This window comes from Eubalaena glacialis, chromosome 7 (genome assembly GCF_028564815.1).
Source record: "Eubalaena glacialis isolate mEubGla1 chromosome 7, mEubGla1.1.hap2.+ XY, whole genome shotgun sequence".
Taxonomy (NCBI): Eukaryota; Metazoa; Chordata; class Mammalia; order Artiodactyla; family Balaenidae; genus Eubalaena; species Eubalaena glacialis.
Window position 1 is genome coordinate 92219581 of NC_083722.1, and position 288358 is coordinate 92507938.

Below are 288358 nucleotides of genomic sequence, written 5' to 3' on the forward strand. Positions count from 1 at the left end.
TGACCTGGCTATTGTAAATAGTGCTGCAATGAACATTGGGGTGCATGTGTCTTTTTGAATTATGGTTTTCTCCAGGTATATGCCCAGTAGTGGGATTGCTGGGTCATATGGTAATTCTATTTTTAGTTTATTAAGGAACTTCCATACTGTCCTCCATAGTGGCTGTATCAATTTACATTCCCACCAACAGTGCAAGAGGGTTCCCTTTTCTCCACACCCTCTCCAGCATTTATTGTTTGTAGACTTTTTGATGATGGCCATTCTAACCGGTGTGAGGTGATACCTCATTGTAGTTTTGATTTGCATTTCTCTAATAATTAGTGATATTGAGCAGCTTTTCATGTGTTTCTTGGCCATCTGTATGTCTTCTTTGGAAAAATGTCTATTTAGGTCTTCTGCCCATTTTTGGATTGGGTTGTTTGTTTTTTTTAATATTGAGCTGCATGAGCTGTTTATATGTTTTGGAGATTAATCCTTTGTCCGTTGATTCATTTGCAAATATTTTCTCCCATTCTGAGGGTTGTCTTTTCATCTTGTTTGTATTTTCCTTTGGTGTGCAAAAGCTTTGAAGTTTCATTAGGTCCCATTTGTTTATTTTTGTTTTTATTTCCATTACTCTAGGAGGTGGATCAAAAAAGATCTTGCTGTGATTTATGTCAAAGAGTGTTCTTCCTATGTTTTCCCCTAAGAGTTTTATAGTGTCCTGTCTTACATTTAGATCTTTAATCCATTTTGAGCTTATTTTTGTGTATGGTGTTAGGGAGTGTTCTAATTTCATTCTTTTACATGTAGCTGTCCAGTTTTCCCAGCACCACTTATTGAAGAGACTGTCTTTTCTCCATTATATATCCTTGCTTCCTTTGTCATAGATTAGTTGACCATAGGTGCGAGGGTTTATCTCTGGGCTTTCTATCCTGTTCCATTGATCTATATTTCTGTTTTTGCGCCAGTACCATATTGTCTTGATTACTGTAGCTTTGTAGTATAGTCTGAAGTCTGGGAGTCTGATTCCTCCAGCTCCATTTTTTTCCCTCAAGAATGCTTTGGCTATTCAGGGTCTTTTGTGTCTCCATACAGATTTTAAGATTTTTTTTGTTCTAGTTCTGTAAAAATGCTACTGGTAATTTGATAGGGATTGCATTGAATCTGTAGATTGCTTTGGGTAGTATAGTCATTTTCACAATATTGATTCTGTCAATCCAAGGACATGGTATATTTGTCCATCTGTTTGTGTCATCTTTGATTTCTTTCATCAGTGTCTTATAGTTTTCTGAGTACAGGTCTTTTACCTCCTTAGGTAGGTGCATTCCTAGGTATTTTATTCTTTTTGTTGCAATGGTGAATGGGATTGTTTCCTTAATTTCTCTTTCTGATCTTTCATTGTTAGTGTATAGGAATGCAAGAGATTTCTATGCATTAATTTTGTATCCTGCAACTTTACCAAATTCATTGATTAGCTCTAGTAGTTTTCTGGTGGCATCTTTAGTATTCTCTATGTATAGTATCATGTCATCTGCAAACAGTGATAGTTTTACTTCTTCTTTTCCAATTTGTGTTCCGTTTATTTCTTTTTCTTCTCTGATTGCTGTGGCTAGGACTTCCAAAACTATGTTGAATAATAGTGGCAAGAGTGGACATCCTTGTCTTGTTCCTGATCTTAGAGGAAATGCTTTCAGTTTTTCACCATTGAGAATGATGTTTGCTGTGGGTTTGTTGTATATGGTCTTTATTATGTTGAGGTAGATTCCCTCTATGCCCACTTTCTGGAGAGCTTTTATCATAAATGGGTGTTGAATTGTGTCAAAAGTTTTTCTGCATCTATTGAGATGATCATATGGTTTTTATTCTTCAGTTTGTTAATATGGCATATCACATTTATTGATTTGCATATATTGAAGAATCCTTGCACACCTGGGATAAATCCCACTTGATCATGGTATCCTTTTAATGTGTTTTTCGATTCTGTTTGCTAGTATTTTGTTGAGGATTTTTGCATCTATATTCATCAGTGATATTGGTCTGTAATTTTCTTTTTTTGTAGTATCTTTGTCTGGTTTTGGTAGTAGGGTGATTGTGGCCTTGTAGAATGAGTTTGGGAGTGTTCCTTCCTCTGCAATTTTCTGGAAGAGTTCGAGAAGGATAGGTGTTAGTTCTTCTCTGAACGTTTGATGGAATTCACCTGTGAAGCCATCTGGTCCTGGACTTTTGTTTGTTGGAAGATTTTTAATCACAGTTTCAATTTCAGTGCTTGTGATTGGTTTTTTCATATTTTCTATTTCTTTCTGGATCAGTCTTGGAAGGTTATACCTTTCTAAGAATTTGTCCATTTCTTCCAGGTTGTCCATTTTATTGGCATAGAGTTGCTTGTAGTAGTCTCTTATGATGCTTTGTATTTCTGCAGTGTCCGTTGTAACTTCTCCTTTTTCATTTCTAATTTTGATTTGAGTCCTGTCAAATCAAATAATTGATTTGAGTCCTCTCCCTCTTTTTCTTGATGAGTCTGGCTAAAGGTTTATCAACTTTGTTTATCTTCTCAAAGAACCAGCTTTTAGTTGTATTGATCTTTGCTATAGTTTTCTTTGTTTCTATTTCATTTATTTCTGCTCTGATCTTTATGATTTCTTTCTCCTTGCTGGATTTTTAAGTGCTCCAATAAGAGGTACATGTGACAAATGTGTAAAAAAAGTAAAGTATTACATAAATATAGGTCATATTATTAATGACAATAATTATAATCTCTAGCCATTGCCTTGGTGCTTTTAACAGGCATGGTCCTTGGTTGAAATGTATGGAGCTATTGATCTTTATCACCTTTTTAAAAGAAGAGGCATCTACTCCTAGGGTTTAATTCACTAATGAAGAGGGATTACAGGGGTCATCTGCCAGGGGCCATCCCCAACTTTTTGTTACATGAATTAATGGTATGGAAGTCCACAGAAAACTGTCCATTAAATGGAGTAAAAGGTTTTTAAGGTAATTACTCAAAGCTCTTTTGGTTGCAAGTGACAGAAGCGTAAACCAAAACAGTTCCACCAAAAAGAAAAAAAATTTTTGGTTCATATATCTGAAAAGTCCAAGGATATCTGGCTTCAGGTATGGTTGGAACAGGGAGCTGAAACAATGTTATTGTTGTTTTCTATTTCTCAGTTTTGCTGGTTTCCGCTTCTCTTTGATTGTTGATCGTGTCTCATTCTCTCTCGTTTTTGATCAGCTTCCCTTTGGGGTTATAAGTAATAAGCTCCAGCTTTCCTTCCATCCAGCACTGTGCTTCCAAGAATCAGATAGTCTTCTCCAGTTGCCCCAGAAGAAAAGTCCCAAGGAGGACTTATAGTCACGTTAGGGTACTGTGTCCATCCCTAAAGGAATCACCATGGCTAGGAAAATGGACTCACTGATGGGTCAGGACTAGTCACATATCCACTCCCACTGGGTAGTGATGGCACTGTCATGAATAACCCTACTATAGGTAATGGAAGAGTAGGACGAACCAAGAGTAGGATGAGATCAGAAGAAAAGGTGTTTGGGAAAAAATAACAGCTATCTCTGTGTACCTCCGGGCAAGCTTACTTAGTTGGAGCTAAGTTCAGGTGTGTTAGCTTTTCTGACAGTTTTTTCCGCTTTGGGTTTGGTCCCTTAGGTCTAGCAGGTCACTACTGGATATAATGACAAAATGGACTGTTTCATTATAGTTCTAAAGAGCTTATAAACTACAGTTCTAACTGAAGTCCTTGATAGCCTTTAAAGGTCAACAGACCAAAATTATGCACAAGAATCTTGTTTTCATCTACATTTTCTGGGGAGAGGGTCCATAGCTTTCCTCACATTAAAAGGCTTCTGGTGAACCAAAAGATTAAGAAGACTCCAGTGTTTCTCAACGCGGGTACCAATGATATTTGGACAAGACAGTTTGTCATTGTGCAAGATGTATAGCATCTCTGGCCCACACCCCTTAAATGCCTGTAATACCCCAAAGTTATTATGATAATCAACCCCTTCTACCACATTCCAACCACCTACAGTTGAGAAACAAGATGAGACTAGGAGTCTAGACTCAATGTTTCCTGCATGTTTTACATTTCCTCTCCCTTCTGGCAGAGAATAACACTTTTTTTTTTTAAACTTTTAACATCTAATTTCTAGCAGTCTCTATCATGGAATCTGGGATCCCATATTCATGAGCACAAAAAGCCTATTTTTCTTAGGAAGGTGCAGGTTCTGTCATATTTTAATGGTATGGACCTAATGTGAACTTAAAAATGCCTCATGTGAGGCAAACTAGCAAACAGCCAACTCCTGGGAGGTGCCCATCATTAGTCTAGCCTCCTTAGAGTTTTCTCACAGGGTGATCATTTAACTTATTACTTTTGAAAGGACAAATTCACAGATGAAGTGTTAGTCTGAAAGGAGTATCTTCAAGATCTAATAAATAAAACAATGACCATTGAGCAGCATTTTTATAGATTACAAATCACTCTCTTGCATTTGACCTTGCAACAGCTTCAAAAAACAAGTTTGCCAGTCTCCTCCTTTACAGATGAAGAAATTGAGGCTTCTAGGAATCAAGTGACAAGCTGACGATTACACAGCACTTTAGAGAAGGACTCGGGATTTCAACTGTGGGTCTTAGAACTTTAAAAGCCACCCTCTAACTCTCTACTTCCTCCCTGATGCCTCAAAACACTTTTAAAAGGAGGAAAACACCCTACTGGAACTAATCAGAGGGAAAGACTGGAAGTTCAAACGAGCCATAACAGAGCCTGTTAATCTGTTACCTAAATGAGTGCCGGGAAGGTGGGGTGGGGGTGGGGGGTTGACGCTTGTACATTTCATGCGCCCCACAACTGCACTTCTGAAATGTCAGGACAATCTCATTTGAACTCCCAGTCAACTGAGAAATTAAAAGCAGTCAGTGACGACGCTGTTTTGTAACTTCGTGCGTTTTAAAATTAACCGCACCTTTCAAGTACCGCTTTAGATTAGAAGTGGCTAATTGGATAAAGGGGAGAGTCATCCAGATGGATGAACAGTATTGTAAAAGCCCAGATTGAGTTAGTTACGGAAAAGGAACGCGCAAGAACACTTTCTACAGTACTGTTTTACTTACAAAGTGAAGGAAAGTTCCTCCACTCAGTTCCAAACCGAGGACAAGTTGATTTGTCGCAGCAGCGCTGGGAAGCATGTAGCCTGATATAAAGTCTGATTATTTTAAGGGAGGCTTGAAGGCTGAAACTTTTCAGTGTCAAAACCCTTTTTTTAAAAAAATAAGGACTTGGCGTGCCCTCGCGAATGTGTGAGCTTTGAGGAGGAGTGATGGTAGGAGAGCAGGGCTGAGTCCGTTCTTATTAATATTAAATAGCCACGTCTGTACCCTTGAAGCAAGTAGCGAGAGAGGAGGGACAGGAGCTGCTGACATTGACAATGAATCCAAACAGGAGTTGCACTAGCGGTGTCTACCACGTTGCCTCTGCCCTCGCTTGGCCTTCTGGGAATTGTAGTTTTCGGGGCAGCGGCTTTCCTGGCAAGCCGGGAGTGCCCCGCCCGGCCGGGACTACAGATCCCAGGCGGCGCCGGGAAGCCGCCCCTCCCGCCCGGGTGCGAGTGTAAACTCCGGGCGCCTGGGCTGGCGGCCGCTCGCGGGCCAGCGGGCTGAGCTCTGCACTGCGCGGGGGCGCACCGCTCGGGGGACCCAGGCCCCGCCACCTCCCCTCCGCCCCCAGGCTCGGTTCTCACTTTGGAGCAGTGGGAGGACGGGAAGCGGGAGCCATGCAGTCGGAATCGGGGATCGTGCCGGATTTCGAAGTCGGGGAGGAGTTTCACGAAGAGCCCAAAACCTATTACGAACTCAAGAGTCAACCCCTGAAGAGCAGGTGAGTGGTGACAGCTGGAGGGAGGCGCGGCCGGCGGCTAGGGAACCCCGCGCCTCCCACCCTGGGGCGAGGAAAGCCGCTCGCCGGGGCTCTGGGACAAGGACCCCGTGCCCTTGCCCCGGGGCAGAGGGGGAACTGATCCCCGCAGTTGGGGGCCGTGACCGCTGGGCCGGTGCGCCAACGGGGTTCTCCGCCCAGGCGCACTTTGGGGGTGCGGCGGGCAGCCCGGGACGGGCCGCGCGGACGAGGGGACCCTCGGTTGGGGATACCAGCTGCTGAGAGCTGTTGGGGGCTGGGGAGTGCCGCGGCGCGGAGGTGGGGGAGGAGGAGCGCCGGGCCCGGACGCTGTCCGGGTGGGAAGGAGGAAAAAGAGTTTCGAGTGAACCCTTTTCCTGAAGATCCCAGCGGGCTGAGCACTTGGAGAGGGAGAGCTTGGGGTGGATCGAGCGCGATGTTAGAGGGAAGCAATTAGCTCCTGTGTCGTTGCCTCTTAGGAGTCCGACCCCTCTGGGGAAACTCGCCCCAGGCGGCCTCCAGGTGAGGTTTCCCAAGGCCGGCCCCTCACCTTCCCGGCCGCTGCACCCCAGCGCGGGAGGGGCGGGGGATGGCGAGCGGGGGGGGGGGTCGGGGGGCGTGTCTCCTCGTCCAGCTTGAACTCCCCGGGCTATAGGGTCCCGTTCAAATGCAGGCCTTCCCTGGAGGGGAAGAAGCTTTCAGATGGAGGGTTTGGGGAGTGTCCCCTGTTGGGCAGCGACAAGTGTTTAATTCTCTGGGGATTTCAAAAACTTTTTGGGAGAGGAATGAAGACACCTGCTGCTCTGGCGCCCCACCACCCCTAGTGCCCACTTCCTATGCTGCCTCCATTTCCACTCGTCCGTCGGAACGGGTTGGGTGTCTTCCTTTCTCTCTGCCCTGTGGCTACTCAGGACATTTCCAATGTTTACTAAGAGGGAGATGGTCATTTGAGGCCGTGAGTAGAGAGGGTTTAGTTCCACCTCTCTCAGTTGTGAGGTAAGATGAGGCTGTAACTGGAAGGTTCTGCAGTGCTTCTGCACCCTTCTCAGACCTCCCTTCCCGCCCCTCTCGGTGGGTAGGGCCTGGATGAAGGGGCCTGGCTGGCAGAGGGGAGGAGGGCCCAGAAATCAGGGTGAATGAAGAGAGACAGCTGAATCAGGAGTGAGGTGGTGTGATCTTAGCTGCTGGGGCACATGGGTCTGGTACTTGATCCAGTGGAAAGTGTAGCCAGGTTTGCTTCTTTCAGGGCTGTGTGAGACTCTGAATCCACTTCGGGGAAGAAAATGTGGGAACAGCGCACCCACTGGGTGGCTGAAGCAGCCTCTTGGCAGACGCTTAACAGAGATTGGAAGGAAACCTCCTATGCAGTTAGTTGCCTAAAACCAGCCTTTAGTTGATGGTTTCTCTTCATAATGGCTGTTTTGTGTGTGAGCCTAGATTGTGTGCATTGGGGGTTGGGGGTGTGGAGTAATAGTGTGTAAAGGGTATTGTTGGTTATGCTCATTGGGGCTTTATCTGCATTCGGCTGAAGGGACCAGTGTTTTACCGAGCAGTCTCTGCTTTTGCTTCTATAAGCAAATGCTTACATGGCCAGAATGAGGGCGTGTGTGTGTGTGTGTGTGTGTGTGTGTGTGTGTGTGTAGTCCTGAAAGAAATGAATTAACCGGACTGTTTGGAACGTTTTTGATGGTAGCTGATAAATAATATAAATGAGTTTGAGAGAGTGAGGAAAATACCATCTGGAAAAACCCAAATGAATGTCATGAAACTCACGTTGGAGGATTTGGGGCCTGTTCTTTTTCAGAGTCGGCAAAAAAAAAAAAAAAAAAAAAAAAAAAAAGACTTGCAAGGGTTGAAAGTCCTCAGGAGCTAGCTTGCATGTGTAAGGAAGAATTCGGGGATGTGGGAAGCTCTGGCTTCACACGTTGAAGCTGGAAACAGGTGCGGGACAGAACTGGTGTGCAGAGGAAGGCTAAATTAAAAACGCTGTAAAACTTGTCTGTGGAGCAGACACATGCTCTTTGAAATAAACCAGTGAAATAAAATCTGTGAATAAATATATGGGGTTGGCAAAATTTCCGTATAGTACTGTTTTCCACAGTTGTCTAATGTACTGTCATCAACATCTGTTGTATGACTTTACAAGGGCTGCACGTTCAGGGCCTCCTCGTGGCTTTTTGTCGTTAAGTCTTTGCTGAGGCATCTCCCTTCTTTTAATTTTGCTTGGAAAAAGTTGAAATTGGAAGGTGAAGACTGCTGCAACTATTTTGTCTCTCAGTTTCATTTTCTGGATTGTCTCTTGGAGTTGAAAATATGTCTAGAATCTGCCCACTTGTCACCAACTCCTCTGCCTCCACTTTGGTTCAAACTGCCGCCCGCCCTCACCTGGGTGACTGTCTCTTACCTGGTCTCCTGCCTTCATCCTTACCGGCTTTCAGTGGTTTTTTCACACAGGAGCCAAAATGTTCCTGTTAAAACTGGTGTTCAACCTAGGGGTGATTTGCCCCCCAGGGGTCATTTGGCAATGTCTGGAGACATTTTTGGTTGCCACAATGGATGGGGGTTGCTACTGGCCTCTAGTAAGTAGAGGCCAGAGATGCTGCTAAACATTCTCCAGTACACAGGACAGCCGCACAATGAAGAATTATCTGACCCCAAATTGTCACTGCTGAGTTTGAGAAACCCCCTGTTAAAATGTGTTACATCACATCATTCTCTCCTCAGAACCCTCAAAACACTCCAGTAGCTCCTAATATCAGTAAAACTCGAGACCCTCAAAATGGTACCAGGCAGATTGTATGGGAAAGCTTCCTGTCTGCTGTTGCTGTATCTCTTGCTGCCACTCTCCTGGCCCCCTCTGCTCCAGCAGTCTCCTCACCATTCCCGGAATACTCCAGACCCTTCCACCTGTGGGCCTTTGTATGTTGCACTTGCTGACCCCTCTTTCTCTCTTTGTCCAGAGAGCAATAGCATTCGTTCCTTCCCCAACCAACTTCACATCTTCCTTTACATGTCATTCCCACCAAGCCTACTTGACCACGCTCTACGCAGTGGCTCTCCCTCCAAACTCACAGTCTTCCTTGGCCTGCTCTGTTTTTTTCCATAGTACTTACATTATAACCTAGTCTATACTTTTCTAATATGTTACATTTATGATAATGTTTCTCCACACTAGACTGCAGGGCCCAAGGGGGCAGGGATTTGTGTCTCTTCCTTGTTTACTGTGGTGTCCCCAGAGCCTAGAACAGAGTTTCTCAACCTCAGTGCTGTTGACATTTTGGACTGGATCGCTCTTTGATGTGGAGCTGTCCTGGGCATTGCAGGATATTTAACAGCATCCCGGGCCTCCACCTGCTAGAGGCCAGTAGCTCCCCTCCCTCAACTGTGACAACCAGATTCGTCTCCAGACACCACCAATGTCCACGGGGGACAGACTCACCCCTGTTGCAGGTTGACTGGCCTAGGACAATGCCTGGCTCAATAGTGTTTTTGTCGTTTGAATATGTGTTGCTTTCTCCCTTTGCATCCCACTCAGGATGGGGTGTTTGGTTCTGGTTTCCTTTAAAATAGGTATCCACCAGGGTCTGTCCAAAGAGGAGTTTTATATTCTTCACTTGGCTAAGCTCAGATGTGCAGGTGTTTGATGAGGAGAGACAGTTTCATTCCTAACCCAGACCTCCTGGCCTTTAGGAGTGTGAAGCTGATGGATTTAGATGATGGGAACCCCGTTTTGTTCACAGTGACTGGCAAAGCTGTGTCGTACGTTGGAAGACACACACTATGAGAAAAGGTTCTCATGAAGAACTGTTTGCAGTTTGGTTCCTCCCCAAAGGTTTTTGAAACGTTTGTGTGTTCTCCTGGGAATGAGCCCTGAATGGTGGGTGGCAGAGGAAGAGTGCCGAATATGAGGGGGTGAACCCAGAATTCACACGTTGGCACAGTCAGGTCAGGGTCAGATGTGGAACTGTTGAATGGGCTCCTAGCAGGGAAGGGACTCTCTGTAGGGCTTTGGGTCCTGGAAAAAAAACATTAAAAAATATGGTAGCATCTTTCAGGTTCATGGTTCTTTTGTTTCATTTATGCGGTGCTAAATTCTGTGATTTTGTAGCTGCTAATGCCCTTTTCCTGGGCAGACTTCAGAATTGGCTTAATCTAATTCCAGTTTCTCCTCTACTCAAAGTTTTAATAATGGTTTAGATAATGGTTATTTAACTTCCCACAAATAAGAAATGGGAATGAAAGTGAGTATTAGGTTTATAATGGCAGGACGAGATACAGCAGTGGTTCCCAAATGCTGATTCAAAGAGGTGTGTGTGAAGCTGTCACAGGTTTGTGTCGAAATGAGAAAGAAAAAGACTGTTGTGTCACATGTACACTCACACATGTATTTCTGTGTAAGGCTACTGTCATTTCTTGGACTTATTCTGAGATTTTTCCCTCCTGTCTTCCTACTAAACATACCCTTTCGTTTATGAAATGATAATCCTTTCTTGGCAAGACAAAAGTGTCCCATCTTTTATTGATTTCTGAAAGTTTTCTTGATTTTTTTATCTGTCCAATCTGCAGGGAACTGCTTTGCATGGAGATTAAGAGCATTGTTCTGGCATTTCTGTCTGTCCCTAATAAGCTGGGTGACCCTGGGGAGGCTGGGTGACCTTTAACCTCAGTTTCCTCATCTGGCAAGTGGGGGGCCTGCCTCCTAGGGGTCTTAAGGACATTAACTGTGTTATTGACTATGGAAAAGTATTAGCATGGTGCTGGGCACATGGCAAGTGCTCGGTAAATGTTAGCAGATGTTGTTCTTGTTATTTCTTTATTACTTAGCAGAGAGTCCTGACCTTCCAGAAAGTGTTCACGTTTGGTTGACTCTGGCTTTCTTCTCTAAGGCCAGTGTTTTTATGCAATAAAATTACCCCAAGTTTGGTAAAACCCTTTTTGCTTTCCTCCTAATGAGGTGCTGCAGATAAATCTTCCGCATTTTATAATATTGATCCGGTCCTTAACAGTTTCTTTATGCTGGTTAAAAAAAAAAACAGTTGTGGTGTCAGCACATACATACAAATTCATATTCAACATATATCTATTGAGTACATGCAAATTAATACCAATAAACCCAACTAACATTAACTGAGGCCACACTGTGTGCCAGCCTCTGTTCTAAGTGTTTTTATGTGTGTTAATCTTGCAAAACCCACATCAAATGATAATAATAAATGAGAAAAATAGTGTTGTTAATTATAATTTTGAAAACAGGTAAAACTTATGCAGTGCTTACTACATGCCAGGAATGATTCTGAATATTTTACTTCTGTTAACGCAGTTAATTCTCACTTCAACCTTTGGTGTATGTATTTTTATTATTCTCATTTTACAGAGAAGGAAACTAAGGCACAGCAAGTAGATGGGCCTGGATCTGGCTCTGGGCCCGTGCTCTCATGAGCTAGTCTGTGCTGCCATGTGCAAGGCGCGGGGCCTGCCCGTGGGGAATCAGGCTGCACCTTCTCCAAAACTTGCCTCGGTGGCGTGAGGGAAAGAGAACATGTAGATCCAGCCACACAAACAGGATGGGGTGTGATCACCGTGGGGCGTGGGCATCAGCAACGGGAATTTAATACAGGAAGGGAAATTGAGGCTCAATCTTGTCAGTGAATAAGGGTATTCAATTGGGCCTTGAAGGTCGAGCAATACTCAAATATATTTCTTTATAACATTAAATAAAACGTTAGATGCCTTGGAAGGCATAAGCTTAAAACAGACTTTTAGGATTTCTGATTGCCTTTTATATGTCTAACCGGAATCCCAGCTCTTCCTTGTGGTCTTTGGGCACCTGGGGTGGCAGAGACTGGATGCATGTGGACAGGTTCAGAAGTAGCTGTGCTTAAGTGCTGTGCCCACGGCTTTGCCACTTAACTCCCGTGTCTGCGTTCAAGACAAGACGCTTAGCCTCTTCGAGTCTCGATTTCTTTACCTGTAAAGTGGGATCAGTAGAACCGTCCTCTTAGGGTTGGTGAAGTTTTAAACGTGAGAAAACACATGTAAGTGCTTTGCAGGGTGCCTAGCACATGTTAGTAAGTAATATCAGTTCCTTCTCTTCTACTTTACCATGATTGCAATTTTCCCCCTCCTCATAACAACAATAAAGCATGTACAGAATTATGTATCTGAAGCAAAATAGACAAGATTGGGGTGCCTTAACTTGGCAGATGTTCAGATCTTATTATGCAAATTGCTTGTGTGGTATGATTAGACGGAAAACTTGATTAAAGTGGAATTCTAAGTGTTGGTTTTGTGTGTTATTGGAGATTTCCTTTTCCTGAGTACTGCTATTTATAGAATTATTTAAGTGTATGTATGTGTGTGTGTTTTTAATTCCCTTTGAGTTCTGCAGGGCAGTTTGCACAGGCTGATGTTTATATCTGCTCCAGTTGTGCAAGAAGTGGAAAATATCCTTTTTTTAGAACAGGTCACATGTGCTTACTGTCAGGAATAGGACCTCAGTGTAAAAAAATGTATCTTGGGACAAATCAAAGTTACTAAATTTCTGCTTCCAACTGCTTTGTTTCAGAACTGGCGGTATTAGGATAAATAATAGGGGAAAAAAAAACTCTGGCTAAATGTTTTTTGTCATTTTTCAAGGACAGTAAGCAAGAGTTTCATTTGTTTTGTGTGTGTGTTTTAAGTATAAAACGTGCTTTGCTGTTAGGTCTGTCTCATCGAACTAAATTATAAAAATATGTTTGACTCATCTCCAAATATGCATTATTTGAAGAAAATAGTCCAGAAGGCGGGTCAAAGATAGTTAATGTAGTCACCACAGGCTTTTGATATTGTAAAGACAAATGTGAAGTTTATAAGGAGGACTTTGTGAGTCTGGTGAACACTGTGTCCTTGAGGGCAAGGAATTAAAGCAAGCCATGAAGTCTGCATCTTTCCTGAGGCAGCTGAGGGCTGAGGGTGAGAGGACCTGCAGGCAGGTCTGGGATCTCTGTTGAAACTCCCACACCTCTTTCTGTTCCTGAGGACTTGGGCAGGAGGACCAGGCTCCTCATTTCTCTAGGTTGGGTCTTAAACATGGCTTCCTTCTTTCTTTGCTGCGTCTTTCCTTCTGTGATCTTTCTTGCACATCATGAAGAATAAAGACGTATACCTTTGGAGTGTTTACACAGAAGTTGAACCAGGGCAGGCTGAGAGAGATGCAGTGCTTTGGGGAGTGGTGATACTGGTGAGAGAAAGACACACAAGGATGTAAATGGTACCTCAAAGTCCTGAGACCCTGTTCTCTTCCCTAAGTCATTTCTAAAACGTCCCTCAGTCACTTTCAGCAAAGGCAGTATCACTTTGGGGTCAGAAGGACCTGGATTTGTTTGTTTTTCTTCTCTTCCTTCCCTTCCTCCTTTCTCTCCCTCCCTACAACATTTATTTATTGCCTATCGTGTGACAGCTTTTCGCCAGCTGTAGGGAATCAAAAGTAGAACCAGACAGAGTAGGTTCCTGCTAGTATGGTGCTCCTGTCTTGGAGGTGGGGGCATAGCTAATAAGGAACTAAATAGATGAACAAGATAAGTTTTGGTGCTATGAAAACTAAATAGAATGTTACTGATAGAGTGTGACTGGGAAAGAAGGGGCTTTATTGGGTGGGTCTTTAGGAATGACCTCATGGAGGAAGTGATTTTGAGGCACTGAATGTCTGAGTTAAATGTGCAGATCTTGGTGCTGTCACTCATTAGCTGTGTGACTTTGGACAAGTTGGCCAACCTCTCTGAACCTGAGTTCCCTCCTCTGTAAAATGCAGCAATAGCTACCTTGCAAGTGTGCTGTGAAGATGAAAGGTAATGCGTGTAAAGAGTTAACAGTAGGCTTGACCTTATAGTTGCTCAGGAAGACAAATAGGACTGGTTTAAGGTAATTTTAAGGTAATATATGAATAGTAGAAGAAGAAATGCAGACATTAATCTTCCCCATAAGTGTTTATAACTTGGTCTTAAGTGTTTTCCTGATGTCAAGTGAGTGAGAGATATATACTTGTCTTCATAAATCTACCCCTGGACTAAACGTGGAGATGGGTCTTGTTATTTTTATTATCCTTTCTTTCCTCCAGGATCATCTTACTCGAATTGTCCCCTTGCTCATCTCACTGTTGTTGCATTGAGATCATTCAGGTCTGAGCATACTTCCCTTATGTTTAGTTTAGGAATGATTTTTGGCTGCATTTTGAATTACTTTTTGGCACAAAGGAGAGGTCCAAGTCATCTAGGATTAAACAGTAAAACCTGAGATTGATTTCCCCAAAGACGCACACCACAAACAAATGACCCATGTAGAACTCCTGACTCCAGTCCTGTGTTTCAGCCTCTAGATCACACGCTTCCTGTCTACACTGATGTGAAAATGTCAGCGTTGGTGCAGAAAGGAAAAGAAGCCTCTTCTCCCACACACCACTTCGACCTTTCACTAACATTGACATCCACAGGCAATGGTGTGTTTTTAATTCGACCCTTTACGAAAGAAATCTTCAAAGCGTTCGAATTTCAGTAGCTGTGTTCTTTGATTGAAGTGCCCACGGAGTGGTGACTTTCAAAAGGAAAAAATCCTGGGTCGTGTGGGAACAAATATTTTAAATCCAAACGTAGTGAGTTGTAGGTTTAGGGAAGGCACTGGTAGAATCATGTCTTTCTATAAGAAAATTGTGGGTTATTGAGCAATTTCAGGAAGGCATCTGTGGCCTGGGCCCTCCCCGCCCCCTCCCCAGAGTGGGATAACTTGCTGACTCATTCACACACATTCCCCTATTTTCCCACGTGGTCAAGGGCAGCTGGGAAAGGTGCTTGTCCCCACTGGTGGGAACATGTGTAGCTGTTGTTTGTAGGATAGGTTTTCCTTCTGGGAAGCTTAACTTGCTTCCATGGGAAGAAGATTTGAGGCAGAGAAGATTTATTTAGCCTGATGGTTAAGGTTGTATGTGAGATTAGGATAAAACAGACAGACAGGAATGCTCTATTTACTTCGGTACCTTTATTGTGATATGTTCCTAAATATTAACTGGTTCTAAAAAGCATGTTTTTCAAAACATACATTTTATTTTTATAACTGGTGATTTGAAACTTGGTATAGGGAAGAGCACACAGAAATCCTAAAGATGATTTTCCTGTTTAATTTGGAATCTAGTGCAATCCCCATATAGTCTACCTGGGCACCTCAGTGAGCTGTGGCCACCTTGTTCCTCTTGCATGAGTCTGTCCCAGACAGCTGGAGATAGTATTCACAGACACACCAATATTGTAACAATCCCTTCTCCATCAAAAGGACTGGGTATATTTTTGTTCTATTTTTTTTGCATTTGAAGTTTTTCACCAATGATGAAAAGGTATTATTTCAGGGTCAGCTTTGCTCTGTGGTATTGCTAAGCCTGCATAATCACACCACCTAAATTTAGCATATTGGCACCTCAGCCAATAGAACACTTTGCAACAAATTTATAATACTTGGGGCAGAGAATGACTATGAATAAACATTAAAATAGTATTGGCCAGTTAGGGTCATTTACTTTCAAGGGAAAAGGATGACATCAACTATGCATTCTTGAAAATTCTATTTATTTTTCAAGGTAGAGTTTACAGTCTCTAAAAATATAAGCAACTGGCACTCTTCCTGGTGACATTCCAAATAAAAGTTGGCCCGTTTCTGCAAAGAGGTGTGCTTGGAGAGTAACTTGGAGAGATTGGCCACTGGCTTGTGGTGTATTGGCAATCGGTGGGTAGACTTTCTGGAACCACATCTTGCATCACCTTGGCATGGTCATTAATTCACGGGTCTTTAGGTGGATAAACACTAATCGTGTCTTATCTAGATAAAGGCTAGATGTATAAATGCTAAACGATGGGGTCTTGGAATGCAGTTCTAATGATGCTGATTGTGTGTGGATGCTTTAAATCCTTGTTGATTCAGAAATGAATGAGAGAGAGGATTTGATGGTGCTTGCTTGGTCATAGTATCATAGTCACTAAAATGCATGCTTTAATGGTAGGGGGCTGAGTGGCAAGCACAATTAATTGGGATTTGTTTCTGGGGTCAGCGATGCACAGGTCACTCTGCTGGCTTAGGGTATCCCTCTTTCTCACTCTTGGGTTCATATACCCGACATCTTTCTAATCAGATCTCACTGGCAGCCAGCTTCCCTTTCCTTATGCATTTCCCCTAGTGGACAGTAGAGGAAATGTATTTTGCCGCCTGTAGTCACTTTTCCAAATTCTTATAACAACCCCTTCCCACATGCTTAGCCCACGTGCTTGAGTGTCATGGCTTTGGGGTGGAGAATTTGACACAGACTTAGCCACTCTTCTGTATCACAGCGATTGCTTTCAGGGAGTTACGCATTGACTATGTCACGCATCCCAGGGATTTGCTTGGGTGCTAACAGAAAGAGAGTCTCCCTTTACTTCTGTTGATCTTGAACTTGGGAAGGTGTTGTGCTCGAGAATAAAGCCTTATCTTGGAGGCAGAGAAAAACAAAGTCCTTGTATTGGGTTAATGTTAGTTGCTATAACAAAGTGGCAGGCGATAGTCACATAGGTAGTAGTTCCTGGTTGGCAGACAGCTTTCCTCCGTATGACAAATCAAGAACCCAGGCTCCTTCTATCTTCTGGTTCTGCCATTGCCTAGAACCCTGGCATCTTTTGTGTCTGCTGGTGGAAAGGAAGAGGAGAAGGCACAACTAAGGTCCCAAAGTGACAGGCATCACTTTTGCTCCCATTCTTTCAGCAAGGACCAGGTTCATACCGAGATCTGGATGCAGGGGTGGGAACTGGGGAATAGAGACCCCAGCTGGACATCAACACCACTGTCCTAGAAAAGAGAACACCCTTCTGGTGGATAGCTAACCATCATTGCCATGGTCCTAGTAGTAGGGTTTTGGCTTCTGGATCAAGTTGTGCCTATCTCTGGTTAGGTTTATCTTTGGAATTTTCTGTTATTTTATCAATAAATTCTTTTTCTGAGTAAATTCGGTTAATTTGGATTTTCTGCCACCTGAGTGGGGGCTGCCCGAGCTGATCCGTTCTCAGAATCCCACCTCTGTGCAGTGCTTCCTGTTCCAAGTTCATGGATTAAATCACTGCCTCACTTCCCAACAGCAACAATACATCCATCACTACCACCACCACCTTAGAGCAATGGTTTTCAAAATGTGGCCCGCAGACCAGCAGCTTCAGTGTCACTTAAAAACTTGTTTGAAATGCACATTCTCGGACCCTACTCCAATGCCTCCTGAATCGGAAACTGTTGGTGGGGAGTCCCAGCAGTCTGTGTCTTTTAGCAAGCCCTCCAGGAGATGCTGATGCACACTCAAGTTTGCAAACTACTTCCCTAATGCTTTTACCATAAATCCTTTGTCTCCACATTAAATTGTTCCTGTTTTGGAATGAAAAATATCCTGGATTGGAGAGCATTTCGTAAAAAATGGCGTGTTGCTTGTTATGGTCAGGCTAGAGATGATCATTGATAATAATCACTCACTGATTAAAAAAAAAAAAAAAAGGAAAATCCCCTCTAGAAAGTTAGCTATCAGATTTAGGTTAATGAAACCAGGTAGGATGCTTGGTTGTCCAGACGTGATCTCTGAGAGACTTGGAGTTAAGCTAACTGTACTACCATAAGGAGCCCTGGCCCAGATCTTGGAGGGTTGTAGTTTAATGGAGACTCACAAAGTGTGAAACTTGAAGCACACTGCAGTCACTTGACTGAATGATTTGGTGGAGAAACAGGGTAATGGTGGTTATGAGTGTGCCCACATGACCAAATTGTTTTTCACAAAACTTCTGCTGAATAAAATTTGAAATACGACTGTCAGCCTGTTTTCCCTTCTTAATGAATTCCAGACAGTTTGTAGAGTGTGGGAGCTTCCAAAACAGAGGGGCGGGGTGACTGCGACCAGGCAGCCTCTGTTTTGTCACATGTTAGGGTGTCCTGACATAACAGATCATCCCCCTCATCCTGAACCTCACCAGGCCATCCTCATTTCAGGTGGAGAGGGAAGGGCAGGGTCAATGTTGTATCAGACAAGTAGGACCTATAGGGCAGTTCTGGACTCCTTACTTACCAGGAAATTCAGCCTACTCTTATTTTTAATCCACTAAAACCCAAGCATTTTGATTTTTTTTTTTCTTCCTTTTGCTGCATGCTGACCTTCTCCAGACAAAAAGCCCTGATGCTTTTTGGCAAAGAATCTGTTCTTATTGTAAACAGGTTAAGAGCTCTAACCAGTCGAAGAAGTCTAGAGTTCTGGGTTTAACCTTCAGAGAGAAGGATTTTTAACTTAAATTTCAATTTGACCACTTACTAGCTTTTTTCTCTTTGGGCAAGTTATTCTTGTAGCCTCTATTTCAACAGACGACTAAGTGGGGTGAGTGGATAATAGTATGATCTAAGTTGTAGTTAATTGTGTGGATTAAAAGAAATACTTGAGTAAAATCCTCAGCCCGAAGCCTTGGCTCTTGTGCTCATAACCGGGCCCTCATTCTGGTTCCATCTTTGCCCACAGCACCAACAAGGTTTTTGACTTTTTAGTTTTAGACACTGCCATTAAGAGAAAACGGCTCAAAGGCAATCAGCAGGAAACAAGAGGGTCCATAGAAGAGAAGGGAAGTAGGGCCAGATCATCCCTTGGTTGGATGATCAACATCAGGACCTTTGGGAGTAGATGCAGATCAGATAGTGGTGAACTTTGGGATGCCTAACAGAGAGGTATTTAAAGACAGCACGTGCTATTTACAGGTAAGGCATTACTTTTGTTGCCAGAACAGTCTTTGTCTTTATCAACATGTTTCCTTTCATCGTAATGATAGACTATAGCTAGGTGGAGGAATAAATAATAAGATGCACTAACTGGGGTTTCACAACACCGTGCAGGGTAGAAGCCGAGCTCCACGGCTGTGTCCACACGGGCATCTGTCATTCCTAACTGTCACATTTAAACTTGGCCTGTAGTGAGTTCCTGCTTTATCTTTTCACATTTCACAAGATAGCCTCATTATACAGTTACCTCTATCCAGTATAAGCCATAATACCCTGTGTTCTTGAATCTCAAAATCTTTATATCTTTCACTCTTCTAGGATTTTTCCCTCCTAGTAGCACTGCGTAGCGAGGCTAGGTACCCACACCAACACGATAGCTTGCTTTGCTTTTCTTTTTTCCAGCTTTATTGAGGTATGATTGACAGATAAGAACTGTGTATGTTTCAGGTGTATAACTTGATGCTTTGGTATACATATACATTGTGAAACGATCACCGCAATCAGATGACATGCTTTGCTTGAGCCTCACAAAATTTCTCCCCCAAACCTGTGGCGGAAACGATCCCTGGAAAGCAGAAAGGGGGATTAGCTTGAAGAGCCACCATCTTTCTTAGAAGGAAAATTCCCATTATCTTGCACACATAAGTGGATGTCTTCATCAGTTACAGCTTAAGACACGTTACCTCGGTAACGAGGGTCCCTGCCTCATTGGCTGGCTGGGAAGATTCAGTGAGGTAATGAGAGTACTATCTGTAGTTAAGGGCGCAGTAGATGCTGCTGCCCCAATTACCGCTCCACCTGCTGCTGTACCTGCATTACTGCTGCTCTCTGCCTGCTACTGTACCCAGGGGCTACTCCTGGGGTCATTGCCATTAGAATTCAGGGGTTTACATAGAATGAAAGAAGTGGTTCATCTGTGTAGGTGCTGCTGACTCTACCATTGTTTTGTCACTGTTAAGTACATATAGTCAGTTCTCACAACCAACCATAGAGTCAGTTCTCACATGTTTGGGATTTATGCAATGAGTTTTCAAACCTGGACTTGGACTTGGCTGTCACCCAGCAGTCTTCTGGACCACTTCCTCCAGCTCTCAGCTGTTGTGTGCAGAGGGATGGGAACTAGTTTGATTACCAATTAATGGGAGACATTTTCTACCAGAAACCATACATATATTCATACAAGCACATACAGGATTCTCAAAACAGTATTTTTCAGAGTATCTTCAGCTTTTCTGTGGTATTGTCCTGACTAATTGAAATTTGGTTCTTGACTAAACAGTTCCTTTCCTGAGTTTTATAACGAAACAGGGAAAATGACAGTTTCCCTCTTTCCATGTAATTGAAACACCCCTGCCTCCTCCACACCCCCCTAACCACACCCCCCCCACACACACAGAGGTGAAAGACGCGTAGAGTTAGATGCTTTAGGGTGAGATCCAGTGTGCTTGGGGAACTCAGGAGCACAGGACGGAAGGAAGCCGGAGAAGGATGGTCAGAAACCACCCAGTGTGATGGGTTTCTGAGCTCTGTGTTTTTGTGAGAGAAGAGGATCAATCAGCTGTGCAGGCTGGAGTTAGAATGAAGATACCCATAGCTCAGGGAAGAGGAAATGGACAAGGCAGTTTGGGGAGTTTTCAGAGTAGATTTATTTCTTGGATGTCTCAAGAGGTGGACGTGAAGAGATCTAACTCTCCCTCTTATTTTTTCAGAGTCATGGTTTGGGAACTATTTGGAAGATCCTTCGGTAAATTTTCCTTGCCTATGAGGTAAAATGATATTCAGTAAATATTTATTGAGTCTACTGTGGAGTCAGGAGATAATGGTGAACAAAAAGGGTCAACCATAAACTGCCATTGCTTTTGGCAGATGGGTGGCTGCCAAGGGCTGGCACGGAACCCAGATCAGGTCATCAAAGGCTAGAGGAGCTCTTTCTGGGGGAAGAAAAGAGCCCACTTGGTTGTCACATCAGTTACCCTGTGAAAGAAATACATTTAAGTGATTTATTTATTTATTAAATAAGAGTAGTATGTTATTTAATCCAATACATCCAAAATAATTCCAAGTCAAAATGTAATCAGTATAAAAATTATTATTATTTTTATGGAGGTGTAATTGACTTATAACATTATATTAGTTTCAGGTACACAATGTAGTGATTCAATATTTGTATATTGTATATTTATATATTGTCATGTATATTGGGAGATGATCACCACAATAAATCTAGTTAATATCTGTCACCATACATAGTTACAAAATTTTTTCTTCTTGTGATGAGAACTTTTTAAAGATTTATTCTCTTGGCACCTTTCAAATATGCAATACAGGATTTTTTGTTTTCTTCTGATTTTTATTTAAAAAATTATTTTTTAAAAATTGAAGTATAGGTGATTTACAATATTATATTAGTTTCAGGTGTATAGTATTGTGATTCAGTATTTCTACATATTATAGTCCATTAAAAGTTATTGCAAGATAATGGCTATAATTCCCTGTGCTATGCAGTATATCCTTGTTGCTTACTGCAATACACTATTATTAACTATAGTCACCATGCTGATTACATTCTCATGACTTATTTATCTTATAACTGGAATTTTGTATCATTTGAGTGCCTTCAGTCTTTTGCCCACCCCCAGTCCCTGCCTCTGGCAATCACCATTCTGTTTTCTGTATCTATGAATCTATGAGCTCCTTTTTTTTTTTTTTTTTTTTTAGCTTTCACATATAAGTGAGATCATATATAATGTAAGAGATCATGTATAGTATAAGTGAGAATATATTTTAAACTGATATTCACTGAATACAGCCTTTAGCTCTTACCTTGTTTGAAGCCTTATTTAAAAAATAATGTGTATTTTAAGAAATCAAGCATCTTTTACTTATATTGGGTTGGCCAAAAAGTTCCATAACATCTTATGGAAAAACCCGAACTAACTTTTTGGCCAGCCCAATACATAGTTTGATAGGTAATATTTATTTGATTGTCTGTCATTCCTCACTTGAAAGAGGCCCTATGAGAACAGGGAAGTTGTTAGTTCCCTGGGCATCTCTAGGATCCAGTATAGTGAGTGTCTATATATATTTCTTGAATAAAGAGTGACCAAAATGAATGAAGTGTTTCTGGTGTGCCAGAAGGGATCAGTAACTTTGGGGAATTCTGTTAAACTCTATCAGGAAAATGTGTATGAAAATATCTTGACCTTTTTTCTTACTAACTGTGGACCCTTGTACAGGTTTTTTGAACCTCAGTTTTCTCACCTAAAATATGAGGGTAATAGTATTTTCTTCTTGGAATAGCTGTGAAGATTATAGAAGATCATGTGCACATGCCTGGTAAATATAAAATGCTCAGTACAGTAAGTTAGTAGGGGCACTAATTGTTGTTACCACTATTGGTGCTAGGAGATGAAGTAAACATACAGTCAATTTCTGTTGTTTGTGGTAGTAGTTCTGTTCTATGAAGTCATGATGAACATTTACTTTGGAACAGGGTTAGGTTCCTGCGAGCCTGGGGTCACAGCGTATTTGTCACCCGATTGATACATAACCTTGTTTTATGTGTGTTTCTGTTTCAAGACACTTTATTTAATAATTACTGACTCATTAACATTGAACTCATGGCCAACAGCACTGTAAGTCGTGTCTGAGGGAGCTTATCTGACACTTGCGCTTTTCTCCGTAAGGCACCTCACAGCCGTCTCATGCTCAGCAACACTAGGCTGCACTTCAGCACTAGGTAGGCTTGGAGGTCGTCAGTAAAGTCACCAACAAAAAATACAAAAATGCAAAAAGCATAGCACTAAATGCGCCACCCCCCCCCCCACCCGCCAAAGGACACTTGTTTACCATGTGAAAACTGAAACAAGGAGACACAGCATCGCCTTGTTTGACCTCGGTTGGGAATGCATGTTGTGGGTGGCTCAGATTTCTCACTTCTCTGTCCACAAATGACTGTAAAAATGCTGCATATATTAATTTTGGGGTTACAAATAAATTTTAGTGATAGGTAAATTTGAAAATAGGGAGTCCACGAATAATGAGGGTTGACTGTATTCAAAATTGTTTTCTTGTGCCTGTCTTTCTCTGGCAGTTCTTTGTCTGAGCTAAAAAACATGCTCACTGGGGAAAACATTTTTAAACACTGTCTGCGTCAACATTGTTGTGGACTATACATGAAGCCACAATAATCAAGCTTTTCCAGATACCCAGTCTTCTATTTTTACGAGTTTATTTGCCAATAAAAATGACCCATCAAAAAAAAAAAAAAAAAAAAAGGCCCATCACTTCCAGATCTTTAAAGTTGAATGGGGCTGTTCAGATATGTTACTATTTATTTTGGCATAATTTCTACTGTTCTTTAGAAGGTGGAGAGTGAGAATGGGGACCTGGGGAAAGAGCACAGAGAAATTGTGGGGATCACTGCTGAAGAATCCAGCAGAAAGCAGTAAAATGGCTTAGAAGTTCTGGCGCAGGCAGTTTTTGAAGTAACCAGGCTCAACTTACTCATGGCCTAGAAGATAAAGGTGATGTTTTTGACTTCTCAGTGTATTGAGAATTAGCATATTATAATTATAAGCCTAGTCATTATCGTAAACATTAACTGAGTACTTGTTTAGAGTGCTTGGAATTCTTTTAGGAAGGAAGGAAGAAAAGAATTGTTTTCAGTAGGTCCAGTAGTTTCGAGTGACATAGCAGATAGATCACACAATTTAATAACAACAAAGAAACACAAACAACAACAATAATAACAGCAGCACCTAGCATTTCAGAGTCCTTACTACAGGCTGTGTCTTGTGTTAGTACTTTAATTTCTTCTGCATTTTGGAAACCGAAACCTACTGGGGTTAAAGTGATGAAAATTATAGAACATTGGAGTTAAAGTATCGAAAGTTGCGTCTTTTTCTGCCTTGCATCTGTACCTTTTGCATTTTCATAACGTATCCTTGTGTATTATAAAAAGAATGGCTTCTTCATTTGAAGCAACATGGATGGACCCTAGAGATTGTCATACTGAGTGATGTAAGTCAGACAGAGAAAGGAGAAATATTGTATGATATCGCTTATATGCGGAATCTAAAAAGAAATGATACAAATGAACGTATTTACAGAACAGAAACAGACTCACAGACTTAGAGGACAAACTTATGGTTACCAGTGGGGAAGGGTAGACGGAAGGGATGGTTATGGAGTTTGGGATTGACATGTACACACTATTATATTTAAAAAGGATAACCAACAAGGACCTACTATATCGCATGGGGAGCTCTGCTCAATGTTATGTGGCAGCCTGGATGGGAGGGGAGGCTGGGGGAGAATGGATACCTGTATATGTATGGCTGAGTCGCTTTGCTGTGCACCTGAAACCATCACAACATTGTTAATCGGCTATACTCCAATATAAAATAAAAAGTTAAAAAAAATAAAAAGAATGGCTTCTTTACTTTGTATGTGTATGTATATATGCATATGTGTGTGTGTGTGTGTGTGTGTGTCTGTCTGTCTGTCCATCTGTCTTAGTCCTGGGATAAGGAGGGTACCTATGTAATTTTTTTTTTCAGATTTTTCCTGTGTTAGAAAAGTCAAGAAGCTGAAACAGCAGGAATGAATAACTCAGATCTAGTTGAATTACAAACATATTAAGACACGTACTAGGTACATTTCAAATGCTTTGTATATTTAATTCTGTGAGGTAGGTAGGATCCCATTTTAAAAGAAACTGAGGCTGCGCCATCTTAAGTCAACTTGCCTAAGGTCATTCAAATAAGGGTGGAACCAAGACTTAAACTGGAGGACTGTCTAACTTCAAAGCTTACCCTCTTATCTGCCCTACTGAAGTGGTTACTGTATATATTGGGGCATGGAGGGGGGAGGCAGGATAGGAAGAGATCAGGGGCAACAACTCATGTTGATTTCTGAATAGAAAGAGGACTAGGTGTCTGATGAAGTAAAGGGAGACTCTGGGTATGGCTGAACATCTTAATCCAAGATAAATAGATCTATTAAAGGTGCTCACAGAGTGCTTGGCTGAATAGTCCTTTGTTTTCAAAGCTGTTTCTGATGATTTAAAGGAGGTAGGCTGTGAAGGCTTCAAGAAAGGTAGCAAAAGATGGGATGGTGGATGCTTAATCATTCACAAGGGTGTGGTATTAAGTTATAGATTTTCCTCATTCCTCATTAAGGATCTTTGAATGGCCCTAGTTGGTGACATCAAGAAGTCTTGTCTACATACCCATCCTTGTGGGCTACCATTGACCATGTAGCTCCTAACGTTTTGATGTTTTCCATTCATCTCTCTATTTTTCCCCTCTAACCTGAGTTGTTAATTGCTTTCCCTGTATGTCTTTATGAAGTCGTAGCCAGTCTATTACGTTCTGGACTGTTTATCTTTGAATGCCAAAGGTCTTGAAACATCATAATGTTGTGTAATGAACATAACTTCTGCCTTGACATGTGGGCGTTAAGAACATTAGTCATTGCAAAGTATTGAGTTAAATATTTTCAATAATAGGATATAATGATCTAATAGAGAAGAAGTTATAAAAATACTAGATGGTGGTTTTAACGATGAGTCGTATATATATTCAGTGGGTTCCAGCAGTGATAGGTTAGACATTCACCGAATGAATGTAAAGGCATTCTTATTTTTATTAGTGGGAAAGGAGAAAGACCAACACTAAAAAAAAAGAAAACACTTAATTCTCATGCATACTAAGAAAAATGTAAACCATTTGAGTTTTCAATGCTTCTGCTCCTGATTTACTACCTCACATGCATCTTTAACTGCCACGAGAAAAGTTGGGGATTTCCATGAGATATTATCAATAGGGACTCCTGGGCTGCGTCTTGTCAGGAAGCCCTTAGTCTTTCAATGATCTGTTTTTTGTAGAGCATCAGGTCATCCTCTGCAACACCATCAGAGAGCCAGGGATTTCCTGAGTGAATGAACGAGGTGGGTCTTTACTTGTGGAGTTAATTTTATGAAGAGTTTTGGTCAGCATTAGTCGTTATGAAACTATGTGCCTGCTGCCCTGGTTTATCTCTCTAGACATCTCCCCATGGCAGAAGATGGAATCCTCGTCTCTCCATGTCTCTGGGCATCTAAAGATGTTAGAGGTTCATTGGTCTATTTCTTGCTAGGGAGTGTTCAGTAGATACTGGTCTTCTCTGAGGGAATATTGTCTAGTTGAGTGTTTGGTAATCAGTACTCTTATTTCTTGGGGTTGGGAGGTCTAAACTGGAGATACTGGGTGCTAACTGTCCTCTACCTTGCCAGAAATCTTCAGTCATACTGGTAAAAAACTTCTGAGCTAAATTCCTTTTCTTTCCTAGAGAGGTTACAACCAAGAAATTGTTTTAATTTCAGACTAGAGAGCGTAAACTGTGCCTGTGGCTGCTGTTAAAAGTTTCTTAACAGCCTGGTTATTTTCAAAGGATGTCCAAGTCAAATATATCACTTATGGGAAAAATGTTCTTTTCCAGTATGACATCATGTACAAGTTTATAGTTATCTTCATGATCAATGTATGACATTTTGGGTGTTGGAGAGTGTGTGGAAGGGAAATCAGGGAAATCTGTGGTAATACTTCTGGAAGGATTATTGATCTCTTAGTCCTCCTGTATGTGATTTTCAATTTATTTGCTCTCATTATTAACTGAATGTGTAGATAAGGAGGTAGTTTTGAATGGGAGCCAAGTAACCTGTTGATGTAAGTCTTTTTTACCTTTTATGATTCCCATTGTTAGCACCTCCCTCTTTGCTGGCTGGATTCGCTGTCATTTTAAGTAGGCAGCAATTACTGGTTTGTTCAAGAAGCTGGCTCCTGCTGCCAAGAATCCTATTAATTATCACTCCATCTCTCATTTAGTCTTCCTAGTGTTGAGAGAAGGTGCATGTAAGCGTGTGGCAGAGCAGCTACAATCGCATCTTTGTAATCATCTCCTTTCTGAGACGGTTCAGTGTACTCAATGTTCAGCCAAAGGGCTGAGGCAGCCATGGTGAGTCTTTTCAACTCTTCTATAGGTTGTTTGGTCAGTCAGGTTTGGTGTGGTTTTCTTCTCCCTCTGACTCTGACATGAGTAAAAGGTAATGGTTGGCATTTATATTGGGAGTTCAGACCTGTTCCAGGTCCATCTGTGAACTCAGATGGGACACCTTGAAATTACTGCAATGGTTTTTTCACGAGCTGTTTTCTCTCTCTGGGGAAAAGGAGACCATGGAATTGACTGTCTTCAAGAAGGTAATGCAAGTAATAACCAAAGTAACTCAGTTTTTACAGGTTCTCGTATAGCATATGTTTTTTTTGAAGAGTGACAATCTTTGTATAATATTGAATCTTTGGTTCTTGTCATTTACAAATGGTTAGATTGCTTTCTGTCTGTTTTCAGAAATGTTTACTTCACTTATTTCAGCGACATTCTTTTTTTCAGACGTTCCACTGGGTCATTTGATCAGGTTTGGGGTGCTTATGCTTCCTTTTCCACTTTTTCTGTTTTTTTTTTTTTGGCAGTGTTCGTGTTTGAAGCTGTTGAAGTGATTCACTGCAAAGTGAATTAATTTTCCACGTCTTCAGATGTGTTTTCCAGTTGCCCCCAAGTTTCTTTTCCCCCCTCTCATATGATTCTGCATTCGTAGTTCTGTCATTCTTGCTGGATCCAGTATAAACGCTGATGTCACTGAATTTCTTAAATTACAGCTGGTGGGGATTAACAGAAATTGTAAGAGAATACCACTTCCTCATTTTGCTGTTTTCTTGACTAATTATTGTCCTTTCAAGTTCTGTAGGAGGATGGGGGTTTGGAAGTAAGTTCTCTGTCTTGAAGTTAAAACAGCACTTTTCTGTTAATGTTATTCTTCAAAAATAATTTGGTTTTTACGATGCTACCCTAATGTGCTCTTTAATAACCTCGGATATACTTTCCCCACTTAGGATTTTGCACATCGAGTTGTCTTCTATCCTGGGTGAAGGGTTTTGAATACTTCCCTTAAGTTTCCTTGTATAGAATATTTTTACTCAACAGCCCTTCGCCAGCTCCAGGCTGTTAATGGTAGTAGGTGAAGGGTTGTGATTCATTTACGTTTTTCTCCAGAGCCTTTTGTTCTTTAAGGAATGCCTACCTCTGTCCCCATTGTTTTCTTATTTAGCATCTGAATGTTCTTGTTGAGAGTTCTGGTTGCTCAACACCTTCAAAGATTAGTTTTTCTGGATTTCCAGTGCTTGTTCTAGCAGTTGGAGTCTCGGGTCCAGACTTTCTTGGCACTCTCTCTGTGGCTTGATTGATGGCTCCCTGAACCTTGTCTGGGAGTTCTCTGGGCTCTCTGGGTGGGACATTGGAGGCCACCTGGAAGTGTACATACATGGCGGCAGAGCTCTGCAGGCGGTGGTATTGATTGAATTGCAGTCCATGGAAACAGAAAGCATTTGCACTTTCCTCTGGTGGTGTTTTTGCTTATTTTGTGTATTTGGAAAAGGCAGCCGTATGCAAACTGCTGACTTACTATTTTCCCTGGAATGGAAACCATTTGGATTATTTCAATGAGTTTTAGCTAAGATTTGTTTGCTCACAGTATTAGTTTTGTTTTCTGGTGTCCTCTTTAGAATAAGGCCAGAATGTGTCTTTTTACTCTATGGAAATAAGTGTTCCTTGGTGCCTCGGGATTTTGCAGACCATGAATTTGAAAAATCATGTGTTCACTCCAGAGTCAAAATGGAAACTCCTTGGTGAAAATTATAGGTACATAAATACATCTTTTTGGGTCAGTTACTTTCTTTGAAAAATAATTTTTTTTTTGGCTAAATTATTTAAGATTTCAGAGCAGTCCCTTTTCCTGCTTACTTTTCCCACAAATTATTTTTTCTCATTTAAAAAAAATTTTCATTTATTTTATTTTTGGCTGCACTGGGTCTTTGTTGCCGCACCCGGGCTTTTCTCTAGTTGAGGCGAGCAGGGGCCACTCTTCGCCGCGATGCTCGGGGTTCTCATTGCGGTGGCCTCTCCCGTTGTGGCTCACGGGCTTTAGAGCGCAGGCTCAGCAGCTGTGGCGCATGGCCTTAGTTGCTCCGCGGCATGTGGGATCTTCCCGGACCGGGGCTCGAACCCACGTCCCCTGCATTGGCAGGCAGACTCCCAACCCCTGCGCCACCACGGAAGCCCTTTTTCTCATTTTTAAAGAGAAAAAGATGAAACTGAAGAATTGCAGACCAAAAGCATATGTACTCTACTATTTGATGTAAGATGGTGACTGGTTCTTTTCTGTTGTCTTTGATGATACAGTGGATTTAGTTTAACTTTTAGTGGTAAGATTCGGATTAGGTTTAAAAATAGAATTTCCCTGCTGTAAGAACTATTAAGCACTCGTTTGAGTTCCTCAGTATAAAGATGATTGTTCAACCTCTGGAAAATGTGAACTATAGGGTCTCTATAAGCTTAGCCAACACTTCCTTCTAACATTGTGATAAGTTCTTTGATGATAAGATCTGGGAATGATATAGCTATCTGAAAAAAATTTCAAATATCACTGTAGAGTTATTGGTTAAATGTGAGTTTTTAAAAGTTTGGATAAATAGAATGGGGGGGGAAAGAATAGTTATGAATTGGTTGAATTGTTTGGAATTCGGTATTTTTTTAAAAAGAGTTTTTTTTCTGGGCAATGTCACTGCATATAATAAAATGGGAGTTTTATAGTGGGGAGGTGGGAGTTGGAGACATTATGAGGTAGTAGGAGGAGCTATGGATTAGGCATCGAGGAAACTGAATTTCACTAGGTCGATGACCATGAATATTTTTGTTCATCATTTTATCTCAGCAGATGGCACTCTGCAGGACCTAATAGTCACTCAGTAAATGTTGAATGAATGCACGTATTGGCCAGCTGTGCCACTCACTAATCATGTGACCCTCAGCTAACCATTTCTGAGGTCTCTGTCTCCTCTTATGTTCAGTGAAGGGGAAGGACTAGATCAAGGTGACTGTGTGGTACTCTACTGCTTCTTCCCCCAGCTACACCACTGTAGATATTGCCTACAGTCATCTCCCTTTGTTCTGTAAACCCAGGAGGAGCCTTGGGCCCTTCTGAATTCATTGCTCCAGGCTTCCACGTCTCACCATGGACATTAGAGGCAAAACTTATTTGCTATCTCAGAAGTATCTTCTTTCTGAGGTCCCTTACCATGGGTCCTTGATTTTGGGTCCTTTTGTTTTTGATACCTCAATCCCAATTACAAGTAGGCAATATTCTATGAAGTTTCTTGCTCAGCAGGTGTTCACAATAGCAACAACAACAGGACACACCATTGTCCCTCCTTTCATTAATTTTTCTGGTAGATTTAGCAGATAAATATAGAACTTAATGAATGGGTCCAGACAATATTCCTCCAGCGCAGTAAGAGATCAAGAAATGATTAGCTGACCAAAGTTTTCCACTTTTATTTTCCAAAACCCACTTATCCATCAAGGAAGGGATTATTCAACACCTACTACACGCCAGACACTGTGCTAGTGATAAAATGGCCAGTCCATAATACATGCGCTCTGCCTTCTTGTAACTCACAGTGACGTGAATGTGATGCTAGGTCTGTAATTACACCTTTAGGGACAAAAGATGGAGGGGTTGGTTCCTCTGAGGGGAGAAGGGAAGAGTAAGGTCTCATAGAAAAATAAAGTTTGAGTTCATTATCGAATGACGATTGCCAAGCAAATGAGAGGAGAGCCTTCAGGGTAGACGGGAGCCTTGGAAGTACAGCACAGTATGGTGCCTTTGGGACAGTGTAAGCTTTTGAATGTGGCTGGAGCACCAGGGAGCATGGCTGGATTTAAGCAGAGGAATAGTACTCTGGCTGCCAAATGAAGAACAGGTTGGAAGATGGCCAAGGTCTAGTGTCACAGAAGCCAGTTAGGAGGGTGCCAGCTTAATAGTCTTTGTGAGAAATGATGATACACATGCGCTATTCAGCCCTGAAGGGAGGTTGGGATTGCAAGAGGATACAAGTCTTGGTTACAGATTTTAAGGGCAATGAGGCCAAAAGTAAGATTGTGTGCACACTGCTTACTGGTGGCAGTAGTGGTTGCTCACTCATTCATTCATCCTATCACTGGGTGCCTGTTTTGTACCATACACCAGGGAAGCACAATGGTGAATACAACAGGTATGGTCCCTGCTCTCAGGAAGCCTATATTCTCATGGGAGACACAGTCAAGTATTCAGACAGTTTTAGATTACTACGTAGTTATAAGTTACATGAGAAAAATTCTTTGTGTCCATTGTATCCACAGACAACCCCCTCTTTTTCTTGCAGCTAACTCATGTTCTGAGCAACATGCCCTCTGCTCACTATAGGAAATTTTGAGGGGAAAGTTAGGTAAGCATTGTATTGTATATGCCTTGTATTGCTTAAACACACACTCCCTCTCATTCTCTCTCTCTCACTCTCTTTCTCTCTCTGATTAAAGACATCTGTCTTCATTCCAGAGGTAGACAAACACCTAAAATAACGCATATGAGGGTTCCCGTAGGCAAGTCTGCTCCAGGTAAAGTTCTGGATAGCTTCTGATATTTTCTGAACTCTGATGTTTTACATGCAGTAATGCTGGTTGTTTAGTTCCACATCCAAGCAGAAAAATCTTCGCTCTTGTGATCTTTTCACACATAATTGGATCTTGAAGGTGGCTTTGGTGGCTGGTTCAAATTGGCCTTCCTGTCTGTGTTCCAGGTTATAGCCAGTGTTTGGGATTCATGTGCAGGAAGAAGAATTTGTCTCCAGGCAGCAAGACTGGTAGGCATCAGATAAGTGGCTTATTTGAAAGAGATGTTTTGGTACAGAAATGACAGCAACAACAAATTCTTCCCCCAAATAGAACTCTTCTCCACATTCCCCATCTAACTCAGGATAACCTTTAGATTATAAGGAGTCAAAATTCAGCTGGATGGATCTGATAAGAATTCCGAGGAGGCCATTCTAGGTTCAAGCACTGTTCTTTGAAGATGAAGCATTCTGACTTATGACAATGGTAATCGCAGCTGGTTTAGGTGGGAAAGGGACTCTCCCCATTTGGCATGACTTGCAGAGGTGGTGGATTGTTGGGACTAAGACTCTGGATTCAGACTCTCCTAGATTTGAATCCCAGCTGCACTGAAGAGCAGCTGTGTGTCTGGGCAAAATGCTAAGATTCTCAATTTCTTCACCTGTAAAATGTGGTAGCCGTTAAGCACGTTAAGCCGTTTTGTTAAACCTGCCTGGGTTTGACTCTCCACTCTACTAGTCTGTGACATTGCGCAACTTGTTCACCTTGTATCTTGCTTTCTTTGATAATAATAATAATAGTAATAGTAATAATAATAGTTCCTACCTCATGAGGATGGGGTAAGAATTAAATGAGATAAGGGTTTGGAATAGTACCCAGCACAGTTAGTTTAGTACTCAGTGTACTTCACTTTCTGTTTTTCTTGCAGTCATTATATCGAGCTTTCTGAATGTTCTATAATGCTATAGATGACTTATTGTATTCTTTCTGAAAATTAAACCTTCACAAAATGCATTCATTGCTCTGTGCTTTGTTTTTTCTTTCTTTTTTTCTTTTTTTTTTTTGTAAATACAATTTCTGGGTTTGGAGTAGTGTCACCAGATAAAATACTGGATGTCCAGGTAAGTTTGAATTGCACACAAAGAATAATTTTTTAGTTATACTAGAAAATACATGCCTCGAATATTACATGGGGTGCTGATACTAAAAAAATTATTCTTTGATCATCTGAATTTACATTTAACTGGGCATTCTATATTTTTATTTGTTAGATCTGGCAATCCTAGTTTTGGGGTAATACCCCTTTACCCTCTGATCCTTTTTTTTTTTTTTTTTAAACTCACTGAGAGGTATATGGATGCTTATGCAAACACAGTGAATGAAATCCTTGGAACATGAGCATAGAAATAGTTACACAAATTTGATGGGACATTTCTTAGTGTCTCTAGTAAATATGTCTCCTAATTCATTGTGAGCAGTGAGACCATCACATTGAGATTATGTTGACACCTGAGTACTATGTAATGAGGAGTTGCTTGAAAATTCTGAAGTGCTCTAGTGTCATTTCTGCCCAAAGTGAACTGGGTATTAATAATGACACATTAATGGGGAGGTGTGCATTCCAGAGAATCCTGAAAATCTCATCATCTTTGAAGGAGATTACCTCATTATTCTTAGAGTTGCCTATCTAGAGATGGTCATACCCAGTGGCTGGCCTGTTTTTCCAAACTAGGAAAATAAACACATCGAGTGGTTAAGTTAATTACTTAGAGTGATTTCATTGTACTTAAAACTTAAGTTAATTTTTAAGTAGGTTTGGTTCTTAAGCTGTTAGACTAGTTGGAGACGTTGAGAGAATTAAATCCAAGACTGAGATTCTTTCCATTCAACCAGTATTTATTTAGAGTATCTCTTGGGTGTAAAGCAACTACATAGAGGTAGAGAGGAATCGAAAGGATAGTTCTGGTCCCCCAAATCCTTAGTGTTAAGTGGAGCAGTAAAGCAAGAAGCCATTATGACACAAGACAGAATAAATAAAGTCAGGGTCTAAGGCAAGTAAAGCCAGGTCCCAGATGGCTGAATGTAGGAAGTGATTAAATCTGAAGAAGAGATGGAGTAGGAATGGATTACACTGTATGAAGAAGGGCTTCTTGGAGGGTCGTATTGGAGAGAATTTTTCAAAGATGAGAATGATTTCATTGGGGAAATGAAGTGTTCTAGGTGTAGTCTTAGCCTGAAGGTGGCCACATTTTGAAATGGATATGTTATTTAGACCTGACAAAAATATACATAGCACCATCACTGGCTGTGGCCTCTTCTCTCCTGTGTGACTGTTCATGGTCTAGAATTTCCAAATCAGGAACTTGACTTTATGTAGGAGGAGCTGGGCTCATTGCATGCTGGCTTCCTAAATATTTTTTCATGCACCTGCTGTTGCTATGTGTGAGGCGGCCCGAGAGACCTGGGCAACCTTCAGAGACTCTTCGTTAGTCACTTCAAACCCACTGAAAGTCACTCCATTGAAATGTGGGTTTTTCCTGAAATGAACATTTCCAGTGATCTCTGATTTAAATTGGGCAAAATCAACAGCAGAAGAATTTAATGAGAGGCTTTTTGTGAGGTACTCTGACCATGGAAATATTTGCTTAAATGACTTTGAAGGCTAGCTTAACTCATTTCCTTTTGGGATGACACTTGTTTATTAGACTTGACCCAAGTCAGAGTTTATAGCCTTAATAGTTTGGAATGGTCCCAAATGATTCTCCAGCTGTGTGCCATTAGCAAGTGGGGAGGTTTCTACAGATGGCATATAATACACAAACATCTGCTTCAGCCATTGTAGGTTTAAGAGAAGAGCTATCCCCATCTTAGATTTAGCTATGGAAATGTGGAGTACTGGAAAGTAAGAGTTACCATTGCAGTAAATGCTAGAATATTTTTCAACAGCCTTTGCCTCCAGCATTTGGAACTTGTAGAGATCACCCCAAATTCTCCAGGAAATGAATTAAAATGTAACAGGGAGTTCACATTGGTCAACGGATAATAAGGCATGTCATGAGGAGCATTGGATTGGGTAGCATGTCCACTGCATGGGAGGGACCACTGATAGTGGGAATGGAAAACTCTAGTTTTCAATTTGTCTATTTGTTGGACTGTCAAGGTCTAAATTAGACTAGAAATTAGCAAGGCATTTAGAGGTCCCTGGTATTTCCTGTTTGTAAATTAGGACTAGCTTGTGTCTTTCAAGTTCAGACAGGTAGCTCTTTGTGGATGTTTTTGCTATTTCAGGTGCTGGTGGGGTGAGATATAGCCTGGATGCAAACCTTCATTGGGTTCTTAGACATGAAAGACCGTAAACTGCTTATGTTAGTTTGGGTCTGTCTGAATGTTGTTGTTGTTGTTTTTTTTTCCTTGACGACTGGGCCAAATATTACATAGTTTTAATATATGCCCTTGGTTCCTACTGCCTTGTTTTTGGCTACTCTTAGTATCTTCCTTTATATATCTGTCATTAAGGTATAATTGAAGCTTGGTGTTTTATGTTTAGAATGATGCATGTAGGTTCAGCTGTGCCAGCCATTCAGGCTTCATAGCAAATGTGGGTTCATGCCAGTTTTTGAAAAGTTTTTGAAATCTCGTCTCTTTTTTGGGATGTCCAATCTGAGCAAACCATCCCCTTCTACTTAAGCTGAAGGGCACAGGGAAGCAATTCAGAAGTGATTTCTGCATCTGGACACGTAAGAGGCATCTTGTTGCTGATAAAAAATATTGGCTTGCTAGTTGTCTCTCTAACCGAGAGTCATGAAGCCTCAAACGGGATTGCTTTGACAAGTCTTCATATCACTTCATTCCTTAGTTTACTGTCTTTCACCCAGAGTATCAGTGAATGCCAGTTCTGGAGTGGGCACATAGTGATGGTAGATGACACCCAGGCCACAGGCTGTTTCCCAGGGGCTGCCAGACTCTGTCAGACATTTCACAGCTCTTAAATTCTCTGGATTTGAGCCACTTTTGAACTCCATCCATCAATCCATATAACCAGTTATTCAACTTATATTTACGAGGTTTTACTGTGGGCCAGGCATTCATCTAGGTTCGAAGAACAGAGCAGTGAACCAGATGGTTGAAAATCCTTGTATTCATGGAGCATACATGGTGGGGAAGGAGAGAGTTGTAGAAATAAATATATAAATAAGTAAAATATACAGTATGTTAAATGGCAATGCGTGCTATAGAGAAAATAAAGCATGGATGGGTTTGGGGTGACATGTGACTTAAAATTGAGTGGACAAGGAAGGCCTCACTGAGAAAATGACATTGGAGGAAAAATCTGAAGGAGATGAGAGAGTGGATCATGCCAGTATTTGGGGGAAAGGCTCAGCAGACGGAGGGAAGGATTAGGACATAGGCCCTGGGCAGGAGTGTGCCTGATTCAAGAACAGCACGATTACCACAGTGGCTGGGACAGGCTGAGCAAAGGGATAAGTGGTAGAAAAGGCATGAAAAGAAATGGGATCCAAGTGGAGGAAAACCCTGTAGGGGTTTGTACGCACTTTGCCATTTACTCACGAAAAATGGAGAGCCTTTGCGGATTTCCAGCTACAGGAGTAACATGATGTGACTAATTCAGGTGGCAGCCCAGTGTGGTGGGGAAAACAATGATCTAAGAACTTGGGGATCATTTAAGTCATGGTTTTGTCACCAGGTAGAGGCATATTAGTTCAGCGTTCTGAGCTTCAATTTTTTCCACCTTATAGAGCAAAGCTGGTGGAGTAGATAATTTTAAATGACCTTCCAGGGTTTGATACGGCCTCTCTGCATTCACTGATTTCCCCCCCACCGAATCTCAATGTGTTTGAGTATTTCATATTTGTGGCTGATTTCATTTCTGTGTGTATTCAGAGCAGGACCTCAGGTGTATGAAATCTCATACTGCACTTTAATTTTTTGTAATTTTCCATAAACATCTCACACTGAAAACCTTGCGAACTATGAAGTAATTTTATGTATTGATGTTAAAGGTTGCTCGCAGACTTATTGGTCTAGATCAACACAGATTATAAAGCTTTTGTCTTATAGCCTTAATACTAGTTTTTGATTATATGACATAGAGCTAATTTATCGATAGCTCACTGCTACAGTGAGCTATCAATTGGCGTAGAGTGGTAAACAAGACACAGCTTCTGCCCTCAAGGAGTTGAGTAGGAGGAGACAGGTGTGGTTAAGAAAGTACCACACGAGGCAGTGTTCATGGCAGGAAAGAGGGCAGGAAGTCATGGCCAGCCTGAGGCCCGTGGGAGTCCTAGGCAGATTAATCAGGTGAACTTTCACACCAGTATTCTTTAAGTATGTTTGCACCGTCCATTTAGACCTAGTGCTATGCAAGGTGTGAGGTGTCAGGAACGTGGCAGCCTCTCTTCTACAGCCCCGAGCAATTTGGCTCTGCCCCAAACTTGCATCACACTGTTTAGTACATCAGGGTCCTGCAATTAACCCTCTTGAGCAGTGTAGGGACCATCTTTTATTACTTGAGAATGTCCTTTGGGCATCTCAATCCTCTCCCTTCCATCAGAATGTTTCTTCTGCTTCTTTTGATGTTTCAGTGCCCCATACAGACTGGTGCCCCTGGGAGGTGCACGGCTGGTCAGTTCCTCTATCTCCCTTGTGGAGAAGTATTGCCCTACCTTTGCCTTATCTCAGGCCTTCCATGTGAACTCTTTTGTCAGGAGTCAGTTGGAGCTCCAGTCATTTTACCCACTGACATAATGTATTCCTCGTGTTCTATTAACTGGCCTTGTCTTGGGCAGCCTAGAGATGTCATAAGTTTCCAGGTGGATGATTCTGGACACAGCTTCCCAGGAGGTAGCAGGGCTGCCACTTGGCTAGACTGGCTCTTCCACTGAGTCTCCTGGCATGTTTTGGGGAGTGGGGTGCTGGAGGCACTGCTGCTAGTGGGAGTTACTATGGTTCCCGCCGCCACGACTCTGAGAAGAATGAGGCCAGCCCTTTAGCACCTAAGCTGTCCTTGTGGCAACACTTAGGAGGCCATTGACTGTGCCAATGAACGCTGTTGGAGCTGGAGGGGAAACTGAGGCCTAGAAAGGTTGAAGGACTTTCCCAGGTTAGTGGTTGAGCTGGAAATAGAGCCAGGAGTTCTTGACTCCCATGGCATTGCCTCCTTTTAATTCTTTTCTACCTTAGGCCTTTGCACACATTCTTTCTGCCATCTTGAACGCTTTCTGAGCACTCTTTTGTCTACTATCTACTCCATCTTTCAGTCTCAATTTAAAGGTTGCTCCTTGCCCCCTCATCTGAATTAGCTTGCTGTGCTATTCTTTTATGGTTTCCTGATCTTTTCCTTCATACTAGTTACTTACATACTCAATTACTTACATAATTATCCTATATTCATCTATGTCTTCACTGTCTGTCTCCCAACTCCATGAAGTCAGAGAGTGTGGCTATTTCGTTCATCATTGTGTTCCCAGAGATTAGCCCACGGATAGACACTGTATAAATATTTGTTGATTAAATGAGTCTGTAAATGAAAGAGTGATTAAAAGGCAGACTCTGCATTTTCTCTTGTCTATTCATATTAAATGTCTGTGCCTATTCTGGCCAAGGGTAACAACTGTTACTGACTTTGTATGTTATTGTGGATGCTGAAGATGTGATTTTTGTCTCCATATGACTCTGTGGCCTTGTGGAATTCTATTAAAGTTGTCTCTGCAAAAACCAAAACCCAGTGACACACACCAATCAGCATTCTTTAGTTGGTGTGGGCCTGACATGTTAGGCTTTGATTTATCGATTTATTTTGCTGTAGTTGCATTTTTTATTTCTTAATACTATTTCCAGAAATTAGCTTTAATTCTTTTTTAGATCGTACTCCTTTCTTTTTATTAAAAATGAATAAAGAAACAATTGCTTTTTCTTAACAAGATTCATAATGCCTTTTTGGAGAGATTTGTTTGGGTTTAAATAATGGGACTTTTAAGTGGATAGGAGTAGAAAACTGAGAGGTACTTTCTCTAGAAGAAAGAGTAAAGTTTCATACTGTGTATGAAAAAGAAAAGCAACAACAGTGGACTTTCTTTTTAAAACTAAATCGTCCTAAGTGTTCATATTGCACAGATGGTCTTTTCCCAAGCTGGGTTGGCGTGTTTAATCTATAGAGAAAGCATGCATTGTTCTGAAGTGTGCATTGTGGTTGCACTGGCTCCCAGTAGATGAGCTGAAAGGTATCTGTGAATAGTCACACCCTAAATTACACGAACTGAATGGTTTTACAGAGGTGGAAAGTCTGATGCATTCTGTTTCCCAGCCACTCATGCCTCAGGAAAAGAATTGGGGAGGTAGGGAGCGAAACCCAACTGTTGCTCTTTAAATTTTCCAATGTGGCACTTTGCTGTGTGACCCTGGGCAACTGACTTAACTTCTCTGAGCCACAGACCCTCCATCTGTAAAGTGGAGATAAAAATACCACCTACTTCAGAGTTATTCGAGGATTTCATGAGGTAATGTATGGAAAGTTTCACAATGCCCAGCACGTGATAAATGCCCTAGAGACGTTATTACTTGGGGGATAGTACAGTGGATAGGGTGGTAGTTTAAAGGTACATACTCTGGAGGTGCTGGCCTGGGGGTACATCCTGGATCTGCAGCTTATCCTCTGGACCATTTTGACCTCGTAACTTGACCTTTCCATGTTGGAGTTTCCTCATATGTAAAATGAGAATAGTAATAATACCTGCTATGTAGGGTTGTTGTGAAGATTAACTGAGTGTTTGTCAAATCCTGGTACATGATAAATGCTATGTGGATGTTTGCACTTGTGATTAAGAAGCCTGGGTTCTGCAGAGGGATGGCTTGGGATCATGAATCTGTTTCCATCATGTACCAGATGTGTGACCATGAAGAAATTGCTAACTTCTTTTAGCCTCAGTTTCTTCTTTTTGTAATATGGGGATAATTCTAGTTGTAGTGCCAGGTTCTGTGAGAGTTCAGTGAGGTAATGCATATGCGTAGTGCTTAGCATAGGGCCTGGACCATGGAAAATACTCAGTAAGTCATAGCTACAGCAAAGACTTTTGTTGTCATTGTTATTACCATCACTAGGATTGTTTCCGTTTAAAAAATTTTACTGATAATATGTCTCTGTCTTATATAGAATGTGTATTCTAAGATGGATTCCACAAACCCTCTTTGGAAATCAACATGATTAATATGTGGAAAATGATGTTGAGGTCCGTTGTTACAGTTGATATATTTATATAAATGGAGCTATTTCAGCAAATTGAAAATACTCAGTAAAAGCCTTATAATCATGCATTTACAATTTTCTGTGTTACAAAAGATCAAAGTTAGTCAGGGTCAATGTTAGGTGGACAGTTTTATATTCATGGAAAATGACTCATAGGAAACGTCAGGAACTAAACTTTCCAAAATAAAAAAATAAAAAGCCATCACATGAACCATGTTTAAATCAAGTCTGTGTCTATTTCATATCTTAACTGGCATTGTGTTCATGAAGTTTTGACATTGTTTGAATTTCTGCTGTAAAATCTCATTTAGGACTAACAACCATGCATCATGACCACACATCACCGGAAATGGGTAAGCACTGATTCCAGTGTTAGTAATATTTTCCACTTCAGTCATCTGGGTCACTGGGTCTACAATATCCATATTTAAACCTTTATGTTGTTTTGCAATATATCTTTAAGTTCAACTTCCTTTTTTTAAAAGGAGAAAAAACCCAAAAAAGGTAGGGAAGCAACAACAGCGATTGTAATCCAGAGCTATAAATGGCGTTTGAGAACAGCAGGGTTTTGTCTTGTGATTGACCTGGGAATCCCCTGTGTTTTAATGGAAGGTGGGAACTTGCACTGAGCCATTGGGTGTGCAGAGAAGTGCAAATGGTCGTACCTAGGTTGTAGAAACTCACAATTCAAAATATGGAAGTGCTGATGGAATTCCTAGATTATATGTTCTGGAAGGATGAGTAAAGCTATTCAATCAAAAATATGTGGGAGAACTTCCTCCAGGCATGTGCAGATATCTGCTGAGATGTGGGTTGGTTTGAAGGCTGGAGCTTGGAGAGAAACTTAATTTGAGTTCAGTGTCAATGGAGGACCTTTTCAGCCATGATTAGGAGGGCGGGCTTTATTCAAAGGCCAATAAGAAGCATGGAAAAGTTTTAAATAGGAGCCAAAGGATCCTGTTTGTGTTTCTGAAAGATCACTGTGGCAGGGGCACAGAGAATGGATTGCAGAAGGTGGTGGCAAAGAAGACCAATGAGGAGCAGTGCAGGTAGGAGATGATGCCCTCCTGGACTTGCATGGTGGTTGTAGAGATGGATGGGACCGAGAAATACTGGGGATGAAGAAGCACAGCCCTGGGTGATTGGTTGGACTTGAAGTGGAGAGACAGTGAGGAGGGAAGGATGGCTTTTAGATTTCTCACGTGGGCAGGTGAGTAGAACAATAGTGCTGTTTACAGAGATGGAGCGCTTGGGAGAGAAACAAGTTGGGGAGGGTGGATATTAGTTCTTCTTTGTACATGGGGTGTGAGGTGGAACAGCTGTCACCTGAGAGAGCTTTAGGGCAGGCACGATTCTGGGGGTAGAGTTTGTGTTTCAGTCAGGTTTACATTTTCACACATGAAACTCAATAGCCAACTAACGGTTGCCTAAACAGATGGGGATCCATGTGTCTCCCATACAAGAAGCACAGGGCTCTGTGACCACTGCCATTCTTTTAGTGGTTCCATGATGTCAGAACCATCCTTGCAGTGATTTGTCTTGGCTTATTTCTGATGCTTTTTACCTCGTGGCTGCAAGACGGCTGCTGCTCCTCCAGGCATTACATCTGCTTTAAGAGGAGGGGAAAAAGAAGAGGGTAAGACCTGTAGCAGGAAAACACAAGTCTTTCTAGAAACCCCCTGTAGGTGTCTCCTTGCATCTCATTGGCCAGAACTGTGTCAGATGGCAGCTCTTCACTGGGCACGTTGCTGTCCTGAGCAAATTATGGTTCTGTTAGTAGGAAGCAAAGGAAGTGGAACTTCTGTATGCAAATAGTCACCTGGTTTGCCTCAGCCAGGTTTCTGGTAAGGGATGAAGGGGTATGAAATGTTTGAGGGCATAGAGGAGCTTAATCACATGGATGAGAGCTTTCAGTGGACACGTTTTCTCTTAACTCTGTAGTCAGCCCCAAGCTATCATTTCCTATTAACATGTAAATCATGAGGTGTGTTTAAACTTCAACTATATTTTTGTTTGTTACCTTCAAACACATGTAACTCTGAATTGTCTTTAAAATATATTAAACCCAGCTTTTCCCCTGTCTGATTAAAATTGTCAACCTGCAGAAGACATTTCTTTCAAATTTATTCCAAATCTTACTTATCCATAAGCTCTCTCTCAGTGGATCCCTTTGGGATTAGAGCAAATGAGGAGAATTCCATTTGGTGTTCACTTACTGATATGCATGTAAAAGCAGGGATGGAAAATGTCATCCCCTTTACTATGACTTTTGTATCTGTGAAGGATGTAATTACTCTGTGTTTAAAACTAGGGAGAGGAAATATTTGTTCACTGTTTTTGAAGGTAATGTTATTCAGGGTATCGTAAGGTGCAAATATTTGTCCTCTATTCCAGTTTAATTCAAGAGAGTCTCCCCACCTAATATATGCGGAATTCTCTTAGTGACTGTTTTAGCTGAGAGTGGTTCTGAAGATAAATAATTTTTCAGCCCCTGAGGTAGAGCAGAAGGAACAGAGATTTTGGAAGGAGGCATCTCAAGCCTCCCACTGTGCTGTGCAGTCTTGGGAATATAATTTAACCTCTCTGAACTGGTTGATTCTATGAAATTGGGATGAGAGCAGGCGATAGTTTTATGGTCCCTATCACATACATATAGGAACATACCTCTGCAACGAGGGTGGCCGGGGCACACTGAAGATGCAAGTAAAATCCAAGGGGGTGTAGGATAAGGAGAGATTAATTTCTGCTGGGAGACTTTAAGAAGGCTTTTGGGAAGAGAGGGTTTGAACCCCATGTTGGAGAATGCTGTAAACCCATGAGGGTTTAGGGTGATGGAGGATGGCCCCAGGCTGAGCACATGCAGGGTATGTTTGAGGATTTCAGAGATTTATTGTTTTTAATAGAGGACAAAACGAGGAGAGCCTTGAAAGTCTGGCTGAGTGAGTTTGGACTTTGTTTCACAGGCGATGGGGAGCAACTGAAGACACTTTAAAAATTCGTACAAATTCAATTTTGATAGAAGTGGATATAATTATGGGTCAACGAATATGTACATTTAAAACTTTCATAGATTTTAAAAATTAAACTTTGTATTTGAGATAATGGTAGATCCCTAAAACACATGGTTTTAAGAAATAATACCCAGAGATCCCAAGTACTTGCCCCGTTTTCCCCAATGGTACCATCTAGTACAATATCATAGCCAGAAATCCACTGAAGACTTTTGAGAGGAGTCCACAATATGCCCGAATCTGTGTTTTAAATGGGTGATCCTAGTGGGGATGGACTGGAATGGATTGGAGGGACAGCCTGGAGGCTAGGAGACCCTTTGGAGCTTCTTGCAATGATCTAAGAGAGGACATGAAGACCATGGTGATAGGCTTGGATGGGAAAGGATAGCCAAGGTAGTCAATACAGGATTTGGCAATCATGTGGGAGTGGTAAGAGCATTTGATGCTTGGTGCAGTTGCTCAGTAAATAGGTATTGAGCACTAGTTGTGTGCCTATCACTCTGCTAAACCTCGGGTTAAAAGATGATCTGACAGAGACCAGGCACTGTGATTGAGGGGAGGTGGGCCCGGTGAAGCTGTGTTGCACTGGACAGGCCAGTGAGCCCTTTGTAGAGGGGGTAACCGCTATTCTGTTGCTGCTGGTTATGACCATGTGGGAATGTAGATCCAGTGTGGTGCGTGTTCTGGTTTCTCAGAAGCCAGCAATCTAGATTTTTATGTGAGATCTCCCAATTTTTAAATGTTACGTAGTACAACTTAAAAAAAAAAAGATGCACACTAATTAGCACTCATCTGTGGGCTTGGTTCACTTCATTATTGCCAGTTCCTAGGCTCTCTTTTCTCAGTGGAATGTTTAGAGCTTATTTCAGGAATGTTTAGGGTTTATTTCAATTATCCACTGCTGTGTAACAAAATCACCGCAAACTTAGTAGCTTAAAACCATAACTGTTTTCACATGTATATGTATGGCTGAGTTGCTTTGCTGTGTACCTGAAATTAGCACAACATTGTTCATTGGCTCTACCCCAATATAAAATAAAAAGTTAAAAAAAAAAACATAACTGTTTTATTAATTCTCTCTGTTCTCAGGGTTGACTGGGCTCACCTGGGCAGTTCTTCTGCTGGTCTTGCTTGGGGTCCCTCATAAAGGTAGAGTTGTAGGTAGATGATGGCCAGGGCTGGAGAACTCTGGAGATCTGTCTTGGGCCCTGATACAATTGGGATTTTGTCTTCCTCCATGTAGTTTCAGGGCTCTGATGGCATCTCCCTGTGGTCTCTCTAGCAGGCTAACTTGGTTTCTTATATGGTGGCTCAGAGATCTCCAGAGTGAATGTTCCAGGAGGGAGTAGGTGGAAGGAAGCTAACAGTCTCCTTGAAGCTGGGTCCAGAATTGCCAAAGCATCACTCTTGCCACCTTCTGTTGGTTAATGCAAGTCACAGGCCAGCCCAGATTTATTGTGGGAGAAAACTACACAAGGGCACGAATACTGGGAGGCCTGTTTTCGTTCATTGACTGCAATCTTTGGAGACTACCTACAACTGAAGTCTAGGTGTCTGGATATTGGTGACATTGTTGATCAAGATAAGTTGGGAAGGCAGGGCAAATTCTTACCAGCCCATGTTACTCTGAAGTTTTTGAGAAGTGTCTGATGCTAAGTTTTTTTATGCTGTCTGTGATTCTGGAGAGAATTTAATTTTCAATACAATGATGTCCTTTGGAAACATAACTCAATTGTAGTTATTTGCTTTCTAGTCCTTTAAAAATAATCATACTATTAAGTGATGAGACAGATTGATTCTGGTTTTGGTGAGTGTGTGTTTTTCAAATATGTGACCAGGTTATTAATTAATGTTGGATCCCTAATCATGTGTCCTTTCAAGAAGGAAGCCCTCAAATAAAGTCTGTCGAATAAGAATCCCAAATCTTTACTGGCCCCAAATCGGTGCAGCTGTCCATTATTATGGCACTTTGGTATTCCTAAGTATTCCTAGAACCAGCTACATAGTTGGCAGAGCCCAGTACAAAATGAAAATGTGGGGCCTCTTACTTAAAAAGTAAGAATTTCAAGATGGTGATAGCAGAGCATGAAACCAAGCCCAGGCCCAATGCACTGCATGTCACACGCCCACCACGCTGGCCCTGTTTAGACCCTTGAACATGTGTGCAAACGTTGGGGTAAAGTATGTTTTTCCAGTTGAGGGCCATTGGCTCTAATCAAATTCTCATTCGATTTTGACACCCAGAAAAGTTTTAGAAGCACTGCTTAGACAAATCAGAAAAGGTGGAAGCTTTGTGTTTGAACAGTCCTCTGCTCCCAAGCAAGCAGTATACCTTTTGGCCACAGCACCTGGTCTTGGCAGACATTAGGCTGAGCATGCTGCTGTTCATCCTCCTGAATTGCAGCGGCAGCAACACAGTAGGGATGGTATATGTTGCTGAGTGTTTGATAGGTCATCTCCGGAATGTACTTGCTCCCTTTTTACTGAACTCTGTTTCTGAAACATACAGAATAGATTGCCTGTCCAGTTGATGGACATTTAAGTTCATCTGGAACAGACAGTAGCACTGTTCGTTATGCTGGGGATTTGGGGATCAACATTTCTGGAAGGCGGTTGGTGGACATCAGATAGGTCTGCCGCATTGCCCGACTTCACAGGGTTTATTAGTTTGTGAGGGCTGCCAAAACAAAGTACCACAAATGGAGTGGCTTGAACAACAGAAATGTATTGTCTTACAGGTCTGGAGGCTGTAAGTCTGGAATCAAGGTGTCAGTAGGGCTGTGCTCCCTCTGAAAGATCTAGGGAGGGATCTATTCCAGGCCTCCCTCCTGCCTTCTGGTGGTTCCTTAGCTTGTGGCAACATAACTCCAGTCTTCACACGGCTTCTCTCTGTTCAAATTTCCCCTTTTTATAAGGACACCAGTCATATTGGATTAGGGGCCTGTTCTACTCCAGTATGTCTTCACCTTAACTAATTGTATCTGTAATGATCCTATTTCCAAATAAGGTCCCATTCTGAGGTATTGGAGGTTGAGACTGCAACATAAAAATTTGGGGGGGCACACAATTCAACCCATATTAGGGGTATTTTCAGATCGTGGTTTAGGAATGGCAGGTCCTGGCATTGTGTACCGCTCAGCCCAAGTGGCCCTACACAGAGGACTTGCCCTGTAAGGACCTGTGTCTGCTATAATAATTTAGAGAGGTGTTTGTGGAGCTGGTTGGTTATTTATTTATTTATTTATTTATTTATTTATTTATTTATTTATGGCTGCATTAGGTCTTCGTTGCTGCACGTGGGCTTGCTTTAGTTGCGGCGAGCGGGGGCTACTCTTCATTGCGGTGCGCGGGCTTCTCATTGCGGTTGCTTCTCCTGTTGCGGAGCACAGGCTCTAGGCACGTGGGCTTTAGTAGCTGTGGCTCGCGGGCTCTAGAGCGCAGGCTCGGTAGTTGTGGCGCACGGGCTTAGTTGCTCCGCGGCATGTGGGATCTTCCCAGACCAGGGCACAAACCTGTGTCCCCTGCATTGCCAGGTGGATTCTTAACCACTGTGCCACCAGAGAAGCCCCTGGAGCTGGTTTTTTAATAATACATGAGCCACTTTGAATTACTTGTTTGGGCCCTTGACCTGTAGCATCATAAGCTCTTAAATTATTTTTTTAATCATCCCTGTCAGTCATTAGATGCCAAGGTCAAATTACTGTCATGCCTACATGCCTGACACTTATAATAGAATAATGATAAGCTAACATTTATTGAATGCTTATTATGTGCTAAGAACTCTGCATGCATTATCTAATTTTATCTTCACAACAGCTCTATTATATAGTTGCTGTTTATCTTCCATTTAACAGGTGCAGATACTGAGATCACGTATGGTTGTATGACATGCCCATAGTCACATAGCTAATAAAGTGGCAAGCTGAGATTCAAATCCAGTTCTGTCTGATTTCCAAACCCAAGCAACATTACATTGGATGTGCCCTGTATTTTTAGAGGAATGTTTGCATATGACAGTTCACCATTCAAAGCCTGTTTTATCATGGGCCTTTTCTTTTTCTCTATATCATTCCCTGATTAAATATTCTCCACCTATGTTTATTTCTCTCAGGATTCTTAACCTTTTTCAGAGTAACCACCAGGCTTTCCATAGGTTTTATTGCTATCTACTTCAATAAATCTAGGAATGTTCGTCTGAATTAATTGAAATTACAAATGGTAAATGGGATTATGTTCAAGTTGTGTGTTTTACAGATCCTTAAGAGAACATAGAAATTAACTAATTTCCTTGACATAGGTAAGAATAGAGCCTTAAGCATCGCCAGAGAATTTCCTAGTGATAAGGAAATTTACTCTCCTCTAATTTATACTGCTTTCAGTATAGTGTGCTATATGATAAGAGTGAGGAGACCAGTTCTCTCGAAAAACACCTTTTTTGCTTTGTTCCTTCTTGCCCAGGTAGCAACTAGAATTCTCTTTCTCCATCAGAGTGATAGTCCAATTAAATTCATGCAGGTGAATAGATAGGTTCTTTTGCAGGTGTGTGAACAATGCTGGTTTGGAAGCAGAGACTGGGTATCCTTTGATGGATTATGGGTAAGTTCACATGCCAGAAATTATATTTTGCTTGGATGCTTCTTGTCTCTCTTGCCCATCTGTACAGTATTAAATTGCAGACAGTATGATAGAGTCATCTTTTTTAAAATCCTGGTTATTCTTGACTATTAGTTTATTTTGGGCAGGTAGAAAAGATAAGGTGCTTTATTTGACTGTAATATACTTAGTCAAATATGTATACAGAAACACATATATGTGTATACAGACACACACACGCGCGCATATATACACACACGTACATCCACATAGAGCCTTTGTTAAAATGGCGTGTCAGCTTATGTTACTTTCAGCACAATAAAAATTGAGGATTTCCCTACTCTAATTGAAGTATTTGCCAGGGGCTATGGGATAATTTATTATACTTATTTGTAAGGTTCTATAAAGATGTTTTGAATAATCCAGAACATGTTTTTTTCCCCCATGTGTCTAAAAGCAGTGTTTTGCAAAGTGTAGTCCGAGGGTCACCTGTGTCAGAATCATCTGGGAGCACATTAAATATGAATTTCTGGGTCTTGGGACTCCAGCCCTACTGATTTCGAGGTGTCCAGGAAACTGCATTTTGCTAATCTCCTTTGTGATTCTTTGCCACACCATCCTTTGAGAACCATGGTCTGATATGTATCAACAGGAGAATAAAGATTCAATTTAATTTTCTCCTTTTTGGTTTACTTTCCTCTTGTCTGTCTTTCCTCCTCCTCCCCTTCCCTCAAATATATTAAAACTATTTCAAGAGTTATTCTAATGGCATATATTTTTTATTGTTCATGAAAGCCTTTGTTAATTTTAGCAATATCACAATTCCATCTTTTCCTTTGTGGTCTATATAAAAGAAGCCATTGGGGAAGAGAGAGAGAGTGTGTGTGTGTGTGTGTGTGTGTGTGTGTGTGTGTGTGTTTAAATACCCACTATTCTTCATAGCAAATCTCCAGGAAGGAACAACATGCTGTTTGTTCTTTTCTCAGGATGAACCATGGCTTTCTTTGCAAAAGCGGGTATTGTCATCAGTGCTTTTCAGCAACTTATGATCCTTCCTTTTTATAAATCCCAGAATTTAGTGCAGACATTTAAAAAGTTTCTAGAGGCTACTTTTTGGGGCGAGTGAAGGGAATCAGAATTCTTTGAGCAATCATTTCGAGGATGTTCTGGGATCTCAGAATAGGCAGTAAAGACTCCCTCAGTGTATAGTGTCGAGGACTTTGAGGTCTCTAAGTATAGGAAACAGTCATAAAACTAGAGGTTTTAATGGATTTTTAGAAATAGGAAGTTTTTAACCAAAAGTATTCCTGACAGGTGAATTGCCTCACTTCCTCCCCCATATTAGAGAAATTCCTTTGTTGAGAAGCTGAACTAAGATTGTCTCCACTTTAATCCATGGTAAATAACTCGTTGGATTTCAAGAGATTAGGAATTTTCCAGGTGACTTGGATGGATGCTTCTAAAGGTATATTAGTCCAGACAATGATTTTAGGGACAGATTCTTCTTTATAAAAGGATTTTTTTAGCCTAGGAAAATCATAACTTAAGTATTATAAAGTTAAGAAAATGTGGTGGTGATTTCTTCTGAAGTGTCAGATCCAAGGTATGCTTTCTCTTGGAGACCCTCAGGTCAATCTCAGGCGTCCTATATTCCAATCTGGAAAGGTTGGCCTGGATTGTGGGCTCCAGCAGCTAACTGTTTTTTGTTTGTTTGGACTGGTTAATACAAGTGAGAGTCTGTTATTTTTGCCTGTGTGCTGCGGTTGGGTTTTTTTTTTTTTCCCAAGTGGTACAAACCTCTTATCTTCCCGCTGTGTCTCTTCCATGAAAGCTTTGCACTGGTAGAGAACCCCTGGCTGCAGAGCTGGGCTGATAGACGTGGCACTGAGTATAATTCGGGTTATTCTGAGAGGGGCTTGAGCGTTCTTCATGAGGGCTGAGGCTGGCTGGCTGAGTGGCGGTGATGTGCTGGGACACTTGTGTCCTGAAATAACAGCAGTGGCAGCAGCAACAGTTTAATAGCAGTAGCTGGCTGATCATTTATTGATGCTTCCACTGTGCCAGGCACTGTAAGTGCCTTCCATGCATTATCTCATTTAAATTGGCAACAGTCCCATCAGCTAAGCACCATCTTTAATCTCCATTTTATAGATAATCATCTCAAAGACAGGAGACTAGTAAGAAGTAGAAGTGGAACTTGAACTCTGATCTCTTGGGTGCCCACATGTGTGCATTTAACAACCACATTGCATTCTCTCTGACTGAAATACACATTGTTACCGGGTTTTTTTTTTCCCCTCCCCTTAAATCACATCATAGTTTTTACTAAGTAATTTGTATTTAGTAATCTAGGAACCTGAAGACTCTCTTTCCTTATTTTTCATGAGTTGAGGTTTTGAGCGAGTGAGAAAGTTCAACGTTGGGAAACTGAGCATGGGCATGGACATTCAACCTGGGACCATGTCCATTTACTGAATGCTGGGATAAAAGGAATCTTGGGGCGGGGGAAGGGTTGGGAGGGTTGAGTAAGAGAGAAAGAGATAGGTGGACACATCCAGGGTGATTTTTATCTTCTTAGAGGAGCAAGAGGGATATTAAATATAATTTAAGAACTAGAGTTCAGAGGTCAGCCAGGTAATAATGCCGTAGGATGCTTTATGTAAAAAAAAAAATTGTGTAATCAAGTAAATTTGGTAAACTACCTTCTAACATCCAGTTGGAGGGCGTCAACAACCAAAGCACCCATAACACCTAACACTTATTGAGTGCTTCCTGTGTGCACTTTATATATACCAATGCTAGAAGGTAGGTATTATTTTGATCCCAATTTCACAGATGAAGAAAGGTTATCCTGCTATTGTGTGGCAGAGCTGGTATCCTCACCAAGGCAGTATGGCCTCAGATACTGGACTCCTACCTACTGGTGCCTCTTTTGTGACATCTACTGAGCACGTATATATGTGCCAGGCCCCAGTCTTAGTTCTTATTTATGCTTACTTTTTAAACTTCTCAAGCATCATAGTGTGCATCAACATATGAAAGGTTCTGAAATGTCCAGCAATCAACACACTTGTTTATCTTTGTCCAGTTTTTCTCAGATTTACTTGACTACAGAATTCTCCTGTCTTTGGAGGGGAGGAGGAGTGAAAGGAGAATATCTGCCTATGTGCACTGGGGGAAATGATGAACAAGAGAATCATTTTATGCTGACTTTGCTTCCCCCCAAACGCAGGTTTGAGACATGATTTATTTTCAAAACAGAACAGATTCCCTGAGAGTCTGGCCTCATTCTATAACTGCCCAGTGTCTGGTGACCTTCATCAGGGCTCCATCTTGCTGACCCCGGGGCATGAATACCTGCTTCTCTCTACTTGATGGGAATGTTGACAGTAAATGACTGTGAAGCTCTTTGAGCTCCTTAGAAGAAAGAAGCTATTGAAGTCCAAGGTCTTTGTAATGTCATATCAAATATCCAGGGTTCCTTCATTTTGGTTAACATGGAAAAATGAATATATGTCCTAGCAGGACAGATTAAGTAGTGTTCGCTTACTCAGGGGAGGGAAGGCGATACATCTGGAAAATGTTTACTGCTCCCTGGAGTCAAATGTTCAGGCTCTTACAGGCGGCACGGAGATGATTGCTCACACTTGAGTAACGTTAATGTTGAGTTCCCTATAAGACTGTGGGAGCCATAGAATTGTTTGTTGTCTTACTCTTTTGAGGTACAAATATCTGAGGCCAGAGACCCAAATGCATACATCTGGGCATACATGCTTGGAAGTGTACACTATTTTAAAAGTGTTGCTTTAGCATTAGAGTTTGATCGGTATATCAGGTAAAAATCCGTTCAGTTGTAAATGACATAAAATCCAGCTCGAGCAAGAAAGGAGATTTACTGTTTCATTGAGGTGAAGAGTGCAGGTCCTTTCAGGGTTGGTTTGAACTTCAGGATTGTTTTGACTGAGAGGCCTGGTGTTAGTATCATGGGTCTTGTTTCTGATACCGTACACTGCGCCTTCATGGTGACGTGTCACCTTTAGTCTGTTTTTGGTTCCACCTCGTGTCCAGATGTCTACCAGATATTCCTGAGGCCGCTTGTCCCTTCCACATCCAGAGAGAGAGAGTGAGAGAGGTTGAGAGATCAGATATATTTCTGGAGGCTCTTTCAGAACAGCAAGGAAGAAGATCAAACCTTTCTTATTAGCCAGACTTAAATCATGTTCCCGTTCATGAGCCAGTGCCTCTGATGAGGGAATGGGTTTAGGCTGATTGGTATAGACAATGGTGCCATGTTCTACTCCTAGATTCTAAGGTGGCGTGAGCTTTGCCAAGGAGGTACGGAAAATCAGATGGTTTCCAGAGTAAGTGAGAATGGATACAGATTTAAACTTTTGAGACTCATGGCACAATTTACCTGACTGTTTTCTCTTATACACTCATGTGAGCAGTTACATGTAAAACTGGCCAGTTAATGAATAAAAGACCTAGATCAAGATTTAACTTCTAAAGGATTTAGTTTCAAGCTCCTCTCTTTCTTAGTAGTACAGGCTACACCAGACCAAACTGACAGATTCTCTTCCTTTTAGCTTGTTGGAAAGTGTTGGTGTTTTAGTTTTGAATTTGTAAAGCGTTAAATTGAGTTTCTGTCTGGCCAGTGGTTTTCTTTTTTTTTTGGCCAGTGGTTTTCTATACCGAATGCATTTTGGATGAGTGAATCTGAGGTTTCATTAAGGAAGTATAAATTACCCTAGCTTTATTACTCTCTTCTTTGTATTAATCTCAGCATGACTGCTCCTTGCTTCTGACATTGAGCTCCTGTTTTACTAAATAAAGGATATCTGTTTCCACATTGGTGTCCTAGATGCCTGACATTACATTTTATTCCATAAAACTTATGCCACTGATAAAAAGAAAATCATTGATATTGAGAGGCATAAATTCCAAGATTGATGGTAGTAGTCAGAAGTGGATTGAGTGCTGACTGTGTGACAGGAAAGCACTGTGCTAAGTGCTTTATCTGCATTGTTCTGTTTGTTCATCACAACAGCCCTGGGAGGTGCTGTCATTACTTCCATTTTATAGATGGGGAAACTGAGATTAAATAATATACACAAGGTCACATAAACAGGAAATTGTGGAACCAAAACACAGATCTCTTTGACTCTGAGTCTTGTCCTCTTAATCACTGTTCCCTCCACTATCAAAGCCAGGATATTTAGATGTATCTGCTCCATCTAATGTTAAGTTTGGAATTCCTGGGAAGTTGCATTATGTCTTTAAATCCTTCTGAAGTTAGTGCTTCTATATTCTAGTAGTGGTAGAGGATTGAAAAAGAGCATTTACTAGCATGGATCTTGGAAAAAGCTGACCTAAGAGTCTTTCATGAAAAATGTGCATTTTTCCTGATAGCCAAAACAGTTTTGAAAAAGGACAGAGTTGGAGGACTCACACTTCCTGATTTCAAAGCTTATTACAAAGCTACAGTAATTTAAACAGTATGGTACTGACATTAAGACACACAAATAGACCAGTGGAATAGAATAGAGAGCTCAGAAGTAAATCCTTACATATATGGTCAGATGATCTTTGACAGGGGTGCCAAAACCACAAAATGGGGAAAGGACAGTCTCTTTAACCAATGGTGTTGGGAGATATCCATATACAAAAGAATGAAGTTGGGCCCTTATCTTACACCATATACAAAAATTAACTCAAAATGGATTAAGATCGAAATATAAGATCCAAAACTATAAAACTCCTAAAGGAACATGGTGGAAAAGCTTCATGACATTGGACTTGGCAATGATTTCTTGGATATGACTCCAAAAGCACAGGTAAGAAAAGGAATGATAGACTACTGGGACTACATCAAACCTAAAAACTTTTGTTCATCAAAGGACTTAATCAATAGAGTGAAAAGGTAAGCTGTGGAATAATAGAAAATATTAGCAAATCGTATATCTGATAGGGGTTAATCCAGAATACATAAAGAATGCCTCAACTCAACAACAAAAAATCAACCCAGTTAAAAAATGGGCAGGGGCTTCCCTGGTGGTCCAGTGGTTAAGACTCTGCCCTCCCAATGCAGGGGGCCTGGGTTCAATCCCTGATCAAGGAACTAGATCCTGCATGCCGCAACTAAAGATCCTGTGTGCTGCAACGAAGATCCCGCACACAGCAATGAAGATCTCACATGCTGCAACTAAGACCCGGTGTAGCCAAATAAATAAATAAATAAATATTTTTTAAAAATGGGCAAAGGACTTGAATAGACATTTCTCCAAAGATGACATACAAATGACCAACAAGGATGGGAACAGATGTTCAGCATCACTAATCATATGGAAAATGCAAATGAAAGCCACAATGAGATATCACCTCTCACCTATTAGGATGGCTATTATTAAACAACAACAACAACCAACCAACCAGCCAACCCGGCCAAAACAAACAAACAAATAAACAACTCAGAAAATAATGAGTGTTGGCAAGGATGTGAAGAAATTGGAAACCTTGTGCACTGTTAGAAGGGATTGTAATATGGTGCAAGTGCTGTGGAAAACAATGTGGTGGTTCCTCAAAAAATTAAAAATAGAACTACCATATGATTCAGCAGTTCCACTTCTGGGTACGTATCCAAAATAACTGAAAGCAAGGTCTCGAAGAGATATTTTCACACCCATTATTCACAACAGCCAAGAGGTGGAAGCAGCTCACGAATATCTATTAATGGATGAATGGATAAGCATAGAACGGAATATTATTTAGCCTTAAAACTGAAGGAAGTCTGTTACATGCTACAACCTTAATGGACATTATGGTATGTGAAGTGAGCCAGTCAGAAAAAGGCAAATATCGTATGGTTCCACTTATATGAGGTCCCTAGAGTAGTCAAATTCATAGAAACAGAAAGTAGAAGGGTGGTTGCCGGGGGCTGGGGGAGGCGGGGGGAAAGGGGAGTTTTTTTAGTGGGTATTGGGTTTCAGTTTTGCAAGATGAAAAAGCTTTGGAGATTGCATAGCAATGTGAATGTGATTAACACCACTGAACTGAACACTTAAAAGATAGTAAATTTTATCATATGTGTTTTTTAAACCAGAATTGAAAAAAAATTGTATTTGTCTCCTGGTACTAATTTAACTACTTAATTGAGTTATTTGAACATCTTACTTCAAGTTGTAAACCATGAGCCTACAGGCTGAATATGGACCACAGACATATTCAGATGGATTCATAATCTTTTTTGGACAAAATATGAATTAGTGGTCAACATTTTTAAAAAATTAGGAAATTTCACATAAAAATCTCTACTTCTAGCTTCTCTTGGAAAACTGGGCCTTGTCCAGTCAACAAATGACTGGAACTGAGGAGTAGCCAACCTCTTTTTAGACAGGGCATGAAACAGACTACATTTCTCTCATCCCCTATTTTCTTATAGCAGGTCCAAGGCCCTCATGTACGGTTGATCCTTGAACACTACAGGGATTAGGGGAACCCACGCTTCTCAATCCATGGAAAATCCACATATAACTGCCCCTCTGCATCCGTGGATTCATCCAACCGCAGATGGTGTAGTACAGTAGTATTTACTGTTGAAAAAAAATCTGAGTATAAGTGGACCCATACAGTTCAAACCCATGTTGTTCAAAGGTCAACTGTACATATACTAACTTCCTGGGCTATTTGTAGGTTTCAAATATTAAACGCCTTAATTCCTTTTTTTTTTTTTTTAAACATCTTTATTGAAGTATAATTGCTTTACAATGGTGTGTTACTTTCTGCTTTATAACAAAGTGAATCAGTTATACATATACATATGTTCCCATATCTCTTCCCTCTTGCATCTCCCTCCCTCCCACCCTCCCTATCCCACCCCTCTAGGTGCTCACAAAGCACCGAGCTGATCTCCCTGTGCTATGCGGCTGCTTCCCACTAGCTATCTATTTTACATTTCGTAGTGTATATATGTCCATGACAGTCTCTCACCCTGTCACATCTCACCCCTCCCCCTCCCCATATCCTCAAGTCCATTCTCTAGTAGGTCTGTGTCTTTATTCCCGTCTTGCCACTAGGTTCTTCATGACCTTTTTTTTTTTTTTTCCTTAGATTCCATATATATGTGTTAGCATACTGTATTTGTTTTTCTCTTTCTGACTTACTTCACTCTGTATGACAGACTCTAACTCCATCCACCTCATTACAAATACCTCCATTTCATTTCTTTTTATGGCTGAGTAATATTCCATTGTATATATGTGCCACATCTTCTTTATCCATTCATCCGATGACGGACACCTAGGTTGCTTCCATGTCCTGGCTATTGTAAACAGAGCTGCAATGAATATTTTGGTACATGACTCTTTCTGAATTATGGTTTTCTCAGGGTATATGCCCAGTAGTGGGATTGCTGGGTCGTATGGTAGTTCTATTTTTAGTTTTTTAAGGAACCTCCATACTGTTCTCCATAGTGGCTGTATCAATTTACATTCCCACCAACAGTGCAAGAGTGTTCCCTTTTCTCCACACCCTCTCCAGCATTTATTGTTTCTAGATTTTTTGATGATGGCCATTCTGACCGGTGTGAGATGATACCTCATTGTAGTTTTGATTTGCATTTCTCTAATGATTAATGATGTTGAGCATTCTTTCATGGGTCTGTTGGCAATCTGTATATCTTCTTTGGAGAAATGTCTATTTAGGTCTTCTGCCCATTTTTGCATTGGGTTGTTTGTTTTTTTGTTATTTGAGCTGCATGAGCTGCTTGTAAGTCTTGGAGATTAATCCTTTGTCAGTTGCTTCATTTGCAAATATTTTCTCCCATTCTGAGGGTTGTCTTTTGGTCTTGTTTATGGTTTCCTTTGCTGTGCAAAAGCTTTTAAGTTTCATTAGGTCCCATTTGTTTATTTGTGTTTTTATTTCCATTTCTCTAGGACCTGGGTCAAAAAGGATCTTGCTGTGATTTATGTCATAGGCAGAGTGTTCTGCCTATGTTGTCCTCTAAGAGTTTGATAGTGTCTGGCCTTACACTTAGGTCTTTAATCCAGTTTGAGTTTGTTTTTGTGTATGGTGTCAGGGAGTGTTCTAATTTCATACTTTTACATGTACCTGTCCAATTTTCCCAGCACCACTTATTGAAGAGGCTGTCTTTTCTCCACTGTATATGCTTGCCTCCTTTATCAAAGATAAGGTGACCATATGTGCATGGGCTTATCTCTGGGCTTTCTATCCTGTTCCATTGATCTATATTTCTGTTTTGGTGCCAGTACCAAACTGTCTTGATTACTGTAGCTTTGTAATATAGTCTGAAGTCAGGGAGCCTGATTCCTCCAGCTCCATTTTTCGTTCTCAAGATTGCTTTGGCTATTCGGGGTCTTTTGTGTTTCCATACAAATTGTGAAATTTTTTGTTCTAGTTCTGTGAAAAATGCCAGTGGTAGTTTGATAGGGATTGCATTGAATCTGTAGATTGCTTTGGGTAGCAGAGTCATTTTCACAATGTTGATTCTTCCAATCCAAGAACATGGTATATCTCTCCATCTGTTTGTATCATCTTTAATTTCTTTCATCAGTGTCCTGTAATTTTCTGCATACAGGTCTTTTGTCTCCTTAGGTAGGTTTATTCCTAGATATTTTATTCTTTTTGTTGCAATGGTAAACGGAAGTGTTTTCTTAATTTCACTTTCAGATTTTTCATCATTAGTATATAGGAATGCAAGAGATTTCTGTGCATTAATTTTGTATCCTGCTACTTTACCAAATTCATTGATTAGCTCTAGTAGTTTTCTAGTAGCATCTTTAGGATTCTCTATGTATAGTATCATGTCATCTGCAAACAGTGACAGCTTTACTTCTTCTTTTCCGATTTGGATTCCTTTTATTTCTTTTTCTTCTCTGATTGCTGTGGCTAACACTTCCAAAACTATGTTGAATAATAGTGGTGAGAGTGGGCAACCTTGTCTTGTTCCTGATCTTAGTGGAAATGGTTTCAGTTTTTCACCATTGAGGACAATGTTTAAACGCCTTAATTCCTAATGCCTTATTACTACTGATATTGCCCTGTGGGTGCTTTGCTGGTCCTATACTAACTAATTAGAGTCTGTCATCTCTAAGTAGCCTATTCTCTTTTAGGTCTGGGAGTTCTGATCTGTCTTTCTGTAGGAGCAATATAGACTCAGTGCTTTTTTTTCTTTTTTTCTTTTGCTGTTTCACTTGCAGCAAATGTCCTACAAGTCATGTTCTAAATATAGATGTGTTAAATTTCAAATGTGAAAGTTTTTGATGGGTCTGAAGCCAGTTTGCTAATCAGGGCAAATGCTATGATTGGCGCCAGTGTTTACAGACCCTGGGGGTATTGTGAAATCCACCCTCGCCACTGTGATTCAGCTCTGGGGTGGAAAGAAGCTCCTTGACCCCTGAAGTTGTTTTTCTGCTTAACAGTGTGGTGGTTCGTTGAATGTCATAACTTAGAAAAGAAAGATATATGTTCCTTAGTTCATTTTACTAGTGCTGGATTAACAGTACAGTGATAAATCATTTTTGCCAGCAAAAACAAATCATTTTTTTCTGAATTTTTTTATGTGCCATCAGTAAGTAAATGCCTGTCTATAGAAAGAAATCCAGAGACCCCAGGGCCTGCCTCTTCATATGAAGTTAAAAATAGTTACTTGTGCAAAATGTAAAAATCCTGGCTATTTGAAAGTTCAGACTGGCCCAATTTTTTATCTTTTAAATCTAATTATTTACTCTTTCCAGGTAGGGCTAGTGCTGTCCATTGTTAAGTAGCAGCAAAATACTGGAGAAGCAGCAGTTTCAAAAAATTTTCAAAGCTACACAGTGCATGACATTCATGTGTGAGTGTGTATGTATGAGGCGTTATTAGAAATGCCTGTGTGTTTCATGATGGGTCTATTTCATTTGTGTAGTAGAACTTGGAAAATGCATTTTCATGCATTGAATAATAGTGACCAACAGTAGAGGAGGGCTTAGTTTCCAGTACTGGTGGAGTAGAGGTATTTGGAGAATTTTCTGGTAATGAGACTTGGGTAATTAAGTTGCTGTGCCCTGAGAGTTACTCCTTAAAGGGGAGCCTGATGCTCTGAGTCCTTATCTTCACTTGCCAGAAGTTGAGGCTGTCATCTAGCGAAGTTGGTGTCTGAAATGAGATATGACTGTAGTTGATCCCATCACTCTCTGGTGCAGAATTTTTCAAGATGAGCAGCAGATCAGAGAAATCAAACAAAACAAGCCAGTTGAACCAAACTGTGCTTTGCTAGCTGAAGGGACCTGAAAGTGAACAAAGTGACAGACATTTGGAGTTGCTTTCCCAGATTTGGTTTTGCTGCTTTTATCCACGAAATTGGTCAACAGCAGCACTCACTGGTAAAAACAGGAACAACAGACTCAAGTTTTGCTGTCAGCTATTACAGTGATGTTCTCTTTTTTCTTGCCCCTCTCTTCTCCTCCTCCTTCCTTTCTTTGATCCTTTTCTCCCTCCCTCCCTTCCTAAGTTCAATTTTCTTTATAAAAATTTTTTTTAATTCCAAAGGAATAATAACATAAAGAAAAATTTGTTAATTTTCTTCCTCGCCATCCCGAATCCTGCCCTACTAAAGAAATCAATATTAATAATTTGTTTTGGATCAGCAATCATTCCCTTGCTCACGCAAACAGGATCTGTAGACAGAGAAATTTATTTGTTTGAATTTTTACAAAAATGGACTCATGTTGTATACTGTTACTTTCTTTATTCTCCTGACACTATTTTGTGGCCATCTCTCCAAATCAAGACATTAAGCTAAAAATCGTTATTTTTAATGTGGAAATATTTCATAGTATGATTTTGTCATTTCTTCACATAATCCCCTGTTGATTGATTCTGTTTACAGATTCCTCCCCACGCCCCCACTAAAACAAATAGTTTTGCTTATTTTAACTGCATATTTTTTTGAAAAGCCTTTATGCTGTGTGATATTTGAAGAGGAAGCTTAAAGGGCCTTTTATTTTTCATTGTGCATCTATTTATTTTCTCTACAGTTTCATCTGGTTTTATGAGTTTAAGTCTTTAGCTTTTCTAATTTGCTAATTTACCTCTCGGAATCTTTGCATTTTGGTTACCTATGTTACAGTGCTGAGTTTCTCACCCTCGGCACTCTTGTCATTTGGGGCCAGGTAGTTCTTTGTTGGGGGTTCCATCCTGTGCACCATAGGCTATTTAACAGCATCTCTGGCCTCTACCCTCCAGATTCCAGTAGCATGCCAACCCCCGCTCAAGTTGTGAAAAATGTCTCCAGGCACTGCTAAATGTTCCCCAAGTGGCAACAGGGCGAGAACCACTGCTGTAATGTAGAGTATATATAAAGCATGTGGCAGAGCTTTATTTTCCTTATAGGTTCATCTGTACTTGACAACATGAGTCTCGTGTTACATAGTATTGTTAGAAATTAATTTCAGGACTTCCCGGGGGGGTCCAGTGGTTAAATCTCTTCGCTCCCAAAGCAGGGGCCATGGGTTCGATCCCCGGTCAGGGAAGATCCCGCATGCTGTGTGGTGTGGCCAAAAAAAAAAGGGGGAAATTAATTTCTATCTTGGGTTCCAAATAATTTGGAATGAACCTCAGTTGGCTCATGTATACAAGACAGCCTTGGACTCTTCTTTAACTTATGCCATTTTGGTGTTGTACGGTGGTGCGTCGACATAGGGCCCTCGCTTGTAAGCCACGCTATTTTCTTTTTTTTTAACATCTTTATTGGGGTATAATTGCTTTACAATGGTGTGTTAGTTTCTGCTGTATAAGAAAGTGAATCAGCTATACGTATACATATATCCCCATATCTCCTCCCTCTTGCGTCTCCCTCCACCCTCCCAATCCCAGCCCTCTAGGTGGTCACAAAGCACCGAGCTGATCTCCCTGTGCTATTTGGCTGCTTCACACTAGCTATCTATTTTGCATTTGGTAGTGTATATATGTCCATGTCACTCTCTCACTTTGTCCCAGCTTACCCTTCCCCCTCCCCGTATCCTCAAGTCTCTTCTCTAGTAGGTTTGTATCTTTATTCCCGTCTTGCCCCTAGGTTCTTCATGACCTTTTTTTTTTTTTTTTTTTTAGATTCCATATATATGTGTTAGCATACAGTATTTGTTTTGCTCTTTCTGACTTACTTCACTCTGTATGACAGACTCTAGGTCCATCCACCTCACTACAAATAACTCAATTTCGTTTCTTTTTATGGCTGAGTAATATTCCATTGCATATATGAGCCATGCTATCTTAATCAGATAGTTTGAGTATTTCTTGGCTGCGGTTGGGGTGACACCTACTCAAATTAGGGAAGCGTGGGAATGAGACGAGAATGCCGTTTGAGTCTTACATCATTTTATTCCACTAGGATTTAGGTACTTCTTGTGGTGCACAAGGTCCTGCCCGTGGCCTTCCAGATATTTTACGTGTGTAGGAGGCAGTGGCACCCACGGAGCCAACCACGAGCTGCCCCTCCTTGTCCATCTTCTACAGAGTCTCCCTAACTTCTTTTTATTTTTAATTTTATTTATTTATTTATGGCTGTGTTGTGTCTTCGTTTCTGTGCGAGGGCTTTCTCTAGTTGCGGCAAGTGGGGGCCACTCTTCATCGCGGTGCACGGGCCTCTCACTATCGCGGCCTCCCTTGTTGCGGAGCACAGGCTCCAGACGCGCAGGCTCAGCAATTGTGGCTCACGGGCCTAGTTGCTCCGCGGCATGTGGGATCTTCCCAGACCAGGGCTCGAACCCATGTCCCCTGCATTGGCAGGCAGATTCTCAACCACTGCGCCACCAGGGAAGCCCAGAGTCTCCCTAACTTCTGACCTTGGGCAAAATAGCCCCAATTGGGAGGATCATGGGGGAGCTCCCTATTTTCCACATATTCTATAATTTTTCTCTACAAAGAGATGCATTGTGTAGTGCTCTAAGTAGCTTCCCATTTTACAAGTGACTATTTATGGATGATTTATTGAATTAACAGGGTGTCTGTTACTATACCTGAACAAGGCTGGGCATCAGGCCCTTAATCAGAAATGTGGCCCCTTAGTGTGAAGTATTGTTTTTCGTGTGTTTGGCTTTTTTGGTTTTTTTTTTACAAAAAGTCAGATGGCCTAGTGTTAGTTTGACTTAGTGCCTTTTTCAGATAGGTGATTATAAGGATTACTGATGTTTCTGTGCACTGGAGAATAAGCCATGTGCATCTCCCTTCTTTTGCCTTAGTAATGAGCTATGACGACTGAGATTTGATTCTCACGTCCTTGGTTGGCGTTTTAGTTGTGCTAGCTTTTTTTGGTCAAGGTAATAGACAAACATTAAAATTTACATGCATTTTAAAAAGTTGTAATGTCATCCAGACTGCTTTGCATCTGTGATTTATTTATTTATTTATTTATTTATACACACACCTATAACCTCCCGCACCCACACACACCCATGTGACTATTACCCAGATCAAGAATTAGAACGATTCCAGAACTGTGGAAGGTTCTCCCGTGTCCTTCTCAGCCAGTAACCACCCCCCAGAAGAAAAACCATCAGTCTGACCTCTATCACTCTGACTTAGTTTTACCTATTCTTGAACTTCATATAAATGGAATCATTTGTATTTGTTCCTTTGCCTCTTCTTAAGAAAGCCTGATATAGAACACTTCAATTAAAAAAAAAAAACTATGTAATCACTCTTCATATTATAAAAAGATCACCTTTGGTTTTAAAAAAATAATGAATTTTCCTTTCTTGTTTAAAAAATCAATCTGTTCATAAAATTCAAATGTATGTACATAGCAAGTATCTTAAATCAATCTTACATATTTCAAATACACATAAAATTATAAGGATATGATACATATTTTTAGATTATCTGTGATTTCTCCTAATATCAAGTATGCTTTTTATTTTTATATTTATTAAAAAATTTTTAATTTCATATTGGGGTATAGTTGATTTACAATGTTGTGTTAGTTTCAGGGGTACAGCAAAGTGATTTAGTTATACATATTTATATATCTATTCTTTTTCAGATTCTTTTCCTATATATGTTATTACAGAGTATTGGGTATAGTTCCCTGTGCTGTACAGTAGGTTGTTGGTTATCTATTTTATATAAAGTAATGTGTATCTGTTAATCCCAACCTCCTAATTTATCCTCCCCACCACCTTTCCCCCTGGTAACCATCGTTTGTTTTCTAAGTCTGTGAGTCTACTTCTGTTTTGTAAATAAGTTCATTTGTATCACTTTTTAGATTCCACATAGAAGTGATATCACATGATATTTGTCTTTCTCTGTCTGAATTACTTCACTTAGTATGACAATCTCTAGGTCCATCCATGTTGCTGCAAATGGCATTATTTCATTCTTTCTTATGGCTGGTAATATTGCACTGTATATATGTACCACATCTCCTTTATCCATTCATCTGTCAATGGACATTTAGGTTGCTTCCATGTCTTGCCTATTGTAAATAGTGCTGCAGTGAACATTGGGGTGCATGTGTCTTTTCGAATTATGTTTTTTTGCGGATATATGCCCAGGAGTGGGATTGCTGGATCAAATGGTAGCTCTATTTTTAGTTTTTTAAGGAACCTCCATACTGTTCTCCATAGTGGCTGTATCAATTTACATTCCCACCAACAGTGTAGGAGGGTTCCCTTTTCTCCACACCCTCTCCAGCATTTATTGTTTGTAGACTTTTTGATGATGGCCATTCTGACTGGTGTGAGGTGATACCTCATTGTAGTTTTGATTTGCATTTCTCTAATAATTAACAATGTTGAGCATATTTTCATGTGCTGTTGGCCATCTGTACGTCTTTGGAGAAGTGATTTCTCTTTATTTTTGCTCATGTGCATACCATACCGAATTATATAGGACAGGGGTCCCTTACATCATAAATCACATAAAATCCTTTGTTTTGAAACACAATTTTAATTTTCTGTTGTTATTTTTGAAGGCTGGGTTTAGTTGGTATTCCTTCAAGGAGTATGGCAGTAATTCTTTTTGATGGAAAAAGGGGATATGATCTGACAGGATTTTTTCTTTCCGTGCCTGTGAGGAATCTTTTGAAATAGTTTTCCAGGTAGTAAAACGTTTAATGCCGTTTGGATGCACTGTAGTTTGTGAAGCTGACAAGCAACATCTCTTTGGAGTGGTTGTGAAACAAATCCTGGGACAGATTGACTTGTTACTTAGTCCACATCTGTTGCCTAGACAAAAACTAAACATTTCAAAATACTTGGGCAAATGCCACCAGCAAGTGATGCCTGGGGATTACGCTATTAAAGCAGAAGCACCAAGACCACATTTAGATGATAAAGGTTGCAGAAACAATATCCACTTAGTAAGAGATTTTTATTGTAGGTTTTCTGAGTCTAATATACGGTAAATGCATTAGCAAAGAGAAAATCTTGTATTCTAAGTTTAGAAATTATTTTTACTTGCAATAGGCAGCAATTTGCATTGTATTTTGGTCTAAAGGGTATACCCCTTATTATTTGGCTTTCATCAAAGCAATTTAGTGCCACATGTGAATGAAAACTGGGTTAGCTCTGTTGTAGTAGCTGAAGGTTAGGGTGACACAGGGAAACATAAAATGCCAATCTTGTGCCTAAGTGGCTTTTTTTTTTAACCTATGTTCTCACATTCTTTTTTTTTTTTTTTGACATTAATTTTTACTGCTTTTTCTCTTACTAATGGTAAGAGGGCTTTAGTTGGTTTTTTTAATGTATAACATAACACATTGATTTTTTTCCCCCTTTATTTATTTATTTAAGTTTTTGGCTGTGTCGGCTCTTAGTTGCGGAACACAGGATCTTCGTTGAGGCATGCGGGATCTTTTGTTGGCGGCTTGTGGGCTCTTTGTTGCAGTGCATGAGCTTCTCTCTAGTTGTGGCACGCGGGTTTTCTCTCTCTAGTTGTGATGCGCGGGCTCCAGAGTGTGTGGGCTCGGTAGTTTGCAGCACGCGGGCTCTCTCATTGAGGTGCCCGAGCTCAGTAGTTGTGGTGTGCGGGCTTAGTTGCCCCGCAGCATGTGGGATCTTAGCTCCCCAACCAGGGATCGAACCCGTGTCCCCTGCATTGGAAGGTGGATTCTTTACCACTGGACCACCAGGGAAGTCCCTCATATTCACAGAGGTATTTGTTGTCTGGTTGGTGATATCTACAAATCATATAAAGGAATATTTGTTATAGCATCTCCTATTATACTAAGGATCATTCATTACATAATTTTGGGGAGTGCATAGGTTATAGGAAAAAAAAAAAGGATTCTTTTGGCCAAACTGGAAGGATTTTCTATTTTGTTGGACTCAGTGGGACGAAAAAAAAAATCCTGTTGCAGATTTATGTATTTGAAGGGGTACAGGTCATGATAGTTGAGAAATTAGGAATTCAGGGAGCCTCTTTCATTCTTTTCTGTTTTCATGAATTCTCATGATCTAACATCATCCTCTTTGGCTGTAAGTAACATTTATTTTCAGTCTTGATTTTGAAATTGTGTTACTTTAATTATATATATTGTGAAAAATAATATAATTCCCCATAGATGACTCGATTGTCAAAGTCATTTCTTCTGCCCATCTTGGTGGAAATACTCAGTATTTTTTCATCTATAGCCAAGGTTATCTTTATCTTTATGAGCTGTCAGTGGTGTGGTGACATATGTAGTGATGCAAATCTGGGACTCCCAATGATGTGGGTTAGAGATTACAATAAAAATACAAAAGTGAATTTCAGAAGCAACATGCATTTTAGATTTTCTAGAAGGCTTTAAACAGATTGTAGGTAAAGTGTTGACTCATAGTTTTAGTTTTTAATCAATCTGTATCTTGATTGAAAAGGAAAGACCCTCCAGAAATTTATTGTCTTCATTGCATTCGAATCCCAGTTCTATGACTTACTGAGTCGGGAACTGTTAATGGGCCCAGTTTATGCCTCTAGCTGACCTGGCTCTGCCTCAGTTTCCCCATCTGTAAAGTGGGGCTACTGCTGCCCATATGACCCAGTTGTTGGGAAGATTAAAAGCCCAACTGATTTTCAACATACTAGCCCAGTTCCTGGCTCCATAATAGTTGATACTTTTATTATTTTTATGCTAAGAACACTGTGTTGTATTAGTGGAAGCCAGGCAGACTTTATTCAGTTCCTGTTATATCACATATCAGCTGCATGGGATCTCGGCCAGGTCACTTAACTGACTCTGAGTCTCAGTTTCCTCGATTGTAAAATAGGAATCCTAATATTTACCATTCACAGTTGTGAAGAAAAACGATAATATATTTATAGTGCATAGCATAGGTCTTGGCACGTCATAAGCTTTCAGCAAATGATAGCTGCTGTTGTCATTATGGTTTTTGGTATTATCATTTTTATTATTATTTGATGATGTGTCTACGTCGCAAAATTTCTGCTGCCATTTCCATAGCCCAGCTACTGTTATCTCTCTCTGGATTATTGTAATAGCCCTTTAACCCTTCTCTCAATGTTGGGATAAAGACCCTAGATCATGATCTGTCCTTTGCCTACCCCTCTACCTTCCGCCCCCATTTTCCCACATTGCTTTCCCATAAATCTTTCTGTGCTTTGACCACCACGGACTTTGTTCATTTCTTCCAATATGTTATGCTACTTCTTTGCACGGGGCCTTTGCATATGCTGTTTTTTTTCTCCTTGAAATAGGCCTGACCTCTTTTTCCTTTCCCTTCTACTTCTTCACTTCCCTCCCTATCCCCTTATTAAATACCCTCATAGGTCCTTGTGCTTAATTCTTTAAGTCACTTGTCATGTTAATTTTTTTTGTGCTCACTTAATGAATTCCATGCCCCTCCCCCCCCACCCCCCAGACTATAGGTTCTGAAAGAGTAGAGGTACTGTCAGATTTGGCTCACCACTGGGCCTTCATTTAGTTCCCCTCCACACTCGTTTGTTATGGGAGGGAGGGAATGACTGGATGCATGACTGAGATGGGAATAGAAAATAACTGGGTAACATTTGAGGAAATAGACGAGGTAGTGGGGTGTGAGGCTTATCACTGGGGAATGCAGAAACAGGCATATTAGCTCATGGTCTGGCACGCCGCAGAGGAAGAATGGTGTGTTTGCGCAGGAGGAGAAACTGTGCAAATGAAGAAATGCAGGGAGGAAGGAAGAAGCTTAGCAGGAAATAGTTGTGGAGGATTGGAAAGAGGAAATAACTGAGAAGTGACTTGATAGAAAATTGTGCATTTATTTCCTCTGCTGTAGCTCTTATTTTTCTGGTGTACACATTTGACACCTTTGGTTTTTTTGTTTTTTTGTTTTTTTGAGTCTGATTTGTAGTATTCTCTTTTTTTTCCTCCTAGGATGCCATGTCCATTTATTTATACAAACTGATACACCAAAAATGAGCAAACAGACAATGGCAATGTAGCCTCCACGTTGTTTTCTCTTCCTAGGACAAACTCTTCCTCCCCTTTGTCAGTTTCTTTCCCTGTCTTAGTAGTTCTTCTGTTAAAAGTACACTTTTATTTTCTTGTGGTCCTCTTCTCTGTAATGGATTTAAATCCCCTTCCCCTGCTCCCCTTACCGTTTATCATGTTTAAAGATTCAACATTGGCATCTCATTTCAGCTGTTCATGTCACTCTAATGAAGGGGGGGGTGGATTTTTCAAGGCAGAAAGCTCTTCGAGACCACTGTCAGGTGCTGGGTGGTTGCAGGGGGTGAAGAACTAACTGCACATCTCTAAGTTGAGTGTTTTTCTTTTTTAGTCTCTAACCTTTTCTTCTAGCGTTATGTTAAATTAAGATGTAATTCACAGAACATCAAATTCACCATTTGGAAGTATATACTTAAGTGGTTTTTTTGTTTGACTTTCTTGTTCAGTCATCACTATTATCTAATTCCAGAACACTTCCATTACCTCCAAAAGAAGCCCTGTACCTTTCAGCAGTTAGTTCCAACTCCCCTTTCTCCTGTCCCCTGGCAACCGTTCATCTACTTTCTGTCTTTATGGATTTGCTTCCTGGATATTTCATATAAATGGCATTATGCAGCATATGGCCTTTTTTTGGTCTGGCTTCTTTCCCTTAGCATGAAGTTGTCAAGGTTCATCTTTGTTGTAACATGTGTCAGTACTTCATTCCTTTCTATGGCCAAGTAATATTCCATTGTAAGACTATTCCACATTTTGTTTATTTATTCCTGAGTTGATGGACATTTGAGTTGCTTCCACTTTTTGGCTGTTATGAGTAATGCTGCTCCGAACATTTGTGTGTAAGTTTTTGTGTTGGAATATATTTTCATTTTTCTCAGGTAGTTACCTACAAGTGGAATTGCTGGGTCATATTGTAACTCTATGTTAAACCTTTTGAAGAACTTTTAGACTGTTTTCCATAGCAGCTATACCATTTTACATTCCCACTAGCAAGGTACTAAGGTTCTAGTTCCCAGTTTCTCCATATTCTTGCCAACACTTGTTATTTTCAGTTTTTTTAAAATTATAGTCATTTTAGAGTGTGTGAAGGGTCTTTATGTCTGACTTTTTAAATGGTGGGACTTGATCCTTCCCCCCACCTCCACCACTGCCTCTTTCATTTTAAAAAATGGATATTGTTCTTGTCATTTTTATTAGATTTTGAAATGAGCCTTTGCTAGGACTGAGGGAATCTTGAATAGTATTTGAAATACTACTTTATGGTTGGGAAACAGCATGCTTAGAGAAAGTAACTGGAACAGAAAATAGAAGTTATGGCCTACAAATTAGGATTTATTCTACTAAACTAATCCTCAAGTAAATATTCTCATGTATAAATTATAGAAACCTATCATTATACGAAAAAAGTCAAAAAAGAAATTTGGTAATAAAAATTTGTGTCCCTCTTTGGTTTGGTTTCTTTTCCTTGTGTCCCTCCATGGTTTGGTTTCTTTTCCTTTGGTTTCCTTTCTTTCCTTTTTCTTTTTTTTTTTTTTTTAACTTTAAATACTTTTTCGACCGTCATATGCTATTTCCATGATGATTAATAAATTCATTTATAGACTAATCTTGTAAGATCTTTTAAATCCTGTAGAAAAAGCTCTGTTAACATTAGCCAACCCCATTTTTATTCTGTTGTTTCAAGTGGAAACATCATGGCTAAGGGCCCCACATTAAGAAGCTTGAACAATTATAGACTCTTTATCTTCCCATTCATTAGATATAATTTAGTATTTAAAAAAATAAAATTGCTCAATTTCAGTTGAAGTTTAGCTGTCTTAACCCTTTCTAATATTCTCTATATAGCTTTTCATTGTAAACCCTGAACATGTCAAATCAACAGCAATATATTTTTGTTACTCTCTAGTATAAGATCAACACTATCACCCATAAACATGTAATGAGCGCTTCTGTTATGTGTGGAAACTGATCTCTGATCTTTAGGAACTTACAGTTGAATACAGAGAACGTTGATGCCAGTAGATATTATGGATGTAAAGCATTTCCTCTTTGATGCAAGAGGCAACTATGATATAATTGACATGGGGATTTTAAGATATCATTTCCAGATTTCATGCAGTAGGGAAACACACTGAACTCTGATTATTCCAGGGAAAGAAAATTAGGAAAAATGTTGGAAGGAGACAAATATTTGTTGACGACCTACTGAATGACAAGCTGTATTTGGAGATTGATTATGTAGAGTATGGTGGGTGAGAGCTCGGGCTCTTGAAATCAGATGGCTTCAATTTGAATCTTGGCTGTGACAACGCTCATTTGTGTGATTATTGTGAAAATGGGAGTGAGTGCCCACAATCCATAAGGGTGTTGTAAGGATTGGAAGGAATCAATTTAAATGACTCCTCTATTCAGTGCCTGGCACATAATGGGCACTCAAATAATGTTTATAGTCTTGTTGTTGTCAGAATTTTTTGTAATTATAGTTATTTTAAATTTAATTATTATGACCATTACTTAAGAAAAGTGGTATTACATACATTTTTAAATGAGAAAATGAGGCTTAAATAACCAAGAAATTTGCCTATAGCAATGGTTCTCACCTGGGGATGATTTTGACCCCCCAAGAGACATTTGGCAACATCTAGAGAGATGGCTTTGGTTGTCACATCTGGGGTACACGGTGATACTGACATCTAGTGAGTAGAGGCCGAGGATGCTGCAGAACATTCTACAATGCACAGGACAGCCTGTACGACAAAGAATTATCCAGACCAAAAGGTCAGTAGTGCCAAGGTTAAGAAACTGTGGCCAAGAGCCATGGACCTTCTAGGAAGAGGAGTAGGATTTGAACCAACTTTTCTCAATCATATGTTTATATTTTCCCCTTGAAACCACTTCATTTCTTCATGAGAATCCAAGGAGTGAAATAAAGTAAGTTTTGACAAGTCCTTTTAAGATAGTCTAGTGGCTTGGGACTCAAATATGGCTTCATGGAGAGGGTGACAAACCAAGTCCAGAGAAACTGAGATGATTTATTCTTTCACCATTCATTCATTCATTCATTCATGTATTGATTTGCTATTCATGTTTTAATTCATGTGTTGATCATTAAATTCTCCACACACTTAGTGAGCGCCGACTCTGTGCTAAGTAATGGTCTGTATTCTCATGAAACTTCTATTCCTCTAGCCAGACAACTCTCAGAAATGGAAGAGAACATTTCTGAAATGTAGCATAAGAAGTGAAAAAAAAAAAAAAAAGATTCACTATAAGAAAATCTAGTTTATGAAGTTGTCTCATTTGAATCCTCACATTAATCTTTGTTCGTTTGTCCATTGACTGCTCAATTGTATGTATGCATGGTATCCTCTTGCTAGGAACTGTGTTAGGTCCTGGCACTGTATACGCAAGGAAATCTGTCTTCTGTTGAACTTTGCATAAATCCTTATATAGCCTTCAGAAAGAAATTGCAGTTTTATCATTCTCATTACCAGTAAAAATCTTTTTAGAAACAGGAGCTATATTGGTCTGTGTTTCAGATGACTCCTGAAATGAGGTTAATGCTTGAAAAAGAATCTTCCTTGGATATTGACTGAGCCTTGTGGTTTACTCTTAATAATTATTTTAGTATGAAAGAGTTTGCTGGGTTTTGTGGGAAGTATCATAAAATACCTAATTTTCCTCAAAAAAAAATGCTTGACTTACAAAAAAAGATTGGAATACAGCAATTCTGTTTTTTAAAAAAGTCTCTATTCTGATAGAAATTCCTTTAATGACAGAAAGCAAGTGCGCACATGTATACACACACACACACACACCCTCAAAAAGATAAAGGCCTTGATTCTTAACAGTTTGTACTTTTATCCCATGAAAAAGCAAGAATTACTACTCATATTACTGTTATTACGAACTTCACTGACCTAATAGCTCTTTTTTTTTTTTTTTTTCAGTAACCACAAATTTCCCCATAGTGAGGAAGAGGCAAACAGTTTCCTTGATGCTGGGAAGTCCCTTTCTTAGAAATGTATATTCATCATGGATGAGCTAGGCTAATTTTTTTTTGGTTTGTTTGTTTGTGTTCTAATTGAAGTAGAACAGTTTGTGAGGCAGATATACCCTGTGCTATCCAGAAGGAAGGACTGAGTCAGCACCACAGATCGGTTTCATCGGTCACTCTTGTGTAGTCCGAGCCGTTTAAACAGTTTAAAAGTACATGCACTGAGAGGCTTAATTCTTTACTATGAGACAGCCAACTCTACGATCTTTCTGAAGTTCTAAAAATATATATAACCATTTGTCATGACAGATAGTATTATATTTTGTTCCTTGATCAATTTTTGCCAGTTTGGTTTGTCTCCCCTGCCCCTCACATCAACAATTAATCTCTCTGAACCCTCTGCACACTTTTGGGGTTGAGGCCCCCCCTTTTTATTCTGGCTCCCCTCAACCCTTTCCCCGTTGTTTACCACTTACATTTTTTCTCTATGATTCTTCCATGTCCAACATTGAAAAAGTTTTTTATGTTTAAATCTCTTTAAAAAAATACACATTAGCACTTGATATTTTTGTGTTTATTTTTTAACTGAAATTTTGGAAAGTTTACGTACACAAGCGCACTTAAGAGTTGACAGTTTCAGGGCTTCCCTGGTGGCGCAGTGGTTAAGAATCCGCCTGCCAATGCAGGGGACACGGGTTCGAGCCCTGGTCGGGGAAGATCCCACATGCCGCAGAGCAACTAAGCCCGTGCGCCACAACTGCTGAGCCTGCGCTCTAGAGCCCACGAGCCACAACTACTGAGCCCGAGTGCCACAACTACTGAAGCCCGCGCGCCTAGAGCCCGTGCTCCGCTGCAAGAGAAGCCACCGCAATGAGAAGCTCCCACTCACTGCAACTAGAGAAAGCCCGCGCACAGCAACGATGACCCAACGCAGCCAAAAATAAATTTAAAAAAAAAAAAAAAAAGAAAAAGTTGATAGTTTCAAAATGTGGTTTGTGTTTGTAGTATATGAGGGCAAGATTTTTCATTTGGCACTAATGCGTATCCTCGCGAATTCGTTTTCTTCTGCTTTTCTAGAGCCTCTGAAGGCTCTCAGAGGGGCCCCGAGAGGCAGAGACCATCCTGAGGGAGGGAGTTCTGAGTCCAAGGAGAACCACGGGTGTTGGCTGACTTATGGTAAGCCCGGCATGATGTAGTCCTAAGACTTCACCATGCAAATCTTGTCCCTTGAACTTGAAAAGCTGTGAAACAATTTTGTTCTACTCATTAGAAGAGTGAAACCACGGTGGGGTATATGTGGAGGTCTTACAGCTGTAGTACACGTGTACTGCTAGTGATTCTAAATCTAGTTTTCAAATAAAGCTTGCCAATTTCTGGATGTCTCATAGAGACAGATGTTACAGGAATCACTCTCTGACTTTCACGCTTGTTGTATTTAAGCTAACAAGAAACTGAGTCTATAAAATGACATAATTTTGTCTTGTACTTTTTTCTCACCTGATAATTTCCTTTTGCTGTCTTAGCTAACCAGTTCAAATTAGAAAAATAATTCCTCTATTGCCACATGTTTCTTAACATCCTCTCCATTTTTCCCCGATTTGAGATATTTTGTCTTGTTAGATAGAAACTAGAATTTTAAAGTAATATTTTAACAAATATTCACTATTTTACCTAAAATTTTGAAGATAACTTGGTATTTTTAAGGCACTTCAGCTAAAAACAAGAAGCTCTCTACAGTCCCCACTAGCTCTGATTATTTAAAGATTTGTTCTCTTTTTCTGGGGTGGAGGGAAAAAGAGTGAGGCCTTCCCTGACCACCTGATGTTATACTAAATCACAGCTACCTGTTGGTTTCTTTCATAGTGATTAAGAACATCCGTGAGCACGTATTTTCATCATTTGCTTATTTGCTTGTTTATTGTCATCTTTTCCACTAGACAGTACATGCTATAAGGGCAAGAAGAATGTTCATTTTGTTCACTATACCTCAATACTGAAAACGTTCATGATATATAATAGACACTCAAATATTTGGTGAGTGAATAAATGCATTTTTAGAAGAATAGATATAGAGTTATTTAGTCCATTTAATGTGAACTAGTTATGTAAAAAGCTACCTTGCAAAAGCAAATTTGAGGTTCAGGGTATCTGTTTGAAGTAATAAACTTATTTTTTTTTAAACTGAGGGATTTTACTATTGTTTTAATTGAGAGTGTTTTTAGAAATGAGGAATTCCTTTCATAATAAAATGTTCTTAACATTGAGGGTCAAGAGCCAATTTATAATTTGAAGCTAAGGATTCTTTTCTGGAAAAATATATTTAGCCCATTTTAAATTTATGCATGTAACAATAAGATTTATGGAACTTTATAGGTAGGCCCTTGAACCCATATGCTAAGAACTCAGGCTGTTCTCTCTGAAGCTTTGTATAAAGAACAAATCTCTGAATCCCACTACTGGGCATATACCCTGAGAAAACCATAATTCAAAAAGTCATGTACCGCAATGTTCACTGCAGCTCTATTTACAATAGCCAGAACATGGAAGCAACCTAAGTGTCCATCGACAGATGAATGGATAAAGAAGATGTGGCACATATATACATTGGAATATTACTCAGGCATAAAAAGAAACGAAATTGAGTTATTTGTAGTGAGGTGGATGGACCTAGAGTCTGTCATACAGAGTGAAGTAAGTCAGAAAGAGAAAAACAAATACTGTATGCTAACACATATATATGGAATCTAAAAAAAAAAAAAAATGTTCTGAAGAACCTAGGGGCAGGACAGGAATAAAGATGCAGACATAGAGAATGGACCTGAGGACACGGGGAGGGGGAAGGGTAAGCTGGGATGAAGTGAGAGAGTGGCATGGACATATATACACTACCAAATAAAATAGCTAGCTAGTGAGAAGAAGCTGCATAGCACAGGGAGATCAGCTCGGTGCTTTGTGACCACCTAGAGGGGTGGGATAGGGAGGGTGGGAGGCGCAAGAGGGAGATATGGGAATATATGTATATGTATAGCTGATTTACTTTGTTATAAAGCAGAAACTAACACACCATTGTAAAGCAATTATACTCCAATAAAGATGTTAGAAAAAAAAAAGAACAAATCTCTGAGAGTTTAAAGATGGAACTTCTTTACTTAAAACTCTGTGAGCCTATGGACTTGTAATTAAAACCGCAGTTATTGTTAGATTGGTTCCATGTGTAATTAAGACAGGAAAAAATACAAGCCAGTAAAATGAGTAATGCAAGGAAATTCTGATGCACTGCTTCCTTTTGAAGAGGTTTTTACACATTCATCCCTGTCTAGTTCTCTGTTGAAAATTCTTATCTTGGATGCCTAAATTGTTCAGAATTTTCATCATAAAGGAAAACAGTTGAAGTGGCCTGCCTTTTCTTGGGGAAACTCTCCAAGAAAGTATTTCTAGCTGGGCCAGATTCTCTCTTAACTTATACGATTTCCCCCAGTGTGTTGGTTGGTGGTCTTATTGCCCGATTTCTCTTTTATTTAAAATTCCTGTGTGCCGTTGTAGCTTTCTGGAGCTGTATTAGGGATGACCTAGCACACCTCAGACCTGAGGAATGCTTCGATGTTATTTTATGGCCTTTGGCAGTCAGTGGATATCTTATTTCTTTCTGTCTGATTAATAGGGAATTCAGAGCTATAGTTAGGAGATAGTTCACCTAAACTATTACTGCTTTGATGGATTTAATGATAAAATGTTGGCTATTGCCCAAAGCAGATACATGAACTGTGCTCAATTTTACATTTACCTTGTCAAAGGCAGTTATGCAACAAATGCCATATATATATATTTTATAACTGGTGGCTTTTATTAATTAATTGATTTTTGGCTGCGTCTTCGTTGCTGCACGTGGGCTTTCTGTAGTTGCGGCGAGTGGGGGCTACTCTTGGTTGCGGTGTGCGGGCTTCTCATTGCGGTGGCTTCTCTTGTTGTGGAGCACGGGCTCTAGGTGCATGGGCTTCAGTAGTTGTGGCTCGTGGGCTCTAGAGCGCAGGCTCAGTAGTTGTGGCACACCGGCTTAATTGCTCCATGGCCTGTGGGATCTTCCTGGACCAGGGATCGAACCCGTGTCCCCTGCATTGGCAGGCGGATTCTTAACCACTGCGCCACCAGGGAAGTCCCTACAAAAGCCTTTTATATTGATTAAAGCCAATTAATAAATGGAAATGTAATTTAATTTGTTCCTCACCTATGGTTGAATGTGATGAGTCTTGATTGCCTGCAATGACATATATACAGGTAACACCTTTGTTTACTAAGTGCAGTAATTAAGGCAGAACATTTTTGCTGCACCTCTGTGATGGATAAACCACTTTGATACCTTTATTTGGGTCAAAGTGTTCTTTATACAGCCTTTGAGGTACTGACCTTATCAAAGCAGTTGATCTTCCAGTGACCCATTTTGGAATAATATGGACACAATGGTGCTTCTCTAGAGTTGATCTAAAGTATTGTGTATTTAGTAACTAAGCAAAGTTATTCTCAGTGCCGAAGACTGTTAAGACTTGGCTATATATTTGATGGTTCTCCCTGTTTAGCAGTTTGATATGTTGGAAAGCTACTTGGTAGATCTTTTTTTTTCTTGATATGAATACATATCAAGATTATATTAGATTTTATACTCGTCAATAGTTCAGTCAGTATTTATTGATTATTTTATAGAGCTGCTCTAGCAGTAGTTACCAGGATTCAGTGATGAATCAAAACCAGGAGAACCATATAGGTTTTAGTCTAACTGGGTATCTTTTGGAAGGCAAAGGTGGTGCGCTTAGTAATTATTCTATGACAACAAGTGTAACCTGGGATTATTCTATGAAAATTAGGACTAGTGGGTCACTTTAGTTAACACAGGCAGGGTCTCTGTCCTCATGGAGCTTGTAGTCAATGGAGGAGATGGAAGTTAATCCAATAATCAGATAATCAGACTTCCCTGGTGGTGCAGTGGTTAAGAATCCACCTGCCAATGCAGGGGACACGGGTTCGAGCCCTGGTCCGGGAAGATCCCACATGCCACGGAGCAACTAAGCCCGTGTGCCACAACTACGGATCCTGTGCTCTAGAGCCTACGAACCACAACTACTGAGCCCGTGTGCCACAAATACTGAAGCCCTCGTGCCTAGAGCCCGTGCTGCGCACCAAGAGAAGCCACCGCAATGAGAAGCCTGTGTACCGCAACGAAGAGTAGACCCCGCTCGCCGCAACTAGAGAAAGCCCGCGTGCAGCAATGAAGACCCAACACAGCCAAAAATAAACAAACAAATAAATATATAAGAAATAATCAGGTAATAAATACCAATTTATAGTTGTTAAAAAATTATAAAAGGCCATATAATAAGGGAATTTGACCTGGCCATAGGGTTAGGGAAGGCCTTCCCAAGGAGGTAAATTTTATGCTGAGTTCTGGTAGAATATTTCAGAAAGAAAAAGCATGTGCAAAAAGCTTTAGGGTGGGAAGGGAGTATGATGTGTTCCAGGAACAGTAAGACAGGAGTAACACAAGCATAGACCTCAGTGTAGAGCATGTGCGGGATGAGGCTAGGAAGCCACACCATGCAGGGCCTTGACTGCCCTGGAAGGATTTAGATCTTTACCCTAACCGAAATGGCAAGGCATTATAGAATTTAAAAGAGGGGGCGGGGGTCAAGTAGGTGGAAGGATCACATGACCAGGTTTGGTTTTTGAAAGATCATTTGGGCTGCAGTGTGAAGAAGAGATTGAGCAGGGGTGGGTGGGGTAAGACAGGACTGGGGGCAAGAGGAAATCTGGGGAGAGTGGTGAGATAGTTTTTGTGTTAGTCCAACCAAGAGACAACGGTGACTTTAACTAGGATGGTAACTTATGGTGGAGTTAGAGCAAATGACTGGATCTGAGAGGTATTTAAGAGCAAAAGTTAAAAGGACTTGGAAACAGGGTCTTATGGGGAATGAAGGGTGTTCAGAATTCTTTTGTGCCTACCAGTGATGATATGCAGTTCTCTTGTATCCACTCAGCCTGTTTCATAAATTAAAAACAGCAGCACTGAGCAGAAACCACAGAACAGATAGAACTAGGTTCACTGACTTCTGAGAAGTGACTGGAGATGGTTCCTGAGAAGTCAGGGACTCAGAAAATATCTTAACTATTTGGCATCATCAGCATACCCTGTAGTGTGTGGTGGAAATATAGCACAAAGAATGAGCTGTGTCGGGGGGAGAGTACAGCGCCTTACATTCTTATGCAAGAGTTGAACTGTAGTATGATCCCAACCAGTATTGCTGTGTGGTTGATTTCTTACCCTGATCTCTCCTCAAGTAACCTGTAGGGCAGCATGACTAAGGTCTCATTTAGGGTGCTAAAACAATAATTTTCTAAATAATACCCTGGTGCATTGGAGGGGTTAAGGTAAGGATGCCCAGATGCTTCATCTGTGATCAGGGTGCATCTTAGACATTGGACCCAACTGGTTTATCACATGGTTCTTTCACAAGGCTGTTGCTCATATTAAAGTGTGATGTAATAGAACTTATGAATTAAAAATAAAAACCCACAGGGTCACGTGAATGTGGATAAACACTAGGGAACTAAGTATATCTTTCTTTGTAGAACATAATGTTGTGGGTAGAAGACTTTTGCTTTTGCACGTGCCATAGCATCAGGCCGACATTAGTATTTATTTATTTGCCTGATGATGAAATAGTAGTTGTTAGTAGCAGTTTGCTTTTTCCCTATAGTCTGGATTATGTCTCATTCGTTCTGCCTCCTTGCTGACAGGTGGGCATACTTTTTAGCACCAGTTGAACCAGGCCTGTTTCTGGGGCTGTCTTGCAATCTTAGCTCAGATACTGTACTAAGAACACCAACATTTATATTAACATAAGAAACATTCTGTTTACTCTTTAGATATTAAATACCAATTTTATGGCATTCTGAAATTCTTAAGTGTATTTTAAGTGTTCTTCCAAAAATATTGTTTCAATTAGATAAGAAGAAGCACAGGTTCTTTCATGGGTTTCTCTTCACTTCTTTTGCTTTTAGCTCTTTAATCTCGGTGAATTATGAAATTCTAACCCAGTTTATACATAGAGATCCAGTTTGCATTAGCAGTCTTTTTTTTTTGGCTTGACTGGAGGTGAGGAAAGATGTTGTTAGGAATTTTCATTTTCTTCTCCTGTCTCCTCCTTTTTGTTTTTCTTTTATTTGTAAAGCTTAGTATTTTAAGCAGGCTCATCTACCCTTGGTCCTTCATCCTGAGCCTGGCATTGGCTAGTTAGGAGAATTGGATGTTGTTTTCCAAAAGCTTAGTACAGATTTTGATAGCTTCTTGAAGGATTTGGTACTGAGAATGACCAAGGCCAGTGTTCAGGAATAATTCAGGTGGCTTTGAATATTGCTTGCCAACTCATTGCTTTACTAAGCTTTGAGTCATATTTTAGATTAAATGTGGTTAACTTTTTCCGTTCAATTCTTAAAACTTTACACACTGAGTTAGATATGTGGCTTAAGTTTAAAGTGTGTTTGCCATAAGTGGGGTTCCTAGATTACTGTCCAGTGTGAATTTGAACAGTCCAAAGATTTATTTGGTGGCAATATGCTCAGATTTTGGAATTAAATAATAGAGCTAATATTCAAAATAACTTTTTTTAACACACCAGTTTTTAAAAAAAAAATTTTTATTGAAGTATAATTGATTTACAATGTTGTGTTAGTTTCTGGTGTATAGCAAAGTGATTCTTTTTCATATTCTTTTCCATTATGGTATTACAGGATATTGAATATAGTTCCCTGTACTATACAGTAGAACCTTGTTGTTTATTTTTTATAAATTTATTTATTTATTTATTTTTGGCTGCGTTGCTGCACAGGCTTCTCATTTTGGTGGCTTCTCTTGTTGCGGAGCATGGGCTCTAGGCGCACAGGCTTCAGTAGTTGTGGCTCGCGGGCTCTAGAGCGCAGGCTCAGTAGTTGTGGCGCACGGGCATAGTTGCTCCACGGCATGTGAGATCTTTCCGGACCAGGGCCCGAACCCGTGTCCCCTGCATTGGCAGGCGAATTCTTAACCACTGCGCCACCAGAGAAGTCCCTGTTGTTTATTTTATATGTAGTAGTTTGTATCTGCTAATCCCAAACTCCTGATTTATCCTCCCCCACCCCCTTTGCCCTTGGTAACCATAAATTTGGTTTCTATATCTGTGAGTCTGTGTCTGCTTTATAAATAAGTTCATTTGTATCATATTTTAGATTCCACATATAAGTGATATCATGTGATATTTGTCTTTCTCTGTCTGACTTACTTCACTTAGTACGATCATCTCTAGGTCCATCCACGCATTGTTTCATTCTTTTTTATGGCTGGGTAATATTCCATTGCATATATATACCACATCTTCTTTATCCATTCTTCTTTTGGTGGACATTTAGGTTGCTTCCATGTCTTGGCTATTGTGGGTAATGCTACTATGAACATTGGGGTGCATGTATCTTTTTGAATTATAGTTTTGTCCAGGTATATGCTGAGGAGTGGGATTGCTGGATCATATGGCAACTCTAGTTTTTTTAAGGAACCTCCATACTGTATTCCATAGTGACTGCACCAATTTACATTCCCACGAACAGTGTAGGAGGGTCCCCTTTTCTCTATAGCCTCTCCAGCATTTATAATTTGTAGGTTTTTAATAATGGCCATTCTGACCATTGTGAGGTGATACCTCATTGTAGTTTTGATTTGCATTTCTCTAATAATTAGTGATGTTGAGCATCTTTTCATGTGCCTATTGGCCATCTGTATAAAATACCAGTTTTGATCTTTGATCAAAAGATCAGTTTTGATTAATTCTCTGAAAAGACATGTAATTTCAACATTCTCTGTATGATAAGTGGAGCACATGCGTTACTCTCGGTTTATTAGAGTTTTTCTTAGCTTAAAAATTCTCATTAGTGACAAGGAAATAATAATGCCTACCTTCAAGAGCCATTATGAGAGATAAATAAGAATATTCATTCATTTGTTTGATTAACAAACATTTGTTAAGCATCTGCAATGTACAAAGCACTGTACTAGACATTGGGATATGACAGAGAACACCATGAGGTCCTTACCCTCATGGAGCTTATGATCTACTTCATAGTTGTAAAGCACAGAGATGAGCAGTAAATGGTAGCTCTAATTGTTGCTGTCCAAAATTTGTGTAAAACTTGTGATCTAAAAGATTTTAAATTATTTGAGAATTTTCCTGATTTTGAATTTGAATTAGAGGTGTTAAAGAATTTCTATAGATATATTTGCACATTAATTTTAAGATTCTAAAGCAGTGATTCTGAACTCTGACTGCACATTAGAGTGACCTGGGGAGCTTTTAAGAAACTACAGTACCAGTGTCAGGAGGCTGTCCTCAGGGATTCCAATATAATTGGTTTAGGGCGGGACATGGGTACTGGCCATTGAGGAGCTTTAAGAAGCTCCTCAGGTGATTTTAATGGACATGTATGGTTGAGGTGTACTGCTTTAAAGGTAGTAATATTTCATGAGTATTTACACATTGTGGTTAATGGTAGATTTGCTATTGACATACCAGGATGTTTAGCTGATAGGTTTGATGTTTAGATGATAGGTTTCAGAATAAAATATGTGGCTTCAAAGAATCAGATATGTGGACTGTAGATATGACTGCCATGGTGCATCTGTGTCACCTTAGGTAAGTCACTTTACCATGCAGACCTCAGAATTCTCATCTTTAAAATGAGGGATTTGGTTAATGGCAATACTAGCATTTTGCTCTGTTATAATGTATTATTTTAATGCCCCAGTCTATGAATTACCCTGTTACCAGGATGATTTCCTGGCCTGCTGTATTGTTCTCTCCCTTTCCCATAGCTAATCAAACCAGTGGTGGACATCCAACCAAAGTCTGTCCGACCATCATCTGGCCGAAAGACAGCTAACTCACTCTTGAGAGAGTTGGAGTAAAGATACAAACTTTATTACAGTCTGTGAAGCATGGAAGAATGAGGAAGGGGTAGGGGAGTTTGATGATAACCTTGGACCACGTCTGGACTGATGCCGACGGCGTAAAGAGAGACTAACTAGGGTAGGTGTTTGAGGCGAAGCACAGATGCCATGAGAATGCAACAAGATGCCCCATGAGAGAGACGGCAAGGGGGCTTTGACTTTGACCTCATCCCAATTCCAGTCCCCAGGGTCCCAGCTGTATAATTCCTGTCCTAAGGCAACTGTGAGGTGGCCTGCTGTGTCCTTATCATTTCTCCTTCGTTGTACCCCCCTCAGTGGGTTTCTGTCCTTTGCAACCCCATATGCTTTGAGTAGAACGTTAGGTTAGTAGAAACTTTGGAGAAACAAATGGGGCAATGATAAAAATAGAAATGGGGTAAGGAGAATAAGCAAAATAGTGCCATATTGTGGAAAGAATGAGGATAGTGAGTTAGAGTCTTAGCTCTGTCCCAAAATAGCTCAGTGACCTTATCCAAGGTGCTTGACACTAGCAGGCTGGTCTAAAATGGGAATGGTGCAATCTCATAGGGATGGTGTAATGAAAAATTAGATTACAGTTGTAGAAATGCTTTGAAAAGGTAAAAGGGTTTGTCAGTGAGGGACTCGCCTTGTTAACGTATCTGGAGAAGGCAAGTTTTGAGATGTTTGCTCTCAGAGACAGAGATAGTAGAGAAGAGAAGCAGAGTTATAAAATATGTCTGAAGGACCAAGTTTTTAAGTATTGATTTAACTCTAAATAGACTATTTCTTTCCTTCTGTCAATTTTTAATTTTCACAGCTTGATTTTTCTTTCACTGGTTATTATTTCATTCTTAGAACTTCTAGTTGTTTGTTGCCTAAATTGTCTCATAGGGTTTTTCTGATATATATTTTTAGATACAGTTCACTTTCTTTCTTGAAGTTCTGTTGCAAATATGGGTAATATCAACAGAATTCTGTGTGTTATGAGTTAATGATAAAGTTACTGTTTTTCTTGGGCTTCAGTGAAGAGTAAGGATTGGGTCATGAGTGTAAGCGATTTAGCTCGTTGGTTTCCTTCTTGTCCTCAGTTGACACATCCTAAAATCATTTTGTGGTCTCCCACTCAGTGGGCTGGGCAGACAATGGGAAACGTTTATGATTGGAATCGTAAGGGTGTCCAGAGTTCAGGACTGAGGGAAATTGGCCCAGCAGTGAACACGCTTAGCATTTGGAAGCCTGACTCAGACAGGATTTTCTCATCCTTCTGTGTTACTCTACAAGGTAACTTTTCATTGACACAGTTGGGTAATTAAGAAAGATAAAGTAAAATGAAAGGAAAATTTGATTGGTCAGTAGGTAGAATGTGTACACAGTCTTTTCTATCATTTATGCATTTATTTACACCGAGTGGAATAATTGTTCCTTCCTGGAAGTGCTCTTATATTTCCTAGTGTATTTGGGCATGAATATCATTCCCTTTCTTGGAGCCACTTACAAATTCAGTTTATATCAGAGGCACAAGCATAAGGATTTTTAAAATAGATTTTACCGCTGGAAAGACCTAGGCCATTTTTCCTTGTGTTCCAAATTGTTTTCTGTTGCTTTAACGGAAAAGGAAGATTATCAAACGCTGCTCGTAGATCTGACATTGGACCACGGGTTTCTTGAACCATTAGCAGCTTTTATGGAGTTATCTAGCAGCCAAATATTTAAGATTTCTTTAAAAGGTATGAAGTTTATTATGTCCAGTGAAGTATGAATGGAGCATGCAAAACTGTTCTTTTTAAAAACTTACTGACAGGACTTCCCTAGTGGCGCAGTGGTTAAGAATCCGCCTGCCAATGCAGGGGACACGGGTTCAATCCCTGATCCGGGAAGATCCCACATGCCATAGAGCAACCAAGCCCATGTGCCACAACTACGGAGACTGCTCTCTAGAGCCCGCGAGCCACAACTACTGAGCCCACACACCACAGCTACTGAAGCCTGAATGCCCTAGAGCCCACACGCGCCACAACTACTGAAGCCCGCATGCCCTAGAGCCCGCGCGCCACAACTACTGAGGCCTGCGTACTCTAGGGCCCGTGTGCCGGAACTACTGAGCCCACGTGCCGCAACTACTGAGCCCACGTGCCACAACTTCTGAAGCCCATGCGCCTAGAGCCCATGCTCCGCAACAAGAGAAGCCACTGCAATGAGAAGCCCGCACACCGCAACGAAGAGTAGCCCCCGCTCACCGCAACTAGAGAAAGCCCACACGCAGCAACGAAGACTCAGCACAGCCAAAAATAAGTAAAATTATTAAAAAAAAAACTTACTTATAAGTTGATTAGAGTTTATAGAGTTAAGTACAGTGGAAAATCAGTAATTTTCAGAGGGTGCTTTTGTTTTTTTTGGTTGGTGTTATGAACAAAAAGTGAAAATACTTAAGGATCACAGATAAAATTCTGTAATAGGGCACTGGAAGAGGGTTGCTGATCCGTTCTTTTTTAGGGACACATTAACTACAGAAACTTAATGGAGGGCTATTAAGTATTTAATTTAAGTGTCCCTGGAAGATATTATATGCTTATCAATATTAACGATTGAGTATTGTTTCATTTAACCTTCTGTCGGTGGGTTAAATGGTATATGATTGGCTCCTAGAAACCAGGAGAAGAGCTACATACCATTCGTCAGGTAATTGTGTGAAAGGGCAACTTCTTGATTTCCCTCTCAAAGAATCAGTTCTCCACAGACTTTTGATCATCTTCCCAACATGATGCATTCATAGTGTCTGATGACCCAGGCTTATGGTACGTTTTATAAAGTATAACTTAAATATTGATTCATCGATTCATTCAATAAGTCTTTCCCCATTCTGTATTTTTAACCTGTCAATTTTACAGCCATTTTTCTCTGTAGTCTGAAATTTTGGTATCTTTATATCCAGAGATGTGCCAGCTATTAATTTACTGGTTCATGTAGAAAGAAGTGCAATACTTTCAGGTGTCCCTTTCCAGTGGAGTCACATTGGGGTTCACTTAATTTTCCAGCAACAATGTGTAGTAACACATGGAAAGTGTTGCCAACCGAGGATGTTTACCTGAGCCTTACTGCTCTGGAATTTTTTTGGAGGTCGTGTCATGCCCCTGTGACTGACCTTAGCCGCTCTGACTGCACCCACTCCCCCACCCCTTTCCCCCCCAGCAAAAACAGGTATTCACCCTAAATCACAAAAGTGAGGAAAAGAGTTTAAAAAGGTAACAAAAGTTAGGAAAACTTTTCTAGGGTAAAGTTTTCTGGTAAACTGGTACAGCATGGCCCAAGGCCTCAGGCATACAGAAAGAGATGTTCACCATAAGACAGTGTGGCTCAAGAGCTCAGACATACAAAAACACTCTTATCAAGCAGAATATTCCAAGGGCTCAGAGGTTATCGCCTAGAAACCAATGAAGGTCAGTCCTGAAGACAGGCCTACCTTTGGAATGTGCAGGGTTTGAGCAACCCAGGCCTGCTGAGTCTTTCCTGCCCACGTATCTAGTAATATTTTATTAGATGATAATCATTGTGAATATTATGCTGTTGCGTCTCTGGATTTTGTTGCCTTCCTTTAAGAAAGGTTGAGTTTTCTCCTGGCAGGCAGTTAGTTTACTTGGGGATCAGCTTGATTCTTTTGAGGTTGTTTTTCTTTTTTGTGAGAGTGGATCTTGTGTAGTCTTATCCTAGGCCTGGTTTATCCCTACTCTCCACAAAGGCCATACCTTTCTGGACAGTAGGTATGGCCTTTCTGGAGTCTCCACGGAATGCTGCAGGTGTTTAATGAAGTCTCAGGCAGGTTGGACTTTGTCTCCCTGCGCTCTGTGAGCTCTGAAAGCTGTTCTGCTTACAGCTTCCCAGTAGAGGTTTTTTTCCTGGTAGTCATTCTTCTCTGGTAGTTATTCTTTGCCCAGCCTTGCAGAGTTTCACCCTCTGCATTTGTGTATTGCTATTGAGCTAAAGACTCAGGGAGACCCATAGGAAGATTTCAGATTTCTTCTTTTTTGCACAACTCCTTCCTTTCTTGTACTCTGTCTTACATATTCTAACTACCTCATTCTCCCCAAATTCCAACCTTTTCTTCTCAGCTCACTGAGATTGCTCTGCTCTGCCTAGGTTGCCCCTCTCTGCCTCACAATCTGGAAAGTACTTCTAGGCAGAACTCTTAGGTGGCTATATTGCTCATCTCATTTGTTTCTCTTCCTTCAGGGATCACAGTCCTGAAATGCCTATTGTTTAATGACTGAAAACTGTTGTTTCATATATTTTGTCTAATTTTCTAGTTAATTACAGTGGGAGAGATAATGTGGTAGCAGTTACTCTGCATGATTGAAAGTGGAATTTTTTTCTAATGTAATATTTATGTAATGGTTAAGATCAGAGGTTGAGATTCAGACACGTGGACTTCAAATTTAGTTTCCAGCATTTACTATCTTTTGATCTTTGGCAGTTTGTTAACGTCTCTCTGACTTAGTTGCCTTATCTGCAGAATGGACGTAGTAATATCTAAGTCATAGGGTTTTATGAGCATTATTTTTTATAGTACAAGTAAAATGCTTAGTGTAGCTCCTGACACATGTTAAGGCTCATTCTATGATGTTGATGATGATGGTGATGATGACGGTAATGATAGTGATGGTGGTGGTCGTATTTGGCTGTATTTGCGGCATTAAGTGAGGATGTTACATGGGAAAAAAGTGCTGTTAGGTTAGAAAGTCAAGGTACCACATTTCTTGTGGCAGTTAATTGTCCCCGAAGTGTGATAGGATCAAGGAGAACATAGACATTTTCCGTTCCTCTGCTTGAAGAACTGTCAGAGAAGTTACAGAAAAATTCACTAATGACTTCCAGGCATGGTAGCCAAGAGTTGATGCTTGTTCTGAAACTACTCATATAGACTTTAGGGATGCAAAACTCCTGAAGACTGTGCAAAATGCCTTTGAAAATCAACCTGATTATATCTTTAATGTTTTGTTTCTTACGCTGTGTGATGGATGTGTTTATTATATTTGTCCTCGTTCTTTTTGGTACACCTGAAATGTTCCATAATTTTAAAAACCTGTCTTACCCCTTCACATAATCCTGATGTGCATGTTTAAAAAAACTATTGAATTAAACATACAAATTGCAGTATGATGGGTAGGATAGGTCTCACTTAGGTTAAGTTTTAAAATATGTGTAGAACATTGCCGTGTACTCGTAATGACTGTGTGTGTGTGTGTGTGTGTGTGTGTGTGTGTGTGTGTATGAAAAAGTTGGTTTGGAAAGAAACAGCAATTTCAGGAAAGCAGTGTCTTTGTGAGGAGAGAAATGAATGGGAGGGAGAACAGGCAGGGGTACAAAAAGTCTTAAATTGAATCCCTGATATTTTATTTCTGACAAAAATTGAATTAGAAATTTGGAATAACATCTTAAGATCTGAATGGTGCTTACATGGGGATTTGTTATCTTCTTCTTTGTATATTTGATATATATCTTAAAAACAAATATAATAACAAGTGTTCAAGTTGGGAGTAAAACTCTTTGCTTCAGTGCCTTGGTTCATGTTATATCAAGACTTTTGGGGATGTTTCCAGGAATGTGATTATAAAATTCGTTATTGTCTTACTCCAGGACAGTTGCGGAATATAAAGTTATGCCTCGGGACCAGGAATACTGCTCCATCTGTATATATATTTGCAGCAGTTATTATTAGGATAAAACTTGGTGGGTGGTCTACCTCAGTTTGAGTTTTGGGAATCAGAGTGCAGGTACTTTCTCCTGGGCCAGTCTATGCTCTCCATCTAATTTCCTCTCTTCTGAGCCGTTCAAATCTTCAAACTCCGAGATGGCTTCTCACTGCTAGGACGTAGTCTGTACAACTTAAGGAGACCTATGAAGTCCCCCCTGTTGTTCCTCCCAAACATCATCTACTCTTTCTTTTTGCCATCCAGCCATACTTTGCTTGCTTTCTTCTTCTTTTTTTTGTTTCCTCTCAGGTTTCCTGTTCATTCGCTGGTTTTCGTTCCAGGTGTTTCCACTTGATTTCTCCCTTCATCTATAACTCCCTCCCTGCTTCCCTCAGTTTTTTTGGCTGACTTTCTTATCATGCATCAAATCTGAGCTTCAACAGCCCTGCCTATGTATGTATGTATGTATTTATCTGTCTATCTGTCTGTATGTATGTATTTATCTGTCTGTCTGTCTGTATGTATGTATTTATCTGTCTGTCTGTATGTATGTATCTATCTCTCATTTCTTCCCTCCCTCTTTCCTTCTCTCTCTTTCTCCTTATCTGTCTGCTTTCTACAATTCCCCAATATTAATGCTCGTATTCTTACAGTTATTACTTACTTATCCATCTTCCAGCTTAGATTTTAAGCTCTGCTAAGGAGAGACCATGTTTCTTTTCCTTTCCCCAGCACCTCTGTAGCATGTGTGTAGTGTCTGGTATAATGTAGGCACTAAATAAATATTTGTTGAATGAATACGTGAGTGAAGTACAGTTTGAGCTTTTGACTTCCATATTCTCACTAGATATTAAGTTCTTTAATGGAAACTACTGGATTTTAATAAAACATTTGGGAATTTTATGACTATTTTCATAAAACATTAAGAGCATTTGGAGTCAAAGGTATATTTTAAAGTCAGAAGTAATGTTAGAGTCTGTGGGCATTAAAATAGGTTAATTTTCTTTTAAATTTTCTTACAAGGAGCACATAGTTTGGAAAAAAATCAAAGAAGAGTGAGTGTTTCAAATGAAAATCAGCATTCGTCAGCAACACTGTTTCTAATCCTGTTTGATTAATAGCTTAAAACTTCAGTAGGATTCACCTTCAAGAAGAAAAAGATATATACATATGTACATCAGAAGACTGTAATGTTTTAAGAAAAGCAACTACAGTTGTTCAGTTGAGGCTATGATGGGAATAAAATGTTCATACTGAAGGGACTTTTAAAGTCATGATTTGTTTTTTAAAAAATGGCGTATGAAGGACGCAGTGTCTCTTCCAGTGTTAGCCAGTGTTTCCTTTATCCTTCTTCCTCAAAGGCCCATCCTAAAAAAAGGTTCAGCCTTGGGTTTTTTCCCTCTTTCAAAGACAGTATCTCAAAAATGGTACTAATTTAAGCCCTGCTAAATGTCCAGATGCAGCACCTGGGGAAAATGAAGTTCAGAAGTTCAGGATTTGGAACTGCTTAAGCTAGGAGAATCTTCTTGCTGCGGTTGCATGTCTGGTTCTAGAAGCTGGTAACTTCTTTCAGGTGGGCATTGATCCATTGTAACAGATGGCCCCAAGTGTGGATGTCTCAGAGAGTGAGGCCTGAGTGTGAAGTTGTCCAAGAAGTTGAAACACTTCTCAGAATGTCTTCTTTTCCCGATGACAGCTTTGTCATTCCAACTAGAACTTTCTGGGTTGGAAGAGTGAACTTAATGAAGCATAAGAGAAGCCTTTAAGCTGTGTTGTCCAATATGGTAGCCCTGGCCACATGTGGCTGTTAAACACTTGAAGTGTGACTAGTCCAAGTTGAGATTTTCTCCAATTATAAAATGCACACCAGCTTTTATATGAAAAAAATAATGTAAAATATCTCATTAATAATTTTTAATTTTGATTAATGTTGAAATACTCTTGGGCACACTGGGTGAAATAAGATAAAATTGATTTCACCTGCTTCATTTTTTTTTTAATACGGTTACTAGAAAATTTAAATTTACGTATGTGGCTCGCTTTATATTTTTGTTGGGCAGTGCTGTTTGGGGTAGAATCTTTACCAGGGATCTACATGAAACTTGGTCCTACTTATACTTTGACGTGACTGTTTACTTTGATACATGTCAGTTCAGACCTGGAATGAAAAGCTTGAACTTTCTAAATTAGTTTCTTCATAACTTGCCATTTAAATGGAGCAGTAAAAGCAAGAGTAGGATTTTTTTTTCAGTTGTACAAGAAATTTCTAGAAACTAAGAGCTTTGCAGAGCTAAAAATTCACTCCCATTGTTTTATTTTTAAGCTCTATTTTAGGTTTCTGCCAGGACGAAAACGTTCATTCCCTTTTGGGTTCTGATGGCCTGGTAAAACTTCTTTGTAAACCCAGGGGATGTGATAGAATTGGCACAGGAGAAAATTAATTTGGTTGGGATCCATGAATGGAATGGAGGTAATGTGCAGGGCTTGCAGAGTCCATTGTCATCCATCACTGCAGAGGTTCTGCGGCGATGCCGGGCTGCCCAGCACGCTGTCCTTTGGACAGCAGCAGGTCAAGATACCTTCCTTCCCGAAGAGCCCTACTCTTGTGCAATAGAGAAAAGCGTAAACATAGAATATGTGTGCAGTTATAGGCCATGTATACACACATTCAGTATGAGTGCTTGGCATCTATTCCTGTGTGTGTGGGTTTTTCTGGAAAAAAGTTAAATGGGGTTTTCCATAACTTTTTTTTTTTCTCTTAAAGCGTTTGTTGTAGGATATTTTCCGACCCTACATTTTTCCAGTAACTTAAGCTCAAAGCTCATAGTAATGAGGTACTTTCTTGTCGAAGGTGAGTCAAAAACAGGAACCTTTTAATTCTGTCACATGATGGCAGATGTTATAAAATAGTAATAGCACGGAGTTCATTTTTTTCCCCCTTTAGTCGTCAGACTTTTAGCTGCTTGCCTTCTTCACCATTGCAGAAGCCAGGAATTCAGAAGCGTAGGTCGGATATTCGCCGTAGAAAATGCATTCAGGAGCGTACACATTAAACGGGTTATAAATAGTATCTGCCCTGACAATGCTGGAATTTTCTCAACTTCTGGAGACATTGAAGTCTTTGTTTTCTGGGTCGCTGCCCTCTCCCCACCACCCCCTAAGCTTGAGTCATAAAGCCTGAAAAACTAATGAGGTTGCTGAAACTTAAAATCTAGTGAGTAGCATGTATGGGAAGCAAGGAGAGATGGCAGAAACTGTACGCTTGGATTCAGGGTGGCTTCTCTCTTGCAGTCCTGAACTTGCTTACCTTGTGTTTTATTGTTTCAGGCCCTTGAATTTATTGTTTTCCTTCAATAGGATCAAATTACACTGAAAAAATTAAAAGAAAACATAAGTAGATAGCAGCAAAGCTAATATTAGCTCCTGAATACTCTGTTTAGAATAGGAAAGAAAAAAAAAATCTATCCATGAAAGCAGAAGTACAAGCCAGATTAAGTTGAGTGTGTGTGTGTGTGTGTGTGTGTATGTATATATGTATGTATGTATGTATTAGCCATAGAACTAAGAATGGTTTTTACAATTAATAGTTGTTTTCAAACACTTAAGGTAAAAACAAAAATAAAAACAAAAAAACATGCAACAGGGACCATATGGGGCCCACCAAGCCTAAAATTTTTACTGGCCCGTGGTTTAGAATGTGCTTGCTATGTAACACTTGATACTCAATATATAATCAAATAAAAGTTCCTTTCTTAGATTTTGTTAGTTCACCCAACAAATATTTCTTGAGTATTTGTTCTGTTCCTAGCACTGTCCTAGATACTGGGGAAATAAAGTTAAAAAAAAGAGAGACATTTCCACCTTCAAAGAGCTCAGCTTCCTACGGAAAAAAAAAGACCAAACCTAACCAAATCGAATGGAAATAAGAAACTGGAAGGTTAAGTCCCAGGAAGACAAAGCAGCTGAGTGTGAGATAGAGAGCAACAGAGGGGGTTCTGTGCGTCTCACCCTCTTTTCTTCCTTCCTTGGTCTGTGCTGCGAAACGGTGACTAAGTTATTTCCCAGATTTCAAATTCACCCTCTCACCCGCCCACACACAAACACAGAACAGTGTTTGCTTTTCCCTGTGATTTCCTTATTTTTCTATTTTATTTCTTTTCCAAAGTCTCTTTTGGCCCCAACTGAAATTCATTCATTATTCAACTCAGGCTTATTGAGTCCTAAATTAGGTTGGTGTTCACAAGGAATATTTCTTTTCTTTCTTTTTTTTTAAATAACATTTTATTTTATTTATTTTTTTAAACATCTTTATTGGTATATAATTGCTTTACAATGGTGTGTTAGTTTCTGCTGTATAACAAAGTGAATCAGCTATATGTACACATATATCCCCATATCCCCTCCCTCTTGCGTCTCCCTCCCACCCTCCCTATCCCACCCGTCTAGGTGGTCACAAAGCACAGAGCTGATCTCCCTGTGGTATGCGGCTGCTTCCCACTAGCTATCTATTTTACATTTGGTAGTGTATATATGTCAATGCTGCTGGGACGAAGTGAGAGAGTGGTATTTTATTTTATTTATTTATTTTTGGCCACAGTGCATGGCTTCCGGGATCTTAGTTCCCCAACCAGAGATCAAACCCGTGCCCCCTGCAGTGGAAGCGCAGAGTCCTAACCACTGACTGCCAGGGAATTCCCAAGGAATGTTTATTTTCATTCTACTTTTTCAGTCAGTTTTTCTGTGTCCTTCTACTTAAGGTGAGTTGCTTATATGCACCGTATAGTTGGGTTTCGAACCTTAGTCTTTTATGCTTTTTTTCCTCTTTTCTGGAAATATGGATTATGATTATTTTATTTCTTTTAGCATCAAGGTCTTTCCCCAGATCTGATGTTTCTAAAAAGCCTGCATTTTGTGATCTGTACCAAAGTGACTTATTGACCAGTGTTTGCTTGTTTATTTTGGATCTTTCCTGTTGTTGGAATCCTTTATGACACTACCTGATCATTAATCCTGCTCTCCTAGCATATGAGTAGTTGAATATAATTTCTTTTCTGGTTCCAAAGATGCCCTCCAGCCTGCATTTTGGTTAGCAGAATGACCAGAGCTTGGACAAAAGACCATGAGTGACACACACAGGCCTGAAACTATCCTATTACAGAACAGTTACCACATTCCTGTGAATGGCTAAGCAAAGGCAAAATATGAGCAACATTATTTATGGCTCAGTGAATGATTTTATATTCAAAGTCTGTCATCATTTGTCAGAAGACTGGTATTATCAAAGCTGTGCCAGACTAAGGACCATCTAAAAAGTGATTTGGGACAAACTCAGCATACAGTAAAAAGAAGACAGTTTAGACGTATCCCAGGAAACAAGAACCCTGCCCCTGACTTGGAAGTAGTTCTGTTATTCCTGCTGTTGTCAGACTTGCTTGCCTCTTGAAAAGTGAATTTTCCTCCCTCTAAGTCAGTTTTGTCAGTGCTTGTTTCCCGCAGTGCCTGTGGCACTGCCCGGGTGGGTGTTTCTGCAGTGCCTGGTTCCTGTAGTGCGTGGTGGCCAGAGCTGCATGTAGTAGCCAGCAGCTTCCTCTGGCATTCTTACCCGAGGACATTTGGAGCAGCGTGCCTCTGGTGGGCCACCTCTCTGTGAATAGCCTTCCCTGGCACCCTAGAGGATGGAGTCCAGTAAGTTCCACAGGTGCGGCACCGCAGTGAGTTTCCTGCCGTGCAGAGAGCTCAAAGGGCCTGGATGTCAGCCCTGGGGAGGAAGACTCTGAGCCCTAAGGGTAGTGACTGCTCCTTATATCTGCCATTCCTATATTCTTTAGAGTTTTGTTTACTTCTTATAAGCTAATTCCCTGCTATAGTTAATAATTCCTTATATTAAACTTTCTCCATTCAAATTACTGTGTGGTTTCTCTCTCCTGATTGGACCCTGACTAATACAGGGTCCCATCAGCAGCATTAGGTTTCTGTTCTTGCATTGCAAGAAGGTAAGAGAGTCTAATGGATTTGTACAAAGGAGCATGAAATCAGAATGTATTGCAACATAAGCTATTGTATATTTCTCTGCGTTTTTCTGATTGAATGACCAGATCTTAGGGAAAACTGGAAATATGCAATTATCTGTGGTAAAGGTGGAGGTTGGTGGTGCTGATGACCCTAGAGTAAAAAAATCCACAAAAGATTTTGTCTGACAACTTGACCATTCTGCTTTGTGTGGGACCTTCGGGGTATGTGAACAAGGCTGCTGTGAGACCCAGTGGTGAGTGATGTAATTCAGTTTCTGGGGATTGTCTGCAGAGCTGTACTATCTTACATTGATAATCAAAGGGTGATTAAATGTACATGTCAAGTTTGTTTCCTTCTACCCTTGTATCATGTGATGGAGTTGCAAGCAGTTGCTCTTTTGTTCCCCTTTTCTGTGTGAATGCTGCAGCAGTGTGATACGAGCAAGTGTAGGGCTCAGAAAAAAAGACTAGAATGAGGTGCCTTGAGGATTATTGGGTCTGATTCCTTCAATTTTTGGATGAGGACACTGACCACAGGTGAGGTTAAATGCCTTCCTCTCAAGCGTATGCACTTAGAGAACAGAAGGATACACCCAGACAGATTTTTTTGACTCCTAGTCAGTTGTTTTCCCCCAACTCCAGTCTATTTAAAAATCTCTAATGAGTTTTATTTTTTATAATTATTTTTTAATTTAAGTATAGTTAATTTACAATGTTGTGTGAGTTTCAAGTGTACAGCAAAGTGATTCAGTTATACGTATACATATATATATTCTTTTTCAGATTCTTTTCCATTACAGGTTAATAATATATTGAGTATAGTTCCCTGTGCTATACAGTAGGTCCTTGTTGTTTATCTGTTTTATATATAGTAGTGTGTATATATGTTAATCCCAAACTCCTAACTTACCCTCCCCTCTCCCCCCCCCCCGCTATCCCCTTTGGTAACCATAAATTTGTTTTCTATGTCTGTGAGTCTATTTCTTTTTTGTAAATAAGTTCATTTGTATCATTTTTTAAGACTCTACATATAAGTGATATCATGTGATATTTGTCTTTGTCTGACTTACTTCACTTAATATGGTAATCTCTAGCTTCATCCATTTTGCTACAAATGACATTATTCCATTCTTCTAATGATTTATTTTCTTACATTTGTACTTAAGATTTGTAAAGCTTGGGAAGATATAGTATGTGCAGAATATTTGAGTCTAAATACATTAAAAGGATAAAGTAGAAAATGCCTTAAGTAGGTGCATCTTCTTTTGATTAAAAAATATTTTGTTGAAGTGTAATCTATGTAGAGAAAAGTGTGCTTATTGTAAGTGTATAGCATGATGACTTTTTTATAAATTGGACTCCTATTATCCAGCTCTCAGATCAATTAATCAAATGACATCTGCACCCCAGATACTCCCTTCCTGTGGCCCTTAGTCATTACCCCTCCGAACGGTAGCCACCATCCTGACTCCTAACAGCATAGATTAATTTTGCCTGTTTTGGGCTTTATAGAAATGGATTCAGTCATACAGTCACACATGGGTACTTACCTGTGCCTGGCATTTATTCATCACAATTATGTTTGAGGAATTCATCTGTGTTGCTGTGGGTAGTTGTAGCTGATTCATTTTCATGATTATATGGTATTTCATTGCATATGTTTTTTGAGATTTATTTGTCCATTCTCCTGTTGACGGGTATTTAGGGCGTTTTCTAGTTTGGGGCATTTACAAATAGTGCAGCTATGAACATGTGTCATCGTTACTATTATTTTTTAATGTTTGGACATTGGAAGACAGTGAGATGTGAGGTTAAGGGCACAAGCTTGGAATTAGACAAACACATTAATCTAATGTGTTTGAGTTTAATCTCAGTCAAGTTATTTACATCCTTGAGCCTGTCTCCTTATTTGTAGTGGGCATACTAATTCCAGTCTTGCAGGGTTTTGGAAAAAATTGCATGAAATGATGGATGCTCTGCACAGTGCTTGATACATAGTAAGTTCTCAAAGAATGGAAGTTGCTATTATTTTTCAAGTTAAGCTTTTCTAAATTGTAACAAAGCATCAGCATAATTCACTGTCTGCATTCTGTTGTTGTACACAGTGTTTTTATGTTTTTCAGAGCTTGCACTTGCTTTGTTTGAATCTTCTTTATCTTCTCCCTTCCTCCAATACTACACTTATTACCTGCCTATTATAATCCAGGTATAGGTGCAGGTATTGAAGAAGAGTTTTTTTTTACCAGACTTCATTCTTGAGTTAGCTTCTCAGGTTTTGCTGTATAGGCGCACCATTATAATACCATTTGCTTACTGTTTTTTCTTATTTTGCCTTAATCAGCTCACTGTGTTTTACTTTGCTTTGCCCAAAGATGCAAAATCCTTGCAATAAGGGGTTTGTATATCTGAGCCTCAGTGACCTGTAAGAAATGAGGAATCAACAGTCTCCTGCTGTAATTCAATAATTATTTACTCCTTCTGCCAGATGATGTGATAGAAGCTCTGTGGGGCTTGAAGGCAACAGTCTTGAATTGTACCTCTAGAAAATTCATGTTATAAGTACCACCAGGAACATCCTTGCCTTTATTTACAGTTGGCCCAAAGCTAGGATTACTTGCCTGGGTGCCAGCTAAGAAGTGAATTAGTGAGTATTGACTCTGTGTTCAGCCTCAAGCAGGCTTTCCTGTGGAATGCACATTTAGTTGGACTGTGAGGAAAATCATTAACTCATTCCGACCTAAGGAAGCTTTGTGAATGGCTAGAAATTTCAGGATTATGGTTATATAGTTTCAGAGGTTGTATTTTGGGATAAAGGATAATTTAAAGAAAAAAGAAAAGGAGAATCTGTTTACTTCTTAGAAGAGTCATATGTTGGTTTTGTTTATGAATTATGTTTAATCCAATTTTATTTAGGTTATATATTATATAGGATAATTTTCAAGTAGGTAATGTTAACAAACTTAGAATAGGTAAAGGAAAATACTTGTGGCCCAAGCGTATATCGTTTTAGTAGCATTTTAAAAACCTCTTTATACTAGTTTGCACAATAAATATATTTCTGAAAAGCTGCAGATATATAGATATAGGAGGTAAATATATAAAGACTACATTTTATAAATGGATTAATATAAAATCACCATCATATTTAGATACTTAAAATATATCTCATTATAATTATTCTACTAAATGTAGGATCTGTTATAAAATGAACAATCTGTTCCTAATTTGTATGTTTAAATCTTGGGATAATTTGAAATGAGGTGTAGTCAATATTTTAACATATTCTTGGAGTTTGATTTAATGAGCATCATGGAGATGATAACTTTATTCCTAGATAGTTGAAATAACTATCTGACAGAAATGTAATAGAAGCAGAACGTTATTTTTCTCATTATCAGCTGGAAAGCAAAAGCATTAGCATCTGAAGTGAATGCTGGAATCTCCAATATACGTGTGTGTATATGTGTGTGTGTGTGTGTGTGTGTGTGTGCGTGTGTGATCTGAGTCATGCTACTCCAAGTATGATTCATGGACTAGACTGTTTCATGAACTAGGTGTCGGTCAGCAGTGAGGTATGAACAGATATTGAGTGTTCAGAAACCTTTATAGCAATTGGACAGAGTGATTTTTAGGTCTCTTGAATCTAGTACAAATTTGGGCTTGCATATTTGTGTGTCTGTTTTGTTTTTCATTTCATTTGTCTTAGAATTCATTTTTATTATGTTTACAAAAGTATTGATCTGTGTCGGATTTGAAATTAAAAAAAAACAACAGACAAACTGATGCAAACCACAAATTACAAATGGTTTGAGAAGCATTGGTGAGAAACTTGCATGACTGAGGCAGAAAGCTGGTATAATTTCTAATCTTCCCTAGGCATGTTTTATGACATGGAATACTGTGCTCATGTTGCATCGAGCTTTTCTAATCCCTAGTTAACCATATCCTTGAACCTTTCCAGCGTAACTATTCTGTCTATTCAATTGTGACATTTTGATCCACTGATTTCCTAGAGTGATTTGCAAAGAAGTAATTCTTTGGATTTATTCATTCATTCAACCATTATTTATTTAATGAGCATCTAACTGTGGGCCAGATACTGTTCTAAGCACTGGGAATTCAGCAGTAACAAAACGAAGCAAAACAAAAAACAATCTCTGTTCTCTTCTAGCTTGTATGAAGAGAATTAAAATATATAAATATATGTGTCTGTACATACGTGCGCGCACACACACACACACGCATGAACTGCAAGGCGGTAGATTGGGTCCACATGCATCCAGTTCCCCTTGGGCTATGACTGCATGCATTCTTCTACTCTTTGGATGTTAAGGTCACTAGTGATGTAGTTTTGTGTCTGAACCCTGTGACTAGCAAAGAGTCCCCAGGTGACGCATGTAGTTGGCTTCCCTCAGGGCTGTTGGTGTTTGAGCATGACCTCCCTGAGTTGGTGAGGACGTTGGAACAAGCAAAGCCTCAGAGACTGGAGGAATCTTGGTGTCCACTGTCCTGAACTGCTGTCTCCCTTTGGGATGTCATTAAATACAAAGTTAGATCCAGGGTGTTTCTTTGGTTCAGTTGGAGGAACTATGGTCTCCTCTAGGATGTTGTTGAGATCCTGGGAGTTTAGCAGGGAGATGTCAACCCTCTGAAATTAGGATGGCATTTTGGGTGTGTGCACTTTTTGGGGTGAAGGCTCCTAGCTTTCATCAGCTTCTACGAGTAATTCATGACCCTCAAAGCTGAAGAATCATGGGTATCCGGTGAGCAAAGAGCCTTTTGCAGTTTGGCTTCTGTTGTTTAATCTGGTTGTATCTCCTGTTTTCTCCCTTGGGCTTCCCTGTGGCAGCTAGACCTGCCTCCTCACTCTTGCTCCGGCATGCCAGGCATGGCCCCATCTGGGATGCTCGACCTCCAACCATCCACAGAGCTCCTCTCCTCACCTCCTTTAAGCCTTTGCTCCATTGTCACCCTCTGGGCTTACCCTGACTACTGTATTTAAAATAGCATTCCCTTCCTGCCTCTATCTTGGTCCTTGGTGCTTTATTTTTACCCTAGCACTTGCTGCCTTTAACACCTTAGATGGCTTAATTATTTACTAAGTTTATTGTCAATATTCCCTTTCTCATCCTAATGTTCCATAGAAGTAGAGATTTTTGTCTCTTTGTTCACTGCTGTATCCCCAGCACTTCAAACAGTGTCTGACACATAGTAGGTGTTCAATAGATATTTGATGAATAAATAAATGAATAAATGAATGAATATGGGCTCTGATTCTCCCTTTCAAAGTGTACAACATGGAGCTTAAATTCTGCCAGTTTAGCTGAGATTCCTCGTGTTGTTCTGTGTGTATCTCATCCCATCGGTTGTGGTTTCATGAATCTCAGTTCTTATGTTGCCATAAATTGACTTCCAATATTTTCAGTATTTTATTTTTCTTTCCATGTTTCAAGTATTCCCATGAGGCATTTTAATCTTTTTCTTATTGATTTTCACCGTTTATTGACTCTTAGTTTATCCTAGACCCTCAAAGTGTTCGTGGATAAAACCTAAGGCAAGTTAGCTGGCCTCTCCATCCCTCAGTTTCCTCATCTGTAAAATGGGAATAATAATAATATCTAATCTTGCAAGATTGCTGTGAGGGTGAAATAAGATGATGCTTGTAAAGCAGATAGCACAGTGCCTGGCATAAATATTGGTTGCATTAATGCTGATGACAATGTAAGCATCTTACGGCTCACCATAGCGTCTGCACGTGGCAGTCACAGAGTAAATGGCAGTAGTTACAATTATTGTGGTTTTCCCTCCCATTACCACCACTAATGATATGGTCCCAGACAATCATCAGAGCGTAGGGCATTAATAGAAAATTCTAGAGAAGGTTAAGGGTTGTCCTCCCTTCCCTTCCCTTCCTTTTTCTCTTTTTCTTCCTCTTCGTTTTCTATACACTGTTACTCTTCCCTTTCCATGCAACGGAAGACTTTTCAGGTTTGAAATTTATTCTTCACTCTGCAAATCTGTTCTTGATTGTCACCATCATAACAGTACTCAATTTTTTTGGGGTGACATTCCATTTGAATGGATAGCAGTAGGTCCTTGAGGTGTATTTCCACATATGTATTTCACAACAATCAGGATTTCTGGCAATGGTTTAATTTTTTTGGAGGGCATTTCAAGGAGCTGTCTTGTAAATCTCTGAATGCCTGGGTTATTTGCTTTCTGTCTTTTCCTCCTCAGTGCCAAATTAGTAAAACTCTCTAGATTTGAATCTTACAAGTAATCAATCAGCAAATGTTTATTAAGTTTATATATGAAAGACTTTTGGAGCAGCCAAATGGCAGGGTGAAAGGTGAGCTTTAGGAAGATCAGTCTGGGGGCTGTGTGTGTAATTGGTATTGGAGGTGTTGCAAATCCAGCAGAGAAGGGAGGAAGGGGCTGTGTTGTGGGAAATGGCAAGAACCAGAAGTGCAGCAGTGCCAGTGGGAATGGAAGCTGGGCTGGTGCTCAGGATGTATGTATGTCTGGCTTTCCTAGGTACCACCAACAGTCTCCCAAAGCAGCTGCCTCAATATACATTTCCACCATCAGTGTCTGAGAGTTCTGGGTGGTCCCCATTCTTGCCAACACTTGGTTATTATTTTTGAATAACAAATCATACTAAAACATAGTGATTGAAAATAATAGCTATCATTTCATTATCTATTGATATCATGGTTTCTGTGGGTCAGGCATTTCAGAGGCCTGTGCTGGGAAGTTCTCACTCAGGATCTCTCATGAGGTTGTAGACAGATGGTGGCTGCCAGGCTTTCTGAAGGAGGAAGCCGTTGGTGGTCCAGGTATACTATACCCCTTCTTATTATCTTTCCCCATCCCAAGGCACAGGGCCAGACTAGGGTGAGCCAAGAGATGAAGTCCCGGCCCTGCCAAGGAATGAAATGAACATTTATTGAGCATATACTATGGGCTAGGTCTTGTGCAAGCTGCTCTACTATTACGAGGTTTTTATTCCCTTCAGCATGCTCTTTCCCTCAGAGTTAGCTTCCTAGACAAGCCTTTCCTTAAGAACTCTGTATTTAAATAATATTCTTCTTTATTTCCATCTTAATTGCTCAGTTTTATCACCTTCATAGCTCTTTTTTCTATTTACACTGTGTATGTAGTTGTTTGCCTATTTATTACTTGTCCACCTACCTTCCTCCACTCCCTAGTGCTAGACTGAGGGTTCATGACAACAAGGACTCTGCCTCTTTCATGCAATGAAATATAGGATACCCAGTGAAATTTGAATTTCAGATCAAAACAACTAATATTTTAATGTGTGTCCCAAATGTGGGACATTTAAAAAGCATAAGTATATCTCAAATACTTAAAAACTATATCCGTAAAAATGTACGTCTCAAATGTGGGACATACTATACTGAAATATTTCTGATTTATTTGAAACTCAGATTTAATCTGATGTCTGGTAGTTTTATATGCTACATCCAGGCCACCCAAATACCTGGTATTTAGCATATTGTGTGGCATATAATAGAAGCTCAATGAATGTTTGAATCAATGAATGAGTAAATGAAAGAGTTCATATCTTTTTCGGGAACAGTTTTGCAAGGTGGATATTATTATTTTAAAACAGGTATAACTTTCTACCTTGTTTGAAAATAGGATTTGGAAAAGGGAACCCTCCTACACTGTTGGTGGGAATGTAAATTGGTACAACCACTATGGAGAACAGTATGGAGGTTCCTTAAAAAACTAAAAATGGAACTACCATATGACCCAGCAATCCCACTCCTAGGCATATACCCTGAGAAAACCATAATTCAAAAAGATACATGCACCCCAGTGTTCATTGCAGCACTGTTTACAATAGCCAGGTCATGGAAGCAACCTAAATGCCCATCAACAGAGGAATGGATAAAGAAGGTGTGATACATATATACAATGGAATATTACTCAGCCATAAAAAAAAGAACAAAATAATACCATTTGCAGCAACGTGGATGGACCTAGAGATTGTCATACTGAATGAAGTAAGTCAGACACAGAAAGACAAATATCACATAATATTGCTTATATGTGGAGTCTAAGAAATAAAGGGTACAAATGAACTTATTTACAAAACAGAAATAGAGGCACGAATGTAGAAAACAAACTTATGGTTACCAAGGGATGTGGGGAGGGACAAATTGAGAGATTGGGACTGAAATATCCACACTACTATACATAAACTAGATAACTAATAAGAACCTGCTGCAGAGCACAGGGTACTCCACTCAATACTCTGTAATGGCCTATATGGGAAAAGAATCTAAAAAAAAAAAAAAGAGTGGATATATGTATATGTATAACTGATTCACTTTGCTCTACACCTGAAACTCACACAACATTGTAAATCAACTATACTCCAATAAAAAAAAAAAGAAAATAGAATTTATGTTTGCTTTAATTTTTTAGTGTGCCCACGGAGTATTGAGTCTGTACTCCCAGGAGGCACTCAACACATGAGTGAATAAAAGCTCGATTCTCTGTGTGGTGGGATTTTACAGGTGACTTTAATTTTATTCATATGTATTTTAAAATTTTCTTATCATGAACCTTTTTAATAAAAAAAAGTTTTCAAAACTTGGTAAGTAACTGGGAGAAAAACGATAGGGCTAAAATCCCTTATCCACAATTCCAAAATTCAAAAGTTTCTAAATGTTGAATGATTTTTTAAAAAAAATCTCATTTGGCACAATTACCTGCCCTGAAGTGACACGAGGCTATTTATAGTCTTTATTATCCCACTTAATTGAATATTCATGTTTTCTGGAAGAAATATTAATATGGTTGATTATGAGCTGTTGCCCTGATCTCACTAGGGATATTACACTCTGTGTATACTTCATTATTGTTACAAAATCTAGAAAATTCTGATGTCTGAGACTCCTCAGTCCCCAAGAGTTTTTCTGAAGAATGTCTGGTGTGTGTGTATACATACATGCATACTATGTACATAGAAATTTCGGGAATGATACATTGAAAATTGTCAACAATGAATACCTCTAAGAGAAGGGATTGGATAGGGAGACAGTGAGAGATGAATTTATGCTTGAGTATTTCTTATTTTTCTTATTCTTTGTATTTCTAATTATTATAATAAAATGATTGCCTTTTTCAATGAAAGAAAGAGTAGAATTGGCTGGAGGGTTTATTTAGGAAAATAGTGGTGTAATTAATGTTAAAAGACAGTTAATGAAGCAGGCTATGCCTTTACATATTAGTTCAACATTTCTGACTGCTGACAAGGACCCAGAAAAAGTTATACACACACCAGGCAGCCTATTGCCTTTTGGATAATGTGTGCATGGTCTAGTGGCAGGGAATTTGCATCAGCAAAAACACTCATTTCTCTTAAAAAAATAAAATCAAGGCACCCAAAAATGTGATGAGTAAATGAAACTACTGTTATTAGTGATGGGTTTGGCATGTTTTACGAAGTCTGAACGATTACTCATCCTCTGTACGTTTGCAGAAGTGCTTTAACAAAAGCCAGATGCATACGTACTAGCAGGGGTTAGTAAGTGGATGAGAGGATTAAACCCACTGAGTTTTTGGAGCCCTGGTTTGTAGCTGTTTTTGGCTTGTCGACAGGCTACGTTTCTGAGTCAGCTTATAGGATGGCTTCCAAGGGTAAGTCTGATTTTGCTTTTCTGGGTTTAAAATATAAGTGGTCAAGGAGATGTGACTAGTTGCCTTTTGCATTGGATTCTCTTCATTAATAGTGCATGCATTTCTTCTGTGAGAAAGACGTTTATCTTATTCCAGCATATTCTCGTGTGCCTGCTACTGATTTTTATGGCTTTACCTCACCTCCCCCTAATTTTTAAAGTGAAATGTCTGAGTGCTGAAGGGATTTGCAAGGGGAATTGCAAAGGTCATATGTAAGTTCTACGGCTGGCGTGTGGAGAGCAGTGTGACTGAGCCAGAGCCCTCTGTGACCCTTTTAAAGAGGATGTTTCTAATAAATTAGTGTAGCGCACCATACGTGCTTGTTTATGACCTTAAAAATGGTTTAGTTCTTGCTGAGTGGCTATTACTGATGCTTTACGACATGTTATCATGGTTTCAACTTGCACATTTTTTTTTGGATTAAAACAATGTCATGCATCAGTCAATGTGAAGTTCATTTTTCTTTTTTTTCTTTTAAAGGGACTCAGGAGAACATTCAACATTAGAATAAGTCCTTGGATTCTGACTTCAGAGAATGTTGGTTCTTGAGGTCAGAAAAAGTGAGGATTCGCCAAGCTCTTACAGATGAGCTTTGTAGTAATTGCTGATGAAATTATAAAACACTGCTTTTCCCACTGGATACTAAATGCCCCTTTTCATTAGCTACAGTATGGGGAGCAAAATCATGTGATTTTTTTTTTTTAATGTTTAACCATAACTACTTTTAAAAGGCAGTTTTCATTTTGTGGCTGCTTTTTTTTCTTCCGGTGTCTAGCACAGTTGAGGACTTTATCTTTTTTGTATCTTTTTAGGACACTCTGGTGAATGATGGGGTCTGAGTAGCTCTCTAAATGGAAGAGGGTGCCAAGGGGCTTGGGCTGGAGGGGCAGGAGGAGCCTAATTGCATCTCTGCCAGGCGTGCTTGTGGATATATTGCCCTTCTCCCTTCCTCTGCAGCTCTCGGGCTGAAGGAGGTCACTGTGATGTGAGGACTGGGGCATGTCGGTGGCCGGTAGCTTTTCCGAGTGGCAGTGACATCTCTGTGGGCTCAGAAGGGAACTTGCCTCAAGATTTCCGTTCATTCATGTTCAGTACCCATGAGGGAGAAAATTGATCTGCTCTAAATGTAGTCCTTCCTCAAGAAAGACTGATAGATAAAAAGGAGTAAGGGAATTGCTGTTGATTTTTTTAAAAAAGAAAATACATACATCAGGGCTTTGAAAAATCAAAACACTTATGTTCTTAGTGGAAGTCTGAAGCCCTGTGCCAAAGGCTGCATGAAGCTGGAGGTTAATGTGGCTCATGTGTGTTTTAGAGCATCAATAGTTCTTGACTATTTGGGGTAGGGGTGCAAAAGTCTCAATAATTCAACTGGTCGGTAATTTAGGAACTGTTCCCTGCTGATAAAAGCAAGGGTAGGGCTCCCCTGGTGGCGCAGTGGTTGAGAATCTGCCTGCCAGTGCAGGGGACACGGGTTCGAGCCCTGGTCTGGGAAGATCCCACATGCCGCGGAGCAACTGGGCCCGTGAGCCACAACTACTGAGCCTGCGCGTCTGGAGCCTCTGCTCCGCAACAAGAGAGGCCGCAATAGTGAGAGGCCCGCGCACCGCGATGAAGAGTGGCCCCCGCTTGCCACAACTAGAGAAAGCCCTCGCACAGAAACGAAGACCCAACACAGCCAAAAATAAATAAATAAATTAATTAAATAATTAAAAAAAAAGATCCATAAAAGCAAGGGTATATTAGAGAGTAGAATGTGAGATGAAATGTGAGGCTGCCAGGAGACCTCTGCCTTGCTGACGGTGAATTCAGACCACGCTCCTAGGCCTTGCTTCCAGGGCTCCTTGCAAGGATGTGGCTCCTCTGCTGAGGTGTGCTTTGGCGGAAAAGTTACGGGGTTCACTTCCACCCCTTCTCAAACGCAGCCTTTCCAGAACTGCTTCTATGGGTACCCAAGGTGAATTGCTGTGAGGTTTGAGAAAAGCTATTGCCCAGGACGAGCTGGAACACTTAATCCACCATGTCACACACACACAGGTACTTTGAAAGGGACAGGAATCTTGACTGAAGGCTTAGCTTCCACCTGGAAATTGTTATCATAATAAGACAGTGGTCTTTTTCAATGAGAGAGAGAGAAGCATAAAATGTGGTGGAGGCTGGCACCTGAATGGCATCTGAAGATGTAACCCTGTGACCTTTGCCAGTGTTCCCTCCCTCCCCTGGTTTGGAACCTGAATAATGACTTAGCTAAGTAGCTTATTTAAAAAATTTTTTTAAATTTATTTTATTTAAAATAATTTTAAAGAGTAAAATCATTTATCAGTGATTTTAGAGCACACTATTATGTGTGTAGATTATCTCACCTCTTTTGATTTTGTCCTTATTTGTCCTCATTTCTTAGTGTTTCTCAGCATCTCATCAACTGGCAAGAGAAGATACAACCCCAAACAGCTTTCTACACCTAGTTGCTTGTTAGCCAATTTAACTTAAATATATAGAATGACATATATATTTCACATTTTGTAGAAAAGAAAATTCAAGAATATATATATATGAGCCCAGTCTTTGATACACACACAGACACACACACACACACACCTATATATATTTATCTGTATCTGTATCACACACCTATATATATTTATGTGTATCTGTATCTTCCACGTAATTTACTAAACTCTTAAATCCATAGTCACACACAAGCAAAATAAAATCTTAAAATAACCTTGCTGGAACAAATAAAGAGGGAAAATTGGTAGGCAGACTTCATGACACTTTTTTTTTTTAACATCTTTATTGGAGTATAATTGCTTTACAATGGTCTGTTAGTTTCTGCTTTATAACAAAGTGAATCAGCTATACATATATCCCCCAAAATATGGAACGCTTCACGAATTTGCGTGTCATCCTTGCGCAGGGGCCGTGGTAATCTTCTCTGTATCGTTCCAATTTTGGTACATGTGCTGTCAAAGCGAGCACCATGACACTTTAATGTGTGTATTTATTACTTAGAAATATTCAAATACAGCTTTGTTTTGTGTCATTAATTTTGGTGGTTCAGTATTTGGAAAGGTGACAGATAAAAGGGCAGAATGCAATTCTTGAAGCTGTAATTTGCAGGCGGCTGATAATACAAGTCCATTTTCTTTTCCAAATGTGCTATTTATGTAATTTATATTTTTAACCAATCTTAGAACTCGAATGAAAATAGTAATTAATCTTAAGGGCAAGAAATGTTGCAACTAGGCCAAATTTGGAAACTTTAAGAAATTCTCTAGGTGGTTAAGCCCGGTCTGTTGAATATTCTAATTCGCACGTCACAGAGCATAGTGCTCAACAGGTAGTACGTGCTCAGTTAACGTTAAATGACTGGGTCAATTTGACAACAGTTTTTTCTTTTTTTTTTTAAAGAAATGTAAGCATATTTGATTTAGAAGTGGCAGGCCAATTTAAAGCCAAGATAAGATAAATAGACCAGACAAAATAGTGCACATGGCAGGGATAGTGGTGTTATATGTACAAAGAGAAAAAACTGAAAGGAAGAACATCAAAATGCTTGCATATTAAGATGATGAATGATTTTTATTTTTTTATGTATTTTTTTGTTTTCCTTTCCTTTTGCAAAGTGAACACATGCATCCTTTGAAGTGTAGTCCTTTCATGACATATATTAGGCTTCGCATAACAATTTGTTAGATGCCGAGTTAGTTAATTTATAATGAAAATGATACACATCTTATATGACATGAATGGTGTCCCCTGGAGTTGGGGGAGCAGCATGGTAGCTTCGAGGAGAACTTACATTCTAGTGAAATCATTTTCTTTCAAATAACATTTTACTTAGTATCCCAGTATTGTCCGTTCTTCCCTAACACAACATACACATTTCTAAAAAAATCACTAGATGATGGAAAATCATGCAATAGATGGCACAGAGTCTACAGGAAAAGTGGGGCTGAGGCACAATACTCAAAAAGTTCATCAAGAACATAAAAAAAGGAAAGCTAGGAGCCTTAGAAAAGCAGTAGAGTTTTACACTTGCTAAATGGTTAAGCAGTATGCAAGTACCACATAAACTTGGCGCTTTGCCTTGAAAAGACCTAGTGTTTGCTTGTAGAGGTGGCTGAGGGGAGGGTGGCAGCTTGTAAACTATGGTGAGGTGGTGGAAGGAAGCTGGTCTGAAACTGGGTGGAAAGTTGTAGCAAAGCTGTGGGTGGTTGCGGTGTGCAGCACGCGTGGTAAACTGAGGGTAGCGGGCAGATGTTTGCGGTGTCTAAGTTTTGTGTATTTCTCTACTGCTTGACTCAGGTGGGTGTGGTTTTCTGTGTTCACCTAGTGTTTCTTGTGGACCAAATCATACATAAGGAAACTCAAGTTCATGTGGGTTATGCTCATATTGTCCCCTGATGTGTCAATCATGTTTAAACAGATTTGCATGTTCAAAACAAGCGTTAGAACTAACTCTATATGAGACAGATGAAATGAAGTTGCATTAGTTCTAGGTATATCAAGAGCCCAGTTTGGAACCCAGCCACCCTTTCAGCACCCCAGGGATTCCAGGGATCATCACTGTGTGTCACTGTGTAGACTAGAGCTTGCTTGTCCTTTTGTCCGTGACCTGGAACAGATACAGAACTTTTTTTTTTTTTTTTTTTTTTTTGTGGAGACATTTGGTCCTACCTTTGTATCCTTCCTTGGCTGGTGACTGGCAGGTTCTTCAACATCCACAAAGTTCAATCCTACTGCTAGATGGACTGTCCAGTAAAGCAAATGGCTTTGAACTTAATGGTCCCATAGAATACCTCACTCCAGATCCTCGTCAGGGGATCTAACCTTGCATCTGGTTCTCCTCAGTACTTCTCAAATGCTGCTGAGAAAAACCAATATTTATGGATTACAGTCCGAAGGATAAAGGTTCATCTGTTATTCCGAATACTCTAATAAAACAATGAGGAAAGAAGCCAATGTCATTTGAAAAACCATTTCCAAGGTAGCTTTTACTCTGATTTGTCAAATAACATTAAAGAAAGGCGTGAGGATTTTACATTTATCAAAAATGCTCACTGGTTAAAAAATAGTTAAGGGAAATCTACGGTAAAATCTATACCTGAAATAATCCAGACCAGCAGAAATCTCTAAACCTGAGAATTTGCCCCTACCCCCCACCCTATTTCCCCCCAACCCCAGCAGTTAGTTTTATTACTACACTTAGTATTATGCTCTCAGTCTCCTTGGAAGGTCATCAGGAGATAGAGCCCCATGAATCCTGATTGTATGGGGTGCCTGTCTTGTGGATATTCCAGTGTCTCCTTTATGAAGATCCTTGGGAGAAGTGTCTCTCTGGTTTTGATACCACAAATGACTGTACTTCTACTCAACTTTGGGTTTTTATTTTATGGATATAGTTAGTCATGTAACTGATCATGTCTTCTTCCTCTTTATGGCCACAGGCATGTTTTCTTTAACCCATACTTTTTTTTTTTTAAACCAAAAGAAAACTAGTTTGCCAACGTTGGAAAATGAGAAGATTTCGCACAAGTGTGTTTGAATTTCCAGCATCTATTGAAAAATCAGATCTGGCAATGCTGGGATCACGTCTCCATGGCAACCGTGGGATCCAATAAAGTAATGCCGTTTTCCTTAAAACAAAGCATGCACTCTTCCCTTTGTTTTACCTCCTTACTTTAACTGCTTGGCCCTAATAGACCTTGGACTCTGTGCCCCATGGCTTAGAAAGCAGTTTGTGACTCACCTTTAGAAAACGGGCAGACTCTTATTTGCCTTTTGTGAACTAATATTATCCCTAGGGTCATTTAATTCTTTTTTTTCTTGAATTGTCTTTCATCCTGTTTTCTTCACCTGCGCATGTTAGTTTTCTGTTGTTGTTTCATCTTGGGGTGTTGTGTACTTTTACATAAGCTGCTTTAAGTTTTTTGGGGGGAACAAACAAGGTATACATAAAGAAAAATAGGAGAGTGATTTTTTTCCCCCTCAGATCATGTTATTTTTATTTTTTGCCTGGTAAGAATTTAAAACAATTACAGCTCTTTCTCTGACCTATTTTAGAGTCTGCTTGATTCTAGTACCATCCAGAGCTCTGCAACTTTTTGCTGGGGTTTTGTTTTGTTTTGTTTTGGTAATTCTTCATAGAGACTCTGAGAAAACATTGTCTTGTACCTAAGATTGGTTGGCATCCCATGATCTCTCATTAAGAACTGAAAAGTTTCTGTTTTGTAAATAAGTTCATTTGTATCATTTTTTTTAGATTCCAAAACAGAAACACACTCACAAACTTAGAGAACGAATTTATGGTTACCGGGGGAGAAGGGTCGCGGGGGGAGGGATAGATTGGAAGTCTGGGGTTGACATGTACACACTGCTATATTTAAAATAGATAACCAACAAGGACCCACTGTACAGCACAGGGAATTCTGCTCAATATCCTGTAATAACCTAAATGGGAAAAGAATTTGAAAAAGAATAGGTGCAGGTATATGTACAACTGAATCACTTTGCTGTACACCTGAAACTAACACAGCATTGTTAATCAACTGTACTCCAATATAAAATTAAAAAGAGAAAGAACTGAAAAGTTAAGTCGGAATATTTGTTCATTCAGTTCTAGGAGGGAAGATTAGGAAACCATGAACCTTCTTAGAGTTTATATGCCAATTGCAAAGACCCCCAAGAAGACATCGTTCAGTGCCCTGCATGTGGCACTGCTGTGACTCCTGGGGACAGGGTCAGAGAAGACAATAGCTGCTGCTGGTCTGGGACCTTCTGTTCTGAATGGTGCTGTTAGATGTTACTATAGCCTGAGTACTGTTGAAAACAACTCTGAATTGATCAAAATGTGGCATCATTAGTTTTTATATTCTCTTCAGGATTTACGTATTCTTTTTAAAAATCTGAAGACTCAACAAATATGGGCCAACATGCGCCCTTGGATGGGTTTGTATCTAGTTCACCACACCCTCCCACTACCTGTGTCTGCATGACATTGAGGCTGAATGTCATGTGCCCTGTGTCCCTCCATTTCTCGATATGTGACTCTTGTTACTTAATGCCACACTGGTACACCACCCTAACTCATCTGCTGTTTCGCATAAACCACACTTTGGCATATTTTCCTACTGCCGCAGTCACCTTCCGCATGCTTCCCAGCCACTCAGCTCTTTCCATAGCATTCACGTTTTGTGAATTGGATTTTTGTCATTGCCCCTCTTCTCTGCAGTCTCAGGGTTGTAAGCTTCCTCAGCAGGAGTGACATGGGTGTGCCTAAGGGTAGGTCAAAAGAACACTGTGCTTATTCACCCAACACATGTTTATTGAGCACCTACTCTGTGCCAAGTGCTGTCCCTGTGCTGGGGATAGAGCAGTGAATAAAATGGGCAAAGCTATGTGCCCTATTGGAGTTAACGTCCTGGTAGGAGTGGAAAGTTCTATGAAGAGGAATAAAGCCAGGAGGAGTTCCTATTTCATTTGAGGCTCAGAGGTTAGACCTCGCTTCTGAGGTTCCTTTTAAATGGAGATGTGAATTAGCTGACTGAAGAGTAAGTCATGCAACTGTCTGGGGAAGAGCGTTATAGGCCAAGGGGACAGCAGGAAGAGTAAAATCCCTGAGGAGGGGACATACTTGCATTTGGCATTAGGCATGGTTTTTAATTCAGTGCTGCCCTTCCTAATGGTATGAATTAGGGTCAGTTGCGTTTGCCCTCTGGACCACGTCTGTGCACTCATCTCTAAAATGCAAGATTCTATATGGGATTCGCAGACACAAACTACTATACATAAAATAGATAAGCAACAAGGATTTACTGTATAGCACAGGAATTATACCCAATATCTTATAATAGCCTATAATGGAATATAATCTTCAAAAAAAATGAATTGCTATGCTGTACACCTGAAACTAACACCAGTATTGTAAATCAACTACCCTTCAATTAAAAAAAAAATCTCATTAAAATGCAAGATTCTACATTGGAGAAGGACCATGCCTTTCTCACTAGTCTCTACCCAGGGTCAAGTCTGGCCTTTGGCTCTCGGTAAGTGTTGAATAAATAGATATGCGATTAACAGATGGACACATAAGATGTTGTAGAAGCATATGAAGGATCTCAAAAGCAGGGTCTTAGCTAGGTGTATGTCACTAGTTCACAGATTAAAGACAATAAACATGGCCAGCTCTGAAGCCCATGTACTAGGAATTTTTCCTTAATGGTGACTCCACATTCTTTATGCTCAGCAAGCTGCATCTCCAAAGCACCACTGAGGAATGTATGATGGAGGAAAGGGGCCTGGACTGTGTCTTGGTTGCTGTATCTGTTGTTGGTCGTTGGTATGTCCCAACTTCTAGCAGGGTACCGGTGGGCTCATAGTAGAAACTTAATGAATATTTGTTAAAGAGTGAATAAAATCAAAGCAGGCATACATTTTCATTTCTTTCATAAAGCAATGTTGGAATCACTCTGCAAAGATATCCATTCTGCCTGTTTTCTGCCCGAGAAAGATACACTAGGACTAGAGAAAATGAGAAAGATTAAAATGGTGTCAAGGCCAGGCAGAACATGAACGTCTTACTTGCCTTATCCTCATTTACAGATGGAGAAATTAGAGTTAGCGGCAGATGCAGGAAGCTTGAGTCCAGGGGCTGTGTTCTTAACTCCTGGAGTGTGTTGCTTGTAGAGAAGGATAACTAGCTGGTATAGAAACAGAGGTATGAAAAGAATTAAATTCCACCAAATGGCCTGTGCTTGTGGCATTAGTAATTGATGATCCTTAATGTTGATAGAAGTTTCTTTCACATACGACACGTTTCGGATGGAGAGAAAGGTCTGATTTGTAACTTATACTTCTCTAGTTTATGTATGCCTCAAAGACTGCTTTGGTTCAGTTTCTTGAGAATTGATCAGGTTTTCTGAAAGCCATGTGGGACTATTTCCTAACATAAATCTTTGTTTTGTTCTGGTAAGACATGGGTAAATTCTAAGTGCTCCGATTACATTCCATATCCCTCACATTCGAGTTTAATGACGCGCTAGCAACATTATCCTCTTGTCAGCCTCGATTCCTCCCTTCTGTCCCCAACTCATGAACAAATTCTTCTACTTTATTATTCTAGGACAGTTGGGTTTTCTGCTACTTTTTTGCATTTTCGATGGCATGAACTCATTTACTAACTGTGCTTTTGCAGGAGAACAAATTTAAAGGTGAAAGGAAGCCTGGTGAATTTCTAACAGTCTGTTGGGTTCGTGGAAGATCATTGGAACACCTTTGTTTTCCTTTCCTGTGCGTATGTGCTTTCAAGTGAGGGGAACGTTGTGATTTTCGTAGCTGGTGTCAGCCTCTGTGGCACAGGGAAGCAGATATCCTGGCCATCTTTCTGGGAAAGATGACAATGGTTGTGTTTTCTCATGACTTTATTTTTCCAGTGCTGACTATATGGCAGTGTCATTCTGGCAAATATTGGCTGGCCATGGAACATTTTTAAGTGCAAGGGTTTCATGAATATTCTGTCTATTACCATGGCTGAGGAATCAAAACAAAATACTCTGCACACATTTCCTCGAGCATTCATGGATGGGTTCCAGTGTATTACTTTTATGTTAGCTCCTAGACTGCGTGAAGAATCTAAAATAAAATATTACTGAAAACACAGTGATTAAGAAGAATTGGGTATAATATTTTGTACCATTTTCCTTTTCTACGTAGTAATGCCGTGAATGGTGACATAGATGAACTGGGTGCAGAAAGGCTTTGCAAGAATTTATGTCTTTAGACTCTTGTTATGGACATGATAGTATTGACAATAGCATGTACTGTCTGTCTAGCTCTTGATAATCTCTATTCTCACATTAGAGAAGAGCAGACACTGATGATATTAAAAAATACCCGCCGCCCCGATATCCCAACGATTGTCATAATTTGTTTTCCCCCTACTCTAGTGTGTGCTTCTAACATATTTATGTGATTAACGAGAATAAGTAATTGCGTGTGAGTGTACAAGGAGTTTACAAGGAGAGTATTTTACTGGTGGCTTTTTGCACTGGGGCTTTATTTGGACAAGGATCCTTCTACAGTGCCTCATGGGTCTAAGAATGTAGCAGGTTGGCCCAAACATGAATCTGGGAGTTCTTTTCTGGTGCAGTTTTGGAGGAGTTCTTTTGGGGAAGCCATGTTAGCATCAGGCCAGGGTGAAAATGATGGCGGTGATGATGAAGTTGTTAATAATAATGGCTACACTGTATTCAATGCTCACACATATTCAGTGTGTCAAGTGGGTATCATGCATTATTCCATGGATTGTCTTACAACAGCCTGTGAAGTTGGGGCTCTTCTTGTCCCCATTTTACAGACAAGGAAACAGGCTTAGAGAGGTTTAATTTTCCCCTGGCTGTATAGCTAATGAGGGGGGGAAGAACTTGGATTTGAACTCAGTTCTTTCCTTCCTTCCTTCCTGTCTCTCTCTTCCTCCTTCCCTCCCTCCTTCTTTCTTTCTTTCTTTCTCATTGCAGGGGACTTAATAGGCACATCTTGTTTTATTGTGCTTCGATTTATTGCATTTTGCAGATATTGCCTTTTTTACAAATTGAAGGTTTGTGGCAAACCTGCATCGAGCAAGTCTATCAGCACCATTTTTCCAATAGCTTGCTCACTTTGTGTCTATATGTCACATTTGGTATTTCTTGTAATATTTGAACTTTTTCATTATTTGTATATTTGTTATGGTGATCTGTGATCAGTGATCTTTGATGTTACTATTGCAAAAAGATTACAATTTCCTGAAATTCAGATGATGGCTAGCATTTTTTAGCAATAAAAAATTTTATAATTAAGGTGTATTTTTTTTTAGACATAGTACTATTGTGCACTTAATAGACTACAGTATAGTGTAAACATAACTTTGATATGCAGTGGGAAACCAAAAAATTCATGTGATGGTCTGGAACCAAACCCACAATATCTCTGAGGTCTGCCGGTGTTTATATGTTTTTTTATTGGTTTATAACATGTAAGTTTCATATGTACAATATTATATTTCGGTTCCTGTATACACTGCAGTGTGCTCACCACCAAAAGTTTAGTTTTCATCTGTCACCATACTGTTGACCCCCTTTACCCATTTTGCCTTCCCCCACGCCCTTCCCCTCTGGTAAACACTGCTCTGGTCTCTGTATCTATATGTTTGTTTTTGTTTGATTTGGTTTGTTCATGTTAAAAAAATTTCACATATGAGTGAAATCATATGGTATTTGTCTTTCTCTGTTTGACTTATTTTACTTAGCATAATATCCATAATATCCATCCATGTGGTTGAAAATGGCGAGATTTCATATCTTTTTATGGATAAGTAGTATTCCATTGCACGTATATGTAGTACAAGATGTGAACCCAGTTCTTTCTGACCCCAGAGCCTGGACTCATACCTCATTCTCACCACATCCTTCCTAGAAATAGGAGACTCTTGTCTGGAATATTTTAGTGATCTGCTACCTAATTCCCTGCTTCCCGCCTCTTTCCTCTTTAGACCTTTGTCCTCCCACCAGCTTTCTGAAACATGCACCTCTTCACTGAAGTCCCCCTTCCTTCCTTCTTTGCCTCATGCATTCTCTGTCTTCAGGACTTCCGTACCCTGAGCTTTCTCCTTTAAGTTCTCACAATACTTTGCTCCTCTCTTAATCAAAACCCTTTGCAGCTAATAGTCAGCTAGTTAAGTATTCCAGGGTTTCCTAGGCTGTGGCTGCAAGCATTCAGCTTTGTGTGTCTGTGCCTGTGTGAATTTTTTCTGGACGCAGTCCGTAGTTTTCATATGAGTCTCAGAAAAGTATTTGACCAAAAAGGTTAAGGTATGATTATTTATAGGATTCTCTGCCCTTCTCCAAGTAATGAGCACCTAGAGGGGAGGAGCATATCTCATTCCAATTTATTTCCTTAGATGGCTATAATAATATAATATTTTCTGAGTAAATAATGAATAAATAAATGTCTCTATAAGTAGAGCCATGGGGATAGCCTGTGGGTTAAGAACACAGGCTCTAGAACCAGACTGTGCCTTGGATTGAATTCCTTCTCTGCAAACTCTTCAGCAAGTGACGCAGTCTCTCAGAGCCTCACTCTTCTCGTTGGTAAAAGGGACATCATAATAGTGTTTAAGTTAGAGGGTTGTTATTGAGGAATAAATCAAGGTATGGTATGTAAAATGCTTAGCACAGGAGTGCGTAGCATACCTCCTATAATTAGCTGCTATTATTATTAGTAAGAACTTTTGAAAGAGGCTGGAGGATGAGCGTCTCATGATTTTTCTAGTTACTATCATGGAGATATTACAAAAAGATTTATCATGCCACTTTGAGTTTTCAAAGCTTAAAACCAACGTGTTTTCTCTAGCCAAGGTGGCAGGTGCAGCTCGGAGACGTCCCTGAAAAGTTGTTCTTGGACATTTCCTTTCCCTGTGGCCTCGACCCTGGCCGTGTAGTGGCTCAGTCTTCATAGATGGATACCCTGAAATGCCAGCTAATGGAAATTTTGTGATATGATCATTCTGCCCCCGAGGATTTGGACATATGCTTTTTGTGTTTAAATCAACAGAAAAAAAGTGCAGCTGTAGCCACCCTTCTGCATAATCGTTGAAGTAGCCCTTTTCCTTGCATGTTGTTGGAGCCCCTGAGTGCCAGGCCTGTCACTTACTGTCCCCTCTGTGCATCGCAGGTGAGTCCAGTAGGTCAGATGAAAGGCAGAGGCCAGCAGGGCATAATCACTTGTTTACGTAGCACTGATGAATAGCTGTACACAGATCAAGGCATACATGTTATTTATAGTAGTGCGGCCATAGGGTCACATTGGCAAGAAGCAGCCTCTAGAAAAGTGCTTTAGTTGGATAGTTATGAACTCTGGCTCATTACTGTGCACTAAATATAGAAAGGGGAGTTTGAAATCTCTTTACAGAAAATATATTGTGAGCTGGGTTCATTGACATAAGGGGAAAAATTGTTGACTCCTATTTTCCCAGAGTTTTTTACGAGCGTATACTGTTTCTTTTCATCACTGGTAAGTGTTATGACCTTTAGTAAGTCGTTTGCAAGTACTCTTTAAAAAAAAAAGGTCTTTAAAAAGTATAGCAGCTTTAATCACCATCATCAAAAACTGCAGACAGCCCAAATGTCCTTCCACTGGTGAAAGGATAAATAAGCCATGGTTCGTCTATACAATGGAATATTAATTTGCAAATAGGTACCGATACCTGCTGCAACATGGATTGATCTCAAATATACTTGCTAAGGGAAAGGAGCCAGACTCAAAAGTCTCTGTATTAAATGATCCCATTTATATGACATTCTGGAAAAGACAAAACTATAGGAATAGAAAAATAGGTGGTTTCTGGGGGATGGGGTTGGGTGATGTTTTGACTCCCCAGGGGCAGCCTAAGGAGTGTTTGAAACGATGGAACTGTTCTGTATCTTGCTTGTGGTGGTGGTTACATGAATTTATGCATTTCAAAACCTCTAGAACTGTACAGCAAAAAGGTGAATTTTAACGTTATATAAATTAAGAAAAATTTTTTTAAAAAAGAATGACAGCATGTACCCAACACACTGAGAGAGAAATGTGGACTTGCTTTGAAAGGGGCAATGCATGTCATTAAAATCCCATAAGTATCTTTTGATTAGCTACTAGAAGTCAGTGCTTTATAGGAAATCAGAAAAGAAAGTACTGGTCTATATGCTCAGTGGGGTAACAATCAACTTTGGTAAACATGCACAAAAAAATAAAAGGGAACGTTACATTTGTATTATGGAAATTTAGACAGAGGAGAAAAAGGCATCTAGCTGGGATCATGGATGATTTTGGTTAAAGTGAGGAAGGTTTGTCAAGGTATTAATATAATCTTGAAGAATGAGTCGATTCTTAAAATGTTTTTTTAATAAACTTTTAATCAAAATATAACATTCCTACAGAAGAGTATACACATCTTAAGTGTACTGCCTGATGAATTTTCATGAAGTAATCCAGTCTATGAGACAGACCATTACTAGCATCCTTGCATCTTCTGCTAGTCAACCCTTCCCCAGGTATAATCACCATCCTGACTTCTAACATAGATTAATGCTGTCTGGGTGTTATTTAACTTTATACAAATGGAACAATACAGCCTGTACTCCCATGTCTGGATTCCTTTGCCCAACATTATGTATGTGAGATTCATCCCTGTTGTCATATGTGGCAATAGTTTATTCCCGTGGAATATTCTGTTGTATGACTATATCACTATCTCTTCTGCTGTTGATGGGCATTTGGTTTGCCTACAGTTTTGCACTGTTATGAGCGGTGCTGTTATGAACGTTATTGCTATATGCTTTTTGGTGAACATGCGTGTACATTTCTGTTTGCTATGTGCCAAGGAGTGGATTTATTGGGTTATAAAGTATGCATATGTCCAGCTTTGGTGAATACTACCAACCGTTTCCAAAGTCTTTATACCAATTTACACCCACAGCAGCAGCATCTGAGTGTTCCAGTGGCACCATTCCTCGCCAACATTTAGTAATGCACCTCTATTTCATTTTACTGAAGAATGTGTAGGATCTTGATAGAAAGGGATGGTGAGTGCATGACGGGTATTCCAGGCAAGAGGAACAATTTAATCAAGAGCATACAGCTGGGGTTAGAGAATGAGTGCAGTAGTTCCCTGTTATCCACAGATTTACTTATCCATAGTCCACCACCATCCAAAAATATTAAGTGGAAAATTCCAGAAATAAACAAGTCAGAAGTTTTCAGTTGCACACCATTCTGCGTAGTGTGATGAAATCTCGTGCTGTCCTGTGCCGTCCTGCCCCAGACGTGAATCATCCCTTTGTCCAGGATATCCAGTCTGTTAGTAACTTAGTAGCCATCTAGGTTATCAGATTGACTGTCGTGTTCAAGTAGCCCTTATTTTACTTACTGATGGCCCCAGAGTGCAAGAATAGTGATGCGGGTGATTCAGATATTCTCTTACTGTGCGTAATTTATAAATTGAACTTTATCCTAGATATGTATGCATAGGAAAAAGCATAATATATATAGAGTTCAGTACTACTCATCCATTAGGGGTCTTGGAAAGTATCTTCCGTGGATAAGAGGTGGGAGACTACTGTATGTTGTTTGTAATGGTTGCACTAGTTATAATCGTTAAGACTAGAAAGATAAGTTGGCCTTGATGGTCAGTCTAAATAAGACATTTGAAATTCATTCATTCTGTGTTGATAAACCATTAATTTTATTAAAGTAGTAGCATGAAAAATGAAATACTGCCATTTGCAGCAACATGGATGAACCTAGAGATAATCATACTAAGTGAAGTAAGTCAAAGGCAAATATATGATATCGCTTATATGTGGAATCTAAAAAAAGGTACAAATGAACTTATTTACAAACCAGAAATAGAGTTACAGATGTAGAAAACAAACTTATGGTTACCAGGGGGAAACGTGGGGGAAGGGATAAATTGGGAGATTGGGATTGACATATACACACTACTATATATAAAATAGATAACTAATACGGACCTACTGTATAGCACAGGGAACTCTTCTCAATACTCTGTAATGACCTATAGGGGAAAAGAATCTAAAAAAGTGGATATATGTGTATGTATAACTGATTCACGTTGCTGTATAGCAGAAACTAACACAGCATTGTAAATCAACTATACTCCAATAAAAATAGAAAAAAGAAATAAAGTAGTAGCATGAAAGCAGCAAAGCCATGCTTTAGGAAGAGTTATCTAGTAGTAGGTGTAGGATGTATTGCAGGGAGTGGGGAGGGCAACTTAGCAGTCCAGGCCAGAGCTGGATCATGGCAGAATAACTGTGAGGGCAGAGGAGATGCAGTGTGGTGTTGACAGGTAACATATGATAAGTGACCAGACAGTGGAGGGTTAAGGGCAAAGGAGAGTGAGAGATACCTCTGACCTGATGGTATCTTAGCCAGATAGGTCAAAATTATCCTTAACGAGTGGACTATACTTGTTATCTCTATATCTTCACTTTCCTTACACTCCTTTATAATCCTTAATAAAAAATGTGAAATATACACATAGAAGAGCACCTAAAACCTATCAGTTAAGTGAAGAACAATAAGATGAATAACCATGTCCCCCCTATTCATCCTGAGATATAAAACACTCTAGAAGCCTCACCTTTGATTACATCCTCCACTCTACCCTACCCCCAACTGAGTTCACCACCACCCTGAATTTTATGCTAATCACTCCCTTGCTTTTCATTATGGTTCAGTGTTGCTATCTGTGACTGCATGTCTCAACTAGACTTTGAACTATAAACAGTGGAGCCATATGGCAGTATTCTATGTGACTTGCCTTTTTCAACATTGTTTTTGATTCAAAAAATGTAGAGGCATATAGCTGTAGTTTATTCATTTTCACTGTTGTGTACTTAATCCATTGTGTCCATAATCTTCAATTTATTGATCTATTCCTCCTTAATCCTTACCCTCTGTGATGTGGCTTTAATCACTCAACATAATTTTTGCACGTTGACAAAATACTGTGGCCTATGTAACTCAAGTATGTCAGTGTACTGTGTCCCACTGACTTTAAAAGCTGTCTGATAGACACACTGAAGTTTTTGCTTATTTATTTAACGCTTACAATGAGTTAGAACTACTCTGTCTCCTGTATGGGAGAGCTGCTTACTTTAAAATAGAGTTTCTCACACGCAGCACTATTAAACATTTGGGGCTGGATAGTCTTTATTGTGAGGGGCGTGCTAGGCCTTGTAAGGTGTTTAACAGCACCCTGGTCTCTGCCTCTAGATGCCGGTAGCACCTGTCTCCCCGTCTGTAACAACCAAAAGTGGCTCCAGGGATTGTCACATGTCCCCTGAGGACAAAACTGTGCCGTTTGAGAACCACGATTTTAAAGGATTAGGATTCAATGAAAAGGTATTGAGTTACCATGACTGACAGGAGAGAATCATCAGTGTAACGTTCCTCTTACTTCCCTGCTGCCCCATCCTGGCTCGAGGTTAGAGGTATATTCTTGTCTTTGGGCAGTGGACCTTCCCTGGTCCTGGAGATCAGCCATTTCCTCTTGCAAGTGCCTTGGCAGTTTCACCCATGCTGGTGACTGTTTTCTATATTCTCTCTATATCTGCCACTGTCTTTGCTCTGATCCCACCTACCCTAGAGGTAGTCTTTACTTTATGGGTCTGATGAGAGAATCATGCTTATTGCATTTATAGATTGCTTCCATTCCTCCCAAAGCAAAGGAAAAGAAATATTTTTTGAAATTGTCAGTTTAAAAAGCTATAATAAATACATGTTAAACCAAAGTTAAAAGTGCCAGTGAACTAAAAGATGATCATATTTCCAACGTTTTTACAGCATTATTGATAGTTTGATATTAATCTGGGCTTAGGAGTTATGGAACATATGCAGAGTGGTAAAATGATGGGACCTTTTGATCTTTCAAATTAAAACTTTGATCTTCAAAATTTAAATTAAAATATATTTAGGTGGTAGATGGCTCTCCCATAACTTTTTGTGTGGGTTTTTTTCATGTCCAGCACAAATCTGTATGTGAATCCCAAAGCATTATAAAGTTGGCTCCATCTAGTGTATAAAAATATTATACAGCTAGGGAAAAAAAAAAGAAACCCAACAACTCTGCTGGGAATCTCTTCTGGTACTTTATTATGAAATTAGAAAAAAGGCAAACCAAAACAAAACTGGGCTATAAGCTATATTTGTGCCCCAGGAGATAACACAGGCAGAAGTGACCTTCACAGTGTGAGAGGAGAGGTCATTATATATTGAAATACAGCATGCCTAACATTTTGTTCTAACAGCCTTGCCTTTTTTTTTTTTTCTGGACGGAGGTCTTGTTTACAGGCACTATCAACAATCGTGGCGTCACTTCCATTGTGATATTCTCCGTCCTACTGGCCTGGCCCCTAGTTTTCCTGTATGGAATCATATCTGTCAGTCATGTTCACTTTCCACAGTTAGGAAGTGATTAGGGCTAGGCCCACGTACTATGATTTCAGAGCCCTAGATGATTTTCTTTATCAGACTGGAATTCTTTGTAGCTGTTCGCTTCTCACTGCAATAGAGTAGCCACTATTTCTGGGCTGTGTTTAATCTTGTTTCCACTGAAGGATTCTGGTACATTCTTCATTTCTCTCAATCAGGGTTCCCAAATTTGAGCCATGCTCATACTAACTTCATGACCTTTGCCCCCATATTCCATATGGAGGCTTAAATAAATTAAAAAAATATATTTAAAGGAAACGCTATAATAAATGGCAACGACAGATGGATGTATGTGTAAAATAAATATAATGAAATTGGAAGAAAACTGTTAGATCCTGACTAGGTGTGTGGTCTAGAAGGGCCTGAGTATGAGATCTGAGCAGTTTTTGTCACAAAAGGCAAGTGTTGCGAGATTGAAGACACATTAGCATCAAAAAGACACTTTTCCTGGGATGAAAGAAATTGGAAAGGACCTTTCTCACTGTGTAATTCCATGGTCATTGAATGTGGAGTCTGTGTGTCTCCATCTGAGACCATCCTGTATCCCACACTTTGAGAAACTTCGCTCACGATTTACCATCTTTGCCAAAGGAAGTTTGTCATGCTACCCCAATCTCCAAAGGCCTTGTTTCCCCTCGAAAGCCTTTTTGAGTAATTCTTTCTTTTCTGAGTACTTCCTTACTTCTCCCATTAAAAAGTAGAAATTGTGCTGATATTTCACATTTTCTCCCTTTTTTTTTCAACTAGATTAAGTTATCTGAGAACAAACATTGTGCGTTTCTTTACGTTTCTAGTGAATGCCATTAATTTAACTCATGCTTGGTATAAATATTCAGGGAAGCCTGCTTCATTCCTGTTTTTGTTTTTTTGTAAAGGTAGATTACAGTCAGAAGTGACCAGAAAAAGCACCATGGTCAATTCATTAATCATTTAACCCATTGACAAATAGTTACTGGGTTCTTTCTCTGGGTCTGGAATTGTGCCTGGTTAAAGAATGAAGAGGTGAACTAAACAGACATGGTTTATGCCTCCATGGAATTCAGACTCTAGTGTGGGGTGTGGGGAACAGACCACTAAAGAGTCGGCTCCAGTGCAAGGTTCTAATTTTAGAATTAGTTTGCTTCTGTGATTGTTGAGTGGCTCACAGAAACTTGGCACAGAGAACCCTAGCGAGAGGCGTGTGGGCTCTGGAGTTTCAAACCCCAGATCTGCAGCTCATCAACATCTTGACTCTAGGCAAGTTACCTCACTCCTTGTCCCTGTTTCTTTATTTAAATAAAAAGAGATTAAATAAAGGTACAGTTATCAGTGTGATGATATGATGAATTCTCTGTCTTCTCTCTTCCCCCCTCTTTTTTTTTTTTTTTTTTAAAGAGGCAGACACACAATCTCATTTTTTCAGATTTTCAAATTCCCTGCCTGGCACACTAGGAAATGAAAACACACTGATCCTTAATCCAGTATTAGAAAGCAGATGTCTGTATTAATGGGAATATCATTGTGGATGGCGCTTAAAGATGGCAAATTCATGCAACTTCCAAATTGACTGTTTAAATTAATAAATGATTTGAGCATTCAGAGTTACTCCAAAACATTTCTGTCTTCAGAGTCTAAGGGCTATGATATATCATTGATGGTACCTCAAGCATGTTGAGTAGTGCCTGGGAAGTAGTAGGTGCTCAATAAATATTTGTTGAATGAATGAGTTTTAATAAAAATCTTTCTATTTTTCTATCTTTTACTCATGATTTTGTCCATATCTTTTTAAAATGAGCCAGCATTGTTTGATATGAGGAGCTTAATAAGCTTGAATGGGAGTGGTGGTGATTCTCTGCAGCTCCATCACCAGCCTCATCTGTAATAGCTGGCAGGTAATAAATACTTGGTAAATGTCAAAGCGAGAATTAGGTAGTTTTGTTAGGCACTATTTTTTTTTTTAAGGACATATAGCTTAAGTTTTTCAAGCAAAGATTTCATTTTTATGTCACTGCATAGCAGTATTACTTGAAATTACAGAGGCTATTAATTTAAAATATTGGTTATTTTAACATTTTACTATCAACATAAATATACGCTTTGATTATAGGATTCCCTAGCGTGTAAATTAGATTCAGAATGCTAATGTGTATCAAGTTTATGAAGATTGATTAGATTTAATCAACAGACAGGAAGGATTTCTGTGCAAATATTATTTTTCTCATTTCAAATCCTATTTGCTCAGCATAACTGAAACAGGATGTCATTAATGTAAGAGTGAGTATTGGGATGCTTTAGAAGTTTGGGAGACTTGATTATTGACATAAAGTTAACCTATGGTGATCTTTTGAACACAGAGAGGTTTGATTTGTTATACTTTTGCTTATTTAAATACATTATTTCCTGCTTGACTTCTGAGTATGTTTATATAGTAAAAATGCAAATTAAAAACATAACTGACACATCGAGTCAGAGCTGAAGGTTCCCTGGGCTAGCAATTTTGTCTGTAGCTAAGACAGTCATTGAAAAAGCATTGATAGTTGTCCACTATCAGAAGTTTCAGATCGCCATCAACATCTTAGTTTTTAGTTCTTCACTATGAATGAATATGTTATTCACAAGTATCTCTAGACCTTTCCTGAGCTTACATTTATTTTCACACTGCATAACCTCTTCAAATACCATGTTTCAAAAGCATTTTCATTTTTGTCTCCTAATAATAACTTTTATTTGTCCTACAACTTGAAGTTCTTTGAGACCCTTAAGGGCTGACTTTCCATGCCCTACAGGGTTCTGAAAGTGTCCTTTTTCCTTGCATAACATTGATTGAGTGCTGTTTTTTTGCAGGTACTGTGCTAGGTACTTTTCATACCTAACCTCATTTAATCACATAACCTGTTAAATAGGTAATATAAATATCTCCATTTTACAGATGCAGATCTTGAGACTCAGAAATGAAATGAGTTGCTCAAGGTAAAGCTACGAGGTGAACACAGTGCATGGGGTATGTGTGTGTCTACAGTACACCACCACACTATGCTGTCTCCAGTTGAAAAACGGTGCTAAGTTTACGTCTGTAAGAGAGACTTACCAGTTGTTTACTTATGTATGAAATAGTGGACCTCTCAGAGGTTTTCTGCTCACAGGCCAAAGCCACTGCCCTGGATTCTTACCACATGTTGTACAAATGAGAGCTTTCACACCTGACACACTTTCGTACCACCTTCCACCATAGCATTGTGATTTTCCATGAGAAACAGTCTGTCTCTACCTTCAGCTCAGTTTTTGGAATACAAATATGGGATTTACATGAATGGAATAGAAAGTCTAACTGACAAAGTACCCTTCTTCTTTATTTTCATCCCTTTTCCAGTTCCCCCTTGGACCATAAAGGATTAGGTGGTTCTTGGAGCTGCTGATGCCTTGGTGTCTCAGAGAGGGAAGCTGGGGAAGGATGGATTCACCTGTCTTGTAGCCAGGACCTCAGCTAAGGTGGTCTGTGGAGGCCACTTCTAATAGCTGAATATTGTGTTGCTTTAAAATACTTTAATATCTTGACTCTTGCTTGGAAGAAGAACGAAACTGATGTCTTTGTTGATGACGATGGGGTTGCACTCTCCTGCTTATGTCCTCAACACTGTTAGGAGGATGGCAGACACACCCTATGTGCTTATTTGCTCTTCAGGCTTTAATTACTTTAAAAAAAGAGTTACTACAGTAAGAGACAAGTCCACATTTTTCTTTTTAAATAAGTTAAAAGTCCTGAAGGCGAAGATTTCACTTCTTATAATAAAGTCCTAGTGTGAATAACTTTGTGCCCCCCCCCATGGCAACAGCCTTATCTTTTCCTATTTATTAACCTAGATAAGGAAGGTAATTGCATTTTTACTGAATTTCTCATTTGAGGAAATGCCATCAAAGTGGCATAATCTCAAATCAGTGTTTCCCTCCTCAAGTTTGTGTTGTCTCACAAACTTGGCTTATTTTGTAGATTGTGGTCTGCTTATTGCAAATACCCCGCTGCCATTTATAGAGAACAAAAAGATAGCTCCTGAATCGCCTTTAATGCAGAGCAAGTATTTCTTTTGAAGTGAACTCTAACAGATAATATCAGAGAGCTCAAGGTAAGGAACTCATCTCTCGTATTGATTATTTATGAAAGACCAAGCTATTCTTTCATCTATTTCTCCCTTCATTAATTGCTTAAAAATTTACTTTGACAGCATTGGAGATGTCTCTTTGTAGATTATATCTGTATTCTCAGGACAGAGTTTTCTAAACAGTTTTTAAAAAAACATTATTTTTTTCTTCTGGATATTTGTATAAGCATCTAACATTTCTTTCATAATGTTGACATGAGCCTAGATTAAGTTTACCTGGGGTCATCTTGGTCTTGCCTGCATTTTCCTTTTCAACCTTAAAGGGCTTCTTTGTGAGCCAGGTACAATGAACAGTCTTTCAGAAGATGCTGTACCATCGTTGTTACAGGGAGGTCTGTTCCTGGTAGTAGAAAAAAAAAAAAAGAAACAGGATGAAAGAGATAAACGTTATTGAGTGGTACTGAATACTTATTTCTGCAGGTAAGTAGTCATTAAAAATTTCCCTCAGTCATGCTGTGAGGGGTTCAAATTAGAACTGCTGGGCTGCCAGTTCCTTGTAACTTTGTATCCTAATACTTTATCCATGAAAGTGCGTTGTGTTCAGCAGCTAAAAGCTTCCAAACAAAAAGTATACAATTGTGAGTCCCACTTATACCTACTGACTTCCTAATTAATTAAATGCCATCATCAAATTATATTTCATAGCTCCTTCATTACCTGATCTTTTTCATTTTGTCACTCATCCATCCATTGTTCCATCCATTTATCCATCCATCCATCATCTAGCAAAAATTTATTGAGCACTTACTTTATCCCAGGCACTGAGAATGAAATAAAAACGAAGAAAGAACCCTGCCCTCAAGGATGAAAGACAAACAAATAAAATGATTAGAAGTTGGAGTAAGTGCTATAAAAGAAAGAAAAAACATTTACTGGGAGAGTAAATAGCAGAAGTGGGTGTTCCTGCTTTAGGTAGGATAGGGGGCAGGGGAAGCCCTCCCTAGGGAAGAAACAGAAAACCTGTGAGACCTCATCTGAAAGGTGAGAAGGAGCCACCCTGGGAAGGAGCCCCTGGAGCAGCCATTCTGTCCTTCCTCCTCACTCTTACCATGGGCCTGTGTACGTGAGTTTGGGGTTTCTCTGGGGTGAGCCCCAGAGAAGCAGAGCCTCTTGCATCTTCCCGTTTATCCTCCCCACAGCACTTGAGAGATGTCTCTCAAATGCTGGGTGCGTCAATAACAAATGCTTGAGTAGAAGGGCCTTTCGGTGGCATCTTTTTCCAGAGCGTGAACGCGATGGCATGTGGGGAAAAGAGGGGATGTGTTTGTTACTCTGGAGAGTAGTTTGTGAGTTTTGTAATCACTTTCATGATACTCGTTAATCAAGGCTTTCACTCAACATTCAAAGCATATCCATTGAAACTCCAAGTGAACACTTTAATATATCGAACTATTCAAGTAAAGACTTCTTTATTCAACAAATAAAGGGAACTTACATTCTTGGGTGTTTTTCTGTCACTCTTGGAGAGATAATTTACATAGAATATATTATATATAATTATGTATATTATAATATGTTATATAATAGTGGTTCCCAGGCCTTACTTCACATTAGTCTTTTATGAGAATCTTTTTAAAAATATGGAATTCAAAACCATGCCTTTGGAGAGTCTCAATCATTTGTTTGGGGAAAGATTCTTGACATTTGTATTTTTAAATGCTCCTGAGTTGATTTTAAGGGAGATGGAGTGGGGAGAAATGTCCCCAGGTGCTTCTGATAGGAATACGGGTTTGGGAACCATTGGCTGGGATCACAATAGAACATGATGGGTAGGTGCTTCCTAAATTGTATGTAGGGGGTAGTTCATGCGTCAGTACAGTGCTTGGCATGTATTAAGTCCTCAAATGTTAACTATTGTGAGGGTGGTGAGAAGAAGTAGTTTATTGAAAAGAGCAATACCTATCAGAAGGAAAGATATAAGAAAATGATGTGCTTTGGGGGCAATAAAACATTTGATACCCAAATAAAACAAGAAGAATTCTGACTGTGATAAAAGAGTGGTTCTACTTTTCTTCAGCTGAGTTTTGGACAGGATAACAAGTAAAACCTCTTATCTCTTCTCTAACATGTTCAACATAGTGATTGAATTTTTCCTTCAAAAAAGATTGAGGCCCAAATTTAGCCAAAAAAAAAAAAGAAAAAAGAAAAAGAAAAAGTTGGCTGTCACTTGGATGTTTGATAGTTTTAAGTTCCGTTTTAGTTACGGTTGTCTTTGAAAAAGGTCAGTAAGAATTCTGATGACTCTAGTTGATTTGCTGGAATTTGGGGCAAGGAGTAGTAATTAAGATTTGAATTGTATTGGAGTACAGGTAATATTTTTATTCTGCATTCAGCGTTTCGTGTTAAAAAATAGTATCTTTCTTTTTCCTCTGCTACCAAATCTTAGTTTGTGTTTAAATTTAGGGTTTATGTGTATATATGCATTTATGTATATATGTGTGTGTTTATACATGTGCATTTATATATGTATATGCACTTAGGATACATATCTGAATAGTACAAATGTGAACAAGAGAGTTGCTTACACATTATAGATTAATCCATTTTAAACATATGAACATCAGCCATGGACTATTTTTTTTTTAAGCATCTTTATTGGAGTATAATTGCTTTACAATGGTGTGTTAGTTTCTGCTGTATAACAAAGATAATCAGCTATACACATACATATATCCCCATATCTCCTCCCTCTTGCGTCTCCCTCCCACCCTCCTTATCCCACCCCTCTAGGTGGTCACAAAGCACCCAGCTGATCTCCCTGTGCTAGCGGCTGCTTCCCACTAGCTATCTCTTTTACATTTGGTAGTGTTTATATGTCCATGCCACTCTCTCACTTCGTCCCAGCTTACCCTTCTCCCTCCCTGTGTCCTCAAGTCCATTCTCTACGTCTGCGTCTTTATTCCTGAACCATGGACTATTTATTCTACTACGTTCTAGGGATACAATAGTAAACCAAACAGACATGGTTCCTGCCCCTCAGAAGACATTTGTTGAATAATTGCATGACTACTTGAGGGGCAGTATCGTGGAAATGTATGTAATGTTTCATGAATTTTGTAGATGGTGTCAGATGTGTAGGTCAAGCTTTATTCCATTTGCCAGTGGGTATTTCATTGCTGTGTTCGGGGAGATCCCCCAAGAACATTAGCATAATATAGATATTTCTGAAGTACCATGAATAAGTTGAACACGTGCCCCTTAAAGGTAATTTTACTTGGACACTTATGTAAATGGTCAATGGTTAGCCTCCTTGGGGTGGTAACTTGTCCAGGACAAAATGTCAGGCGATGTCATTGGCGGGACACGCCAGGGGAGCATTTGGCACCACATTCTGTCCCTGCTGGAATGGCTGGAATTGATTCCATTGGTTTCGTGATCAATGTTTGAGAGCCCACGGAGGGTACAGATTTTCCCTGTGTGTAAGCATGTAATAAATCAGGGTTTCAGTTGTAAAACTTCCCCGGGGTGCGTTGTAATTTAATGCAGCTTCAAACAGTGTCCAAGGTGGGAGAGAGTCCAGCTTGGTCTTTTAAAAAAATCATCCCTTTGAGGTCCTGATATGGTAATTTCCTACCCTCTCTGTTTTCTTTGATCTTCCAGTTTCTTTATGTTTTTTTCTCACTCTGTTGCATTTCCATTGGTTCTGTAGATTGGTCAGTGTGCATCCAGAATAGACAGTTCCAACTACAATCATAATTGTAAGAGGTATTTTTTAATTGAGAGCTTACTATGTGTCAGACTGTGCCATACACGTTACATATATTGTTTCCTTCAGTTTTAACAATAACCTACAGGATAGCCATTTATCATTTCCCCTTTCTCAAGTGAAGAAACTGGGGCATGGAAAGTTTAGTAAATTTGCACAAGGTCACAGAATGAGTAAGTGGTGGGATTTGAACCTGGGTAAGTTGACACCAGAACCTGTGTTCTTTTTTTTTTTTTTTTTACTGAATTAATTAATTAATTAATTTATGGCTGCGTTGGGTCTTCGTTGCTGCGTGGAGGCTTTCTGTAGTTGTGGTGAGCAGGGGCTACTCTCCGTTCCCGTGCACGGGCTTCTCATTGCAATTGGCTTCTCTTGTAGTGGAGCATGGGCTCTAGGCGCGTGGGCTTCGGTAGTTGTGGCTCGCAGGTTCTAGAGCACAGGCTCAGTAGTTGTGGCACCCTGGCTTAGTTGCTCTGAGACATGTGGGATCTTCCCGGACCAGGGCTCGAACCCGTGTCCCCTGCATTGGCAGGCAGATTCTTAACCACTGCGCCACCAGGGAAGTCCAGAACCTGTGTTCTTGATTTTTATGCCAAACTGTGCTAGAGGCAGGAGAAGTGAGGTGTGGAGTAGGTTAGTAAGGGGAATAGTGTAGCATCTTAGTCATCTGTTAACCCTAGTACCCAGCACAATGCCAAGTGTGTAGAAACTCCTCAATAACTATTGTTAATGAATGCAATCATTTGCATCACGGACGTGGATTCCCCACCCCACCCCCATTCCTTCTGTTTATTGGTCTTTAGCTTTACCAGTAATCTACCCACTTTAATAATCCACTTCTCTCCACTCTTGTCCCTTCTCCCCTCCCCCTCCCCCATAAAGTATCATCACCTCCTACTAGGACTATTGCAGTAGCCAGTCTTGCTCCTTCTCTAGGTGGTTCTCGATATAGCAGCCAGAGGGACCTTTCTAAAAACTCAGATCTGAGCCCATCACTTCCCTGCTTACAACCTCTCAATGGTTTCCTGTTCATCTTGGAACAAAATCAATGACTCTTCTCTGGTCTCCCAGATCCTGATGGTCTGGTCCTAGCCACCGCTTTAGTCTCACAGATGCCATGATTTCCCTTACTCTCTGTCCTCCAGCCACAAAGAATCTTCCTTCGAACTCCCCACTTCAGGATTCTTGCACATGTTGTTACCACTGCCCAGAAGACTCTTCTCCCGTGCCCCCCTCCACACCCGTAACCCATGACTGCTACCCCCACTCACTTCTATGCCCAGGGGTCCCTGCCTAAGGGAAGCCTTTTCTGACCCTTACATTTTAAGCTTTCCCAGCTCCTTGTAGCATTTACCACATTTCATTATATATTTGGGTGATTATTTAATATGTGTCCCACTAGACTGTAAACTCCAAGAGTTTGCACAGTGCCTGGGACGTAGTAGGTGTTCCATAAATATTTATTCAACAAAAGAAAAAATGAAAAATGAACAAAGAATAAAAAGAGCCAGAAATAGCTTGTCGGAGACTCCTGGCTGGATATTTGCTATTATTAAAGGGAAATTAAAGAAAGATAATTTCATTACATTATGAAATTCAAGTTGGATTATGGCTTATAGAGACTGCGTTGTTTTCCAGCTGTGTACTTCGGAGACAAACTCTTAGGCACAGAGAGGTGAAGTAAGTTGCCCAGGGTACACAGCTAGTCCATGTCAGATGTCTTTTTTCTGACCTCTGAGTTGTGTGTAGGGAGAAACAGACATTTTCGTAACTGTGCAGAACATCTTTGGTGTGCTGAGTCTGTAGGCGCTGCATCAGTATTTGATAACATTGACGTCATGTCAGAATTTTAAAGCATCTTTTGAGAGCATGTATTATTATTTCGGCACGTTCAGAATTTAATTAGATGACAGTCTAAGAATACACAGATGTATGGCCTAAAGATGTCCTAAAAGATAGTGCCCACAGTTGAAGCAGCTTGTGTTTGACTTCCACCAGGACTGGGCAAGGGTAGCCCTCCATATATTCTTGGGGTCTGAGGGTAAGGAATGTTGTCCAGATCTCTAGCTTGTCAGCAGTAGAGCATGTTCAGTGATCAAGCTCCAGTTCCAAAAATGCCTGTGCATGGATGCAAGGCAGCTAGAGGTGTGTGATGAGCTGATGCCAGAGGTCTCCCCAGTTGAGAAGGGGCACAAGCTGTCCCACAACCCTCCTGGATTCTGTGGCTCTTTTAAGTGTTAGAAATTCACCGGTATGTGAAATTACCTCAGGTTTCACGTTCTCTGTAACGCACAGCCACTGCAAGCCTCCACCGGTACCTGTGCTCGGGAGGGCTAAGTAAGCATCCCAAGGTGTCGTCACCTGGCTGCTGGGTTGGATTTCTGGTGGAGCCTGTGTCCTTGCGAAGCCCCCGTTGCAGGGTGAGGCAGCATTTTTGTCCTGCAGGTACAGTAGGCACTGGATTAAACAGGTCTGCTGTTTCAGACAGACACCAGGCACCGTTGTAGCACGAGCTGTGTTTGGATTGGAGTTTCCAGGGCCTTATCAGGAGCCACCCCTAGTGACACAGCCAGTGCCAGAACTAACTTTGACTTTCACTCTTCACCAAGGGCTTGCAGAGCACCTTAAAGGAAAAAAGATGGAGGCGCTTAGAGTTCAGATGTTCATGCCTTGTTCCTTTGAAAGCTTGTATCTGTAAGTGAAGTTTTATTCTGGAAATAATCCTGGGACCACTTGACAGGAGTTTTGTTTTTGTTTTCTGTTTTTGTTTTTTAAGGGGAGGACAGAGAAAGGGGAGGTTCTATTCGGAGTTAAAAATACTGGAACTGTTACTCTGTGACTGTGGCTTTAATCGGCTTCAGCTGTAACCTCTAGTAGGTGGCTATGACAAGGATAACGACTAATTTGTGGGGGGAGGCGGGATTGAAATGCTAGCCCATTAGCTCTGCCTTCTCTTTTGAAATGGAATGTTGGTCTTAAATTAATCATGCCAAAAATGACTGCTTGAAAAATCTGAGTGCGAACAGAGCTTGATTTATGATTACTAGGTAGACTGCAGCCCAGCTTTGTGATGAATAAAAAAGGGTTTTCTTCAGGAAAACGAGCGTGCTTAGTGACATTGGTCAAAATTGCCCCATTGCAAACAATTTGGATTTTTTGCTTTCTCCCCCCCGCCCCCCCCCCCCCCGCAACTGTGGAGTAAGTAACAGTTGCATTAATAAACATCTCATTTGCATTTCTGCATATTGATTTTTTATTTTCTCTTTGAGAGGAAAACAAAACATCCAAAATCAGAATCATCTGTCTGGCATAGACATGTAGAACAAGCTTGAAATTGGCACTTTCAAAGAAATACTAAAATGGAGAAATGCTAAATGGATCATAGCTCTCCCCTCCCACTCCCCCATTTCCTTCAACATTTACTTTCAATGTTAGGTGATAAGATTTGAAAACAATACTAAAAGCTGTGTCCCTAAGTGAATAAGCATTCAAGCAAATCAACTTAAGCAAAAGCCACCTCTGGAGCTTAATAATTATTTACTGAACGTTCCTGGGTCATGAGAGAGGTTCTGATTAAGTCAGAAAAGCATTATGTTCAGCAGCTTGTGAAGGTGTGTTTAAAGATGGCAAGAATAATGGAAAAATACTAAGTGTAGCAGAACTATTTTGGGAATTTGATTCTGAAAAAAATAAAATTCCCATAAATGTAATTGTGGTAAAAGTTCCTAATGTTCAGTAGGTAAATCTTTAAAAGGTTTTACAGTAGCTTTTAAAATTATTTTTAATTTGCTATTTTTGCTGTATTGTTTGCTTTTATAGATGTTTTTTCATTGTATGTCATTAAAACAGTTTAATTACTCATTTCTCTAAAATGAAAGAACATTTTATGAACAGAGTATACATAATTGTGTATTTAAAATGTCATCCTGTTAGAAATGTTATAATTTTCTGCTTTGTAAATCAGATACTAGTTAGGGAGATGATGGCTATTCTTTGTGATTCATACCCCACAAAAATGTCCTCTATAACTTACTAATTTTTGAAATATTACTTTTAAGCAAATTAATGGATATCATGATTGGATAAAACATGCCATTCAGCTTAAGGACAGTAGTGGTGTCATCCTTGAATTTACACCCAAATTAATTCTTAATTTCAACTACTTTTGCTTAATTGATTTTGAATTTTTTTTTTTTTTTCTGGTTAACTAAACTTCTGGCCACAGGAACATGCTTCCTTTATGAACTGGCAGAATGAAATTCTTAGCACACATCTTTGACAAAACTTGTTCACTGAGCTGTTGCCCATTAACTTCTTTGTGCCTGCTCTTTTGGGGAGGGCACACACTGTGAATTAATTGTTTCTTTTGTATTTTCCTCTAGGAAAGCAAAGAAACACCATAGCAGAAGGCAACATTGTAAGAGATTTGGCTTCCTAGAAAATAACTTGTCAGTTTTCACTAGTTTCAAGTTACTAGGAGCCTCCGAGGGTACCAATCCAGGAATTGAAGTACAGCACAGAAGAATCCATTGCCTATTACTTACTGTCTGCAGGGTGTGCTGGCCACTACTCTAAGAATCTTACTTGCATTAATACATTCAGTTCTCATACTTGCTCTATGACAAAGGTACTTTTTCCTACCTCCATTTTGTAGAGGACAAAATTAAGGTTTGGGCAGGTGAAAGATCCTGCCCATGTCATATAGCTGAGAAACGATAGAGCTGGGATTTCAACAGAGGTATTCTGGGCCCATGTCTTGTGCCTTTCTCTGTTCCGTTCTATGGATTCTCATTTCAGATACTGAATGAATTGATGATTCTTCCTCTGCCTTTTAATTGAGTGTGTATCTCCGATGCTCAGATTTCTGAATTATCCAAACTATAACTCCTTTGAGCTTTTGAGTGGCTATGATTAGTCCAATGCCACAGTACAATGCCATTTGTCTGTCAAATGGATTTCCTTATATCCAATTCAATGTTGATTATAAGGTGACTGTTCGGGGGAGATGAAAACTCTACTAAATATATACAATGATTATATGACCTATTCTGACTTGAGAACTCTTAAAATGTGGAGGGAAAGTTTGTCTTAGAATTAAGGTAATACAGTAGGTCTCTAGAACTGAGCTTTTTGGAAAAAATGTGTTCTCTGCCACTGCATGACTCAAGCAAATGGTTTGGCTAAAGGTCTTCCAACACTAAGGTTTTAGTGTTATCTGATTTTAGGAGGTGGGGTATTTGTTAGAATAGAGACACCAAATTTACTCTTTGGATAGATATTTATTTCATCCTACTATATGCTAAGTATTCTTTTAGGTGCTGGGGAATTTATATGTGAATAAACCAAAAATCTCTGCCCTCATCGTGCTGGCTCTGTCTGGTCATGAAGGGCCAGGAACATTCCAGCTCTGTCCTTAAGTCTGCTTCTCATCCTCATGGTCCAAACTGGCTGCTAGTCCTGCAGCCATTGCAGCTAAATTCAAGGAGACATGATGGCAAAGATGGGTATCTCTTTAGGGAGAATTTTTGGACGTACCACATGACCTTTCTGCTTAAGTCTCATTGGCAAAACTTAGGCGTGAAGCCAACCTAGCTCCTGGAAAGCTGGGAAATGTTGTGAGTGGCAGTGTACCAGCCTGAACAGGGAGAAAATAGAAAGGATACTAGATTGTTTGAGTTGTAGCTCTTAGGCTGAAACATTGATTTTTTTTTCTTTTTTGGAATAACTGTTATTTTCTAAAATGCCACAAAACTGAGCTATGGTATAACAGAGCACATCCAACTGGCTTAAACAGAAATGGAGATTGAGAGTCCCTTGTAAATCAATATCCTATGTCCAGGGTTATCAAGGCTTCAGGGATGGTTTGATCCAGATGCTCTGTGTCATCTAAACACTGGCTCCTTCTTCATTCTTCCTTCTTCTCAGGCTTCTGTTCCCTCTTTCAGCTCACATCGCTGTTTCATTTAGTTTGGCTTTCTTTTCACATGGGTCCAGGAAGTTCCACATTTATATCCTAGCATCTTTCCAAACATTAGTATACATAGAGGTCTTTTACCCTAATATTTCTAGTCAATATTTCTATTTCTACTCAGCATAGGGCTGACTGTTATTGGACCATTTTAGAGCACAAGCACATTCGATGGGTATGCTGATTGGTCCAACTTACGTTGTGTTTCTATGTCTGGAGTTGGCAGCACCGCCATAACCTACCTCGTGAACGGAAAGTGAGGAGGCTGAGTTTCCAAGGTGAGATCAGGGTACTTTGCCAAAGAAGTGGGACAGGATGCTGGGCAGGCATAAGTAACATGTGACCACCACAAATCATTACCACTATTTGTAAGGCTGGCTTTTAAACCGTGACAGGTGCGCACATTCACTGCTCCTGAGATCACAATTGGTACTTTTGTCTTGATTTCCACACAGTATTGCAGACTTTGCATCTTGGTTGATATGTTCTAGACATGCAGTAATTGTTAAGCGATTAAGGCTTTTGAATCTTCTCTGACCTGTTGTGACGTTGTCTAGACAAGTGGACAGAGCATGCCCTGTGACTGGGGCAATTATTTGAGTAGAGATAGAAGGCTTTTCTGTCTTTAAAAAGATCCTTCCAATTACTTTCACACTCACGTCTGAATTCTGTCATTAGATTGTCATAGTTTTGGATAAAAAGTTCTTTCTTTTAAAATACTCTAAGTGGGATATCTTGTCATGCCATATCAATTACTTGCACCTTATAGGTGAATTTTTCAGAGCCTTTTAAAGCATGGCGTCTAGATATGAATGAGATTCCATAGTCGGACAGTGTAAACAAGAATTCTAGAACATGGTCTAGTGAAAGGCAGCTTGATAGGAGAGACAAGAAGCATGAGTGTGGGACCCTCAACTTTATCTGCTTTATAGCTTTTTTTATTTGTTTGTTTGTTTTTAATTTATTTATTTATTCATTTTATTTTTGGCTGTGTTGGGTCTTCGTTTCTGTGTGAGGGCTTTCTCTAGTTGCGGCAAGTGGGGGCCACTCTTCATCGCGGCGCGCGGGCCTCTCACTATCGCGGCCTCTCTTGTTGCGGAGCACAGGCTCCAGACGCGCAGGCTCAGCAGTTGTGGCTCACGGGCCTAGTCGCTCCGCGGCATGTGGGATCTTCCCAGACCAGGGCTCGAACCCGCGTCCCCCCATCGGCAGGCAGACTCTCAACCACTGCGCCACCAGGGAAGCCCCCTTTATAGCTTTTTGATAGTAGGCTGACGGAAATAATTTCTTTGAGGGGAATTGAGAGTTAGGAGCATGGAAACCCATGGTGGCATCTGTGGGAAATGGAGGACAGTCATGGCCTTAAAATGAGGAAATGGTACCCTCATATCCTTGTTTGAAAATATCTTTTAGTAAGAGATTCTCTTTGGTTGGAGTGTATAGAAGTGAGAAACTCTCTTTGGGAGGGGTGAAAATAATCAACTTAAAAAAAATCTGATGAGGAACGTTGCCTAGAAGAACATTGGTCTAATATTACAGAGGTCTCAAACATTTTTGGTCATCCCTCCTAGTTAAAGTAAGGTTTTTTTCAAGCAGACTCTCTCAACGTGTTTTTATTTTACTTATAAATTTTATACATGTGCCACTATCCTAATACTATATTATAATATACAACATATACAAAAATAGAAAATAGAAATGATGGATAAATTTTATATAGATTTTAATCTTCCTGCACTCCAGGGTATCATTTTTTTGTACCCTCTTTTGAAGAATATTGATATATTGGGAATCTCATTATGTTTCTCTTTGATTTTGATATAATCAATTATTGAAATTACTCTTACTGGCATCTGTCAAAGGTCCAGCTTAAAGAATACTAATCCTGAGTGGATACGGAGAGACTACGATGTTTTCAAACTAATTGGGGTCCAGGTGTTGAAAAGTAACAATTTTAGCTTTTAACTCGCGTATGATTGGTGGTTCTTGCTTTTTAGAATGCTTTCCTCCTTTTGTACCATGGAGAGTAAAGAGCTCCAGAGGACAGGTGTTCTGTCCACTCTGGACACCATGCTACCCTCACGTCTGGCAGAACCCGGCCCTTGGAAATGCTTTGCCAAAGCATTCAAATATTTGTTGAAGGAAAGAAGAGGAGGAAGACAAGGTGCACTTTGCAAGTCTTTTTATTTCCTCCATGCCAGAAACCTGTAGTATTTGTTGTCTGAGCTGGTAATGTTACCAGAAAAAGCTGGATGTTTGGCATGTTTTCATGTTTTTTTTCTTGACCACTAAAACCAAGGTTGGTGATGCCTGAAGTCCACAAGATCTCAATTTTTGAAACCAAACTGTGAAATCTGGTACTTTCATGTTTACATGAGTTATACGCTCAGTTATTTTAAGTGAGATATATATTTATCATATATATCATATATACCACATATCAGACATACCATATATTTCACATATATATCATGTAGACAAGTAACAGTGTATTTTCTTATTGGTACTTGCTTCCACCATTCACGATGAAGAAGTCATCTTTACGCTTACAAAGCGATGACTTTGGAAGGAATGGAAAGGTTAAGATAATGGAAGTACTGATCATTCTAAAATGTTAGATACCCAGACTGCCATTTAAAAAGATATGTCCGTTTACTGACTCTTATTTCGGTGATTTATGCACTTGGACTTACTTTCTAAAGACTCTTAAAAATTTCTTTTTGCTGACAGAACAACATTTTTGTAGATTCAACCTGTGGATTTTTTCCTTATGATAGAGTAGTTGTGTTGTAACCATGACGATCCATTGGCAGTATCTGCACAAATGTTTTTGTCTGTCTGATTTTATAGCCTGTTTGGCAGGAGTAAGTAGTCCTTCCCATTTCATTCCGTTCAACATGTTGGGTTCAGTATCAGAAGGACTCTTCAGAGCTCTTGTGAGGGTTACTGGAGGTGGGGAATGGAATGTGCATTTCCTCAGACATGGAAGAAAGTGTTCTGGTCTAAGAATCAAAGATGTGGGTTCATGTCCCAGCTCTCCTACTAAACAAATGGGTAATCTTAGGTGTTCTAGTTTCTAAACATGGCATCCGAATCAGGAGCAGAGTTTTTGTAGACACGTTGATCCCTAGGCCTTACCTAACCTGAAGTCAGAATTTCTAGGGATAGAGCCTGGGCATTTTGACTTTAGACAGCAGATATTGTGGCAGCCAACCTTTTGCATTTGGAAACCCTGGTAGCTTAACCTGTTCTCGGTGTAGCTTTCTTACCTGTGCATGAGGTTAATTATCATGCCTTCCTGCATCTCCACTGTGTATGTGAACATTAGCCATTGTGCTTTCCTGGACATAATTACATTATATCCAGTACAGGCAAACGCTAGGCTTTGAGCTCTATCACCTGAATGATTGTAAAGAAGATTAGTTTTTCCTGGAGAAAAATGCTAGGATTTTTACTTTATATCTGGTGAGAGAACTGCAGGATAAATTATCTTCCCTCCACTCCTGCAAAACTTTGTCAGACTCTCTGAATTAAATAGGGATTGCGTAAACCTTAAAAGGCAGATCTGCTATGGTCCAAACTTGCATATAGGCTTATGAAAATTCACTTCCTTGCATCAAAAAAGAAGTAGCATGTTCATGGTTTCATATTTTTTTACTACTAATTTTTGAGCTCTGTTCCAGTTTATCTGACCTATGTTCTGGTTATTGTGCTAAGCTTTTTACATCTATTACAAATTTTAATCCTCCTAACAATGCTGAGAGGCAGATATATTAAACAGTCTATAAATAAGGAAAACCGAAGCTCAAAGAGATTGACTGACTTGGCCATGGCCACAGGTTAGTAAGTGTCAGGGCTGTACTCTGCCTGAGGAATTGAAGAGAGGAAATGCAGGGGAAAGTGTTATCAGCTCCTTCCTCCTGAAAGGTAAGTTTCAACTGACAACCAGATTCATGTCTTGGATGACGATGATATGGAGACCAAAGACTGATTCCTAAAGTCTGGTGAGGGGGTACTGGCATCACTGTTAAAGGTGAGGGGTGGTCAGGCAGGTGGTGTTTGGATGGCAAGGTATTGGATTTCATGGAATTTCTGATACATTTGAGTGGTTGATCAAGGCAGTGGAATTAACTCTGAATTTAGGAATATACCAGATAATTCAGAGCACATGTCCACATACCTCTATCATCACAGAGAAGAGGCAGACTTTGAAGGTTAAAAAAGTAAATTCAGCCATCGAGGTAGGAACTTGAGTCACATTTATGGCTATTTATGTAAGTGTCCATATTCTAGCTGCTGTGTTGAGCACTTTAACTTAGCTTCACTCAATCACTGCTGTACATTTAGGGGGTGGGGTTTGGAGAGGCTCAGAGAGGTTGAGTGGCTCGTTAAAGATCAGATTGCTCAGCAGTGACTGAGCTAGAACTTGTGTCCAGTTGAGGGCCGTCCTCCTTGAGTCACCATTAAGCAATTCCCACTTGTCAGGGAGGTTGCATGTCTGGCTTCAGTGATTCGGGTAAGTGCCAGTAAAGGCATTTGTCTCCCCTTCAGTTGGCTTTCAAAGGGTGATTTCTTGTGGTGAGATGTACACCTTCCCACGTGGAACTAGGTAAGAGCCAGATAGTCTACGTAATTGACTTAATTTTAAGGCATCGTAGAAAAATTATGTGACCCTGGCTTTAAACTCTATGAGATTAGAAACCAGGTGTTCCCAGCACCTGGCACAGAGGAAACACTCAATAACTATTTGTTGAATAAATGACCTTTACATAATCTGATTAAAAGGAATCAGACTGATGGAATTAGGATTATCTAATGCAGATTGGGCCCTGGATGAGTTCAGTTAGCTTTTAAAATTAAATACATTGGGACAACTCTTCTTGCTTATTATTAGTAGTTTAAGCATCAGGTCCTCATTTTAAAAATAAGCTTTTGGCCACCTGTAATATTGTCACATAAACCTCGACTTTGAATTTAAAATATTATGCTCATTTGACCTGCTAACATTTTGAAGTGTAGGTATCTTCATTTTTTCAGCAAGGTGATAATTGCCCATTCAATTATTTCTAAGAGAAAGCGATGTTTAAAAGATCGAGAGTAAAGCTGAGAATCTGAGAGTCATCTTTAACATGGAAATATCCCGCAGGGAGTGTGTGTAGTGAAGTGACTACTTTTTCCTTTTTTTGAGAAGATTTATTAAAATGTCAATTAGCTGAGCCCTGCTAGATTTTCTTTTGTGGGGTTTTAATTTATTTATAGGGGTCTACCATATAAATATGTATTTTTTTTCCTGATAGGCTATTTCAGTACATGCTTTAAATGATATTGTTGTTGACTTTAAAGTCTGCAGCCTTAGTGTGGTTGATAACTAGTAATTTTAACTTAAGATGTCGCAAGAATGCTTTACTGTTAATTGAAAGGATTTTCCCCCCTGTATCACGGCCAATGGCTTGTCTTGAGCAGCTAATTAGTGCGATTTTTCCACAGCTGCATTTGCTACGGCACAAAGGTTTGCTCCTGATTTTATCAAAAGGATCAGTCTCTCTGGGAATGTTTTAACCTGACAAGCTTTGAATAGTAAGACCATCTATTTATTTATTTATTTTTAAATAGCCTTCTTTTCTGGGTTTAGGAAAGTACATTTGAGCTCTGAACACATACTCAAAAGTGGGAAAATGCATTTTCTTTTGATGTCCTTTTAGCAGAAACTTACCAGGTGAATGGATTATTTTTGAGGAATGGCTAGGTATTTTTATGGTGTGGATGAATGTATGCTATAAAAATAATAAACAGAGTATTTGCATTGTTCAGTCTTTGTACCTCTGTAGGAAACTATAAAGGAAAGAGGGATTAAGTCTTCTGGGATTCTGAAGACTTCCAAGAGAACCAGTGTGCTGGATATAAGTCAGTACTTTCCCATCCTATTGTCAAAATACTGTCTGTGATGGATCCAGTGTCTTCTAGCCAAACGGTGACTTTGATCACTCAAGTTATTTCTTCATGCTTGTGAATTAGTTCATGTTCCTCATGTTCTTAAGTTAGTGGCATATATTCTGCCATTGAAAAAATATTATGGCTTTATTATGGTTTGCAGGGGAAAAAGTAAAGAGAAAGAAATTTACCTATAATTCCACTCCCACAGTGGCAACTATGATCATCTTGCTAGTCATGTGTGTATTTGTGTACATACACACTCTGTCCTTATTTTAAATTAGAATGTAAATCCACTTTAGATCCTACTTTTTAATTTACTCTTAGGACATGCATTTCTCACTTTGTAGTTGTGCGATTAAAAAAAGGTATATTATCAAATCTATGTATCATAATTTACTTTTTTTTAAACCTATTTTATTTTAAAATCTTTTGAATGGTTTTATTTGTTTCCTCAACTTTACCGAGGTATAACTAACAAAATTATTTAAGGTGTATAATGCGATGATTTTTTACATGTATGCTTTGTGAAACACATTTATCACCTCACATGGTTACTATTTATTTTCTTCTTTGTGGTGAGAACACTTAAGATCTGCTCTTTTAGTAAATTTCAAGCGTACAATACAGTATTATTAATTACAGTCACCGTGCTGTGCAGTAGATCCCCAGAACTTACTCGTCTTATAACTAGAAGTTTGTATTCTTTGACCCACATCTCCCCTCATAATTTACGTAATCATGTTCATATTAAGGGACAAATTTAGGTGGTTCACAATATTGTGCAATTTGTCAACAGCTTTGTAATGTCAAGTTTTCCACATTTTGAATTTTTTTCTTAGGAAAATTATCCATCAATGAAATTTCTGAATCAAATTGATAATACTGTTATTTTCTTTTTTTTTAAATTAATTAATTTACTTTTGGCTGCCTTGGGTCTTTGTTGCTGCACGCGGGCTTTCTTTAGCTGTGGTGAGCGGGGGCTACTCTTCGTTGTGGTGCGCGGGCTTCTCATTGCGGTGGCTTCTCTTGCTGTGGAGCACGGGCTCTAGGCATGTGGGCTTCAGTAGTTGTGGCTCGCGGGCTCTAGAGCACAGGCTCAGTAGTTGTGGCTCACTGACTTAGTTGCTCCTTGGCATGTGGGATCTTCCCCGGGCCAGGGCTTGAACCCGTGTCCCCTGCATTGGCAGGCAGTTTCTTAACCACTGCGCCACCAGAGAAGCACAATACTGTTGTTTTCTTAAAGGTCTGTGATAATGTATACTGGCAATGGCTCAGGGTAGCATTATCTTTGCACTTATTCTTGTAGTGAACATTTTTTTAAGTTGAATCCTACCTTGAATACTTTCTTGCAGCTGGGTTTTCTAAGTTTATTATATTGTGTAGTTTTTATTCACAACCATAAATATATCTCTACACCATTTTTAGTGGCTATATATAGTGTTATAATATATTAACTTATCACAGTTTATTGAACCAGTTTTCTGTGCTGAGTAATGAGTTAACCGCTAGTATAATTTTTATTATGTAACTTTCTGGAACTATGTGAGGGTGAAATGCAAACATTTCTTCATCCTTCAGCATGTTTTTTTACCTGTAGAGTTTGAAGGTTCCTATCTTTAAGGAGTTTATAAGGCTGGTCTGTGATTTAACGGCTTTATTTTGCCTTTGTTAGAAGATAAGGACAATATTGGGATTTATACTCAAGGAAGGAAGCTTCAAGGTGCAAATACTTCTTTTGAAGAGTAATTTTGGAGTGAATATTTTGTCAAATGTTACTCTTTTTCTGTTTCCAGTGCTAGTTAAGATTTTATATTCTTTGCCCTAAATAGGGATTTTTTTAAAAAAGAAAATGATATTACTGGAAACAATTAAAATTTCTAGATAATAATAATTGCAACAGCAAACATTTATTAAGGCAGTACTACATAGCACTCATTAAGGGATTTGTGTGCCTTATTTCATTCATTATTTTATTTAATCCTCACAAAATCCCTAAGAGGTAGGGCTTTAGCGTATAAATGATGCAAAAGACATTTAAAAAACATCTCCCATTTTAATAAATGGGTAAGTAAGAAAAATTATTGTTATTCCTCTTTTTTGGATATGGTAACTAAGGCAGAGAGGTTTAATTATTTGTTGATGTCATAGAGCTGGCAAGATAAGCAATAGAAAACCATATTTAGGAAAATCAGGAAGTCCTTTCTTTTTGACTTATGACAAGGGTTTAAGCTTTTTAAATAATTTTGGGTAGTATAAGTACCAATACCATTAGAGGCAGGCCTCATGGGGAACTCACAAAGTGTGTGTAGGATAGGGCTTGCCAAGGTGAATCAGAAGAAAAGACAGTATAAAGAAAAGCAGGGAAAGAAGAATTGGGTTGTCAAACTAGCTTGTCTTCTGCCCTTTTTCCTGAAGACTGAGGTCGAGTTCAGTGTTAACATTCTGGTCCAAATGCTTCTTTCATTCATAATTTTTACTTCCTGTATCATAGAAAAATTTCCCCACGACAAAGTTCACCTTTTCTTTAAACTATTCTGTGTTAGTAAACATTTTAGATATCTTCAAGGAATTTAGATAGCACGTAGGAGTAGTTATTTGGTTAGATCTGGCTATAAAAAAGGAAATCAAACAATTTATTTTTAAATGTGGAAATCTGGGTGCCATTAAGACGCCTCTCTTCTTGGCACTTCATATGGTGGCACTATATTTGGTGGTGATGAGTAGTATGCAGTATAAAATGTCAAAAAATAAGCGTATGATAAAAATACCTAGATGCAATCAAGCTGACTTATTTTAATTCAACTACTAATGACTTAAATCCTGTCAGCTCTTGATTTTCAATTAGGTGGAATACTACTCTGCGATCTGATTATATTTGCCCAGGCTCATTTCATAGTTTGGTGCAATTTAGGATACCCCAAAATGCAAATGAAGGGTTTCATTAGGGAACTGAATCTGTGTCTTTTGGTTTTCCCACAGCAGTTCCGAGGAGCATCCTGGGGCCTCCAAGCCTCCAATAAGCTCCTCCAGTATGACATCACGCATCTTGCTACGCCAGCAACTCATGCGTGAGCAGATGCAGGAACAGGAACGCAGAGAGCAACAGCAAAAGCTGCAGGCGGCCCAGTTCATGCAACAGAGAGTGCCCGTGAGTCAGACACCAGCCATAAACGTCAGTGTGCCCACCACCCTCCCCTCTGCCACCCAGGTGCCAATGGAAGTCCTTAAGGTACGTGAGTGTCACTCTTGTCGGTTGGGCCAAGCCTTCTTCTTCTTCACCAGTTTCCATTTTCTAGGTGTTGTATTTATCTCATCGTGTATTTGGTTATATTGACCCATGTGAATCATATTCTTAAATGTCAACTCCATTGATTTCTACATGGCTTTGTATTTCCAAAGAAGGATGCCAACTAACTGGAAATTTAATAGTAACCCTCACTAAATGGGGGAAGAGTGTTGATGTTTCATGAGAAATTACAAGCAGGAATAGATGTTTGTTATAAGGATATCTTCCCATCTTTCTTTGGGAAAGTTTCAAAATGTACAAGTTATCTGAAATGAGCTTCTTCTAATAGCTTGCATATATTTTTTCCCTAAATACGTTCCATGGCCATTCTTTAGTTTTCTTCTTTCTTGAGTAAATAATCTTGGCTGTAGAATCTGATTCTTTTAGAAAGTCTCTTCAGATATTTATAAAACAGTAGAAGCGCTTTCTACGCTTTAATAACCAGACTGCATAATCCTTTAACTGAAGTGAGTTGTCTGTTTTGGGTCCCTTTGATTTCTTGCTAGAGTAGAAACTGCAGGAGCTTGTTAGCATCATTCTATTGGGGACATATAGCTTCCTAATTACCACTGAAAATTGTAACAAGTCTAAGAATAGAATTCCATCTCACACATGCGTCCTCCACATCTCATTGGGAGTTACTCCTTGTTTAAAGATAAACATTCCAAGATGTTAAAAAAAAAAAGAAATTAGGTTAGATTGAATTTTTCATTATCATTTCAACAAAGTGCTATTTAAAAAATTAAAATTTGAGAAAAAAAACAAATTGAGCAATCTTACTAATGAAGAAAAATGTGTCTTAAGTCAAATTGGCAGTACATATTTTTTATTATTTAAATTTAGAAAGATATAGCACATTATTTAGATGTTTATGTTAACGTCAAATGTTTGTTTTAAAGAGTATTGAAAAATAAAATAATAAAAACAGAAAAAAAAAAGATAAACATTCCAACTCTTAAATGTGACTGATGCAAGTAAAGTTAAAAGAAAAGTAAGGGGACTTCCTTATTTTTTAATATTTTTAATCCCATCACCTAATTATTTCATTCGGAAGTGTCCCAAGTATTACTGTTCATTAAACAATGTGAACTTCACCTGCCGGTGATTGATTGTTGGGCTTTGTATTCATTTCTGTGCTCAGAAAAAGGCCATCTCCCACTATTTAAAGTTTACTATGAAAGCAAATAGAGAGGATGCTGTGTTATAATTGGGAAGCAATCTATGATTCTTACCAGGAAGTAGGAAAGGGATTCTTTAAAAACAAATTTTAAGTCAGTTGTTTTCTTATTTGCAGAGACTCTTAAAATGTAGTGATGAAGTACTGAAACTCTTTCATAGAGAAACCAATTAAAATTCTGTTAGGGTGGAAAAGATCCAAATGGCTTAGCATAAAATTTTACTCTAATGTGATTGAAGTTCTGGATATTGCCACAATTAATGGGTATTTTATGCATACCCTCTTCCCCCTCTCTCCCAAGTAAAGGCAAGGTTTTCTCTTGGAAATAGATTTTACATTAAATCTTTCTGTTCTGCTTGGGTGAAAATTGACAGTCACTAGGTTTTTACAGATCTAAGATTTATTTAAGATTTAAGTTGTCTGGTGTTCACAGGAATCATAATTGTTTTGCCTATACCTTAGATTATTTAAAGTTGTATGAATTAAGTAATAATAAGATAAAATGTGGAGAAATATGTCTGTTTTACTTACTATAATAGTCTATTTTTTTAACCTGAAGGACAAATTTTGGAAGAGATGACACGGACTTGTGTTAGTAGTGGTTTATGTCTAATTCAAAGGTAATTCTTGATATTATATTAAAGTATATTAGCTGAAATCTATATTCCCATTAAGGCAGTTATATCCAGTGGAAGATAAATTACCCAAATATATTGAAAAATCATTTCCATATCATTTTAAAAAGGGACATCGTTTTAAAAAGTTTTTATTACTTAGAATATGTAATCGTGAAATGATTAAAATTTAAATCTATACTAATTGGTTTGAATAATATACCCGTTTTTCCTTATATGTTACTATGTCCTGGTAACACTGGCCTTAGCTGCAACCCTCAGTTTAGTTATGCCAGAAATATGTCCTAAGTTAAAGCACGAATAAATTGTTAGAACTGGGAGACCTAATCTAAATAAAAATGAACAAGTGGTAAATTTATATTTCATACTGAATTAGTTTAATCTCTGTTTAACTTGTGCATTTTTATACTTCATTTATATAAAGTAGTGAAGTGTGTCATATAAATGAAAAGAAAGAAGTGTAGACATAGCAATGCGGATAGGTTTGGTAGCTATTTAGACAGATTTTAGTATCCTTAGGTAGGTGAAAGATAAAATATGGTTTCATATAAGATGGCATTCTAAGAGATTCAAATTACATTTTAAAGGAGAGTATCATAAATGATTACTTCAAATACTTAAAATAGTTAGTACTTTATGAAAATAGTTTGCATATTTTCAAAAGTTTTATGTATGAAAATATTATGAATTATTTATTACGGAAAGGTAAGTGAGAGAAATGTTTTTTTCTTTTCTCTTTTATAGTTTTTAAATCATAAGCATATTATTATGAAGTAAATGGTTAATAGAAAAACAGTTAATTTGCTTAATCTTGGCCCATTTTTCTATGAATATACATTTTCAAGGCGTAACACCGAGTGTACTAATTTACACATAATGATACAGATTATTTTGAATAAATATCCTTTCTAATAGTATAGTCTGAGTAAATTCATCATTTAGTTTTTAAAGATTTAAATAGCTAAAATAGAACATACCTGCTTCTCAGTGGAGGTAGATGTGTACAGTCAGACATGCTGGCATGTGCTGGAGAATCCTGGGCAAATCTCTCCTTCTCCCACTGGTTTGCAAGAACTTGATAGAAAATCACACACACAAACTCATGTTACCAACATTTTGCTGCCAGTGGGTTGAATGACTGATTTTGAAAAGCTAAATTAGTGCTTTCTGGTTAATCCCTTTTCTTTTGTAGAGTTATGCTTAAAATATGAAGCTTTATAAAACATGTTTTAAATTGTTGACAGCTTCTAGTAAATTTAGGACTAATCTTTGGAATTCATAGGGATGGGAAATTCGCATTACTTATTCCTCACATGGTCGTCATTCAGCCTATAAATTCATGAAGCTTTGCAGGATTAGCCTCTGGTTTCTACGTTGATTTAATTAATTTATGCCTTTATTCATACTATTGATTTTTATGTTAGGCGACATGGAATGATTAATCGTATTGCTATGTATTTACATATTGGAGATATCCTTTAGGTTTCTTAATAACAGCCCTATTCAATTGGGTATTGTAATTTAAGGATGCTTCTTTGTCGTAAATGAACCAGTTCCTGGAGTGCATAATGCATTTTCCACAGTAGTGAACAGACTCTGTATGTCAAACTGCAAATGAACAAAGTATGTCATTAAGAACCATTAATGGAAGCGGTTTCTTCCACAGGTGGGTTTTTGACTGGCAAGCCTGAGGTTTGAAATTTGATCTATAGCTTCTTTCAGACAAAAGCAGAGGAACCAGGGACAGGCCTTGTGGACACATGTGAGGTCTCGTGGCTGCAGAAGCACCGCATACTAACCACTGCATTTTTGTCCGCACAGCCATCAAGCATGCATTTTCACTGTCTCATCTCTCTAGCTCTGATTGATTATAGAAACACCTGGTTGCTCTCATCTTGGACCGGCAGGTTCGTCAGAATTCCTCCCCCTGCATGGACTCTGACAGTGTATACCTTGAAAACATTAGTTTATAGTTGGAAAACATTTCTCTGTTTAGAAATATATAGGAAATTGCAAAGGATTGCCCTCTCTACTTCCCTTCCTTCCTTTCTTCGCCTTGGAATTTAAAAATTTAAAGGCAGGGTGTTTTCTCTGGAGTAAATTGTATATTGAATTTTTCTTTCTCCTGAGGAGAAAGGTTATATGAATTTAAAAGAAAAAATTATGTATTTTTGGTAATTTTAGGATATCTTAAGTAGTTTGAAGGAATTTATTTTTAAATTTTTCCTTTTTTCCAAATCATCTCAGGTAATCCAAGGAATTAGGCAGATTACTGCAGAGTGAGAAAGGATGCTTGCTGTTCATCAGATACCGAAACACATCTTGCCAGGGCCCTCTACATTGTAAACTAAATTTACGTTGGCATTTATTTGGTGGTTGTCTCATGGTGTGGCATCCCATTTAGATAGTGATTCTAACAAGTCAGGATGGTTGGCTGTCCTGTTTTCTTGTCACCATGTCCGACAACCAACATTCCATGAGATTTCACCGATGAGGGAAAGGGTGGGTGATTGAATTGCTGGCCTTTCTCTGTAATTTATGAAATCTACCTGCTGTTGAATTGTCAAGGTGTGGGTTATGCTTTAGGTATAATACAGAAATAGGAAGAAGGTGTGTGGAGTTACAGGTGAGTTGGTGGGTTACAAATTAGAAGAAGGGATGGCTCCCACACCCCATTATGCATTTGATTTTCTTCCTGGTTTAGGCGGGAATACAGAACCTTAATAGCATCACATTGGCCAAAAGAAGCAAGAACAGATGCAGCATGTCTCAGATCGGCTTGCCTTGGTCCCCTTAGTTAGGGGACCTTGCTGGAGGTGCTGACCCCATAAGAAAGGACATCTGAGTATTCTTCTAATCCCATAGTCCATGGGCCATCATATATTTTTGTTACCAGTCAGTGTGACTTACACAAACATTCAGTGAGCTTTGATTTCAGAATTGTTTATAAACTTCGGTGTCCTTTTGTTTTTGAATCAAACACGGTGTTTACAAGGCCACATCTTCTCTCGGACACAAAGGGATTCAGTTTCCATGTTCCACAAACATCTTTTCATCTTCCTAGAGACCTTGTTTCCCTATAGGGTCTTTGCATCTCTCGGTCGTTTTACTTTGGTGTGTTCAGTGTCACATATAAGGTAATTTTCTTTCCCTTTAAAACTTATTATTATTGGAACTCCACTCAATACTCTGTAATGACCTATACGGGAAAAGAATCTAAAAAAGAGTGGATATATGTATAACTGATTCACTTTGCTGTACACCTGAAACTAACACATTGTAAATCATCTATACTCCAATTAAAAAAATTATAGACAATACTTGTTAACTTGGGACCGATTTAAGCAGTGTGGAAGGAGAATCCAGCAGGACACTCTTCCTCCCTTCCTCCACCTCTTCCCTTTCTCCAGCTCCTAGGGGGGAAGCTGTTGTTAACAGTTTAGGGTGCAGCCTTCCTGACTTCTGCTGCTTTCCAACTTACAGTTCCCTTTTGTGGGAGCGAGGTCTGAAGAAATGTATTAGGCAGTTTAGATCAGGTAGATGAAAACCCTATCTTTCTTTGTTCACCTTTTCAAATGCCATGAAAGAAATAGTTTCTTCTCTTTCTGGGTTGTCTGTACTTCTGAGAATATTGCTTTAAACTCCCTGTTCCTTAGGCGGAATGGGAACTTCTTACCCTGTGTATTGGAAACACTTAGATCATTCTGGTGCTACAAGTGTGCGCCAGTTTGCCTGGGCAGCAACCGGTGGCCCATTTGCTTCCCATGCAAATGGGAATGCATACCTCCATGGGTAAGGGGTTAGTCATCTCAGGGCTGTCACAAGAAAGTGCTCCGTAGAGTTGTCTTACATTGGTGAAATCTAACTCTAACTTAACCCAGGCTAAGTAGAGCACGCATCTCAGTAAATGTGCATTGATGAATTTCAGACGTCTTTTTCTTCCTGCACTGCTTTTAGTAACTAGGAACTAGTAATGAAATGCTGGCTGAAGAAGATCATCTTTGCTTAGATTTTTAGGCCTGGTCCACTTGAGAGAGCAGCCCTGCTCCCCTGTGGGGAGCAACTATCTAAAATAAAATAGTCAACCTTGACATAGCTAAGCCTATGAATTAATTCCACTTTTCTGGAAACGTTGAAGCATCAGCTGTAATTCCACGTTCACTTGTTAATATTGGCACACAAACTGGAAATGATTTCTCCCACTACGAGCACATGGCCATTTTTATGTGGCCAAGGAGTACCATAGAATCGAGGTGGTATGATCTCCTCAGGTAGTGGATCGGGTCCGCTGTGCTCAGTGGACACCTGAGCCATGCAGGTTTAGGAGGGTCACCTTCTCTTTAGGAACGTGGATCTTTATCTTCTTCTCAAAGAGCGACTTTGCCATCACTGAAGTCACCTTGTGGGTTTACATGAGGACCGGCTGCTCAGCTCCTCTTTTTCTGTTGTTAAAAGAAGCCATACTGATAGGTGCAGTCTCTTCTCATTTACACAGTTCTCATAATCCTATAACTGGAGGTCAGGGTAGCATCTTAAGGAGAGTACTAAGGTCTGGGGCCTAGGAGTGAGGACTGAAGATTGGAGTGAGCCTCTGTTTTTATCTGGCTTTGAATGGTAATTTCTTTTCAGTGTGATGAAAAGAACGTCACATTGAAGAATGCATGTGACCTATAGCACCTGCATTCTTAACAGGGGTTGCTGTCCCCCAGGGGTGCAAAAATTGGCTCTTGAAGGCCAAAAAAATCTAAGATGTTATAATGGTTTGTGATCCTCTAAAGGGCCACAGTACATAAGCAGATATACAGTATATGTACCTGTTAAAATTTCCTGTGGTTGGGGATGAGGGAAGAGGTAGTTAGGGGGGAAAAAAAGGTCTAAAGAGGCTGCTTAGGGGAGGTGATGATGGAAAAAAAAAGACTTGAGAAACATTCCTGTTTCTATGCTGAATCTTTCTTAACTCCTCTCTTTGTGTTGTGTTTAGAGAATACTTAGGCTCTTATAGATGTGCCACCTGCCTTCCAGCTAGTCTGTACCTCCTGGAGAACTGTTAGAATAGTAGTCATGGTTGACGTGTCCAGCACTGGGCAGTTATTATTAATGTCCCCATTTCACAGATGTGGGAACTGAGGCGAAGGGGTCAAGTAGCTCATTGGAAGTCGATGAAGCAAGTGGTACAGTCAGGATTTGAACTCACTCCATTGGACTCCGTGGCCCCAATTTCTTAACCATTGGTGGTAGTTCCTCTCCTAGAGTGAATGACCTGAGAAACTTTAGGAGGCAGAAGTAGCAGTGTTTAGTTTCTCAACTGACATGGTAACCTGGGACCTGTAGCAAATGTTTATTACAGATCTTCAGGCCATAGCTTAAAATTTGTATAGGAATTACTGGTATAACTGTGGTACTGCCTAAAGCAACTTCGAGGAGGACAGGTGATGACTGCACAGACATTAATTACTGGCTGTGTTAGGTTGTAAGCTGAAGCCTTCATATCTTTTGTCTATGTGTCCCTCTAGAAGCCCTGTGAGATAAGTACGATAAGCCTGATCTTCCGCAGGAGGAAACTGATGCATAGAGAGAGATAAGTCACTGAAGTCACACAGTTAGTCTCCTCAGCCTACTTTATTTACTTATAACCACATACCCTGCTTCCTCTATGTTTTCTACATAGCTCAAGGATAGCCTCTAAACATTTCTAAAAAAATCACCAGTAACAGACTATGGTAGAGCAAAGTGGGAGGTCGAAGAGAAACTACAGAGGAGTCTCACAGGCTTAATGGAAGGATACTTGATCTTAAGCATTTGAAATTAGTAAGGGGCCATCCATATTGAATAATTAAAGTGTGTCCCTGAGTCTCCATGATATGCCAGATGGAAGACCTGGATGCGTTCTTGCTGTATAAAAACACCGCCTAGACACATTGACCACTATGGTAATTTATGGTTTAGTTATAGTCATCATTATTGGTCAGAAAGCACTACAGTGAAAGTTTCTGTAACAACATCCAAAAATCATAACTCAAGATGACTTATGTTCTAGAAATCCTATTGGCCCAGGCTATTGCAATTCATATGCTTTATAGTTCTATACATTTCAGTAATACATTTGTATTGTTGTAAATGATTTTTGAAATACTCAATTTGGTAGACTTAACACATGTTTTTTAATATGAATTTTCTCCTGAGATTATGGTTGCATTAGAATTTTTCTTCCCCTGCCCCACTGCAGCATGTATTATAACTTTTGCTGTATTTTAGCACTGAAAGCTGGAACTTTAGTTCTGGTTCTTTTTCTGTTTGCTTTTAAGTTAATAATGTCATCTGTCATAAATCTTATATTACTGTATGAAAAGGTCATGAATCTTCTTCACAATGTTACCTACATAATCCCAACAATTAAAAGAAGGACTTAGATTTGAAAGACCACCTTCTGTAGGTATGCTCTTGAACAATAGAGATTGTGGACATGTGTAAGCAAAATCTAATTTTAACATTGCCCTACTAAAATAAGTGGGTGGGATCTGTGTTTAAAAATATGTAAAGTAGTACAGTGGCTTTGCACAAGGTTAGAGCTGCAATCAGTACTAGTATATTGGCTCTTGCCCTGAATATGTCTCTTGTTATTGACTTCTTTGAGCATCAGTCTAAACTTTAAGGAAAATTTAGCTCCCAACAATACCCTAGTCTTTCAGACCTCGTTTGTAAAGTTAGATGTTTTTGCCTATTAATTTATAGCTTTGCAAAAATGAGATGAATCAAAATTGGAGCAGATAAAATAGGAGGTTATTAAAGTAGAGAATGGTCCTAGAAAAAGAACTGTTGTAATCACTGTTTTAAAAACTAGAGAATATTCTAGAAAAGGACCTAGATGAATCTCTACCAAACTGTTCTCACTCATTACCTCTGGAATGGGTTTGGGCATTGGAGATGGTGGTGGTCAAAGGCTTTATTTTATTTTTTTAACCAGGAGAGCATATGCATACATTTTTCATGTAATTAAATGGGCATCTCTTAATGCATTTTATTAGGAGTCTTAGCAAAGTTTTTTTCACCTGTAACTCTTTTGAGCAGCCGAACTCTTCCATCGGGCGAGTTTACTAGATGTGTGCACATTATGTAAGTCTAATGGTCTTCCTTAAAGGAAAGATAGCAAGGTGTAAGCGTCCTGAAAATTAAAAATGAATAAAAGGATTTGAATCACCAGGTTATGAATAACTTATTTTTTTGAATTTTTGAATTTTATTTATTTTTTTATACAGCAGGTTCTTATGTGAATAACTTTTAAAAGTTGTTAAGAGGCCCAACGTGAAAAGCAAAATTCAGATTTCTACTACCTTACCACCAGGCATAGCTTTGTCGTAATCTCCCCTGTTGGCCCTGAGTTTCGTATAATTAAAATTTAGGAGCTAGAAATTTTGTTGAGACTTAATTAGAAGTGACAAACCAGAGACATTCCTGCTGGTTAGGAAAGGCTTAAGAAATTCTTATTGGCTAAATTACAAATATGTAACATTTTTTCAGAACACTGCATGGTAGTTCAGACTGCCTAAAGGTGACAAGATTAGCTCTGTTTTTCTAGTGAAGTAGTAAAAATTAGATTAATAAGTACCAGGCAAAGAACCTTTTCTTTTTCTCAAAAGGAATCTTACCTTGAGTACTTCTGGCTGTGGAAATCGGTGCCTTAATTAGCCACATGTTCTTTTTACCTCCTGGGAAATAAGTATGGGATAAAATTGGGGATCAAGACGTAGACGCACATTGACTTAGCACACGCCGCTAAGTAATTCATCAAGGAATGTTGGTAATTAGTCCTGCCTCTTTCAACTCTTGGCTTATTTCATAAAACCAGTTGATTTAAAATAATGCCTGCTGATTTATTACCAACACGTTTCAAGACTGAGACTTGGCTCTTAAACAAAAGCAATATTGTGCAGTGATGGAAATGCGCCCTCTTGTTTTAGTGTTTTTACAAATTCTGAAGGGCATCTATAGTCCTTTATTAACTTTGTTGCATTTTCTTTTACCCCATTCAGCATTTTCTTGGGCTTTCTTTTGTCTCTTGGTGAAGAAAAAGGGGGAGCAAATTAGAAAAAAAAAATTCCAAGCTCTTGGAGGTTTTGGATGTGAGGTGCTTGTCAAAGTGTATTGACTCAGTGTGATTTGATGGAATTTAATTTGAATCCTTCGTCTGGTAAGACAGGCTGTCGTGATGGCCTTTGGTCCTCCTGCATTAAGTGTTTGGTGATATTAATGACAGCCAGGTTAATCTTAAAAGATTGAATTTATGAGAAGTACAGAACCTTATGACTTCAGCCTTGTAGCCTTGGTATCCAAACACTGCACTAAATTATTCTTTGGATGCCAAATTCCCCTTAATGCCAACTGATGTGCTTCATTATGCTTTGAGATGCGACCATAATCAGCATCCTTGTTGAAAAACCTGGGATTAGATTAGATGACTCAGAATTGGAGCGTATGAAGCAGATAAAGTAGTCTCCAGTACTTAACTGGGTGACCTTAGGCACATTTCCTCTTCTTTCTGGTTCTCAGTGTCCTCATCTGTGAAATGGAGGTAATAGTGTCTGGCCTGGAGAATTTTTGTGAGGGTTCAATGAGATAATTCATGTAAAGCAGCACTATCCAATAGAAATAGAATGTGAACCACATATCTAGATTTAAATTTTCTAGCTAGTCACATTAAAAACAGTAAAAAGAAAGAGGCGAAATCAATTTTAACAATGTATTTTATTTAATTCAGTATATCCAAAATGTTATTTCACTATATAATCAATGCAAGAATTACCAAGTTTTTGCATTCTCTATTTTTTCCGTATTAAGTCTTCAAACTCAGGTATGTATTTTACACCTATAGGAACATCTCCATTTAGATGCTAAATTTTCGTTGAATTACTCAATCTGTGTTTAGATATTATGAGATTTACAGTTGAAAAGGTCGATTCATATCTACCTATCAGATTGTTTCAAACACATTTAAAAGATTTCCAATAACTAAGTTGAGTATAAGTCTTTAAATTCAAGTTTAAATGAAGTAAGAAGTTCATTTCCTCAGTCACACTGGCCACATTTCCAGGGCTCAGTAACACATGTAGCCTGTGGCCTCTATATTAACAAAGATCAAAAGCATTTAGCACAATGCTGGGTTGATGGAAAGTGCTCAGTAAAGGATTCTGCTTTGTTGTTAATAATGAAAAATATAAATGTAGTAATTATTATTGTCAAATCCAAATTCCCATCTTCATTTGCTGCCATTATACCTACCCAACACGACTGCTTTCCTACTGCCTTCCTCCCCACCAAAGAAGACCCCAAATTTTTTAGTCATTATTTTCTTTGTCACAACCCTTTGGAGCCCAGTTTAGTTGACATATCTTATGTATGGTTAATATTTCCTGTCAAAACACCCTTTCCCAGGAGAGCACAGCAGAGTCACCCTTGGGAATGTGGCATTTGGACCCACCTCTGCCAACAGCCTTCCATTCAGGCCTGAGCAGTGACAGCTCTTAACTCGTTAGTCACACGTCTTACTCATACTCTCAATCCAGTTTCTTCTCAAACCTACACATATCACACTTAAGTAGCACCTGTGCAGCGTGTTAAAGATGACTAAAGCCTCAGGAACATATAAGCATCTCATCAATGTTCGTGGTGCAAAAAAGACATTGAAGGAAAAGGAGATCAGTTAATCCTAGTTCTTCTTTAAATATGTATTCAATAGTAGCTGAACGAACATGTTGGACATTGAAACCTACTTTTTTAAAGGAGTTTTATATATAATTTTTATTTGTGCTAATGTTGCTAAGGCAATTTCTTCCCTCAGTTAACTTGCGGTATATTTTTAGGAATTTTCAGCACAGCTGATAATTCCATGAAACAGTTTTTCCTCCTTTTCTTATTTACCAGGCACCCAAGTTTTCTGTTTTATACTAGTTTTTGACCATTTATTAAATCAGAAATAGTACACCTAAAATGACATTTATATTTTATTAGATACCTTTTCATTCTTAATGCAAACAATGAGTTGATTATACTAGAATCAGTAAACTATGTTTGAAAGATTTAATGTGTTCTTCATATAAACACTAAGAGCCTGTAGAGTTGCATTTTTGTTCAATTACAACAAGCGAGAAAACCAAGGGAGTAAAAATATTAACCATGCCTTAAGTTCCAGAAAGAAAAATCTTTCTATTGTTAGATTTTATGATTTCCTGAGTTTGGAGTTACATATTTTCTCAATGTTTATTACTTATTTTCTTATCATATTAAAAATAATATAAGTTAACAAATATGCACACCATTGTAAACTTGATTTCAGTTTTCCCAGTAGCTTTCCAAATTTATATTAAAATCATATACCTAAAGAATTTTTTCAACTCATTAATCGGCATAACATTGATAGGATTCATAATACAATGTTAAGAGTATGAGACACTGTGCCCATTTATACTGACACCTAGGACCACTGATATAGACAGGGGAGGAAAAACAGAACATTCTGGAAGGACATTTAATTGTGATGTAAAATCCTCATTCAGCGTGACCTGAAGCTTAGGTGTGTAGAACTTAACTCCAAAAGGTGTTTCTGGGAAAGTTTTCTGTAGCTCAGTGGTTCTCAAAATGTGGTCTGGGGCCTGCAGCCCCTGCGTTACCTGGGAGCTCTTTACAAATGCAAATTCCCTGGGTTCACCTCAAACCTACTGAGCCAGAAACCCTGGGGGTGGAGCCCATTAATTTGTTTTAGCCAGCCCTCTGGAAGATTCTAATGCAGGCTCATGTTTGAGAATCACTGTTGTAGAAACCTGGAAGTTAATTTGTAAGAAACATAAGTAAAATTGGGAAATGCTAGTGCAAATAAGGTCAACCTCTTAGACCTAAAGTAAACATATAAAGAGTTATGGAAATCTCCAACAGTGGTACAATTGGTAGGCACTTTGTTTGAGGAGAGAGGGGAAGAGGAAGACAAGCAAAGGAAATGTTGCTTTCGGGTAAAATTGATCAGTAGAAGTTGCAAAATATCCAATAGCTCTTTAGAGCCTTTTGGTACATCCCGTTACATGCAGATAATTATGCAAAGTTGATAAAAATAGATTAATCCTGCCAAATCTTGGGGAGATGAGTTGGGGATAAAACAATAATAAGAAACTAAAATTATACAGTGGTTCCCACTTTAAGTGACAGAAACCGCTGTGCCTTTGTAGGAACTCTGAGGGATCAATGAATCCATCTGTCCGCAAACATTTATAAATTAAATATCCACCTTACTTACATATACATCTCTTTTTCAAATAAATGTTGATGCTGTTGGAATGAACAAAGTACAAATTAATACCAAGGCCATATATTTCATTTTATTCCTTATCTTTACACATTTTCTTCATCAACAAAAACTAAAAGCACAAATCCTAATCAAACAGGGCCTGGAAATATTTGACTTATAAAAAAGGTTAAGAGCTACTTCTTTTTAGGAAACTTTTTCTTAAACTATCAAGTGTTATTTCAATTCTACTTCTAGAATCTACTTTCCTCTTTTTCAAATTGGATTTAGTTAATGGTAACACAGAATGCCCTTTTCAGAGTCCCAGGGACCCTAACATCTATCATTTTGCAAGCAGCAGACCCTTGATGGTCAGTCTCTGACATCAAAGGTCTTAACTGAAGTGGCCATAGTCTTGGCTTGGCCTTTTACACTGGAGCATTGACATCAACAGAAAGTGTTTTTCTTTCTTTTTCTTTTCAGTATTAGTTTTCTGCTGGAAGGCAGTATATCCAGTGCATGAGGCCAGCTTGCCCCCGGGATGGAATAAAACAAATGTTCATTTTTTGAAGCTCTACGGAAGGACCAACTCTTTTTGATGCTGGAGTCCTTAATTTGCACACCCAGCATGCGGACCCAAGTACAGCCTTAGAAGAGGCATGGCGCACATAGGAGCCATGAAGTGCCCTTTTCTTCCACCAGAAGACATGGATTATCTTCTTACCTCCCTCCTAGTAAGAGAAGAAAATCAGAAATAACTCAAAAGATGCCTCTTGTGAACTTCTGCACTGATCATGAACCTTGTTTCCTAGACCTACGTTGCTTTTCTGTTAGGGTTTCCACTTTTCAATTAAAATTCATTCAAAAAACTCTTGCCCCTAGGTGTCTGACTATGTGTCACACCTGCCCTGTGGTTGCAGCATACATGTTTAAGGACATAAGCTCTAGAGTAAGATGCGCAGTGCCCAAATCCTTTCTGAACCTCAGTGCCCTTGTCTGCATGACAAGGATAATAAAAGTCCCTAGCTCAAAGGGTTACTATGAGAAATAAGTGACATGATGCTTGCAAAGCACTTAGCACTGTGTCTAGCACAATACTTATTAATGTTGATCGCTGCCATCAGCATTTCAACCAGAGTCACACACCAAGTCCATGGTGATTGAACCACACAGTGGGTTCTTGAGAAATGATCAAAACGTTAATGTTTTGGCAAAAGGTGAGGGAATTTGATTCTACATACAATCCAGAATTAATTTCTCTAGATGTGTATGGAATATATAAAGATTCATTTAACCAATAACTATTGAGTTACATTTCAGCAGCAAGGAATTTTTATTCTTAAAAATCACCTGACTATGCAGGTTCCCTTAACAGTGACTTTTTTTTGGAGGGGGGGAGTGTGATGCTTGGCCACAGTTTTTAACTTCTCCCCAAATTATACCCATTACTTAAAATTCTTAGAATTTGTTTGGATGATGTACAACCAAATTAGGCAACAATTAAATCCCTACCTATAGAAAACTCTGAGGAAAATGGTAAAAATTGGGGCTAATTTTCAAGAAACATTAATAGGTGTCAGAGGCTGTCAGAATGCTCTGATTCTGAAATTAAACCTTACCTTATAGGTTGGGAAGTCAGCAGTTTTGGATCTGGATCTCTGGTTAAAAACAAGTGACCATATACAATTTTATTAGCTGTTCACTTTTGTAAGCATTATTATTTTTAGGCAATTAGAGATTCAAAGTACATTTAATCACAGCCTCTCATCTCCGAGCCCCAGGGCCCACTCTGTAGAGCCAGTCAAGTGATGGCGATCATTATCTATGTTCAGAAAGTTTTCATTGCTAACCAAATTGCATAATTATATAGTCTGCAAGTGCTTTGACTCATATGCTCTGGGATTACTTGACTTCTTCTTTACATGATCTGCCCATTTTTTTTTTTTTTCTAGTTTAAGATCCTGCTGCCCAACTCCTATTGCTTGTAATTTATATAAAATTTTGACCTTTTTTTAGTTTTTACATTTCAGAAACGTGTCACCTTGAGTATTCTGTACTCATTAGTAACTACTTGCTGACCTTATTTTTGCTATTAAACCATTTATCTTATTTCCATGATACGTACTATCTTGAGATAAGACGAAAGGCCATTCCCTTCAACCTATCACTACTTCAACGTCCCTTCAACGTTCACTACTTAACAGTTGATACTACAGCCCTGAAATCAAGCATCCATGCATAGTATCCATGCCCATGCATGGACCCGTAGTATGACCTTGGAGAAGTTGCCTTTCTGGGCCCCAGTTTCCCCATCTGACTAGCTGGTCTCAGAGTTCCCACCTAACTGACATTTAGTAAACCGTCTCTACTTTTTCCTTGAGAGGTGACCACCTACAGATTACTGAAATTTCATTCATGATAAGATGAAGAGGACAAATGACTTTAAAAGCCCTTGAAAGAAATGTTAGGATTGTTTTAAATATTAGATACACAGAACAGTTGTCATGATAAAGAGCATCCAGCGTATATATTGCTTAGAGTTCCACGGTAGTTTACGTTTCTCCTTGAGGGTGGCAGAAGGTGGTTTGGAAACCCTCTTTTTTGTTATTTAGTTGTTTTATTATTTTGTCTTTGTGTGTTTTGTTAATAATAATATTAATAATACTGGCTATCACTTACTGCATCTCTGAGACTTTACTGAATACCTTTTAAGCAGAGACTGAGCACAGACTTACTAGGAGTAGATGATGAGGAAGTTGACCAAACTGCCATGAGTTTTTTATACAAACATCTTAAAATCCATATTAAATATTTAATTCTCAGGTTTACTAAATCTCTAACATGAAAATTTATTTCTGACCTAATTTGTGGTCACAGAATGTTCTATAGCTTTTAGTTCTTTTCCTTATTAAGAAGAAAAGGGGTTGAGGCTAAGGGTGTTTATGATTGATGAGTGAGTGTGAAGGCAGGAGCACATGACTCACTTCTATATATTTTTTGTTAATTTTCCTTTAGTTTACATACTAATACTCGTTTTAATGAGAGAGAGAAAGAGAGAGAACTGACGTGTTTTCTCTCAAAGGCTTTCCTTTTTCTTCAATTTTTCCTTTTTTCCCGCCTTGGAGTACACCTTTGTAGATGTTAATCTCCCACCCTGTCTCCTTCCCTGCTTTGCTTTCTGCTTTCCTCCCTCCCTTCCCCCTTCCCTCCTCCCTTCTTTCCTTCCTTCTTCTTTCCTTCTCTCTTTCTTTAAATGCACAAATCTGGAATTACACAGCTTGCCTTTGAATCCCAGCTCTGTCATTAGGTAATATTGGGCAGGTAATTTAGTCTCTAGTCTAAACCTTAGTTTCCTCATCTATAAAATGGGTATAGTATCAGTACATCTTATTCTGGTGTAGTGTGTTTCTTTAATGTGAACACCTCCAATCTTTTTTTTTTTTTTTAAACAATTTGAGAAAATCCCAAATTTAGCAGTGTGTGTGTGTTTTTTTTTTAAATTAATTAATTAATTAATTTATGGCTGTGTTGGGTCTTCGTTTCTGTGCGAGGGCTTTCTCTAGTTGCGGCAAGCGGGGGCCACTCTTCATCGTGGTGCGCGGGCCTCTCACTATCGCGGCCTCTCCCGTTGCGGAGCACAGGCTCCAGACGCGCAGGCTCAGTAGTTGTGGCTCACGGGCCTAGTTGCTCCGCGGCATGTGGGATCTTCCCAGACCAGGGCTCGAACCCGTGTCCCCTGCATTGGCAGGCAGATTCTCAACCACTGCGCCACCAGGGAAGCCCCAACACCTCCAATCTTAATGGCAAATAAAGAACTCATGCTGTAACATGGAATTCCTTTTGTTCCTTTTCCACAGCATGTAAATGTTTGAGGCAGTCAAGGGCAATATTTATGATATTTAAAGAGAAATCCTTAGCCATAGATGAAGACTTTACAATAAGCCAAATATCTACAAAGCATCCACCCCTCCTGCAGGTTTAGTGGCATCTAGGCTTCAAGAACTGCTTGCCTTTCCATGGTGCTCTGCTCCTGCAGAAGATTTGAGTGCAGAGGAAGAGCTGTAGAGATGTTTCTCTCTGAATTAACACAATGCACTCACAACGAAGGCTATATCCAGGATCAGATTTTAATTTTTAAAGAAATGATCTACATTAGAAGCACTTACCATACAAGATCTACCTTTTGAAGGGTGGAAGCCGGAAACTCAGGGTTGAAAACTGTCCGTGAAGCTGGCTGCAAATGCCAGTAGAAATTTAACCAGCTGGTGTTGAATTAGAATATACTGATTGTTGTTATTCATGCTCTGGTTACAAAGATCCAGAGGTCTAGAGGGGTTGCCCCTAACCTTCTCTTTTCCTATATGCCTTGTTATACATAGTGTGTGATTCTGCAGAACGGGACATTATCTCAGGACTGTATGGATGGAGTTAGAGCAGAAACACCTGAATCAACTTCAGAGTTGTGATAATCTAATGAATTAATGTATGTGAAGTACACAGCACAGCTACTGAGGTGGTTGCCTTTGCGTGGAGTCTTGAAGGACAAGTAGGAAAGCACTGCACAAATATTAGCTAGTGCCCTTAAAGCCTTCGAACACTGCAGTGTTTCCTTCTCCAATGATGAAGGCAGTCGGGCTGCCTTGTGGGGTGGTGCTGTGGGCACATAGAGGGACTGTAGTTCTGCCTCAGTAGGTGAGGAAAGTATCCCTGGAGTGGTTCTTGTTGAGTGGAACCGTGAAGAACAAGTAGGGTCATTCCGGAAGGACTAGGATAAGGGAGGATGGCCATTAGGAGAGGAATGAACCCACAGTGCATGTTCTAGATTCTGGTGTGAAGCAGTGAAATGCAAGATAGTAGAAGGTGAGACCGAGAGGGTGTTGGGAGGTGACGCTGGTCGTGTGAGCAGCAGGCAGGTGACAAAGGGCCTGTACATGACCCTGAGGAGCTTGGATCCAATGTAGCGGGTGTTGGGTAGCCACTGATGACATGTGTTTTTGTTTGTTTCCATGTGTGTGTTCATTTATTTTCATTTTAGAGGAGGACAGGGATGGTCAGGTGGATATCTCTGGGAGCTGGTGGAGGTGGGAGATCTGTCAGTTTTAGAGGAATATGATTGGAGGCAGGGAGGGTGTCAAACTAATTGGGGGAATCAATTATGAAAGAATTGACTCTAGAAGTCTTAGGAGACATAAGAAAGCATTAGTTAAAAAAAATTAAAGGGTAAAGTGAATGGAAACTTACTAGATTAAAAGGAGAAGGAATAAAGCTAATACTATATCCATTTTACGTAGAAGAAAATTGAACATAGAGATTAAGAAATCGGTCTACACCTGGCGTTGGCAAACAATGTCCACAGGCCAGGTTCTGCCTACTGCCTATTTTGTAAAGTTTTATTAGAATACGGCCATGGTCACTCATTTTCATATGGTCTGTGGCTGCTTTTACACTATGATGGAGGGTCGAGTACTGCAACAGAGAATTCATGGCCCACTAAGCTGAAAATACTTACTCTCTGGGTCTTTCTAGAAGAAGTTTGCTGACCGCTAGTCTCTGTACATGGTTAGTAAGTGGTAGACCTAGGCTTCAAATCTTCCAGAGTGGGGATTGTATCTCTTTTGTTCACCTCTGATGGTGAGCATTTTACATTGTATCCAATATGTAGTAAGCCCTCATTAAAAAAAAAAAAAAAACCTCTTATTGAATGAATAAATGAACGGACAAACTAGCAAAGTCGAATCTACTTGATTTATATAGCTTGTGCTATTTACCATTATTCTGTACTAATTCTTATAAAGATATTAAGCGGGAGTTAATATAAAAAACATATATTTTATTGAGTGCCAGCAATGTCCAGGCATCGTTCTTGGTGTGAGGATTTTTATGGGCCCTTGTGAATCTCACTGCTAACAGAGGAGGCAAGTGCTAATCAGATCATCACAGAAATGATGTATAGCTGCGGTGTCGACAGGTGTCAGACAAGAGAAGGGCACAGTGCTATGGGAGCTGGGAGGATTTGATATAAAGAGTCAGAGGAGGCTTTCCTATATTCACCTGGCCCGTGGTCTGAAGAGTGCATAGGTTTCAATTTGGCAGTGAGAACTACCTGTGCAAAGGCCCTGTGGCAGCGGAGAGGCAACAAAGAACAAAGAGAAGGCTGGCCATGCTGAGGGTGAGACTGGAGAGATGGGCAAAGGTTTTGTGATCAAGATACGGGAATCCATCTGTTCCTAGAGCCACGTCTGAACTTGAGCCACACTTTTGGGCCGCAGTAGTATAGCATTTTAATCCAGAGGGAGTATGAGGTCACCAGAGAGAGTGTTGTGAGAGAAGATGTGGGCCTTGAGAAGAACTCTGGAACACACCACTAGAGAAGGACAAAGTATGGAGAACCTATGAAGAGATGCAAAAGCTAGGACAAAACTTGGAGAACTTGATGTGATAGGAAAGTTTGGAAGTGGAAGAACAGCTGATCAATTGTAGGCATGACATGTGTGTCCAAGAAGTGAAGGATTGAAATGTGTCCATTAGATTGTTCCATTGGGAGGTCACTGTGACCTTTGAAAGAGTAGATTGAGGAGAAGGAAGGAGGAAAGTTGGAGCTGCCGATTTGTAGAATGAATGAACAGAGAGGAAAGGGAAATGAGTATATATTCTTTCACTTATTGAACAAATAGTTATTGAGCATCTGTGTATGAGGGATCCAGTGTTGATTAAAACCAGACATAGACCTTGTTCTCCTCCCCAGAATTCTCCTCTCCAGACCCCTTGCCCTTTGCTTCCATGGCTGGCTGACCCCTGTCTCGACACGCCCACTCCTTCTTTGCTATTAATACATTTAGGCAGCTAGATCTAGCCTGGTTGGCCAGGAGACATTGTGACTCTTCAGGGCAACTTGGGGAGGCTTACTGTAAAGTGGGGGAGATGGACACTTAGTCACACAGTTTTCACAGCACCACCCCAAAAGGTGAATGGACAATTTAAAACTCAAGTGTGTGCTATGAAGGAAAAAAAGAAGGTTCTGTGGGAATATACAGCAAAAGGCAGGGGAAAAGTTTGTGTAGGGAAGAATTCTCTGAAAGTGATCCTGGAGCTGAAGGAAGTGTAGGTGTTAACTCTGTGAAGTCTGTGGGGAGGTGACATTTCAGGGTGTAAAGAAAAGCATGTGGCCAGGGCCCTGCAGTGCCAGAGGGTTTGGCAGCTCCAGGAAATAAGAAAATAAGTCTGGGCGGTTGTGGGCAGAGAGTGAGAGTGAGAACTGTAGAGTCCAAGGCTAAAAGGTAGGCAAGAGCCAGAGCCCCCAGGTCCGTGCAGACCATCTTTAGGATTCATGTCTTTATCCCAGGAGCAGTGGGAAGCCATGGAAAGGTGTTGGCCAGGGTCACCAGACTTAAGTGTTAGGAAGCATTGTCTGCTGTTTGTACAGAGAGCATGAGCCTGTTATTCCTTTCTGAACCATCATGGGCGGGTGATCTTGCGAAGAATTCTCATCTCAGGGGGGTGTCAGTCCGTCCTCTGAGAGTGTGCGCACCAAAGCTCTTCAGGGAAACACCAACTCCCATACAATCTCTGCTCCTTTGGCCTGACAGCATGAAAGTTTCTCCTGAAATCACTTGGAGAAAATTCACCTGAGGAGAATAATGTCCTTGTTGACTTTGTAAATTCAGGAGACCTGAATTTCTGGATCAACCAATTGCAGGCAAAAAGAAAAAAAATGCAGGTGACTTCGGACAGAAATGATTTTAAGGGCCACTGGCTTTATTTAGGCTTGAGTTACCTCTGAGTGGTATCTCTCCTTGGGGTCTACCTGGGGACATGACAGTAAAGCAGACACGTGTTTTCAGAGACTTGCCCACTTCTGTACTCCTGTTTTTAGATCTGATGAATCAAGAAAGCCTTGCTGAGAGTGAGTAACTTAAATGATTTCCACCAAGAAGTCTAAATGTATGTTAAGAGGACTTGACTTCTGCTGGCATGGGAGGGGGGGAGGAAATGATGGATTTTCAGAGAAAATAATGGCTGGCAGTGATGGGGGCTTTCTCTGCTACCCTTCCGATCGCAGTGGGTGGGTGGCCCCTTCCTCTGCTCCCAGTTAAGGCTCACCTCACTCAGCCCTGTTGCACCTGGTTTATTTTTGCCTCAATGATAAATAACCTTTCTCCCCAAAATTAAAAAATGTGATACTTCCCTGTCTTGTTCTTCCCTATCTTCTCCTGTTTCTAAACCCTTTCTGTCTCTCTTGCTCTCTTTTTCCAAGAGTTCCTCCTTAATCAGTTTTGTATAATATGTGTGGTAACCATTACTTCAATTTCTTTTCATCCTTCCTGGTGCTGTTTATCCAAACACCTCCCACAGCTTTGTTCTCTGTGCTTATACTGATTGACTCATGAGGTGACACTGGCTAGTGACCTTCTTTTTGGGCTGGAGTTGACAAAAGCTGATAGAAGAGGATAAAGAGTGGATGGAAGCATGCAGCCAGCTGTTTCTTCATTAAGGAAGAAGCAGCTTATATGAATATAAGAGGAAGTTATGTTGTGAATATTTGGGGAATATTTGACTAGATAATTTGTTCAAGAACAAAAGTAACATAATTAAGGCAAATAAAGGATGAGGGGCAATGCTCCCTAAGGGAAAAATGCAATAGATGGACAGAGTATTGATAAAAAGTGATTATATAGTGTCTACTTTGGAGATATTACTTTGTGCAAGTCCTGTATTTGTTACTATTAAAATTAGAAGAATTTGCCTGGGAAGGTAATACCTACATAGGAAAAGTGGGTTTAAAATATGTTAAGCACTGGAAGTCCCCCTTTGCACATCTCCCCAGAAAAGCTGTTTCAATTCAAAAGAAGAAGAAGAAGAAGAAGAAAAACCTGTGAGGATGGAATGACATATGTGTGGATCGATTCATGTGTTGATGGATGAAGTTGCTACAGTGTAACTTTATGTCTGTGACTTGGGTTTTGATTGTAATTTCAAGCAGCATACTCCCAGATAAGCTAGATAAAAGGAATTGCTCTTTAACTAAGTTAGCAGTGATATGAACCAAAGGGATTTAAAAAAAATTTATGGTCAATTAATCTTTTTTTTTGTTCTTTTTTATACGAGTTTTAAAGTTTACACTCTATTTACAGTTATTAAAAAATACTGGCTATATTCCCTGTGTTGTACCATACATCCTTGAGCCTATCTTACACCCAGTAGTTTGTACCTCCTACTCCCTACCCCTCTACTGCCCCCCCCATAACCATTAGTTCGTTTTTTATATCTGTGAGTCTGCTTCTTTTTTGTTATATTGACTAGTGTGTTGTATTTTTTCAATTCCACATATAAGTGGTATTATACAGTATTTGTCTTTCTTTGTCTGACTTGTTTCACTTAGCATAATGCCCTCTAAGTCTATCCATGTTGCTGCAGATGGCAAACTTTTGTTCTTTTTTATGGCTAAGTAGTATTCCATTGTGTGTATATATGTGTGTGTGTGTGTGTGTGTGTGTGTGTGTGTGTGTGTGTGTATAACCACATTCTCTTTATTGATTCATGTATTGATGGACACTTAGGTTGCTTCCGTGTCTTGGCAATTGTAAATAATGCTGCTATGAGAATCAAAGTGATTTTTTAAAATCCAGTATATCTTCAGTAATATTTTGCTTCTGTGTTAAAATTAGTAATATTTAGCTGCAATTAGAGCATTTTTTCCCTAAATATGAATAGTCTGCTATTAATAATGCAAGTGTTCTGGCTCTTTTTTTAAATTATGTTTTTATAACAGTTTTTACAGTTTCCATTTTGTCAAGGTTTAGATAAATTTCATGGGTTTGAGCACAGCTTTCTATTTACAAACCCAAGTTTTTAGCCATTATGCCATTGATACTACTCTTCTATTCATCCTCCATCCCTCTCCCATGGTTCAAATTTCTTTACGAATGCCTTTGTCGGCATACGCTTAGAATGAATAGTGCATGAGCCCATGGAGGTTAGCTATTGCTCAATTATTTTTCTCCCAGTGGCTCATGGTCTAATCACCATGTTTTGAGATAGGACAGTTGGTCCTATTTTATGAGTTGCTCCATACTTCTTTATAGGTTGTAACCAGATGAAGAAACTGATTAATACGATGGTAAATTGTGAAAACAAGCATTTAACATGTCACCACCTGTCTCATTCAGACAGTTGCAGAAAAACTTGGGCGGTACTTCGAGTTTCTGAGACATATTGTGTTTTGAGTATAGCTTCCTATCCTATGTTATTAAGAGCTCGTGGTGTAGGCAGTTAACTGACCTGTTTATCCCAGCGTGAGTCTATCTTGCAAATGCACGTGCTACAGACTTGGAGTTGGCCCCTCTGTGCCTGCATGGGGGTAGTAGAAGGAAATGGAGCCCTGGCCCAGTCTGGCAAGGTTGGGGGCAGTGGTAGAAACGCCATTTGCTTTAGAACTGTTTGCTTTGCATTGGAAATTGAGATGTGGCCCCCATCCAGCTGGCAGTGAAGAGGGGGCCTGACTCGTAGATTTTGTCCCCCATGCTTGGTGAAAATAAAAGTGGGTAGGTGGCCATCGGTGAAATTGAAACCTTTTACAGCAGAGTCATAGTATCTAATAGGAAGAAATACTTTCGTGTTTTGTGGTTGTTCCTTTTTCTAATTTTTTCTTTTGTTTCTTCAGTGATAGGTTATTTCTTGTGCATCCTCAATCTTTCCATTTATATAAATTTATGAGCCTTCCATACTTAATGTATTTATTCTTAAAGTTCAGTTTTAACTTCATGAGGACAGGGATCTTGGCTTATTGCTGGGGCCTCAGCAAACAAAATAGTACTGGGACATACTGTGGGCTCAATAAATGTTTATTGAAAGGAATTGCAGTTTAATCCATGACTCACTCTTCACCCCTTGATTTTTCTGTTTGAGTGAATTAGCTGTCCAGTGGGCTTGTGAGGATGATTTATATTTTCCTCCAAATGAAGGGTGAAACAGAGAGCTCATAGGTTATTCTGGTATAAAATAGACCCCTTTGAAAACCAGCCTGAGGCTTTTTTTTTTTTTTTTAACATAGGACACACTGGTTTGATCTTCTGACAAAAATACTACTTCTAATTACTGTGCTGTCTTTGTTACACTTATAACCTCTGGAACACTGAGATGGCAACACATTCAAGTCTTTGTCTTTAAAGATCTTGCCTTTTGAGTTGGTTATTGGCAGTTCATATTTAGCTGGAATTGCATCTGTAACATTTTAATATGTACTTTATATTTCAAGGTAAAAAACACCAAAAAAAAACCCACCCCAATCCAAAGGGATTTGTTTTTGAATTTTAAAATTACTTTTTTTTTGTTTTACAAAAATATAGAATAATTGAAGTAATGTAATAATGGTATTTTCTATGAAGTTTCATCATTTCCAGTTTTGTTTGTAGAGATTATAAGCTGTGGTCTCTTAGTCTTCAAAGAGTTTAGGAATTAGATTTCCCTTTTAAGTTGACCACATTTCATGGGTTTTAGTTTCAATTATTATGAAGCCATAGAGATGAAAATTCAATGTGTATGATAAGAACAGTTTTTTCCCTAGGAAGTGGGTCTAGTTTGCAATTGAGTGTAGTGATTTCCAAACTAGCTAATCATTGGGATACCCTGGTGAGCTTTTAAAAATAAACATAGCTAGATACAGACCTATACTTTGGAAGTACCCTTTCTATCTTTATTTTTTTAAAAACTCCCTCATAGTTTCTGATGATAAGCAAAGTCTGGTTTAGAATACTGGATCAATGAGTTCAAGGTAATGAGTATGATTTGTCTCTTGCTCTATTGATTGTACTTACTCTCTTCTATGACCTGAGACCTGCTTCTGACCATGACCAGCTCTTAGATGATGAGGCAGGTAAGGGCCTCTTCTCTGAAGACAGCTCTTTTTGTTAACTACGTCAAGAAGCAGGCTTGTCTCTGGGACCTTCTTTTTTTTTTTTTTTTTTAGGATCGATGGTCAGTGGAAGGGTGTTGTTGAATTGCCACTAGTTGAGACACAGTGGTCCTTTTCAGAATTGACTGGAGTTGGAATTCAGAAACTCAACTCCCTTCTAGACGTCATAGCTTCTACCTCTGCCTTGGTGTAGGAGGTGTTTCAGGAGTGTGTGAGCAAATGGCCCTGGAATCAGATGGCATGGGATTCTGCCTCTGCCATGTCCTATATGTGTTTTCTTGGCAGCAAAATTTTAACTTCTGAGAGCGCCTGTTTTCCCATTGGCAAAATGGGAAATATGTTATGGCAGTCTTTAGAGAGGTAAAACTGAAACTTTGCTTTATCTCTCTGGTTAATAAATGCCATAAAGCAATAATAATAATAAGATACGGTTGTTGGAGATATGAGATAATGCCTATGCAAGCAAAAAAGTAAGTGCTAAGTAAATGTTAATGGCTGGTATTTTTACTGTTAATATTACCACAAGTTTTGAATAAAAACTCTAGAGACAACTTGCCATGATTGATTTGAAGCAGTATTGCTCATAATTGTTCATTACTTCTGTCCTCTAGAATTTTTATTCATTTCACAAATACTGACTTAGTTCTGACTATGTGCCAAACAGGGTTACTGCGCACTGGAAATACTGTAGTGAACAAAAGAGACAATACATAACTGATAGTTTAAAAATTGACACTTCATTGCCATTTGACATCCCCACCATTTAACCATACTGAAGACCAAGAGAAAGGCTGAGATGCTTAACCAATTTTAGATTTTGTGTATTTGCCCACACCAGGCATTGACCAGCATGAAAAATAGCAGCAGAAGTCCTGACAGTTTGCTCATAATATCTTCTGCTGGTCTGCCCTCTGTCTCCATCTGTCCTCGGCCAATTGCTTTTCCAACCAGTAAAGCCCAGCTCAAACACTGCCTTCTCTGTAAAACATTCCTTGACTTTTCCTCCCCTCCCCTCCCCCTCCCTCTCCTCCACTCTCCACCCACCTCCTTCATGGAATTTTGCTTGTATTCCACTTACAGCACTTATTACCACTTTATCCTTTCTACTACCATTAGTTATTTTCACCCTAATAGGCTGTAAGTAAGGAAATGACTTCCAGATCTTTGCATGATCCTGGCTCTTAGGACAGTTCCTAGTACATATTAAGTAGTTGGTATGATGCAGAGTTAATTGAGAGAGAAAAAGAAATCTCAGTCTACATTTCTCCACTGCTCTGTAAAACAGGAGTAAATAATACCTACCTACAGGGTGGTAAAGATAAGTGAGAATATATATATATATATGAATGTTGGCACAGCACGTTCATATTATTGAGGCATAATTGACATATGATACACTGCACATATTGTGAAGGTAGATATTTTGATAAATGTTGATATATTATACACCTGCAAAATGACTACCTCCGTCAAGACAATGCACACATGTCCTTTACCCTCAAAAGTTTCCTTGTGCCTCTTTATCATCCCTCCTTCTCACCCAGCTCAGCCCTTCTCCCGTCATCACCAGGCAACCACTGATGTGACTTCTGTCGTTATAGATTAGTTTGCATTTTCTAGAGTTTAATAAATAAGGATTTATACAGTATGTACTCTTTTTGGGGGCAGGGGGTCTGGCTTCTTTCAACCATAATTAATTTGAGATTCAGCAGTGTTGTGGCATGTACGGATAGCTTGTTCCTTTATATTGCTATGTAGTATTCCTTTGTATGGATTTACCACAATTTGTTTATCCAGTCACCCTTTAATGGACTTTTGGGGTTGTTTCCAGTCTTGGAATATTACAAATAAAGCTCCTATAAACTTTTGCATACAAATCATTGTATAAATGCATCCTTTCTTTTCTCTTACATGAATACTGAGAGTGGACCAGCTGAATCATACAATAGGCATATATTTAAGAAACTTCCAATTTATTTTTCCAAAGTGGTTTCACCACTTTCTATTCTCACCAGCAGTGTATGAGAGCTCCATTTCTTGTTTGCATTCTCTCTAACACTTGGTATGGTCAGTCTTTTTAATTTTCTGGTAGGTGTGTATAGTGATAGACATGTAATGCTAGCTCATTGTGGTTTTAATTTGCATTTCCCTTTATGACTGATAATGTAGAACATCTTCTCCTTTACTTATTTGTTATCTGTATACCTTCTTTTGGTGAAGTGCCTGTGCAAATCATTTGCTCATTTTAAAACTGGGTTGTTTGTCGTATTTATTTTGAGAGTTCTTTATTTCTTCTGGATCTAGAGGTCCTTTATCAGATATATGCTTTGCACAGGTTTTCACCCAGTTTGTGTTTCGTCTTTTCATCCTATTAGTAGTGTCTGTTGAAGGGCAAAAGTTTTGAATTTTGATACAGCCCAATTTATTAATTTATTCCTTTACTGTCATTTGGTGTCATTTCTAAGAACTCTTTGTCTAACCCAAAATCATAAAGATTTCCTCCTAATTTTTATTCTAGAAGTTTTACAGCTTTAAGTTTTATGATCCATTTTGAACAATTTTTGTATATATTGGAAGTTACGGGTTGAAGTTCATTTTCTTACATATGGATGTCCAGTTGTTCCAGTATCATTTGTTGAAAAGACTGTCCTTACTCCATTGCATTGCCTTTGTACCTTTGTCAAAAATCAGTTGTTCATGTATGTGTTGGTCTACTCCTGTACTCTCTGTTCAGTTCCAGTGATCTGTCTTGATACCAATATCAAAATTTCTTGCTTACTGTAGCTAGTAAGTCTTTTTTTAAAAATAAATTTATTTATTTATTTTTGGCTGTGTTGGGTCTTCGTTGCTGTGCGCAGGCTTTCTCTAGTTGCGGCGAGCAGGGGCTACTCTTCCTTGTGGTGTGAGGGCTTCTCATTGCGGTGGCTTCTCTTGTTGTGGAGCACAGTCTCAGTAGTTGTGGTTTGCGGGCTCTAGAGCGCAGGTTCAGTAGTTGTGGTTCGCGGGCTCTAGAGCACAGGTTCAGTAGTTGTGGAGCACGGGCTTAGTTGCCCCGCGGCATGTGGGATCTTCCTGGACCAGGGCTCGAACCCGTGTCCCCTGCATTGGCAGGTGGATTCTTAACCACTGTGCCACCAGGGAAGCCCGCTTGTAAGTCTTGAAGTCAGGTGGTATCTGCCCTCCAATTTGTTCTTCTGTTGTTATCTTTTAAAGTAAAATTTAATGGTTAATAGTTGTGTATATGGTGACAGTTTTTAGAGAGGTAAAATTGAAACTTTGCTTTATTACTCTGGTTAGTGAATGCTATGATCTGGCATTCTGCTAGGTGTCTTTCTCTTAAGATACTTTAACTGAAGCATTTCAGAATTCTCCCAAATAGCAGAGGGGTGAGTTATGTATAAGTCCATTTGTTTAATCTTTAATTTTTTCTAAGTCTGATTTTTCATGGTCTTTAATTATATAATTATTTAACATTTAGGAAGTGACTTCAGAGTGCTTGTCACAAGACTGATTAAGCCCTGGTAGCTTCCGAAGTGGATTGCAGAATCTGTCCAGGAGGAGTGTGATTGAGTTTCTTTTTGCTTATTTTATAAGATGCCTAAGTGGAGAGGGTCTAGAATGAAGACTGGCAACCGTTAGATTGTTGCGTGTGATTTAGAATAGATGCTGTCAACACACTGCCTTTTCTACTTCTTGCTCACAAGTACACAATAAACCAGCAGCTTTTATTTGTTGGCTACTTAATATATACTGGTCACTGTGCTAAGTACTTTACATAAATTGTCACATTTGGTACTTATGTTGTCAGTGTGAGGGAGGTGCTGTTAATGACTGTTTTGCTTGGAAAGAAGTTAAACAATTTATTGAATGCCACAGTGATGGAGTTTGTATTTGATAGGAGTGATGGAGTTTGTATTTGATCTTCTCCCCGTGTCCCCAAATAATCTTATGTTGCTAACCACTATGCTGTAATACCCTTAGTATTGATACTTAAAGAATGAAAGGGATTTAAAACTTGAAATATAACTTAAATAGGCTATTTATCTCTGGAATTTTTACTTTCTATGACCAAAACTTTCCTGTATATGATCTCTTTGGAAGCAATGGATGAAAAAAGCTCATCCAATATTTAGAGATGGGGCCCTGTGGGTCAATCTGCTTGAATGAATAAATGGGTCATTTATTCGTTGAGTAATTCAACACAAATCTGTTAAGTATTTATGTGCCAGGCACTGTTAGAGGTGCTGAGAAAGCAGCAGCGAAATAAACAGAAAAACAAATAAAAAACCACAAAGGTCTTTCTTTCATGAAGGTTGTATTCTACTGGGGAGAGACATCATGGACAGCGCTGAGATTATACGGATGAAGTTAGTCTACAAGTGGATGTAGTATTCTCCTCCAATCCCAGTCTAAAGGCCTGGATTACAGTGACAAAACTTATAGTTGAAATTACCTTTGATTTCAGACAGGAGACCCAGCCTTCTGTCCCTGTCAGTTTTGAGCACTATCTAGTTTGGGTAGATCATCTGCTTTACCTTAGCTTAGGCCATTGGGTGTCCTTTCTAATATTGAGTTTTCCTCAGGACCACTCATCTCTCCACATACTCTTTAAATGTATGAGAGCAAACTCCCCAAAACTTAGTCACTGCTCTTGAGAATAAACAGTATCTGAAAGAAAGAAGAAACAAGATATTTCTGCTGGGCTCAAAAAGAGTTTCTCAAAATTGTCTCAGGAGAGGCTTAAAAATAGTAAATATTTATTTGGCTTGAGTTTCATATTGACTAGTATTTCCCTTCATCACCTTCTTCCCATTAAAAATAATTACTAGGTAGTTGAATTTTTAAAAAGTTGACAATTAAAAAATAGTTGCACCTTAACAAACATAACAAAATCATTATTGTTAAAAATCATATTAAAATAGCAGTATTAAATAATACCAAATAAAATAATGGTAAGACTTTTTTTTTTTTTTACCACATTGATATTTGTGTATTTGTGGTTTGTTTACTACATTGCGATTTAATCTCTTGCAGTGTGTGGAGATAATAATGCTGATAATAATGCAAATTGGTGCAATTCTTCTGGATGAAAATTTGGCAAAATGCATTAAAAGCTTTAGTGTTTTGTTTATGTTCTTCTATTTGGTAATTCCACTCAGGATTTATTTTTCTCCTTAGGAACAATCTGAGAGCTTTTCTTCCTATAGGAGCAAACACAGTTTCTGAAGATCTGTATTAGAGTTAGTTCCTTTGTACTATCAGTTTTGCTTTTAAGTTGAGATTATTTATGTGATAAAATTTATTTAATATAAATCCTTAGAAAATATGTCTTTGATGATTATGATTATAGGAAAAGGTGATTTTCTTTACAAGCTGCTAAATTCTGTTAAGTTTAAACCTCACTTTTAGGAGATGATATTATAAAAGTTGAGACATTAATGCTGTGATTATTTGACTTTTAACATGAAAGGCAAATTGAGTTGCCACAGAGGTGATTCCTAGTTATCATATAAGGTTTTAATCTTCTGTATTAAATATGAATATCATTGTTAGTGATGTATTTAAATAGTGAATCTATTTGTATACAAAAATTCTCATTTTAAAAAAAGTTGATTTTCCAATCTTCAGAAGCCAGTGTTATAGATTGACAATTTAACTATAATGTTTATGGGTTAGTTCCCTAATAATATTATTAACAATAATTTTCTCTAAAATAATTTAAAATACAGTTTATACTTTATTTTTTTTAACTTTTTCATTTTACTTTGGAAAATTAATGAAGCACAAATGCAAATGGGACAAATGAAAATGAAAGATCTCTTCCTATGGCTTTTATTCTTGAACCATTTTCAAGGAGGGTAGAAGTAGTTAAATAGAAACAAAACTAAAAGACAAGCAGTAAATAGGAAAATAGTATTGATAACATAAATGACAGGCATAAGATTAGTAGCCACAATATATAAAGAACTTCTAAAAATCAGTAAGAAAACAGTGGTTGAGAAGAAGGGCAAAGAAAGACAATTTACAAAAGCTCAACCCGATTTATTGTTGAGAGCTGCAAATTCAAACGATAACATACACTATTTTATGTACAACCAGATTGGCAAAAATTAGAAAGCCTGATAATACCATATTTGGACAGAAGAGGGAAATCAGAACCCTTATATGTTGTTAGTGGGACCATAGATTGTTCAAACACCTTGGGAACAATTTGGCAACATTTAAAAAGTTTTTAATGTGCAGAACCTACCATCTAGCAATTCCATTTCAAGGTTTATATCCTAAAGAAACCACAAAGGAGACACAGGAGTGTTCACTGTGGCATTGCTTCTGATTGCAACAAATCACGATCAAACTAAATGTCTATCAGTAATGGGATGGGTTACATCATAGCATCAGGAAAATATATGAATTAGATGTGTATATGTTATTGTGGGTAGATCTGAGCAATGTAATATCAAGTGATAAAAGCAAGTTGGTTCAGACATACATATGGTCAACGTTTGTGTTTCTTTAAATAAAATCATCCAAAATAACACAGATGCTTTATAGGTGCTATGTTGTAAACGCATAAAACATGGACTGAATGGATACACAACAAATTCTGTGCAATAGTTGCCTCTGGGGAGGGAGAGAGGGGAATAAGACTGGACGGGGGAACCTAAGGGACTTATTTTTATCTCCAGTATTTAATCTAAAGCCAACATGGCAATATTTACATTTTTTTCACTCTGGGTGCTGGAAGATGGTTATTAGTATATCATTCTTCCCAAATTTTAAAAATTGAAAACAAAAAAGGAGGGATCACTTTAAGGTAAAAAAAGTAATGAGTCAATCCCAACCTAAGAGACTACCAAAGTGCTTTATCATAGAAGCTTATCATCACTTTGCTTACTTAGTTAGCTTCCTTGGGTACGGTCTTGGGTATTTTTTAGTTGTCTTCCTTGTTGCAATTTCCCCTTACACTGTAATTATCTTTAAGGCGGGACCTTTACCTATGATTTCTTTGAAGTCAAGCGTCTTAAAGTTTCCTAAAGAAAAGGTGACACTCATTCTTTAAGCTGCTTGTAAAAATTGTTAGAAAGCTTCTCAAACCTGTTGGAGTCAGCGTTGGGGAGGGTGTGGGTAAGAGGCCACTCGGATCCTCTTTTGGTGGGACTGTAAGTGGAACAGCCTTTTGGCAGAGAGTTTGAGCAGCCTCTACCAACATGTAAAACAGGCACTCTCTTTGCCCAACCATCTTCCACCTTAAAGATTCCAGCCCCCGCAAAGATCATATGACAGTGCAATGTGTTCACGAATGCAACAATATCCAATTCTGTATTACTTACTATAGTAAAAATTGGGAACCACCTAAATGCCCTTCAATCTGGGAATTATTGAAAAATATATTAATAGAATGGAACACTAGGTGGGTGCTTTTAAAAAGGGAGATAGATCTAGTTGTCTATAATATAATAATACATATTTTTTAAAAAGCAAACTACGAAAACGTATGCATCACACAACCAAATGTTTGTTCTAAATGCATATATTATACACTACCAAGTGTAAAATAGCTAGCTAGTGGGAAGCAGCCGCATAGCACAGGGAGATCAGCTCGGTGCTTTGTGACCACCTAGAGGGGTGGGATAAGGAGGGTGGGAGGGAGGGAGACGCAAGAGGGAGGAGATATGGGGATATATGTATATGTATAGGGGATTATCTTTGTTATAAAGCAGAAACTAACACACCACTGTAAAGCAATTATACTCCAATAAAGATGTTAAATTAAATAAATGCATACATTTTATATATGTGATTATATTTTTATTTAATTCTATTTGAATTAGCCTAGAAATATAAAAAGTACGTGTCAACTCTAAAATTGATTAAAGAGTAGAACTCAAAGAGAGGAATGAGATGGGGCATTGTGTTCTAGATTTACGTTTGTCTCTATTGTTTTAAGATTTATTTTTGAATTTTATTTTATTTTTTTATACAGCAGGTTCTTATTAGTCATCCATTTTATACACATCAGTGCATACATGTCAATCCCAATCGCCCAATTCATCACACCATCACCCCCTGCCGCTTTCCCCCCTTGGTGTCCATACGTTTGTTCTCTACATCTGTGTCTCAATTTCTGCCCTGCAAACTGGTTCATCTGTACCATTTTTCTAGGTTCCACATATATGTGTTAATATATGATATTTGTTTTTCTCTTTCTGACTTACTTCACTCTGTATGACAGTCTCTAGATTCATCCACGTCTCTACAAATGACCCAATTTCGTTCCTTGTTACGACTGAGTAATATTCCATTGCATATATGTACCACATCTTCTTTATCCATTTGTCCATCGATGGGCATTTAGGTTGCTTCAATGACCTGGCTATTGTAAATAGCGCAGCAATGAACATTGAGGTGCATGTGTCTTTTTGAATTATGGTTTTCTCCGGGTATGTGCCCAGTAGTGGGATTGCTGGGTCATATGGTAATTCTAGTTTTAGTTTTTTAAGGAACCTCCATACTGTTCTCCATAGTGGCTGTATCAATGTACATTCCCACCAACAGTGCAAGAGGGTTCCCTTTTCTCCACACCCTCTCCAGCATTTGTTGTTTGTAGATTTTCTGATGATGGCCATTCTAACTGGTGTGAGGTGATACCTCGTAGTTTTGATTTGCATTTCTCTAATAATTAGTGATGTTGAGCATCTTTTCATGTGCCTCTTGGCCATCTGTATGTCTTCTTTGGAGAGATGTCTATTTAGGTCTTCTGCCTATTTTTGGATTGGGTTGTTTGTTTTTTTAATATTGAGCTGCATGAGCTGTTTATATATTTTGGAGATTAATCCTTTGTCCGTTGATTCGTTTGCAAATATTTTCTCCCATTCTGAGGGTTGTCTTTTCGTCTTGTTTGTAGTTTCCTTTGTGTTTTAAGATTTTTAAATGAGCTTGTTTTATCATTGTTTAATGAGCAACATAGTAGTGTTACTGGTATTTGCATGACATTTCGGTCCAAATATATGAAGGAAGCATGTTGTGTGTTGCATTTCATGTTTTATGCCATTATTTTTCTTTAGGAGATAACTTCTTCCTTGAGAGCTCTCATTTGCCCTACGTTTGTAATATAAGGTTTTTCTGAGGTTCCAAAGAAGAAGCTGAGGTAATGGAGCAGTGACATAGTTGAGTCTGCATGAAGGTGACTCAGTTTTCAGCCCCTGAGATGCTTGAGCACCAGGCACGGTGATGAACTGCATCTCATTTATGATAATGCAGTTGACTCTTCTTGGATATAAATAATAGCACAGCTCATTGGACAGGAGGGTAGAGCCAGGCATTTCCACAGGTGTCACCAGCATGTAAACTAAGCCAGTGATTTTATATCATCATAACAAACGTGCTAATAGCATGATAAAATGCATGCCCTTAAATTGTTTTGGTGCTAGTACCTACTCAGCCTTTCCATATCCAGGATGACAGAAAGATGTACCTGGCTTTTGTGAATGCAATATAGATTTGATATTGCACTTTTTATTGACTGACACGATGGATTTTGGCACTTTAAATAAGAAGGGAAATTCTCCCTCTTTTTGAAATGTGAATTAAAATGCTTATTCTTGGGAGAAGCTGGTTTCGTGGCCTTCCTCATGTGTTTCCGTTGTGGTACCTCTTCTCCTGCTCCTTTATTAGAGACACTTAGACACAGTTCATACTGATCAATACTTGCTATCAGAATTGAACAATTTTGTTTTCAAAGAACAATTTTGCATTTCAAAAGATATTTAAACTGGACCATGAAGTGAACACCCTCCAGCAGATGAACTTGACGCTGTTCTGTGTTTATTGTCTGTCTGTGCAGAAATGGTTACTTCCTCCAACTTAGGGATGCTTCATCCACTTGTGAGGTGGCAGTAGTGGACACTTACCTACCCCATGGGGGTGTTGGGTCAGTGCCATCACTGCGCAGTGTCAGATGAGTAAATAAGTGAACAAGGGTGACTGCTAAAGGCTGGGACTTTTTGCAGGGGTGGACTGTAATACTTGCCTGGTTGTTTTCAAATAAGAGACTAAGAAGAGGAGCCCTGAGCTTGTCTTCCTCTAGGGGACCTGAACCTGTAAAAATAATGAGCAGTTCAGGATAGTTCACTGTCCATTCAGTATTTGCATATTTATTGGATACCTGCTATGAACAATGTGTACTGAGCATAGGAGGAGATGTAGAGCCTAATTTAGTAGGTTCTAATGGAATGGAAACATCGTAAAGTAAGTGTCCTTTTTTTATAGAACAAACAGCACTTGTATTCCGTGGATCAATCACTGTGCAATACGCAGATCCAAACATGGATTTTAAACATCGTCAGTTGCTCTTTTCTGCAAAGTTGAATAGAGATACTTACTACCTGCTTCCACAGACTACATTTAATTGTAAGGTGTAGCCAGAGAAAAATGCTAGCAGCTCATTTCACTTGTTTCTATTGGGAAGAAATTACCAGAGAATCCATTCATTTGTGGGTTTTCCATACCATAGAATTCTTTTCTAAACTAGAGCTTGTATTCCTTTAAATGCAAGAAGTGTACATCACAGTCAGGCATAATAAAAATGAATCATACCATATAGTTCTTGTTTGTGTGAAAAGTTCCTAATACGTGAAAATTAATAAATGAACACCCCCTTATATATATGTACATTAGTATATCTGCATACATGAATGCATATATTCATATATATTTAGGTATGTACCTATTTCTATAATCAATATATATATATATATATATATATATATATATATACACATCTACATATATATTTATAAAAGTAGCCAAACCTTAGCCCTGTATCAGAGTTTTTAATAGCTAGCAACATTGGTTAATTTTAAAGAGATTTGTTGACAGGATGCTGGGATACCTGCAGAGTTATTAGGTAGGTAAGAGAACTAGGCTTGGAGCCATGAAGCTGAAACACCTCAAACCACAGCATGGAACTGGTCTGCAGAACAACCACTGAAGCCTGCTCTATTGCCCCTACTGCACCAGAAACCCAATATTCCCGTACCATGACCATCCTCAGTGGTGCCCACTATTTATCTCTAGCACATGAGTCCCATGCAAGTACATCCGATTGGTGGATCGTAAGTCACTTGTTCTCTCCTGAGCTGCAAGGGAGGCAGGAAAAGAAATACCTATGATTTTCTACTTCTCTAGTAGAAGGCTGGCTCTGCAGCAAAAAGAACTTGGCAAATTGTTATAATCATACCAGAAAGTTTGAAAGGTAGAGAAGATGAAAATATCATATTCCGTTATTCTGACATAAAAGTATTTTAAAATACAATTTTCTTAGTTTTTAAAAAATTTATGTTTTTCTGTCAGTGCAATTATAGCTTTTATACTTTTATATCTGCATTTTATTTTCAATATCATGTGTTTTTATATTGCTGTATATGTCCCATATGTGTCATTTTTAATAGTTACATAATAATACAAATGAATGTACTTTGTCATTCTTCTAATGTTGGAGATTGCTTATACATTTTCATTATTATGAAAAATAATGTGGTGGATATGTTCATATCTGAAGCTTTGGCATCTAGATGTTGGATTTAGGGGTTAAGAGCCCAGAGAGAAATCTTATTCACTCTCCATTCTCTAGTAAGAAAAATCAATACATGTAACTTACACCTTTCTCTAATTTCAACATAGACACACTCCTGACTCCTTTTGTTGTGAAATTTTATAGGTTCATAATTGAGTGAGTTAAATTTGGGGCTGTTTAAACCTTCAAAAACATTTTATGTAGGCAAGCTATATTTGTCAAGCAAAAATTTACTAAATAGCACTGCTTTTTAATTTAATATTAGGAAAACAGATCTATGACCAAATAATAAGTATCCTGTATCTAGACTAGGTAATTTGATAGGCATCATAATAAGCTTATGGCTGTCATATGACTATTAACATTTAAAATGAAACATTTCCGGTTCATCAAGATCACACATTTTGGAATGAAATTCTCCTGACTTTGTGGGTGTTGTGAATCAATTACAGTATTTACAAGTATACTCTTTTAGAATTAAATGATATTATCATAAAATGAACATACCATGGTTTATTAGCCAGCTCCCATGGTAAATCTGTCAATCAACTATTGCCATCTTTAGAAGACTTGCTCTCTCCTGTAGGATTGTGGTTCATGCAACGTATTGTTTATTAGAAATAGAAACATGTAGTACAGTGCACTAAGTCAGACACTGTACTAAGAACTAGGGGACAAGAACAAGAAGGCCATCTGTTCTGCCGTCAAGGAGCTCACATCAAGAAGGTGGTTTTATAGTCTGGAAAGAAATGTGACTGGATGCTTTTGAAAAATCACAATAGACTGTTTTGGGAAATAATGACCAAAAAACTCATTTGTACATTTTTAAGTTGTTGACATTTAGGTTAGTGTGCATGATCTGGGGACTTAGGTCTGGAAAATTGTTAGGTGTTGTTCATCATTTTTGACTTTGAAATCTGGGGATATTTGACTTGATACAGTTTCTGCCCTCTTTTTTTTTTTTTTTTTTTTTTTTTTGCCACTGTTGGTTAGCCCTTCAACAGAGTCTGGGTTGTAATTCTGCTCTTAGGTGAGGGTGGTTGCATATATGGCATGATGTAAAACACTTTAGTGTGGTGAAATTGGAAGGGTTAGGAGGAAGCATAGGATTTTTCCACATTAAGTCTTTCCTTCTATCATATTCCTTGTATTCTTCTTATTGACGATTCCATGTCTACTCCCTTGATACCTGGCGCAGGGCTATTTGTAGCTCCAAGTATTTCCTAGAATTGGGACCTTACAGCATGTAGTTAAAGAGTAGGGGAAGTAAAATATAATTTAAATTAATAATCCAAATCAGAGCTCTACTCTCAGAGATTAAATTGGATGTGATTTGCAGGATCTTGGTGGGTTGGTTCACGAGTATGTTTTGTGTTTTAGAGATGTGTATAAATCCCCCTTTAGGGAAGATAGAGCCTTGGTCTTTTTGAACAAGATAACTTTTGTTCAGTCCTGCTAACCTTGCCTGTGTCCACGTTAAAATTCTACTTTGATCAGTAGAAAGATAAATACTATAATGCTGTCAGGATTTCTCTCTCCGTATAGAATTATTTCTGTGTTTTTTTCCCTTCCCTTTTCTCATTTTTATTTTCTAAATTTTCTCCAACCATATACTTTACATTTCTTAATAATAAAAGTCATAAAATTTTTGTTTCCTCCCTAGTCTTGAGGGCAATAATAAGTTCAATAAAATTCCCTCAGTGGTTTTTCTCTGATACATTCCTTCTTGAGGTGACAATTTTGGAGTTCTTTAAATAAGCACATTTGCCATAGCACTTGTAGCACAGCATTGATGACTCCTGAGAAGTGAAACCTCGATGAATCCTGCGTATTTTGGTTGGTTTGGAACCCAGCAAACTTGGGTTTAGATCTCTGATTGTGTGAGAGCAGGCAAGTGACATTGGACTAGTTATTTAACCTCTCTTTTCGGTTTCCTCATCTGCAAACCAGACTAGTGATAGCACTTTACTATTGCTGTGAGCATCAAGTACGGTTCATATCTGTAAAGGCCTGAGCCTATGCCTTATACAGAAGAGATGCTCAATAGAAGTTAATTTTCTTCTGTAATTTTATATTCTTTAAACAGAGAGGGTAAAAATTGTGTTAAAACTCAGTCTCCTACCCTCTGATGACCATTTTGAATATGGATAATTACATGGCTTGTTGTTAAGTAAATAATCTTGTATCTAAAGGAAAACCAACCAAGAATATTGCATTATCTGGCTTTTCATTATCTGGCTTATCCTTAAGGAAAAGGAAAAAGAAATCATTTCTATTTTTTCTCTCTCTCTCTCATCATTTTATATCAAAGGATAACTTTGTAAACATGTTCAGTGGTAAAGTTATAACTGCATCATTGCATATTTCAATACTAAAGGGAGAGAACACTCAAATTCAGCTATTGCAATGCAATAATTTTTTAGAGTACTAATTAGATAAAACACAGAATATAAGGAAGCTTCAGTTTAGCAGTTGAAATTCACTTATCATTTTGCTAAAACTAAGAGCCCATTTATGGTCATTTAGAGCCACACTCCAGGCATCATTTGAGACAAAAACTTTTTGAGATGATATTGTTTAATTAGTGCAATTTCTTCCACTTTAGCTTTTTGTTTGTTTTTCCTTTCTGAGTGTTTACAGATTTTTTTTTTTCCCTAAATGTAGAGGATGGGGAGGCAGATAGCAAAATAAAGCCAGAGCTAATATCTTTAAGACCAAAAAGAATTTGCCATTGAAATAATCAGGATTAAGTTATTTTATATAAACACCCAAGGCAACATTTGTGTGTGTGTGTGTTTGTATGTCTAAGAACTGTTTAAACATTTTTTTAATGACTTTTATGATGGAAAATTTGCAAGATACATAAAAGTAGGAAGAATAGCATAATGAGCCTCCTCGACCCCCATCATTCAGCTTTAACAGATATCAGCATTTGCTTCACTTCTACTTCTACTTTTTAAAGCAGTTAGAAAATAAAAATCTGTGTGTCATATACAAAATTATAAATTAATGGCTTTTAAAGTTGTTAAAATATATTGAAAAAATAATTCCTTTTTTAAGATATAGGAAATGAATTGATGAAAACTTTGTTGTTTTGTTACTGTAGTTTGGGAGAGTAAGGAGGATTTATGTGAAATGTAAAACTAAGAACTGACGTACTCTGGCTTTGTTTGCAAGTGCAGTAATGTTCCTTTAGTATTTATCAGATAGAAAAGACTTTTAAGTGATATTGCCAATGCACTCACAGTTGCCAGTGCACTCAGAGATGCCAAAGCAAGTTCCCAGTGTGCTTTTTGAGTCATTAGAATTGTTTGGTTTTGTTCTGTGTAGTTTTAGGGCACAGTTGATCATTATCGTGTAGAATTGATAATTCTCAATTTACTTTTCCCACCCACATCACTGTCCAGCACTCAAGTTGGTACGAGATCTTGGAGTTTGAATTAAGCTCTTCACTGTGACGATGACATTTCCTCCTCCTTCCATTGAACTAAAAGGTGTTCTTTGCATGTTAAGACCAGGCCTGAAATAACTATTGACTATGAAACTCAGATACATGTGGAAGTGCATCAGGAGTTGATGAGGTATCTATGCCATTCCTTTGGCTTGACTGGTTTTGTTGCCTTTTTTTCTGAAATCTACCCCAGAGAGGTTTGGGGTGGTGAATTGACACAGCATCTCTTAGTGTAGGGCTTCTCCACTATCGAGATTGGGGCCGGGTCATTCTTTGTAGAGTGGGCCTGTTCTGTGCCCTGTAGGATGTTTGGCATCATCCTTGGTCTCTACCCACTAGATGCCAGTAGCAGCCACCCGACTGTACCCCCAGTTGTGACAACTAAAAACGTCTCCAGACATTCCCAAATGTTCCTCAAAGAGCAAAATCGCCTGTGGTTGAGAATCACTGTTTTAGAGTGTAGGACCATCTTACGTGTAAAGTTGTGTGTGGGTTTCCCTTTCCTCTGTCCCCATCCTAACTCTCCATTTGTAAGCTCCTTGAGGAGAGGAATGAGGGGGTTTCTTTCACACTGAGGTCCCTCTTTTTATCTACTACACGTAAGATAAAGACTTTTGGGGACTGACTAAACCACTGCCTTTTGTTTTTGTTTTTTTCCAAACCATATAGTGTATTGGGCCACTTAACAAAAGAGTAATCTGGACACTTCTCTTCCCTAACTTTTTTTTTTTTAATTGGTTTACCATTAGGTATATGGTGACTGGCATTTCAGTGATAACAGTGGCTCATTTTCTTTCTTACAAAAGACGTTACTATACTGTACAATGGTTTAACCTTTCCTTTAAAAATCCCATGATACAGATGCTTTTGGTTAACAGAAATTCCTTTTGAGTCAGGAGGATTCTGTTTGCCTGCCGATCCCACCCACTCCCCCAACACATCCCCCGCCTCCCCCCAAAAAAGGAAGAAAGTAAGAAGAAGCGTCAACCCTTAAACTACTCAAAGTCCTGAGGCAGCTTTCCCATAACAGATGTCCACATTGACTTCTCTTTTGTGAAGTTCTGTCTTCATTGGCCCACTGCTGGCCTGATGGCTCCTTCTGTTTGCTTAGGAATCGGGTCGTGCTTTGGCTTAATGCCTGGTGTCCACCCAGGTGATCATTATATATTAAAGAGAGACTATTTATAATGAAAGTGTGAAAACAAGTACTCAGGAGAAAAACGTATTACAAAGGGTCTCTACAGTTTCACAATCAGCAATACTATGCTGAAATATAAATTCTACAGATAACTCATAACATGGTAGTATTTAGTGTAGTGGTTGGGAGCCAGCCTCAGATTTCTCATCCCTAAAATGGGACTAATAAGAGCCCTTACCTCATAGGGTTGTAGTGAAGATTAAATGAGCAAATCCATTGAAAACTTTTAGGAAAACTACCTGGTATATGAGTTCTCAGTAATTACTTCATTTTCACTTTTTAATTATTTTTCTTCCTTATGAGAAACCCCAGTATGTTCCCATATTCTTATGTCTTTCAAAATTCCCATTTCTGTTCTCAAAAGAAGTATTTTGTCCCTTTCCTCTTCACACATTTTATCCATTATTTTTGTCACACAAAGAAATCCACATGGGGCTATCTCAGTTACATATATTGATTTTGTATAGGTGTGTCCTACCTTTTTACATTTTTTATAGATTTGCAGCAAATTTTAAATCCCTCTGAGAATTTGCTTTGTAGAGTGTGATAAATCTTTTTTTTTTTGCAAATGAGCAGTTTTTTTTTAGTGAGGAAAACCAGAACTCCTCCTAAATGTCTTCATCAGCTCAATTTCAGATGACTGTACTTTTTTCTGTGACATAAATGTAGATCATCAGCCACTTTGTTTGAAAGAGGTTGTCCCGATTTTGATCCGAAAAGGTCCATATGAATTCAGTTTTGTACCCTCTGCACAAGTTAATAAATATTTCAGGGCTTCCCTGGTGGCGCAGTGGTTAAGAATCCGCCTGCCGACGCTGGGGACACGGGTTTGATCCCTGTCCCAGGAAGATCCCACATGCTGCGGAGCAACTAAGCCCGTACGGCACAACTACTGAGCCTATGCTCTAGAGCCCACGAGCCACAACTACTGAGACCGTGTGCCACAGCTACTGAAGCCCACGTGCCTAGAGCCCGTGCTCCCAAACAAGAGAAGCCACGACAATGAGAAGCCCTCGCACTGCAATGAAGAGTAGCCCCTGCTCGCCGCAGCTAGAGAAAGCCTGAGCACAGCAGTGAAGACCCAACACAGCCAAAAATAAAAACAAATAAATAATTTATTTTAAAAATAAATAAATAAATAATAAATAAATAAATAAATAAATAAAAATTACATTTGTAGCTAAACTACACACTCCTGATTCTATCAGTGAGAACACTACATGGGCAGATCCAACTTACTTTGTTAACAAAATGTTTCTCTGAGAGGCGCTCAGGCTGACAGTACAGAGGAATGACCTGGAGCATATTGAATACAGCGATCAGTTCATGCAACATAAAGTCAGCTCCTTTAGAGGAAAGCTTCAGGCAAAGACCGAGAACAGTGAGCAAAAAAGCAGACATTTATGCTTGTGGTAGGTTATTAGATTGACCAAGTGCTTACTTAGTAAATATGCTACCGTAGGACTTTTCTTTTTATAGAAAAAGAAGATAGAATATGAATATAAATGAAGTATCTAGAATGTAAATGTCTATGCACTGTATGAATGTGGATAGGTTGTTTCAAAGTTAAATAAAATCAGAGAGAATAATATAATGAGCCCCTCATATACTCATCACCCAACTTCAACAGTTATCAACTCATGGCTCATCTTGTTTCCTGTATATACCTCCCTCTTACCTGCAGATTCTACATGTAATTTCATCTTTAAATGTTTCAATGTGTTAGACCTCTTCCTAGAAAAATGCAGAGTCAAAAGTTTGCATACAATTTTCAGGAGTTTCCACTTTCCCTAAGGCCCAAATTAAGAATAAGTAGCTGAGCTAGCTCCTTTGGAAGTGGGAGAGAAAAAAATTTCACAAAGCCTTCTGTATGATACTCCAGCTAACAAGTGTCCCATGCTCTATGATTCTTGTTTCTCCCCTTTTACTCTTATCTTTGGCATCCATCTGTGATATTTGAGTCAGCCAAAGAGAAAAAGATAAAAGGATACCGAAAGAGGCTGAACTGCCCCCCTCCTTTTTGCCCTCTCCACTCCTTCAAGGTGACCTTTTTTTTTTTTTTTGAGATGGATGAGCTAAATGATCTAACAATGACCTACTTGGATGTGAAAACAAAAAAATCCAGGACTAACAATAATAGAGAGCATTATTAATTTATTGAGCATTTACTACATACTAAGTGCTTTTCGTGCATTCTGTCACTTAAACTAATCAACAAGATGAGCAACTACTAGGTAAGTAGTATCCATGATCCCATTTTACAGATAAAAAACTGAGGTTCAAAGCAACTCGCTTAGGATTTGAGGTCAGATCTCTCTGAAATTCTAGCCAGATACTAACAAGACAAGGCTGCCTCTCTCCATTGCACTCTGGCAGTTGGCCATACACTTAGCTTATGTGTTCCAAGCAGGTATACATGGAATATTTTACAACACTGTGCATCATTTATAGTTACTTCTTGGTGTTGGTGTGAGACATTTCAGAGCATTGTGTAAGAAAGTCCTTTAACATATGTGCTATTCTTAAATTAGTTTTGATGGAAGCTAAGAAGCAGCCAGAGACAAGAGCTAGTAGCATATATCTCATATCCAACTGCATCTTAATATTTGAGTCCAAGGCATCAGCAGCTCTCATATATGTAGCTACGGGAGCCTCCTAATTGTTTCTCCTGTGTCCACTGTTCTTTCCCGTCAACATCAATCCCAGAGTGATATTTTACAAATGTTCATCAGGTCTTGTCACTTCTCTGCTTGAAACCTCCCAAAGGCTTCTTATAAGCAGCAGAGAAGAAAAATCAAATTCCTTTCTGTGGCCTACAAAGCTCCATAATATCTGGTCCTGACCATCTCTCTCAGTTTATGCACTGACCTGGTCACTGCTCCAGCCCCGCTGGCTGGGTTATTGATGTCATTCTTGTTTTTCAAAGATGCCAACCTGCTTCCGGCTCAGGATTTAAGCTCCTCTGATTCTCAACACACATGGCTTCTTCTCATCATTTGGGTTTCAGCTGGAATGTCCCCACTGCAGAGTAGCCTTCTTTTCTCCCAGTGGCTTTCTTTCTTATCTTTCCTGCATTGCACTTGTGTCACTGTATGAAGTTCTTTCTTTGTTGATTTGTTGCCATCGTGTTTGTCTCTGCTTCCCCAACTTCAGTATGGCTTTTGCGGGCTCAAGAACTCTGCTTTAGTGGCTGCTGTATCCTCAGTGCTTCCATAAATGCTGGTTAAATGAATGGCTGGGTTATTCAGTGGGGTAGTTACGATGTACCTGCATGTAAAACTCTCAGTCAGAAAGTGCTTGTGAGCTGCTACAGTTATTTTTGGAGTTGTTAATTCCAGACTGGAATTTCATTATCACATAATCTATACAACAAGTTTTAGGAATTGCCCAAGACAATGCATTTCCTCAAAAACCAGGAGGACCCCTCAGTCTCATGATCTAGGCCCTAAAGTCTGTGTTATTATGAGGTGGCTGCTTTTGCCAGTTTTCAGCTCATGTGGACTTGACCTTCAAACCAGCAGCATTCAGCTCTCATTTCTGACTGACCTTTTACTTAGGCCCAGGGCAATGTTTTCATCTCTGACAAACTTGACCACTGCTAGTTTCTTAAGAGTGTCTGTCCTTATGAAAAGGGATTTTGCTGCCTGTGTCATAATGATCTCTAATACCCGATAAACTGCAAACAATAGGGGCATTTTGGGGGGATGCTGAAACAAAAAGGCGTCTGCAATTCTGAGGCAGTGCTAAACTGGGGCACATAAAAAAGTTATAGCACGTGGAATGCTGCACTCGCAGCTCCCATCAGGAGGGGGGAGAACTCGACGGTCCTTACAATGAGCTATTATTTTAAGGGCACCATGGAACCACGTAATTGCGGCCCTTTACAAAACCATAAAAATGTGTCAAACATTGTACCAACTCAAACTGTCTGGGCTTGAATGTTAGACCAAAAATTTAATAAATAACGAGGTCTTCTTAATCTGATCAAGTATTTAAAGAAAAAATTGAAATGAGGCAGATTTCATCATTATATAACAACTTCATAGGTTTATTTGCGGTTTTCAAAACGTTCAGTAGAGGAATTCTGCCTGAATATATTTTTGTTTGTCCAGATCCACAGACTTTAATTTTTGTGGAATTTATAGATTTTTTTAAAAAAAATTACAAAATTAGTGCCATATACATTATAGAAAATATTAAAAAGAACCAATAAGGTAGCAGCCACCTATAATTTAATCATCCTGAGACAGTCATGAAGAAGATTTTTGATGAATGATTTGTAACTGGTTTTTGTGTGTGTGTATATGCATATGTATAAACAACATTTTGAAGTCCGTTTAGGGTCACAGTGTATGTAGTGATTCTAACCTGCTTTGTGTTCCTACTTACATGATGAACTTTCCCCTTCATTTAATAGTTTTATAAAATAATGGACTTCATTCACTGTATTGTATCCATCTATATGGGGGCAGTTCCCCTCCCCACCCCAAGGACATTTGTAATGTTGGAGACATTTTTGGTTGTCAAAACTGGCATTGGGGGGAAGGTGCTACTGGCATCTACTGGGCGGAGACCAAGGATGCTGCTAAATATCCTATAATACACATGCAACCCCACAACAAAGAAGTACCTGGCCATAGGGTCAGTCGTGCTGAGATAGGGGAACCTTGAACTTACATGGCTCCCTCATAATTAATTGAATGCATTGCTTTCTATTAGATATTTGTTTCCAATATTTTGTTATTAGAGATTAATGGTTGGCACACTTTCTATAAAGAGCCAGATAGTAAATATTTTAGGCTTTGGAGGATATAAGGTCTATTACTCAACTCTGCTCTAGTATTGTAATAGCTTGAAAGCAGTCGTAGACTATATGTAAATGAATGGGTGTGGCTGTGTCCCAATAAAACTTTATTTACAAAAATAGGCAGTGGGCACTAGGGTAGTAATTTGTCCACTTCTGTTTTAGGCAATGCTCTGATGTACCTCTGTGTTCTTAAATCTTTGCTCTTATATCTGATGATTTCCTTAGAAAAGTTCTTGTAAGTGTGAATTGCTGGATGAACATGTATGTACCTTTTAAAAGTTTATATCAATTTATTATTTTTTTCTCACATCATATGAGATTGTTCATTTAGTGTGGCTTATTCTAATCCCACTTATGCCACCATCATTCCCTCAGATTTGGAACTACCTCCTGGAATGTGGAGTGTGAAAGGTAAAGCAGGGTTTGCCAATTTAAATGCCTTCAGGAGTCAGGCAGATTAATGAGTAAATCAGGCCAGTTGTCAGTGTCAGAATAAGGAGTGGTAGGAATGTAGCAAAATGAAGAACAAGTGTCCCATCAAAAGAGGGAAGCTGCTTCTCATCTCTGCCCCCTGCTGGCCCACTAGAAGGTGGTTCATTGTTGCTAGATCTTCTGTTTTATCCAGAGAAATCAGAAATCCAGATTTTAGTATGATAACTCCCAGTTTTTAATTAAATACTCTGTAGGCAATAAGGCATACCTGAGGACTGTGCCCATGGGCCACCAGCTTGAGGACTGCTGCTTTAACTGTGACTTATCAAGGGGTCTACAGTTTAGAGATGGAGACAGATCTCCAGGATCCTGGCCCTAAACATCGTGGATGAGAGCTATAAGAGTTGACAACCTTTGGGTCTGCCCTCATAGAAAAGGAAGCTTTATAACTCAGACTAGGGAGGTGCACTGTGAATCAACGGCCTGGCTTGGAGATAATACCTCGAGAGATTTCTGAATTAGTTAGGAAGAGTGAGGGTCTACCACTTCTCCATCTCCTCAGGACGCTTCTAGAGGCTTCAGGATCCTAGCCTCCAACCTGTACAAGGCCTTACACAATCTGACCCTTTGTCCTTAGTTTCTAGTCTCCCCCCTCATTCATGCATTTCAGCCACACTGCCTCCATTCAGTCATTAATTATCCAAATATTTGCTGAGCTCCTACTATGTGCCAGGCCATGTTCTGGACAAAGTAGAGCATGGTATGTATGGGGATGGAGAGCACTGGAAGGGTGGGAGTTGGGGTCTCTAAGTTCTTAGGATGGTTGTGGGAGATAAGATCAGAGAGGTCATGACCCCAGGGTGGAGGGAGAAGGGGGCACAGTAGGCTGGAGTCTTCAAAGTTTGCTGTGCATAAGAATCTACCTGGAGAAGTTGTTAAAACATAGATTTCTGATCCTCACCCAGAGATTCTGATTTGTTAGCTCTGAGGTGGGGCCCGAGAATATGCATTTCTAACAAGCCCCATAGGTAGTTCTGGTTTAGGGACCTGTAGGCCATTGTAAGTAGTTTGTTTTCTCTCGGACATAAATAGGGAGCCATTACAGAGGGGTTCCTTTTGCAGAGGAGTGACATGATCTGACATATTTTACAAGGATCACACAGTGTATTGAACATAGGCTGCAAAAGAGCACAGACAGAAGTAGGTGGAAGAGTCAAGAGGCTTTCAGTCATCCAAGTGAGAAATCATGGTGGCCCGGATCAAGTGGTAACAGTAGAGATGGTGAAAGTTAGTTAAATTCGGGATACATTCTAAAAAGGAAGCCAGTACTTCTTGATGGAGTAGATGTGGGGTGTGAAGGAAAGAAATGAATCAAAGATGACCAAGGTTTTGGAAATGAGCAACGAGGTTGAACCAGATGAAGGTCATTTTTTTGGTAATTTCATATGTTTCAACCTAATGGAAGAATGGGGGTACCATCTACTATGATGGAGAAGACCATAGGGGGAAGAGGAGGATGGACACTTTAAGTTTGAGATGTCTGCAGTCCTCCCAATGGAGTAAGCAGGTGGAGCTGAGTGTGAAGTTCAGGACATCTAAACAGGCTGTTTAAATCCAGGAGCCTGGCTTAGGTCACCAGGGCTGTGCGTGCAGAGAGAGGAAATCAAGCTCTGAGCCTTGAGGCGTTCTGACATTTACGAGGGAGAGAAGAGGAGAAAACTAGCAAAGGCCACTGAGAAGAAATGTTGAAAGAGGCAGGAGGAAAACCAGGTGAGTGCGGTCAAGAAGCAGCCAAGGAAGGAATGTGTGTGAAGAGCCTCCTTGCTGTTCCCTGAGCATGGGAGGCTTCTTCACACCTGAGGACTTTTGTACTTTGCTGGGTTTCTCTTCCCACCCATCTGCCTGGCTCATTCACTTCCCCAACTTCAGGTCTGTGCTTAAATGTCATCTTCTGGGTGAGGATTGCCCCAAACAGCCTGTGTAAGATGAAGACAGTTGCCTGGCATCTGGTTGGTACTCAGACAGTATTTGGTGAATGAATGTGAAGATATAACTCTTTTGATCGGGGCACAAGTCCAGGTGAAAACGTATTAAAGCCTTACACTCAAGGTGTGGTGTGGTTTGTGGACCAGCAGGGTGGGCATCCCCTGAGAGCTTATTGGAAATGCAGGACCTTGGGCCGCACCCCAGACCTACAGAATCACACAGCACTTAACAAGATCCCAGAAGATTTATATAGACATTAAGGCTCGCACCCAATCCTGTATTTAGTTCTTTTTGTATTTGGTAAGAGGACGACTGGGTATACTCTCTGATGGTAACAACTCAAAATAAGAGGTTAAAACTATGAAAATCCAGAGTCCATAGTTCCTTCTGTATTCAATCAGTTGTCGTCATATGATCTTTAAAAATTGTGAGGAGAGGCTTTCAAGAATAACTTTGTAGGCTATCCAAGTGATTTCTTAGTTTTATTTTGAATTGACCTAAGCTAGGAGTGAACATATAAAATGCACAGCATCAGGTACATGGTAGACAATTTTGAGTGAATGAATGCTAATTGTTTTCTGTGTTTTAAAAAATCTTGGTACTTATGACATATCATAAGTAGGAGATAATAAGCATATCCTGTGTTCTTATGTCCAGTTATATGGAAAAGCAACTATAAAATTATTTATACATATACTATTTCTCTTTAGAAAAACCACCTCATTCTTCAAACCTTGCTAAAGCTTCAACATAATAGGAAAGCTGAATTCTAGGTTGGTAAAACTTTCTTACGGAGCACTGGTTGACATTTTCTGTAAACAGTAGATATTTTAGGCTCTGGGGGCCACGTGGGCTCTGCTGCTGTAGTGTGGGCGCAGCGTGGACAACATGTAAACGAATGGATGGGGCTGTGTGCCAGGAAGCTTTATTTATGGACACTGAAATTTGGATTTCATAGAATTCTCATGTATCATGAAATATCATTCTGCTTTTGATGGTTTTCAACCATTGAAAAATGTAAAATCTATTCTTAGTTTCTAGGCCATACAAAAACAGGGAGCAAGCCTGATTGGGCAGGTGGGCAGATCCCTGTGATAGAGAAAAGGACCTGGGCATATCAACCTTGGTCGCTTCTGACTTTCCTTTATTTAAGTACTCATTGTTTTTGTTTTTTGTTTGCATATGACCTTTTAAAATTGAAGTATAGTTGATTTACAATGCTGTATTAGTTTCAGTTGTACAGCACAGTGATTATTATACATATGTATATCTATTCTTTTTCAGATTCTTTTCCATTATAGGGTATTACAAGATACTGACTGTAGTTCTCTGTGCTGTACAGTAGGACCTTGTTGTTTACCTGTTTCATATATAGTAGTGTGTATCTGTTAATCCCACACTCCTAATTTTTCCCCTCCCACCCCTGCTTTTCCCTTTGGAAAACCATAAGTTTGTTTTCTATGTCTGAGAGTCTGTTTTCTTTTTTGTAAATACGCTCATTTGTATCATTTTTTTAGATTCCGCATACAAGTGATATCATATGTTATTTGTCTTTCTCTGCCTGACTTACTTTACTTAGTATGATAAACTCTAGGTCCATCCATGTTGCTGCCTATGGCATTATTTTATTCTTTTTAATGCCTGAGTAATAGTCCATTGTGTATATATGCAACATCTTCTTTATCCATTCATCTGTTGATGGACATTTAGGTTGCTTCCATGTCTTGACGATTGTAAATAGTGCTGCTGTGAACATAGGGGTGCATGTATCTTTTCGAATTAGAGTTTTCGTCTTTTATGGATATATGCCCAGGAGTGGGATTGCTGGATCATACGGCAACTCTATTGTTAGTTTTTTGAGAAACCTCCATACTGTTCTCCATAGTGTCTACACCAATTTACATTCCCACCAAAAGTATAGGAGGGTTCCTTTTCTCCACACCTTCTTCCAGTATTTGTTATTTGTCTGCATATGATTTTGATTCTTCTGTCTTAGGTCAGGATTCGTATTCTTGTTGTCCTTCTTTTTTGTTCGGGAGACCTTTGTACAGGTTGTACAGCAAACACGACTGAGTGAGAACATGTGTTCTGGACTGATGTTTTCTTTCGTGGTAGTGTTATAATTGTGGGACTGAAAAGAATCTTGGCACCTCTCAGATGTGACCCTGGGCAAGACTTTGCTCAAATTATTTCAGAAAGCTAGCTTCCTCTGTTTCATCATTTTCTCAGGGATGGTGATTGCATCGTTGACCGTCTCTGTACATAGTCCTTTAAAAAACAGTATGAAAAGAATAGTGGTTTGGGAGTGGTAGTGGATAGCAATTGATTGAATTATAATCCTTTTACTATTTCTTTAACTTGCTGAGCAAAAGAACACATTCTCTCTCTAAACACAGAATGAGAAATCTGAATACTTTGTTGACTTGTTAAAAAAGTAAAATCAATTATAAACTAAAAGGATTATGGGACTCTTCGCTCATTTTTATTTTTATTCTGGTTTACAAATAGTAGAGGGAATAGAAGGACGGTGAACCTCAGATGGGGATTTTTTTTCCTCCAGTGAATTCTTTTGTCAGCCAATTTGATAGTATCTGCAGGCACCATCTTACACTGATGTGCTCCAGGATCTCTTTAGAATGAAACTGATGGAAAATAACCTGTCAGTGTCACCTGGGAAGTGGCGAAGCTAAACTGTGACAATTAGAATGTGATTTATTCCAGTTCTTTTGCTATCAATTCAGGATCTGAATGAAGAAAGGAAAAAGGGCAAAAAGATAGTAGTAGTAATAAGGAAGAAAAGTTTCAAAGCCAGTGGATTTTTGCCCTTGATCCAGATAGCTAACATACTTTATTTATGTGAAATATAAGTTACGTCAATAAAATACTGTATTTCGATAGAGTAAGAAGTATTCCAGCTTTATTTTGTGGTCTGTGCTTCTAGTGCTCAGCAATACCCAACTTTTGGTATCCGAATTCTGTGGTATAGTTGGTTTCAAGGTCAAAAACATGAAAAAATTATCAGGAAATCATGCAGATGTTTAACACCACATATGTTTTCAGTTGCATGCTTGTTTGGCTATTTAAAAATTAATGAAAGGGAAATCACTCACTAAAAAGCTATGGTTTAGGATGGTTGAACACAGAATATTATATTTATATGGCTTTTAAAATATTCCAAGGACTGTAGTATAGAGCCTCATAATAATGCTATGAGAAGTTAGGGCAATCAGTGTTTCCCTCCAGCATCTTTTGGATATGAGGGAAGCAACACACACAGAGGTTGTGTCACACACCACCACCACACAGTGGGGATGGCATGGCTAGGATGGGGTGGAGATAATGCAACAGTACTAACTGTTCCAGATCAGCGCTTCTCAAAGTGTCTCAGAGAGCCCTGGGGGTCTCCAAGACTCCTGTAGTTCTGTCAGGTCAAAACTACTTTCATAGTAATACCAAGAGGTTATTTTCCTTTTTTCATGCTCATCTCTCAAGTACAGTACTATGCCGCTTTACATTAGGGACTTGAGTATCTGTGGATTTTGCTATCTGAAGAGGTCCTGAAACCCATCCGCATGGATTCCGAGGGATATCTATATACAGAAGAGTTTTACAGAGGCTACATGATGTGTTAAAATGTCATTGTTCTAATGGCCAGTGGACTATGTGCTAGTGGGTAATCTTATGTTTTAAAAATCTCTTAGTTTTAATTCCTAAGATGAGAAATATGGATGGATATGACCCACATAAACACAAGAAATTCAAACAGTTTAAAAGGGTCCTAGGACAAAAAAGAAAGTTTGAGAATTGCTGTTTGAGATAGGTTGCTAAGCCTGGTAGAGGTGTGATTTCATTTAATACTGAAAACACCTCTAAGAGGCAGGTCCTATTGTCATTCCCATTGAGCACATGAGGTGACGAAGGCCTGGAAAGGTTAATGACTTGCAGAAGGTCATAAAAGGAGTAAGCTGCAAAGTCTGAATTTGAACCCAGGTTTCAACTTCTTAATTCTTCTTCTGCTGACTGTGCTGTCAGGCATGATATCCCTGTCAGAGAAGCACCAGGAATGCTTGGATTCGATGCTAAGTTCTCAGAAGAGGAACTAACTTCTCAAAACCTAGGCCATCCCCCCCAGGGAATGTAGATAGGAAGATTCTCCTTGTGGGCATTATAGAGCAGAGACCACATTCTACTGGCTTGTGGGCTGAGTCCAGCCAACAGATTTGTTTGATTTGTCTTCTACAATATGAAAAATCAAACAATTCGGTGTCATTTTTGTAATCTGGGAGATTTCATTTAAAAAACAAGTTCAGATTGCCAACTAAATTGAAAAATTGGAAGATCTAGCTAGACTGGAATAGTTTTCCCATATGGCCACAATCAGTTGCAGTTTATGTTAGCTATTCCTTTTAGATGAAATATCCGCCCTCTAGTTTGCCACAGACCTCACCACTCCCTATTACACACCACAGATTATGACCTCATTTATGTTACCTGTTTTAGGTGTTTGGAGTGGAGACATCTAGGGATGTTCTGTCTTCTCCATAGTGTTTATAGCCAATCTGTTCTCAACTTACTTAAAAGGACACTGACAGTAAAGGGGCAAAAATACATCCCTCTCTGACTACCCCAACCTGGTTGTAGTTAAAGACCTCACTGACAATGCCAAATAGAGAACAAGTTGCTTTTTTCCTTACTGAAGCTTAAAATTCTGATTCATTAAAAATAAGGATCTGCCAGTGAATTAACATTTATTTTTAAATGTGCAGCCCCTTGTGTTTAAAGTGTAATAGTGAAATAAGCACATTACACCCATTGCCCTCATTTTATGTTTATTTTAGAATTGTCTACTGTCCTCATCATTATCGTGTCTGGACCCTTTATGAAACTTAAAATGTCTCTGTGAACCTCTGTGTGCATGTTAGATCAGTCATTTGAAACAATTTGAGGTTGTCAACTAAAGGATTTCATTATCCTGGGCATTTGGATGGAATTATTGAATTTCAAATTCTTGTGCTTAAACTATCTCACCAATTCAGCAGTGCATATCAACAATTATCATAATTTTTAGATATATATTTGTTTGCCTTTTATCTTCCTTTGCCTCCCCCCAGACTCTCAGGGTCATAAACCTGGCAATTATATCTACTTGCTCACAATGTGTATTCTGTGCCTTGCACAGTGCTTAGCACATAATAACAGTAAATAATGGAATGAATAAATGAGGAAATATATAAATGCATCAGTTGTGTATATGATAACTCTTATTCTTCTCTAGCCCCAAGAATTATATTAAAAGATTTTTTAGTGAAAAATTTTATGCTTCCTAATTTGAGGATTAAATTGGGGAGATGTGTATTTCTTATTTTCCACATAAATATATAACCAAAACTGCCTCTGTATGTATGTATTTTTCCTTTTCTATTTAGAATAGCTCCCCCTCTTCCTGATGCAAGGTCAGTAGGAAATTTATATATCTGTCCAGCTAAGAATGAGATACACATTGAGACCAGGATGCAAAATGAGGCTGTTGAACTTGAAAGTTCATCAGAGACTCCCCCATACTAAAAGACACTCTTTCTGCATTTGGAAGGGCTGAGTTATTCGGCCATTAGCAAAGTCTCATGTGTAGCTTTTAGGCAATGTTCTCCAAAGGGGGCATCTAGCTCTTAACCTATTGCTGAAAGAGAAATACCATTGTCTATTAATACTACTGGAACTAAAGATGAATAGTGAATTGGCCTTGATCTGACAGTGAGTTTGACTTTGATAGCTCATCCCTTTAAAAGGTTCTTTTATATTTATGAAAAAAAAGTATGACGTCAAGCTGGGTGGGGTGCGGGGGGGTTGATATCAATATTTAAGAGCAAACTCGTAGGGCTTCCAAAAAAAAAGCCCTTTGTGTGAACTTTTTTTTTTTTTTACATGCATAACTAATTAGCTTAGGTTATTATAAGCAGGGCTGCTGTGATAAAGTTTCCGGTGGTGTCTCGGGATACCTTGTTTATAGTACTTTCTCTATGCCAGTCTACGAATCGGAGTTACAGAAAGTAGAGGGAGTGAATAGTCTACCGTTATTTGTTGGATTGGGGCCACCTAAAACGTGGCTATGCTGGAAATGCTAGAATATAATCACTATCAGGTGAGCTTTATTCTTATATTTAGTCTCTGAAATGTAAACAATAAATTGAGCGTTTCACCTTTTCATGTTATTGTAGTAGACACAGTTTTCAATAAGTACATGTCTTCCCGTTTAATGCTGTTTATTGTTTGATACCATAATCAGTAATTCAATGTAGTTTTGAATAAAGTAAATATTAGTAGGATTTTTTTCCCCTGTTGCATGGCTGTGCTCTCTCCCTCAGCTCCTGTTCATGGCTCTAAGATTAAATTGTGTTTATCAAGGAAAATGTGACTAAATTGAGTACCATTGATTTTTTTAAAAAAAGTTCTTATTCTCTATTAATGTCTATAAGAAAGAAGGAAAATAATGTTGGTGGCTTAATATTCATGCCTTTAAAAACGCATACATAGAAGTGCTATGTGTTTGAAAGAAACTGCTTAATGTGGAATTGCTTTTTATGTTGAGTTTAAGATCTTAATTAAAATGTTGAACAATCATGTCCAAGTGCAAGTGGGAGGAACTGATCCACAACTAGTTGATTTAATCATCCGAATGTTTCTGTTTCCGTTCTACAACCGTTTTATAGTTGTTCCTTAAGGAGGGTTTTTTGTGTTTTTTTTAAACAGAAAGCGGTTATGTTTGCCAAAGAAAACTGAAATGAATCAAGTTATGCGCCTTCTTCTAGATTGTTGTTTTGATCTTAACAAACTCTTTCAGGTGTGTTGGGGAAATTTTTGCCCTACAGATCGTGGCAAATTTTTAGTCATCAGACATGAGAAGAAGGGCACAAGGTTTTAAAGAGATGATGGACCGCCAATTAGCAGGGAAATGAAACAGGGCAGAGTATTACCCCAAATCCTAAGAGTTAGCCTTTAAACTTCAGTAATATCAAAATCCATCAGCACAGTGCCTGGTACCTAACAGGGGCTTAATAATCTATTCTGTTGGTGGACTGGCCCGTCTCATGCTTGTGCCTGAAAGAAGAGCTGTCCGAAACTCACCAATAACAGCGCTCTCTTCTCTTCCCTCCGTGGCTATGTTCAGGTGCAGACCCACCTCGAAAACCCCACCAAGTACCACATACAGCAAGCCCAAAGGCAGCAGGTAAAGCAGTACCTTTCTACCACTTTAGCAAATAAACATGCCAACCAAGTCCTGAGCTTGCCATGTCCAAACCAGCCTGGCGACCATGTCATGCCACCAGTGCCCGGGAGCAGCGCACCCAACAGCCCCATGGCTATGCTTACACTTAACTCCAACTGTGAAAAAGAGGTAATTCATGTCTCCTCCCCTCTCCTTTTTCTTACACTGAATGACTGTCTGTTGGATCTCCCTCCCGCACTTGACCGTGGACTCCAGTCTGTCCGCGTGGCCACCTTCGCTGGCCATTGTCCCCGATTCCCCATTCTAGCTGTCACCCTCCAGCCTCTTCTCCCTGTCACCATCCCCGGGTTATTGGGTTATGGCTCCTGGCAGGGGACCTGGCCCCCTCAGAGCAGAACCTAGACGCGAGGACACTTTTTCTTCCACCCCGTTTCTGCTTCGTTAGCTGAGTGTTCTCTTCCATTCCTTTCCGTTTACAGAGCAGTGAAAATGCAGGGAGAGAAGGAAAGGTGGAAAAGGGAGAGTAAAAATAGAAAAGGTGTCGGACAGGCGGTTTAGAAGTTCCGCTTGCTGTGAACGTCTGGGATGTTATTTTTATTTCTCCCTGAGTTGGAAAGGAAAAAAAAAAAGCACAGAGTGTGCATGGCTGGATTGGAAGAATATAGCACATGAAAATCTAACAGAAAAGCAAAGATTTCCTTGCTGGGTGAATTTGGTTTCCTAATAAAATTGCCACTGCTGGTGAAATCTGCTTTTTGTAAAGCCTGGGTTGGAGACAAGACTCAAACGTACCTCAAGCTAATTGTTGCATCAAAATTTGAAGCATACCTAACAGGAGAGTTGTGATTTAATACGTTATTTCCAAATATGAGATGATGAGCTTCATTTTAATGGAGTTTGTCCTCTGAAATATTCATGTGATTCAGAGGTGACTCTTCTGAAGTTTGGTTGATTTTAATTTCTAGAGGGACTAAGTCTTTTCCCTTTTGCCCAAACCAACCATCTTATTCTTCTCTGTCCATGTTTGTCATCTGTCAAGCTGATTTGCTGGAAGAAGTTCTTCCTTCATTATTTTGTTTCTCGGTCAGATTACACTTTATCGGAAAGCTTAGTTCATCTTGTTGCCGCGCCGTCAGCCTCGTATGAATATGTCATTGAAAAGTCATTTGCAAATCCAGATCATAGGCTGATTTTGCTTGTGTTTTTGCAGGGATTTTATAAGTTTGAAGAACAAAACAGGGCGGAGAGCGAATGCCCAAGTATGAACACGCATTCACGAGCGTCGTGCATGCAGGTACTGAATGACTCAGCAGCCCAAAGATGTAACGCTCTGTAATGAGGATCTATATTTGTGACTCATCACACTTTCCTGATGACTTAAGGGTTTTTTTTCCCCCCCATTGATTTTTTTTTTTTAATTGAGGAAGCTATGAACAGGGCTATTTTCTTCATAATGTCTCATGATTAAAAAATTACTAGGGAAATTATACTTAAAATGCATTTTTCTCTGAGTTGCTGTAAGTCATTAAACAGTGCTTAAAAAACATAAATTTTAATAAAATAGAATGTAAACTGTTGTACTTCATTTAGATACCATCATCAAAATATGTTATACAAATTTATAGGTTAGCAACTTTGACAGGATATTTGTAAAACCAAGATGTTCGTGTGTGTGAGATCTATATATTGTTTTATAAAATGGAGTCTCATGGAAAATATATTTTGAAATTTTATTTATTCATTTAATGATAAATCATGGATATTTTCCCAAGTAATAAAAAGTTCTTCTATGACACCCTATTTAATGGCTATATAAATCATGCTACACCCATTTATTAATATATTTATATATTTTTAATGTGTGTATATATATATATATGAGAAAGAAGAATAAGCAACAAAAAATTCTTATTTTTTTGCTTTTCTCTACTGCCTTTTATCAACATGTATGACTCTTTTCATAAGAGAAAAAATTCTCTCATACCAAGCCCACTAATTTCATTTCCCTAAAAATAAAATTAAAAATTTTAATTGCTCAAGTCTTCTGGCCCATTTTCCAGTTTACCAACTCATTTAGAAAATCACCTCTTAAAAACAAACAAACGAAACAGATACAACTGGTGTACCTGGAAAGGAAACAATGTGCTGACAGTTATTCAAAACTGACCTCCAGTTATTCTCAGGGGTCACTTAATGCCACTCATTTTTTGAATGTTTACTATATTCTTGGCACTGTGAGCACTTTATATGATTTGTCCTGAAATCTCACAAGAATCCAATAAGGCCATGAGTATTATTACCCCCATTTTACAGATTGGGACACTGAGGCTCATAAAGATTAAGGGTGTTGCCCCAATCCAGAAAGTGGGAGAACTAGAATTCCGACAAGCCCCATGATGTTGGAGCCTGTCTTCTTTAATTAGAAAATGGCAAAAAGACACAAAGGAGCATCCCTCTGAGTTCTGAGATTTCATTGTGTACTTGTGAAGCACTATTAAGACCCAAGCGTGTGTGCACACACACACACCAAGTAGCTCAAATATATAAGGTGTTTGCGAAGAAATGTTTTCACAGACTTGTCTTTACAACTGCTGCAATGCACATGTAATCACTGTTGTTTATTATCATAACTAATGTTTTGGTACTACAGGAATAAAATTGATCTAGAGGGAATGTCAGCTCCACGACTGTAATGATAACCTCATTCTGGTGTACTCCTCCGGGAGTGCCAAGCACACTGGCAGCTGTACAAGGAGAAACTTATTTTAAAAGTCCTTGTAAGATTAGTGCAGGGATACCCAGTGGCCTGGGAGCCACAGTGCCCCACACACCCCTGTGGGAGCACAGGGCTGAATTGCCATCTGTGGTTTTTTATTCCAAGGATGGTGTGGGAAAGGTACAGGGCATAGTCTTTAGAGGAGAAAAGGAAAAGGCAGCTATCATTCAAGGTGAAATTTCCTGGTTTATCTTTCCTGTTTAAGGCAGGGAGTTTTGCATAAAAGTTCAGAGCATGGTTCAAACTGTGGCTCTAACCCTTCTCCGACGTGTGACTTTGGGCAAGTTGCTTCTCGTATATCTCACCTGGAAAATTGCTATAATAATAGCACCTACCCTGATAGGGTTATTGTCAGGATAAATCACCTAGCCCATAAAAAGTCCTGCGCCCAGTGTCTGGCACCTAGTAATCACTCACTAAGTGCTGGTTGCATATGTCATCCTCATCACCCATTAGTGTTAATGGTCTTCAATAATATTCTTATTTGGGGAGGAAGAGGACAGTTACCTCTTAGAATCTAACTAAAGAATGTTATTGCTTTGGGTCAGGAAAGACCATGGATTTCTTTTTGGGTTGCTTTGCACAGTTTTTGCTTATATCTGTCTGTTTTCCATTGCCTTTTTCCTTCAGATGGATGATGTAATCGATGACATCATTAGCCTAGAATCAAGTTATAATGAAGAAATCCTGGGCCTGATGGATCCCGCCTTGCAAATGGCGAATACGGTATCGGTGACCTTTTTTTCTAAAAGAAAATCTTGTGACATTATTTCCAGTGTTTTCTCCCTTTTCCTGAATTTTCAGTTTATCTTTGCAAGTGATTCATTGAGAAATGTATTGATGATGAGGCAGAGAAGTATCTCAGCATCACAGATAAATGACTTAGACATCAGAAATTAAGAATTTCTCATGAGTTTATCAGTAACCCCATGATGAAGCTCTGCATTCCCTGGAGTCCAAGTCCACTTTCAGTAGCACGTTAGATCTTCCAGTTGCCCTTGACGTCTGATGCCCAACTTAGAACACTGCTGCCAAGGGAAATACTCTGGACTGTGTTATTTACAGTGGTTTTCTAGTTGGCCTGAAAAGTTAATGCACTTTTTAAAGGAGATCCCTTATTATTCACAGGTGATAGAGTGACATTAAAGTTACCCTTCTTCAACAGCAAATTTATTCCAATTTTAGTTAATTAATCAGGGGTCATATTTGCTCTTCTCTGTTACTTATTCCTCTCTGCAGTTTGGCGCCTTGCTTGTAGAGTTTATTTTCTTTCACTCCTTCCATTTTTGTCTTATTTGGTCCTTGCAGGAATTCCTTGGGTCATTGCCCTCCGTTTTAGGGTTAGGAAAAGTTAGCTTGTGTTGCCCTAGATTACACAGCTCGGATGTGTCAGAGCCAGGACTCCTCGGTACATCTTTGAATGCCTAGTCCCATCCTCTTCTGTTTTCTATACGAGCAATGCCATGAGACTATCATATTCTTTAGTAATTAGTATTTAAAAGACAAACTTCCATGGTGGTAAGGGGGTAAAAGGGAGCTGTTGTTAGTGGGTATAGAGATTCAGATTTGCAAGATGAAAAAGTTCTGGAGATGTGTTGCCCAACAGTGTGAATATACTTAACACAATTGAACTGTACACCTATTGCATTGGCCCAAAAGTTTGTTCGGGTTTTTCCCGAAAACCCGAACGAACATTTTGGCCAACCCAATAAAAATAGTTAAGATGGGAAATTTTAGGTCATATGTTTTTTACCCCACATACACACAAAAAAGTTTTAAAGACTAAATTCCAATAGTAAATTTCCTTGGGAAGGGAATGTGGTAGCTCTTACTTATTTATACCAAAATCCCTAGAAAACCAAATTTTTATAGTTAAGTTTTCTTATCTATCTTGATCCAGTCCTTTAAGTCACTTACTTGAACTCTTGAGGGTTAAGGACGACTCCCCTTGAAACCTCTAAGCTTCTTTTGGGATGCTTAGTTTTGTCAATTTACTGTCCATTTAAACTCACCCCCTCATTTTGAAAGAACTAAATATTCTTTCTGGCAAATGTTTCCCTGCCAAACTCTTCCCAACCTCTTTGAGCCCTTGGTTGGCTTCTCTGGAACCCTCTTGCTTCCAACTTTTGCGCATCCCGTGAGGCAGACTGCACTCGTCAGCTGTCAAAATCCTAGGACGAACAGGAGCAAAAACCTTGGAGGAGCTTGCACTGGGGAATTTATAAATATACCCAATGCCCTAGCAGTACTGATTAGCAATGGCTCAGTCATCTCAAAAGAACGTTGCTGATGAGGGTGGTTGTTTTTCCAGTGGCATCAAGTGGATACCTGAGCACACTCCGGAGGACTGTAGAATTGGCATAATTTTTAAAAATTATTCCTTTTTAAATTTTTCCCCAAAGGTGAGGACCTTGGATGTCATCTGATCCAACCTAGTACTCATTGCGTTAACCTCCTCTTGCATATCCTTTGTCTTCCCCACCAAAATATCAGGCATTTGGCTTCTTAAAAGCCTCCAGTGAAAAATATGCACTCACTTACAAGTGAAGCAGTAAAGCACAATGGTTGGGAGTTGAAGATTTATGATCAGACCTGGATTCAAATCCTGAGTCTGCCATTTACTGTCTGACCTGGCACATTACTTTGCTTCTTAAAGTCCTCCGTTTCCCCGTCTGTAAAATGGGACTGATCACCGTTTCTACCTCACATGGTCATCTCATAAAGTATGTACAGCATTTAGCGTTGGAAACATAGCTTGTACTCAACAATATCTAAATTATTAAATGTAATTTATTATAGTTTCAAATAATTTTGATAGCATTTTTTCTGGGTGTTATTCACTCAGCACCTGTAATGTGTGAAGCTCTACGTTAGAATAATATCATTCTCGATAATGGAAATATTTCTCATAGTGAGTCTCTCTGTGAATTCCAGATGTGGGTCCCAGTTTGCCTCATGGAGAACTCGTCCTTGTGACAACCCTTCTGGAGATGTGACCTTTAGACTGAATACCCGTGTCTCCTCGGTCAGTCTACATTAGAGTAGACATCCTAGTCTTTCATTATCCGATTGCTCCTGAACTCATTTTAAGATTGATTTAGCATTTATTAAAGGCCTCATATGTGACCAGTGCTGGGTAAGGTGCTGTGGATGCAAATGACTCAGGTCTCCTTCCTGGTCTCATTGGGCTTACAAGTTTAGAAAAGGAGACCACTTCAGACCTTGAATGGAAAAGGATAATTCAGAAGCAGAGAGGCCATCTCAGGGGAGTTCCCAGATAGGAAAGAACCCCCAGGTAGACTTTAATTAATTCCCAGTCAGGAGAGGAGTAACCTGCAGCCACCCTTAGGAGTCACTGACTTTGTCCCAGCATCCATTTCTCTTCTGTGTTCCCCCGCACCAGAGCTTTCCCACAACAAACTATTCTAGCATTTTACTACGGGCAGAAAGACACTGTAACATAGAGGTTTGGAACACAGACTCTGAGCCAGACATCTGAGTTCAATACATACTCTGGAGTGAGTTATTTGTCTTCTCTGCCTCACTTTCCTTGTCTGGAAAATGGGGACAATAGTAGCATCTAAAATAATAGAACCCATGTGAAAATTATAAGAGTTAATCTACAAAAAAACATTTAGGACAGTCTTGCCTGACATGCTCTCACTGAATGTCAGTTACTAGCTCTTATTCATGATAAATTTGGGTTTTAATTGTCAAAATTAAATAACAAAGCCACTACAACTTACTAATGTTTTAATTTTTTTTTTTCCCACAGGGAAGTTTAAACTTAATGTTCTTTACGTTGGGCATTTTTCCTTTTATTTGATTCTTTGAAATGGTCTATTTCAAGTAAACTACTTTAAAAAATAAAGTGGAAGGAACACTTAGAGAGGAAACTATCCTAAGGGAATTGGAGTCTAGAAATAACTATTCTGAGAGCACAAGGGCCCTCTTGTACCATCACAAACAAAGAATAAAAGTCCCAGTTTACTTGTGCTAACAGTAGTCAATTGATATTCAGAGAAGGGGACCATCCAGAGAGAAAAAATAATAACATTTTACAATTATCATTTACTTGGGAAAATATTCATTTTGGTAGAGCAGAACACTGAAGAACTTGATTCAGACCAAATTTAGGGCACATACCCACGTGTGTCTACCTTCTCTTTATTTGTACTAATTAGGTTGCGGCTTTCATCTGTCCATTGTGTAGCTTGTGCACTGGAAGTGCAATCTTGTCCATCAGGTTAATGTGCTAGATAAAAACCCAGCAAAGACACAATATATCCATGATAACAGAAGATGCCTCTTCCTCTTCCTTAGCTCCAAAGGTGTTATTTTGACCTAATTTTGATGTTAACCGTGTTTATGAGGGGATTTTTCTAATTCAGAAGGGGAACCACAGAATCATTTCTTAAATTTGCATGGCTAGGAGACTAATTTCTAATTAGAAAGCCATATTATTTTAATCAGCCTTCCTCTGAGTAGCTTCAACAAGTAACAGTCATTAATACAAAGAGCATAAGGCATCATTTAGAGCAGAGTCTTTCAAACTTTGGTACTGTTGACATTTGAGATGGATAATTCTTTGTTATGGAGACTGTCCTGTCCATTGTAGGATGTTTAGCAGAATCCCTGGCTTCTACCCACTAGATGTCATTCGCACCTTGTCATCCCACTACAACAACCAAAAGTGTCTCTAGACATTGACGAATGTCCCCTGGGGAAAGGGGCAAAATAACCCCCAATGAAGAAGATTTAGGGTAGTGAGTGGTCACTTTAGCTCTGCAGATCCCCTTATTTCTGTGCTTAGATCTGCATTGCAGTCCAATAAATTGGTGCAGTGGTCAACGGGATGCTTGGCAATTAACATGGCAGATAGTTTTGTTGATCAAAGTGAAAATTAGCTTGACTGTCCAAAAACTGTAGACTGGGTATACGGTACTTTCCAGAAAACTATATTACTACACATAGCAGTTTATCAGTCACTTAAGAAGCAGGTACTCTGTTTCACCTACTTTTATCTCGTTTACATTTTACAAAACCCTGTGAGATGGGTGATATGATGGCCACTTTTCAAAGAGGGACATCTCACCTCAGAGAGGTTAATATCATGTAGCAGGTCAATGACAGGCAGGTTCTAACCTGGGTCTCTGACTCCTAAGCCCAGGCTGTAAATGACTGTACTGTTAATTTCTAAATTTGAGTATCCACACTTGGTTAGTGAGCAACTGGGTTTTTATTTGCTCAGGTTCACTTGGAGATTAATTGAAAATTGCAGTTTCTAATTGGTTATTATCAGCAGGTTGATCCTGCCCCCCAAATACTACAATTAACATGCAATGTGAACCTCCTATCAAAAACCTCCACTCAGACACAGCAAGACTTTCCTTTTTGTAAAGTCAGCAAGATAAGCTACACAAAGTGCCTTTCTACTTCTGTGCCTGGCTCAGAGTAGGCGCCCACAAAATTAAATTTTCCCCAGCAAAATATTCCAGCAGGCTCTACGCTGCCCACTCCTAACCAGCAAGTATTGGAAAAGCAGTCGAAGCGGGAAATCTTTTAGAGAACTCTCCAGAGGGTTATAAGCTGCTTTTTCAACTGGAAGTAATGAGGTTTGACCTCAGTGGAGTGCCCGATAAGGCGTCTTGTTATAGAGATTTTAATTCTTCTCTCTTTTTGGTCAGCACTGCTGTCAGTCCAGGCAATCTTCTCTAGTTTTTAACCCCTTCCCAATCTGTTTCTTTCTGGGTTTCCCCCACTTCCACCCCACTTGTCCATCCATCTCTCGCCCCGTCTTGGGTTTGTGTCTCTCTCTTCCTGTTTCCATCCTGCCCCTTGTGTCTTTGTCTCTGTCTTATTCCTAGTTTTTGAGTTTTTCACCCTCTTTTTCTCTGTGAGTCTGCATTTATTAAATATATGTACATATAACATCTTCCTTTATATTGTGGTTAGAAAATATATTCTTGTCCTGGAGAAGCTTATAATAGAAGATATCTGTTCAATATAGATCCAGTGATGACTTAGAGGGTTTTTTAAAAAAGCTAGTTGCATTTATCACTTGCCTATTGTTTATCTCTAACAAATTATCATAATAACACAATTACATGTTTTGCATACAATTTGCATATAAGCATAATACATATGATCTATATTTCTCGAGCCATGGAAACAATTGTTTTTAGCTTGTGGCATTGAATCTGAAGTCACATTCTTGGTTTATTAATACCTGGTAGTTCTTCCCAAATCTAAAATTCCAGAAGGATAGGAGGATAAAGCTTTGGAATCTAGAAGGGTTACCAGATGTCATACCAGCTTTGTAAGTTTTGACTCTCTGACTGTACAGTGCTGTATTGAGACATTTGAGCACCTTTCATTTTGCTGTATTAAGTTGGACAAGACTAAAACTGAACACACACAGGGCAAGGCTGACCCTGAGAAGGTGACCTATTTTGTATAAAACCACTAAGTGAAATGACAGCTAATAATCAAAGTCACTTTTTAAAAATCAGTTCCTTAGCTAGAGGCCCTTGAAATGTGGTTCAAGGGCATTTTACATTATCACAATGCATTGTTCATATGCATATGTAAAGTAAGATATGTGTAATCCATTTTATGTACATGATTTAGATGCTGTCTTCACAAAGGAGCAAAAGACTGAGTGGAGAAGAGAGATGTGCCCTGCTGATCTGTCTGTGCTACCTGCCCCCAACCCCAATCATATCAGAGCAAATGTCATATTAACGTGTTGGAAAATATCTTATTCTGTGCACAGCCCGCCCCCATCTCTTTAGCTAGGAGTTTAGTTCATGGAGTATTTATTTAGAAGCCATGATAGGAATACGATGGCTGATGGCTACCAATAAGGGGAAACACATTTGATTCTATCTTTATTTCATGGTATAATTTCATCTGTATGTTAGTGGTTATTTGAAAGAGTGAAATGTGTTGTATTGTGGTACAGCCTTTACCAGGTACCTCTTGATTACTAAACATTTTAATCATACTTAAATGTTATCTAAATTTACTTTTCTCAGATGCAGAGTAAAATTCAGAGTGTATAATCAAGTAAGGGAAGGGCTGAATGACATAAAATCTCACCTGGTAATAATAGTTACAGAAATTATTTGAGTTAAGCTGGAAATGGGAAGTTTCTGCCATGGAAATAGTGAAGCCACCTATTTCCCAACAATTAATATTTAGAACTTTATTTCAGGGAGTGGGAGGAAGAAATGTCTTGGATCTCTTTCATCTACAAAAACGGGTGCATCAAACTCATGACAGTGAACTAGTTACAGGAAAATGCATATGTGGCAAAGGGAAGTCATTGTTGGGAAAAAAACAGGTTCATTACTTGAAAATGTTCAATTCAGAATGAGAGACAAACACTCTTAAGATAGTTTAGGAAGGCTAAGTATTTCTTTCATTCTTTTTCTTTTTTTTTTCAAATGTAAAGTTTTGTTCTTTTATGAAAGCCAGTGGGCTCCCTCTTGTGGCTTTGTGAAAGATTGCAGTTTCAAGGAAAATAGCTTTTTTGCAGTAAGGAAGTCATTTCTTTTCCAATAAGAAAACACTGTTAATTGCTTTTCCTTATAAAGAGAGAGAAAGAAATAAGGGAGAGAGGAAGAGAAGGAAGGAGAAAAGTTGACTTTGATGAAAAACGTGATTTGGTAACAAAGCCATGCCACATGTAACCCTGCCTATAATAATAGCCAATATTTACTGGGTGTCTTCTATAAGCTACTACATGTGCTAAATAATGAGTTTGCACGTTATCCTTTGTGTCCATGCTCAAAATAAACCTATAAGCTGGGTAGCAGAGTGACTTTATGGGCGTGAGATTCTGCCTCCTTTCCTGTCTCTAAGGGGAGCCCCCTAAGGAGACCATATATCTGTGAATGAATGAAAAGGTAAACATCTCATCTTTTCCTATGTTAAAAAATATCTTTTTACATCAAATCATTTCTTTTAAATAAAGTCTGGAATAGGATATGGGTTTTAGCTGAATAACTTAAGAATCGTTCAACAATTCATTTCCATTACTCTTTTTCTCTCTCTAGTTACCTGTCTCTGGAAACTTGATTGACCTTTATGGGAATCAAGGCCTGCCACCACCGGGCCTCACCATCAGCAACTCCTGCCCAGCCAACCTTCCCAACATAAAAAGGGAGCTCTCAGGTAAATACCCAGCAAACGGGCCTCTTACTAGAGATTTTCTGTTAATTTTCTGGTAAGCAAAGTTATCCAAATAGTGACCTCCAGAAGTATTTCCAACTCGCAGACATACTTTTTTAGGTCTATGCAGTGGTTAAAACATTGAGCCATATTTTAAGATAGAGGATGTATCCTTGAAAATCTTTGTTTCCAGTATTTCTTGAGATACTGGGAATCAGGCTGCCGTAACTCCATGACACCCATTATTGTGTCTATGGCTGCTGTCCCCTTTGGGGTGAGGGCAGCAGGCAACACTTTCAGTTATGAGATGTCTCTCCCCAGTCTGGTGTTTTCCTTAGTTGCTCGGCCCCTAGAAGCCTTTGAGTTTGAGAACCCTGGTCTGAATTTTCCTTTGACACACATTCGAGCCCACAGTTGGGATAGGGTAAGAATATATTTCTTACATCTTCAGATGCCTCCTGTTATTTTTGCTGTATCATGTGCAAAAGATTTATTACACGGAGTGAAAAAATAAATCATCAGATGGAGCAATGGGTATCGTTTGTTCTTGAGGCAAGTGTGAAATTACCTATTTCGCCATTTTTGTTTAACACTTTAGGGAAGGCATTTGGCCATTAAAGCATGATGAAACTGTATTAGAACTGGTATTCTACCATGCTGGGTTTTATGGCCTTCACCTCATCCCCCTTTTTGTTGTTTGATCCTTGCATCCTACAGGATTGGGTGACTAGACTGAGACTATGGAATATAGATTTGGTGCAGAAAATTCCTGTTCTGTTCAAGGGTGTCTTTAAAAAAAAAAAAAAAAAAAAAAAACTTCAGAAAATTGTGGCAGGAGAAAGAAATTTTTTTAAAAAATCATTGATTTGGTTTAAAAAAGATGATTAATTAATACATAAAAACCATCAAAAGCCAACAAACAAGTAGATACCGTACAGGAAGGAAAAGTACAATGAAGTCTTAGAAAAGATAGCTAAATGAAATCTGTATTAAATAATTATAAAATATGGTTAGAGTGACATGTATAAAGTTCCTGAGTGCAAAGTGGAGTTTTGAATTATGTATATGATTGTTTCTTCAAAAAGAAAAGAAAACAACAGAGGCTGGGGGTAGGAGGAAGAAATAGATGAAAGGGATATACATTTATTAAATTTGTAAAAAAGCAGATATAACAGACAATATACTTCTAGAGTCACTGGTATCTTAGAAAATGACCAGTACAGACTGGACAAGGGTAAAATGGCAGGAAAAGGAGAAAAGGGACAGGAAATGAGGTTCAGACCACTGATAGTTTGGGAGGCAGCCTAATGTAGACAAAAAAGAATAGGCTTGGGAGTCAGCAAATCCGATCTAAGAGGAAAAAACATTATCTTTATGAAGTCCATTTTCCCACCTGAATTAGGGTCCAGTCAGGAAGCAGAAACCACACAGGGATTGGAACAGGGAAGGGTTAAAATAATTATCAGTCATGTACAGGCAAGCAGCTACTAAGAGAGGAAAAAACTAAGGAATACCCTAAGGCTGCAGGGGAGTGCCCAAACTTGGAAGAGAACCCTCCTCCCCAAGGCCAAAAGGCCAGCCTCAGGGGGCAGGGTGTGGTTGCTGCCACTAGGTGGCAGAGACGTTCACTGGTTGCCTTGACCAGAGCTGGTCCACAGTTGGTGGATTGAGGGTGACAGGCAGAGAACCACAGGGTGGGGTGGGCAAGCTGAAAAAATAAAAAACAAAAAAGAAAATAAAAAAGTTAAGATACTGAAGCAGAGGGTGTGTGAATAAAAGCTGCCTGTCATGCTTCTATGTGAGAGGTAAAAAAAAAAAAAAAATGGAAATGATTTGGATTGATCTTCCTAACTGAAATAATTCAGCTTCTGAATTATTTATTTATGTATCTATATATATAAATATATATAATAATAGCCATATAATAAATATATGCTATAAGTAATGCTGAAAAGATTTCTATTTTGAAATAAAGTTCTGAAATGATAGTGTGATGTTTTGGATATCACTTCTGAAAAGAAAATAACAGAGGTTCCTGAATCCCGGGATTAGTGAAGTAACATTTTTTTTCTTGTTTTATTTTGCTCTCTGTAAGGGGGAAAGTAATCCCTTATCACAGAGATCTCACCAGAGTTGCTATGCAAATAGACCTTTCCAAATGGAGTTGCTACTAAATGCCTCTGTACCCTATGCCTATTTTTGTGTTTATAAACTCAGACTAGTAAGTAGTTGCCCCTAAGAGTCATTGAATCATTTCATTCTAGCAGGTTCTGACAGAACCTGGCTCCAAGTTCTTAAATAATGAGTTCATTTCCATGAATCAGTTAGAGATCCAGTTTGGAAGCCTCTCGGCTTAGTTTTCATACCTTCGTAACATACCAAAGAAAGACTAAAAAGATCTATTGCCTGAAAAGAAAATTTGACTCCTGATAATACACTATCAACAGCAAATTCCCATAGTTTCTAGTTATTTATTTTTTTCTTATTCTTACCTGTATGTTTACAGCCTGTCAGACATCTTTGTTACTGGTCTTTTGCCATTTTGTAGAAGCTGAGTTTTTGCATTTATTTGATATATATTGCTTTTGGAAAAAATGCAAGCCTTTTAGAAGTCAAAAATTTTAAAACCCTATTTTTATTCAAGTCATATAAGTGTCCATTTCTTTAGAAAATAGTTGTTTTGTAATTTACACTATTGTGTGCCTTGAACAATTCTAATTTCTAATGACTTCATTCACATGCACAGCGCATATTTTCCCCACAGAGTCTGAAGCAAGAGCATTGGCCAAAGAGAGACAAAAAAAGGACAATCACAACTTAAGTAAGTTGGTTTTATGGTCATTATATTGGAGTTGATGTTTCCCCTTACATCAAAAAATTTCCAGACATTTTGGAGGAAAATTGGTTTCACCTGTTAAAGGTACATTTTATGGAAGAAAATTGTTTTCTGGAGAGACCAAAGTATATAATTTTCCCTGTATTTTAATCTCAGATCAAATTGAATTACACACACACACTCACACACACACACACACGTTTTCAGTATCTTGAGGAGTTTGTTGTTTTGTTTTTGGGGGGTTTTTTTTTGGTAAAAGGGAGTCTTGATCCCCAACTACCCAAATATAAGTTGCTCACACTGGAACTTATTAAAAAAAGGGGATTATGGGATCACCTTCTCCAGTGAGATTTAAAAGCAAAAAATTAAACATCTGGAGGGGAGTCATTGGGTGACATGAGGTAGCCTCCTAAATTTCTGACTTTACCTGTGACTTAAAAAAAGAAGTTTTCTAACATTTAAAATTATTTTTTTTACATGCTTAATTTACTCTTGGTCACATCTTTAAGCTTTTTCCTATGAAAAGTTAAGATTTTTTGTTTCATAAACAAGTGAAAGAGGCTGAAAATAAAAAAGGGATTGGGCTTGGAAGTAGAAAATAGTTTGTGTATGTATGAATTTCTCATCTCTTGCCCCCTATCCTTTTTTTCTTAAATTGATTTTTAAGGATATAAGTTATGTATAAATACTTTGTCCTTATAAAAATGATAGAATAAGGCCAGAGTTCTCTGATCCCTAAAAATAATCATTGTTGGGTTTTTTTTCAATTTGCTGTTTGTCTTTCCAACCTCTTTCCAAGTATTTAAGAACATACACCCTTACACTTGCATGCAGAGGTTATAATAGAATGGTTTTGTGTATGATTTAACACAAACAGTATCGCATTGTCTGTATCTGTTACTGCCTGCTTTTTTACTCACCAGTATGTCCTGAAGACCTTCTGCTGTTATTCATCTAGATCTATGTACTTTTAAAAAACTGTTGCGTAGCATTCCACAGTGTAACTTGTGATATTTCATAATCTTCCTACTGCTAAGTGTTTATGTTGTTTCTAGTCTTTCCCTATTATAAACAGTGCCACAGTGAACATTTGCAGACATGCCTCTCTGTGTACAGGGGAGTTTGTTTCTCCAGATTAAATGCTAAGAAATGGAATCACTAGGTCCTTGGGGGAAGGCGGTTGTGTGTGCGTTTCTTCTTTTAATGGATCCTGCCCTTCCCAGTTCCTGTTTCACTTAGAAGAAGCTTTCCTCATCTTTTAACCAAGAGATTTCAACTAATATTTCTAAGGTCTCCTCTGGCTTCAAAGTAATTTTACTGTAAGATATTTCTTCTTTTAAAATACCTTAGAAATGAGATAATGATAATTTCTCCTAACTGAAATGTGGAAACTAAGTTGGATGTTGTCAAAAACATAATCCGCCTTTACTTAGTCACCTAAACTCTCAAGTTCAGGGTTGTCAGTAAAGTGTAAATATGATCAACTCTGAGGGCTATAAAACAACCTTAAGATCTCATTGAACTGTTGGAAATTAATACTCAAGTTTCAATTGCCCATTGGCATAGCTTTTCCTCTTCTAGGAATTTATCTTGTAAGACTCCTTGCCAAAATGGGCAAAAGAATACATTTATTTATTCACTCATAGCTACTTTTTGAGCCCCATTATGTACAAGGCACTTTTCTACAGAAGTGAACCAGATAGACAGGTCTCCCACCCTGAGGAGCTTACATTAGAGTCAGGGGCAGACAGAATAGATGAGCAGTCAGATACATGCAGATGGTTTTTACAGCATAGGATAAGTACTGTGATAGGAGTAAAAAGTACACAGGAGCATTGGCAAAAATAGTCATTATACCTTTGAAAAAGAGGGAGAAATTGGAAATAGTCTAAATATTCATCAGTAGAGGATTTGTACATAAATTATGGTACATCCTTATGAGGGACACTCAGTGCCTCTTAAGAAGAATGGGGTTGGTCTGTTTTACTTGTCTACAATGTATTCCTGAGTGAGGAGAGCAAACTGCAGAATAATATGTGTAGGGTCCCATTATGTAAAAAAGAAAACACTGTATGGGGGTGTGTGTGTATGTGTGTGTGTGTGTTAGAAGATCTAGAAGTCAGCCTTATCATTGACAGTTTCGTCAGGCAAAAAATGTTGGGTGGTGTAAAGAGTTCGCTTTTACTTTTTTCTGTATACACTTTTGCATGTTTTGCAAATTTTTGCAAGCTCATATCACTTATAATTGGGGAGGGTAGGCACTGAATTAAAAATAAAATGCAGTACATACAAATGTTGATGATGAAAGGTGTCAACAATATGCTGTCGAGTGAGAAAAGATAGATGCAGAATGGTTTTTAGTGTAATTCTGCTTTAACAGTGTCATTCTTTATTCAATACATAGTTGTTGGGGGCCTACTGTGTGCTAGGCTCATATAGGTACTCGGAATGCCTCAATGAATAAACATATAAATAAATAAACAAACAAAAGTATGCAGATATTAGATAGTATAGAGCTCTATAAATGAATGGAAGAAAGAAGTATGTAGATGTTAGGAGGCAGAAAGTTCTTTGAGGAGACATAGTGCAGACAAGGGGGTCAGGATGGTAAGTGGTGGTTCACTTCTAAATAGGTAGTCAGGGAAGGCTCATGGGTAAATTTGAGTCACCTCACCTGAGGGAGGTGAGGGCGGAACCATTCACGTATCTGCGGGAAGAGTGTTCCAGGCAGGTGGAACAGCAGGAGAAGGTCCTAAAGTGGGGAGTGTGTCTGGCTTGGTTGAGGAAGAGCAAGGCCCATAAGGCTGAGGTGGGGGGAGCACAGGTGAGTCACCATAGAAAGTGTGGTCACAGTGGGAGATGAGTAGAAATGAGGTCAGAGAGATGGGAGCCCCCAGATCCTTGGAGGACGCCTTGAGGACTGGGTCTTTGTCTAGGTGAGAGGAGAGGCGATTAGAGGGTTTTCAGCAAGAGATTGACAGGCTCTGACTTATGTTTTAACAGCTTCTGTGTTGTAGTTAGACTAACGGGGGTAGGTAGTGATGGGCATGGGTGAAGCAGAGATACCACTCAGGAGGATTGCAATAATCCAGGCAAGAGATGATGGTGGCTTCTATTCAGGTAGCAGTGGAGGTTTGAAGTGGACAGGTTCTGGAAATATTTCGAAGGTAGAGCGAGCAGATTTTGATGATGGATCAAGTGTGGGATGTATTGATTAAAGAAATAGAGGTACAGAATTGATGCCAAGGATCTGGCCTAAGCAACTGGAAGGATGGAGTTACAGTAAGTGAGCTGAGAAAGCCCGTGGGTAGAGGTATTTGAGGGGGGAAGACCAGGAGCTCAAGTTTGGAATGCTGGGGCTGCCTGTTGGACCTCCATATGGAGACATCTAGTAGTCAGACTTATGAGTCTGGAGTTCCGGGGAGATGACTGGGCTGCAAATACAAGTATGGGAGTCATCAGTCAGTGTATATGTGGTATTTAAAGCCATGAGACTAAATGTGGTCACCAGGAAGTCAATGTAGACTGAGTAGAGTCCTAAGAACTGTGTCCTGGGCGTACGTCTAGGCCACGTGTGTGTTTGTTCTTAGAGCATAAAAATAATCACAAAGGATATATAACAGATTTTACAGTGGTGGTATCTGGATCATCGGGGATTTTTATTTCATTTCATGTGTTTCAGTATTGTTTGTTTTTTTTTATGATTATTATATTCTTGGAAAAAGTAAGAAAACATGTCATGCTTCAGAGTTTTGGGGGAAGTTAGCTAGAAGATCAGAGATCCAAAAATTTCTTGTTTGGAGCCATTTAGTATCACTTACTGTTTCTATTTTATAAAAGTCTGATAATAAGACAGTATTATACATAACTGATTTAATCATAGAAATAATCACTCAGCTAAGAAAAAATGCAATATATATTGAGAAAGTAGTGAATAATATTATTTATCTAAGTGTGCACAATATTAGTCAAATATAAATATATATTAGGTTTTAATATGTGTAAAGTAAAATATTCATATCTTTAATCCAATTTACTAGACTTTAAGTTATTTGGAATTTATTTGTCAGACTAGGTAAATGAAAAACATTTATTAACTCCTATGCCTACTATTTCACCCTCCCGTAAGAAGATGATAATTTAGTTAAACATACAGCTGGATTTATAAAAGAAGAATGCTGTTAGGGTGCATGGTATAGTTAAAGATGCTTGACTTCTAGGATTATTTTATTCAGTACTGTAACCCCTGGACACATTTGCCTATTGAGCACTTGGAATGTGACTAGTCCAAATCGTGGTATGCTGAAAGTGTAAAATAGACACTGGATTTTGAAAAGTTAGTACAAAGAAGAGACTATTAAATATCTCATTTATAAATTTTTATATAGTTTACATGTAGAAATTATAATATTTTGGATATATTGAGTTTAATAAAAATATTAAATTACACCTCTTTCTTTTTACTTATTTAATGTGACTACTAGAAAACTAAAAATTACATATGAAACTTGCATTATATTTCTCTTGGGCAATACTGGGCTAGAGGAGGGGTTTTTGTATGACCTGTAGCCTAAGAATGTTTTTTACATTTTTAAGTGGCTTTAAAATATCAAAATAAGAATAATATTTTGTGATACATGAAAATTATATAAAATCCAAATTTCAGCATCCAATGTTTCTTGCTAGTAAATTAGGTACAAAAATTGTATCTAGTTAATATTAGTACATTTTGAATTTTGCTAACACAAAATTTGTGGAAATCTGTTTTCTCTCTTGCTGTGTAAGTACCTAATAATATGCTTAATTTTGCTATTTGGCCCACAGAGTACTCACTATCAGACCCTTTGCAGAAAGCTTGCTGCCCCTGGTCTGGAGGATCAGGGTTGAGTTCAGGCTGTTCTCCACTTATTGCTGGGTGTCCTTGTCAGGTCCCTAATATCACCAAGGTAGTTTTGTCATTTGTAACTGAGGATGGTAACTCCAATTTCAGGAGTTACTAGAGTCAAATGAGAAATTACAGTCTCAGGGCTTCGTAAATGATAAAGTTCTATACAAAGCTAGCTCATTTTTTAAAGGGCTTTATCCTCAGTACCAAAACTAGGAAAATAACCAGGAAATACAGATTCAAGTTTCTGTTGTCCTGACCCAGCAGAGTTAATATGCACATGCCTTTAATGAGATATGCTAAATGCGTACATGTCACCATTACTAACAGCCCTTTCCTGTGCTCTTTTCTTGAAGTTGAACGGAGAAGAAGATTTAACATAAATGACCGCATTAAGGAACTAGGTACTTTGATTCCCAAGTCAAATGATCCGTGAGTACAATTGCATTGTATATTTTTTCGTACCTTAATGTTTTTTCATATGTTGCAAAAAGCACACAGTTATAAAAACTAAAGAAGTACCCCCTCTCCCTTTGGTTCCATTTGTGAATACTTCTTGCTCCTTTCTTTTGGTTAGTCTCATCAAACTGAAATTTCAAGAGAAATGAACTGAATTGTTCAAAAGTATTATTGGACATGAGCTGTTCAGCTTTGGATGTGAGGAGGTGACTTCCTGAAATCTGAGAATCCTTGGCAACTAAACACCGAACTACTAAAAAAATTCTTTTTATCAGTTCATGCAGGACAGAGATTTCAGTAGCTGATAAAGCAAGATTTGTTAGCTATTTGTTTGCCAACAACCTCATACAATATCTGTAGGCACGGAGAGCTGATATTGGAGATATCAAGTTTAACAATATTCAGCAGACAAAAGGTCAATTTTTTTCCCAAAAATTACATGCCCTTTGTTTTACCAATCTAGGAAAAAGTAATTTTTAATCCTCTTATAAGCACAGGTCAGCTAATTTGGATTTCAGCTTTCAGTCTCTCATGCCACTCTTTCAGAGATAACGGTTGTAAAGATAATTTTCCTACCAGCAGTGTCAGCAAATAGGACAACAAATACACAATTTTTATCCATTAGAAATTGGCCCATTTGAAGTAAGGGGGCTCTAAGATGTATACATTTTAATGGCTCCCGCAGGCGGTCTATGAAATTAGCCTTTGAATATGACCTTTTAGCTACCTAATAAAATGTAAAGATGAAATCAAGCATTATTCATGCAAGGCTTATTAAATTTGCTATTCACATTATTGTCAGGGAATTTGTGACGAAATAAAATAAAACCATTGCCCATTCTAAGGTGGTTTTGATGAATGTTCAAGCGCAGTCTCCATCATCAACATTTCGCTTTCCCAGGTTTCAAGGAAAGCTGTTTTGAAACTCAAAACATTCAAAATCTCAGTTCTGCAGCACAAATGCATCCTACGAAGGGGCTGTGACCTTCATTTCCTATAGTCAGTCTTGCATGATAGTTGAAATTGAATTCCCATTTTCCTATTCTTTATCAGCTTTCACTTTTTAGCATATTCTTTTAAACTGCAGCACGTGGATCTCTTTAGCAACATATTATGAAATTATGGGGCTGCAGTGAAAGCCTCTATTTGCATATCTTCTTTCTCTGTTGTATTAGAATACTTGTGTGTTTATAATCTGAACTGATAACAATCTTTAATTGTAGGCATTGTTTCAAGCTGAAATGGACTGCAATCTGTATGGGGGGTTTCCTATACCAGGTTTCTGGAACAGACATTGGGGCTGCTATAGAGACATAGTCTAGCTGATCACGGTCTCGGCCCCATACCCTCTCCTGCCCTAGAGTAGATCTGCTTTTATTGACTTATATATTAGGGAATCTGTTTACACTTCTGTGTAAAAAAAGGGTCGCTCTCGTTGCAAAAAAAAAAAGTTTGAAAACCCCAAAGCATAATTGATTAATTGGGTCTCACAAGGAAGTAAAACCCAAGAAAATTGGTTGGAATAGTCTCTTCTTAAAAACGGAGTGGCTGCTTGCCTGTTTCAGTACTGGTCTCTCACCTTACTGGCCTAGTGAAGGCATCTTTCATTATAATTTTATTTCTCTCTGGCGGCTGAAGTTTCTGTTATTTTCTTCTTAGCCCTGAACGTTAAGCGGGTTGGCTTTGTGCTCACCCTGAGTATCTCAGGACACCTCCCTGGGTTGCCATCTTTGGTGCCCAGACCCCGGGGATCAACCCCTGGGAATTCTCTGGGGGCTGTTAATTCAGCATCCCATGGGAGAGCTTCTGTTTTGTTCTTCGTCTAACCCATATGAGGATCAATTACTTGGTGGCTTGTTTTAATGGCCCTCCATTCACACGTCCCAGCTGATACTTCCGATCTCCTTTTAGCAGCTATAGATTATGGGGTAGGAGGTTTTCCATACATTAAGTTGTTTTTGTTTTCATCATTGTCATTATCATCATGAATATTTTCTATAAAAGAGCTCAGGTTAATTTAAAGCACTATAAAAATATTACTATTAGTTATAATTCTATTCTATAACTGTTTTCTGGGGTGCTCTAGACTTTTCAACTCACTTTTACCTACATTTTAATGGCATTCTTAATGTTCTCATATAGGAATACAGTAGCGCTATAGTGTTTAAAAACTGAAAGGCACCAAGCTCAGGCTACCTGGGTTTGAATTCCAAAACAGTCCTCTACTAGATGTCTGTCTTGGGGAAGAATTCTCATATTTCATTTTTCTCATCTGTTAAAAAAAAAGGGGGAAGGAGGATCAGAATATTCCTACCTAGTCTAGTTGTTTTGAGCACTCAGTCACATAAGAGGAAGAATAGTTTAGGGCATGGGGTCTGGCACCAGATTCTTCAGGCTTCCTGGCTGTACCACTTCCAGGCTGTGTGACTTTGGGCAAATTACTTAACCTCTCTGTGCCTTTGTTTTCCAGTCTGTAACATGGGGATAATATTAGTGCCTACCGATTAAGGTTGTTATGATTAAATGAGCTGTAAAGCACTTTGAAAAGTACCTGTCATGCAGTAAATGCTGTTTAAAGATAGCTATGGTAATTACCACGTTGAGTCCTTAACACAGTGCCTGCTCCATTGTTTGAACTGCATTCTAAACTTTTCCCAGCATATTCATAGAAAGTGCCTCCTTTGATTCTAACAACATACCTATGAGCCTGCTCATACAAGCATGGTATCACTGTTTTGTAGATGAGGAGGTGGAGATCGGAGAAAGGTTGATATTCATGGGAATATTCATGATAAAACCCAAGGATGCCATTTTTATGCCACATACAATCAAGTAGTGGGATCTCACAGAATTTTTTTTTAATCATAACTTATTCTGTCTGAGTGAGTTAACTTTTATAGTCCTAGACATCTATAACTATTGAATATAGTGTTTAAGAGTATTGACTTTGTCATCAGCAGACCTAAATTTAAGTCCTGACTCCACCTTCACATAGCGCTGGCACCAAAGGCAAGTTGAATCGTCTCTGATTCAACACGTGCACAACGTCCCTCTGACTCCAGGCGCCTGTCCGGGTAAAAGAAGATAACGTAGAAGTTATGGGTGGACGGTGTCCAGCGCGTTGCCAGCACTCAGTGAATGATAGCGATTCTCGACTTCTAACTGTTATCTCGTCTTTAGAAACTGAATGCTCTGAATATTGAATTTTCATGGAGCCTCCAATCCTAAAACAGTCTGTTTCCTTCCATTTTCATCCCAGAGACATGCGCTGGAACAAGGGAACCATTTTAAAAGCATCTGTGGACTATATCCGGAAGTTGCAACGGGAACAGCAACGTGCTAAAGAGCTTGAAAACAGACAGAAGAAGCTGGAGCACGCCAACCGGCACTTGTTACTCAGAATACAGGTACCAGGCGTGTGCAGGGTGAAGGTGACTACGTGTTAGTGACTTGACGGTGGGAGAAGAAGTATAACGAGCCATGAGGGAGTTGATTTATGTGATCCCAATACAGTCTGTACTCATTATTTGTGGATTCCGCTTTGTGATTTTGTTTCCTCGTAAAAATTTATTTGAAACCCCCAAATCGACACTTGTGGCACTTTCACGCTCATTTGCAGACATGTGCAGCATGGCAAATGTGACTTGGCTGGTGCGTTTGCTCCTAGTTAAGGTTGGGCAAGGCGATGCTCTGTCTTCTTGTTTCAGCTCATACTGAAACAAGTGTCCTTTTTTGCTGTCTATTTAGTGCCATGTGTTTCACATTTTTGTGGGTTTTTTGGGTGATTCGCTGTTTAAAGTGGCCTCTGAGCATGGCCCTGAAATGCTTTCGCATCTTCCTAAGCACAGGAAGGCTGTGATGTGCCTTATGGAGAGAAGTTTCATTCAGGCATGAGTTGTGGTCCCGTTGGCCTTGAGTTTAATATTAATGAATCAATGATATGTAGTAAACAAGGTGACTTTAAACAGAAACACACATAAAACAAAGTTACATGTTGATTGGTTGGTGAAATGTTGTACGCAGATGCCTGCAGGACCCTAATCCTCTGTTTCCTCCAGGAACAATGGTTCGGCATTCACTAATTCAGTGTTCATAGCAACTCTGTAGCACGTCTTTGGCCATTCATGCTCCTGTGACAAAAACACCATAGACTGGGTGGCTTACACAACAAACATTTATTTTTCACACTTCTGGAGGCTGGGAAATCTATGATCAAGGTACTGGCAGATTCGTTGTGTGATGAGGGCCTGCTTCTTAGTTCATAGATAGCTGTCTTCTTGCTGTAACTTTACAGGGCAAAAGGGGTGAGGGACCTCTCTGGGGTCTCTTTCATAAGGACACTTATCCCATTCATGAAGGCCTCCCGCTTGTGACCTAATCGCCTCCCAAAGCCCTACCTCCAAATACCATCACATTGGGAATTAGGTTTCAGCATATGAACTTTGGGGGGCGTAGACTTCAGTCCATAGCCATAACTACTACAAATCATGAGAATTGAGAGCAGTTGTTAAATACAAAGATACCTTAGTATTGAGTGGGGTACAGCCCATGGTCAAAGCTCATGTTTATAGGGAACCTGGGACACCCAGAAGATCTTATCATCAGGGTATAAATTTTAGAAATAGTTACAGATAATGAAGTTATACCATATGTATCTTTAGCTTACACACTCTTAAAGGGAGAGATACTAATTTTAATTATACATGTAATTCATCTGTCATTCCATTTAAGGAGTGTACATACCAACGTTAACCATGAGATGGGGGATCCCTGCCATATTAGCTCCTGGTGCTTCGTCATCACTTGGCTTTTCATGCTGAATATAAAGATGCAACTTCCTCTGGAACTGTCTTGAAGAAGAGAAAGAAAAACTGACTCCTTGCTAATGACTAAAGGAGTTGGCTAGGGTTATTTTAATTTACTTGCTGACTTTGAACACAACCAGCCCGTAAGGGTCGATGACGTTGTATCTTCTTCTTAAGTAGATGGGCCCGCTTGTACCCAGTTTCGCCATAGAGCAATGGTTGATTTTCAGGTTTCCAATGCAACTAATGATGGAACGGCAGCATAGAGTATGGCACTTTAGAGACTGCCTGGCAGTGGTTATTCCCCGATGCTGAACTTATTTAACAGAGTAGTTGACTTCTGATTTCCAAGCTTGTTAATACCCCACAACAGTGCTGACATTTCTAGATGTCACATCTCTCATGTCATGGCAGTGATCTTCAGCCCTGGGTCAGAGAGACAGAAGGTGGTTCTCCTCTAGGGGGTGCCTTTTGGAATCGTGGTAGTGAAACAGAGGTTATGTGTCATTTGAAAATCCCCCTTCCCTGCTTTCTCTTTTTTTGGCTTTTGCTGCTTGTTTTATGTTCCATCTCTTCAGTAATCAGCCACGGGTCTTTAGTCTCTGGCACTTAGTATATATACCTATTTATAAAAGCAACTCGTACTAATGCGTCATTTCTTTATACAAATAATAAAATACAATAACTGTTTTGAAAGACAGGCTAGGTTTTGTTTTAAGGTTTCAAACATATATATTCGTGTGAAATACGAATACCGTGAAAAATATGAATTGGAAGTTGCATGGTGATGATGTCTTGGGTTTCTTCCAATGTCAGTGAAGCAGCCTTTAGAACTTCTGTGTATCATGGAAAACATTATTAATTAGGAAAGCTGTGCTGTGCAATGAGCCTGAGTTCTCTGGGTGAGATCTATCACATTATTTAGCAATCCAAGTAACACTTTATTCAGCTGGTAAACATTTTAAATTAAACAACAAAAGATTAGAGTAAGATGGATGCCTCTCTTAACCCAACTCTTTTTTCTTTTACGACACACTACACGTGTGAGAGCACTGTTCTTATTACGTGGGTGTAGATTTACAGTTGTGCGTGTGTTCAGCTTGGGCCTAAGGGGTTCCTTTCATTTTCACCCTAAGTGATACATGCAAAACTGTTCACAGAATAAAGAGCATGAAGCCTTACTGTCACTGGGACTGCAATTTTATTAAGCAGCCCAGGGCTTTGAAATGATGCCCAAGGAGACTTGCGTGTCTGGAGACTGTGTGAAGGAACATGCAGATACTGGTGTGACATCTCAGCCTCCCATCTCTTGTACTGCATCTCGAGGAAGACCTTGCTAATCAAACATCCTTTAATACAAGCTGAACACAACTTTTCAGGAACATGTGTTTCTAGGCTTGTGGGCAAAGGTTGAAAGGTTGTGTCCTGTTGGAGAGTACATTTCCCTCTCTCATGACTCAAGGTGACTTGCTTCAAATGTATATTCTGTTATTTTTATTGTACCACAAACATAGGAAGATGGCATTGGCTTGTAGAAGCAAATTGCTCTTCAGGATCAATTGGGGTCTTTACGGTTCATTGTAGGAGGGTGGTCTAGGCATACTCAGAAAGGGAAAAGGAAAAAAGCTTGTTTGGAAGGTATTTGAAATGAGGCACTGGGGCAAGTCTCTGACACTCAGGAAGTGAATTAGGCACCTAGGGCTGCCATTACGAATACCACAGACTGGACAGCTTACACAACAGAGATTTATTTTCTCCCAGTTCTGGAGACTAGAAATCCAAGATCAAGGTGTGGGCAGGGTTGGTTTTTCTGTGGCTTCTGTCCTAGGCCACCTTTTCCCTGTGTTTTCCCAATCTTGTGGCTTTTCCTATGTGTGTCTCTGCGTCCTCATCTCCCCTCACCGATATTAGATGAGGACCTACCCTAAGGATCTCATTTTAACCTAATCACCTCTTGAAAGACACTATCTCCATGTACAGTCACATTCTGAGGTCCTGGAGGTTAGGATTTCAACATAGGATTTTGGGGAGGGGACACAATTCAGTCCATAATAGGAAGGATGTGAAGAAAGTGTAGGAACAGATTGAGGACTTTCTTGTGGAATTAAAAAAAAAAAAAAACTCCTTTTGCCTTGGTGAGATGGGTTAAATGATGCATCCCAAACTTCAGTTACTTGTATGGAATTTTCATCACTTTTGCCATTACTATGCAATCGTTATTAGTTCCCAGTGCCCTTAATATCTTAGTAACTTTTTCATTGCACCTTAGACCAAAAAAATACCTACCATTTCCTTGTTAGGTGCTAACAACTTAGTAGCCATTTGAAAATATAAAACATATAAATTGAAAGAAAAATCACATTTTAATTTTATTTTTAAATAACCACGTTACTTACTAGTGAGATATGTGTGCCTGTGAGGCACTGCACAGCTTCTCCAACCTTGGAGTCAGATTGGACACTGCCACCCTCGTTTCCCATTCCACACTGATTTTCATGCAGGAGTTGGTTTTTTCTTTTTTTCATTTTTTTAAATCACAATAACTACCTGAGACCTGGCTTTGTGTTGATATGATGTGATGGAAACAATGTAACACAATCTAATACTAAAACTGTAAAACTGTCTTGAGTTTGATCATTCTCACAGTAGGGTGCATTCCCCTTGAAACTTGAAAAATATCCCCAGTGTCCTGGGAGTTCATTATAGTACCCGTAGATATCTCTGCACAGTGTAGGGACTGTAGACCTGTACTATCTACTGATTATTTTCCTTCAATCAGCTCACATTTTGACATTTTATTTTTACACTTTTTAACTTATCCTCCCTGTTAACATTAACATCTATGAGAAACTGTCTCTGTATTTCATACATAATAAAATCCATATACCACCTAAAAATCATTTACTGTATTACCAGTGATACTCTATGTACTTTAAGAAATACGGTGTTTATTAATTTGAAAGAGCAAAAAATTTTTATTTTCACAATTTATTTTTTTGCAAATGTATGGTTTTTTTTTAATTAATTAATTAATTTATTATTTATGTTTGGCTGCGTTGGGTCTTTGTTGCTGCGCGCGGGCTTTCTCTAGTTGCGGTGTGCGGGCTGCTCCTTGCGGTGGCTTCTCTTGTTGCAGAGCATGGGCTGTAGGCGCGCGAGCTTCAGTAGTTGCAGAGCACGGGCTCAGTGGTTGTGGCTCACGGGCTCTAGAGCGCAGGCTCAGTAGCTGTGGCACACGGGCTTAGTTGCTCCGCAGCATGTGGGATCTTCCCGGACCAGGGATCGAACCCGTGTCCCCTGCATTGGCAGGCGGATTCTTAACCACTGCGCTACCAGGGAAGTCCCTGATATTTTTAAAATACTCTTTAAAGCAATTTCAGGTTCAGAGCAAAATTGAGCTGAAGGTGTGGAGAGTTCCCATATACCTCCTGCTCCCACACGTATATAGCCTCCCCCAATATTAATATCCCCACCAGAGTGGGGCATTTCAACACTAGATGAACCTATAGTGACACATCATTATCACCCAAAGTCCCTACTTGACATTAGGGTTCACTGTTGGCGTTGCACACCTTCTGAGTTTGGACGAATGCATAACGACATGTAACCGTCATTATAGTATCATGTATTGTACAGTAGTTTCACTGTCCTACAATCCTCTGTGCACCACCTCTTTAAGTTTCTGATTTTTATTTTACTTTTAGGAACTTGAAATGCAGGCTCGAGCTCATGGACTTTCCCTTATTCCATCCACGGGTCTCTGCTCTCCAGATTTGGTGAGTCGGATCATCAAGCAGGAACCCGCTCTTGAGAACTGCAGCCAAGACCTCCTCCAACAGCACGCAGACCTAACATGTACAACGACCCTGGATCTCACAGACGGCACCATCACCTTCAACAACAACTTTGGAGCCGGGACCGAGAGCAGCCAAGCCTATAGCGTTCCCACGAAAATGGGATCCAAACTGGAAGACATCCTCATGGACGATACTCTCTCTCCTGTTGGCATAACTGATCCACTTCTTTCCTCGGTGTCCCCTGGGGCATCCAAAACCAGCAGCCGAAGGAGCAGCGTGAGCATGGAAGAGACCGAGCACGCTTGCTAGCAGGTTCTCCCTGCTCTGCATTCTCACAAACTGCTCCCTTTCTTGATTAGCAGATTTAATAATTTACCTGAAGGGGTCTTCTTGATCATTTTCCTTTAATATGAAAAAATTTTTTTTCATGCTTTATCAATAGCCCAGGATATATTTTATTTTTAGAATTTTGTGAAACAGACTTGTATATTCTATTTTACAACTACAAATGCCTCCAAAGTACTGTATGGTAGTGTACAGTATCTGTGAACTGAATTCACCCCAGATTTTGGCTTTCAGAGCAAGAGGATTTTTGCATCAGAGAAATTTCTGTCCATTTTTATTCAGGGGAAACTTGGTTTGCTCTTTGCATGCCTGTGACTTCCTTGGAAATGAAATGTAAAGTTTAATTGAAAGAATGTAAAGCAACAAAAAAAAAAAGAGAAAGAGAGAGAGGAGGAGGGTGGGGAAGAAAAGAAGAAAAAGAAATCCATACTAACACTTTTCCATTTTGTAAATGTATTGATTCATTGGTACTGCCTTAAAGATACAGTACCCTTTTAGCATCATTTAGTCTTTATACTGCAAACTATTTAAAGAAATACTATATTCCATAAAAGAAAAAAAAATGCAACCATTTTCATGTGTATTGTCTGGTTAGAAAATGTAACTGATACCTTAGGTGCAACTGAAATTGAAGGGAGATATAGACCAAGGCTCTGAAACATGGGGTCTCATCTTGTTCTCATTCATTCTGTGTTCTGTTACAGTTTTCCTCATCAGGGAGTGTGACTCAATTTTTCATAAGATATATTTTATTTTGAAATGGAAATTAATGTCCTCTCAAAGTAAAATGTTGAGGAGCACTGAAAGATTTCCTCTTTTTTTTTTTTCCTCTTCAATTTCACTTTTGATAAGAAAACCAAACTGGGCACATTTCTAATTGGCTTTACTATTTTTATTTTTAAATTATGTTTTACTGTTCATTTGATTTGTACAGATTCTTTATTATCATTGTTCTTTTCAATATGTTTGTATTAATTTGTAAGAATATGCATCTTAAAATGGCAAGTTTTCGATATTTTTACAACTCACTGGTGGTTTTACGCATTCTTTGTACACACATGAAAGAAAACTTTTATGCAAGGTCTTGCGTTTAAAGAGAGCTTTGTGAATATTTTGTATATTACAGTCTCACTCAGAACTCTTTTCCACACATTTAAGCTGTAGTATAAATAGGCTAAAACCGGCTTTCTAGAGAGAAACAACTTACATATTTATTTTTAGTGATATAAAACTAGCAATATCCTTGGAGAATGATAACCATAGCGTTAATATGCCCGTTATGGTCATTTAAATTGGGGTTTATTTCAGCAAACCTGCTGAATGGTTTTTAAAGAGAGAAATACTGTATTGGCCAATTACTGTTACTTGATAACAATGTTTTAACAAACAGCAATGTTGTAAAGTTAGTTTCAGTGCATTATCTACTTGTATAGTCCTATGCAATAACGGTAGTGTTACATATATTCTATCAGGCCTAGATGTTTTATACAGATGACAAATGGTGTTAAGAGGCAGGCTGTTGAATGGAGTTTCTCAGTAGCAGCCTACAATTGAATAGCAAGTGGCATAAAGCATATCCATTCAGAATGAAGTGCCTTAAATATAGCAGTAGTCTCTAGCACTGACTGAACTGTAATGTAGGAGAAAGTTTCAAGATGGTATCTATAATCAAGAGGAACGTGTAGCATGGTGCCTATGTAGACAATATAAGAGCTTCTAATTTTCCTTCATATATTTTTAATATGAAATATATTTTAGTGACAGAGTGCCAACTTCTTTCATCAGGAAACCTTATTCAGGAGGTATTTTTTTGTGTGTGTGTGTGTTTTTTTTTTTAAAGAAAAACAGTTTAAATGTCAACTGTGAATTGGTGATGGGTATTGGAGGGTTCAGAGAGAAGGACTGTCAGATGTATGAATGGATGGCTTACGTGAAAATAATCAACCGCATAGTTACCACGCACGGTGGGCAATGAGAATCCTTGGAAACATTGATGATGCTATCAGTTTTACAGCTTTATGACTTAAGGGGGTAGGGAAAATTAGTTCCCATTCTTTCAACCCCCTTAATTGTACAGCTCTTTTCCTAGAATAGTGATGCAAATCTGCATGAACAGCTAATTGTACCATAGTGTTCATTGATACAATCATAGCAGTGTCTATTTTTCTCTTCATATTTATATGGGGGGAGGGGAGCTGGGCGCAAAAGTCGAAGATCACGATGGTATGATGCTGGTTTTCCTTAGCTGATTTAGAGAGTTCTTAAAAATAGAGCAAGTTTGACTCACCCATGGCCCAGGGAATTTGGCCAGGGTTAAGCCACCTTATAGAAAGCTTTGTTGAAAGAAAGCATGGCATCTTGTACCACTGCCCTGACGCTCGCAGCTCCTGAGCTCACCATTGCCTGCTTCTCCATCCCCTTCTTCTTAACAGACGATTTCTGGGAGGGGGCAGGTGAGCAAGCTCAGGAGAATGCTGCAATCTCTGGGGTGGTTTTATTTATTTCTTTTTTGCCAAATAGAGTGTGGATGCGTTTTAGAGACTAGCTAAGCCAAGAGGCGGTGGTTTGAGCTCACTGTCTGTGACAAGGAGAATGGTCCACACCACTCCCCCCATCCCTGGGTGCAGAATTGTGACTTGGGGTTGGGCCTCCATATGGAGTGACCAAAATGCCAAACTTGTCCACCTGCCTCTGGGGTATGGCAATGGAAATACCAAATCTTCTGACTTTGCCAAAAAACCATACAACCAACCTGGTCATACATAGGATGACAAAGTTCTTTCTGGTTGTTTTAAAATACTAAAGCAATAAAAACAAATAAAATACATAGGAAGTTAAAAGATATAAAATAAAGCACAAAGGAATGCACTTACTAATATTTTTTTTAAATGCACTGGGGAAACGTTGATGTTGATAACAGTATATAAAAAAAACCCTATTTCTTGAAAAAAAAATGACAAATGACTGTCTCTTGCGGACGCTTGGTACTGTAATGTTAATACTAGTCACCTGCTGTTGGATGCAGCAATAATTTCTGTATGGTCCATAGCACTGTATATTATGGATCGATATTAATGTATCCAATGAAATAACTGAACTGTTGTTCTTGATAGCCTCATTAAAGCATTTGGTTTTTCACTTAGTGGTGGCCAATTGTGTTTAGTTAATGCCAGTTTTGAATATTTTTTGCTTTATCAAAAAATAGCACACATTTTCTTCTGATTTAATGAATAACAAATTGCATGAAAAAAATTTAAATGCCAGTAAGTACTTTTTAAATTTTAAATGCCACTCTAAGATACTACTTTTTGGTTTTAAAGATTTTTGATTACTTTATGACTTGCACTGAGATGAACTATAATTATGCAACTTTTCCCCCCTCTGAATTTAGGGAGTTTTAAAAGTCCCAAATGCCAAGAATTCATTTTAGATATAGGAGTTTTATTTTAAATGTTTCAGTGAGAGGTGGCTTTACAAAGAGAGAAATTGTCAGAGAAACTCTTGCATATTTACGAAAAAGGTATTGGGTTTTTAAAATACAAATTTGTGATAATGAAAGCTTAATATACCCAGGTTGCCAGCTTCTGGCTGTTTTTTTTTTTTTTTTTTAAATACAGTACTTAAGAATCATTTGATAAATGTTGGATTTGAACTGGGAAGTGTCAGACAAAACATGTCTTTATTCCCCAGCTAGACCTTAAACTTCTGCCCTTTAAAAAAAAAATCATCTGGTTTAACCTCTGGAGAAAATGAGCAAGAAACTTCCCATAACATTTCTGATCTGATTGTCAGCTTTTTCTTAGGCATGATTTTTTTTCCCCTTAAATTGTAATATACAATAATTGAGCCTTTTCTTTTTCAGAGTTAGTTGAATCATTTATATTTCCCATAGACATGTGAATGTGTGATGTCTTAAAAACGTGTACAAGTAGGAAGATTTCGTATCTGAACAAGAGAATTTTCTGGGCCACACGGAAAGCAGGTAAGTTGAAAGCTGGGGCTTTTCACCTCAGGGGGTCTGTACCAGGACTTTAACCCAAGTTTCTGACCTGTTAATAAACATTCGCTTCACAGTCTATGAGGATCTTTAATCTCTAGCTCCCCGCCCCCGCAAACTGTTACCTGAACATCAGACATTGGCCTACAGCTTGTATGATTTTATTTCATATCCATAGACTTACCTTTCTTAAGTTTTTTATTAAGCAAACCCACTTAAAAAACAAACATATATATCCCTGGCAAAGCATGGACTTTCAGATAAATTTACTGACTTTGAATCTCATCTCTGCCTGTTTCCAGCTGTGTGATTTTGAACAATTTACTTAGCTTCTCTGTGTCTCAGTTTTCTTTCTGTTCATTGGAAATAATAAGAGCAGCTACCACAGAGTGGTCCTGTGAAGACTATTCAAATTAATACACTAGGATTTTTGCTTGACAGCACATAATAAATCCTCAGTAAGTGTAGCTATTTGTATATTATCATCATAACCACTTTCATTATTAAAATAGAAGAACGTTCCCTGGGTCACCTAAAACCATCATGTGTATCAACAGAAGCATGCACGTGTTGAGAAACACTGCATTTTAGTATATGACTAACGTCTGTGTGAATTGGCAAGGTGACGGAAGCCACAGGCTACTTTGGAGAAGAGGGCATCGTTGTCTCTAGGATCCAGGATTAAACTATTTTAAAGAATTAGTAATAAATCCAATTTAGATTGTAAAAACATCTTCAGCACAAATGACCTAAAATTTAAATTGTTTTAAACCTTTTTACTTTGCATGTATGCCTCTGCCATGAGAACTATTATATTATTTCCAGAAAATTTGTCTTGCTGTAGCTGAAATCTCTATTATATTCCTTAGAGAGTTAAATTTTTTAATCCTTTATGATATACAGTGATGTTATGTATCTAAAGAGTGGTGTCTTGACTATATCCTATCCGTTCACTTTTCTATCAATATTTAAATGTTTTTCAGGTTTTTATTTTCAATTATACTTACATTTGATGACTTCTTTAGAAGATTAACTGAGGAGTTAATCTTCATAATCCAGCCAACATAAATGAACCTTTAGAACTACCCTGTTTTTATTTTTTTGTGTATGCCAAGATTTAATGCATAGCCAAGTAGCATGAGGAAAGCTCATTTAAGAGGAGTGTTGTAAAGTTAGATTTTCATTATATTTAGAGAGAGATGGTGATGATCTCTTAATTCTTTGCTGCCACATCTGAAGCTCAATAGCAATGGTTTCATGTCCTCACCCATACTAACATGAATCTGTAATATACAGCTTATGCAGAATATAAATGAAGAAGTTTCCATTCCATTCCCAGTTTTCCCAAGAGGAATGTTACCCGCCACCCTGCCACCCCAAATACAGAGTACATTTGCCATATTAAAATTGTCAGACTTGTTTGTATATAAAATTTAGACATGGCTAATCTTATTTGTGTTCAATATTTATAGGTCTTTGGAGCCTATTACCTATACCAGATATACTGGAAAGTAATACGACTGTACCCAAATCCAAATAAATCTCAGCAACATGTCTGAATGGTAAAGGCAGTTTGCTTTTGAAAAATTTGCATTTTAAATTTCTAATTATGGAGTCAGCTGAAGTTATATCCAAATGGGTGCAATTGTCACTCAAAGTTCCTTACATATTATTCAGACAGCAAAATCTGTGTAGATAGAAGCCACTAAACTACTGTTTCCCAAACTTTGCTTTGTGGAACTAGTTCCACAAGCTGTTCCGAAAGTTGCTTTGGGGAATGGGGGTTTTGGAAGTCGGGGTAGGAAGCAAAACGCTATAGTTAATTTTCAGAGAGTTAACTTTGGGAAATACTGGGTTAATCCAATTTAAACAGGTATCTACTGCAAGACTTTTCACATTCTAAAATATGCAAGTGTGCATTGAGAGTTTTCGGGACTGGGAATAGTATGTAATGTTTCCCAATCTTTTTGACCACAGGAGCGTGTGTGTGCGTGCGTGTGTGTGTGTGTGTGTGTGTGTATAAAATACCTGTTAATGGTTCCACAGAACATAGTTTGGAAAATTCTGGAGATTTTGCAGAAATTATATAGTTGATAAGGATAATTCCTTCTGTTTTCCTAAGGTAGGTGTGCTTACATTTGTTTATTGTTCTGTAGGAAGAAAATGATGTCATTAAAACATTATTATTCATGAATAAGCATTTTAGCTTAGCTTTTCATTTCCAATGAAAATATAAAATTCTGGTTAAGGAAACTATTGCCACTAAAATATCATTATTCCTGAATTCAAAAAGTAATTTGTGTTTTGATTTTTAGTGAACATATAAATTCTGGTTATGCTCATATTCAGTGTACCTTTTCTATAAGTGGTAAAAGAAAAAAAAAGCCTCTGGACACCTGATATTTGGGAAGTTGGGTGGAGGTCTTGGGCACAATGCAATTGGTTTATAACTTTAGGTCCTGCTCATTGGTGTTTTGATGGAAGGAAGTTGGGAAGAATTGCATGAGGTTCAGAATTTACAGAGTCTTGTCAATGATTTCTTCTTTTTTTTTTAATATAAAGTCTTTATTTATTTATTTATTTTTGGCTGTGTTGGGTCTTCGTTTCTGTGCGAGGGCTTTCTCTAGTTGCGGCAAGCGGGGGCCACTCTTCATCGCGGTGCGCGGGCCTCTCACTGTCGCGGCCTCTCTTGTTGCGGAGCACAGGCTCCAGACGCGCAGGCTCAGTAGTTGTGGCTCACGGGCCTAGTTGCGCCGCGGCATGTGGGACCTTCCCAGACCAGAGCTCGAACCCGTGTCCCCTGCATTGGCAGGCAGATTCTCAACCACTGCGCCACCAGGGAAGCCCTCAATGATTTCTTTTTTTAATGCAGGCAAATCCTAACTGAAGGACCAGGTTCAATCTCAAAAGTTCACTTACTAATTGGTTGTAGGCCAACCCAGAAAAGCTATGCTAATCATCATGTACCTGAAGTATATTATACTACTTATTAAGACTGCTCTAGAATGGAAATACCCAGTATTGCAAAGTCTGAGGGAAAACACATTAACCCATCTTTTGCACTCCTTACAAATGAGATCAGAGATTTCTTTCATTCATATTGTTCAGTTCCCACTCTTTGCTTGGAAATAAATGGTGAACAGAGGAACTTCTCTCCAGTGGGAAAGAGGAATTTATTGGCTCATATTACCATACAGTCTAAATGGTGAATGTAACTTCCTGTGTGCCTGAATTCAAGGGCTTCAACAAGGTGTTCTCTCTGCCTCTCTGTAGTTTTCTTGACTCTGCCCTCCTCTCTGCATCTGAGTCTTCTCCATGAGGACTCCTCTGGCAGCTTCAAGGTCCACTTGAAAGCTAGCACCTCTTCTCTGTTGCTAATACCACATCCCTGTATTAGTTCTGATGAGGCCAACTTGAGCATGACCACCATGGCCCAAAGATGGAACATGCCAATTGGCCCAGTCTGGGTCACGTGGTCCACTCCGGTAGATTCAGTGATCGGCACCTAAACTATGTGGACCAAGAGGAAGGGAGGTGAGATTCACCCAGACTCCAAAGGTCGTGATGCTGCTCTAAAAACAGGGAGGTGAGGACTTCAGGAAAGCAGAACAACAGATACTCATCTCTGTACCTTTGGAGAAGCTTGGGCAAGCTCTACCTTTTCCCATCTCTTGCTACTCCCAGATACATCCATTTAGGATTTTTCTTTCCTCTGCCTTAACCACAGGATGATGGAAAGGGAGGGCAAGAAGGTATTAAATCCCTACATCTGTATCCCCCTCCTCCTTATCATTCATGGCTAGGTTTTCGTAAATTATTTTCCAACTCTCACCCCTGTGCCCCAACATAATCCTCTACCAGAGGGAGATCCTAAGACCCAAGCTTTTCAATAAGATGTTTAGAGAGTTCACTAAGCACACGTTCCTCTAAATACACATGGACTCTTCTGTCATTTCCAAAGCCCACTGAGTTGTCAGGATGTTTTCAGTTACAGGACAGAAGCGAAACTCCATTTGGCTTAAACTGAAAGGGGGGAATCTACTGATTCACATAGAAAAACTCCAGGATTGAGAGTTGGAGTGGTGACTTCAGATGTTCAAATGACACTTCCTGAATCGGTGCCTCTCTTTCTTTGCTCTGCTCTCCTCTTTGTGAGCTTCATTCTTAGGCAGACTCTGTGAGGTGGCAAAATGGCCGATGGCCCCAAACCACCCTTGCTGTTTATCAACCAGCCTGGAAAACGTGTTTCTGTCCTTCCAGAGTCTCCTTGGCCTGGATTGGCTGGTAGGCTTATTCCTGGGCCAAATCACTCTTGGCAGGGGCGGGGCATAGACGGGCCGCGCAATCATATTTCCACCTTGAACCAGGTGGACTCAGTCCTTCTGGAGGGGAAAGGGGCAGCCTTGCAAGCTGGAAGGTGGTCCTCCCATGGTCCTTGTTCAGATGTCCTTTCTGCCGGTGAATGTCTAATTTTTGCTCTTCCAACAGTTGGCTCCTTATTTACATTTCAGATTAAAATTTACCTCCTCAGAGAAGAGGGCACTGACCACCTTACAGAAAGGAAGCTCCACTTCTGTTTTCTTAACACACCATCTTATTTCCTTCATACCCTATTTTTTCTTCCTCTTCTACTGCTTATCACTCTTCCCCTGTCCTTGCCCCTCTCCCTCCTCTCCTCCCCTTTCCCTTCTTAAATCAATTTGAGCTAGTTTCTTGCCACTTGTGTATAAAATAATCATATCTGTGACCAGTAGACCAAGACTGGCAAGTTTTGCCACAATATTGTCAATAAAAGTACAGTCTTGTTTAAAACAAACAAACAGAAAAACATAGATAACATTGGAAAAAAGTTGTAGGTTAAAAGAATCTGTTTGCTAGGACTGTGGAAGTATCTGTTTACAAGCACATGTTATCACATCTTATTTACATGAGTTCTTGGGAGATGAATTCAATTATGAATAATTTATCTCTCTAAATGGCCAAAAGTTTCTCTTCCCTGTTTTTGATGATAGACTTTCTCAAGTGTATTATTCTCTGCCTCTTGAAACAGAATATAAAGAATATAATTTTACCTGTGCTTGATGGTACAGGACCATCACTTCACTGAGCTGTGATGCAGTGGTGTCCTTGGGGGCTTCAGAGATGGAATGGAGGTTGAGGTCCTTATCTTAAGAGACCTTAGAGAGCAGTGCTCTTACCCTGTCTCCTTTCCTCCTCAACCCCTTCAGATTTACAGCTACGGCTCTGCTGTGGGTTTGGGCAAACTGCTAATCCAGTTAAGTCATTAACAGTTAACAGAATTGTGTTTTGTACGAGGAAAATCTGGCCTGTGTGAAGATCTGGGTGTTCTCCTCATGTGCCGTGCATGAACTTTAGTGCTTTGATGTGGTCTGTACAGAAACTTTTTTCTCCCCAAGTTTCCTGTTTTTTTCACTGGACTTTGGCTCATAGAAGTTGCTGGGTTTGTGACCTAGTTAAAGAGGTTTTGCTATGATTAGAAACACAGGCCAGACTCCTTGGGGTCATGGGGTTCTGTTTTGCTATGCCACTTGTAAGCCATTCTTCTTTCTTTGCTTTGCAGGAATTCCACTAATTTAGTTCAGCTCAGACCGGGGTCAACAAACTTTTCTGTAAAGGGCCTGATATTTAATACTGTGGACTTTGCAGGTCGAGAGGCAAAATCAAGGAAATTATGTCAGTACTTGTATAACAAGAGAGAAAACAAATTTCCACAAATTTTTCATTGGTGAAATTCAAAGTATAATAATAATAATTCAGCACCATGTTTGTAACTCAGATCTACTCATGAAAAGAAGGGAATTATTTTTGAGGGGAATAACATTTGGCTTAGTTGGGGTTTGAAGTTAGTGTTTCCTAACACTAACCTGATTGTAAATGTTGATTAAATTGATTGTAAATGTTCATTTGTAAAAGTCAACTCACAGGCTGTTCAGAAGCAGGGGACAGGTCATATTTGGGTCATGATTTTCCAACTTCTGGACTATGGCATAGATGGATAATTGTCCCTATTTTCTCTTCTTCCTGTTAATAATAGAATGCTCTGAATTTTAGCTCAGCACATAGCCACATTGCTCACTTCCTTTTTTTCCAGCCTCCCTTGCAACTAGGTGAGATCATGTCATTAAATTCTGGATAATAGGATGTGAGCAGCCTTGTATTTCTTACTTCCTACGGGCTGGAAAACAGTGAGAGCTGAAGCAGCCACTTGGAACCCAGAGACAGATGCCTGACGTTGACTGTGGCACAGCTGCCCGCCAGCCCTGCACCTCTCCTCTCCAGACCGTATGTGAAAAAGAAAGAAATTCATTTAAAGTCTGTAGTCTGAAGTCTTTTGTTACAGCTTAACTGTGCTCGCAAACATATGGGGAGAAATGTTTTCTCCTCCTCTTCCTTCTCCTCTTTTTCCTGTTCCTCCTCTTTATCCTTTTCTTCAATGACGTTATTTGAGGATTTTCACTATTTCTTACTGGCCTGCTACTCAAATAATCTAAATCAATGCATTTTTTCTGCTTAAGCAAAAGCAGATTAAATTCCTCTTTATAGCTTGGATGAGAATAGTTGAATTAGAATTTAAAAGCTATCTTAGTATTTTTGTATGTTTCCTAAACAAGGCTTATGAGATGTAGTTGTTCTTTTGTAATCGTAGGAAGGAAAAAAAAAAAAGCAAACCAAAACGTGAGAGGTGTATCTTACTTTGGTTAGTGAAAACTATTTCTCAGATTTTATCTCTTTATTGGGATTATGATAAAAGACTAGATAACAGCCTTGAGTATTTATTTCTCTCTGTTGTCAGCTGAACTTTTTCTTTAATCATACCTAGTTTGAGATGAGGAACTGCTGAATAGAGACTGTTTTATATATACACACAATGCCAAAAATTGAAAATGATACAAGACACAATGAAACTGGTGCAAATGCTATTGTCTGTGCTATGATGCACTGTGGGGAGAGAAGCCTAAAATGGCATTTTTCTCATCATTTTTTAAGGATATGGGATATGTGATAACTTCTTGGGCAAATCATTTTCTCTCCAGTTGTGTTTATACCACAGTGTTTTGTTTCAAACAATAGTTGTCTTTTCTCCATATAAGGTAACTCTGTTATTAGCCAACATATCTTAGTGTCTATAAAGCCCAAGCTGCATTTGGCCATAGATGGTGTTTGAAGTAGAAAAAGACATCAAACTTCTTTTTTGTGTGTTATCTTTTAAGTAGACTTCCGTGAGAGAAAAGACCCATCGTTGCTTTTCTTTTATTAAAAATGCTAATAGGGTCTTCTCAAATAGGTGTGCAAATGGTTCTGCAGGATCCACACAAGTTCTGGGCCACACCAAGCTCTACGATGTAGCGCAGAACATGGATGCCAGAGGCGGAATGGGTTTGAATTCAGTGCCCTCCACTTAACAATTGTATAACCTCAGGCAAGAACCCTAACATCTCTCTACCTCTCTTTCTTCTTCTGTAAAGTGTCAATAACTAGTATTCCTTACCTCAGACAGTTGCAAGGCTAAATGAATGAATACATGTCAGAGAATCTTGTCACAGACTAACATTCAAATGTCAGCTCTTACTGTGCCCTAGAGGCTGTTTTTTTTTTTCTTGGACCAGCCTTCCAGTCTAGCGATGGGTAGCTCCAGCTCACTGCCTTGTTCTTCTTGTTTCTGTTTCCCAACTCTTCTACTTATCTCTTGCTGCGTAACAAACCAGCCTGAAGTCATGGCATAAAACAAAAGACATCTTATTATGCTTATGGATTCTGTGGGTCAGGAATTTGGACAGGGCCTAGGCGGGATGGCTTGTGTTATCTCTGCTCTGTGGTGTCTGGGGCCGCAGCTGGGAGGACGCCGACAGCTGGCCATGACTCAGCAGCTGAGGGCTGGGCTCATCGGGAGGCTCCTTCGCTCACAAGTCTGGCGCCTAGGCTGGGATGACTCAAAGACTTGGCTCAGCTGAGGCTGTTGACCACAGTGCCCACACGTGGCCTTTCCATGTGGCTTGGGTTTCTCTCACCATGGTGGCTGGTTTCTGAGAGGGAGGAAGCCAAGAGTGAATGTTTCAAAAAACCCAGATGGCACCTGCATGGCTTTTTATGACCTGGCCTCACAAGTCCAAAAGCATTACTTCCACTTCTCTACTGATCAGAGCAATCACCAGCCCTCTCTGATTCCAGAGGAGGGGACGTGGACTCCCTTCTGGATGGGAGAAATGTCAAAGACTTGAGGTCTTTTTCCTTTTTTTTTTTTGAAAACTTTCTTCTTATAAATTTGGCTCTGTTTCATCATTAAGCACTTGTTACCCAAGTTCTTCTGGCTACTGGTCCCTGGTCTTCCTCGATTGCTGTGTACCTTTGACTAATCCTAACCCCTAGAATTTGTACCCTAGAGCATCCCTCTGTTAACCTTCACTTGCCCCTTCCACAGCCCAGACAGCATTCCCTGTCACCGCCCACTCGCCACACCCCGCCTCTCACCTCCTTTCTTTGCTCCAACTCAGTCTGCCCACCGAGAACTTACTGGGTAGAATCATATTTCTGTAATACTAACCAAACTTTCTCTCAGTATTATAACTTCCTCCTTGGTCTCTCTACAACTTCATGAAGTTAGTTTATTCTATGCTCATCGACCCAGAAAAGGGATGTTACTTCAGAAAGTGGAAAACAGAGGAGGCTCTTCAGAGTGAAATAGAAAAGACTCACAGCATAGGACAAATACTTGGATACAAAAGTTTCCTTAACAGACTGCGAAAAGATTCCAAGTTAGGGGTGAAGAGAAGGTCGGAGGGAGGGTAACGAGAGCAGAGGTGTTGATGGGCACCAGAGAAATAGGCCCTCCGCACTGTTACTTAGGCCACAGCCTGGGGAGGTGGCAAAAATCTCAGGTAGTTTTGTGAGATCTGGGAGCAGAGAGGACAGGAAGGTCTCCCCAGATAAGTTCCTGGAGAGGCAGCAATATCTAGAGGGAAAAATGACTCCTGGTGTATTTAGGTAGGATGGAGCCTTAGGCAGCATGATCACTCACTAGAAAGACCTGGAATTAAAGACGGAAACAACCAATCGTGGAAGGACCTTGCAGAGAAGAATGAAGGAAGACTCATCAGTAGCCCAGATGGGCCCATCGCCAAGGACCAGAGACGGTGACACTGAGGACCTGAAGCCTTGCTTCCCCCAACGCCTCTTTTGTACAGACGCCCCTGAAATTGAAGCAAAATCCCATGGGCAAAGGAAGAGAACCTCCAGTTTCAAAGATTAGTCTTCCACCTCCGTAATAAGAGGTGGTAGACTCCAATTAGAAATGAAGTCTAATTTTAGAAAAATAAAACAAGTTGTTTTTTTTGCACACCTAAATGTGTGTACTGCAATCCATGGTCACTGTGTACATGTAATGTTTCATATTGAGATAGGTTTCCAGAGGGAGGGGGATGTATACAATAGAATACCATATGGTATTGGTTTCTCGATAATCGATTCTAATTTCTGTGATCTTGGAATTTTATTATATACTGGATTTCTGTCAAACATGTTGGTAAGGACTTAAGAGAACTGTTGAGTAAGTGGAAACTGTTGTGAATGAGAGTTACCATTCATTCATTTAAACCTTACTGAGCAACTGCTATATGTCAAACATCGTGTTAGGTGTTGAAGTTACAGAGGTAAAAAGGACATAGTCTTTGCACTTGAAAATGAGGCTCACATTCTAACAGCTTTGGAACAGACATGATTTCTTGGTGCCATAGACTAGGTCTTAATGTTCATAGCTAGACATATTAAGATGTGTAGGGAATCTGGTCAATTTAGAAAAAGTATATTCTTAGAGCTTCTTCTTCCAAACTTGTGATAATGATCTCCACGGCAATTCCCCTCTTCTGTGGTTTGGTCAACAGACTCAAGAAGAAGGCTTAAAACACACGTATACACACACACCATCTCTGTATTCTGTAGTAGGGCATGATGCCATTGAAAGATATATTTAGGCAAAATTCACTGGCTTTATAATGATCTTTGTTCACATGAAATCTACAGAAATAAATAGTATTACCGATTCCTTTTTTCTGTTTGATGTCAGTGTACGATATTCATTAAGAAAATGCACTGGGTGTGATGTTACCTTAATTACAGGACGGGAAGGCAAATTCCCCTTTATAGCTTTAGGCTTTCATGCCACGAGGCTCTTCTGTTTATTCCAATGAATTTCATTCTGGCACCCATGGAAATCACGTAACAAATGCATAACGAATGTGACACTTGCACAAAACATCACATTAGTTCCATACTATCAGTTCTACTCCAGTGAACGCCAAACCAAATCACATTATTGTAATGTGAGTTGTGATTTAATACCCTAATTTGTAAGTGGTTTTGTCTGAATCTAACATGTTATTTACACCACTCGTGGTGGTTTCTAAGACATACTAGACGCACACTTATTCGGCTTGGCTACCTCATCCCCACCTTGGTAGACACACCCCTAAATAATATATCAAGTAGTATTTTGCTACTAAATATGTTCTCAGCTGTTCCTACCAGGTTCAAAATTACAGGTGACAGTGGTTTTCTGTTGCAATAAGCTCAGAATTCCCATAATGTAACATGCTTTGAAATTTGGACAACTAAGAATTAGGGAAGAAAACGGATTATCAGTCAGCTCAGGAAAACTTAATAGTTGCAGAATATTACTTATAAAATGAAGTCAAAAGCATTCTGTGAGCAGATGTCAATCTATTTTGAAATAAGACATTCTTGTTGCCCGAAGGCCTTTTCCTCCAGTGTACATGGCAAGGTCACTTGCATGCGTTAGGCTTTACCTCAGCTGTTACCTCCTGAGTACCCTATTTGACTACCCTATTTAAAGCAGCCCCCTCTGTATCAGTTACTCTGTGTCACGTCACCCGGTGTGGCAATGCCTACTACCTATCTTTATCTGCTCTCCCTGTTTTTTTAGTAATAGAATTACTGCCTAATTTCCAGGTGGGCATTTGACCACCTAGAATGAAGGCTACCTGTTCTAGCTCCCCTTGCAGCCATGGACTATATTCTGGTTATTAGGATAAACACTAAATTATCCTCAAGTGGCAGAGGTATGGCTCTCTTTTCACCTTTGTTCTTCATGTAGATGTAATGGCTGGAACCCAAGCAGTCATCTTGGATCATGAGTTGGAAGCCATGGTGAACAACAGATCTAGGTCCTTGGACTTCCCTGGTGGTGCAGTGGTTAAGAATCCACCTGCCAATGCAGGGGACACGAGTTTGATCCCTGGCCTGGGAAGATCCCACATATCGTAGAGCAACTAAGACCGTCTGCCATAACTACTGAGCCTGCGCTCTAGAGACCACGAGCCACAACTACTGAGCCCGTGTGCCACAACTACTGAAGTCCACACGCCTAGAGCCCGTGCTCTGCAACAAGAAGCTATCGCAATGAGAAGCCCGCTCACCACAATGAAGAGTAGCCCCTGCTCGCCACAACTAGAGAAAGCCCACGTGTAGCAACGAAGACCCAACGCAGCCATAAATTAATTAATTAACTAATTAATTAATTTTAAAAATTGCCATCTCTCAAATTACCAACAAAAAAAAAGTTAAAAAACAAAACAAAACAAATCTAGGTCCTTGATGAATTCATGAAGCTGCCTTAACCATTATGAAGAACCTTCCTTAATGTGAGAGAAAGAGAGAAATAAACTTTTTAAACCATAATCAATATGCAACATACATACAACTTGTCCAGCATATGAATCTGAACCAACCAAAGAGAATCAGGCACTGATCAGTCAGAATAGATGCCAATTTAAAAAAATTGTTGTAACTACCTCAGTACCTACTGGGCTGAATCACAGCCTTGGTTAAAACCAAATGATTTTGAATCTTCTGTCACTTGCAGCTAAACATAATCCTAAGTAATATACTTTATTTCTTTTATAACCTTTGTTATAGTCTGTGATTATTTTTTCATTGTTTTACTTATTTATCATCTTTCCCTTCCCTTAAATCTCTATGAGGGCAGAGAATGCCTCTGGGGTTTGCTGCTGGAACATGACTTTGTTGAATGTTGAAAGAATGAATGGACTAATTCTTTAATTTTTTATTGTGATATAATATTTTGGGAATTGCAGATCTGGAGGAGTGAAAAGAATTCTATTTGGAGGACTAGGGTTGGCAGTGCAATTGACAAAAGTTTTTTTTTTTTCCCTCTGACTGAAAAAAAAAACCATGATGAAATTAGTGGTAGATAAAAATTCATTTCTAGCTTCTAACAAGGAATCACAAACAATGGAGGACATATAAATAGAGTAGCAGCTTTATTAATAATCCTTTCCTACTCCATTCGTGATCTTTTGATGACAACCCTACCAGAGGCACTCTTTATCAGGCACTAAAGCAATTTAGATGCTGTCATATGCCTTTCTTGATATATACGTATTAGACATAAAGCAGTCTTCTGTTCTTTAGCTTATTTTAGTATATAATTAAAACTCTGACTGTCTGCTACTAAGCAACGGGGCATGGCCGAGGTTGATCACATCCTATCACAAAGATAGAAAGAGGAAAAATAATAAAAATAATCATACACATTCCTGTAATCAGTCTTCAGATCTTAATTATGTTTTAACTCCTTTGTTATGCCAAAGGCAGTGCCTATTGGCGTTTAAAGGACACTCTCACTTTCCTGCCTAAGTTCAATCTAGTTCTTTCATTTGGATCCTCATCCATTTATGGAATCCTTCGGGGGTGTTTGAGGTCACAAGGAGTGATAAAAACTGAGATAGGAGTCAGGAGGCTTAGGTTCCATTCAGCTCCCAAACTGGTCCAGTGGAACTCCGGGGAATAGTGGCTGGGCTGGGGGTGCGTATAAGCCTGGAGGAGGGGGCAGGCAGAGGGATGCAGGGTTTGCACCACCTGCAGGTGCCAAGGTCACACGTACCCCAAACAGCCCTCTCCTACCTGTCTATCTGTCTCAAGGTATGACCTCTGAAGTTTCAACTGTGTATTGAACTCTGCTTCCAAAGATGCCTTTTCATCAGTCTTAACTTTCATATTAACAGTATTTCTTTAAAGTTGTTGAGAATGCACCCACTTTTGAAAATAGGCTCAGAGGGAATAGCCCACGCTCGGCTCTGACGCCTTCCTCCTTCAACTCCCCCAAAGACCTCTGAATATGATCCTTATTCCTTCAATTATTTATTCGTTCATTCACTCAACAAGTAATTTCTGAGCCCCTATCTTGTGCCAGGCACTGTTCTATGTTCTAGGGCCATCACGGTGGCCCTTGGAGAGCCTCCATTCTATGGCGAAAGACAGCCAATAAATAAGAGAAGCTCTTTTAAGAAAAGGAATGAATGGCTGCCACGTTTTGAACTCTTGCTACACCAGACACAGCATAGTCTTGTGAGGCCATTAACTCTTCACCCAGCTAATGAGAGAGGTTCAGAGGATAGATAGGGTGGTGCATGGGTATGAGATGCCATGCCTGGGCGTGATTCCCACCTCTGCAGCTAACTGGTTGTGTAATCTGTTTTTTTTAAATAATGAATTTATTTATTTATTTATATTTTTGGCTGTGTTGGGTCTTCGTTGCTGTGCACAGGCTTTCTCTAGTTGCAGCGAGCGGGGGCTACTCTTCGTTGCAGTGCACGGGCTTCTCATTGCAGTGGCTTCTCTTGTTGCGGAGCACGGGCTCTAGGCATGAGGGCTTCAGTAGCTGTGGTGCGCTGGCTCAGTAGTTGTGGCTCGTGGGCTTAGTTGCTCCGCGGCATGTGGGATCTTCCTGGACCGGGGATCGAACCCGTGTCCCCTGAATTGGCAGGTGGATTCTTAACCACTGTGCCACCAGGGAAGTCCCGCTGGCCAGTGATTTAATCTTTACTTGCTTCAGTTTTCTTATCGGTAAAATGGGGGTTCTATCTTGCAGGAGTTTTGGAAGAATATTTAATGTATCTGTAGCTTTTAGAACAGTGCTTAGTTGTTGTATTGATAAATTGGTCCAATTTTACAGATAAATAAATCGAGGCATGGAGAGATTAAACAACTTGTCCAAGTTCCCATGTACCTAATAAAAAGTGGGAATCAAAATTCCAGCTCAAGTCTCTTTTGCCTCTACAGCGTGTGCTCTTACCCACAATTATGCTTTGTTCTTCTAGCAAAGTCCCTTAAACTCCTGGAGGATCAGTATGTTCATCTGCAATCTGGGTGTGATAATAGCAAACTGCCTGTTGTGAGATTCAGCTATGATAAGGTATTTGCAAGTGCTTTGAAAACTATAAAGCATCGTGGGAAAATACAAATTGCTATTATTACTACCGTTGATTTGTGTTTTTATATTCAGCATTTTAATTTGCCTGTGATGGGTCTGTTTGCATATTTGTCAGGTCAGGCTTTCTGTTTAATCTCCCATGCTTATTACAGGACCCATTTTAGCCATCCTGGGGGTCTCTGTGTTGTCTCCTCAGAGTTCTTTGTTGGTCAGTCCACCTTTTGAAAATGATCCCTTCTGTCATTTCTCCTCTAAATGGAAGAGTAAAGACAGAACATAGGGTCTTGAAGCCATCTACAGTTCTAGATACTTGTTGGATTTTCTGTGAAAGTTTTGGTTGTTTGGGTGGAGGGTGAAAACACTCAAACTATTGGCAAAAAGCATGGGGACAGAATCTGACACACGTGAGCCTATCAGAGGAGTTCATTGAAATGATAGAGGATATCTTGGCAAATCCAGAGTAGCCAGCCTTAAGGAAACCAAGTTACTCTCCTTGCTAGCAGGGGTGACCTCCTGTGAGTTCCAGATAACCTAAAAGTGGCCAGTGCTGTCATGTAACTTGGGAAATATTTCATCTTGGAGAAGCCAAGTGAGTCCACGGGAGGAAACAATGTGATGTCTCTAACTCTATTCAATGGATTAGCTGCTGACCAGATTTGTAGAGATCAACACAAGTCCTTTCCCTCCATGTGCAGCACTGAGAGGAGTTATTTAATGTCCCTCTTTACCAGAGTCACCCATTCCCTGACATCCATGGAACTGCACCACCAAAAGATGTCTGACTGTATTAGATTTTCCAGGGCCCAGACCTACATAACTTTCTTTTGGGAGGAGTCTATGGAGGGATGATGATGGATAACTATTAAGTCATATAAGACATAGAAGAGATCTGGAGTTAGGGGAGGCAGGAAGAGTTGTCCTAAAACAATTAGCTACATTAGGAAAACCCAAAAGTGCATTTATATGCAGATGTCTCTACACTTAAACTATATAAATTCTTGGTGGGGGTGGGCAAGAGGAAAGATTTCTTACATGTTCTGGTGGCCTGTTTCATTGTTTTTCTTCTTAGGTTTTTATAATCTTCCTACATCTTAAGAAATTAAAGCTGGCAGCATGATCTCTTGTCTTCTTCTCTCAACACCTAAACAATTCTTCTCCTCCACCCAGGCTAACTCCTGTCTCTGTTTAGTCACCTTTTTTTTTTTTTTTTAAAGGATAAATCAATATCTTTATTTTACACACAAACATTGATTAGATAATAACTTGCTTCAGGAGAGAGTCTTTTTTTTTTTTAATAGACCTTTATTGGAGTATAATTGCTTCACAATACCGTGTTAGTTTCTGTTGCACAACAAAGTGAAACAGCCCTATGCATACACATGTCCCCATACCCCCTCCCTCTTGCGGCTCCCTCCCATCCTCCCTATCCCACCCCTCTAGGTCATCGCAAAGCACCGAGCTGATCTCCCTGTGCTGTGCTGCTGCTTCCCACCAGCCAACTATTTTTCATTCGGTAGTGTATATATGTCGATGCTACTCTCACTTCGCCCCAGCTTCCCCCTCCCACCCCGTGTCCTCAACTCCATTCTCTATGTCTACATCTTTATTCCTGACCTGCAACTAGGTTCATCAGTACCATTTGGGTTTTTTTTTTTTTTTTTTTTTTAGATTCCATATATATACATTAACATACGGTATTTGTTTTTCTCTTTCTGACTTAGTTCACTCTGTATGACAGATTCTACCTCTATCCACCTAACTACAAATAACTCAATTTTGTTTCTTTTTATGGCTGAGTAATATTCCATTGTATACATGTGCCACATCTTCTTTATCCTTTCATCTGTCGATGGACATTTAGGTTGGTTCCATGTCCTGGCTATTGTAAACAGTGCTGCAACGAACACTGGGGTACATGTCTTTTTTTGAATTATGGTTTTCTCAGGGTATATGCCCAGTAGTGGGATTGCTGGGCATATGGTAGTTCTATTTTTAGTTTTTTAAGGAACCTCCATACTGTTCTCCATAGTGGTTGTATCAATTTACAATTCCACCAACAGTGCAGGAGGCTTCCCTTTTCACCACACCCTTTCCAGCATTTATTGTTTCTAGCTTTTTTGATAATGGCCATTCTGACCGGCCTGAGGTGATACCTCATTGTAGTTTTGATTTGCATTTCTCTAATAATTAGTGATGTTGAGCATCTTTTCATGTGCCTCTTGGCCATCTGTATGTCTTCCTTGGTGAAATGTTTATTTAGGTCTTCTGCCCATTTTTAAACTGGATTGTTTGTTTTTTTGATATTGAGCTCCATGAGCTGTATGTATATTTTGGAGATTAATCCTTTGTTGTTTCATTTGCAAATATTTTCTCCCATTCTGAGGGTTGTCTTTTTGTCTTGTTTATGGTTTCCTTTGCTGTGCAAAAGCTTTTAAGTTTAATTAAGTCCCATTTGTTTATTTTTGCTTTTATTCCCATTACCCTAAGTGGTGGTTCAAAAAAGATCTTGCTGTGGTTTATGTCAAAGAGTGTTTTTCCTGTCTTTTCCTCTAAGAATTTTATAGTCTCTGGGCTTACATTGAAGTCTTTAATCCATTTGGAGTTTATTTTTGTGTATGGTGTTAGGGAGTGTTCTAATTTCATTCTTTTACATGTAGCTGTCCAGTTTTCCCAGCACCACTTATTGAGGAGGCTGTCTTTTCTCCATTGCATGTTCTTGCCTCCTTTGTCATAAATTAGGTGCCCATATGTGTGTGGGTTTATCTCTGGGCATGCTATCCTGTACCATTGATCTATGTTTCTGTTTCTGTGCCAGTACCATACTGTCTTGATTACTATAGCTTTGTGGTATAGTTTGAAGTCAGGGAGGCTGATTCCTCCAACTCCATTTTTCTTTCTCAAGATTGCTTTGGCTATTCAGGGTCTTTTGTGTTTCCATATGAATTGTAAAATTTTTTGTTCTAATTCTGTGAAGAATGCCATTGGTAGTTTGATAGGGATTGCGTTGAATCTGTAGATTGCTTTGGGTAGTATAGTCATTTTCACAATATTGATTCTTCCAATCCAAGAACGTGGTATATTTCTCCACCTGTTTATGTCATCTTTAATTTCTTTCATCAGTGTTTTATAGTTTTCTGAGTACAAGTCTTTCGCCTCCTTAGGCAGGTTTATTCCTAGGTATTTTATTCTTTTTGTTGCAATGGTAAATAGGAGTGTTTCCTTAATTTCTCTTTCTGATTTTTCATTGTTGGTGTATAGAAATGCCAGAAAGTTCTGTGCATTAATTTTGTATCCTGCAACCTTACCAAATTCATTGATTAGTTCTAGTATTTTTCTGGTGGCATCTTTAGGAATTTCTACGTATAGTATCATGTCATCAGCAAACAGTGACAGTTTTACTTCTTTTCCAATTTGTATTCCTTTTATTTTTTTTCTTCTCTGATTGCTGTGGCTAGGACTTCCAAAACTATGTTGAATAGGAGCGGTGAGAGTGGACATCCTTGTCTTTTTCCTGATCTTAGTGTAAATGATTTCAGTTTTTCACCGTTGAGTATGATGCTTGCTGTGGCCATATATGGCCTTTATTATGTTGAGGTAGGTTCCCTCTATACCCACTTTCTGGAGAGTTTTTATCATAAATGCGTGTTGAATTTTGTCAAAAGCTTTCTCTGCATCTATTGAGATGATCACTTGGTTTTTATTCCTTAATTTGTTAATGTGGTGTATCACATTGATTGATTTGCGTATACTGAAGAATCCTTGCATCCCTGGGATAAATTCCACTTGATCATGGTGTATGATCCTTTTAATGTGCTGTTGGATTCTGTTTGCTAGTATTTTGTTCAGGATTTTTGCATCTATGTTCATCAGTGATATTGGTGTATAATTTTCTTTTTGGTGATATCTTTTTCTGGTTTTGGTATCAGGGTGATAGTGGTTTTGTAGAATGAATTTGGGAGTATTTCTCCCTCTGCAATTTTTTGGAAGAGTTTGAGAAAGATCGGTGTTAGCTCTTCTCTAAATGTTTGATAGAATTTGCCTGTGAAGCCATCTGGTCCTGGACTTTTGTTTGTTGGAAGATTTTTAATTATGGTTTCAATTTCATTACTTGTGATAGGTCTGTTTATATTTTCTAATTCTTCCTGGTTCAGTCTTGGAAAATTGTACCTTTCCAAGAATTTGTCCATTTCTTCGTGGTTGTCCATTTTATTGGCATATAGTTGTTTCTAGTAATCTCTTATAATCCTTTGTATTTCTGCAGTGTCAGTTGTGATTTCTCCTTTTTCATTTCTAATTTTATTGATTTGCATCCTCTCCCTTTTTTCCTTGATGAGCCTGGCTAAGGGTTTATCAATTTTGTTTATCTTCTCAAAGTACCAGCTTTTAGTTGTATTGATCTTTGCTATTGTTTTCTTCGTTTCTATCATTTATTTCTGCTCTGATATTTATGATTTCTTTCCTTCTACTGACTTTGAATGCTCCACTGTTTGCCACAGAAAGAGAAAGCAGACGTAGAAGAGATTGAAGTGACGACAGAGGAAGTATGTGATTGGTCAGCATCAACCAATGAACTGGCTGCAGTGGAGTCAGATGTCTAACCTTGCCCCAGTCGGCTATCATGGGGGCAGGGTCAGCTTTTGAGACTTTTTATCAAGAAAGAAGTGGAGGTTTGGGAAACCTTTTCAAAATTTCTCTACTTTTGGTAGTCTCTGGAATTTTTTAAAAATTGAAGTATAGTTGATTTACAGTGTTGTGTTAGTTTCACATGTACAGCATATTGATTCAGTATTTTTGCAGATGATATTCCATTATAGGTCATTGCAAGATCATGGGTATAATTCCCTGTGCTATACATTATATCATTGTTGCTTGTCTATTTTATATATAGTAGTTTGTATCTGTTGGTCCCATACCCCTAATTTGTCCCTCCAGTTTACCCCCTCCCCTTTGGTAAACACAAGTTTGTTTTCTATGTCTTTGAGTCTGTTACTGTTTTGCGTATACATTCATTTGTATTATTTTTTAGATTCCACGTGTAAGTGATATCATTATAGTATTTGCCTTTTTCTGTCTGACTTATTTCACTGAGCATAATTTTCTCTAGGTCCATCCATGTTGCTGCAAATGACAGTATTTTGTTCTTTTTATGGCTGAGTAATATTCCATTGTGTGTGTGTGTGTGTGTGTGCATATATATATATGTGTGTGTGTGTGTGTGTATATATATATGTCATATCTTCTTAATCCAATCTTGTTGCTGGGCAGGTGGGTTGCTTCCATGTCTTGGCTATTGTAAATAGTGCTGCTATGAACATTGGGGAATTTTATTTCCACACAGTCTGTCCAACTCCTATTACCTCTGCCCTAAACTCCATGTTACAGATAGTTAAGTATCAGTTATATTGTCATACCGAATATTTATTAAGGACCTTCCTCTATGTAGCAATGTGCAGGTTACTTTTTAAAGTAACTATTAGTCTCTTTGTGAGTGGAGTGTCTCAGAATCTTACACCCAAAGGTGATCCATAGCCATCCAGGAACACCATCAGCTTGACTCTTGAAAAACAGATTAACATGTGGGTCTGTGTTTTATTCTTTCAGTCAATCTACCAACCCCGTGGTCCCTCTATACTTAAAGCACTACAAGGAACAACAGAATCTGTGCCCTTGAGGAGTCTTAATCAAGAGTGGATCATGACATATACAAGATTTTAACATTTTCTCCCAGTCCAGCTGTGACATGGGCAACTAAATTGGCCCCCGGAGACATAAAATTTCCTTCAAGAACATCTTCTATTACAATTGCATGTAAAAGTTTTAACTGCTTTCTTCTTAACTTCCTTTCCTGGTGGGATTGTGCTGAGCGGTTGGCTACCACTCAGGAAAGCATTATAACTAGGCACTAGCTCAGCCAGAAGGCCATGTTTTTGCTTTAGGGTAAACTTGTTAAAATTGGGAACTCAGCCAAGGTCATCCATCTACGAACATTGTGAAAGCATCTTACGGTTGTTCATCTAGCTACAGTCTAATTAATTTTCAAATGGACAAAGTAGCTTCTTGGGCCACGTAACAAGCATTTTCATTCATTTAAGCAAAGCTGGATTTGGCTCGGAGCAGGGTCACGAGAAATTCTAATAGCTTCCTCTCTTCTTTGTGTGTCCTCAGGAGAGCTCGCGTTGATGTCAACAAAGCAAGATTTGTGCTCTGGGCAGTCGGAATAGAATCATTTTCCAGCCAGCCAAGTTCTCTGACTCCCTGAGAAGGAAAGGGTCTGGAATTGAGCATATGGGAAGGCTCTGTAGGCCCTTTTACTTTATTGGATTTAGCTATGCTCACATAATGAAATTGTTGGGATTGTTTAAACCTTCTGCAGGGACTTCTGTTAGCAGAGAAGAAACTTGTACTAAAGCCATAAGAAGATTGTATTATAGATATAATGGAATCCTTTTTATCTTTTGCCTGGTTTAATGTGCAGGGACTGACATTTTTTGGGGCACCAAGCCAGAGGTCTATTTAATTTCTTAAAATTTCGCATGGTCACTAATACTGTCCCCACCGATGGCAGTTTCATAAATTAATAAAGACATAGCCATTTGAAAGGTTGTGAATCCTTGCAGTTAACTTCTAAATAATGTTTGATTATTTTACGCAGTAAACATGGTAACGCCTATGGAAACCAGGCTCTACAGTCTTCAGGAAAATGTTTCACTGATATAATCCAGATTTCAGTAAAACATTAAATTTGTTTATCTTTGTCCTGAGACCATATCTATGATTGAATAAGGCTTGAATAAAAATGCAGGTTTGCTTACGTCAGATGAATTATCAGGAACAGTTGAAGTGATATTACTCTTACTTTTATTGCATTTAGAATTTGGGGGCGGTAGTGGCATTTTCCATTTTGAACTTGACATCTTACTCATTTTTATATTTTTTAGGAGTTTTTTGTTTTTGCCAATTTAGAGACAGAATTTGTTTGTTTCTTTATGTGTGTGAGAGAGAGAAGACCAAGACACCTTCTCATAAAGGACCATCATGATCATTTTTACTGTAAACAGTAAAAAAATTTCTCGCGCTATAAAAACTTCCTCTCCTTTCTAACACCCTTGCATCCCTGCTGAAATGAAAGTGACAGCCGATAGGTTCCCTTGCAAGTTTATAAATAAGTAGTCTTTGTGAATTTTGTCTCAGGCTCAGTTTTGTCTTTGACGGATGTATCCCCAGCTTAGAGCAATACCCTGCTCATGGAAAATCAAATATTTACTCATTCAACAAATATCTACCCCTTACTACATGTCAGACACTATTCCCAGCGTTGAGGTGTAAGATACATAATTTGCCCTCTGTCCAGTTTACTAAGGTTAATCCAAGAATTCCACGAATAGTAGTAATGTATCACTAACAATGCTTACTGAGATATAAACCTGCTTTTTATAGTTTAGAGAGAAGTGGTTCCTCTTTTATATGTGTAACCGAAACTAAATTGTTTAACAGACCATCATAAACTATTTGTGATAGAGAAATAGTTATTGTTGTTATTGCCATCACATCACCTTAGTATCTGCGATTAGAGAAGCATCACATTTTCGAAGAAAAGAGTAAATTAGTTGACACTTTCACAGAAGCATTGTCTGTGGCTGGCGAAATATACTCTCTTTTTTTAACTTCTAGAACTATAAAAATAATTGTATAATGATACATATTGACGATATTCCTCTTTCACCCACTTTTTATATCTGTTTTCAAGAGTAAATGAAAAAGGATATTCTCAAAAAGCTAGCAAAAACAATGGAAAGCAAGAGTTTATGCCAAATATAAACATATTTCTGTTTAGCAGATAGCAGGGGTATAGAAAACATTCCTATTTCTCTTCTCACATAACAGAATGTTCTATGCTTACTGTATTAGTTAACAAATTCAAGTCTGTTTATTTTGTTTGAAATCCCACTTCATCCATAAATTACAGCATCGCACAACAATAACACCAGAAGGACAATATCACCATTGTTTGCTTCTACAATCATCTCGGCCCACAAAATTCTGTTCCATTGTCAGCTTGCTGTCATCAAGCCATTGTTTTCCTCTTTTCAGGGTCTCCCTCCTAATATCATTCAAATTATTTAGACACTCAGCAATGTTTTTGCTATCAGTGCAGACTTCTAAAGAGCTGGACCTCCAGTGTGATGACCAGATAACCCTTGACTATTTATCTTTCCACAGTCATTCTTTCCTGAGGCCCAGGAGTAGCTGAGTTGCAGTGTGTGCCATGCCGCGAGGGAGCGTCCCCTGCTGAAGCTGGTTTGTTCCACTGGACAATGCAGCCTTTTCTGCTTGACTGTCTCTCTGGGCACATACACAACGACATGGTGCAGGGGAGAGGGGGTGAGGCCGATCATTTATTACAATAATTCCCAAACTTCCTAGAATAAGGAATTTTCAAATAAAAAGACATATATATATATAGTAATTACTAATCCTCTTTACCCTCTTTTCTAATTGTAAAAGGATTACAGGTACTTGATTTTAAAAAATTAATGTATGTAGAGTCAGTCTCTCTCTCTCTCTCTTTCTCCCCCTATGTCTCCTCTTCTCTTCCTTAGAACTACATTCTTTTATTCACTCTGCAACTTTTTATTGTGAGCCTCCTGTGTGTTTGTTGTTGAAAATACAGCCTGGGACAGACACAGTTCTTATTCTCAGGGAACTGAAGGCCTAATGAAAGGTAAAGGTGTTATGCTGTTTCTAGTAGGTTTTTAGTTTTGTTCATTTACTTGTTTTTAAGAATACCTTCTATACATATACATGTAATATATATTCTCTCATTTTTAAGAATACAAATGGTGACTTACTATACATATACTTTTATGTTTTGTTGTATTCCTATAACATTATGTAGAGGACACATTTTTTTTTTTTACTGTACAGTATTCTTTCTCCCTTACAAATAACTCCCTGACCTTATTTTGTGGAATCACGTCTTTCTCATTTTGCACACTCCTTGTGGGAATGTAAATGAAGTCCTTTGTCCTCTGGTAGCCAAGGGTGAGGTATGCAACCCAAGCTCTCGCGCTCTCTCTCTCTTTAGAGTGAATCTCAACCAGAGTGACTGAAGGATTAAAATATTTGAAGGGCACTGCCAACATCCAGAGAGGATGATGGAGTGATACCTGATGTGCTGAGTAGTCTGGGGTTGCCAATTCCTCTTCTGTTCTCCAGCCTCCTGGCCATTCTGTGGACCAACTTCTAATGTTCCAATTCATTTCATTTTTGCTCGAGTACTCCAGAATTGACTTCGGCTGCTTGAACCACAGAGTTTTAATCAAAGGCATACAGTCCATCAGCATATGTAGACCTATCTCGTTCTTTGTTAATTCCTGAAAGACGTTTTTTTATATCCATGCATCACCATTTATTTGACCATCCCCTGTTAGTGGACATTGTTAGTGTTCCATCAACAAATACTTCAGAATATACATCTATACACAATATATATTCTTGTATATCTGTGTTTAGACAGATGTGTGAATATGCTTTGGGAGATAAATTTCTGTAAGTGAAACTGCTGGGTCAAAGGATATGTACGCTTTTAATAACATCAGTGTCTAAGGCCCTCAAATGAGAATAATTGTTCTATTGTAACTACTGATTGAGAATGTAAATAATGGAAGAACTGTAGTGACACTCTATTTGTAATAACTCTCTATGGTTGCTAAGTGAAAAGGTAATTCTTACTGAATTTAGAAAAAGTTATTCTTGCTGAATTTATGAAACTGGGAAAATAAATATAAACAAAGAAAAGCCAGCTGCCAAATCACTTATAATTTTCTCACCTATGGTGGTAGAATTACATTTACTCATCATTATTTTTTTACCCAGGTTTTAGGGATGTTTTTGAAGAGGATTGTTCTCAACAAGCAATTCCATCACAGCTGGAAATAGAGGCCACTGAATATATTTCTTAAATTCCAAATACATGAGATTTTTTAATTAACTTTTTGTGTTTTTGATTTCTAATTTAATTGCTAGTAGTGAGAGAACATACTCTGTGTAGTTTCAACCCTTTGAAATTTGCTGGGACTTGTCTCAAGGACCAGTACGTGATTGATTGTGGTTACATTTTTGTGTGTCTTTGAAGAACATCTTCTCTAGTTTTGGGCAGTATTCTTTGTACTTGCTTTAAACTGAGTTTGCTAATTGTGCTGTTCAAACCTTCTACATGCTTACTGATTTTGTGTACTTGATCTGTGAGTAACAGAGAAAGACACGTTAAAATTTCCTGCGATGATTATGGGTTTGTTTATTTCTTCTTATAATTCTGTCAGTTTTGGTTTCATATATTTTGAAGTTCAGTTGTTAGGTATGTAGGAGAGCAGAAATGTTCCTCTACCCTTCTAGGTTCTTTCAGCTGATATAATAATCAAGTTTATGTAAGATAGATTAACAGGAGAAAAGCTAATTTAATTTTGTAGGTACAGAGGCCTGATAGGTATAGGGCCTAAGACCGAAGCAGGCTGGCTGTATACCTTTTTAGACCAAGAATCAAATTTTTGTGAGGATTTGTGAAAACAAAGGGGTTTTTGGTTGAGATAGCAAAATAATGAAGAATTAACAAAGTCTGTTTCTACAGCTTTCTTGGCCTTGAATTCCCCATCTAGGACAATGAGGATGCCCTCCATCCTCCCAGAATAGGGAAGATACCTTCCCATGGAAGCTTGGTTTCCTGCTTTCAGGGGAACAAAGGAGGGTCAGAGGGTTCTTCTTATACCAGCTATTTCTTAAGTAACTTTAATTCAAAATAATCAGTATGCCACCTTGGTATATTTTGAGGCAACTTGCCCCGAGCCCCAACAGTTACATAGAGATTTAGAATTGTTATATTTTCCTGGTGAGTTAAATATTTATTATTTAAATTGTGCCTCCTCAACTCTAGTAGGGTTTTTTACTTAAAATCTATTTTGTGTTATTTCATAGATTCCTTTCTGTTCGTTTGTATGGCTTAACATTTTCTTTCCCTTAAAATCTTTTGCTTTCAACCCATTATATTTATACCTTGTAAACAGCTTGGAATCAATTTTGTTTTTTAATCCAGTTGAGTGGTCTTTGTCATTTAAATGGAACATTTAGTACATTTATATTTAATATAGTTACTGATCTATTACAGAATGTTTTCTATCTGTCCAACCTGTTTTTTCTTCTTTTTCCTTTATTTTTTGGTATTATTTTGGATGAATTGAACTAAAGAATTCTTGAATGTCTCATATTAGTACTTTTAACCTCTTTATGGATAATCTGAGGACTTTAATATTAGCTACTTTACTGCTATTTATCCACTCCTGACTAATGTAACATCGTGTGCTTTAATTTTATATGCTGCAAAAGCAAATGAAACATTAGTGTTATTGTTTTGTACATTTAATATCCATTTTGACATATCCACATATTTACTGTTTTTGTTGCTTTTCACTCTCTTCTCCATCTTGTTGTTTCATCTGGGATAATCTTTCTTCTATTTAAAGAACCCTCTTTAATATATTCTTTAGTGAGTATCTGCTGGTGACAAATTCTTTTAGTCTTTTAGAATAAAAATGCCTTTATTTTGCCTTCATCGGGAATTAATTTTTTTTAATTTACCAGTTCGACAGGTGATAACGGTATTACACTGCTTTAATTTGCATATATTTTATATATTTACTACCTTTCTCTTTCTTTTCTTAGGTACTTAATTTCTTACAAGGTTAAGAGCACCTTTTTCTTTTTTCTGCAGATGAGGAGATGCATTATTCACATAACTGAGGTTAAAGTATGACGTATGCTTAGGGTAACTTATCTACTTCTTGTTCACATACAAAGAAACAGAAACCCATCTAAGTGCTGCCTATGGCTAATAAATTAACTCTTTATATGGACAAGCACATTATTAATACCACCAACCATTCTTGCTAGTCACTCTGATTTCAGATAACAAACTCCTGGGCCAACATCTTTTCCTCAACTGTGTGACACTTTGGGCATTTCTCTCCCTTCCCAGCAATGTTTCAGAAGAGGAGCTCTTCCTTTTGAAATAGCTTTCAAGGGTTGAGATAATCCTAGGTAAGCAGAAGCTCACTCATTCAACCAGATATTTTATTTTGAGCACTTACATCAAAAGTTGTATTCAAAAAAAAAAAAAAAAGTTGTATTCATTCCCTTATCCCTGCTGCCTTCATTTAAGTTATCTATTTTTGGATAACTGAGCAACTCAGAACTTAGTGGCTTAAAACAATTATGATTAATTATCTTTTGCAATATTTGCATCAGGAATTCTGGTAGAGCTCATCTGAGCAATTCTTCTCTTCCATATCGGGTGGACTGGGCCAAAAGGTACAAGAAGATGTTGCTTCCTCGTCTGGCATTGCCTCTCTGTGCTTCACCATGTGTCCTTTCTCTCTCCATGTGGTGTCTCATCATTTAGTATTCTGGCCTAAGCATCTTTAGAGCTTGGCATCTGGCTTCCTACATCAAAGGTGGAGGCTCTTAAAGGTCTCTTGAAGACCTTGAACAAAGCTTGCCAAGAGTCACTTTCACCATATTCCAGTGGTCAAAGCAGATCACAGGGTAGGTGCAGATTCAGGGGAGGGGAAATGGAACCCACCTCTTGATGGTTGGAGTGACATGGCCTGCATGCGGGGAGAAGGAATTGATGGGAGCCATCTTTGGATACTATTCACCACTCTTCCTTGGCAAGTATTTCATATTTCTTTTCTGAAGACCAGAACACATTGCTTCTTTCAAACTTGTATTTATTTTAAAGCATAAATTAGAACATGAGTTGCACATATGCTTACCCACTTGGTCCTTTCCTTATGGACTAAAGATAGAACAGACTTGTTCTAAACAGGCTGCAGTTAATGCAAAGTATGTAGGCCACCCCTATAGAAGCTTGGCTTTATAATAAAGAATTCATGTAATGCTTTAGTTTTTCAATTGCTTCAGCCCTCCTGGTATTAGCCAATAAAAGAATTATAGTTTTAATAACTAGTTGACACAGCTGATTTTATCGATTTTAATAAATAATCAAACATGCCTAAAAGCGAAAACATCAAACAAATGATTTAAATCCCTAAAACCTTGCCTGTGCTAATCATGAAACTCAGTTAAATGACTAAGATAAAAACAGATTAGTGTCATTAGGCAAAAAGAAGAACACGTACCAATTACAGAATATGTCTTATCAGTTTGCTTAATAAAAACCTGAAGTGTGAAATGAGCAGCTGTGCTCTTACCCATTCGTGGAATGCTTCAGGCTCTCATTTTAAATAGTCACCCAAAGGAAACCAATAAACACAGCAAACGGAGGAGCAAGAGGACGTCAAATGAGTGCCTGCCCTTCCTTCATTGCATTTTCTCTTTTGTTATACTTACAAGCCCTATAAAGTTTGACAAAGATGGAAACTGACACTCACAGAGATCAAGTAAGTAGCCCAAGGACCCAGAGCTACCTAGAGATGGACGTGGGATTCAAGCCCAGGACTCAGTGCTTCACAAAGTCCATATGAGTTCCTGCTCCCAAGCTGACTCTCAACTAGAATAAAATCGTACCTTATCATGAGAAGTGCCACTTGGGGTCAGCCCTGGGCCCATCTGATTCTATTGATGTTCTCACCATGGCACCAAGGAGAGGATGGATGCTATTGTCATTGATGTCATTCTCATGTCTTATGGTTTCTGTTAAACCTTCCCAACTTTTAATAACCTATTTATAATTTCATCATATATAATCTCTCAGGAATAATTGGTTTCTGAGAGGTGTGTATACAGAGCACTGGTTTTTACACTTTGGAGTGTTACTCAGAGGTTCTTAACCTTTTTTTGTGTTTCAGATCCCTTGAAGGTATGATGAAGACACCTCACATTAATGTTTCTAATTGCAATACAAAGGAAACCAATTTTACTGAAATACAGTTTAACTTATTACCCCAACTTGAGTTAGCTCAAGTGAAAAAGAAAAAAAACATGTCAGGAGTGGGGGTGAATTTATTGGCTTCAAGAACTGATCAGAGGTTAGCAAACTATGACCTATAGGCTAACTCTGGCCCATTACCTGTTTTTGTAAAGTTTGTTTAAAGACCATTATTTTCATTTGTTTATGTCTTGTCTACAGCTGCTTTCTGAGAAGGTAAAAAATAAAACCAACAAGTCTCCCATTCTCTTATGGGAAGAGCAACCCACTTCTCCCTTGCTCTCTGTGCAAACTCCATTCCAGATTTCCTTTGAATACCTAAGCATTTGGCCAAAGTTTTAAAAGTACCTTCAGTTAGGGTCTAACCAATGGCATTCTTTTTTTAAAAAAATTTTATTTATTTATTTATTTATGTATTTATTTGGCTGCGTTGGGTCTTCATTGCTGCTCGTGGGCTTTCGCTAGTTGCAGCGAGCGGGGGCTACTCTTCTTTGCGGTGCATGGGCTTCTCACTTGCGGTGGCTTCTCTTGTTGCGGAGCACAGGCTCTAGGCACTCGGGCTTCAGTAGTTGTGGCTTGCAGGCTCAGTAGTTGTGGCGCACGGGCTTAGTTGTTCTGCGGCATGTAGGATCTTCCCTGAGCAGGGCTCGAACCAGTGTCCCCTGCAGTGGCAGGAGGATTCTCAACCACTGCGCCACCAGGGAAGTCCCTAACCAATGGCATTCTTAAATGTAGGGTTTTTCTTCTCCCCAGCCCAATGTATTGGTAGGGAGAGTTTTTTTGGCTTTTGGTTTTTTTCCTGTTAGTCATTCAGAATGTATATAATTTGTCTGTAATCTTAACAAAGGCCTAAATTGGCCCATGACTGCTTTCATTTAATCCAAAATTCAAGGGAGGGAAAAGATCTCAGAATTGTATGCAAGACTGAAATGAACATAGATTTAATTTTTTTTTTATTATAGGAGTGAAGTCAATTGGTTAAGAAGTGTCTGAAAAGAAAACTGGGTATTTCAGTTCCATTTCTCTAATAGCAAAGAAAACAAAGACTGGGAAAATCTGATAATGCCCATTCCAACATGACCTGGGAGGGAATCCAAGAAAGCAAGCAAACAAATAAATCACTTACTATTATGAAGCGTGGAAAGCACAGTGATCTCAGACCTAAACAAGGAAATAATCACTATTCATAGAGTGCTTTAAAAACACAATTAAAGGGAGACCTGTGGAATCTTAATCTGGATGTAGCAGATGAAATTAATTCCCGCAGGTGATTGCATCCTGGCAACCATAAGTGGCAATGCTCCGGATTAAAAGGCAATGTGACTTTTGGCCTAGAAGAGACAGGGATCATTGTGTGAACTGTCTCCACCCCTTTTTCTTAGTTCCCTCCCAGACTGAGCCCAGGGCCTGCTGGTTCCACCCCAAATCCAGAGTTGGAGTAGAGAGATTGGATTGAACACTGATGTCATGAAGTTGAAATTATTTTCTAGAAGCAGTATCTGTTGGCCTCTGGGGATGCTGAAACCTCCTCTGCCTACTGTGGTAAGCAGAGTAATGGCTCCTCAAAGGTGTCCAGGTCCTAATCCCTGGAACCTGTGGATATGATACCTTACATAGCAAAAGGGCCTTTGCAAATGTGATGAAGAACCTTGAGGTGTTAGCCTGGATTATCCAGGTGGGTCCAATGTAATTACAAGGGTCCTTATAAGTGAAAGTGAGAGGCAGGTGAATCAAGGTGACTCGAAGATTCTACACCGCTGGCTTTGAAAATGGAGGAAGCGACTGCAAGCCGAGGAATGCGGGCAGCCTCTAGAAGCTGGAAAAGGCAAGGAAATAGATTCTCGCCTAGAGTCTCCAGAAGGAACACAGCCCTACTGACCCATTTTAGATATCTGACTTCCAGAACTATGAGATAATAAATGTGGGTTGTTTTAAGCCACTAAGTTAGTGATCATTTGTTACAGAAGCAATTGGGAACAAGTACACCTACTTGCCCCTTTCCACTCTACCCACAAGAGGAGCTTGCTATGCCTCCGTCAATTCAGAGGACATGTATCAGGCCACAGTTTAGAAGGTACAACTTTTTTTAAAGGGACTCACCAGCAGTTTTTGATTTAACATCATTAACAACCACTCTTTTTTTTTTTTTTTTAAATTTATTTATTTTGGCTGTGTTGGGTCTTTGTTTCTGTGCGAGGGCTTTCTCCAGTTGCGGCAAGCGGGGGCCACTCTTCATCGCGGTGCGTGGGCCTCTCTTGTTGCGGAGCACAGGCTCCAGATGCGCAGGCTCAGTAGTTGTGGCTCACGGGCCTAGTTGCTCCGAGGCATGTGGGATCTTCCCAGACCAGGGCTCGAACCCGTGTCCCCTGCATTAGCAGGCAGACTCTCAACCACTGCGCCACCAGGGAAGCCCCAAGAAGGTACAACTTTGAGTGTGATATAGGGACAGCTGGGGTTTTGCGTAGTAAGTTTTCTGCTTCTCACCTTTAGTTTTCAATGGGAAGTTATGATCGTTTTGGTATCTTAGAAGTTCTGGCTTCTTACATGGGTGAGATGGCATGAGGGTCCTGGAGCCTTCTACCTTGGAAGGAAGCACTATTGTTCCTTTTCATCCAGGCCAGGTAATGAAGATAGTACATTGGGCAAATCTGCAGACTCTGGAGCAAGACCATCTGGTTCTGGAACATATTCACTGTGGCTTTTTAAGCAAATCAGTTAACCTTCATCTCTCCATTTTTAATTAAAGGATAATAGTATCTAAATGATGAGCTATTTTTGTCAAACACTTGAACAGTGGCCGGAACATAATATGATGATGATGATGGTGATGAAGATTTGTCTAGGTTTTGATTTTGGCTCTATTCTTAGGTTTGTAATCTTGTACAGTGTTTTTAAACCTGAGTGAATCTCAATACTTTTTCATTTATAAACTAGAGATAATAATTGTAACCACCTCAAATGTTATGAGAACTAAGATAATACATATAAAGCATGTGGCACACAGTAAGGGCTCAATAAACTTCAGCCATATTGCAGTCAGTGGGGTTTCAGGCAAAGGAGGCTGGGAGTCAATGCTTAAGCCTCCCTAGGATGTAATTCTTCATCTTCTTTGACTTTTCCTTTCTTTGCCTTCAGGATAGTTAAGATTGAAAGAACTAAGAAGGCACTACTGCATCCTTGTTCCTCAACCAGGCAACCCAAAACGGGTCCTCAGCAGTGAGCCAGGGGGTAAGAAGACACTGTATAAACATGGCACATCTTCTGGGAAAGTCAATTTTACTCAAAGGTAAATAATTTAACATATTTTTCTTTTAAAATAAACATGATGTATTATGAAGGAGAATGCAAATTCTGCATGAATTTTTAAGAATAGGAGTGGATTACTCAGTCACTTTCTTATTGAAGCTTTAGAAACTCAACTCAAACTAGCTTAAGCAGAAGAGACATTATTGCTTCTGTAATCTGAAATTTTAGTGGGCCATATTTCAGCGATATAGCTGCATCCAAGGGGCCTAACATTGTCATCAGGAATCATTACTTTTCCATCTTCCAAGTCTGTTTTCCTCTGTATTGGCTTCAGTTGCAAGAAGGCCATCTCTGCTCTGATGGCAATGATGGTCTTTTCACCAGGCTTATTGCCCATGGCATCTACTATTTCCAAAGGGGAGAGAGAGCTTCCCACTCTTAGGTCCCTGTGTTGGCTGGGACCCCAGATTTTATCCACAGGACAGAGGAAATCTATATTGGCTAAAGTAACCTGCCTTCCAATAATGTTAGAGTGTCTTGTCCCCCAAAATATGGAGGTATCTAAAAGGAAAATAAAACACGTTCTTATAACTGAAAAAGGAGAGGATTGTGGGCAAAATCAACCCTTGTCCACCGTGAGGAGACTTTGGAGAAATTGCTTGCATCTGGGGACCATGCTCCCTGATTCCTCAGGACATAAATTTATTCTATTCTTTGATATGTTAGCTTTCAATCTAGGCAAAGCCACAACTTGTCCCTGAGCTCACACCTTCCAGCCAAATCTAGATGCATCAGTTCTGCTCTGTGGGATAGTGGTGGGAAAGAACACACAAAAGTGGCACCCACCTGTGATCACCTTCTCCACAGAGTCTGGAAAGGTACCACTTTGGGAGAATATGTTTAGGGACAGAACCAATCACCCTAACTTTCTTCCAAGTCCCAGTGTAACTTCTGGCCTTAATCTTCAAGGGTCTACAGTGGAGTTTGTGAAAAAGACTTTTTCACAGAAGTGTGTGATTTTGTATGAGTTGTCCATCTCTCTGTATCTCTCAAGGACTTGTGGCTTTAGTTAAAGATCTGGAGCCCTGCGTCCTAAACATCATACCAGCATTCTTAATCACATAAGAATGATTATAGGGTTTCTAAATTCCTCCCGTAAGTAGATAATATGAACTTGGGTTACCAAATCTAAGTAATTTAAGACAAAAAGAGCAAATCAGGATGTAAAACCATCTTGGGACTTCTCCAAGCATTTCCCCAAATGTTTAGGAGACTGCTAATTCCCTGAAATGCTCTGTGCAAAAAGTGTTGAGCGATCAAGGAAGTACCTCTCTGGGGAATTTCTGTTCCCTGTGAGCACTTTAAAGGCTCTAAGCAGTCTTGCCGTAAGGGACCTGTTTGGCTTTGTTTGATGTAGCCTTTCTTACCCTGATTGACAGCTTGTATAATGACTATTAAAGTTTGGAACACTCTCAGTGAAGAAATGCTGCCTCAGGTCCGGGAACTGGAAGTCAGGAAGTTCTTACTTGGCTCCTCGATTATAAGCAAAGAGTATCCAAAGACTTTATGTAACGGTAGAGTCAAAAGTGCACCGTGTCCATCACAGCCAAAGGCTGGTGTTTCTGCGGAGCACAAGGTACCGGGCTGAACACCAGCTGTGAGTCTGGGATGAATCCCTGGGTGAATCTTGAAAAAGTGAACACTAAGCACAAAACATTTGGGTCTAAAAGTTGTCTTTATTCTTTTTTATCCTTCTCTTTCTTTCTGTCCCCTCAACTCTTTTTCCCATCAAGAGCTAAAAGATTAAAAAGGCAAGCAAAATTCGACAGGAATAGGGTGATTCAACAGCACCCTGGGTGAAAGAGTACAACTTTAACATTGTCACAGGAAATGGCCCAAGGAGTTGAAAGTATCCAAATGCTCTGTATTTGTACAGGTCTCCTTTTACTAGCTCCACTGCTCTAGACTGATGTTTATGTGCCCCACAAATCCCTATGTTTAAACCTAATTCTCAAGATGGTGGTATGAGGAGGTAGGGCCTTTGGGAGGTGCTTGGATCATGAGGGTAGAGCCCTCGTGAATGGGATTGGTGCACTTACAAAAGAGACCCCAGAGAGCGCCCTTGCCCGTTCCACCATTTGAAGATTCAGCTAGAAAGAGGTCTATGAACCAGGAAGTGGGTTTTCATCAGTCATTGAATCTTCCAGCACCTTGATCTTGGACTTCCCAGCCTCCAGGACTGTGAAAAATAAATTTGGGTTGCTCATAAGCCACCCAGCCTCTTGTATTTCTGTTACAGCAGCCCAAACGGACTAGGACACCTGCCCACCGGTCTGGAGACTGTGGCATCTGTGGGGATGACAAATGAGTCAAAAGGCAGGCCTGTCTACAGGCAAACTTGACCAGGAAGGGGTGTTTATCTTAGACTTTTTCCTTCCCCCACTGTAGTGGGGAAACCAAGAGCCCTCAAACTGCCCTCTTCCACTACTTTCATCTCTGCATTTCTCTCCACCTTCTAACGATGTCTCTGGCTGCGCCAACTTGGGACTCCCTCCTTCCCATTAGCTAATGGGAATAATCATAATCATCAGAGAAGTAGCAGCTTCTGTTTATGGGGCCCCTTGTACAATTCAGGAGGCATGATGCAAAGTAAACCCTTTACAGACATCATTTCATATCACCTCCCCAGTGACTATATGGAACATGCATTGTTGTGTAAATATCCTTTGTTTACCAATGAAGGGGTTCAGCTTTAGAACATTTATGCAAATTTCTCAGTTCCACAGAGGGAGACAATGGCAGAACCAAGTTATGAAAGAGTTGTTAATGGTGAGTGAAGTGTTCTCCCCTCCCAGTTGTAATATCTGTATTTTAGCATGGGCGTTCTGGAGATTCTGATGCCTTAGCTTCAAGGAGGGAGCTAAAAGTGGGAATTTTGTTTTTCATGGGAAATGGCTAGAGACCTTTCTCTTCACCGCATCTTCGGTTCATGGAAAGAATTTCCTGTGTGTGTGTGGTGTGTGTGTGCGGGGGAGGGGGAGTGATGGGAAGGGAAGGAAGGATGTGAGGAATCTTTACTCAGTAAGAGGCTACCTAAACACATTTTCTGCTTTTATAGTTAGTATAGTGAGTTTTTGTTTTCAGTTCAAAATGTGCATTTTTTGTATTAAATTTTCATTTACTTCTGTTTGATATGTTTACTTTTCAAGAAAGAAGCTAGCATATCCTCTGTCTTTCAGCCTTGTGAATCGTTTGCTCTTTTTATAATTGTTTACCTTATTTTTTTCTTTCAGTTTTATTGAGATATCGTTGACATACTGCGCTGTATAAGTTTAAGGTATATAGCCTAATGCTGTGACTTACATACATCAGGAAATGATGATCACAATGAGTTTAGTGAACCTCCATCATCTCATACAGGTACAGAACAAAAGGAATAGAAAAAAATTTTTTTTCTTGTGGTGAGAACTCTCAGGATTTACTCTCTTAACAATTTTCATATGTAATATACAGAAGTGTTAATTATATTTATCATGTTGTACGTTACATCCCTAGTACTTATTGATCTTGTAATTGGAAGTCTGTACTTTTTGACCGCCTTCTTCCTATTCTCCCCTCAACTCAGCCCCCAGCTCTGGTAACCACATATCTGATCTCTTTTTCTATAAGTTTGTTTGTTTTTTGAAGTATAATTGACTTACAACACTATGTTAGTTGCTGTTTCACAACATAGTGGTTTGGAATTTCTACACACTTTGAAATGATCACCACGACAAGTCCAGTTGCGATATGTCACCATAAAAAATATTATATAGTTATTGACTATATTCCCTACCCTGTACATTTCATACCCGTAATTTGTTTTGCAACTGGAAGTTTGTACCTCTTATTAATCTCCTTCACCTATTTCTTTCCTCCTTCCACCCTCTTTCCCTCTGGCACCCACCTGTTTATTCGCTGTATCTATAAATATGTTTCTCTTTTGTTATGTTCGTTCATTTCTTTTGTTTTTTAGATTCCACATATAAGTGAAATCATACAGTATTTGTCTTCCTATGTCTGACGTAGTTCACTTAGCGTAATACCCTCCCGGTTCATCCATGTTGTTACAAATGGCAAGATTTCTTTTGTGTGTGTGTGTGTTTGAGTAATATTCCATTATATATATATATAAAATATATGTAGTGTATATAATGTATACATATATATATCACGTTTTTTAATCTATTCATCTATTGACAGGCACTTGGGTTGCTTCCATAATTTGACTATTGTAAATAATGCTGCAATGAACATAGAGGTACATATTTCGAATTAGTGTTTTTGTTTTCTTCAGATAAATACCCAGGAGTGGGATTGCTGGATCATATGGTAGTTGTATTTTTAGTTTTTTAAGGACTCTCCATACTGTTTTCCATGGTGGCTGCACCAATTTACATTCCCTCCAAGGATGCATAAGGGTTTCCTTTTCTCCACATCCTCGTCAACACTGGTTATTTGTTGTCTTTTTGATAATAGCCATTCTGATAGGTGTGAGGTGGTAGCTCATTGTGGGTTTGATTTGTATTTCCCTGATGATTAGTGACATTGAGCATCTTTTCATGTGCCTGTTGGCCATCTGTATGTCTTCTTTGGAAAATGTCTATTCAGATCCACTGCCCGTTTTCTAACCTGGTGGGCTTTTTTTTGATATTGTATGAGTTCTTGTATATTTTGGATATTAACTCCTTATCAGATATATCATTTGCAAATATCTCCTCCCATTTAGTAGGTAGCCTTCTTGTTTATCTTATATTTAAAATTTTTAGTCTATGAAAACTATGAAATTTATCCACTTAAAAAATAAAACATCTGTGACAAAATAAAGAGGTGGCAAAATACTAAAAGAACCAGAAAAAAAAGAGCTGTTAAGAAAAGCATAGCTTATTTAAATAATGCCAAATGAATATATACTATACCTGATTATATTTTCTTTACTTTTCAAAACCTCCCTTTGATTTTCTGTAATTAATTGTGATTAAAGATCCAAATCATTTTTGGTGCAATGTCTCAAAGAATTTCTTAGATTGTGGTGATATTAACAGGGGAGAAATCAGCATTATTGTATATTTTATTATTTTGGAATTGTTTTCAAGCCACTGGAGTAATTGGCCTGTAGCCTGCTTCAATAAATAAGGTTTTTAATATGTATTTCTACAAATCTGTTTTTTTGGAAGCAGAAATCTTGACCTAAAAAAACTTGCTTGTAGCTGAGGCTTATTGCTCTGCATAGTTAAAGCCTGGGAGGCATTTCTTTTTTAATAATTATTTTTAAAGAAACCTGTGAAATCTTCATCAACATTTTTAAAGAAAAAGTCCCTATCAAGGAGAAGAAAGACTTTGAGATCTAAACCTGTTTAGCCATCATGGTAGGTGACAGAGTCTCAGGTCACCCACTGAGAAGTGGTGCTTGCTGGAAAGCAACACATTTACAAGAAGGACCATTTGTTTTTGCCAACCTTAAAGATTCTGTTCCTCCAGTCATCTGTTGTCCTTGAGTTGAGGCTGGAATATACGAAGCTTTCTGCAAAACTGATTCTCTACAGAAACTCAGAGGATTCAAATGACAGCATGATGTCCCCCACTGGCCCCCAAATGTACATAATTTGATTTCAATAAGGAACTGTGTTGTGAGACAGCCAGCTCAGAAGATAGACGACTGGTTATTTCCAATAGTCTTCATTTTTTGTTTTGTTTTGTTTTTTTGGTCTTTCAGTTGGGAACATTTATGAGACTAATTTCATTTCTTACTGCAAAATCTATGCAGTACTCTGGCTTGCAGCATAAATTCCAAAGGGAATTCTAATTGACTAGATGAAGTAAGTACCCTTTGGACTTCAGCATCTCATCATTTCACTTTGTCTTCCCAGGGTGTTTCTCAATAATATCGTTAAAGAATTCATGGATGCTGATTGATCTGGTGCACAGTTAAAGGACCTATAAGAGTTTTAAAGTTCAACTTGGTTTAACTTTCTCATCTTTAAACATAATGGTAACTACCATCATTTTCAAATGGAATAGCTTCTGTCACTTTTAAATAGTCTTTATTTATTTTTTATTCTGGAGATGGAGGAAAGATTGCATGGATACATTTCTTGTGAAGAAAAAGCTGGGTTGATATCTTCATATGATTGCCTTGGATTAAGAAAATGGATGGAGGAATCCAAGCTCTTTTTAATGTGGCATTCAACTAGGATCTAAAACATCTTCTATGACATCAGACTTGCAAAATCTCAACTCATTTCATAATCTCTCTCCTGAAACTGGCTCCTTAAATGTTATTAATTTCAGTGGAAACTACCAAATAATTTCCAGTCTTTTGAAGCAAGGTCTGCTCCCCATTTCCAGCTGTCACCATGCTCAGTTCTGTCTCTGTCTCTCCACTCACATTGAGGCCTCCTTCTAGGATGCCACACTTTTTCCTTCTGCCTGTCTCAGTCTGACCTTCCCATTCAGGCTTGGTTCAAACTCCTTTTTTCTATCCTCTTCCCAATTATTGTCACCCACACTAGTCTGTCCCTTGTTTCAGATGTGCTTCAATCACTGACAGGTCCAAATTCCATTATTCTATGTCTGTCTTGTTTCCTCCACCAGATTTGCAGCTCTTTGACTCAACGAACCAGGTCCTGTACCTCTTTTGTATTCCAACAGTGACTGGCAAAGTTTAGACATGTACTAGGTGCTTAATATTAAACAAGTATCTGATTAAGGGAACCAATGCATGATTGTCCAACTTTCACTGATATACCATGGTCAAAGCACAATAGTTTGCTGTATCGTTTTAATGATTTATCCTCTTTGTTTTTCAAAGCTACCTCTATTTGCCTCAAATTAAAAATGAGGCAGACATATCCTTTCTGATTAGAATAGAAGCTAGAAAATATTAGGCCAGCATCCCAAGAATAATAGTAAAATCAGCAAATATTCATCCACAAGTTATCATATACCACCAAATGAAATGGAAAAAGGAGAAAATAGGATGTTAGCCCAAAGGCACAGAGCTAGAAAGCAGTAAAGCCTCAGATGCCAGAGGACCACTCAGCCATTACACTCTGCTGCCTCCCAGCTGAATTTTACTTTGTCCTAATCTCTTGTTCTCCACAAGGTCCCCAAGAGATATATGTGGGGAAGAGGTAAAGGAAAGCATCAGAATGCTCTTTTGTTGGCTGGGACTTTGACTCCAAACCTCAGTGTAGAACTTTGCCATTTAGGCTGGTCCCAGTGACAGGCTGTTTTGTTTTCCAGAGAGGAGAGCCTAAATCAAATCATCTGCTTTGCCCTATGTCATGCAAATCTTGGATCTTAACATTGATGGCAAAGAAAGAAAGATATAGAGGAAAAGGAGCAAGGGAGGCAATAAATTCGAGAACATCTGACGACTCAGGTTTGCTTAATCAGTATGGGCAGAGGTGTGAGAAAGATGGCCTGAAGTCTTTTGTGGTCATGAACTTGTCCCATTCTTGGTGAGGGGGATGAAGGAAGGGCTGGAAAAGGCCTTGAGCTTCCCACAGAGGACTTCATGGGCTAATATCTACACTTACGTGCAGGAGACATGTTATTTTAAAATGAAATCAGCTGAACTCCATAGTTTTTGAGGGTTGGTGGGCATGGTAAGGTTTTGAGACATACTTGCTTCAAAGGGTTTGGAGGAAAGGGATCTTGGAATAAATACGGAGTTTTATGTTAATACTGAGCCTTCAGTTGTTTTTGTATTTAATAAGCTAACAGCCACCTTGAATCAGAAATCCTATTCTCAGAAAGAACTTAGAAAACGGGAAACAGAGAGGAGAACAAACTAGTATAATGGAAACGACAAACAGTGAAAGTTTAGTAATTCATCAAAGTGAAAAAGGAGGAAATAGTTTTGGAAAAGTATTCAGTGACACAGTGATATGTTCCTTAATTAAATATTTTATTTTGCCAAGGTTCTCTCTTTCACGAAAGGAAATAATGTCACTGGAAGATGATATTCAGCGCTGCTCTCGAGGCATTGAATAGATTCTCTTTTAACTTCTAAGAATAGGATTTCTGATTTAAGATAGGTGTTAGCTCATTAAATATAAACCAATTTGAGGCCCAGCAATTTATTGCTTTTATCCATTTCTTTTTCATTTCTTCTTCCCTTCTGCCACTCTCTCTCTAGTCTCTCTGAATTGTCTGTATTTCTTTTTGCCTTTTTCTTTCCCACCAAAATCAAGATTTCCTGGTGGTTTAGTAAATCTGTCAGAAATAACATAGGGTATTGCCTTGGCAGAGACAAAAGATGACAGACTGCAGGGGCATTGAAAACATACCAAGTCCCTGATCACCACAGGCAAGTGGTCTAGACTAAGGTTTTTTCTCCCCCCGACACCTTCCTGTGGGAGGAAAATAGTTTGCTTGTTAAGGCCAGTTAATAAGACAGTCTTACAGCAGGCTGAGAGACATGGAGAGACCCAAGTCTCTTTCGAGCTTCATGTTGCTGGGCGTGGAGTCAAAGGAGCTGGACTCTTCCAAGTTCATCACACTAAGATTCTGAACTGGTTGGCATGTTAACATAGTTGGAGGAAATACACTAATTGAACATAATGGTGAGATGGTGCATACATGGAACTTTTTAAAAAATAAATAAATTAATTTGTTTGTTTATTTATTTTTGGCTGCGTTGGGTCTTTGTTGCTGTGCGCGGGCTTTCTCTAGTTGTGGCGAGCGGGGGCTGCTCTTCGTTGCGGTGCGCGGGCTTCTCATTGTCGTGGCTTCTCTTGTTGCGGAGCACGGGCTCTAGAGCGCAAGCTCAGTAGTTGTGGCGCATGGGCTTAGTTGCTCCGCGGCATGTGGGATCTTCCCGGGCCAGGGATCGAACCTGTGTCCCCTGCATTGGCAGGCGGATTCTTAAGCACTGCACCACCAGGGAGCCCACATACATGGAATTTTATCCTCTCAATCTTTTCTTTTTCTCTTAGCATAGGGAGTATCGATGAACTCCAGTTAAGGAGGCATCATTGAATGATGGGATTCAGTAGCAAGTTGGATTGGGGCATCAATTTAACACTGATTCCTGGAGGCACAGTGCTTCAAATGGGCAAATAGGACCAGTTTCCAAACTGTGCTGGGAAGTTTTTAAAGTGGGCACTTTGAACACATTTTAACAAAGAAGTCTGTGGCCCTGCAGGTTACTCTAGCAGGCGTGGATTGAGCCATTTAGGTATTTTCATTTGCCATCATTTTCTTTGAGTTTGAATGTTCATAATGATTTATTTCAGTAGTTAGCTAAAATATCTGTGTCCTATTTAGGCAAAGTAATGGAGGGGACAGCATTCTGGACTTTGAGGAATGGAAATGGGAGAATTGAGCTTTGGAAGAAATGTATCATCAGTCATGTAGAAAGCTAGAATTTGGTATAGACGAATTAATTGTGACTCAATTTTTGTTCTCATACCCTTGAGGACATCAGATGTTAATCTCCTCTCTCTCCTTTGGAGAATCTACTGAAAAATTTAAGTGAGCGAGAGGTGGACTAAATTCGAGTTTTCCTGAAAGCCATGATTGAAATTTATCATCAAGCTTGGGCTAGGTTATCCCTCAATGTACCAACCCACTAATTTTAGAAGCCTTCCTTGTTTGTCATGAAAAATCAATTTAATGTCATGAATAATTGTTTTTTTTAAATCAGGGAGGTTATAAAGATTGTTATGAGTGTTTGAGGGGTTGGTTGAGAACAACAAATACTGGTTTATTTCAGACTAACCCTACAAGGTGGATCTATACATTTATTCTCTTAGACCAAATCTATTCTTAGACCCATTCGTCTCCAGATGTTGCCATCTTTGGAGCCATACATCATCAGAGTGAGGTGCTTTTATAATGTATTGCACTAATACATTGTGTGAAGGACAGCACTGATGATAAATTTCTTAAATGATGGTGCTGTCTAAGGCTAATGACTATCCGAGCAAATGCAAGGTAATGCAGTGATTTCTTTTCAGTCCCCAGCAAAGAATACAGAAGACATCTTAAAACCATTTTCACTTGGAGGTAATATTGAAATAGATGGTATTTCAAGGCCTTTGCAGCAGACAGTTAGGCAATATCAAAGCAAATGTAAATGGCTTTGCATTTTCAGTTAAAACCCATTTAATGCTTTCCTTCATGGGAGTTAAGCTTTTTTATTTTTTAATTAAAAAATTTTTTTTGACATCTCTCACCTGAAGTTGTCTCTCTCTCTCTTTGTGGGTATGATGTGTCTTGTACTTTCTGTATAGGTAGTGTTTACTTTGAGCTCTTTATTTTGAGCAGGAGGTATGTTCCCAAGACTGTTTTTCCCATGATTGCAGCCAGAGGGAGGGACTAACTGGCAGAATTTGTGGCTGGCAGATTCCTGTTCTGGCCAAAGATATGTGGGTGGGTGAGAAATTCCTGTGTGTGCCACAGAGTTGTGTCACATCCATGCCCAGAAATTGTCTGGTTATTCATTAGTTGGGAAAGGAACAAACCCTAACTTTGAGCAGGCAAGATGAAAGATTTAATGGAATGTTTTGGTAGAAGTCATTCCTTTGGCCAGTGTGGTGTTATCTGTTTGTACTAAAGACAGCAAAAACTGTGACCAAATCATTTCTCAATACTTGGAAATGAAACCTCTCTAGATAGTATCATTGTCATTCTTTAGGCATATCCAAAATAAGATTATCTAATATTTTTCCAAGGAAAGAAATGTAGGTCCAAATATCATCCACACGACAGAGTTTCCTTCTTGAATAGTAATAGTAATCATCACTAACATGTATTGGGCATGACCAGCCCCTGCTCTGAGTGCTTCCATACATTGTCCCACTGAATTGAGGTGGGCACAATTTTTATGCCTGTTTGACAGAAGAGCAATTTGGCCTTGGAGAATATAAGTTGCTTGCTCATAGTAGATCCGGCATTTGGACCATCCAACTCTTGAGGCTACGAGCTAAACCATTAAGCTATATTGCAGGCTGATGTGTTTTAAAACTAATCCTATGTCTCCTTCCCACATCACAATGTGAGATAGGATCAAGTCATAGACTAGATCGGAAAATGGATAATTTCCTTGCCCAGTTCATTGACTTTTACCAGATGATAATACGTTTAATCCATTCTTCTTTCCAGCCAAAGAGATCCACAACAGGAGACAGTTCTTTCCTCTTGAGCTGGATGCCATACCAAATTCTGAGAGTTTTAAAATGCTATCACTCTTAGCCTTTCAACAACGGATGAGACCAATGTGGAATCTTTCCTTAGTCTACTGTCCCAGCAAAGGTCTCTCCTCTCTGTTAAGAGCTAGAATAGTAGCTCTAAACTTGCCTTTCAACCAGAAGGAAGCATTATATTTCTATTAATTATGCCTTAATTTGCTGATGAAAATGGTTATGTGTTGAGTTAGGTGCTTTGGAGTGTGATTTTAACTTCTTATAATAGGAAGATTTCGTTGAAATCCTTGCTTTTTACTGTTTGTGAATTACAATACAAATGATTCTTTATCTGTTTGTTACCTGATAGCTTCTCACTTCTAGAATTGTTTTCTTGAATCCATATTTATTGCAGATCCCTCAGTTGTAGGGAAAGAATCCAATTTTAGTAATCTTTTAAAATGAGCTTAATTTTGGTTAATACTCTACAGAATATTTATCTTGTGTGAGTGCCAGTAAGAGGGGTATGGGATGACAATATAGTTTTATTTGATATTTTTGCCAATAAACTTGAACAGGTGTGAATAAGACAAAAAAATTACTACTTATGAGTGCTTAGTTTTAGATGCTGAGTCAAGTGTTTTACAAACTATTTTTTTTCCATTTAATACATTATTTATTTATTGTCCTGATAAGATTTTCCTTTTTGGAGCTTAAGTGATTGAGGGACTGGGAACAAGCCTCTAACTTTAGCTTCCGTCTTTATCAATTTCCTTTAAGGTGGAAGGATACTGCCGGCCACCTTCAGAGACTGTATAAAGCAACTAGTTCTGATGGGTGATTATTTGCTACACTTTCTACAAAATAACCAGAGAAGATATATATATAGCCTCACCATTTCCCTAAGGATAGATAACTAACATTTTCAGAATGCAACTACATTTGTTCAGTTCTAACCACATGCTACACATTCTACTAAGTGATTCTACATTATTACCTCATTTACCTCTTACAATACTACTATGAGGTGGTTATTAATAACCTCATTTTACAAACAAGGAAACTAAGAATTGGGTATTTTATGTAGGCTCCATAGACTAGCAAACATGTGTTTGTCTAATGCCAAAACCCTCGATGATATTTCTCAGTATTACCAACTTCTTAGATATGTTTCAGAAACATCAGCTAAGGATAATGGCACAAACTCTATTCATTTTTTCTTTTGTTTTGCAATGCACATTTAATAAAAATGTTTTATTACATTTATGATGTTTTAAACATTTTGTTAATAAAACATTTTAAATGTTTAATAAAAATGTTTTCAGTCAGTGCATTAAAGTTAAAAATTTTTTAATGTTTTGATGTTGGTCATATAAGAGTAATGCAAAAAAATGTTATAAAGAAACAATAAAGTCTTTTTCTTCATGCTTTTTACACCTACCACCCACACTTGGCATCCTGGTATCTCTTCCCCCAGCAAATCACAAAGCACTATTAAAGACCTGTTCTCTCTCTCTCTCTCTCTCTCTCCCTCCCACAACCCCAGCATAACTGAGATATCATTGACATATTACATTGTGTAAGCTTAAGGTGTATAGCCTGATGATTTGATACAGGAATATATTGCAAAATGATTACCACCATGAGGTTAGTTATTATCTCCATCACCTCACATTATTTTTTGTATGTGGTGAGAACATTTAAATCTACTCTATTAGCAACTTTCAAGTATATATTACAGTATTATTGACTATATTCATCATGTGCTACATTAGATTCCCAGAACTCATTCCTCTTATCATTGGAAGTTTGTTTCCTTTGACCAACATTTGCCCATTTCCCCTACCTCCAGGCCTTGGCAACCTCCATTCTACTTTCTGTTTCCATGAGTTCAGCTTTTTCATTTCACATAGCATTATGCCCCCAAGGTGTATACCTGTTGTCACAAATGGCAGGATTTCCTTCTTTTATGTATATATATCTCAGTTTCTTTATCCCCTCATCTGCTGATGGACACTTAGGTTCTTTCCACGTCAGGCTATTGTGAATAGTGCTGCAATAAACATGAGAGTGCAGCTATCTTTTTGATTTAGTGATTTCATTTCCTTATAATGTATACCCAGAAGTGGGATTACTGGATCCTTTGGTAGCTCTATTGTTAGTTTTTTGGGAACCTCCACACTGTTTTCCATAGTGGTGGTACCAATTTATGTTCTCACTAACCCTGCACAAGGATTCCCTTTTCTTTAATCCTTACCAATGCAGATCTCTTGTCTCTTTGGTAATAGCCATTTTAATAGATGTGTGGTGGTATCTCATTGTGGTTTTGATTTGTATTTCCCTGATGATTGGTAATGTTGAGCATCTTTTCATGTACCTGTTTGAGCCACAGGCTTCATAGTCTCTTCACTTAAGGAAATCCTGGCCATGAACTACTTCGATTATTTTCTTTGCTTTTCATAACAATTTTTCTTTTTATGGTTTTTGTTCATTCATATATTTGTTGCCAGATACGGTGATCAAAGGAAAACACCATATTCAATATGAAATTTGAGATAGCTGAAATGCTTTCATTTCTTTTCTAACTTTAATTCTGGGTCCAGGGAATTGCATGACTTAATCTGAACCTGCGCCTGTTTACAGAATCCCTTGGCTAATTAGTGATGGGTTGGATTCATCTGGGCTATAGAGTCAACTGTCAGTAAATGCAGAAGTGAGGACCCATCATTTTGAAAGGTAATGCCATTTGTCACTTCTAGCCACAGATTCTAGAACAGGTTTGTTCATTAGTGAAATTATCCAGTATGGTTAAAAGACCTTCCTACTGAGACCTTCATTCCTGAGTCATTGTGAGATGGAGATCACTGCACCAGGTGAATCCAGTGAAACCTGTCCTTACCTTGAAGTGAAAGTGTGAGGAAATGCTCCTTTCTTGCTCGTGTGTGGCATGAAATATTTAGACCTGGAGCTACATGATAATTGTATTTGTATATAGTATATGACTTTTTCAAAATAAGGAATCTAAGCAATGTTGGAAAAGACTATACTAAAAATCTCACATTTTGTGCAGTGTTGAAGATCATTGCTCTTTACAGAGTGTGAAATTAATTGAATTATTGCTCTCCAGTGGTTATTGTTTACAACTGACTCACTGAAACTACATTTAAGAGACCCCCTCACATATATGGTCAATTGATTTTCGACAAGGATACAAAGTCATTCAATGGCGAAGGATGGTCTTTTCTCATATGGTGCTGGGAAAATGATATCCAAATGCAAAAGAATGAAGTTGGACTCTTACCTTAAACCATATACAAGAATTAACTCAAAATGGATCAAAGACCTAAATTGAAAAGCCAAAACTATAAAACTCTTAGAAGAAAACAGAGGGGAAAGTCTTCATGACTTTGGGTTTGGCAATGACTCCTTGGATGTGACCCTAGAAGCACTTACAACAAAAGAAAACAGATATGTTGGCCTTCATGATTAAAAACTTTTCAACATCAAAGGACATTATCAAGAGAGTGAAAAGACAATCCACAGAATATATATGTAATATATATGCACATCATATATCTAATAAAGGATTAATATATTGACTATATAAAGAACTCCTACAACTCAACAACAACAACAAGAACATTCATAGTAAGAGTGTAAAACAGTGCAGCTGCTATGGAAAACATTTGACAGTTCCAAAAAGGTTAGCCTAGAAGTACCGTATGATCCAGCAATTACACTCCTAGGTGTATACCTAAAGGACTTAAAAGCAGGAACTCAAAAAGGTACCTACACACCAGTGTTCACAGCAGTGTTAGTCCCAATAGCCAAAAGGTGGATGCATCCCAAGTGTCTGTCAGCACATGAATGGATAAACAAAATATAGCATATGCATAAATGCAATATTATTCAGCCCCCAAAAGCAATTCTGCTACATACTATAATGTAGATAAACCTTGAAAACATTATGCTAAGTGAAATAAGCCAGATACAAAAGGACAAATAGTGTGTGATTCCATTTATCTGAGGTACCTGGAATAGGCAAACGCATAGACACAGAAAGTACATAGAACAGAGGTTACCAGGGGCCGGGGGAGAGAGGAATGCATAGTTATTGTTTAATGGGTACAGAGTTTCTGTTGGGGATGATGAAAAAGTTCTGGAAATAGAGGTGATGACTGCTCAACATCGTGAATGTACGTAATGCCACTGAAGTGTGCACTTAAAATTGCTAAAACTATAAATTTTATGTTATGCATATTTTATACATACATATATATTTTGTATATGTATTCTATATACATATATATGTATATACATATATACATATGCAGAAGTGGGTAAAATACTTCTGGGCAAAAAAAAAAAAGACTAGGTGAGAACTGAAATGTAAATCTAAGTATAGAGTTTGGTTAAAATTGTAGTGGCTATCAGGTTTAACAGATGGTAAACTTTTTTTTTTTTTAATTTTTATTATTTATTTATTTATTTATTTATTTATTTTGGCTGTGTTGGGTCTTCGTTTCTGTGCGAGGGCTTTCTCTAGTTGCGGCAAGTGGGGGCCACTCTTCATCGCGGTGCGCGGGCCTCTCGCTATCGCGGTCTCTCTTGTTGCGGAGCACAGGCTCCAGACGCGCAGGCTCAGTAATTATGGCTCACGGGCCTAGTTGCTCCGCGGCATGTGGGATCTTCCCAGACCAGGGCTCGAACCCGTGTCCCCTGCATTGGCAGGCAGATTCTCAACCACTGCACCACCAGGGAAGCCCAGATGGTAGACATTTTTGAAGGGAAAAAAATTCTTTATTTTAGGTGTATTAGTTATGTAATAGTTTGACAGCAGGGCTGTAGATCTTAAACTTCCTATTAATGAGTTATGTAATGTATCCCACATTATTAGCGGGATATCAGTTAGCTTTGCTAAGTGGAACCTACTTGACTTTCCAAGAGAGTTTGATGATGAGCTATTAAAACACTGTGGACTTTTGGAGCCTGACATGGCAGAATGGCTCTGTGTCCCTAATAATAAATACATCTACCAGCACAGTGCCAGCGCATGGGATGTGCTAAGCAAGTAGGTATTGAATGGTAAGTTTAACTTTACCAAAAGCCAACAGCAACATCATAATTCAACTTTTAAGGATTATTTATGAGTTGTGTATTGCACATTTTTGGGTGCAATGCACATTTTCCCCAGCCATATGTTTTATAAAATGGAAAAATAATGCAAACTGGCACGCTCAATCAAAGGCACTGGAATTCTATTTTAAATTTATAGGAATTTGCGAGCATGATTCTTTTAGGGATGAGAGCTGCCCAGAATTAGGATGAGACGGTTATTGTGATCAGCCTATTAACATTTCTAGGCTGCCCCTCTGAACAACCACCCATATTTGTATTGAATTTATGTCAGGGCGCATCAAGCAAACAGGAGGAGAAGGGTACAGAAAAAAAAAGTCATTCGAATTAATTTGAATGAGCCTGGAATAGAAAAAAATAGAGCTACTTGCTTAAATTATTTTAAAGGCAACTTTGTATTGATTAAGTTTATAACAACAACATTTAAAAAATATAATAAAGATGTATTGACTAGTGACTTAAAAAGTATCTATATAAAATTTCAAAATTTCTTCAGCCTGGAGGATTTTGCTCTCTTGTCTCTTTTACTTATTACTTTTAAAATTACAAAAGCCAGGAAGAAAACAACTTTACTGTACCATTTTGAATCGAATCTAAAGTATTTGGTCATAGTTTGACAGCAGGGCTGTAGATCTTAAACTTCCTATTAATGAGTTGGTAGCTTATCTTTTTATCTGTGTTCAAAATATGTAGAATTAGACATTTAGGATCATGGAATGGCTTAGGAGAAGCTTTAGTTATTGATTCATTTAACAAATGTTTGAGGAATTCTAGAATGGAGCAACTTCTCTACTAGGAGAACATACCCTCTGGGAGCTCACAGCCTAACGGGGGCAAGAAAGTGAGCAGTAAACAGTCACAATAAACTCCAGAAGTGCTGCAGTAAGGACTAAACACAGAGGGCTTTTGAAGAATTCCTGTCGTTGGAGGAGCTGGGGAAAGCTTTGCAAAAGAGATGTAGCAGATGCTCTGGGGGCCTTTTATCACCTCCCCTCTGTCCACCTCTGATTCCGTTGCTCACGCAGTGGAGATTTCCCACACACTGAGGGTGTGAGCTGTGCCGGCCAGCTTTGCTGCCTGAGGTTTTTTTTTTTTTTTTTCTGAAGCATCAGGACCTGGAAGTAGAGTGCAGAAGTGCCCAGGTAGATAATGCCCCCAGTGGCCACCTCCCACTGATGGGGAAAGGAAAGCCAGTAGATCAATGCCCCAGTCTCCCCACCTTTAGTAAAGGAACAATTCTAAGAAGGATTCATTGTGGTTTTCAATGGTCCTGAGATTGCCAATAGCAACCACCTTGATACTGCAGCTTTATTAACTTTTCTTCCTTTGCTTCCTCAGTCTTCCCTCTTCGCTCTCCTGCTTTCTGTGAATAATTTCCAAGTTAATCACCTGCACACAAGTCCTCGATTCAGGCTCTGCTTTTAGAACCCAAATGAAGACAGAATGTGACATTTAAACGGGGAGTTGAATGATGTGAGTAGAAGTTTGTTGAGGGTGAGTGTGGGCCAAGAGGCAAGTTACCTTCCGGGTACACTGAGCAGCTGGTGTAAAATCACCAAGGACCTGGAGTGTTTCTTGGAGGGCCTAAAGATGACAGGATGTGTGGGAACGATGGGAAGGTCAGAGTATGGGGGCTGAGGGGTCTGGGAAGGGGGAGAGGCTAGAGAGGTATGCTGGGATCACTCATGAAAAGCCTTCTGATACATAGGAGGGATTCAGTCTCGTAAATGACCTCGGAGAACATGATCTCCAGGGATGCAATGATCAGAGGTGAGAGGCAGGAGGCAGGGAGACCAGCTAGGAGATGCTTGTAACTGTCAAGATGAAAGAGGATGAATAAGGGAGACTCTGACGTGAATGAGCAAGAGGGGACAGATTGGAAGGATGTGGGAGCACTTCACTCAAGGGACTTGGTGACTCCATGGAGGCTGAAGGAGAGGATGAAGTTGAAGTTTTCACCCTGCTTTTTAGCTACGTCAGGTGGATGATGATGCTTCTATATGTTGAAAACTAAGCCCCAATGTGATGGTATTTGAAAGTGGGGTCTTTGGGAGATGATTAGGTCATGTGAGTGGAGCTCTTGTGAATGGTATTAGTGCCCTTATTAGTGCCCCAGAGAGCTCTCTAGCCCCTCCATCATGTGAAGACACAGTGAGGAGATGGCTGCCTAGGAACCAGAAACTGGTCCTCACCAGACACTGAATCAGTTGGTGCCTTGATCTCGGAATTCCCGGCTCCAGAACTGCAAGAAATAAATGATGTTTAAGCCACCCAATCTATGTTATTTTTGTTATAGCAGCCCAAACAGACTAAGACACCATCTTGATGTGGAAGGATGGTTTGTCAGGTAAAGTTAATAAAGTTGTGGAGTTCAAAGTGTGGAGGGATTTGACTATCATATTAAGATGTTTGATTATATTAACCTGGCACTCTGTATTGAGGGTTATTACAGTTGAGAAAAAAGGTCAGAGGATATGAGTTAGCCAGTTTAAAATACTAATCCAATTTGCTGTTGAGTGGCAATATATCATGGGTATATGGTAAGTTTCTTATCTGTGGTAATTTCTTGTTAACCTCAATCAAGGGGAGTTTAAAAACTTCTTAGGGATCTTAGCATAAGGTAGTTTATACCAAAAGGCATTCTGGCATCCTGGACCTCAAATACAGCTGTAGAACGAAGGTCCAGGTAACTGTCATTCATTATGAATGCAGTTCCAATAAATGCCAAAAACCTGTGATGGAAATTTATAAGTAAATGAAATTTCCTTAGAGCCCTGGTTTTCAGTTTGGATTCATGGGCCCCCACAGTGAGATGAAGATTTTGTGAAGGGGTTGAGTGAGTAGGGGCAATTTGTCAAACAGACAGGTGAAGCTGGAGTCAGAATAGTGCAATTCATAATAGGAGAACACGTGGAGTGAGACAAACACAAGCAGAGGAGTTGAGTAAAACTGAAAAAGTGTGGAGTGATTCAGGAGCTAATCAGGGGCTAATAGGGATTGTCTTGGGATGGTTTCCCCAGAAGCAAAGCCTGAGACAGGGATTTGGTTATGTTGTATGTGATTATTGAAGGACAGCTTCTTATGACAAACCTGTGAGAGAGAGATGGAAGCTGAATAGGGAAGGGGAAAGTCCAAGCAAGAATATGATCTCATGTAAAATCTAGCCTCAGTGTGGTCCATAAAGATGTCCTACCTGGGCTCTTTGAATCCTATATCACTCACTGGCCATCTGAAAGTGGAGGGCCTGGGGGTAACCTCCTGCAATGGTTAATTTTATGGGTCAAGAATGTTTTTGGATGAGATTAACATTTAAATCCCTGAATTTTGAGTAAAGCAGATTGCCCTCCATACTGTGGGTGGGCCTTGTCCAATCAGTTGAAGGCTTCTCAAGCGAGAAGGAATTCTCCAGCAGACTGCCTTTGACTTCATGTGCACCATCAGCTCTCCTGGGTCTCCAGGCTTCCAGCTCACACTCCAGATCTGGACTTGCTAACTCTGTAACAGTGTGAGCGAATGCCTTATAATAAATTTCTTCCATACACACATTCTATTTGTTCTACTCCTCCAGAGAATCCTGACTAAAACACCTCCCGGAAGTCTCTGTCTCGGGGGAAGTGACTTCCATCTGCCAAAGGCGATTCTTTTGCAGACGTCACAAAATAGCCCTTTGCAGTGGACCTCCCAGCAGCTGATGGCCACTTGCACCAGCTGAGAAAGGGGATCTTGGTGAAGCACCAGCCTCCTTCCAGGAGCCTGATTTTGGACATCCCTTTTATGGGGTGCTTCAAAAAATGATGCAAGAATAAAGAGTAGTGAATTACATTTATTTAGTTGCAAGTTAAATTTATGGCCCTTTACAAATCCCTCCTTGGTACTTTGTCAGTTCTTGCAAAGCTCCTTTCAGCAACATTTATTAGTGTGGCACCATAGTATGGTGATTTCAGCTTTTGGGGCCTCGAAGTCAAAGAGCTACATGGTCACATTCCAGCTCCCCACTTACCCGCTGAGCAACACTGACTGACACATGTAACTTAACTCCTGGCTTTTGATTCCACAGGCGTATGACAGATATTACAACAACTACCTCCCAGATGTGTTGTGAAGGTTAAAATTAAAATTGATATCATGCATGGAGAGCAAATAACTCTCACCCATGAACACTGAACACTTCTGTGCCAAGCAGTGGGTTAAGCAACTTAAAATCATTTTCAGGTTAAGTTCCTACAGCAGTTCTCTAAAGTAGCTATTATTCCACTGGTTTCCTAATATGGAAACTGAGGTGCAGAAGGGTTAAGACACGTGCCTCAGGTCACCGGGCTGGGAAGCAAAGGAGCGGACATTCTTCTGAGTGTCTATCAGGAGATAAAGCTCTGTGTGGCTTCTAATAAATCGAATTCTAGAAGCTTTGAGGCTTGGCTGTCGTGGAAGCATGAGGTCCTGTTCCCGGGATCTGAGATTACAGGGAAATTACATTCCCTTGGGTATGCGCAGCAAGGGTGATGAGCGGTGGGAATACCCTGGACTCCAGCCGCTGCGTTCGCCTGTTGGGTGGAAAGCGTTGGGCGTGGCTCCGCCTATTCCCACCCACCTGCCAATCATCTCAAATTGCACGGGTGGCTTGGGGAGGCGGGTCAGTGGAATCCAGGGCAAAATGGCGCTTCTAAGCTTTCCAGCGGGACGCGAATCCACGAACATCTCGGGGGTGGAAAAGGTCATAAACAGAAAACCTGCCGCACCTCTGAATTTTTACAGATTTCAGTGATTTGGTTCCAATCCAGAAACTATCTCGAGGCAATAAAAAGGCTGCTGAATGGTAACCGAGAAACACGGCTAAACTCTCAGCGAGCTACTTTGACGGTACCAGAGGTATTTAATTTTCATGGTCTCGCAATAAACTTAAAGGCAAATGAGAAAAGTAAGGCTCAGTTTTGCTAAGGCTCCAATTTATGTGCTTTGGGCTTCTTCTAAGTAGCCTGTGGGGGAAGCTGGCTAAGAACGTTGAAATTTAAAGACTTTTGCCAAGTGTCCTGCGTGAAAATTTCCAGCGTTCTGTGGAGTTTCCAAGGGCGTCTCGTTGCATACTCCTAGGCCTCGTATTATCCACAGGTTTGGAAAGTGGGCCTTGGCTGCTGGGACGTCACATTTTAAAGGGCAAGTGCTGACGTTAGGGAGCAGTTCACTTCGTCTAGTGTATTTGGGGAAATCGCTTAGTTTGTTTCGGTGTTAAAATTTAATCATTGCTTTAGGTTCACAGTTTGCCTTTCGAGGCAAAGGGAGGCCTGCAAGGGAGGTTGTTCGCCTAGTGAAAGGAATCTCTGAGCCTCAGTTTCTGTATCTGCAACTCGTGGATGTTAGTAACACCATCTCGTGGTGATGTTCGTTGGCATAAATTCAATAATGATAGCAAAGTTGCCGGTATGTGTTGAGTCCTAATACAGTAATCGTTGACAGGGAAAAATCCTCTGTTACAGGATGAACAAAATAGTTTGTCATCCGTGAGACTGGGAACTAGAGCAGTCTGTGGGTTTTAATCCGGACGGTAGTTGGATTCAGGGGTGTGGCTTGAATGGCTCTGAGTGAAGGGGCCTTTTGAAGGAGAGCAAATGAATGTTCTGTCTACTCAGCGTCAGCTGACACTAAACAGGCCAAGAAACAGTTTCATGGAGGATCAGGGTTCGGTTTTTACACCTGGTCGCACGCGTCCCTCATTTGAGGGTTCGAATGGGTAGTTTAAGAGAGAAAATGAATATCTACGTTCTTGAAGGCCAATTTGGGCGTGCACATCTGGGATTTGGGATCTCATTGGAAAGTCTGTGTTATTTAAATTTCTAAAACGAGCCCTCCTAATATGACCTCAAGCTAATGTGTGGGTCTGTTTGAATAACAGCTTTGAGTCATTTCTTCCAACAGGCCTACTAAGCAACTCAGGATAAAAGTATTGTTTCCCTTGAATGGTAGAATTGTCAGGAAGGTAACAAATTGCCTTAGACTTCTGTGGGTGAAATAGAATTCAAACTTGTTTCAATTTTTCTGGACTTAAAAAAAAAAAAAAACCTTTGAGAGTTGACTGATGTGAAAATACTGTGTGTTTGCCAGTGATTCTCCAGATGAGGATGCGTCATGTTACAGTCTTGCCTTCTTTTTCTCTTTCCCGTGTCCCCACCCCCCATCTCTCGCCAGACAGCACAGGTGAAGAGGTTGAGTTGTAGATCTCATTTCTCCTGTTTTGCTGCTTGTGAAGTCTGCCAACAGAATCCACCTTGACAAAGTCAAGGACTGTGCGTTTAATGTTGAACTGAGTGAATAAATTATGCATGAAATTGTACCGGAGTCTCTTGTGTGCAGAATTGCTCCTTTTGATATGAAAGGTTAATTCAGAAAGGAGTCCAAAATAGCTGGAAATTGTGGGGATAAGTGGATAGTATTCACTGTTGTGAGCTGTTATTACCAGAAATTGCATTCCCCTCTCTGGCTTCCCTGGAGATTTCGCTTTGCCAGTGAATATAAACTGTACTCAATAGAATAGCATTTAGGAGTAACAAGAGTGTATGTCCACACACAATGAAATATTCTAATGGTGTTTTAAAAAGAAGTTGTACTTTTTCATGTATATCACGCACCCCAAGGAAGAATTTCTATTGCATTTAGGTCAAGAACAAGGCATATCCAACGTTACGAGTTTTGAGCGTATATGGATTGCAAGGGGCTGACCGGGACTCCTACTTTGGAGCCTGGGCTGGTCATGCCACTGATTAGCTATGCAAGCCTGGCTCCTGCTAAAGCCCAAACCATCTTTGCTTCAAGAAGGAGCCGCCCCAAATTGTTTTATCACTACCTCTTACACATCCAGCTTTAGTTTAATCTTTGGTAAATTTATGAAGCCCTTCAACCTGTTTCACTTAATTGTCCTTTTCACACACACCCTTATATCATTTTTATGTTAGTTCATTATTTCCAGCAGAAAAACATAGTTGTCTGGAAAGCTAAATTTTCCTTAAAATACACATCCACATATTTTTGGAGCTTGTTAGAGACTCCTTTTTGTGTTTCCATCACAAGGGAACAGAATTGTGCCACCAGACTGTGGAAGTTGTTTATTTTTGTCGCTCTTATGTACATTTTCAGAAACCATCTCCTTCTTAATCTCCACTGGGGACCAGTAGTTTTTTCTCTAATTATAAAGTGGTCTCATTTCTGACCTGGGGTAGTTTTAAATTTTAATTCCTGGCTTGTGCTTATAAACTGTTACACTACATTATCCTTTTGGGAACATTGAGAGGAAGGCTTCAGTCTTTTGTGTTGGTTTTAACAATTAGATACTCATTCAGTGTCTTGAAATGTATTTTGGGCCAATGAAATATGCATTTTTGATGTCGATTTTTTTCTTTCCGTGTTTCACTTATCTATGTATTTCACATTAGCAGTGAAGCTTTTCAGACTCTGGATGGGTGATGGTGAATTTCTGTTAGTATTATTAAAAATCTAAGAGGAGTGAACACAATTGATAGGGTTACTTTCTTTAGTATTCTTTTTTGGTTTCAAAATGTTTACGTGGAAAAAGGTATAGAAATTGTGGCATAGGGAATATATTTCTACAAATTTTGGCAGGTGCTGGGTTAAAGTTGCTCAAACATCAAGGAGCCTGTGGGTTTTTTTTTTCGAAGTGTTATTTTGTTACTTTATGGCATTACTAAGGATCCTTTAAAATGACTAATCCCTACCTGACTCATTAATGCCAGGAGTGTTAAATTTCTTTTTTCTGCTGTCTGTGACTCATTAGTCTGTGTTCTGGACAGCAAATTGGCAAAATGGCCTCTTGTCACTGGAAAGTGTTCCTTTTGCACTTGGAGAATATAATGTACCTGAGGGGCTGCAAAAATTTTCTTCATGCGAACCTGGATGCCCCAGGCTGCTAAAACCTAAGAGTTAAGTCACAAGGAGGTATGGAATCATGCTTAACCTCCTGAGGACTTAATTACAGTGGTGTCTACCCTTGTGGTACTAGATTCGATGTATTTTAAAATCTTTGGGGCCAAAGATGCTGTTTTGATGCAGATTTAAATACCTTCAGCAGATTAAACTGAAAAATCCTTGAATAAACAACTTTGTAGCACTGGAGACAGGTACTGAAGGTAGTGAAGATGCCGATTAATGTCTTATTTTAATTTACAGAATTCTGCAAGATTAAGTAGTAGAAGTTTTCATAGACTTCTGCAGAATATGCATCCATGTATGAATAAAACAAAAACCGAAGTTCTTTTAAGAGATGTTCCATCTAGCATTTACATATATCTATGTGTGTATAGAATAATACATGTAATTGTTTTACATACAAATCTATAATTTTACATATAAAACAAATAATTTTAAATATTTTATAAAATTTTAAATATATTTTGAATATATTATAAATATACTTTACATATAATTTGAATGACACAAATATATTTTCTATAATTTTAAGTATAACATTTAAATGTTATACTGAAAATTATGGTGACAGATTGTTAACTTCTACCCCAGACATTTTTGCCAGCAAAGAATCACCCAAAGAAACAATTTAGAAGCAAATGGAGACTCTTTTCCGTAAAGTAATTAATACCTTTAAAAGCATGTTTGAAATAACTAGTTAAGCAAGAGAATCAATCTCTTTTAAAAGCTTTCAATTCACCAGAGGCCCCTTCAACAGCACACACCTGCTCACCAGCGGTTCAACACCCTGACACCATCAACGCTTTCTTTATCCACCCTCCTTTTTCTTGAGGGAGGAAAAAGCAGATACATATTTCCTTAAAAATTTATACATCCCTCCGCCCCCAAGATCCAAAAGCATGATGCATTCAATTTTCATTATGAAGTGACTAGTGAATATTTAGAAGCCTGCGTTTAAAATTGCAGGTATTAAATGCACATGAAATGAATATATTGTTTGTGAAATGTGAAACACAAGTCCTTTTTTTCCCCAGTTGTTAAGCACAAGTATGGGTCTGCCATGCATGTGTGTTATCTTGGGAAGATGTGGGGCTTTATTAGCCCTTCTTTAAATCATACAGATTATTCCTTTTAGCTATAAAGGATCTTTTCTTTTGGTGAGTTTTTTTGACTAAAGATAACTTCACAAAAGCATATATAAGTTAACCAGAAATGCAAGGAAAAAGTAACACTTGTTCAGAAGTGATGTAGCTTTTTAAGCATCACTTGGGGGCGATAGAAAAGGCAATTTTTAAAATGCAAGTAATCTTTAGGAAACATATTGTGAAAAGGCTTTATTAGTATTATGTTGTGTTGTGTTAGCATCCATTTCATGGGAAAGATGTTTCATTTTAACAAGATCCTCCACTGGCAAGAAAATTAACTTTTTTTCTGCTTTGGCACAGCTCCAATCCTTTTTTCCTTTCCTCTCCTAGTGGATGAAATGATCTGAGTGGAAAAAAGGTTTTTTTTTTTTTTTTTTGGAAAGAACAGATTTACAGGTGAATGTGACCAATGAAAATATTTGAAGTGAAAAAATGAAAATCAAGTGATTGCTGCATATCTTTTTGGTGAGCAGTTTGGAGTTCTGCTGACTGGGTATAAGGAATGGCCATCTAACCCAATTGGTGAGAGAGCACATTTTAATCCACTAATGTTGCGTATTGATTTTGGAAGATTTGCAATGTGATACATGCAATAGGAATTTTTGCAGCTGGTATCAAGTATATCCAGTGCTAATATTTATTTTATTATTCATTACGTTCTTGTACTTTACAGCTTTTAGGCACAAAAGTTGATATTTACCCTTGATATACTTAACAAATTTTTTTTTATTGGAGTGTAATCGTTTTACAGTGTTGTGTCAGTTGCTGCTGTACAATGAAGTGAATCATCTATATGTATACATATATCCCCTCCCTGTTGGACCTCCCTCCCCCCCCCCACCCGCCCC

The 288358-nt window shown here is 39.2% G+C and overlaps 1 protein-coding gene and 1 non-coding gene across 11 annotated transcripts; one reads left to right on the top strand and one right to left on the bottom strand.

Annotated features, from left to right (window-relative positions):
- The first annotated feature begins 5603 nt into the window (after window positions 1–5603).
- On the top strand, window positions 5604–229794 carry MITF (melanocyte inducing transcription factor). 10 transcript variants are annotated; one of them, XM_061197135.1, is made up of 10 exons: window positions 5604–5867; window positions 142628–142877; window positions 198541–198768; window positions 199811–199894; window positions 202007–202102; window positions 209437–209554; window positions 212298–212372; window positions 217629–217704; window positions 220991–221162; window positions 226241–229794. In XM_061197135.1, the coding sequence occupies exons 1-10, from the start codon at window positions 5764–5766 to the stop codon at window positions 226640–226642; spliced, it is 1605 nt and encodes a 534-aa protein (XP_061053118.1). In that variant the 5' UTR covers window positions 5604–5763; the 3' UTR covers window positions 226643–229794. The 10 variants fall into 10 exon arrangements, with proteins under 10 accessions (XP_061053118.1, XP_061053120.1, XP_061053119.1 ...); XM_061197137.1 differs by having other exon boundaries at window positions 220991–221138; XM_061197136.1 differs by having other exon boundaries at window positions 212316–212372.
- Window positions 104741–104847, bottom strand: LOC133095866 (U6 spliceosomal RNA). Its single transcript, XR_009701722.1, has one exon. It is a non-coding gene; the product is annotated as a U6 spliceosomal RNA (small nuclear RNA).
- Window positions 229795–288358: the final 58564 nt, after the last annotated feature.

Bases quoted from the DNA above. Each gene is read 5' to 3' on its own strand.
- MITF (XM_061197135.1), top strand. From the start codon at position 5,764: ATGCAGTCGGAATCGGGGATCGTGCCGGATTTCGAAGTCGGGGAGGAG. The intron at 202,103-209,436 runs GTATCGGTGACC...TTCTCTCTCTAG, and splicing joins CCTTGCAAATGGCGAATACG to TTACCTGTCTCTGGAAACTT. The intron at 217,705-220,990 runs GTGAGTACAATT...TTTTCATCCCAG, and splicing joins ATTCCCAAGTCAAATGATCC to AGACATGCGCTGGAACAAGG.